This window comes from Python bivittatus, unplaced genomic scaffold, assembly GCF_059951505.1.
Source record: "Python bivittatus isolate LINGU-HERP-01145 unplaced genomic scaffold, Pbiv_v1 ctg000670_np1212, whole genome shotgun sequence".
NCBI classification, from domain to species: Eukaryota; Metazoa; Chordata; class Lepidosauria; order Squamata; family Pythonidae; genus Python; species Python bivittatus.
In genome coordinates, this window is record NW_028277094.1 from 7,376,346 (window position 1) to 7,620,138 (window position 243,793).

Genomic DNA, 243,793 nt, shown 5'->3' on the forward strand with positions numbered 1-243,793 from the left:
TTTTCCAGTTGGGTTGTACATCTACTTTTTCGTCTTCAGTGACTACAAGAGAGCTGCAAAAACTGTGGCCTTCCAGATGTTTGTGATTTACTACTCCAACCATTCTTCACCATTGGCTATCCTGAATGAGGCTCCTGAGAAATGTCCAGCAGAATCTGAAGGGTTGCAAGTTCCCCACACCTACCTTACACTATCCTGAAATTGCCAGAGGAAGATTTCATATACGGACTTTCTGACTTTTGGGCATATGTGCTCCATTTTACAGAGAGAGGAAGGAAGTGGGTTCTTCTAGGGAATAATGACATCCAAATGGAGAGAAGAGAATTTCCTTGATCTAGTAACAGTGCTGACTCAAGAGATTTTGCTCCAAAACCAAAATAACAGTAGCCTATAGATATCAACCAGGTTGACAGTTGAATCTTATTTCAACTCAGGTAGTGGGAGCAGTTTTCTTCACAATACTCAAGTCCTGCCCAGTTATGTATTATTAATTGGATCCCTCATTAATTTTCAGTCAGCAAGAAAAATAGACTGGATTTACTAAAATTCTTTTAAATGTTCCTTTCTTATCATGAATATATAAATCAAGAATGGGACTTTTCATCAGAACCATGACTGGAAGCTTTCCCCTGCTCTTTTGTGGGAAAAAAAATATGTTTTCTTTATGAAGACTGTCAACCTATCCAAGTGAATTGATTAAGTGGGTTGGGAAGAGCAAGACAGTTAATATATCAAACCAGATGAGTATTACATTATGTCAATATAGGAAATAGTTCAAGGATATTTAATGAAGATCCATTAAATGCTGAAACCACTGTGTGTGACAGTGAGCGCGTGTATTAGTCCCTGAAATCATATGAAACATATTAAATTGTCTTCCAAAAATCAGACCATCTGTCCACCTATAAAGATATGAAGAAAATGGCCTTCCAGTTCCTAGATCCCTGATTATCAGCCAAGCTTTCCCCAAAGTGCTACAAACCACCTACAGATCTTTTAGTTAATCCAGGTCTATCTTCTGATACACATAAGATTTCTCTTTGGATTTTAAGATTATGCACATACAGCTCATATTAACTAGACTACTCTTCCCATGGAGAATAATTGGTTTAGGATTTTTCATTCTCAGACCACTTCTGGATGGATCAATCGGGTTTTTTAATTATTATTTTAATGGTAGTAAATGTATGGAAGCCAAGTTGGATGACGTCACCTAGATAACCACGTCTGATCTCAAAACAATAAGCAGAGTGGGGCTTGAAAAGTACTTGGAGAGGAAGCCATCAGGAACTCTACCTTTCCACCCAACTATCCATCCCCATCAAAATATACTGTGTATTTCAAATCATACATGATCATCTACAGTCCTCCCCCCATCATCAAATCTAAAATCTCCAGGTGCACCACTGGGGCCTCACTATTTGAAATCAGGTTCAGTGACCTCCTTGTTCCAACACTGCTGGTTGGTTTCAGGTTCTCATGCTGACCTTCCTCTCACAATTATGAAATTGCATCAAGGTCTAAAGAGACAATCACACAGCTCAACGGCTTGCCCCCCAAAAGTCTTGATTTTTGAAATTTGCATTTTAAATTTGTGATTAATCATTTATGGGCAGTGGAGAAACAGATTGATTAGAAGTGGAATTTGTGCTCCCTATAAGCAAATGCTATTCGGCGCCATTGCATTAACCTTCACAATTATTTACTAAGTGCATGAGGAGAGAAAGGAGGGAGAGCTGGTATCAAATTATTTAGAAGAATAAGGGCTTTAGAACTGCAGCAGCTGAAAAGTTCCTTGGCTTGCATAAATAGTAGATCTCCATATAAATGCTCCATAGTACAGATTAGCCTCTAAGGAGCAAATGTGGCAATTCCATTCCAGGTATCACACCAAGGTCAATGCTTATATCATCAGAAATGCAAATCCACATGGCTTGCAGCAAGGTGCTGCTTCCGCTGATGCACACTTTTCAAGTTGTTGAGGACATGGTTGATTTCAGGTTCTTGTGTTAGAGGTGACACTCAATGCTTATCTTCCTCTCCCAGTTAGGAGTAGAAAATCTTCCAGTGTAAGCTTCAGGGAAGACATTACATCTTAGCTAATATAATATCAACCAATCAATATTATCCAGGGAATATTATCCTGCAGCAGATGATGAAGCATTGCTACCAGGTTCAGAACCAAATGCAAAAGAGATGAATCAGTTGGAGACATTAGTCCTGTGCCAAAAATGTATCTGACAGTTCTTTCTTTCTTTTCCATTCTCCTTCAGCATGATCATCAAGCAACTGCATTCATTTTTTCCCCCCTAAAATGTAAAAGTATTGGAATACATTCTTAAATGTAAAATGCCAAGTTCTCTATCTTTCAATTGGAAGGTGAATGTGTGACCTGTGTTTCATTGTACAAGTGACCTTTTTGGGAAATCTCCCCCTCTAGCAACCCTATCTTCAATGAAGTCTCCAGGAAAGTCCAACTCCTTGGTGTTCTTCAGGTAGGGGCAGCCAATGGGGCTGCTGATTGAAGCGGGAGCTTTATTTATTTATCAAATCACATTTATATGGCCACCCATCTCACAAAAAGCAACTTTGGGTGGCATGCAACAGTTGTTGAGAATTGGAGTCAGTTACTTCATGGATTGAGGCTCTCCAACGTTTGACACTGGGATCTTTCTTATCCCTCCTTCAGTGGGATTCAATCTGGGACATTCAGCATGCAAAACTGATGTATTATATTGCTATGTTGCTTTTTTCCAGTAGAAACATTAAGGGTTTCATGGGACTTAGCTAAGACCTTATTGCAAAGTGATGGTTCCAACTGTTTGTTTACTTTTCAAAAAAGAAACATTTCTATTTCTCCAGAAATATTGCAAACTCACCTCTGAAACCCTTAATAACATTTGCATTTCACTTGATCAAAGAGACTTTTTTTCATTAGGAGAAGAAACAGACATTTCTTCATAGCGTTATTTAGAAACTAAACCTGTTTGGCATTCCAGGAGCATAACATAACAACAAATATTAAAAGGACAAGAAACAAGAAATGAATTTAAAAACTCATTACTTATCATGTACAAGGCAAAATGTACATGATTTCTCAGTAATGGAAATACTTTATTTCATCACTTCCACAACTTGAGGCTATGTATTTCAGAATACACACTTTTCCAAATGTATAGTAGATTTTCTAGGGGAACTTAAAGACATTTACAGGAGAAAATATAAATACAGGTAGGAGGAGAAAAGAAGAAACATCTGATTGTGATTTTACAGTAAAAGAAAGAAATAACTGTGATTATGCTTGAAGAGACAGTGTAGTTGGAGTGGGGCCACTGAGATCATAATTCAAGTCCCACTCAACCATCAAGGCATTAACTTTAGCCACATAAGGGTTGTTGAGGGGATAAGACAATGAAGTTTCTCACGAGTGTTATCATGAGCTCCTCAAAGTAGGGTGAGATATGAATGTATTTTGATGGGAAACTGCCAGAAATCCCATAGCTGTAAGACTGGGAAATCAAAGAAATATCCCACTAGAAGATAATGGCAAACCAGTTCCTTATTGTTGCCAAAAAAAAACTATATAGATGTGTCCATAAGGAGTTGAGTCATGTCAAGGATTTTTCCATTATTCCTACCTACACACATGTGACATGAGCAATATCATAATGGTATTTATTACAAAGTATTACCATTGATTGGTAATAAATGCCATTAATACCTTAATGAAATAGAAGACGAGGGAAGGACAAGCCATAAATAATGCTGCTGACAGTGGGAGGAAATTTACATTGCCAGTTACAGTCCTAGTAAAAATACTCACCTTAGCATTCAAGAAGAAGAAAAAGATCCATTTACACCAGTGAGGATTGTTTTATAATGCTGTGGAGGAGAGCATTTTTATTGTGTGATGTGTGAACCCAGCTGACAGGTCTTTAACACTGACATCTGTATCTTTTCTTTTCACCATGCCAGGAACAGAAAACAGAAAATTCTTAATATCTTCATAAATTCTGAATCCTTGGGACATATGATACACACTGTTTAAGAAGTAGCTTTCTTGACTCTAACTTACATACAAAGGAGGAGCATTATTAAAATTATCATTTAAATATTTGTATCTCACTTTTCAGTTTCAAAACTATTCAAAACAGTGACACCTGCAACACCCAGAAAAATGTGGTGTAGTTTTCTTGATAGGCAAATTATTTCATACAAAATTTCATCTGATCCATCAACTCGAAGGTCTTTGGCTAGACAACAGTTGTGGTTTTATTGGTGTATCACAAATCCTCCAGAGTTGTTGGTCTTGTGTTTTCATTTTTAAGGAAATGTTGCTGTTTTCTCAGCTGCTATGAAATAAATAATTCAGACCTTGTTCAATGCAAACATGTCACATGTTGGACCGTTAAACTTTTCTACAGCCAGAAAAAACAAATTGCAAATCATTGGAACGGAAAACTCTTATTACTCTTTTTCTGTAGTCAGAATTGTGATTGCCAGATTCTGGAAAAAGAGGAGGAGTTTTAATAAAAATATGATATAACAAAATTGGGTCTGAAGTTCTTGCAATTCCTTTCTGTCAGTTGTTAATTGGAAACCTCCATAGTGAAATCCCCCAATTTGCTTTTTCTTGTCGTTTTTTAAACCATGTTTTTATTATTATGAAGAGGCTTCCTTTGCCTCCATTCAAGGAGAGACACCAAGAATGAACATTTCCCATTGGGCTTTTTCAGTACAGATGCTCCTGTCCTCCCTAAGGGGGAGACCCTGACCTTGAAAAATAGACTTTTTCCTTCCTGTAGCAAAATGTAGAGAAATCATCACTGTATTTTTCTGTTCACAAATTTGATAGAGAACTTTAAAGGGCCACTCATATCTAGTTCTCCTTTGAAATGATGGGTATCTGTGGCAGACTGGAAAGGGGCAAGTGACATTATGTGCACCATGATGTCATCACACAAAAGACACGTATTGTGTGATTTGTATCAGTTGCATGATGAGGTCATGATACGCATGAATTCTTTCTGGCTTCTACAGATGGCTGCATTTGAAAAGGCTGATTTTAGGGACAAGTCAATGACCATCCTTGTCTTTCCATCACACACCTCCTATTTTATAACTTTTATAAAATCCTTGAATGGACTGCAAGTCCTTTAATGAGTTACAAATCAGTTAGCCACAATAGAATAATTAAAAATAGTGGTAGAAGATGAACCCTTACTGGTGGCTGGAAACAAACTCATTCAAACCTGGCATTATAGTTTAATAAGTCAAGTTTAAAGTGTTCTTCATGGTACAAATCACAAAAAAAAATATTTGCAGTAACGACAAGGAGAGTTGCCACAGGAACAGAAATGTATGACCTTTTCCCTCAAATATTGTTTTTTTGTCAGAATGAGTGCTGGAGATTTGGCCTCCAGATGTTCAGTTCCCTAGGTTTTAATTTAAGCATCACTACTTTTCAGGTTTTTGGCAAGAGACAGGAAGAAGTGCTATGGAAAATAGAGCCATACTAAACTGACAGTGCAGCAGTATTATAGATACAGGCTAGCTTTCGCCTCATATTAAGCCATGAACATAATCTGTTGGGCAAATCAAGCATTGTGATTTGCATGACTTAATGTAGAAATGGGCAGCATTTGAGAAGTTGGTCGTTGCACTTCAGCTTCTGAACCTTCTAAAGCAAGATAGGTGGCTATCCAGTGAGGCTGTGTCATCAGAGGAAATGGGACCAACTTTTTTGGCCCATTTGAGGCAGGTTAAGGGTGGGGATGAGCACATAAGAGGCAAATTACTCCTATTCTCACCTTTCAATCCATCCTATAACTTGAAAAGTGGATTGCAATTATGCTGCCAAAAATTCAGCAATATAGCTGCTGGATTCAAGTGTGTGATCACACAGCCAATAGATCCTGACTCATACAGGAGAAGACTTTAAGGCTCTGGGCTTCTTTGGATTAAACTGTCTGAAACTCCAGATCTGCTGGGTATATGGCATTTTCTCACAACCTGTTAATTGTGGCCCTTTGTCACCATGAAGTTGTGGAAGATTCCCTTAGAACCGCAACAGAGAGCCCACCATTTGTCACCTCATATATCCATTGGATAGTCAAGATCCAGAGAAGCACTGGGTGAGATTGCAATCCACTTTTCAAGTTATAGGATAGATTGAAAGGTGAGAATAGGAGTAATTTGCCTCTTATGTGCTCATCCATTGTGGTCAAGATCCAGAGAAGCATTGTTCTTCTCTATTCCACACTGGTCAAATTACACTAATAACATTGCATCTCATCCAGAGCATTGCACTTTAGGAAAGACATTGGTAAACTAAAATGTGTCCAGATGATGGAAACCAAGATTATAAGGGATCTGGTATGGCGGGGGTAGGGGGGGAACTACAAGGAGCCATTAGAAGCAATCTCAAATATGTTTAAAAGAAAAGAGTGCATGGATTCATGATAGCTGTCTTTGAGTATCTGAAGGATTGTTATGTCAAAGATGGGGCAGAATTGTTCCAGAGGACAGGACAAGAAAAATGGCTTTAAATTACAAGGAAGTAGACTTCTGTGGAGCAGTTCCATGTTAGGAATTTTTTCCTGGTGCCCAACACCAGAACAAACTGCCTAAAGGTTTGGTGCACCCCCTTTCACTGGAAGTGTTTAATCTGAGGCTAGTTGGCCATTTGTCAGGGATGTGGTAGGAGTGGACTCCTGAAATAGGGAGGACTGGAATAGGTGATCTCTAAGATACCTTCCAACCTGTACATCCTATGCTTTTATGATCTTCCATGCCACAATGGTGAGCAACTCATGGTGTGATCCCTATCCCATCAGCTCCATCCAAACCAAAAGCAGCCCTCAGGAAGCCATTCAAACAAAATGCCTCTGTGGAAGTCTTCCAAGATATAGTGCTGCAGCCAAGGGAGGCTGAACTTTTCAATCATAATGACTGCAGATGGATTGAGTCATCATAAATGGAGGCAACCCAAGTCTTACAATCAGCTTGAAGGGCCTTAATTGCAGACTATTTCTTCCTCGGCCCCTTCCATCAGAAAAACATCTACCACTGCAGAGCTCTCAGCTTTGCCTTAATCTGTATACCCTGCAAACACTCTTGGCTTTTAATTTCTTAATCATGTCTAGCAACAAACAGCCACCTACACAGTTGTCCTGCATTCCCTCATTAATCTTCCCTCTTCTCAATGGCTCATGGCGTGCAGCTACAGCAGTGCACTGTTCCCTGTTGTTGCTGAAGCCCACAGGCCTAGCTGCAAAAAAAAACAGGCCATGCCCTCTGTAACTTAGGGGGAGCTTGCATTAATGCCCTTCAATGCCACCTCTTTTCTCCCACACTTTCAAAATTAATGGGATCTACAATAGCAGATGTACACTCTTTTACATGTCCCCACACCAGATGAAACAAGAAGGAAGTCCCATGAGATCCAAAGGCCTGTTTCCACAAAAGAGTTTATCTGCAGCATCTCTGCATGAGGCACGGTCCTACCTTTGCCTCCGTCCCCAGTAAGCCTAATCTTTTATCATTCCTCTGCTCTGGTTATGTCTAGATTGTTCCTGCTGCAAAGAAATGATAAAACAGAGGTGGCTGCTTTATGATGAATTAGTTCCCTCATCCCTTCAACTCAATATTGCCTCCAGGTATTGGCAGTCAGACTGGGCAAAGATCCAAAGGCAAGAGCAAACTGTGATTTGGGGCATACATAAGCACACAGGTAGCTCCTGTTGGGAATCCCTTAAAACAGCTACATCCTTTTGTAGATTCAGCTGGCTGCCCTCTACAGCTGATGCACCATCTGGGAAAAAGGTGTTGCCAATGGGTGTTTCATGCAGGCTTCTGGAGGCTCCAAACCATACATGGCCTTTGGCACCTGGTTCAAATTAGCAGCACCTTTGCAAGGTTCCAACAGGTGTTACAGATCATCCTCAGCAAACCTGACTCATGCAAAGCATGGAATCTCCTGGAAGCTTTAAAAAAAACCCAAAACCAAGGTCATAGAACATGAAAAACCAATTCTCTCTCTTTCTTTCTAGTTTAACCACATGGCCCCCAAGCAGTTGGTACCATTCTACAGTAACTGGCAAGGAAATAGTCAAATTGGGGATCCACTTCTGACCAAACCAGTTCCCCCAGTTGTAGCCCTGATGCTCACAAGAAATGGTGCTGTTTAGGAATGAGCAGATTTTTGACATTTCTTTTAATGTTCTACTGGATTTCCCATACTCTCTGCTTGGCCTCCCTCCCTGCAGCACTGAATGTTTTATGCCACCTATCACGGCTCATAAAAACAGCTCAAGTGACACCATACAGACTCTGCAGATGCATAAATGCGATCACCTACAGATGTTTCTAAATGGGTCTCAGAAAAAAGAGGAAAGCAGTAAAAGGGGCATAAAGTATGTAGACATAAAGGAAGGAGATAAACAGTTTGCCCTGATTCCAAAGTTGAAGGACTCTGTTTGGTCATTTTTTTTCTCCCACAATTTCTTAGAAGCAATTGTTTCATATCTATGGCTCTTCCTCCTCCTCTTCTTCTTCTTCTACCAATAGACTCTCAAATCCAGCTTACACCAACTTAGATCATCTAGATCAGTACATTTGAGTTCTCCAGGCAAGATGGAACACAAAGGAAAACATAGGATTTGCCATTTCTTCCAATAAAACATGTTAGAAAGCTTAAAAGCTGGTCCACCATATTGTGACTTTCAGTTGGCCTCAAAGTAATTGTCTTATGACTCAGAACACACCAAGATACCTCTCCTTATTCTGGGCCTTCCAGCTATGTGGATTTTAACTCCCAGAATTCTTCAGCTAGCATAGCTCATTGCTGAGAATTCTGGGAGTTGACGTTAATACATCTGGAGAGTGCCCAGGTTGGGGACAGACACATTATAATTTCAGACTTTGTTTTTGGTAAGTAGTTCCCTCTACAGAACACCAGTTCATATGATACAATGACAACTACTTTGAACATGGTGTTCTACAAAGTACAAGAAGATCGCTGTCTGATGCATCTCTGCTTGCAAATGTTTCCCTTTACCATTTTCAAAGTGCTTCTCTGGTTAAAATAAATGGTACTTAAGCTTGTTTGTTTCCTTTCTTGTACTGATCTTCTCTGTTCCTGGTGGGTTCAGATGGATTTCAAATCTATTCTTTTCATCAAAACGAACTTCATTTCACACTTCCCCTGCTGGCCAACACAAAAGGAAGGAAATGAATTCAAAGAACACAAGCAACTTTTTCTGGTTGGGGACAATGTTGTTATTGTTGCTTTTAATTGTCTGATTCTCCCAGTACCTTCTTGCTGTCCAGATTAAACCACAAGCAAACACTGCTTTGAGGTTTAGTTTGGCTGCCACAAGACTTCACATCCTTACAAACAACCAATTGCCTGGAAATCAACCACTTGCTTAATTGAAAACCATTGGTGCTTGTCAGCCCGATAGTATCTTCAACCCATCCTTCACAAGCTTTCTATTAGAAAGGCCAAGGCCAGGAAATTCATTATTCATACATTCATGTTTTCATTAATTTTTATTCAATTAGTTCAGGGATAACTAACTTTTCTGTAGTAGATATTGCACTTTAAAAAATAGTACCGCTGATGTGATGGAGCGCCTGGAAAGATCATCATAGTGGACAGAGCCAATATTTTCAGCCATTGGGTAGGGTTACAGGAGTCATTTTGCTTCTTTAATGGAGAAGTGGTAATCATTGCTTTTGCCATCAGATTTCAATGGAACAATGTGAAAGTGCTCTGAGGCTATAAAAGAGGTCCACAGACCAAAAGATGCCTACTTCAGGATTCAAACTCTATACACATGCAGAATCTGCTCAGATCTGGGGGAAGCCACATTTTGACTTACAAATGAACTGATCTTTGGTGTCAGGCCATTTTCTTTTCATCATGTTCCATCTCTAGGAAGGACTTGAAAGCCCCAACAGCCTTGCCCTCTTCAGTCTTCATGACCTTAATTCTTCTTGCATAAGAGTACCTCAGAAGTTAATCCCAGCTATCTTTTATTAAGGAACTTGAGTAGCACAGCCTCCAAGGATCTCGGACTGAGATCTTTGCGCTTCCAAGGAGAAATCTAGCTCTGTAGAGAAGCAAACTGTACCATATTTGGTCCCTTGGATATCTTCAGTGAACAGGATCAGGTAGCAGCTAAGAAGAATCTCTTTGTCTGGGCTTTGGGGATAGATTGGAGTAGATGGTTCACTGGATGCCTAAGGCCCTCATCCCCATTTCTGCAGAGCATCCCCAAATTCTTCCATTGAAATCTGGCTGCAAATCACTCATTTCTTTTTTTTAAATATAATTTTTATTAAGAATGTTAATTACAATAGTAAAAACTAATACAAAGTAAACATAGAGAAAGAGAAGAGAATGAAAAGAAAGAAATAATAAAAAGTGCAGGAAAAAAGAAAAGGAAAGAATAAAAAGAAAAGAAATCTATAAAGTTATTTCAAACTTTCATCACAAGTATAAACAAATGTAATAACTCTTCAACCCCTATAAAATCAAATCACTCATTTCCAACAATGCACATTTTTCATTTTGGGGGGCAAGGCATAAAACAGATGTGTACATTTTCAAACAAGCCAAACTCATTCAGTCCTGCTTCTTTTAATAGGAGCATTTTATCATCACCCTGCCTCCTGCTGCCCTTGGATGCCAAAAAATAATAAAAAGTGTGGCCCCTCAGTTAGATGGACAAATAACTGAGCTATCTTGGGCAGCAGAGTCTAAATTTCCCATTCAGCTCCTCCTCTTGACCTTCTTCCCTTCAGATACAACATTCTATCATTTTAACTGTTTGGTGTGTTGTTGTTTTAGTAACTCATACTATTTAAACCTCCTACTGTATATTTGGGAGTATTTAAAATACATAGAACCATACCGCAACTTTCCTTAGTGCAATAGATAGAATGCAATTCATGCACCACACACACACACACCCTCGTGAACAAGTGGAGGGGGAAGGAAGAAAGAGTGTGAAAGAAAGACGAAGAGAGACTATATTGAATAAGAATTCCTTTTTTTTCCTTCTACTGCTTCTTTTGCAAGAAAACCTGAACCCAAAGTCAGAGACATCGCAGTGAACTCCTGTCAGCTGGAATTTGAATTTGCAAGGAGGTCTATATCATTGGGCATTCAACCTCAAAGATCAGTAGTTGCACCCATTAATAATTTTAAAAAGTCAGTTGATCAGGAGGAAGGGGGATTAGCCTAGATAGCAGAAGCCAGCTCCATCTCTTTCTGTTTGGGCAATTTGGACATTGCCCATTGCAGATGTCCCTGGGTCCCTTCTTTGTGACTATGGTCCCCCACCTAAAGCTCAGTTGATGTTGCCTGTTCCTGGCTCCATATTGTGAACATTCTGCCATGCGCTTCTTAGAATAAATATCTGCTAAAGCATGCTGGTATTTAGAAAGAATGCACAGTCATCCAAGACCATGGCCTGCAGCCAAAGTTCTGGCTGGTTCTTTCAAACCATATACAGAATTGAGCAGCTCTCTGCAGTTTCAAGAAGTGAGCATTTCCCTTGGACCATTCTTTATTCTACTTTAGGCTTCCTTCTGACGTTTTATCCTGAGTAGCTAAGATTGCCAAGAAGTAATTGTGGCATATCAGTAACCTAAGTTGTCTTTTCTTTTCCTAAAAGAAAAACATAATTCTCATCCCTATCTTGGTTTTCCAGTAGGTCGCTATGGGATCACACGTGCTGCAGAAAAACTAAACTGTGGGAAAAGAAGAACATGCATATCATTGTCCATAGCTGCACCAACCAAATCCCTGCCAAAGAAAAAATTAAAATGAGAAGCCAGCATGCTGCAAAGAATTTGGAAAATGATTTGGGAAAGGTGTCCTTTTCCAAGTTTCTGAATGATCCTAAAAAAAAAAGATCCATCTGCTTTAATAAGTTGACTCTTTAAATCAGCCATGGTTTTTTTTCAGGAGTTAAAGCCATATGGTAGCCTGAAAAAAGATACAGCTGCTTTAAAGAGGTGCCATACTCATGATCCCTGCATCCCAAAGGACCTCTTCTGAATCATTACCAAAGCACGCAGAGCCCTAACAGGTATATTAGAGATTTATAATAGTGGGTTCCCAGATTGACAAAGATTCTGGAGACCATTGCGTAATCAACCAGCTGCAAGCTCCTGATCAGCAAAAAGACCCACCAGTTTACTGGTTCACAAGAAGCCACACAGAAAGAAAAAATAGAAATCTCTCCCCTAACGTACTTTGGCATATACTGGCTTGAGATAGGAAACAGTTCAGTTGCTGGAATTCTTGCAACCCCAATCCCATTTTCTTGCTAAAGAGTCTCTGTGAGAATCATGCTTCAAAAAGAGTCACTCCCCGTTTTAGGTAAATGCCAAACAGCCTGACAGGTGTATTAGGAAAATGAAAACGATAGGGTCCTGGGGCATTGTTTGGTTGCCTACCTAACCAAAAAAAAAAAAAAGCAAGGCAAGTCCAGGTGATAGAGAATAGCCTGAAGAGTATCCAGGGAAGGGCTAGAAAACTGCCTTATATCACATCAAGCTCCTCCATTGGGCCAACTCATTAGGTGATCATGCCCATCACATGCAACTTCAGTTGTCCACCTGAAGATGCTGGGAACCTGGAAGGAACTTTATGGATGCAAAGCAAATATTGACTCCTGAGCTATATGGTGGGGAAGAGTTCCACCTGGATTTCCCTGTTGTTCTTCACAAGAGCTCTGTGTGCATCACTAAATGCAAGTTGGTTTCCTGCTTCTCATCTCCTCCACCAGCCTGCAATATGTTGATGAAGATTCTCAGTCATTCAGGTGGAATTATCTGGAGGTTGAGTCATGGCAACTGGACTTCTTTTCTTTTGGTCTGATACGTTTCACTGCTTGTCCAAGTTGCCATGACTCATCCTCCAGATAGCCTGCAATGAACTAAGGATTACTGTTAAGATGGTGCATCTCATTTTAAATAGGGGCCTCTCAGCTTTTTCACTCCTAATCATAGAAGTCCAACCTGGTGCCACGTGTAACAGTCTTCAGGTAAGTGTCTATAAGTGTGGATGCATCTTATCTGACAGTTATTGACAGCAAGAGAGATTTGTGAGTGGCAGGCTGTCCTCATTAATAAGTACCTCTTGGACCCAAAGATGTCACAACACTTCATTGTCTGGAATAGTGTCTTCTCTGCTGCATGCAAAAACTTAAACTGAGTTTGCTTGCTAAACCATCAGCATTCTTTTCTGTTGCTTTTTAAATTTTTCAACACCATTTGGTTTAGGAGCAAATGGAGCAATGACCCCTAAAGATGTAGTTTGTCCACTTAAGACGGGCAGGGTAAATTTTAGCTCTGGGACACTGGCAGCTCCTGAACTGTTTTTGTCTCCTTTAACTACACCTCTATAGCTTACTTTCCTGCTGTTTGGGAATAAAGTAACTGCTGTTTGAGCCTAAAATAGGCTTAATATAGTTGCTTGAAGAAAAAAAAAAAGAAAAAAGAAAAAAGAAAAAAGAAAAAAGAAAAATCCAATTTCTGCTCCCTGGCCCCCAATCAGGAAATCCCAGCCTTGCCCATTTGCCATCATTACTGCCCATTATGGATTTTAGGTTCCTCCCAAACCATTAAGTGGAGAGCCAGTTTGGTGTAGTGGTTAAGGCATCAGGCTAGAAACCAGGAGGATGTGAGTTCTAGTCCTGCATGAGGCATGAAGCCAATGGGGTGACCTTGGGCCAGTCCCTCTCTCTCAGCCCTGGGAAGAAGAAGGCAATGGCAAACCACTTCTGAAATCTTGCCATGAACACTCCAGGGACTTATCCAGGCAGTCGCCAGGAGTCAACACTGACTGGAAGGCGCACACACACACACACACAAACACACAAAGCAAAAAACATTAAGTATAACCCATGTCCACCAAAAGGTTACACATTCCTGGCTTAAAATGTTGATGTCCAAGCTTCAAGCCAGATGTTGGGATAGAGTTCTCCTGTAGACGTGAAGAAAGCAGGCTAACTTGTGAATCACCAGCCAGGCCACCTAGCAGAGATTTCTGTTTTCTGACACTTGCCTGCCACCCCCCAACCTCTGCTCCTTCTCTCTGCCAAACTGTAGGACTGGTTCTGTGAATTTTATATGGTAAAAGAAGGCAGGGCCCTGTTCTGAAATGTCTGAAATGTCTTAAATTCAGGATAAGACAAGCAGAGAAGAAATGGAAGAAACATCTTACTGTTGAAGATACGAGCACTACTGAAGATACAAGCACCCTCCAGAAGATTGCATGCTATAACACCCACAAGAAAAGTAGATATAGGATCATGGTTAGGGTTATGGATTAGGACTGGGAAATCCAGATGCAAGTTCACACTTCCCCATGGAAGCTCGTTAAGAAACTTTTGACCAGTCACACTCTTTCATAAAGCCCCACTGACCCAACAGGGTTGTGGTTTTAGGAATGGAAGTAGAGAAGAGAGTACTAAGAATGCTAATTGGAAGTTTTGGAGGAAAAGCAAGATATGAATGTAAAAAATACATTTTGAAAATGCTTTCTCACACAAAGCATCCTCTTTCCTATAGCTTTGTTCATATGCAAATTTAATCAAAGTAATAAAACCCACATGATTGAGATTACTTTAATCAAGCAATAGCCCTACTTATAACAGCCTGAAATTGCAAGAAAACAATGTCACAGAAGCAGTGTAAAATGATTGAATGAAATATTAACTAACATCTGCCAAATTTTTTTAATCCCTATTAAAAGGCAACAATGTTCAGCTTAAGCATTTAAATGTGCAGGGGAACGTTGCCCCCAAAGCCCTTGAAACGGCACCACAAAAATGGAGTGAAAAGCAGACAAGATGATGTGAAGAAGAAATCCAGGGTGTTTTGAGCTCACTATAGTCCTTCATTGGGGGAAAATTTAAATTCCGAAGTGCTAGATTTAAATCCAGAAGCAAACTAATTTAAAGCAATTCACTTTGTTTTTGAAAGCATCTCCTTGCCAAAAGTACATGTACTCTAAATGAATTTTCCTCCCTTATTCTCAGAAGACATCATTACTATGAGAACAGAGAGCAAGCAATACTTTTATTGGAACAAATCATGTTTGCACTGGAAACTACAAATTACACAGAATTTTTTTTTGAGATGGAGCTTTAATATATATATATATATATATATATATATATATATATATATATATATATATATTCTTGTAGAGCACTTACTTTTTAACCACAGCTATTCCTCCTATTTTTTGATCATGGCCTACCTTAAAGGAATCATCAGGTCTGATATAATGTGATTTATTACGCTATTTTTCATTCCAAGCCAAAGTAAAAATGACAGTGCGTATTGCCTGAGCTGCAGTGAACAATATTAGGGCGATACCCCACAGAGGTGAGTGAATTATTTCTAATCCATGTCACTTCCACTGGCATTCATGTGCTCATTCATTCCATCCTATATCCATGTTTTTCTGGCATAAAGGAGAGAGAAAAAAAGAGATTACATTTAAAGCCATATTCCACATTTTTTCTGTACATATTTTAATTTTAAAATACTGGGGCTAATTACTGAAGGGCTGCGTTGTAGCAGAGAGTAAAGACCTTCTCATGATTGAAGAACAGTATATTGAGAATTTATTTGTTGGACTTCTATCTAAACAAGGAGCTCAAGGTAGTATAGATGCTGACACGGTTCACCTTCCTCCTATTTTTCACCACCACAACCACCCTCTAAGGCCACTTTGATTGAGAGAGAACAATTGGCCCCAAAGTCATCTAGTGAGCTTCCATGGGTTAGAGTGGTCTTGAACCTGGGTTTTCCACAGTCCTTGATTAAGAGCCCAGCAATATCCTCAGGGGCATCTGAGTATGAGGAAACTTTGGTTGCCCCAGTCAGGGCAATCCCTCAATGCTCCTTTGTGCTTTCCCTTGGCTATGAAAGGCCCACCACTCAGAAGATGTGCCTTCCATGGCCTCTCCAGACACCATAGAGATGTTAACCTCTCTGGGTCTATTTTTGGTTTGCTTATTAATTATTTCCCTGATTGCAGCTGGTCCGAATTATTTTCCATCATTGAAGAAAATACCTAACACCCAACCTATCTTCTTTGGAGGTGTTTGAAACCAGGATTTCTCAACTTTAGGACAGTATAGCGTTACTGATTTCAGATTTCCCCATTCCAAGGTTATAGGTTTATCTCCCTACTCAGATGTTAAAAGCCATCATGGGCAAGGTTTTTTTATTCAACATCAAAAAGAGGTTGAGGTACACCAGGGGTTATAAAGGCCTTAAGCTTATTTCTGATATTAAATTCTCATTCTTTAGTTGACTCTCCTGTGCCACGCATTTTGCCTTTGCGAGTCAAACCATTTGTTAAAAATAGTTGCACTGAGCATGAACACACAAAGCATTTGAAGACGTGCCAAATCCAAATTGCGAGGCCCGTGTCAGGACTGGAAGAGGAGATCAGGGAAGACCGCGTTGGAATTTCAAAATAATAGATTCCATAAACATCCCCACAGTTTCTTTGATGACATTTTTATTTTTAAAAATGGGGAACAGGGCTGATAAATACTTAAAAGTATACTTATACATAAAACTCATCCCCATGCGGAACATGGTTAAAAGGCAACCCGCCATGTAGCTGCAGTGGTTAACGAGCATGCACGTAAGATTATTTTTAAAATATTTAAACAGGCTCTGAACTTAATTGGATTACAAGGGGTTTGCTGGGGCTCAAAGGAATCAAGTTACGTAAAAGCCCAGAGAGAAGCTGGGTGAATAGTGGGAAGTGGGAGGAAAGCTTCAGAAAGGAAAATGGAAGCACGGGGCACATTTGTCTCCAGCAGCCGCCGGATTCTCAGGACTTCTGGGTGGGAGAATGCCGATAAGACAAAGCAAACGAATCCTAATTAGCGAAAGTGGGGATAAACGGCACAGTGCACTAGATCAAATCCAGATCAAATCCCATCCTTCTTGCCCTAGTTGGGCAGATTTAAATGTATGAAGCATGCAAGGGATTTATTTCAATTCAGTCAGTTGAGGCATTGATCAATCTGAGTGGGTCTTAGTGCAGGTATTAATGGGGTTTACTCAGAGCTTTTTTAAAAATTGGCGTCACATTTTGTACTATAAAACTAAGAGCTTCCTTTCCAAGCCCTGTGGGTACATTATATATTACACCATGTTATGCTGTTTATGCATTAGAGGTACAGAGCAGAACTGTTACAAAACACAGCGATTTTTAGCTCAGAAGAAAGGAGCAAGGAGAGGATCTGAACTTTTTGCTCACATATTGTTCTGAGACTTATAAAGGTCCTGCTAAGGGCAGAAGAAACCATTAAGCTATCAGTTTTTTTACATAAATCCCCTGGTCTCAGGCCTTGAACAAGGATGCACTGCCAAAATCATTTTGTACAAAATCATGTACAAATAACTGTACATGTGACATTGACTAGGTTCACTCAGTATTGGATAACAGTATTAACAGTTTAAGAAAAGTTGATTTCAGGCAGTGTTTTTCAAACTTGGCAACTTAAAGATGTGTGGGCTTCAACTCCCAGAATTCCTCAGCCAGCATGCTCAGGCATGCTGGCTGGGGAATTCTGGGAGTTCAAGTCCACACATCTTTAAGTTGCCAAGTTTGAAAAACACTGATTTAAGGCAAGAAAATTGTTTCTTTTTCTTTTTCTTTTTTTCTTATGAAAACCAAACTTCAGGAATTAAACAGAGTTAGCAAGCTTATCTTTCCCATTAAAAATACACTTTATTCTTTTTCTTATTTCCAACAGAATGATTTTATTTTATAAGCATGTAAGGGTTTTATCACTGTTATATTTAACAAATAGATTGATATTTAATTAATAAAAGGAAGGGGAATATTTATTTTTTGCCCAGTCCTAAGGCAATCAAATCATTAATTTGACTGATGGAGCAAGAGGTCACACAAAGCCCTTTTATCATTTCAGGGAGTCGTGGTGTTGGAAAATGTAAGAACCCCTGGGTTAGCATGATAGTCTACTTCATAGAAAATGCTAAGATACTGGTGCTCAGCCACAAACTACCTAAATCTGCTATAACCCAGCCTAGCATATCATTCTGTATTCTACCATATCCTTTTGCCTTCATAACATTGATTTACTGGGAAAGTAGAGATTTAAAATTAGAAGAGGGGAAAGTGGACTTTCTTAACTCACTCTCTTGCTGGAAAATAAATCTCAGCTTCCCCACAGCCACCTCTGACCTCCAGATGTGCTTGCTGGGACTTCCAGGAGGAAGAGTTCTGAAACATCTGGAGAATGTCAAGTGGGGAAAGGTCGGTCAATGCAGTTGATCCCTTAGTTCAGATGAAGCATTGGCTACAGCTCATAAGTAGCTTTAGTTATAGGAGTCCATTCCTAACCACAGTGAGGCCAAAATGACAAAATATGCTTTGTGACATCACAATGCAAGTTCTGCCCTTTCATACTTGCATCACAACATTTCTCACCCACGCATCTCTGCTGCAGCCTCCAGAGTACTTCTAAATGCTACCACCAAACTCTCATTCTTAACACAATGATAGGGTTAGATAATAAATTGCATCTACTATTTGTCACACCACCAACCACTTTGAGGCGTGTGCCCAACACTGAAACTGAAGTAGCCACCCTGATACTTTAGCTTCTGAGCTGTCATCTTTGCCGTGTCCATATCACCTCTACATCCTTTGTGGCTTTTCTCTTTTTCTAGAGCATTTCCTCCTAATCTAACTCAGCAACAAAATGCTAGTTTGAAAGCGGTTTTTTTTCGTTTGTTTTTGTGGGAGGGGTGGAGGAATAAACCTTCAAAAGGTATAAGTGACCACCTGCAAAACTCCCAAGCTGCCTTTGATCTAAGAAACAATGGCTCATAAAGGAAGAAAAGGAGAGGGGGATAAAAGACATTTTCCTTTATTTCTATAAAGTAATGAAAGGAAATTATCTTCCATTTCCCTTCAGTAGTTCATAATGACAGAGATTAGCATTTCAGAAGGATTGGGATGTAAATAATTCTTTGACGAACCGTACAGATGGGCCAAGGCTGCTTAGCTGGGTAGATTTCAAAACCTTTTTCACACTGTATTATTTCCTATGTCCTTAACAATATCTAGGATGCTATAGAATGGTTCAATGCAAAGAAAACTTTAACATGTTATCTATTTGGTATATAAGAACATTTATAACACTTATCTATTAGGTTTATATATAAGGACATTTATTCCTGCCACAGGTCCTAAAACAGAAGATGTTTCTGTATTACTACCATTATTCCAGTTAAGGAGAGAACATGATCATCTTTTTTGGCCAGATTAAGTAGGAAAGTATTCTACCAACTCATCCTGAGCAGAATTCAAGCTTTGTAGCTGTCTTTTTAAGTGGATAAACTTTTATGTGGGGAGATGTATCCCAGCCAAAAAGTGGGTGAGCCTGGGGCAGAAAAGGGCCAGGAGAAATTAACAAAAAATAAACAGCCTAAATAGAAAAGCATTCTCTCTCCCCAAACCAAAGGAAAATATGTTATACTTAAAAACAACAACAAAAGAAAACATTATGAGCCCTAACCTTTAGTCCATCATAGCTGATCTTGAAAAAGCTAAGCATGGTCAGACCTTGTTTATAGTTGGAGGGGCAGCACCAGGGAATTCCAGACAGGGAGGCTAGACTGGGAATTCAGGTGGGGGGAGACCTAGAAAAAGATGAAAAGGAAACTGCATCTCAATCTATGTATCTATTTGCAGGGCTTATATGCTGCTCCAACTAAAACCAACTCCAAGACCTTACATGCCCTATTTACATAAATAAGATTAAATAGTACAGAATCTAAAACACAAATAAAAATATAATACAGAACATAATGCCAGAGATAAATAAGACTCTACTTTAATTGTAGTTCAGGAAGGAGCAGCTCTCAACATTTCCAGCCCAAGGCCTGCTGGAAAACTCAGATTCTGATGGCCTTCTGAAACCCAGCAGGGTAGGGGCCATCCAGATCTAATGGGATGCTATTCCAAAGAAGAGAGGAGCAATGAAGATGGCCAACTGAAGAGACCATAAGTGACCATAATCTTCTATGCAAAGATAGCACAAAGGTATTGGTGAAGTTACCAAGAGTCAAGGTCAACTTGAGGGAGACTTTATCCATGTATTGGCCTTAAAATGCAGTGCCCCCACCCCAGCCCCAGTCATGTTTTAATGATGAAATGATGAAGAGTTTTGCAGCTGTGTAAGAAACTCATGGGGAGACATATGGCCAGATGTTTGCCATCCTCTTTTAATCAACAGCTTGACCTGCAAGAACTTGGAACTGATTGTTTTTAGTTCTGTGCAATTGTAAAATTAGACCAGCTGATTTTTGCATTTCTGTTAAAGAAATAAGCCGGGGTTATCTGATTTTTCAAGAGACAGACAGGGCTTTTCAGAGCCTCAGAGCATTCTTGGGCCTCATTTTCCTAGCGGAATATAAATTAAGAAATCCGGGTTTAAAAAAACTGTTTCCCCATGTCACCTCTTCCTTTCTCTGGTATGGACAGCAAAAAAAAGAAAATGCTACATTTGCAAAGCTCTTGCTGGAAATGATGGCTCCCAATGACCTTTCAGACTCAGTATACTGTTTGCTGGCTGATGGAGAGGAAAGCACCGTATTTCTTTTCATCTACCACTTGTCTTGGCTACTGTCCATGTGATACCATGAATTTAAAGGACTGGGAAGGAAGAACCTACATGGAAAGACTGAAGGAACTCTGAGTTAAGGAAGGTGGTAGAGGGATCTCAGGGATTCATCCCTGCCTTGGATCAAAATCCAAAGGTCGAGTGTGAAATTCTGGTAGATGATTGACAGATGATCTATTGATGCTGGAGTTCTCTTGGAAGGGGAGAATAAGCTGTGTTCTGAGACTACCTATAAATCATCTCTCAGTCTTGCTAAGCAGACAATTCATAATGTTGCATTGCCTGCTAAGAAGCTGCACTGCAGCAGCAAAAAAACAGTAGCTTGGTAAATCTATGTCAGAAATACGGATCTTTTCCATTTCAGACACAGCCAGCCAAGTAGTTACAACCAAAAGACTGTTTTGTATCCTCAGTCCCACATATTGATTTAAATCTTGGTGTGTGTTTCAGTAAATACAGCTTCCTGCCTCTTTTATCCTTATTCCTGCATCTTACACATGTCACTTATGGATACCACTGTTCTTGTACACACAGCTCTTGGTGTCTGCAGGTTTCCTGACTCATCTGATTTTTTTTAGTTTCCTTTAAATAAAAGAGGAAGCTAGCATGCTACGAAGCAAAGCATCAGCCTAAGTGTAATAGGTATTTCCAATCATACCTCTGGACCTAACATAAACCCCAGATTTGGGTGCACTGGGTGATCACTAGACCACAGTTTCGTATCTCTTTATTGGAATATGGTGTCACCTGGAATAACGCCTTCCAGATCTGGTAGCTCTTCCCAAAGGCATTCTTAGAAAAGAATATGGTTGGGGCACCCCAGGGCTATAGTTGGAAGTGACCAGAAAAATTACAAAGATAAATTAATAGGATGTAATGGGAAGGAACTTCTCTTAACAATCTTCTGGTGAAGGAGAGTTTTCTTTAAAAAGCTTTTTTTTTTTTTTAAGAAAACCCTTTTTTCTCTTTTAAAGAGAGAATCCTTTTCTTTAAACATTATAGAGCTACTGTTGAACAAAAGTTACTTAATGAGTACTAATGGAGTTTAGGTTTAAGCAAGGGTTGTTTGACTGATCCATAAAATGAGTAGCCATTTGAAAGGGAGAAATACTTTTGAGTTAAACAAGGAATATTTTAAACAGTCTTAAGGATAGAGTCTAGATGGATCTTCTAGCCTAATGCAGTACTTCAATGAAGAGAAAGTGCCTCATTAAAAGCCCAAATGATATATAGCATCTATTAATCAATGGCATGGAAAATGCTTTATGTGCCGGTTTCAAACTGTTGAAATGTATCTCTTAAAGATCAATACTGTTTCCAAGGAATTAAAGCAAAATCAATAACAAACATAGACTTTCATTTTGGTTACAAATCATTAGGTTCCAACATTTTAAAACTTTTTTTAAAGTGAAAAACAAAACATAGTTGAAAACTGGAAGTACAAGGACTGGATCCCTTTAAATCTTGAGAGGTATTCCCAGAAATTGTTTCCCTGCATGAAGTTCAATCCAGGAAAGCCAGTGAGGGGAAGAAATTCCGTCATCTATGTACCTTCTCAAGAGGATGTGCTACAGGCTGATGATGGTTACAAGATGCTTGCAGACATTCAGGAAGAAGGAAGGAGAATGTAGTAAAACTGGTGGTTTGAGATATAGTAGGACTGAAATCCTCAGAATTCCCCACCAGAGCATGGTCACAGAGAACTCTGGGATTGTAGTATGAACATATTCTGAGGATTTCAAGGATTAATCCAAATTGGGCATGTATTATCATCAGTTTAGGCATAGTGATACTAGACACAATTCTGAAGACAATCCCAAAAGAAGAAGGAAACATTGAACAAAGGAAATGTTGAGCCAAAACAAGAAAGCAAAATGTTCTGTCATAGAAAGTTCTAACTCTGAAATGAGCCATCCCATATTTGGGCTGGTCCAAGTGTTCTGGATTCTATTTGTATATAAAATATTTTAAGTGCATAACCATATTCATTTTCCAAAGGCCCCAGGCTAACTGCTGATGTAAACAAAATATTCAGAGATGGAGAAGCCATGGCCTTTAAAATGTTGGCTTCAACTCCTATTGCCCAATTAATTATGACGCATGTGAAAAAGGATGCTTTGCAATGCCACAGCCTTTATGGCAGTCATTTTGTAAGAGTGCCCATGGCATTTCTCAAAATTCCAAATATGCCAATAATAATTTTTTTAAAAGTTGGAGACCTTTAATCTAGAGAGCAATAAACATTACAGTCTCTGGTCTAAGTGGTTTTAGTCTGAACCAACAGTCTGTGCAGCCCAAAAATTGTTCATGAAAAGATGATATAGATAGATAGATAGATAGATAGATAGATAGATAGATAGATAGATAGATAGATAGATAGATAGATAGATAGATAGATGATTATGCCACAAACAGGTATGCTGTGTCTCATTCAAAGGCAGCATGGCAACCTCAATCAAGTGTTTTACTTTTTAATCCCAGAAAATCCCAAATCTATACATTTTAGGATAAAATTGCTGAGGCTCAGAAATTCAATAGACTTGCTTTCATTCATTTCATTGTTAAATGCTAGACTGGAGGCTAATTTCCCCACCTACCTGCCGTTAATCTATCTAGCTATGATATTTCCTATATCCCTCACTTGGGGGGGGAAAAAACAGTTTGGTAGCCTCAGGAAGGTGGGGATGTTAGATCTTAGATTATTTCACAGAAGATTTCACAGCTAAGCTTCAGGCCAATATTTCTGTCTGCAGTGCTCTTTGGTTCACACAGTCTAATCAATCATATTGATGGACAAAGGCAATAGCTATTCATTTAATTGACATGAAGAATGAATGGCTCTCTTCAGCTCTGATGCTTCATTGTAAGAACTCCAAATAAGTCTTAGCTTCGCTCTCACAACAATCCTGTAAAGTGATCTACTGATATTTGCTTATCTACTCATTGATTTTCATTCATATCCCTTTTTTCCACCAGTGTACTTAATGCATCTAACAATTTCAAATAAAATATAAACTACAGAAACTAAAGAAAAACCCTACAGTTAATATTTATACAACTGAAAAGGCCTGGCTGAAGAAGAGAGGCTTACTTACTTAAATGGCTTCCCAGTGAAAACAAGGCAGAAGAAAACCTTCTCTATGGATCTGACTGACGGGCTTTGAATATGAGGACATCTTTAAGAGGGCTTCTTCTGCTCCCTTTAATGGCTGGGCAGATCCATAATATAAGCAGTCCCTCAGATAGCCAACCCTTAAGCTGCTTACATCTTTAAAGGTTGTCCCCAACACGAATTGTTCTTGGCCAACAATTAGCAATCAATGAAGGTTTTTTTAACAAGGTTCCAACTCTTTGCCCCAAATGAAGTTTCTGGATATGTTTCAAAGGTAACATGTGCTTCGAGTCAAGCTTGACTCCTGGTGACTTCATGAACATGTCCACATAGTTTTCTTGACAGCCAGTGTGGATGAGACTTGCTATTGTCTTCTTTCAGGATGTTTTTGCAATTTACCAGTCTAGTCTACTGCCTTGGTATTCTCTGAAGGTCTCTCACCCAACTATTAACTAAATCCAATCTTGCTTAGCTTTTGAAGATCAGCTGAAGCTCCTAAATGTCTTTCCAGGTGCCCATATTCCAAAAAGCTGATGAATCTAAGAAAAGACTAATTTTGAGCTTGTGTCACATTTTATTTTAATTAGATTAATGAAATATAGTTAATGCAACAATTCCCCACATATGAAACAATTTCCCCCTTCAATCACAGAATTAGAATTGGGAGGATTTCAAGCCCCATACGAGGCTTCTGAAGTCTTTCTTAGATAGTGCAGCTCTGATTTAGATTATTTTTGCTCATAACAACTGAAAAGGATCAGATAATATTTGTGATAAAGAGAAATTGGTCAAAATTGCTTGTTTGGGGTAGTAACCACTTGTTCTGCTTTTTCATAAGCAGCCTGAAGAGTATTTTCTACGAAATTTATGAAATTGTCCCATCAGAAGTCCAAAGTAAAAAAATATGGCTCTAAAATTAGAAGCCATGCAACTGTTAAAAACAAATCTCTTGGTAATAGCCCATATCTGATCAGGGAAAACACTGAAGATATTTAACAAGTAATCGCTTGATAAGTATCTGGATAGATGGAAAATCACAAGGCTGGGGAAAAATCTGAGTCAAGGACAAAGAGGGCCTGATACATAATCAAATACAACTGTTAGGAGCATAAGAGGTAGTAGGAAGAAAACTAGCATGGGATATGAGTAACAAGTTAGTTACAATAAACCCTAAACGACGATTTAGGAGACATATATTGAATGTTTTGTATCTAACATTAGTAACCTTTTTCTATTCTTCCAACAATGAACGTTCATTCAGTCTTTCTCCCTGGAGAATAATTACTTTTCTACCACCAGTGAACAACCCTGAGTGCCAATTGCATGAAGCTCAGGAATAATGGAGCATGCCATGGGAATGAGTAGAGAATGAGGAAATAATGGACCTAAACGTTCTTTCGTTTGGCCAGAGGCTGAATTGTTCCCTCTGTTGAGAATGGGGCAATACAGTTTCCTACTATTACAAAAGGGAGAATCCAAATTTTAAAATAATTATGTAATAACTTAAAGCTTGTCTGGTTAGATTGCTTTCTTAATTGTCCTTCATTGGATGGGAGGAAAGGAATATCACAGCAGTTATTTCCACAAAAATCTAGACAAAGTGCTGGAGTAGATTATATTCAGTTATTACATCTACAGTTAACTGGCTACATTAAGAAAACTACAAACCTGGTCATTTCCAAACGTATGGGGATTGCCGTTTCCAGAATTTCACAGCCAACATGTCAGTGAGATAGACAGACAGATATTTTTATCCCTTTCAGACCTGCTTATTTTCAGCCCAAATTTTAACTTTTGGAAATGCCCAAAATAACCTTCTAAGTACAATTTTAAAAATCCTTATTCCATATTTTTGGGTAAGTTTCAAAACTAAATTGAAATCTTGAAGAAAGTTTAGGCAAACAGGTCCTTTTCAAAATGAGAATCTGAGTGCATTTTAATCAAACTATCCTCAGCCATTTCCCAACCAGCTCTAGTTTAAAAATGAGATGATTCAACATTCCATTATTCTTAATGGCACGTCTAAATTAATATCTCCACTTTGCCAAATGTTCTTAACTTAGGACAGGCTATAAAAAATAGTGTAGGAGGTGTATCCACAGCAGGTTGAATTTAAGGGAAAATTGAACTCCACTAAACTGATTCTTGACAACTCACTTTATAAAGTGATCATTCCTTAACTCTGGACAAGCATTTTTTTTAAGTCATGATTTAGTTCATTAATACAGCCCCAAATTATAAAGCTGGGGTTGATGGCCTCTGGCTGTGTCCCCTTTTCAATAATTCAAAGGTAGGTGGGGACAGGTAGTTCTGGAATGATACATTGTACATCCCCGAAGCAAGTCAATACTTATTCTCCAGATCATCCCTCTGGAATTGATTTCTGTTTATTTTATCTGGGTACATCCATGCCCACATGAGAGATAGAGGAGAGATGGAATGACCGAGAGAAAGAACTTAGTCCTCTCATATGTCTGGATACCTTTGCACACACTCAAGACAGCATTAAAGAAAGCTTTTTATCACAGTTCTCATTTGGTACATAATTCAATTTGGATTGTCAAATGTCTTGACATTTGAGAAAATAAGCTACATTCCTTGACTTCTACTATGGTTGGGAAACGGTGGGACCTCCTAGATTAATGTGGAAGGTTAGAATTTTTGGAAGAAGCATTTGTTAATTTGCAAAGCAAATATGCTACTGTGGAGGGTACCTTCTTTAAGAAGAATCTAAACTATTATCAATGCAAAAGAAGGAAACTGTGCCTTCTTCTCATTTTTTAAAAATATACAAGATCCACTATAAAAATGCTAGAATAGTGGTCTACCAGCACAGTCTCCTCTCCAATTCATAGTGTGCTGTTTTCTGTTGAATCAGATCATTGGTCTTTCCTGCCCAGTATTGCAGTCTGTGACAGGCAGGTGCTTGGGCTTCAGAGAAGTTTCTCAAACCTGTGACTCAAGGCTCTTTGAATTGAGATGGTCAACCAATGATCTGGAAGCACTTCAGCAACAGTGAACCTTGGTTCTTAGTATGAACCTCCTTGGGGTTCCCCCAAGCTGACAGTGACACATCCACAAAGGCAGCTGAAGAGAACATGCCATCAGAAACAGAAGGACCCACCATTTTTGGTAGACACAGGTTTTGCCACTCACTTTTCTCTCAGCAGTCCCTGGGAGTCCTCTTCCCTCAGCTGCATTCACGTCCACTCACCAAGTGGCCAACTGCCAGGATATCAAATTTGGCATCCTTTAGAATTGTTGGACTTCAATTCCCACTGGCCCAGCCAGCGTGGTCAGTGGCAAGAGATTATGGGACTCATAATACCAAATTGGTAGAAGGTACAAAGTTGCCTATCCCTCCCAGACTCACTGTATGTATTGTTCCAAGGGGAAGTTTTTCAAAGCAGTCAATACAGCTGCCTGTGCAAGGAGATACCACAACCACAATGGGTCCCTCTGAGGTCCTTATCCCTATGTCTGTAGAGCTGTTGGCTGGAACAGCTAGCCCCTCCAGAAAGGCACAATGAAATTAGCTGTTCCAGGTAGCATGACTGGAGGGCACTGGAGAAAGGTAACTTGCATTTCATTCTGCATAATGGTAGGGCCAACTTTGCACATCTACACATGAACATTGTCATCATAGTAAGCATGTAGGATCAACAGAACTGCCCAGCCTTGTCTCTCTATTCTTCTACCTTGTAATTTCAGCTTTCAGCTCCATTCTTGCCAGCTTCAAATCCTAAGAAGCCACCTCTTCTGATGACAATGACCTATCTTCAGGCTTCACCAGCTTCCCATCACACTCCATTTCCTTTTGTGCTTTGGGGTGGTTCAGCCAAGAAATCAACCACTGCAGCTATGCTTCTCCATTATTCTCCTGCCGCTGGAGGAAATTAAATAGGAACACAATTGCCAAGCTTGAAGTAATCAAAACGTTGTTTGCCAAATAAACCATTGCACATTTAATCAAATCCAAGGCGTTCAGTCAAGAAATGCCAGAGTTAAATGTTTACCAACAGAAGTCGGAATGCAGATGTGATATGAATTGTCTGAAATGCCAGAAGAGCTTTTTTATTGTCTCACACTTACACTGGCAAACAAACAAACAAAGAAAAACAAAGGAAGAAAAAGCCAACGGGAAAGTTACACACTCAAAGGGGATAGAGAAATCCTCAATTAAACATGTACAAGATTAAAATGCAATCAACAGACATATTGTTTTTCCATACTACATTGATGGGAAGCATTGCATGGTGCTTCATAATCTGTCTGTACATTATAGAAATCCTCTCCTTTATCCCTATCATGGGAACCAATATAACTGTTCCCATGTTGCAAATGGGAGATCCTTGACTGAAAAGGTGTGGCTTGTTTAAGACAAACAAGTTGTAACGAGCTGCCACCTGTTGATCCCTATTCCAGTAACTTTCCTTGCAACCAATATTGATTCAAAAGAAAGTTCATTTATTGAAAATAAGTGTACAGTTCCAAAGCATTGCTAAGACTGAGCATAAGTGCGCCAAAAGTTGTTTTTCTTACCTTACCCCCACCTTCACCGCCCTTAGTTCTTGGTCTTCTGATTCCCTCGCTGGTACGACCTTGCACATTCCAGTGCCTGTGATAAGAAGCCATCTGCTTTTAACAGTTTCTCATTTCTTGTCCCCCCCCCCACCTTTTACAATGGCAGAACCGCAGCATGTAAAAAGGAATTTCTGAACTAGCCATATAACAATCTACTATGAAATCTTCTAACACACGTGAGTTTTTGCTAGGGATGCACAATGTGTGCTCCCTCTAAGTCCTGGATGCATACAAATTTAATAAATAAATAAATATCCCGACCCCTTGCCACCAAATTGTAGAATTTAGGGTGGCAGAAAGGAAGCAGTAATCAGATTGCAGTAACAAGATTTTTTTTTTGGCCCCACTCATTCCTTTGGCTTGTCCCCCTCCACTTTTTGGTGTGCTTGCTAATCAACAGCTAGGTAATAACATGCTGGATACATTTCTGGTGTAGATCAAGGCTTGTTTGCAAGTTCTTCGTAGATAACTCAAAGGGAGAAACGGCTTGTTGAAGTAAAGGAGTCTTTCCACTCACGCTATGCACAGTCAGATCACTGATGCGTTTTTCACACCCCCACAAAGAAACTGTGAAGCTCTTCACAGTTGGGCAAGATTCAAAAGAAGTCAGAACCATGTGGAATTCAGTAAAATATCTTTAAATCTAAAAGCAGTAAATACAAAATCTTGGAAACTGTAGGAGGAACTTTCTATTCTCATTATGAGTTCATCAAGGTGGAGTCTCCTTGATTGCTTCAAAATGCTTTTTCCCAGATTTCTCTTCACCTGGGCCAAGGTATCATTTATGAGATAAGCATTGAATAGACTCATCTTTGATCTGTTCATTGTTTTTGTCTGTGTCTGTTTTTAGGCTTCTCCCTGAAAAAAAAATGTGTCTCCTTTAAGAATTGCATTCACTTTAATGAGTTAGCTCCTTAGATCAATTGCATCTTTTCAGAAGCCTGAAAAAAATACCAGCTACTTTAGTAAATAGCAGAGATGAGATGCTATGCATACATGAGGTCTGTAACCTTCCAAATCATTTTCAAAGTGTTGTCAACTTTTTCAAACGATAGTAGATGAAAGCTGATAGGAGCATATTCACAGTGCTCCTGAGCAAAGCTGTGGTGAGCATTTATCAATCATTTTAACTAATGTTTTGAACCCAGTTTTAAAAACTTTAAGTATTTTAAATACTGATTGCCACCATTTCAAATATTTTTTAAATTCCTCCAAGTGGTGAAAAAAGATCTGCCAAGAATACATCTGAAATCTCTGCAATAAAATCATTCACAATGCCACCTGTTTTGAAAAGAATTGCTTATTTAGGTAATGTTACTGTTGAAAGAAATATGAAACTTACATTAGAAAATGATTTAAAAATTAGAGGGCTCTTTCTAATATCAATTTACCACTGTCCCATAACACAGAGGTGCACAATTGAAAGCCAGATGTCCCTGTTCCAGATCCAACAACTTGACAGCCTCCTCCTCAAAGCATTTTATTTTTCATATACCTCAGAAAGTATCTACCTCTTGTCACATCAGCATGAAAAATGTACCTTTTGCTATTGGAATATTTGAAACCATCTAGTAACAGGTATTGTGAACCTTTTTAAAACACACACACACACATCTTTTTCAGATTTTTCAGATCAATCATTTCCTTCTGGACAATATCCAGTCATTTTACCTTGTAAGGAGTAGATCAATCATCTGATTTGCTAAGGTAGAAAGAAACAATGGAGCGTAGCAAAAATGGCACAAGAGAGCACAGCATAAATTTTCAAGAAGACAGCCTTCAAAGCATGCTTTAGAGGAGAAAAGAAAGATGCCAAATGTTTGATGGAAGAGGTGCTGGCTTTCCCAAATGTCTATCAAGGTCCATATCTCCACAAGGGACTCCATTATTGGTGTGTAAAGTCTCAAACTCTTTAAAGTTCCCCAGTTTATTTTGATTGTTGAAAAACTGTGCTGATCAGGGCTTTCTAAACCTTTGGGACCAGGAGTAATTGGAAAAATTGAACAAGTCTATGAGTGCCATCACAAAATGGCTGATAAAGTCCCATTAAGAAATGGCTGTTATGCATCCATTTTATGGAAAGCTGAAAAACAAATAAGTTGGCAGGGCCTAAATGCACTGCAGAGGTAACACTTTGGGGAAGGGAAGGAAGTGCCAAATGCTTGATAGTAAAAGTGGACTAGCATCCTATACCAGCCCTTGGAGTCAGACCTTCAGCACCATGTGCTTGCCTTCACCATCCAGAGACCCACTCTTTCTAAGTGGACAATGGTTGAAGTGAAAAGAAAAGCAACAGTTTCTGCTCACCTCAATCTCTGAGCTGCAAGCAGACTTATCCCGAGAAAACTGTGAGAAAAATGAGTAGTGACAGAAGGCAGGGAACATCTCATGAAGATGGCCTGCTACCCAAAGACCTCCAAAATGTGAAGCTGGTCCTGGATTCAGTGACTAAAAAGGAAAAGGTGGGCCAATGAGAGAAGAAAAGTTTATTCCCTGCTGTTGCCCCAAAATCTTGAACTGGCTTTGCATAAGGCAAGGGTAAACAACGTGCTCTGTGGGGTACCGTTGTGCCCACTGATACTTCCTTAGCTCCAATCAGGTTCCCCATCCCACCCAATTGTTTTAACATTCTTTCCATGGGGAAAAAATGAGAAGCCAATAGCCTCGAGATTCATTCTGATTTATAAGACAGCTTCTGTTCCTCCACATATATATAGGTTTCTTTAAAAATAAAAAGTCTGGGTGGCAGTGGCCAAATGCTTTTTTGGGAAATGTGCCTGCCTGTTCAGAAAAAAAAAGACAAGGTAAGTTGCAGGTGATTTGGAACAACCAGGAGATTTTGGAAAGATGGTAGGAAACAACCCTACCGGTTCATCTTTTATTAAATGAGTGTTTTTTGACAAGTCAGATCCGCTGTGACTGTTAATTTGATGAAGAAGCAAACTCTATCCTATGGCAATTAGTTTGTTGAAAGCAGCCATAACATGTTCTGAAAATTCCAAATGTGTCATTAGCCCCAAATGACCCTCGGCTTCAGGAATCTGGCCCATGATTATCAAATAGCAAAAGAATCCATGTACTGCATCTAATGTGGGCAGTATTTCTAAAAGAAACAAGAAAAGAAGAGCCACCGGTCTCTGCTCACAGCTAGAGTTTCAACAGAGGAGAACTTCATGCATAAAAACAGATGTAAATTATAATCATTTTACGTTCAAGATTCCATTGCTTTGTATCATTGGCTGTACTCAAAGCTGTGGCTAATGAGCAACATGGATGCATGCCATAGATGGTAAAATGCGTGAATTATTGCAACTGTTTTGAATAGTCCCCTTCTCGTTCTGCACATCAGAGCAAATAAATCTTTATGATGACTATGATACAAAATGAGTTCCCACATTTCCAGTGTACATTGCCCTTTGCCCACTCTTCAGATGCAGTTGCATATCCTTTTCATTATCTGAACACACATCCAGATTTCTCATAAAGACATCCTTGCACCTGAGTATAGATGAATAACAGTAGATGTCCAATTAAGGGCCATTTAATGTAACCCCTTGAAACTGCATAGTGAGTAAGATAATTCTATCCTTGCCTGCTCTGGGTCTAAAATAGAATCCTGAATTTGATTGTCCAAGAGAGTAGAACTAACATAGTGATGAAGCTAAGGTAATGAACAAGCGAGGGCCATTCAAGAGAGTCAGCTAGAAGAGTCAATAGAGAGAGAACAGATTCATGGTTAACACAGTTCCTTACTGTTCAGACTTTCAGTTGATGAAAGTTGGTGGCATTTTCAGCCTTTTTTTGTACTTTTGTGGGTGTTTTAATAGAATGGGTACATAACACCCACCTAAAGTTTAAAGCATCTGTTATTTGCTTATTTATGAAAAAGAGAGTAGAAAATTGCTCCACTGCCATTTGATTATTTGCCACCCCATGTTTTCAGCACTTAAAAGGCTCTTGGAATTGTTAAGGGATCACATGGTGGGTCCATCCTGCTCTAGATGGAAGATAGGATATGAATGCAATGATAGATTAAATTAATTAGGTTGAATATAAGAGGGAGATCCTTTTGCTACTTGTAAATCAGAACATGATGCCAGCAGAACATTTTGGGGTATTAACCAAAGTCTGGACAAGGTCAATGGCTAGGTTTCCTCTCTAAGGGACAACCCACTAAAAAAAAACCCATGCCTGTTCAGTATCCAAAAAAAGATCTACCACCAGTGTCAGCACTTGGATAATCTTGGAAATGCTAAGCCAGTTCAGACCTGACGAATACCTTCATAAGAGATCATTAGGACATCCCAGGACTCTAGACTACACTGGGAAGTCAAAAAAATCCAAGAAAAAGACAATGGCAAGCCAACTGTTGCCAAGAAAACAACATGGACATGTTCATGCGGTTGCCATGTAGTTGACTCAAGGAAGACTTCATCATTTAACTACAGAAGTCATTGTCAATGAGTCCTTCCAGATGATGCTCAACAAATCAACCTTCAAGAAGAAAATGGGCCAAGCCAATATTCACATATAGCTTTAACTGGAGACAGTAAATCATTTCTGCAACAGTCACGACATCCCAGCTAGGCTAACGTTATCGTGTTGCCCTGCCTGGAAGAATGGAAGAAAGGCCAAGTAAAAATAATTATTTCTGCATATAAAAACCTATCTCTTCTTGAGGGATAAAACTTCTATTAGACTTTATTCTTCATGTCAGTAACTAGTCCTGGCTTTAAACTAAATGCAACATTGATAACAAAATGAAGATAAGTGTTCTTTTATAACCTCTTTTTCAGTTTAAAGGCGCTTTCTAGTCTAAAATCAGTAGAAGGGCATATTTAATCCTGATAGATGTATTAAATATTAAAGCACCCATACTACTTGTAGAAATATTTACACATGCTTTCTTTTCTGAAGAAATAAAAGGGCTATTTTCCATCATGAAAAATCCACATGCCTCGTTTAAGACTGCTGGATTTATTGCAGGTTATTCTCGATGCTTAATTATGTAAAATGCAACAAATTTGCTCCAATTCAGCTCTTTTCCCTTTGGTGGTAAATTTCTTATTCATATTTAATAAAAATCACAGAACAAATATAGAAATACAAGCTCCCTGTATTGCTTGGATTTATGAAGGCAGTACATTAAAAGACTTGTCACTGAAGCCCTTGAAAAGAAGAACAGCAATTGCAAAGATTGTTCCAAAATGTTCAGTGTCTGGAAAAAAAAACATTAACCCAGCAATGCTACAGTAGAGATGTCCCTTCACCGAGGCTGTATCCTTTTGTTTGCAAACTATGCGCTTTCTCTTTGAGCTACAGACCCTTTTGTCTGTTGGCCAACCTTATGGATCCCCTATGTCAGATGAATTAGATTTGACAGCATCAGTTACAAGCACAGAAGTGCTGATAAGTGGTAGACAATTTAAAGTTGTATGCTAAGAGTAATGTGAGGTGGTCATTTGTACTGTAAAGAGATGAAGTAACATTGACAAAATAGAAAATCTAGAAAATCGCAAAACATAAAGACCTGCAAATAGAAGTAGGACAACTATGGCAAAAGAAAGCGAAGATAGTACCACTGGTAATAGGCGCCTTGGGTGCAATCCCAAAACATCTGGAGCACTACCTGAAGACCATCGGCATTCACAAAATCACCATCAGTCCATTGCAAAAGGCAGCTTTACTTGGAACAGTTTATATCCTGCGTCAATACCTTTAACACCATCAAACAATAACATCTGCCTATCCCAGGTCCTTGGGAAGGACTCGATAGGAGGATAAAAATGCCAAATCCAGTGTAAACATCTGGCTGACTGTGCAACCAACCATAGTAACACAGTAATAACAACATTTTTTATTATAGTCACTGACCAGAGTTGCAAACAAAAACACATTAAAAATAAAAATAAAGTAAAAACAAAACAAGATAAATTATGCTAATTATGGGCCTATAAGCCATTTAAGTATAATACATAAGCTTTGTGCCAGACGCTTATGCAACAAATTTGTTGACTGGATCAACCAAGAGCATATATTGGCTGGCGAGCAAGCAGGCTTCAGGACTGGACATTCTATCTCTGGACGTGCTCTTATACTTTAACACCTGGCCAAAAAATGCGCATCTAAAACAGACTCAATATTATATACTGCATTTATTGATTTTAGGTCCACATTCGATCTAGTTCCCAGAGCAAGGCTTTGGACTAAGCTTGTGAAACATTGACATGTTTGTTATTCCAGATGGTTCTGCTCCATTTTCCCTTCCAACCTTTAATTCCTCAACATTGAGTGAAAATTTGCTAAAAGGAGCTCCCTTTATTTAACTTCTACTTTGCATTTACAGTTTATTCTTCACTGCAGCATTCCTTTTTTTCTTCTTCTTCTTTTTCTTAAAGGTCCATAACAGCAAATGATTAAGAAAAAGGACTGTTTGAAGGTTAATGTCTTTAATCTACATATCACTTCCCTGAAAATGTAATCAATGTAGGATCATGGAATGGAACCAACACTCTTACTAGTAAATCTACTTTATTAGAAAGTTACGTGTCAGACAAGTAATTAGAGGTCTTCTCCAAGCTTTATTGGGGTAGGGAAGAAGAATCTGTACAAGTGTTCAACATGCAGGTTCCTCCTTTGTTTTCATTGTTGGGTGGAATTAATGTACTTATATGTGTCATTCACACACATACATATGCACACACACACACAAAGGCATACACCACCCTTCAAAATAACATTTCCCTGGGATGGTTGACAATATTCTAAAACCATAATTTACAAATTATACTAAAAATTAAAGTAAAAGATTAAAGCCTTTGAATAGGTTTGCACAAATAATCTTGATGACTGAATTAACCTACTACTACAAAAAGACAAAAAGTTGCTTGAATCAAACTCAACTCCTGGTGTCTACCTGGACACATCCACAGAGTTTTCTAGGCAGAGTTTTCTATGGACATGATTTGCCATTGCCTTCTTCCAATATGTTTTTTAACTTCCCAGTCTAACACCAAGAGAATAGAATTACCAACGAGCAAGAATAAATCAGTGCTCCATGCATTCTAGAGATCTGAGTTATTTGCATTCCAAAAGCCTAAGTTGTCCGTTAGCCAAATATGAAGATAAAATAACTGCCAAAAGTGAGAAGGCTCAGCAAATTGGAAGGTTTTAATAGATGGAGTGGAAGGAACATCTGAACCCATTTAAGATCTAAACTAGACCTCTGCCTAGTCAAAGAACTAAGTTAACCTGGACACCATTAAAGATGTTAAGAATTGTGATATCAACATGCATTTCTGCTCATGACCATTAGATCCTCTGGAACAGATCAGTTCCCATTCCAGCCAATTCTTGTTCAATAACCAGGTCTTTCTGAGCTATGATGTTCCTATATTTTTGGATATTCTTCTGTGCAATATCTTACTTTATTCTCCATGCCAAGATTACTGAGGATTGAATCTGGTGCCTGCAGCATATAAAATATATATTTATTCCTGAACTATGAATTCACAGACGTCCAAATGAAAGTCAGCTTCTCCCTTGCAGATCTTCCTTCCTGGAGCAGCATATAGGAATTGCAAGCTGTCTGCGCAAGAAGCATCAGTGTGAAAGGGACTCTACTACCAATCCAGTCACCTAGTGATGTGATACCATGCCTAGCCAATGGTTTTCTTGAACCAAAACAGAAATGTATTTATATAAGAAATGGATGAATTCTGAATTTAGATTGACTTTGCATACCTCCTATATTGCCTTTGCACAAATCTCATATTTTCCACAGCTGTAGCAATTTGTACTCATCCAAGTGCTGAATGTCTATTGGACTCCTGCTTACTAAATATAGACAGATAGAGATAAATGTTGGCCCTCTAATAAATTTCAGTTTCTCCCAGGATACCAATGCTTGCAGCAACAGATTAGCAATTTCAAGGTGTATATATAGAAATATTGTTTTCATGTTTATCTATCTACATATTTAAACAGCCCCATTCCACTACACGGCCTGAAATGAAAAGATCAATTTGCTCTGATGTTTTGCTGGAAGTCAACATTTATGATTCACTACTTTCAGATGAAAATGGATTTCCACATTCAGCAAGTTTCATACTGCTGCAGTGCAAAACTGTTTCTGCTTTGGGACCATACAGTTCTGATACTTGGTGGTGTCATCTCAAATTTCAGGGTGAACCACCATAATTAAACTAAATCTTAAGAGAACAATCCTCAAAGGAAGTCTGCAACATATTGGCCAGGTTCATCCAACACACTAAAACCTGGTTAACAAAATTCAATAGCCATGTTCCCAAAGTATGCTACACCCAAACTAATAAATGATATTATGGCTTAACATGATGGCCTGATTCATATGACAAATGAAGTCTGTGGTTAGCTTCCCATGACACACTGAACACATACGACCCAATAGTTGAGACTAATCTAGCATATTGCACAAACCCAGCCACTGTGTCTTAACATGAAGCAAGTTTCAAATAGGACTGGGAAAAATAAAGATATATCTTGAATCATACTTACCAGAGGAGGTGGCACAGAATTTTGCTCCAAAGCCATTTTCTCTCAGCCTCAATATGGCATATATACAACTCTCCAACCACATATAGTTGGGAAGATTACAACTATTACAACAACTTTGAATAGTTGAAAGTATGATAGAGACATATTATTTTTTCACCCAATACTATCAAGGTTTATGGTACTTTACTGAGTTCTATAAATGGAGGAAATGAGATCCAAGAAGTTTCCAATCCACACAAGAAAAGGGAGAAGCAAAGACCAATAAAACAAGTCTCAGTCAAGGGACAAAGTCAGTGTTCCCCATGTTTCCTATCAAAGGCAAATGGCATAATACAAAAGTCTTAGAAAATTGTTTTCAATGCAAATGCCCGATGTTTCTCCAGGGCCTTTCCAATTTTGTTCTCTGGTACATGAAATTCCTCCATTTTTAAAAAATAATATCTGTCCACTAGCAAAAGCAATATTATTTTTTGGTTAAAGATTCTCCCTACAGAATGTATGACTGGTTTATCATGCCTTCCACACAACAGGTGAGTATCTTATTTCTTCCTTTTGGTGTTTGCATTAGAATATCTTAGCATTTCAGTGGAGGGAAAAAACGGGCCATTGACATTAAACAGGAAAAGAAAGAGAGGACTACCTGTTTCTATAATAATTTTAATACCCAGAAATGTAAAATGAACAATAATAATCCAATGCTGATCTTCTAACTATAATAAATGGAAATAAAATACAACAAATAAACAAAAAAACCCAGCAATATTTCCCTGAAGCTTCAAAGAGAACAGAGGAACGCAAAATTAAAATTCCAGTTTAAGACTGAATGTTTATGGCCGCAACCCTGCAAAGACCTGTTTGGTGGTCGGCCCAACTCAACTCAGGGTGGTTGCTTCTGAATAAACTTGCACGGGATCAGCAATTTCAAGCTACAAGCATGATGGCAAAACTCTATCTTTGACTTTGGAAGTTATATTATTGCTTAAGGAATCCAATCACTGTGTTAAACTGATAACACATGTCTATATATCTTAAGGGAAAGTAATAAACCCTGCTGTGAAATGCTATTTCCGTCGTCTCTTTGAGGGAAGATAACTTTTTACACAAACTCATTTTTCATTTCCACAGCATTGTCTTGGTGCAACAGGATATGACTTTGCAAGCAATCTTAGAAATGAGCCCCAGCTTACAACAGCAGACTCTTTGCATTATTTGTTTGTTTGTTTTTATTTATTTTCCACCTCAAGATATGACTTTAAGGAGGAACACGTTCAATCCTTTAAAGGAAATCAACGCAGCTAAGTCTGCCCCAGGGTTCTATAGAGGTATAAATATAATTAGTGGTACACCCCATTCTCAAACTGAGGAATTTAGCAAAGAAACTATATTCTGCTTAATAATACACAGATTGTTACTTGTCTCTGTGGCTAAAAAATTACCAAGGTAGAGATAGAGATTGAGATAGAGACAGAGAGCCTATGACCCTTCCCAGTTGTGCTGAACTACAATTTCCAGCTCAGACCAACATGGGAAATGATGGGGAACACTGGGAGTTGTAGTTCACCAGCACTTGGAAGGCCTAAAGTTGACTTTCCTCCTCCCACCCTGCCCCTGTTGACCTAGAGATTTTTTCCAAGAGACCCTAGAGATATTGGACCATGAGACTCTCCTTCATAGGCAGGTTGTTCACATAAGACTGTGAACTTTAATAATCCATACTGCCACAGCTTCTACTCTTCAACAGACTCTCCTATTCCACATCATCTTTGTCATTATCATCATCATCATCATCATCATCATCATCATCATCAATTTGACACTGCTTACCATTTAGTGCATTTGTTATTTTCCAAAACTAAATAAAGCACACCGCTTGTCTGATCTTTTGTGCAAGCAGAATCAAATGCTTTTGGAGAACCAAGTCTGTTCCTACTTAACCTCAGTGAAAACAAAGCACACCAAAGGTGGGGTGTGCAGTGAAGAGAGCCAAGGTGCGTGCAAGTTATCAAAGCCTGACGTTGTCTTTTTCTCCTCCCTTTTACAACTTACTGCTTCTGAAAGAAGCTGCTCCTAATGTATTAAAGATGATTTCCCAGCGAGTTGCACTGCTGTGAAATTCTATTTACTCTGCATTTATTTTTCTATTACCGACAAGTTTGAGAGCAGATTTCTGAAAAGCTCCTTGAAATAAGGGAATCAATTTTTATAGGAGAAGTCCTTTGATTTCGAATACGACATAGTGACAGTGGCATGAATCTCTAGCTGCAACGTAATAACTTGCTTACAATATTTGCATCCTAATTGTTTTACTGTTTTCTTGAGTGCTGCACAATCCCTCCCCCCACACCCCCTGAATAACAGCCATGATATCTATCATTCTTGAAACACAGATTAAAAGAAATGGAGCTTGATTGGAAATGAAGGGCAAATGGTAGTTACTGAGGGAGGGCGTACCATTTCTAACTGATAAATGTCAAATTTGTTTAGCAATCCTATTTTCTTTCTTTCTTTCTTTCTTTCTTTCTTTCTTTCTTTTTCTTTAATACAGTATTTAGAAAATGGATAATATGCAGCATAAAAATACGCAAACCAATTCAAGCTCTGCATTAGCTAAAAACCATAGTTCAGCTTTTGCCACCAACCTGAGGCAGTATAAAGCTAGAACCTCTAGTCTGGGACCCCAAAAGGACATTGTTGGTGGAGCAAAGATTTTCTGATAGATTAAATCCCTACAGAAACATTCCACAGGGAATTTATTTTATTTATCTTCTTAATGTTACTGGATGCAATTTGCAAGGAAAAGAAGGTAGGATTTCTCCCTTCCCCATACATATGGCCTAATCCAACACAGAAAGATAGCTAAGGGCATTCTTTGGCTCTTGGAAGGAATGGGTGAAGAAGGAGGAAGGGGAGGGGTAATTATAAAGCATTTCCTAATTTTCAATATTGTTTATCCTTTTCTATACTGATGAACTCCTAATTCGTTTGCTTATTGGACTAATATCTCATCTTTCAAGGTGGCATACATCATTTAATTCCACGGAACAAGAACCCTGTTAAATAGGTTGGGCTGAAAAAAATTGACTGGCCTGAAGTCACCCGGTGTCTCCATGACTTCAAGGTAGATGAACCTAGGCCTGTCTAGATCTAGTCCACCTCCTTACTCATACTTCTGTCTGGTCCCCAGTGTGGCCCATACTTGTAACAGCATCCACACCAGGACATTGCTATTGCATACTACATATATTTTCCAAAAAAGAGACATGAATAAGGAAGACCAGGATAATCATTGCTAACTTTGCTAATAAAGTTCAGAAGGAATAAAATGGTTCATCATCGCTATTGACAAATTGAATATTAGAACCGATTAACCCAACTTTGCTCCTGTTATCTCAAACTGAGCATGCACACTTCTACAGAGTTCTTGAAACCTGCACCAGTAGCAGCAATTAATCACAATGACAATAGCCGCCAATATTATGACACCCATCAATACAAATCGTTAGCCAGATTGTGCAAATGCCAGAGCTGAAATAAAATTATTTTTGTGCAATTAATACATCCGGTTCTAATGTGTTTGCTTCCCTGTCATTAAAGCTACATTAAGTTGTTTTGGATACATTCCATCATAAATCAAAGTCTCACACAGAACTAGTTTCCTGACAGGGTGTCTTCTACAAAAGATGAGAGTGGTTGAAATGATCATCCATTTTAAAAAAGCAAGCTGACAGGGAAAGACAAGGTGATGTATTCACCTCGTTACCATACACCGGCAAGAGAAGAAGACTCATTTTGAGCTCATTTTGAGTGTTAGCCCTGCTGGTAGTGATAAAAAACAGAAGAAAGACCTGTTTCCAAATGTATAGAAAATATCCCCCAAAGGCATGTAGTAATATGTAGTATATTCATAGGTTGCATTCATATATTGCTTTTAAAGATTCAAAGTACTCACATATATATCTTACAAACAACTTTATAAGGAAGGGTTGGAATTATCTTCATATTCCAGATATGGGAAGTGATATTTTTGGCCTTTATTCAATCTCTCAAGTAAATCAGTTCAACTATAAGAAGATGTAATGATATGTGGCAATGGCCTTGGGAGACAGGAGGGAAAGCCACAGACTGGACAACTTGCGTGTAAAAGATATCTCAGCCCACAGAAGGAGGGAGGGCATGGCTCTCCCTCCTGGCTCCCAAGGTCATTCCCACATACCATTACAGAAGTGCAATTTGGACCATGCAAGATGCAAGCCATTTCTTCTCCTTTTTCTTCCATCAGAAAAGAAATTCCTTTAGGAATTCTTTCCTCAAGGAAGAAGAAAAATTAGACTACACTTTCATGGATGGAGTATGGTATTCTTGTGTTTATTCATGATGAGACCAAGAAGTGTGCATGAATCTCCTGCCTTTCATTGTACAAGCAATCTTCTAATCTCTGCAGCTTTCCTTACTTCCCATGACACTCCCATGGAATGCAAAGAGGAAGACCTCAGGAATGAACTTTCAGACTGGGAAACGCAGACAGCCAGGGGTGGTTCAGAAGGCAACATCAGCAATAGAACTCTCTCTTGTTTCCAACCATAGAATGTCCTCTGTTTCAATATACAACCATCTCAGAAGTGTTCTCCAGCTTCTCTCACTTTCCCACACTTCCACCAAAGCCCAAAAGGAAAAAATCAGGAAGGATCTCCTCCTGCCACTAAGCTTTTCCAGATTAAGAAGCTTGGGCACCTAGCCTCCATTCACACACAACAATAAAGTAAGTTTAATAATACCACTAAAAAAGCACAAAGCACCCGCAAATGAAGTCTTTTTCACAAGGCAATAAGTTTGCAGGGAAATGGTACAGTGACTTTGGCACAGTATGAATGGCAAAATGATGGAAAGTCATCAAGCTGATCATCCGTTTGCCACCTGATGAGAATCTAGGCTCAATTGTTTTTTTCAGTCCCATCCTAGAAAATCCTACCATTCTCAGAACTAAACCCCAAGAACAACCATGCATTAACTTACTGAAATTTGGAGGCCAGGGACCTTGACAAGAGAAGGCCAGTTTCTGAAGTTAATTGAAGAAACATGAGCTAAGTAGAGAGAAAACAAGTTAGTCAGAGCACTCCAGCAGACAATTAAGATAAAAGGCAGAGGAGAGGAGAATGGGGGCAATTTAAGCCATTAACCAATTATCACTATTTCATTCATCAAATGAATTCCATTCCACACCTCTTGAAGATCAAGAGGTTTGCAATTATTGCCGTGATATCCGATTGGAGGAATACAGTAGGTTAACATTTTACCATCCTTCACCTTATGTCTTGAAAATAATAACTGCATAGGGAAAAGAAGGGGAAAATCATTCAAGGGCCTTTCCTTTATTAGAAGCCTGGTCTACTGCAGAGATTATAACGCTGAACATTTGCTGAGAAGGAGATCTTTAAGTGAATCTAAGATCCTCAAATTCTAACCTGTAGAAAATGAAATAGGAATCCATGCTCAGAGATGGCACTCAGTGACACAATTAACATAACATCCATGCCAAGCAGGATTGGGACAAACAGAGATCAGAACTAGAGGTCCGTAAAGTTACTGTAAACCATTCTGATTATAATTATGTTCCCTTACATTTTTATACAAAGAGAAAGGCAGGGTAGACCTTTAATGGTAAATAAATAAGGTAAGCACATCATCGAGTTCAACATTTCCAACAGCATTGCCATTTGCACTTTCCACAGATCACTCAAGCTTAGACAGAATAAATTTCAGGACTGGACTATTATGACCTTCTTGGACAGGTTGTCAGTGTATCTCAAGTCAGATCCCAAGCCAAGGCCTAGCTCACAACTCAGTGGAAACAACTTCTGTTTTGATCCAGCAATCTTATATTCAGCTCCAGATGCTGTAGTACAGCTTCCAATTCCATTAGAGGATCATCACCACACCATGTTGAAAACCAAGACGGAAAGGCAGAGGAGTGTCAGATTGCTTAGAAGAGTACCTTGGAAGTGATCACATACTCAAAAGTTTAGTATTCTTTCCAAGTAGCTGAACATGCAAAATCTGATTTGACAAGTGGATCAGCTATGTTCAGGTGGACACTAAGAGATTTCATTGGAAAAGATTCGATCTAAAGACAATTGGGTACGGAAATAATTTCTGTGAAAGCCTGAGTTAGACTCCTTTGTGCTTGAACCTAACTCTTGGTGGGGCTACCCAGATAAGTTGATCTCTACCAGAACTATGACAATACTTGGCTTCCTGATACTCTGCATCTTATTACGAATACTAGCATTGTTCACACTGAATCTTGGACAGGACCTTGAATCCCTTCTCATCTCCCTTCCTATCATGTTAATGTAAACAAAAATATCTGCTTTGATGTCAAAGTGAATTAGTCAAATTATAGCCTGCAAAGAAAATTTAATGTTTGCCAAAATGAATAATTCCAAATTGAAGAACTGGAGTCTCACAGACATCAGAATTGACTATTCATCCACAGAAATAAAAACACAAATCTGATCTACAACACTGAGATCTCCAATCTAACACAGCTCACATTTCAACATAAAACAGAAGAAGGGGAATGCTTTTGGATGGCAAAGTGGTAACTGGTTCATATTATTTAGTAAACATTTGATGGATTTCTCTACCTATAGGAAGGAATATTGGCAGAGGCCTTAAGTGCCTGGTAGGTAAACCTGATGGCTTTCTGGCCAGTAGCTTAGATGAATTCCACCTACTTAAAGTTTCATATGATAACTATAGGTAATCACTCAAAAATTGTATAATCCAATCCAAAAAAGCAGAGATGAAAAGATACAAGGAAGATTTTACTTTCCATAAGTTTCAAGTCACCCACTGAACTTTCATATCAGGAGTTGATAACACTCAAGGCCATTTTCCAGCATGTTTGGCCACCTTCAAAGGCCTGTACCCTGTTTTAATATCCACTTTTAAAAAATAAAACCTCTTTACGGTTTCCACTATTTCTTCATCCAACTTCTGGCTCAGACAAGTTGAGCGTGTGAAGAACATTGAGAACAGGAATTAGAAGCAGTTGTTCCTTCTACTCATATATGTACCAGAGATCCGTCTCTCTACCAAGAGAACAATCAGTAGCAGTATTAGGAAGAGGAAGACAACTTGCTCAAGGGATGTCCCCGTAACATGTTGCTGGCAGTGTTTGCACTTATCCATACTGGGTATGCTGTTTTTGGAGGAGGAGAAGGTCCTCTTACACAGATAGAACTCCTTCCAAGGTTCAGTATTTGAGATGATTGAATGGATTGATACCTTTCATTCAAGGCAATTAAACTCAAATGTTAAAGCATTATCCTGAGAGCGATTTCAATATCTGAGACTGCCAAATATTCATGGGGTATGACTTCAGTGGAAAAAGAACAGTGGAAGAAAAGAACTACTTTGTCAAAGGATCCTTTGTCAAAGGAAGAACGTGGGGTAGAGTGACTCTTGGTCTTGGAACCTCTGATTTTTTTGCATGACTCTTTCTAGCAACAACTGCCTGATTTTTCACCACCAAGATTTTCCACTGCCATCAGCTCCATCAGGACTCCCTTAACCTCACAACCTGATGAGCTTTGGAAAATTCAGTGCACCTCGTCATATTGGTATTGAGTATTTTTCTTTCCTCCTCCTAGTGGCCGTACAACAGACCTTTCAAAATGGCCAAATCCACAACAAGCAGCAGAGGTCAAAAGGATGCCATTCGACCCAAGTTGTAACTCCAGAGAGGGAGAATTATCTTTTCTTAATTTTCTTTTGATAGATAGATAGATAGATAGATAGATAGATAGATAGATAGATAGATAGATAGATAGATAGATAGAGATAGTCTGACATTTCGCAGAGAACAGTGTATACCGAAATGACAATCCTTTACTCCAGCTTAATTCAGTATTCTTGAAATGGTCAAGGGTTAAAAATAGGATCCAATCAGAGAGAAAGAGAAGCCAATCCTTTCTCATCTTTAACTATGTTCTGCCCCCTAGGGGCAACTCTTATAAATACAGTGCACCGCATTACATTACACATTACATTACAATACATTAGCACTGCAATAGCATTTTTAACATACAGGTTTCTTCTCAAAGAGCCAAGAGAAAACAGGATCTGGGGCAGTATTTTAAATTCAACTCCCATAGGTCCCTACCAAAATGACCAACTGGCAAAGGAAATAAGCTATTTCTGAACTTGAAAGAAGTTCAAGGGCCTTCTCAAGGTCCACCTGCAATCTTTGAGGTTCTTTTCCAAATTCAACGGTTCAGCAATAACCACCAGAGAATGGGCCTTCTTAGTTGGTCCCCCACTTATAGAATGCCTTCTGCAGGGGAGTCTAGCCACTACCACACCTTAGATTTTCATTGAAGCTGACGTATCCTCTTTCTATTTGCAAGGAGTTTTTTTTCCATGTGTCTTGGGTCAATTTTCATGCCTGTTGATTTGTAGTTGTTATTGCTGTTCATCTTTGTATTGATACCTTTTTTTAAAATCTTTGGGATAGTCCCGGAAGATTCCTAGAGGCTGTAAATCTAAAAGGTGGGTTGGAAAATACTTTAATTTTAAAAGTATTTGAGCCTGAAACAGGACGGTGATTTCTCCTCGAATATTGTATTTCTTTAAGTCGCAGATGGAAAACTGCATTATCTGAATGATCACCCATATACCTAAAGTTCATGGATACTCTTAAGCAACAGCTGAGGGACAAATAGGGCAAGATTTTTCTTTCTGACATACTCCCTTTCACCATGCAAGAAGGTTTTTTTTTTAAATTAAATGCATTGGGGACTATAAATACATGTTAATCACCCTTGTATTCTGAAGTATAACTTATATTTCTGAATAGCACTATCTGCAAATTGCAAAGGGAAGGTTGCATTTATTATGTCAATTCTCCATTTAAGCACCCATTTCTACATTCTGTGCTGCGATTTTATCCAGTCATTTTGATGAAACTCAAAGTTAGTGTAGCAAGAATGTGAAGTCAGTTCAAACATGAGAGAAACTTTTAGAGGCCTCCAGAGAATAGATGTCACAGTGTAACTCATGTTGTGTTTTGCCTCCAGGAAGAACAGAGACAGGAACAAATCATATGGAAATGCAGAAAGGCTTTTATATTTTTATCATTCCTTAGCTATACCAAAGTTTGGGGGAGAGAGAGAGTTGTGAATCTTCCGTTGCCATAATTCATAGTCGGAACAGATAAAATTTATCTGCTCCTTATTTAGCAAAATAATCCAACATGTTCACACAGAGAGAAATAATATGATGGCTGCAACTAAACTGCTTGGTAAATGTTGTTGTTGTTGTTGTTGTTGTTGTTGTTGTTATTATTATTATTATTATTATTATTATTATTATTTACATGTATATGTCACCCAACTCCCAGGGACTATAGGCAGTTGCAGGTAGAGAAGCATTTGAGTGATCAGCAATAGACTTTGGGCCAGAGCTCAAGAGGAGTTCTTAGTCAAACATAGAGAAGTCCTACATTCATCGGGCTCAATAATCTCATTTTGAAGTAAAGGAAGTAATACACCTTTGGGCTGTTCTGTTCTTCAGATTCAATTCCAAAAAGGTGATTCAGCACATGCAAAAATGGAAAAGTAGTCCTATCTGCAACTCTTTAAAGCAGCCGTGTCTTTTCCCAAGATTGTGCCACCACTTTCAGCAATTACCGTGTGATCCTGGGAAGATGTAGCTGCTTCAAAGAGTTGCAGGCAGAAACTCTGCTCATTCTGCCGTATACTCCTTCCTTTTTGGAACTGGCCCTTATTCATATTACCCTGTCAATGGAGGCAGAACGTTTCTTGGATTACTTTTACATCTGTAATCATCCTCATCTTATGCAACCTAACCTAACCCCTAGTCTAATGATCATTTAGGATAAACCATAGTGTTAAAACAATTTGCACGCTGACATAAGCTCACCACCGCAAAAACCACAAGCCAGCCATATATCCACAGAGGCAAAACGACGGCTAGCAGATCTCTTTTTCAAAAACAGTCTGTCCTAACCCTTCAGAACATTTCAGTAGGAAAGGAGACAATCAGCTCTTTTCCCTTCCCCAAACAAAACGCTATTCCGCAGGAAATCTATGTGCCACAGTAATTTCACGAAGCAGTGCCTAAACCACATAGTTAAGTGATTTAAAATTATATGTTTAGAATTAATGATCAGTCTGATGAGTCGTGGTCAGACTTCACAATTTACTGTCCCCAGCAGACACAAAGGAAATTTAAAGCAAGAACCAGTAGTAGTCTATAAGGAAAAACTAGGAGGGTGGAGGGTGTCCTCCATTAAATAGAAGTGCAGCTGAATGAATTGAGGGCTAGTAAATTTGAAAGGGGAATTAAGAGAATAATGAACCTTAGACAACATATGCACAACAGGACAGTTTACTGAGGAGCAAACCAAATGGCACTTGAAGCTTATTTCAGCATCAATGATGGGTTCACATCCTACAGTGCCCTTAAGGTACCAAGCCAGGTTGGAGCTCAGGTCATAGGGAGAGCTGCAGAAATGGATTAAATAATATTTTAAATTGCAAAATTCAGTCCCCCAACAAAGAAGAACATTGAGGAGTTCAACGGCAACAGTTAAGAGGTTGCGTCCGTTCCCACCAACTTTCCAACAGTAGGACTGGTTGCGCCACCTACCTACATCAAGAGGCTGGGTTCACAAGTTTCACTAATGCTCTGTTTCACTGTGCTTTGTTGAACGTATCACACTGGGGAGAGGGCTCCACAAAGCCTGGTTCCCAAATTGCAGTGGTGGGGTTCATCCCATCTGCCAAGACAAACTCAAACAAGTCACTTTATGACTTAGCACAAAGGGGGAGCCTAACCATAAAAGAACTGTGAGTGGGGATCATGCAACATTCTAAGCCACAATTTATTTTAACCATGGCTTGTTGACTAAGTCACAGGGGCTGGATTTGCATTTCCCATTCAGCTACAGAACATGGATTACAAATCACAATGATGGTTCATAACATCCCATCAGCCAAAACCAAAGAAGTCATTTTGGGACTTAGACAGATGTGTGACTGTGCTAAAGATTGAAAACAGGGTTGAAGTTCAAAACCTGCAGCCCTCACAGTCCCAGATAAACATTCTGGGAAGTGGTAGTAGCAGAGACCATCTGAGATTTACCAGGCCCTCCTCTTTTTTCTCTATTTTTTTCAAACGTGTTATCCTCAAGCAGCAGCTTCCTACACACAGATTTGGGAGCTGATATTGTTTCTGCTCCTGCATTAAAAACATTGTCTTCTTTTTCACAATGAAACAATGCTCACTCAGAAGCCATCTGCACAGCCATCCAAATGAAAATGTCCCCTTCTGTAAGTCCAGGTTAAAAAAAAAAATTGCCTAGCTGATCTTTGGATGATCTACAAGTCATGGCCCCAGCCTCTCTCCTTTGTTGGCTTGATATATAAAGCAAGCCCATTTCTAGCTCCTGAGTCTGGATCTTTCTGGCCACTGAGCTTCCTGCCCACGCGGCTTTTTAGTTTTCCTTCCCCACTCACTGGGCAGGTCATCGTTTTCCCAACAACCAGGTCATTTAACATCAAGGCTATTAAATTAAGATTTCCTCTAAAATGAGGAGTCATTATTGGGACTAATTACAGGATGACAAAAGTCTCCTACACAGGTCCCTTTTGCCTGTGAAGGTTTATGCACGGCTAGGACATTTCTCAGGAAAGCATTTGATTACAGTTATTAAAAGCTCTTTTAATCGTTCCATGGACAAATCACTTGGCTACGTTGGAGCTATGGAAAACAGCATATCTATGCAGCAGATCCATTAACCATGCAGCCACACTGGATGAGACATCGTTCACACCATTAGCACTGGAGTGGACGGCTTATCAAAATAAAAGTTCAGACTCGCCAGTCCTAATCTGAATCCACCATCCATCCTCATTGAAAAGAAAATGCCTAGTTATTCTAATGGAAACTTTTCATGAAATGCAAGGAACAGCTGCAACAGAAAGTACAATCCCTGATCACATATGAGAGGCGGCCAAGAGTTCCAACATCCCCATTTCACAAGGAACTTTAATCAGATCAGGTCCTTTCTGCCTGCTCTTTCCCTTTTTAAAGGCTATTCCACTATGCACAGTGCCTTCTCCGGTCTAGCCTTTTATTTTCTAGCAAGTACTGCTATCGTTAAGCCACCATACCCTATCTTGCTTTTGATGTTCTCTATCACATTGAAGGTGATGGGATCCAGTGACAGAGGTAGAAGATTGAACTCAAGTTCCCCTGGATCCCCTTTCCACAGCCAATGGATCCATCTCCATAGAATCACAGTTGGAAGGGACTACAGGGACCATCTAATTCAACCCTCTGCAATGTGCAGGAAAACCAGTTATGCCATCCATGAGAGATGGTTCTCCACCTTGTCTTTAAGATCTCCAAAGATGGAGAAACCCATAGGCTCCTTAGGTAGACTCCAGATCTCAGTGTCAAAATTCAGTGATAACAGTGATGTGATTTTCAGTGGTTTGGAGAAGTGAGAGAGAAAAAGTTAAAATGGATGCTGGGCCTTCTGTGGACTTCAAACATCTAACTCTAAGAATCCACCTTTGCAGAGTTATTGTTACATCACTGCTGCCCCTCACCATGGAAAAGATTGCCACACTGGTTTATGGCCTTTGAAAACAAAACCAAATTAAACAAGAGAAAAACAGAGCACAGATATCCTCAAGATCTTCCTTCCCTAGCCACACCCCTCAACAGATGTTGCCTAAGTATCTTAATGTAGGGGAGGGTCTTGTGACCTTACCGATGTATCTCACCCTTTAATTACAGCTGCCTGGCACAGCAGTGTGTGTTGCAAAAGACTTTTATGGCAGATCTCATTTTCACATTACACCCTTACAATCCAGAGCACCAGCAGCACAATCATGCCACAGTGAGCTCTGCGTGGCCTGCTGTTATTTCCAAAATGAGATTGTTGAGGTCTAACAATATTCGCAGCAAACAGTCTTCTTAGCTTTTATTTTACGTATTTAGAGTGGGGGAAATTACCAGAAATGGGCTGGTATCATAACACCAGGCCCTCATTCAACTTGGAATTGTGTAAGATGGCTTTTGATTAGATCAGATTTGCAAACAGACAAGTTAAGATGCAACGGTCTGTCACAGAGATCAGAACAAGAGCCTTTAGACTCATGATCTTGTCATGAAAACCCATTTGGGCTTCAAACAAATTGCTTTTAATATCTGCAACATTCGCCGATGCAACAGCTAAGGGTCATTCGCAAATACAGTCTTAATGGCTTGGTTCTTGTAAAGCTGAAAGGGGGGCATTTCTCAAGCAAATTCTTTGTACTGAATTGTATTTGCAAAAGTGGAGGTATATTCTCCCCACACCTGACAGCATTGTTGAAACAGAAGGATTTTAGATAAGAAAACAAGGACAGACACTTTAAAGACCCATCCGTTTCAGAGGGAAAGATAAGCAGCTGTATAATAGGTATCTTTTCAGATGGGTTGCACGGCGATGCAGAAAGCGAGCTCTGAAATAAGAAACCCCTCCTTCAGATCTTGCCTCTGCCATAAATTTAGTAAGCATCCATATATAAGCCTTAAGTCCACCAGTGTTTCCATCTGCAACACAGAGGAATAATGCTACACCCCTACCTTGCAGCCTTGTTATAAAGACTGAAGCTGAAGCACTTTGAACTTTATTCAAGTGTTGCCTAAATGCTAAATATTTAACAATTATTATTTCATAGAGATGCTTTTAATTCTTTGATACCATGGGGAGGCAACCCTTACTCTGAAGTCCACTTATAGCTCCCAAATCCTGTTTAATAACCCTAGAACAGCGTTTCTCAACCTTGGCAACTTTAAGATGTGTGGACTTCAACTCCCAGAATTCAGCTCAATGAACTTTATGTATTTTCTTTGTTAGCAGACAGAAAAGCCCATCGCTCATTTAAGATTGCTGTCAGAATGGTATATATAATCCACCTTCATATTCTGAGAGCTTCAGTATATGTGCCAGGATCTAGACAGCTCCTAGAGCTAAGGCGCTGTATATAACCATCTTAAGTATGAAAGTCCACAAGTTCAACTCCTGGTAGAAGGTTTGAACCTCACAGAATAACATCTGGCCACCCATATCTGATAAATCCCAAGAAAGGATGAAATCCGTCACATGATCCCTACCTCCTGGTGGTCAATGTAACTCATATAAGTTGCTAAGCTTTGTGCAACCATTTGTGTAGTATGGAGATGGCCTTGAAGAAGAAATTCAACAGATGTTCCATAAATACCAGCTTACCTCTGGAAGGGAGGAGACAGTGAGAAAGAAACACAGGCTGGCCTGCCTTAATTTTCTTTGATATAAGAGAGGGGAGAGACAATCTCTGTCAGGCTTTCAAGATTCTGTTATTATACCTCTGAACAAAAAAGGAGCATGTCCGTAATTCTTGTAGTATCTGTTTCCTGACCTGGCCCATCTTAAAGGGCTGAAAATTTATTATCTTCCATGGCTAATGAATGCTTGGTGATGAATGCAGTCTCTCATTCCCTTATTTTCAATCTAATGTTAATGTTCATTCTATTTTAATTTCTGTCCTATTAAGGTATGAATGTCTACACTTTGGGTAGCACTAGTCTTGTGACCATCAGAAAAATGAAATCCGTAGTATCTGATCTGGTATCTTGGAGCCACATCTAGACCTTGTAAGGGAGCACAGCTTATGTATCTATGAAATAGAGGTTTACTGCCTTCACCTGATCCATATGGGCTTCTTCTCCTATTCATTTTTATTTATTCTTTATGTAAATAATTTATGCCCAACCTTCAGCCTGAACAATCCTCACAGCAGCTTATGGAATAATAAAAAAGAAAGGCCCTGACTTCCAGAGTACAAGTTAAAAGCTGTGATGCCAAAGGAAATGGAGATGGGAAGGGCAAAGGAGAAGAAGTCAGTCATGACAAACTCACTGGTTTTACTGGTCTACAAAAGGGGACTGCCCACACTTTGTTTACAAGGCTTTGCCTCACTGAGCTGCAAATCTTTATTGGTGAAAAAATAAAACCTCAGCAGCTTTTGCTATTAAATTGGAAAAGATGCCTCATAACGAAGCAATTGGTACACATAAAATAAATCTTGCTTTCCTGTCAATGCTGCCTCCAAGTATAGTTAACAGCAAACCAGAATATGGCTCAAACTAAAATATATATACAAGCTCTTGTTCTGAACATATCAACCCTCAAAACCCCTTTGTTAAATCATTGCTCAACAAACGACGTTATAAAGCAGGAAACTTAATTTTTGTCTGCTCTCAGAAAAGCCATCCAAATAGCTGCATTTTCTCTGAGGATATCTGGAATCTGATTTTTCTTTCTTTTTAATGAGATCGAGTTAGGATACAGTCAGGATTGGTGGTTTGGGAAATCTACACCCTGCCCACGTTCAGCAAAGAAGAATATAAAAGGCTGAGAATTGAAACCCACTGGTTCTATTTTAAGTTGGCATGGAAAGACATCAGATTTGAGAGTGGAGGTTGAAGGTTTATTCGTTTTATGTAATGTAGCCATGGATATGAAAATGATTAATGCATTCCCAGAAGAGAAACCCCAAAATAAAACCATCATTCTTCTACTTCATATTGCAGCCTTTTCATTTTTTTTTTTTAAAGGAAACAATAAACATAGGACAGAGTGCTCTCCTATCCTTCACGCATAGGACAGAGTACATTGTGGGAAATCTGAAATCGAGAAGGACTTCCACCAGATCCTTAGAGATGTGGGAGAGCGTCTATTTAGCTTAATATCAATGTTCCATTTTACAGCTGAGACATATAGGAGAGGTTAGCAACAGGAAGCAAAGTTAAGCCAGAAACCTGTAGGAAATAGGACTTGGATAGCTCCAAATAGGTCCATCCAGCTGAAAGGTTCTTCTACCGCAAGGACAAAAGAAGGATGTTCTCTCAGCAACATTCTAAAGCCAACTGAAGCCTCGTATAGATGGTAGTGACCACTGCCCTGGCCTGTTCCACACATCTGGAGGAGATTCTCATCTTCCAATTAATTTTCTAGTATCCTTGATTTCTTACATGATCCAGCCACCAATTTACTTCCATAAGCTTTTCCGATTCTTTTTTAGCCTCCTCGCACTTCCAACTTTTCTCTCCTGACATCAGTCTCTAATTGAAGAATGCCTCTGTGATCCTATTTCTCAGCATAATAGCACATTGGTGTCCTGGTAGGTAATTAAGATGTCAAGTCACTCAAAATATTTGAGTTGTATTGATGCACCTTGAGTTGGAACTGTCTACTTTGTCAATAAGCTCCACACAGACTCCATTTAAAGAGATAAGGAGTTCTTATTATACATGTTTATTTGAAATAAGACTCAACAGCACAATTCTTCATTTTATCTTTGGGATTCCACTTTAATGACAGCCCTTAAAGCATGTGTGTATATAAACACTGCTTTGCTCTGCAACTCTATGCCTTGCAGAGTGTATATCTGAGACTGGAAAATTAGATGGTCCCTCTGGAAGTTCCCAGTTTCCACCCATCTTGTTGAAACCACTGTAGGACAATCTCAGTGGGTGGGGAGGGGAGTCACTTGATGTAATTACTTCTACCTCCTGACCAAAAAAGTCTTCATTTTTTATTTCCTCTATCAAATGAGAATATTTTGCCATTTTTCCAAGCAGAAAAATAATGATTGTCTTCTCCATTCTGTCCCAATCCTGATCTGGGTACCCTTTGTCTCAGAGATGTTACACAGTATGCCAGCTGTGTATAAATCAACAACAAACACTTCTAAAGAAGTTATTCTGAGCCCTTCATAGTTTATTCACCACATCTGTCAAGCAGTGAAATCCTGTCTTCGCCAGCCCAGCAGTAAGATGCCATTTCACCCTATCTGAACCGCCTCACTGCCCTAATCTACAACAGGTGAACCAGCCTCATCTTTGCTGTGTCCACCTACTGCAAATGCCAGAAAATCCAAGAGGAGCTGCCAATAATTACACAAAATGGGGCATGGCTTTTTGGCAGCATCACACAGTCACTTGTGCCTTGGTCTTGGCTCAACCATTGTAATGTGTTCTACATGTGGCTACCCTTGAAGACCACTGAGAAGCTTCAGTGGGTCCAGAATGCAGCGACAGGGGCAGTGATGGGCATGCCTCAGTATGCCTATGTGACCCCTCCGTTCCATGAGCTGCACTGGCTACCAGTATGCTTCTGGGTGTGATTCAAGGCACTGGTTATGACCTATGAAGTTGTACTTGGCATAGGGCCCGGTTATCTGAGGGACTGTCTATCTCCCATGGTGTCTGCCAGGCCAATACGAGGTGACAGGCTTCGTGCACTCCAGATCCAGTGTAATTTATTGGGTCCATTGTCTGTCGTGCAATCTGCCCTCTAAAATGAAGTTCCCCCTGATATCTGTGTGGCTCCCAACTTGATGGCATTCCAGAAAGCCTTAAAGACCTTGCTGTTCTCCCAGGCCTTGGGTTAGGGTGATCGGAGCCCATCAGATTTCTTTGGGGGTGTGGCTGCTGTTAGCTGGACTCACCATCGGTTCTTGTTCTCTTTTATAATGTTACTGTATTGTATTTTCTAGTTTGTTTGGTTTTATTCTACGCTGCCGGGAGTCAGTTTGGAGTTGAGCAGTGCCTAAATTTAATAAATTAAATTTCACACATGCACAGACACAGATACACATACATCCACACACACAATCCTTCCATCAAACATTAAAAGCCACCCCATATATGAGGTTATGTTTTCTTTCTGCAGATCTCTACACACTATTTCCATTGTTACCGTATTTCCAGCATCAGCAAAATCCAAATTGTGCATCTTATCAAAGGTAGGATTTTTGTTGTGTTTTGTTTTCTTGCAATCGAATGGTCCAAAACTGGATTGGTCATTATTATTATTCTAGACCTCTGAGGGTATCTTCCCATACTAAGAAAAGAGCTTTTGTTCAGTGTTCCAGCTAGCTATTCTTTCTGTTTGGTTATTATAAGCCAAAAGGCAAGCCCATTCCATATTCCAGGTATGCCCTATCAAAAATAGTGTGTGCTATATGAAGACATGTTTCCAGGAGAAGGACAGACTCTCCATGCATGTGCAGGTAGGTCAGATGTGGTCAGGTATGGCATGGAACAGATTGTTTTCATTTTTAAATTTCTCTAAATTGTCTTTTCTCTCATCCAGGTATCCAGAGCAGTGTTTCTCAGCCTTAGCAACTTTAATATGTGCATGCTGGCTGGGGAATTCTGGGAGTTGAAGTCCACACTTGATCCAGAGCATAGAACAGGCCTAGCCAATCAGGGATCACACATGATTATAAACTATAAAATAAACTCTTTCATGCTCATTTTGCAATTATTCTCCGAGGAAGCTCTTTCACACCACACAGAGATCCTCAAGTGCCCTCTAGCTTCATTTCAGCTTCACCTTGATTATTTGCTTCATTGTAGATTAAAGGGGACATCTGATATAAACCTCAGATTGCCGTAGCTTTGGGATCGTCAGGAGTAGCCTTCAGACTCCACAGAGTATAACCTAAAGAGGATACAACTAGTCTCAGCCGAAAGTGCTATATAAACTTCAGTTGGAATGGCAGTTTGTCCAAAATTCTAGCCATTCCTTTCCTTTCCATTCTATTCTCCCTCCATTGATACTCTATCTCTGGACATGCTCAGTAATCATCTGAGAAGTAGGGTGAAACTTGGTGGTGGTGGTGGCTGTTGTATCTCTACAAACTTTGATTTGCCATGACATCCTTTTTAGGTTCGAATGATGCCCTTTGGCTACATAAGCAACCGTTCTCACTCCCTGCATATTGAGAGAATAAAGAAATGATAATTTCCTGTTTGAATGTCCTCCTTTTACAAAGCCACCATTTGTGACTTAGTCATCACAGAAACGTGAGTGGGACCTTAAAGCATAGGGGCTGTTTGACCTTTTTTTCCTCCCCTGGGACCAACTTTTGCATAACGCTCAGGAAGCTTGGCTTGAAAAATGAGCTGTTGGGATCCAACTGCTGCTGGCCTTTTTAATTCTGTACGGCCTACAGATCGGTTTCTGCCTCACCTGCTTATCCATCTGGATATATAAAGAGTCTTTAGGCATCAGCAGGTTCTCTGAGCACAACCGGAGCCAATGCTGCAACAGCAAAGCCTTTTTTCCTCACCTGAGCTGCTTATCACAACACTGTCATTTCACAGAGTAGGAGAAATAAAACACCGGGAGGAACCGAAGGGGCACATTGACTGAGGTTCTGCTTTTGCTAGACACAGTTTTTAGCAGTTCCGTGACAGGAAGAAATACAGCAGATGCAGCTTCTGCATGGCTGCGTAGGAAAAGTCGCAGGCACAGTAGCACAGGCCAGGCTATCAATGTTAAGCTCGCATTTCCCCCCTTATTTGGATGCTGTCCAAGAGCAGCCTTGAGATACATAAAATACGCCATGCTTTGCCACCCATGATCTTGTAGGGAAGTTAGGGAACTGTCAGAGATGGACAACAGAGACAAGAGAGGATCGGCAAGAGGAACAGCAGAAAATGTCGTGCCTGCTCCGTATCTCTCACCTGAAGGGTGGGTGAGGAGCATTTTAGCTCATTTTAAACGCTTTTAAAAACATTTTAAATGTTTTAAGTGCTATCAGACCTGGGGATCCCGTGGAAGCGTGGAGCCCATTAAACGGTTGTAGGGTGTGCAAGTTCAGAATGCACTCTCCCGTGATGATGATGATGATGATGATGATGATGATGATTAGGGTTGGTCAGAGTCAGCCAGATGTTTAGACTGGCTTTGGCATTTTTATCCACCTATCGAGTCCCTCCCAAGGACCTGGGAAAGGCAGATGTTGTTTGATGGTATTACGGTTGGCCACACAGCCAGCCAGATGCTTAGACTGGAGGGAGATGGGCTGCTATATAAATGCAATCAATAAAATTAAAATAAATCAATAAAATAACTCGGGAGTAGGGAAAGGCAGTTTCCTAATCTTGTTCTGGATTTCCTTCTCAAGTCAAGTCATTGTCTAGGGGCAGACCTCCTGGAAAAAAGTGCCAACTGCATTTGCTGCATTCAGCGGCAGAAAAATGCGCTTCCTGCAGGAGCCCCCAAACTTCCTTGGGCAAGTCTGAGCAATCTAATCCCATCTTACGAGCTGGACTGAAATTGAGCTGTAACAAGCTCTTCCCAGTGGTATGTCAGTTCCCAGGCAGTGATTAATGTTACTGATACAGATCCGCCGTCTTTCTCTTAACAAGTCAAGTTCCAGCAGACTTGCTAACCTGCCTGTATCAGACAGAGGGAATTGGAACACACCGGATCAAAGGTCAGCAGTATTTTGAGATCACAAAGCATGTCGGCAACTTCAATTCCTACTTCAGCAGCAGGAATTATTTCTTGGGTAAGATGCTTCCCCAAAGAGGCCTACAGAAGAAGGGGGAGTAAGAGGGAAATCAGGCTTGGAAGTGAGTTGGATTGAAGTCCCCACTCAGTTATGGCACGTGTTGGGATGGCTTGCCCGTATCCTTTATCAGGGAGAAAAAAAAACCTTCTCCAAATTCCACCCAGTTTCTGTGAGAAGAAGAATCAACACCAGAGGTGCACAATTTGAGGTCTCCAAGCTGGCAAAAGGTCCCCAGGAGCTTTGGATGCAACTTTTATAAATTTAATTCTTACTATTTAATTAGAGATTTGGGACTTCTTAAAGACTAATTATTTTATTACACCATGAGCTTTTGTGGATTCTGTTGATTTCATCGGAAGGATGGGGCAAAGTCCCGTAAAAGTGTAATTATAATATCAAAGGGGCAGAAAGAGAAAATTATGAAGTGCATGGAAAATAATCCTATTAACTATAAATGCTTAGTTTTTGCTGAGATCTGGTCTCCTTTTTGGAGTGTGTTCCCCAGCTTTCTATTCAAACATCAGTCCTGGTCCTGGGCTCAAAAATTCGTTATGCTCTGTTGATTGAGACCATAATGCTTGGCTAAAAATAGTAAGATTCTGATTAAAGAGTGGAATGTCATGTCAAAGGTAGCCTGACCACTTGCATGGCAGCTGTTTTGTGATGGTACAAGCTCCTTCTTACAAAATTCCAGGTGTGCTAACTACTCCAAAAAGTGTGGAACCTCTATTCCCTGTGCATTATGTTTATTAAATCCCTTCCATCCACAATCCTAATTGTGATGTTCTTTTATCAAAGTATACGTGGGTGGTAACCAAAAGCAACATCTTTCAGACTCTTCCTCTGGCAAAAAAAGGCCTTCTAAAGGGTTAAATGTAAACTAAATAATGTTCAAGTCTCCTGTCTTTTAAATGACATTTGAATTTCAGAAAGCAGAAGTTCAAGTTGAAGTGCCTGCCTGGGTTAGTCATAAAATAACTACCAGTTTCCAGAAATCTAATTCTTATCTCCATGGAGACCCAGCTAAGGTCTAATATCTCACAAATTCTGGCCAAGAATTAAAGATGCAAAGGAGAAAAAGTTGAGAAGTAGCAAGAGACCAAGAGACAACTAATTAAGGGCAAACATGCATTTGTGGGGATGCAACATGTATTTATGATTATTGTAATAGAATTCAGGAAGAGAACACAGCAAGAAAGCTGGGTCACAGTTCAGTGTTCCACCCCTCAGATTTATTGCTGAAGTTCCAAACAGGACTTATAAGGAATCGGTGTGCCTTACAAATTGTGGGTTCTTCTAGCCCAAGGTTGTTAGCACTAGAGATGTCAAGGAGGAGATCTGAAGGTTTTTACTTGCATTCCATCCCCAAGAGACAGACCTTTTCTTTACCCATCCATTTTAGCATTAGTGATTATCAACTGTAAGAATGCTCCTAAATGTCTCTGGATCACATACCTCAGCTGACCTTCTTCTCACATGCTGTACATCTCTCAGCATTCAGCAGCAAGAAATGAAAATAAAGGAGGGTACATGTGTTTATCTGGGTTTATGCATGTTGCATCTATACGGGATCTTTTTAAACCTTGGCCTTGCCGTTTGCTGTAGCTTCTATAATTTATCAACTACTGGGCATTTTCCATTTGGCAAATAGCATTTGTCACTTGGGCATGGACTCTCTGTTCCATAATTGTTGCATGGCTGGAGTTTAAAAGCAAGTAATTGCTCTTTGAAGGGGAGCAATTAGTTTCAGGGAGCAAAGCACCGCAAGGAGAAGAGCAAAAGGTTGAGGCTTCTGGATATGTTTTTTCTTGAAGTCAGAACATGTGCTTTCCTTTGATGATAGCCCAGGACACACCTCTGTGCTACCAGTACAATAATATTTTATCCAATATTCCACATTCACTCTCATGAATAGATATGGAAATGTGGACTAGGGCAAGGGGGTCTAACCCAAGGGTCATAGCAGTTGCTGAGTTGGAACAACCATCTACATACATGGGCACCTGCACCCATTTACACACCCCGGAAGAACTAGAAAGATGGAAAGAGGAGTAAGAGTGTTTTCTTTCCTTCTCAACAAATGGTTTGCAGATTGCTAATCCCCAGTTCCTGTTAGCAGCCGAGCCAGATGGTCTTCTACACTTGCCATTAACTGGAACGGAGTCCTATTCAAATGAAACTTGGCTAATGTAAAGGATGACCCTATAGCCTTCTTTACAGAGGACAATCATCTATTTCAGGCCCATAGCAAGCTGTGGAACATACTCCAAAAGTGAGTGGGGCAAAACAATACTTAAATTTGATTCATGTTAACTTACATTTCAATGTATTAAAAATTGCATTAAATTGGTTAAAGGCTCTGATACAATTGCTCCCCATGTAGTAATCATTTCTCAATCTATCATATAAAAATAGCCACTCATTGATAACTTTTGGAGAGTTATCCAAGGGAAGGGAGTGGTCTTGTGGGTCTCCAGATATGCACTTGACAATACTTGAAGGGCTGCCAGAGGAAAATTTTAATTCGAAGATACCCTCCTCTGTTTAAAGGATTTCCCAATCCATATCCAATTAAAGCGTAAGGAACACTTAGGAAACACAGCAGGATCTTGAAGCTCTCCCACTACAAGTAGACCTAGACATCTGAATTAGATATCTAAGTCTAGCAAGCCAGTCATTGGACACCAGTTTTCCCCACTATAGTGAAATGCATTTTATTTTTATTTAAACTATTATTGTTTCTACATTTGTTCCACTTAAAAATTAGCATATGGCAATCTTCTGTACATTTTTATCCTCTTGCCTTGTGTGAATGGGGGTAGGGGCGACACTCACCTTCCTTTTGGGGGGCAATGCATACATGGCCAGATTGTTGATGAAAAAAACCTTCATGTTTCAGTATGACATTGTTTTCCCTCTCCTCCTTTCAAAAAAGAGTCTTGCTGTAAATAAAAATACCTGCAAGATGCTGGGAAAACATCCTTGCTGCGAAATCTCTTCTGATCGACCAGGTATTTGCCCCATATGTCTTGAGCTTTCTGATCCCATCTGTCACCACAGACAGTCCTTGAATGGTGAATGAAAGAAAGACACCAAACTTCAATTCATGTCAGGATGCCAAGAAAGCAAATTGTATTTCAGGGAATGCTTCAAAAACAAAAGACATACATATGAGACCGAAGCATTGGCAAGCTCTCCATAGATGTCAATCACCAGTTCTGCCTTTTATAACTTCCAGGATTGGGTATCTATCTTCAAAGCAGCTTCGACCCAACGCAATCCAATATTCACCTCTCAGACCTTGGCAGCTTAAAACTTAAATCTATGTTCTCCCTGGACCAAAAGCCCAAAATTGTTTAACTATGCATATATTAGAAGGATTCCAGGAGGTGATGAACACAGGTATTTACTTGGCTCCAAAACCTGTAGGGCCTCATTTGCTTCAGAACCGTTGCCAATGTCAACTAACTGAAAGCACACTGAACGGACGTAGCATACTTGACTGGCTGAGGGAGGAAGTGCAGCAGAGCCAGAAATCAGAGTGTGAAAATGGAATACGCCATGATGGGGAATCTCCAACCTTTCCAGATGTTTCCTAACTGCAACTCTCATCATCTGTCATCTTTGCCCCTGCCAGCTGGAGATGATGGGAGCTGTAGTTCTGGAGGGCTGTAGGTTTCTCAAACCTACTTTACCCTCCTGAACAATTCCCAGGAGTTCTGAGGGTCACCCAAAATACTTTCCCTTTGCTTGCAAGCCTCTACTGCAATGTGTCTGTCTTCATCTCTGGGACTGATGCCTGATTTCCCATTTGTAAAAAAAATCTCCCAGTGCAACAGGAAGGCTTTCCATGTTTTGAAGTCAGGTCAATATGTATTTCCAGCTAAAAGGAGGGGGTACCCTAATAAGACCATGAATCCCAGACTGTAAAACATCTGAACTGCACCCCCAGAGTCAGCTCACATTCTTTGGAACATGAACATCTTTAAAGAAGGAAAATATCTTCATATCCAGTAGATTGCATGGTAGTACATATTCTTTTGAAGATGATCTATTCCCAAGATCTTCAGCAGAGCTGAAGCACCACAGAGGGAATAAGTGATAGGGAAAACTGTAAAAAGCCTGGGAGGACTACAGAGCAGTGGGGAAGAGTTGGGGTCTGATGCTTTCTTGCAGGTCAATGCTCCTGTCAGTCAGCTGTGGGATTCCATTTTTAGGAAAGTGTTTGTCTCCACTGCAGGGGGAAAGTGAGCCTGGAGAAAGACAAGCAGAAGAAAAGGACCACAAAGCAGTGGATGGAAGGCTCTGCTAGCTAAACAGTGACATCTACAGCTGCGTTGCAGGGAAGAGATTTTTCTGCAGTGCAGATGCTAGCAGACTGTGCTTTCAGAGGAAGGACATTGGTGCATCCTGAACGTACCCACGTTGCTTCCTCACGGCAAGTACATGGAGTCCAGGCTAACCTCAGCCTTGAGATGCACAGTGAATGCTCAAGCTCTCTTGAAGTCAGTGCTGATTAATATTCCATATTAAAGAACTACTATTTCTGATGTTTTTATGATGCTTTTCGTGCATCACCCACAAAAAGGGGACATGCAAAATTCCATGCCCACCAAAAGAAATAAAAAAGGCAAACCCACGGCTACAATTAAAAGACTCCATTCTTTGCACACGAGATGGTCTTAGAACATGTCTCAACATTGTTGCTCCCCTTCTTATTATGGCTGTTGAACCTGAAGCCAGTTTCTGTCTGAGCAAGAGAATAAATTTCTCCCTAGAAACTCAAAGCCACCCTCGGGAAGAGCAATCCAAAAGCCAAGCGCAAGACTTGAATAGATATTGATTTTATTATAGACATGAAGGAAGCCCTAATTAATGAATGAGATCAGCTGGTGCAGAATCGAGCAGTTGAGCCAAATGTATATGTCTGCTCCAGCATTTAAATCTAGGAGCTCTTTCTCCTGCCTTTAGGTAATTATGGACATCTCCCCACCCATTTCTCAGCTTTGGATGTTGAGGGCACTTGCACAGTGTTTTGATAATGGTCCTATCTCATCTCAGGTTCCTTGCTGTGGGCCTTGCCAGCTTCGGCCTTCACAGGAGGCCCTCAAGAAAAGGACCATCCCCTTCAAGCAAGGATGCTTTACTACTTTCCTATTGCTCCAGGAGCTTAAGATGGAAACATGGTGCTCAATTTAACACCACCACCCCACCTCCACGACAACAGTCACCGAGTAAGCTGCGCCAAGAAAGAGCAGCTGGCCCAAGGTCACTTAGAGAGTTTCAGTGACTCAAGATGGTATTGAACAATCTGGTTCTTTCTGGTCTAGTCTAACACCTTTACTTCATCACTCTGCCTCTCTACAGCATCTGCTGCATGACCTGTGGATTTCTTGTTTTTAAGATGCTAAGGGAGCAAAATAAATAGCTATCAGTTCTACATCATCTTTATTTCTGATGGGGCACTTAGATGAGCATAGCAGGTCCAGGAGGTTTTGCAATACCTTTCCCCAACCTCCAAAGGTTTGGGGATTGTAACTCCCAGGATTCTGAGTTGACATGCTTGGATTTGTGGGAACTGTACTCTCAATATATCCAAAAGGCACCTTGTTTGCTGGAGCACATTTACCCAAGACTTCAGGGGCCTCTCAGGCTGCTTTCCATTCAGTCGGAAGTACCTGGTAAATATTGTTCTGAGCAGACTCTCCCAAAGGGGTCCTTGCTTGCTGTGGGTGCATTGCATAATTATTGCTCTGTCTCCAACTTCTACTCCTTCGGCATTGTTTCAGCCATTTGAGGTAAGCCATGTCAGGAAAGATACAGCCACAAGAAATACTAGGGCTCTATTTTATTGATACAAGCTATAATAATAGAATCTTGAAAGCCTGACAGCACGTCCCTTTCCCTCCTTCTTATGCCAAAGAAAGTCAAGGTAGGCCCATCTTGAGTTTCTTTCTCACACTTTCCTATTTTCCCAAGCTAAGCTCATGTTCTACTGACAGACTCTACATCTTTTCTCCAAGGCCATCTCTGAACTCTTCTACACCTGCCTCCTTCAACTAGAATCAACCTGATATGAACATCTTGGGGAAATTGTTTGCAATTCCCTCCTCCTGTCAAATCAGGGGGGCTGAATCCAGGAGATGTTTTTCTATATTGCCCCCCCACACACACTCTAGAACAGTCTTCCCCTAAAAGTTAGGCTTGCTTTGACACTGTGAGCCTTCCAAAAAAACAGGTGAAAATAGCTGTGCTGAAGGGTCTTTCTAACTGGTTAGAAATTGTCATAGGAATATTTTCTGTTGTTCAACTTAGGTTTATCATTAGCATTCTAATTTTTGTATTACATTTTCATTATTATGGTGATATAATGGATATTATGTTTATGTGTATACCCATGTTTTTGTACACAGCCAAGGGTCATATGATGGCAGCAGTATACGAAACAACCAACACATAAATAAATAAAATTTTCCTCCAAGCCTGGATGTTTCTACCTTTCTTAATTGCTAGTCATCCCTTTGACTCCCATTCTTCAAATACCATTTGAACATCCCCTTCAACCATCTATATCTGCTTCCTCTGTTGAGCTAATTAAAAGAAAAAAGAAAAAGGAGGCATCAGATAGAAAGTCCTCGCTAATTATACAGGTTCCAGCAGACGCTGGAACTTTTCATCATATTGTTAATTAGACCAGTAATTGCATTTAGGGAGGAAAAGTTTAAATTTAATAACTCACAAGGTAAGGAAGCATACACTGCCAACAAGAATAAATGACAGCTACAAGTGTTGTGACTCAGTGGTAGATGAGGACCTGCTTTGAATGCAGAATGTCCCAGGTGTTAGAGGTGGGAATGCTTTGTGGGTACATGGGAGCATTCCTGAAAGCAGGAATCCAACCTAAACAATGATTAGTGAAGCTGGTTTGATAACTCTAAGAGAAAGAAGATTTATTTACAGTATGTGTGCCTGGGAAGAAAGGAGGAAGGAAGTGACCTCAGACTACCAATCTCCTAGACCAGCGTTTCTCAACCTTGGCCACTTTAAGACGGGTGGCTGGGGAATTCTGGGAGTTGAAGTCCACCCGTCTTAAAGTGGCCAAGGTTGAGAAACACTGTCCTAGACAACAAGCAGGCACAGGGATAGACAAAGGGGGAACGCAGAGCAAATCTTCTCTATCTACCCCCATTGCCCCCTTAAGGTCAGTAGGTCTTGAAGGGCTGAAGAATCATTGCCTTGGAGTTCACATCTCCATCCCCAGCTTTAATCCCTGAAAGGCACATGAGTACAATCCTGGGGAGTCAATGCCAATTAGTGAAGGTTATCCCTTCCCCAACCTGCCACCAACCAGAAATTTTGGGAATGCAGTTTTCAGGACACCGAACAGGCAGACGGATGGGCTCACTCAAAAACGCTGCCAGGGTCCAGAAGGTGGGTTAATCTCCTAGGGTGCTTTTTCCCACCCCAGGGGGACCTTTGTGAGATCTCAACGCATTCCTATCAATAAATACGATGCGTAAAGAGCGTGCCTGGCTTTGTGGCATGCTGGTTTCCTATTTGTTTCCCTTTTTTTAATTACAAAACCTTTTTAAGCCAGGGGAGGCAGGCGGCCCGGTGGTCACCAAGGGAGATTTCTGCATTGCTGATCCAGTACAGACTCTGCTGAGCCAGGCAGAACAACAGACTGATCTGACAGCTTCCAGCATCGCCAACTGCAGTATGATCATCATTCTAAAGTCCTACTTACAACTGTTCTGTATATCTCATCCTAAGATAAATACCTTGCAGGATTTTTGGCCGGGGTTTTCATCAATAGCCTCCGATGACTCTTTCTCATTTTTTTGTTCCTTTTCTTTTAATTTCCAGAACTGCCGTCTCATTCTTCCATCTCCTGGATTTCACATCGCATTTTCCGTGATACGCTGCAGGGATTAACCTTTAAGCAAGCCGTTTCAGTTGTTTTATAGAATGGGTTCTCATCTCAACCATTCTGTATTCATTCTGAATTCGAAACATTTTTATGGTATATCTACAATATAATTTATACTCTTTTTTCACCAAACAGCCACTTTCTCCTAACTATCTGAGGATTATAGTTTGATAGTATTAAAAATCTCAAACTTAACAGTGCAATTCCATCTGTCTGTACTTAGAAGTAGCCGGACCATGTTCAGAATAAAATCAACATTGCTTCTCATCCTTTGAGTCGTTTTTTAAGTCTACAATTCACATCACGCTGGCATTCAGATGTTTTGTTTCTTTAAAAGACATTTCAATAGCAGTTTTGATATAGCAGTTTTGAAGACCTTTATTTCTTTGCCTGGATAAATTTTAAAAAGTCTAATTGTTTTTAACAGTAACACTGGCAGACCTAACAGTCATCAGTGTGTAAAACCGCTACTCTAACTTGCCAGGGGAGAGATAATACATTTATTAAAATTTGACAGCACTGTCAATCTCCCACTGTTATTTTAATTGTATTTATTAATGATGGGACTTGCTAATGGGAATAGAAAATCAAATTTGGCACACATCTCATCAGATGCCTTTTCAAGAGACACAGAAAAGGGGGTGAGGTGGATTTAAAAAATGTGTTTTTTCTGAATGTGCATTTCAGAGACGAAAGACAGGAAGGGAAAAGACAGGCGGTTTTGATAACAGAAACACCTCACTTAACGGACAAAGGTCAACAGTAATCCTGGCCAACACCATCAACTTGAGGCGGCAAAATGCTCAATTCTTCTTTCCCTGGCCTGTCAGCCCACAGAGATTCATCCCATTTTACAACTTCATTAGAGTGGGAGATGGCACCTGGCTGCTGGCATATCTAAATCATTGCAAACGTGTCAATAAACGCTAACTTCTAGGTAGCACTTTTATCAAAGTTGGGAGGCATTCTGGGAGGCAACTGCCAGAATTCCCCAGCATGCTGGCTGGGGAATTCTGGGAGTCAAACTCCACGCATCTTCAAGTTGCCAACTTTGAAAACCACTGGTATATACCATTCTGAGAGATTTTCCAATCTATGGTGTCTCTGCCTTTTAGAGTTGGCCCAAGGCGTTTTGCTTGCAGGGTCAACACAGAAGATGACCCCTCTTTTCCATCCAAGCACAAGGGATCTGCAACAGATTTGACATATGCATTTCTGTCCTCCAGCAATGGAAGAATGAACAGCAGGAAAGAAACAGCAGGAACTTAGTTACTTGTCCCAGGAATCTTCAGCTCGAGGCATATTATCTGTCTAATAAAAAGGAGGAGGGGAGAAATCTGCTGCTGATAGCATCTTGCTATCACATTCACACACACAAAGTATCCCGAGCCCAGGTATAAGCTCAGACAGGCTGCAGACCACCCACAAGCCCCCTGAAATCCCTTTAACTGTGACTTTTTTCCCCACAAAAAGGGAATACAAATGAGAAGACATGATAAATAACCTTGCCTCCACCTAGTTCCCCTGATGCATCAGTTTCTTCTTTGACACGTCAACCTTCTGACACAAAGTAAATTAAATTCCTTCCGTGGTGAGAAGGGAAAAAAATACCCAGCAGCGCGTATGCTGTTTGCAAGGAAAGCGCTTTCCAAAAAGCATTGGGTTTTGTTTTGTTTTTTTTTTAAAGCAAAACGCTCTTTGGAGCGATGCAAGCTGTATTTCACCAGGCCGTCAAGTCACCTATGACAGCCTTTTTAGACTTAGCAAGAGCCTCCTCTAACTAGCTTCCCACAATAGCCTTTTGCAGAATCCTTTATTTAAAAAAAAAAAAATCCTCTTGAAAAAACTACAAACTTGCCCAAATGCCTTTGGTAGGATAATGTAAAAAAATCCCTCACTAAACGAATATGCAGATCACTACCTTCCTTTGGTATCCTAGAATTGCTCGATATTTCCTAAATTTGGGGGGGGGGGGGGTTAAATATTTGGAGATGGATAGGCTCATTTTTAATCTCATCCCCCCCTTTTTTTTCCCACTCCACTGCTCCTGGCAGTGATGAATTGCTGCCCATTGATGACCATGTGGCTGGCAAGGGTGAGCCTTGAACTCTTTCAAGTGTCTGTAATATCCTCCAAGCAAGAAGCGATAGCTGCAGCTTCATTTTAACCCCCGAACATTAGAAAGAGATGGACAAGAGGAACTAGTGTTTTTCCTTATTTACTTAGAGAGAATAAGAGAGCAGGAAGCAGAAGCAAGGAGGAAGAAGAAAAAAGAAGATGAGCGAAAAGAGTTTTGGTAGAGAGTCCTCATGGCCTCCCAGATATGCAAGCACCTTGGTTGGTGTCCCACAAAGCTAATCCTGATGTTCCTCCAGGATCATCCCAAGGTGCCCAAACTGAAAACCGAAGTGGAACCCCTCTTCTTCTGGGTCCACATTTTGACTAGAGTGCCAGGTCAGTTTTTCTTCAGTCTTGGCAAAAGAACCATGCCTTCATGGCAGTCTATCTCAAGACGTGCAGCATAGTGCTGTCGTGCCTTCTGCAACCTGAAGCATCTCTGTCTTATGGTAGGGCCAGCTAAAAGCCTGCTACGTTTCAGCCCTTTGGTCTCACACAATATAATCTAGACATTGACTTCCCTCCTTTACAACTCTGGCAAACAATAAGCAAGTCCAACCCACTTCACATGTTTTTTAACTGAACATTCAGATCACTGTAGCAGAGATAATGCAATGTAGGGGGGAAAAAAGAATCAGATGCAATTTCTAGTAACTTTGGACAGATCCACATTTCTTGACAACCACCAAGAAATGGTTTGTGACTGTCTTCTTCTGGAGTATGTTTTCAACTTTCTACTGTAGCCTACAGCTCTGGGATCTCTCATTCAAGTACAACTTTACTTTTTCAAAGTCGGTCAAACACTCTGGCTCCTGAGTAGATATTTGTTGATAAAAGTAATACATTTCTATTATGTACATTCAGGCGTGCCCAATCTTTTTTAACACCAAAAGCCATACCCAGTTAGGGGCCACGCTCCAGAAAGGTGGTAGAGCCAAGCCTAAAAAGGAGAAGGATCCAATTAAATCTAATCTAAATTTCAATAGCATTAAAGTTAAATTGATTCAGTCAGGGCATCCACAGGAGTGATCAAAAAGTCAAAATGGTAGCCATGACAGAGCAACAGAAGCTCTGCTTCTTTATGATGTGCATCACACAAAAAAACAGGCAGAGCTCTGACTGCAAGTCATGGCCACCATCACGACTTTTTGTCCATATGCTGTGGACACCTCTAAATTTAGTGCAGTTAATCTAATTGCTCCCCATATATTTAAGCAGTTTCACCTTCTGTCATGTGACAAATGGTGGCAAATTTTGGAGAGGTTCTAGAGCCAGGGTACCTGACAGACATTTCTTTTTCCTCATCTCCAAAAAATGTCAAGCCTTGCCAGAATGCTTTAATTAATGCTTTAAATTAAAAATGAGCATGGAAATGTAATGCCTTGGTCAGCCTGAGACCCACCTAGTATTTTAATCTGACAGTTGCAGCTATCGAGGCCCAAACTGGTCCTGAAGTTCTGGTTTTGTGCCTTCTCCAGGGTGACTTTGACAACTGTGCACTCTAGTTTTAAATCAATGATGATGGATTAATCGAGGCTGATGCGAGCCTCCTGCACTTTGCCAGCGTCTTTAAGCCTGATCTTCACGCTGCAGCAGTTCTCCATTTTAACCAATTCTGTCAGGGATGAAGCTCAAAATACAACTCTCACTGCTCTTTCTCCCTCTGCAATTGTCACAAACCCCAACAAAACATTGGGTTCTAATGGCAAATGGAGTGGGGTAGAGAGAAACATGGGACTTTTTTTTTCAGCCACCCAGCAGGTGGTCATGGGCGTGGCAAACACATGTGAGTTCATTAATTGACAGATGAAAATTAACCAAAGGTGTAGGTTTTGATTATATATATATATATATATATATATATATATATATATATATATTGAAAGTTTTAACAGCAATAATAAGAATACAAGCTAAAAGAGAAGAAAAGAGAAGAAAGAGAAAGGGAGGGAAAAGAAAAAGAAAAAGCTAAAAGTGCAGAAAGAAAAATAGAAAAAAGAAAGATATAAAGAAGACCATTTTGTACATCCTTTACAAAATACAATGATACTGCCCGTATCGATTGTTGTTGTGCCCTTCTCCTTTTAAAAATGAGAAAAGATTGCTTTAATTTTAAACAAAACAGAAGTAGGCAGCTGCAAAGGATCTGCTCCTGTCTGGTTTGGTGTGTGTCCGTGTGTGTGTTGATTTGTTTCAATTCTGCAAAAGGCATCCCTTCTGTCAAATTTTTTCCCTCCTCATCACAGTTTATTGGAATGCCAGTGGCCTCGTTATCTGATTCCTTAATGGACTTTTCACAGCAAGGAAAACAAAGATGGGAAAAGAGTAAAAATAGGTTCCAAGTTGAAGATGACTAAATCTGGAAGCCCTACTAAATCTTCGTAAGTAAGGCAATCACTTTGAAGCACCCTGTGTCTTCTACAGATGGCTCAGGTGATGCGTTTCACTACCAAGCCTTCATTAAAACGAAAAGACTAAAAAAAAATCCAGCCACTGTAGATCCAAAGAACTGGAAATCTGTCCAATCTTGATCTCTAACGCCCCCTGCAGCAAGGTAGCTTAAGGGACTGCAGTGAAGTTTCTTTCCTCTCCTCCAGCCTTGTTGTCACTCCCAATGTCCTAATATCCATCTTGTAAACTTCCAGTCAACCTGGATTAAAGGAGGACATGAAAATGTAAACATTTGCAGATGAAATTGCTCCAGCTGAACCTGTGGAATGTCAGCCTCAGGAGACACCAAGCCAGGAATCACCTAGGGGTGATCAAACACAGGCACCACCTAAGCAGCTGGAGCAGTCAGATGAGGAAGACATAAGGCCTCCCAGCCCCCACACCTGGTAAGTAGAGAAGAGAGCAGAGAAGTTCTGTTAGGCTTCTTGGCAAGCATGGAGTAAATATGATTAGTGACAGCTGGCTGCAGCCTGATGTAAGAGGCAGACCTGATTCATGTTTCTCTGTTGGAAACAACCATCTGATCTCCTGCTCTGGTGTGTCATTCCTGTGCATCCTGCTCTGACCTTGGACTGGCTGACAAACCTGACTTGGCTCTCTGAACTTTGGACTGGATTTTGATTTGTGTTCTGTGCACTCCTGTTGAAAACCAAATCAGCCAGACAAGCTTTCTTTCCAAGAAACTTTGTTGATTTACATTCCTTCCCTTGTCTGCCATCTGTTCAGCTTTGAGTAAATTGCTGTTCTCACCTAGCAACTGTGTGTACATGTGAGTTTGAAGCCTGAAACAGAACAAGCTTGCCCAAAGCTATACCTTTAGTAAAACTGCATACAAAACTTCAGAGAGGCCCCCGAAAACACAGAACAAGTTTTGGGCAAAAGTTAAGGCAAACCACATTTGGAGAAGGCAGATTTAAGAATGGAAAAAAGACAAAGGAAGTGCTGCTGTCACAGCTGGGGAAAATGTTGGGCTTCACCTTGGAGGCTCCCTTGGCATTCTCAGAGGGGTGGGAGCAAAGCAGGAGTGATGTGTGAAAAAACAGCTCCCCAAGGGAATAAAATTCTTCTTAGAGAAGGAAGTGGCAGATGGGCTTGCCTATTGCTCCCAATCTTTGCAAATTGGAAGGAGAGCTTCCTGCCAGTCCTCTGCCACCTTCTTCTCTTCCAGCAACCTCCACTTCCTCCAGAAAATGTTCCCAACCCTCCTTGGGTAAGATCATCCTGGAGGATAAACAGGTTGGCTTAACCATCCAGCGAGGACAGTTTGAATCTCTGATGAATTTTGCTCTTCTTAAATCATAGAATTGGGGAGTTGGAACAGACGCAAGGATCATCTAGCCCAGTGTTTCTCAACCTTGGCAGCTTTAAGATGGGTGGACTTCAACTCCCAGAATTCCCTAGCCAGCTTGCTGGCTGGGGAATTCTGGGAGTTGAAGTCCACCCATCTTAAAGCTGCCAAGGTTGAGAAACACTGATCTAGCCCAACCCTCTGCAACATGCAGGAAACCAGTTGAATCATCCTCAAGAGTTGGTTGTCCATAAATTAATTTGGTCCTTAGAGAAGAACAGGCCACAAAGATCTCTCTCTCTGCCTCTGGCAAGAAAATGCAGTAGACGGGATCTCAATTTGTGACTTATCTGAACCCAACTGAATAATAGTAAATGAAAATAGTAAATAGCAAATTCACTCTCTTTGCCTAACATCAGAAAGGAGATGGGTCCTTTATCCCACCCACTAGTAAAGCAGTCCACCTTCTTCTTACAGAGCATTTAAGTCAACTGTCCTCTTGCAAATACTAAGGAAATATCCATCAGGCTGTAAGAGTGAAATGTAACACCAACTTTAAACCAGGGAGAAGGAAGACAGCATTTACTGCAAAGTTTGAGAAGTGAGCAGCCACCCAGGAAAGCTTCTGCCTGTTCATAAAATGTATTCGTCTGCAAAGGGGCTACCAGACACCTGATTTTTTGGGAAATGCTTCCCTATTCTTGGTCAGCTTAATGACAGCACTTCTTGTCCCTCATCCCCTCTGGAGCTGAGAATCAGGAAACCCTGCCATAATAGTCCGGTTATTGCCCCATCATTCTCCCCACCTGATTCCCACCTCAAAGGCTTTGCAAGAAAATGATTTATTGTTTTCTGCTGCTATGACCTCGTCTCCAGTTTACACCTTGGTGGCCTCTCTTTTCTTTCAGTCTGGGAATCAACCTCCTTCTCTTAGGAGAAACCAGCTCACCAAAAAGGAGAAGACAGCTAAGAAAGAAGAAGATCAATCAATATTTCATTCAGAACTGCTGAGAAATGCAAAGTGATTTCTCAAGCCCCAAAGCGAAGATTTCATTAAAAAGGCCACCCGCTTAATATATCCATCTTATGAAAAGTAGTGGCTCCAGTTAGCCCTCCATCTCAAAAAAAGCTTGCTACATAGATTGTTGAAAAGTGAGACTTAGATAGATAGGACAGATCGATTATTTGTTTTAATCTCTCCACCCCAGCAACCTATATACTATGTACATCACCTTCCTGACCTAGTGCCCTCCAGATTGTAACTCTCATCATCCCTCCCCAGCCATAGCTGGGGACAGTCACAGCACTGTGGAGTGGAAAGGTATCCCTGAGGATCATCTAATCCAACCCTAAGTGTAGAGGAGTACAGAGATGGCCTTGAAGAAAATATGCAGCAACCATTGATACAACATGAGCTTAAGCCAGGAAAACAGGAAAGTGTGAGAAAGAAATTCAAAATTGCCTCGCCTTGATTTTCTTTGGTATAACAAGGAGGGAAGGGGAAACGCTAACAGGTTTCCAAGAGTCTGTTAAGATAGCCTATATCCATAAAGTAGAATTCTAGTATTTCCTTTGGTGTCTGTTTCCTGAACTGGCCTGTCTTGAAAGTCTGACACTGCAGTGGGCAGGAAAACCAACTAAATCACCATTAAGAAGTGGCTATCCAATCTCTTCTTACAAAACTCCAGAGATGGACTAACCCTAACCCTACCTTGAAGGGCTGACAGTCCCACATCTTTCTTATCAATCAAAACTGCTGTAATGGCACAACTTAATCAATTCATTGGACATACATGACTTTCCCTTTTTATTCAGGGGGCTCCACTTCTTAAATCCATTTTGCTCACTAGTTTTATTACTTTCTATTCGCTTAACCAGAATTTTCTCAGCCAAACTCTGAGAGGCCACAAGATGAGCTGTTCATTCAAGTGCCCTTTGTCAATGTCTTCCTTTCTGCTTTCTTTGTTTGATCCACCAAAGTCAATGAGAGTACAGAGAACTGAGCCGGGAAAATCCGAATAGTGAAATAACTCCTACAATTATTTTAACTGATTTCTTTTTTCTGCCTTGATTGAAAATATTGATCTATTCATTCATTTCAAACACTGACCCTGTTTGGAATAGGAACCTGTCCAATGTACCCCTCCCTTATAAAAGAAAAAGGAAAAGAGGGGGAGAAAGCCTTGCTGCATCAATGCATCTATTGATCTGAATTTCCCCCCAAAAAAGAAAAAAGGACCAATTGCTTTCTGTGTACTTTCTTCCTCTAGCTAGAAAAAGCAACTAGCCTCTTTTATTTATTTATTTATTTATTTATTTTCCTGAATGGGATTCTCATCAGCCCTCCAGCAGCTGCAACGGCATGTTTTATATTTCAGTGATTTATTACTGCACAGGCCCATAAGCGTCTTTTGCCAACGGCTGCTTGTTAAGTAACAAAATGGTTTCCCAAGAAAAGGGAGAGACGGGGCTGTTTTTCGAAGCTGTTGGCAAGTTCTTCTCTCTAATCCTGATTTCAGTCCGTGGGGAGATTTTAGAATAACCCAGTTCTACCGCCAAAGCTTGGCTCCCTTTTTCACCACGAAAAGTAATTTCGGGAAAGAAGCTCAACTGGGGTGAACACTGGAAAAAAAACACATGTTGTCTCAAAGCCAGATTGTTGAGAATAGAAGCAGAGGAGAGATCCCTATCCCCCAAAATAATTGATCTCCCTCCTGTTAGGTTAGACCAGAACATCTGCTAATGAGTTGCTATTCAGGTTAAGTTTGCATGTTGCACTGTTAACAGTACAACGTTTGCACACTACCTTGTGAACAGGAGCCAAGAAACACCATGGGAAAGTCAAGATGAGGCTATAATAAAAGCCATCATGCAGAAAGATTGCCGAGCAAGACCAACCACATAAACAACCAGCAAGAGTGAAGTGTGAAAATATCCTCAGTATTTAATATATTATCTGTGAGCAAATCGATATTAACCTGGAACAAAGCCAAATCTTTTATCTGTTACATTTATGTCCCACCTCTCTTCCAAGAGCTCACAGCAAAATCCATCATGTTGGAGGCATCATCTCTGTCTACCAAATTGTTTCTTTAATTGGGCAGGAGAAAGAAGAGGTTGCCTGCAAAGTTTTCCACGCTAAGAGCCTCACGTGGGTCTCTGCACATCGAGGTCTGCCTAAGCCAGTGATGGCGAACCTTTTGGGCTTGGCGTGTGAAAAATTCGGAAAATGACTCTGTTGGCATGTCCGCCCCCCCCCAACAAAAGAGAAACAATTCTTTACATATTCATTTATTTAAAAAAAAATACAGTCCAATCATGTGTGGTGCTATGTATTATATAAAGAAACGTCAAATAATTACAAAGATGAAATATGAGTAAAACAAACTCAGTTTCTTTGGTAACTCAAACAGGGAGAATAGTTGCTGTCGGGTGTTGGTGAACGCTGGCGTGTCACCCCTGATGCGCGTGTCATAGGTTCGCCATTAGTGGCCTAAGCAATTAGTGTGTCCTCCCTTCCCCACCATTTATCCTCCTTTCCCATTGTCCATGTCCTCCTTTGCCTGTTCAAATACCTGGTAACCCTAATCTCGCCTGAACCGTGTGCTCTGCACCTGGAGAGACATTGGTGCAACCTGGTAGAGTAAAAGGATGAGGGCTCACTAGAGCCTTCTGCTGCTCACTGGCCTCACTGATCATCTTCCTGCTGTCTCAGGAAAGCTATTTTCCAGAAGGGGATGTTTTGTTTTGTTTCGTTTTTTCCTGGCATGAATAAAACATTTTAAGTAGCCAAATCTCTATCCTAAACAAGCTACTGGAAGAGGCTACGACACTCGAGAGACGTGAATGACAGCACTGTAACTTTGCCCACTTATTTAGTCACTTGTAGGTGGGCGCAGCAGTGCCATGCTCAGCTGCAAATTAACAGGCTACCCAAGAAAGATGTGAAGCTTGTGGACAGATAATTCTCACCTTCCCTAGGAACTGCAGATAAGGTTCTAGCAGGGGAGCACGGCTATCATATACGCTTGGCCAAAGATCATAATAATACTTTATTAAATTTATATGTCGCCCGACTACCAGACACTCTGGGTGGTTTACAATTGTTAAAATATTTAAAAACAAAGAGCAATGGGGGGGGGTAAAAACCACAAAAACAGCACCAAGACAAAAGAACAACGATGGCAAAGAAAATAAACCCAGAGTGGAACAGAAAGGAAGAAAGGGGCATTGGTCATCCTCTCCAAAGGCCTGGGTGAAGAACCAGGTCTTTAAGGCTCTTTGAAACACCAGCAGGGTGGGAGCCGTTCAAATCTTGGGAGGAACCTCATTCCAGAGGGCAGGCACTGCGACAAGGAAGGCGCGCTTCCAGAGCCCCGATAGGCGGCATTGTTTAATCAATGGAACCTGGAGCGCGCCAACCCTGCCAGATGGAACTGGTTGAGCAGATATTACGGGAGATCAGCGCATTCCTTATAATCTGGGACGTCGTCCTCTTCCACCGAGCACACATCTTTGGAAGGGATGCCCATGGAGCAGTGAGGGAGAAGGAAGACACCCACCTAGCCTTGATCAGCGGAATCAACCCTGGCAATCAATAGGGTGACAGATGCCGGCTGGAAAAAAACCCTACATTTTTTTATGGTGTTTCTCCCTCCCAGAGTCTATGCTACCCACTGGTTGGGGAGGTGGAGGGGCGATAGTCAGGGAACTAGAAATAAAAAGTTTTGGGATCCCAACCCAATCCTCAGGTTACTCTGAGTTAGAGAAACTGAAATGGTGGTTTCAGGCAAAGTGTTTGGGGGCAGCAGCACTCAGCCCCTTCATCAGCAAGGGGTTACAGAAGCAGAATGGAACGGGATGCCGTTCTGAGTCAGCCAGGCTAGGATTGCAATGTTCTCCCGTGGTGTTTTTTGTCCTGATCAAGGGCCGGGGAGAAAAAATCTATTGGACTGACGTGTGGAATCTGTTGCTGAATTTATCATTCTGTCAAGGACATGAAGGCTAGTTTGAGCACCGGCAGGAAAACAATTTGCTGAAGCAGTAAGTTGCAACTCATTGGAAACTGTTCCCAGCATCCTGTTCCACACTCAACAGCTGCTGAAGTGGAACTTGAAATATGGGCTTGGTGATGCAGAGCAGGAAATGTATAACGCACCCTTTCGGAGCTGACCCCGGGCCAGCAGGATCTGATCGCCGCCATTGGCAGCTCTTGGCAGCCCTTGGCGTTCTCTGGCGGGGAAACAGTGTGCAGCCTGACGCCCCCGCTCGAGTGCATTCAAAAATAGCCCCCTCGCATTCAAAGAACCAGGAGCGTGAATGGAAGTGTACGCAGGGGGGCTGTTTTTTCTTTTCACAACTGAGGAGCGAGCCAAGCAAAGACATTTAGCTGCCGGAAGCAAGACTGAATGCAGACACCCAACACAACACCGCAAACCCACCGTCCCTAAAGCTATTTGCATTGTGAAAATCCTGCGGGGTCTTCCCCTCCCTCTCCTCTCACTGTCAAAATGCAGCAACTAAGGCCTCCTTTCAGGTTAGCCTGAAAAACCAGGGTTTCACCTGGTTTCATTGGATTCTGCTGCTTTGCTTTTGCCGTTTATTTACCTTGTGGGATTTTTGATTCCTGTTTACCATCAGCCCTTTTAGACTGAAAACTTACAAGGAGTGTTTATTACTTTTATTACAATTACCATATAATGTCCTTTTGTTTAATGACGAGGAGGAGGAGGAGGAGGAGGAGGAGGAGGAGGAGGAGGAGGAGGAGGAGGAGGAGGAGGAGGAGGAATCATTCCTTGGAAAAACAGATTCAACAGCAAAAAAAAAAAAAGCAACAATCTTTCTTTCTTTCTTTTTGGCCACAAGATGGCAATCTGTCATTTCGTCTTTCCCTTCATTCATTCCCCTTTATCCTTCATAAAAACCCAGTACAGCCTTCTCCAATCTCCAGCTATACTAGACTACAACTACCATCACCCCCATACAGCACAGTGATTGCAGCCTGCAGGTATAGACCAACACATCTGGAAGGCACCAAACCAGACAAGATTTTTCATGGAAGCTATGGAGCGAAATGATTTGTAGAAAGGCAAGGATGGTATACGACAAGGATGTATTCTGTCACCCTGCTTATTTAACTTATATGCAGAGTACATCGTGAGAAATGCCAGGCTGGAAGAATCACAAGCCGGAATTAAGATTGCAGGGAGAAACATCAACAACCTCAGATATGCAGATGATACCACCCTAATGGCAGAAAGTGAAGAAGAACTAAAGAGCCTCTTGATGAGGGTGAAATTTCCAGTAGTAATATATGGCTGTGAGAGCTGGACCATAAAGGCTGAGCGCCGAAGAATTGATGCCTTTGAACTGTGGTGCTGGAGAAGACTCTTAAGAGTCCCCTGGACTGCTAGGAGGTCAAACCAGTCAATCTTAAAGGAAATCAACCCTGATTGCCCATTGGAAGGATTGATAATGAAGCTCAAGCTCAGATACTTTGGTCACCTAATGCGAAGAGAGGACTCTTTGGAAAGGACCCTGATGCTGGAAAAGATGGAAGGCAAAAGGAGAAGAGGACGGCAGAGGATGAGATGGTTAGATAGCATCACTGAAGCCATGAGCATGAGACTGAGCAAACTCAGGGAGGCAGTGAAGGACAGGAAGGCCTGGCGCGATGTGGTTCATGGGGTCACGAAGAGTTGGACACGACTTAACAACTGAACAACAACGACAACAACAAAGGATGGATGGTCTCAGTCCCTACTGTGTGTAAGAAACATATCATAGCCTAGATGCATATATAAAATCTTTTTTAACCAGTCATTTTATCAGCTGGAAAGGAAAGAGAGACACAAAAAGGTCATGCTATGAGTAACTTTGACCAAAGGAGGCAACGCGCATAAAAAATAAAGGGCTTCAATCGCACCATTATGGCTGCCATCTTGACTATTTGGACCACATCCTGCAGACTCCCCGGGTTGCTTTGGAAAGGCTACAGGTCCAGAGGCATCGAGGGAGCCACCTCTTTGCAATCAAGTAACCTCCATCAAGCTAAGCCCAATTCCCGAGGGCTTCTGGACATGATCACATTGCCTTCTTGGCCCAATGGAGAAGGGGTCTGACCCTGCATTCTTCCAGGATGTGTTTGTTTTCTTAGATTTAGAGGAGGGGTCCCCAAACTTCAGCTGTTCGACCCCTTCATGAAGTTTCAGATTGTTCATCAACTCCCAAACATTCATTATATGAAAATAATTTAATAAATACTACTACAAATAATAATAATAATGCGATAGCTTTAACACCATCAAACAACATCTGCCTATCCCAGGTCCTTGGGAAGGATCCAATCGGTGGATAAAAATGCCAAATCCAGTCTAAACATCTGGCTGTGCGACCAACAAAAATAAAATAATAATAATCTGGAGCACCACTTGAAGACCATCAGCATTGACAAAATCATCATCAGTCAACTGCAAAAGGAGCTTTACTTGGAACAGCTTCCATCCTGCAACGATACCTTTAGCACCATCAAACAACAACATCTGCCTTTCCCAGGTCCTTGGGAAGGACTCGATGGGTGGACAAAAATGCCAAATCCAGTCTAAACATCTGGCTGTGCGACCAACAAAAATAAAATAATAATAATCTGGAGCACCACTTGAAGACCATCAGCATTGACAAAATCACCATCAGTCAACTGCAAAAGGAGCTTTACTTGGAACAGCTTCCATCCTGCAACGATACCTTTAGCACCATCAAACAACAACATCTGCCTTTCCCAGGTCCTTGGGAAGGACTCGATGGGTGGACAAAAATGCCAAATCCAGTCTAAACATCTGGCTGACTGTGCGACCAACAATAATAAGTAATGACGATACATTACAACCTCCTTGGCTCTTGGGAAGAACTCAATGTGAATGAAGGTCAACACCAGCTAAAGAACTGGCAGCTGTGATTTCACGTTGTCATGTGTAATAATAATAAAGACAACTCAAGGCTGCTCTCGCGGGTGGCTGACCATCCAACCCTGGGTGACGCTGTCTCGCCACTAGCCACTTGACCTTCAGGACTAGGGACTGGCTTGGAGCTCTGGAGACCCCAAAAGATTAACTGACCCCCATCGACTTTCCATCATTTATCGACGGCCTATTGGCCCCCAGCCATTTATTGGCCACCTTGGATAGTCCCATTGACCCTTGGGGGTCAATACTGACCACCTTGGGGAACTCTGAATTAGAGGCTGCCTGACTCCAGCCGACTCTTATCGATTATGGCTTACATAATACGATAAAAGGCAGTCAGAACAAACAAACAGAGACCATGATCCAGTTTTGCAACTTTTTTATCTAGCCTACTCTCCCCTGGGCTTTCTTGAGAGTCCTCCATCCAAGGACAAATCAGGCCCAACTCCGTTTCCATAACAGCCACAAGACAGCTGGTTGCTGATGGACAGCTATGCCTGGTTTTAAAACTAGCTAATAGTTTTGAAGGCTTTGCCCATAGAAATAAGTGTGTGTGTGTGTTTGTGTTCTCTTTAAAAGTGATCATCCTGCTTGGTGAGAACTCTAGACATGCTCACAGATGCCTAGTGCTATGTAAATTTCAACTTGGTAGGAAAGAATTCTGTCCATGCTCAGAGAACCCCAGAACAGGGTGAATTTCTATGTAGAGCAGGGTTTCTCAACCTTGGCAACTTTCAGACGGGTGGATTTCAACTCCCAGAATTCCCCAGCCAGCAAGGCTGGCTGGGGAATTCTGGGAGTTGAAGTCCACCCGTCTGAAAGCTGCCAAGGTTGAGAAACCCTGACGTAGAGGAAGGAACTCATCCCCAAGATTATGCAGCCTTGTATGTGAAGGGTTAAAATATATATATATATATATATACATACATACATATATATATATATATATATACACACACACACACACACACACACACACACACACACCCCTGTTGGGGATTTTTAAGGACAACAGGCTGAGGTTAGTGATGCTGAATATTTCCATGGTAACCCCGCAGAGGGCGAGAAAAAGACTCACCAATAAGCAAAACCCCCATAATGACGCATGCGCCAATGTGCCCGAAGAGGAGAGCCTCGCGGCAAGAGGTTCCTCCTAAGGGCGATGGATCTAAAGAAGCTTATATACACTTCCGATTACCAATGGACTGCAAGTGGGGGAAGATGACCACTTCTCCACGCTCTGCATTTAAGAACAGCTGGGACGCCAGAAGGCGAGAGCCAGCATCTTTCTCCCAACCTTAAGCCATCTCATAAGCAGCTCTGGGGACGCTGCTCTGTTTGGGTGGATTCCCCTAAAGGAATGGCCGCGCGTTTTGAAAGACGCCGCCGCTACACCTGGGTCGCCTTCCCTCTCCCCTACGCCGGCGGTCGAGTGAGCGCCGGAAGTGCTGACTGCAGTTCCCTTGATTTTTCTCCCTGGTCTCTAGGAAAGCCTCTCGGAAAGGAGGGCCACGTGGGTCTAGCCCAACTCACCTCACAGGGTTGTTGTTGTGAGGAAAACAGGAGGAAGACGGAGCGTTAGGCATGTTCGCCGCCTTGAGTTATTTATAAAAAAAATAAAGCGATTTTAAAAAGTCTTTAAAAAAAGGACAGACTCATACATATATCTCATATATACAGGAGGAGGCGCGGCCAGAGGAGACGCGGCGCTTCTTCCTCTGCCCCGCCCGCCAGGAGGAGGCGTGGCCAGAAGCGACGCGGCGCTTCTTCCTCTTTGCCCCGCCCGCCAGGAGGAGGCGTGGCCAGAGGAGACGTCGCGCTTCTTCCTCCTTGCCCCGCCCGCCAGGAGGAGGCGTGGCCAGAGGAGACGGAGGTTCCGCCATAGAGAGAGCGGAAGTAGATCCGGATTCTCTTGCAGGCGAGGAGGTGAGCGGCGGCGTTGTTGTTGACGAGGCGGGCTGGGGGTGGGAGGGGGCTGCTGGATCTCTGTGGGAGCTTCCCCCGACCCCCTCCATCTCCCCTTAGCCCAGCACCGGCTTTCCCCTGCGCGTCTGGGGTTCAGAGAGAGACTGCCTCGGCACATGGAGGCTCTACGGCGCTTCCCATCGGGAGGGCGGGTCAGAAGCCCGCGGCGTTCTTGATTCCGTCCTGCGGTCTCCGTTCCCAGGAGGAAGAGTCTTGGACGCTCGTCCCCACCGCCAGCCAGAAAGCGAGAAGTCGTTTATCCTCTTTCATGCCCCTAACCTGAAAGCTGCCATTCCCAAATTGGGGAGGCGATGGGAGTGTAGACTGAAAACAATGTGGAGTCCTTGGGGTTCTCTGAGCTTGGCTGTTTTCTTGCAAATGTTTCCTTACCTATTACCTTACTTTATTATTATTGTTTACTTACTTATTATTACCTAGATGTTACCTAGCCGGGTAACGAAACGTTTGCAAGAAAACAGCCAAGCTCAGAGAACCCCAAGGCCTCCACAGTTCAACCCACATTCGCTCCTATTGAAAAAAATGCCAGGTGTCCCAAGGCCTTTAATCAGAGTCCGACCTCAGGTGGAGCAGCTCCTCTGGCCTTTTCCTGCCGTGAATGCAGGAAAGGAATATAAAATACGGTATGGTTGCAGCCTAAATTCCCTTTTGCCTGATCAGCCGCAGGTTTACTTTCTGAGACTAGCTCCAATTGGGTTTGCGGGGCTTTGTTTTTACATTGTGTGAACTGCCATTTGCAGTGCTGCCTGAACTTGGTTAGCCTTGACAAGAGTCACTATCAAATAATCCACTGTAAAACCATGCTTGTTTAAAGCTTAGCTAATCACGGTTTGCTGTGTTCAGACTATATAATAAGCTCTGCTTACTGGAAACAGAAATTATTTCAGATTTCTTGTGGATGTATTCGAGGTGGGAAAAAAGCTTGTTTAAAGAGTTGTGGTCCCCTAATCTCCAACTTAAATTGTTTTTCTCCACCAGAGTTCTGTATTGGAAGATTCTACTCCTGACGTCATAGTTTCTCCTGGACCCCCATTCTATATTCTGAGGTCTAGTTCACATGATGTGCTAGAACATATATGCTTGCTTTTGGCTGAGCTTCTGTGAGTACAGCCATTATGACTTATAGCTTAGTGTGTTACACACACCCAGTACGTTGCAGTTTATTCAACTAAATATGTAGCTTGTTCAGTTTTGCCTTAGGATGATGCAAATCCATCCATAATTGTCTCTGCCATATACTGTAATCTGTTACTAGTAAATCCCACAGCGGCTGTGTTTGCACAGGACTCTTACCCATTGTGGTGTTAACAAACCATGATTTACTAAATCCAATAGCCTGGATTTGCAAAATTTTAGCTTAGCATGCTGTGTGAACTCACACCACTGTCTCTTGTGTTCAGAAGCTATAGTTGGTAAAACGCCCAGACAAGGAACCTGTTGAATGTTCATTTAATAATCTACATTCTCCCCGCTCCCTATAATATCTAGGAATCATGATTTCCGAAGGTGGCTCCTTCGTAAAGGGCATGGTGCTTGGAGGAATCTGCTGCATCTTGGTTACCCTTCTGGGACATATTAAGATGGGTCACAATACAAAATCTCACGAGCATCGACACCTCCAAGCCCCCAAAAAGGAGGACATTCTCAACCTCTCTGAAGACAAGCGCCTGGAGCTGACGCAGAGCATCCGTGTCTACTGCATCATCCTTGTCAAACCGAAGGATCTGGGACACTGGGCAGCTGTGAAAGAAACCTGGAGCAAGCATTGCGACAAGGCCGAATTCTACAGTTCTGAGAACATCAAAGTCTTCGACTCGGTTGTGCTCAACACGGATAACATGTGGACAATGATGCGCAAAGCGTACAAACATGCATATGAGAATTATAGAGACAACTACAACTGGTACTTCCTCGCCCACCCCAGCACCTTTGCCATTATTGAAAACCTAAAGTACTTCTTGCTGAAGCAAGACCCCTCTCAGCCATTTTACACAGGCCAGACCGAGACTTCAGGAGATCTGCAGTATGTGAACGGTGGGGGAGGAATCGTCTTGAGTGTTGAGTCATTGCGGCGACTGTACAGAGTTTTTGAGGATCCAGATAAGTGTCCTGAACGCGGGGGCATGATTTGGAAACTTTCAGAAGATAAACAGTTAGCAATATGCTTAAAATACACTGGGGTGCATGCTGAAAATGCAGAAGATTCTGAAAAAAAAGATGTTTTCAACACCAAGTCAGTGGGCACTCTGATTAAAGAAGCAATGGGTAATCACGCACAGGAGGTGGTGGAAGGTTGCTGTTCAGATATGGCCATCACATTCAGTGGCCTGCAGCCTAATCACATGCATGTAATGATGTACGGTGTCTACAGACTCAGAGCATACGGCCATACTTTCAACGATGCCTTAGCTTTCCTACCTCCTCCAGGCTCGGATAATGACTGAAGAGGGTGGCACAAAACTTGCCCTCAACACACGTCGTCTTAACATGTAGTGTCCCTTGGCAAACAGCATGTATTCAGGGTGGTTCAAAATTTGCATTTATTAGTATTGGTGTTAGCTCCTTTTTTTGCACAATCTGGTTTTGTAATCTTTACCGGGGGGAAAAGGGGAGGGGGCCCTCTTTTTAAAACTGACAAACCCTTTTATACAAATGTGAATGTCATCTCAAAAAAAAAAAAAAAGTTTGAAGATTTCTTTGTTGACAATTGCGTAGCGGGTATGTAAATATTTAAAATCAAAATTAATCTACTGTAAATTAAATCTATTTTTGCAGTTGGGGGGGATTCTGTGTCTTCTGTTTTTTAATTCAGCCTTCCTGAACCTGTTGTGTTTCAGGTATGCTTGGCTAACCACCCCTCATTCTTTTTCAGCATTTGTGGCAAGGGAATAATAGCTACTGTAGTTCAACGTATTTGGACAATACCATCTTGGAGAAGGCTGCTTTAGAGCATTAAACTGAGATAGAAAAGGCAATATATTCTATTAAAATGATGCTGTTCCCTTGATTAGGAAGGTTGGTCTCATTTTGAAAAACCTTGCTGTAAATAGTCATGGTTGTCATCTGGCTGTCAGCTTTTATCTAGAATTGCTTCCTATTTTACAGTTGGCTTCTCTAATCACACTAATCATAACGTGGTTTAGTTTTAGCATAGCATGTTATGTAAACCTAGTCACTGCACTAGGTCAACCATGATTTTTGGCTTAGTGCAAGCACAGGTAGTCCCCAGTTAAAGAACACCCACTTTAAGGATGATGCACAGTTAAGAAGAGAGCCTATTATAGCAAAATTCAAGTTAAATATGCAATGGTTCAAGTTAATTACACAATACTACTCATACAGTATTATACAATAATACTGTTCCGGCTTATGTACAAATTTGACTTGACAGACCTTAGGGATGGACCTCTTTCTTAAACTGGGGGCTACTTGTAAACTCATTCATTGTGACTTATTTAGCAAGCCAAAACAGGCTTTAGGATGATGTGAAAACCTAGCTTAAGTGAATCTTAAAATCTGGAACATGTCTACTAAAGCCTTTTTCTTTTGGATAGTAACTATAAGCTATATTACTTCTGAACTTCCTAATCTTTTCTGTCCGGGCAACAAATATAGGATTGAATAAATTTCAAGCATCACTTCTATGCTGCAGTAAACATTTTTTTTAGAAAGGACCATATTAATATTGAAAAATCTTTTAATCTGATGCAGTTGGGGTAATATGCGATATGGAGTCTTAGGGACGTCATTGTTTTGCTCTCAAATTATTGTGGCAGCTTTCCAATTTCTTTTGACAATTTTCAGACCTGACTTTGCAAGGAAGGTCTGCAATTCATTCTATCTCTAAAAATGGGTTTCAACCTTTCACTCAGGAATGATTTGGCCTCCTGAAATTCTGGCTCCCAATTGTTAAGATGACAGATAGAATCTTTACCTTGATCTAATGTTCTGTTTGCTGCTACTAGCAAGACAACAGTGTCTGAATATGGAAAAATATTCTGATTCCCTTGGCCAACAACTTTATAAATACCCTACTGGAGTTCTCGGCAAAGAACTGGGGATTTTATTATTTTTATGCACAAAGTGCTTTCAACCAATAGAAAGTACAGTTTGGAAGTAACTTAAATGAGATACACATTTCTACAACACTTCAAGAGCAAATTAACCTCACTGTAAAAGTCCCCTATTGTAGGGGAGATGGGCGGGGGAGAAATCCAATAAATAAATAAAATATTTTCCAATGCAGACATTTTACTCAAAAGACAGTGCATTCTTTTTTAAAGAAATTGACATCATCCTAGCAACAACTTTTTAACTTTTTTTTTTTTCCTGTTTGCAGTTCAAATTGAGAAGTTGCTTTAGTGCTAAGTTGCTGTCTGCTTTTATTCAACTTGCTCAGACAGTACTCAAGAGTTTTGGGGGGGGGGTGCTTTCATTCCTCTAGAAAGACAGGTGAATTCTGGACAACTATCTGGTACTATTCTACTGTATTTGGGAATGCAGCCTCTGAAAGTTAGCTCATGGGGAGAACTTCCAGCTCTACCCTATCAAGGCACATTAGTGTTATCTAGAAGAGTTACTCTCACAAGAGAAAGATACTACGCAGCCTGTTACTATAACTGCATCTCTGAGACAAAGCGGGCGACACTGCAAGTGATGAATTTCTTTTAAGCGGATGGCATACAGCCACCATTTCTGTACACCACTTGCTCATCAACAGAGAAGAAGATAGAACTGTTTATCCTAAATCTCCCCTTCTCAGCTTATAATCACTGAAGCCATCTCACCTTTTGTTTTCTAAAATCAGCTGAAATATATTTATTTTAAAAAGCTAACAGGACTTCAGCATTCACTTGATTTATTTAGCATAGCCACGGAACAAAATAAATTTGTACATTCAGGTACACATTTAAAAACAGAATTACAGAGTAGTCCACGCTGGCAGGAAGCAAGTCACATACTTCCTGCTGTTTTCACTTGTATGTCTTCATGTGCCAAAGGCCATCATTTAAATAGTGAATATTTTCAATGCCAATCCCTTTGTTGACTTTCTCTCTGAGGAAGGGAGAGGTGGAAAAAACAAGGAGAGATCAGTTTTCTGCTCTGGCTAACAGGTTCTTAGAATGTAAATGGGCAGAAGCTATTCCCCAAATTAGGATGTGTTTATAACCAACAGATGAAAGCTAAATTGAGAAGACTTTGTGCCTTCCTCTGGTACATTAATCAGCCTACTGATCTTGGCATTAGAAAAATCCTGGACTTCTTTTCAACCTTTTTAAAAAATATATGCAAGTACTGAAGAGAAGAAGAAAAAAGTTTAATAATGTCCCCCAATCACCCCATGTCACTTGCCCTTTTCAAAGCTCACAAAGGCAGGAACCACAGTCCATCTAGGCCAGGGTTTTACAACCTTAGCGACTTCCAGATTGGTGGACTTCAACTCCCAGAATTCCCCAGCAGGCAGTTAAATCAACATTCCTCACGTAGCATTCTCTAGACATTATTTCAGCTCCCCTTCTCCCTAGCCAGGATGATGGTGATGAAAGTCCATCCTATCTGGGCAAAGCTACCATCTCAGAACCTTTAAATAATGCAAAGTACTAACTATATTTTATTTCCTTGGTGGTAGAGCTGAGAGATCCTTTTGGGGCCAGTGAGTGTATTTGAGAGCATACCCTGAGCACCCCCACAGAACTTTTTTTTTTTAATTAGTACACTGACTTAGTCCTAGGTGAGACCTTCTGGCATTCTTGTAAATAAAGGCAACACTAAAACGGGATGTCCAATTTTTGTTCCCTGGAAGGCTAGTCAAAGGCTAAGTGAGTGAGGCCACAGACCACTCTGAGTGGAGGGTTCAGTTTTACAGGCTAAAATAAAATCTGTCAGTGTGTGCATGGCTTAAAGCACCCACTTTAAAGCTTCCCAAACCACCCAGAGTTGGCCCCATCCATTCCAAAGGGTCACAAAAAGAATAGCGACAGCAGCAGGTTAGGTTTCTTCTTTAAATCAGTATCAATTTTTATACAGCTGTAATACAATAGTTAGTTTATATGTAATACTACAAACTAAGAGCCAGTGTTTTTGAAGAAAGTCTAATTGCAACATTTTTAAGTGTAATAAATATATTTTTAAAAAATTTAAGAGGATGGTCACAGCCACCTGTAGCCTCCAGGGCACCCTTGCTACATCCTTACACTAAAGGCTGGTGTTATGCAGTGCCAAATCTACAAACTTGACCAGAAACTGAGGGGGACGATGGTGAGGCAGTCTTTCCCTATCAGCTGTGCCCTCAAATCTAATACCGCGAATGCTGCTTTTTCTTTTAGGTTACTTGTTTGCCTTTGGTTTGCTAGTGAAAGAGGAGCCACAGATTTCTCACCACAGCCTCCTGTGGCTAATTCCTTATCTAGAAAGCCACACAGTGCAGCAGTGAAAGGATCAACAGGCTTCAAGTCTATCCATCTCTCAGGTTCATTGGACGGCTCTGGGCCACCAAGTTCAGAAAAGTATTGGGAGGATAAAATGAAGATGAGGGAGAGAAAACAGCTGCTTTCTTATGCTCTTAAGAAGGGAGTCGGAATAAAAATACATTAAGTAGGACAAATCGTTATAGCAATAACGTTTCTCTGGACTCCAGGCCAACCTTGACAGATAGACCCTTACTTGTTACCTATTCAAACTGTCTGGAGAACATGCCATCTGCAAAAACTGGCAGATTCAGTTTAGAAGAAGTCTGAAGAGTTTAGTTCTTTGCAGTGTTAACTCCTCATTGGATATGGGAGAACAATGTTAAAGAGGAATGAGATTTTCCTTTTAAAAGTAAGACTCACATATCATCTGCTGATATCTTCATGACTCCAACGCATAGTGCATGTTGCTTTCCTTCTGCCATTATTGCCTGTAACAGTCTGCTAAGGAAAATATCTTGTATGTAGTAATTTAAAATCATTACATCAGCAGGTAAACTACTAACAGGAAGAAACAGTCATCAAAATTAAATCTCTAGCAGGCTAAAGCAAATCACACTTGATTCACTGACTCCCATTCACATATTACATTAAGCAAAAAAAGTCCAAATAAGCTATATTAGTGCTTATCACAATATGAGACTGCAGTGTCTCTCACGCATGGCATTTTTTTCACTGGTCTTTGGGATAGGTTACCAGTGAGAGCTATATCCAGTCCCCCTCCTAACTGCTTACTTTTGGCACTACGGTCTTAGTCCACTGGGCCCTTTTCAATTGTCAGCTAATCAGCAATTGCCTATCCTGAAAAAGCTATCACCAAACTGAACTACAAACACTAAATATTCAGGGAAACTAAGTCACTGTTAGAAGACAAGGCAGACCGCTACAAAAAAAGTCATAGACACTCATGGGCATTATGCCTACGTTATGATAAACTAGTTCACATTCATCCCTAATTCTTACAATGACATTAGAGAGGTATCTAGCAGCCGCAAAATAAGAATTTCCAAATGCTGCCTTGAAATCAAAGCACTTAAGAAAACATTATTTTAAATATAACCGTAAGTTTCAGCAAATAGTTAAGAAGGCTCTCTGTGATAGTTTCGATTCCTTATTTCCAAGGCTGGTAATCCATCAAATTAATGATCCAAGCTGCTTTAAGTTCTATCACGTTCTGAAAACAGCCATTGTGACCAATAGACGGTGCCTATCCAAGGATACCACAATCGTATCAGCAGCAGCAGGATAAAGTTTAGCTCCTGGAGACGTCAGGCCAGGACACATTATATTTGCTCCACTAAGTACAAATTTAATGGCTCCTTTATCAACTTGTTGATGTGGTAGAATGAATGGATCTACAGAGTGGAAAAAAGTTAATAGAGTAGATACAGCAGCAACTGGGTTTAATAGAGTATCAGAACATCTAAAACATTGTTCATTTAGCTTACACCAGCAGGCAACTCCTTTCCAGATACATGAAGTGGGAAAGAAAAACTAGATCCCTAACAACTTCTCTAATCTTTCTCGTAGGCCTTCAAAACACAACATTCCAAAACTTCCTTCTGAATGGTGTTCTGATTAGGGAGATATTTAATGCACTTAAAAAATATCAGTCCATCTTGAAGAAATCTACATCCAGCTATGCCGCTTTTCAATTTGATTTTTTTTTCCTTCAAAAGGAGCTTCCTGGATTAACAAAATAAAATTGTAAACCCAGTTGCCAAAAAGCAGGCCCTGCCCCCCACAATCCATCAGCCAAAATGGAACAGCCCATTTTGAAGCATAGGTGAATAATTCCAGGAAAAAAATTCCTAGTAGAATGCTAACACAGAGAAATTCATGCTGAAAAGTCACCCTCTTAAGCCTTTCAGACAGAAGAATATAAAGAATGGTCTCTCCTGGTGACTTGGAACAGTCAGTATGGAATTAAGACATGTTCAGAATACCCTGGCCTTAAACTGTATGGGGCTTTGAAGATTAAGTATTATATTCTTTTTGCCCAGTTTAAAATTCCTTCCATTTTGCTCCAATGGTCTTGCTGATTTTGAATTTCTCTGTGCTTATTTAATGTATAAACATACTAAAGTCATACTGAAAGATAGGCAATTTGTCAGTCCTGTGTATATGGAAAACAAGGAATGAGCTGCTTACAACGGAATAAAAGAGTTAAAGAACAGCAAATGGGAACAGACCAGCGGCACAAAAACAAAAACCTCTGGATGAATCTTGCTTTTCTAGACCAGAACATTTTTACATATATATTTACATACCCCTGCATGTGAGAGAGAGAAAAAAGCTAGAAAGATTGAAGTTAATAAAATACAGATGGGAGGGAAACAAAAGACAAAATGTGTAAATTCAGAATGGGATGAACAGAAAATAAAGAAGAAAAGATCATAACCAGAACAGCATAATGCCTTTTGTCTCTTAAGACCAAAAAAATCAGACAATTCAGGTTGATATAGGAAAAATGTCAGATTGCGCAGTGGAAAGAGGCGCACTGCATGGAGAGAGCAAAAAAATACTGCAGAGAATGTACATACATATTACACTCTTTCTATAGTATATTGGCTGCCCAGTTCTGTTCTTCTACTAAACACTTGTGAATTTCTTTTCAATATAACAAATTAAACATGTAAGTTTTATTAGTCTCAGATTTGTCCATCTTTTGATTTCTGTCCAATCCACAACCATTTTTCCCCCAAAATACTTACATTTATGTAGTAACCTCAGTGTGGGATAAAAGGGCCCTTCCCTTTGTCTGAAGAACAGCAGTTCACCATTTACCGTGAGAATTTCTATATGTTCATGACTGAAATATACCAAATAAAAACTTGTGATGTTTTTTAATAAGAAGTGTTTCTAATACCATTTAGAATATTCATGAAAGAGAAAAATTTATATCTTTCAAATTGTGCATCTAATCATCTGGATAAGAGACAAAACAGCTCTCCAGGATTAGTGTTCCCATTAAATATGAATATCCTGGTAGCCTCCAGAAGTTTAAATATCTTGGAAATATTTAGGCGTTTGACTGAAAACAGTTTGACTAGCACAATGGCAGTTTATTTAGTTTAGGAACTCACACCCAAATATTAACAATACAAAAAAACAATGTGAAGAACCAGGAGGAAAGAATGAACTTACCATCGTACTATCTTAACAGGGTCTTTCTTTGGCATAATTTGATTTAGCCATGGTTCAATACCCGGAAACTGATCTATCAGTTGATTCTTAATGCCTTTAATAACAGATGTTTTCAACTGGATGCAGTTTGATACATTCTCTTTTTCATCAAATCTGACAAACGAATAATATAATGTTAGAAACAGCCTTTGGTCCACAATTCCTTACTTCCTCATCCATTTATAATGTGTTTATGCATATATTTCTTGGCCAACAAAACTGCAGTGACTAGTCCAGGCCAGGAGGCAACACTGACTCGAAAGCACACAAAAAAAACCCATCTATTTTTCTCACACTATTCTTTGGATATATCCGTTCAGGACTCCAGGGGTACATCGCAAAGACAAATATATTAAAATGAGGTATTCTGGATTTCCCCAAGATTTGTACACCTGCAGTCCCCAACGTCCCCAAACTTACGGCCGTGTGAACCCAACATATCTGGGGAAGCAAACTGGAGGGGGGTGGCCTATGCTATTTTGAACTCCTTAGAAGGGTCGAAAACGGGCAGCAGTGCTATCAAGGGAAGTGATAAAGAGTTTGTTTCCTGTATGGATGTGGCTCCCCCCCCCACCCCGCTTTCAACCAACTTCCAGGAACCTGCATCGCCCAGGGAGTTGGGTGGCATATAAACTTAATATATCATTATCATTCGAAGCCAGTGAGTTGTATTATTATTACTGCTATTATTATTGCTATTATTATTGCTATTTAACGAAGCCAGTGAGGCGCCCTCCACGCGTCTGGGCCTACCCCTCCCCTCGCAGCCGGGCGGGCCGCGATGATGGGAGCTGTAGTCCCCGCCGTCTGGGCGGCCCTCCCAGGTCCCCCGCGCCGCGCTCTCGCCCGCCTTCCCCCGGAGCTCCTTCCCGCGCGCCTCCCCACTCACTTCTTGAACATCCTGGGGCGACGGGGCGCTGGTCCCCGCGAGACCGGGCGGAGCGAGGGCTGGGGCGGGTGGGGACTGGCACCCCGGGCTCCCGCGTCGTCCCTCCTCGCGCGCTCACGCAAGGCCTCCCGGCCCTTCCTTCTCTTCTGCCCCCACCGGATAGGGAACGCGGGGGTGCTTTACGGCTGTCGCAAACCGCCTGCGCCGAGCGAACGCAGCGCCCGACCTCGGAAAGGGCGAGTCCCGTGCGCCTCGAAACTACCATTCCCGGCAGGCCGCGCGCCATGGAAGGCTGAGCAGGCGCCTCAGGCCGGAGCGGCCGTTACTATGGAGACGCATCGAGCTAGGCCTCCTCTGCTTGTCCCTGTCTAAAGGGCTTCTGCGAAAAAAATGGAGAAATAAATGGACTGGGCTTTAAACATATATTCCCAGCATGCCTTTGCGACCCATAGGTGTATACTGCCTCTCGACTTGATCCCCAATGTTCCTTTTAAGGTGCATCCAGTTTACCGGGCATCTGATAGGACAACTGGAATCTAAGTCCAAGCGCAGCTTTCATTAGAGAGACATTCAAATGGCCAGCTTACCCAGGACGATGGAGACTCGGTCCTTGGCTTTGGCCGCCCCCAAAGCCACCCATTCGCCATCAGTCACTGCAGGCGCTTTACAGACTGGAGGCATCCAACATACTAAATATAATTCACAAGGTTTTGACAGCACTGCGTCCACCCGGCCACTGTGGTTTGCAAGCTACAGTGGGCGGCAGAGTATTGCAGAACTCCAGACCAATTACGGCTTATTCAGGGATCTTTGGCTAAGCCATGGCTTAATGCACTGCGATATTAGTTGGTATCAATGGTACTAGCTGCTATTTGCTTCCATTTCCAAAGTTTTAATCTTTAAAGCCCTGATTAGGTTGGGACCTGGTTACCTAAGGCCAGAAGGCATTGACTTTAGCCCTGAAATCAGCCGTAAAGAACTTGTTTCTAGTCCCACTAATAAGTACATTTAGGTTTGTTGAGGATGCAAAGTTGATTAGTTATGTTCCCCCAGCTTATAAAACTATGAGATATTTGACTCTCCACTTTCTGGATCCCAAAAATATTTCTATTTCAATTTGGTGATTATGTTTTTCATAGAAAGATTGCTGGCTATGCTGATTTAATGCTATTTCTTTAGCTAGGAAACTATATATGCTTCCTTAAGTACCTGAAAGTTCACTGTATTCATGCTTTTTTCAGTCACATGCAGCTTTAGAAAAATTTCTTAGTTTTGGAAAAGTTACATGATACTCCACAAATAAATGTCAGGTCTGATGTAAGATCACTCATGACCACATAATACCTATTTATTACAAGTTGTAGTGTTTGTAGGTCTATGGCCCTTAATACTACAAAATATTAACACTAACACTGCAAAACTGTCTAAGATAAAGACATGTCTTTAATCCAGTGGATTGGACAAGGGTAACACAAAATATGATTCTACAATCCTTTGCAGAATTTACTTAACTCAATTAGAAATTAGAAATAAATTGATAAATGGTAATGGGGAAAAAATCAATATTCCAACCACTGTTAGATTTCTGAACATTACAATTTAATGGATTTTTCTTAGCTGTTGATAATCAAATTATGCCACTATCTCATGCCCCCCGCCTACCATCATTAAAGAATCTGATTATCTTTATGCATTCTGCCAGAACCTTGAGGGTTACTTTTAATTCCAAGTTCAGTTTTACCTACTACACTTCAAACAATTTCTATACACAGATCTGAGATATATTTGAATGCACTGATGAAAAGATGATATAGGATAAAGCATAGGTAGCATCATCAGTGCTAATGAGTGTGGAGTTTGCTCCCTGTTTATAAACTGAAGAAGTTACCTAGTCAGGTAACAAAATGTCTGGAAGTAAACAACCAAGCTCAGAGAACACCAACGACGCCATAGTTCAGCCTTGAGCTATACAGATTCTCTTCTATTAGTAAAATATATCTATTTGTTATATAAGACTGCAGGGAATAGTTTCACAGGAAGATCCACTCTCTTAGATACCAGCACCTGAATGCTGGTAATCACAATTATAAAATGTAATATAATTCCTTTTTAAACTGGGGAAAGTTGTTAAGTAGTAGCAAAAATCTAGTCAAAAGTTAGATTATCACTGTTGCATAAGATTATTGTTTTTATCTCCATCGTAAGAAAAAGGTGCTCACAAGGATGGATAAGTCAATAAATAATATTAGTAAAAATATTCATAGTTGACTTTGCAACTTTTATTTTAAAAAGAATGTTTTGAATACACAAGTCCTAGAAACTTCAAAACCAACACAGATGAAATTAGACTAGCTGGTATATTTAAAAGAATAAAAATATAATTAGAAAAAAAATTAAAGAAAACTGAAATCAGAAGAATACATATCCCTTAATTAAGAAAAAATATATACATAAAGAACATCACATGACGAAGAAATTCATTCCAGTCAATTAGATGAAGGATTAGCAAAATTAGTAGACAGGACAGACTCCAAAGACAAAATGTAGTTTTTATTTATTGACAGTATATATACACTACCTTCCAGACCATACTTTCACATGCTGAAAACTGAGTAAATCAAAACTTCAGTACATAGAATAATTTGAAGAATGGGCACTTTTTAATTTATACCCTCCATTTCTGCTCTAGTAAGCACACAGAACATCAAGAAAAGGCAGGTTAAAACATTTACCTTGTTAAAAGACTGAAGAACAAAAAGTCTATCTTGAAACTGATCTGAGTTTGTGAAAACTGAAACCATCTTATTTCCACATAAAAACAGATCAAAGAGTAGTCAAAAAGGCAACGCTTCTAGAACCCTAAAGATCAGGGGCTAATATTAAACTGCACTTTAAAAGAAAAAAGAATCCACGGGCGCGCCAGTGTGGATTTTAAACACCGCGCAAGGCGTAAATTGGGAATTATCGTCCTTCCCGATTACTATCGGCATCAAAAGGCCCGTCACTTTCGCTTTCTCTGGCTGTTCTCCCAAAACGGAATTCGCTGGAGCGGCTTTCGCAGATCTTTTTACCGAAAGGGCTGCCGTTCAGTTTCGGCGAGCTGGAAATGGGGAGTTTCAGCAGCCCCTCGGTCCGGCCACCGATCTCTCTCACATTCACACACACACACACACACACGGCCAACGGACGCCCTTGCGAGGCTGACCGCCGCCGCTTCCTTCTCTCTTCCGAAACGCACAACGAGCCGGGACCAGGCGGCCGGTTTCCCGCTCCGCCGGCGGCGCCCCCGGGAGAAGGGAGGAGAGAGGCGCGCGCGACCCCGACAGGCAACCGACGAGAGCCCGGAGGCGGAGGGCGGGGACCAAAGCCTTCCCCTCCCCGTTTCCTCAGTCCCTTCCCGGCTAGGAAGAAAAGGGGGGCGGGCCCGCCTCTTCCACCACGCTGGAGAGGAGGAGGAAGAAGCGGGTCGCCTTCGCTCGCCCGCCCGCTCTCCCCGCTTCCGCTCTTCATCACGTGGGAGGCCCCCACCTAAGGAAGCCGACGGGGCTCAGTCCCAAGGGGTTAGGCCCCCTCCTCCCGCCATCTGGACTGCGCCGAGCGAAAGGAGGCCGAAGCGCCGCTACGAGAGCCGGCGAGGCTTCGGTGCCGCCCCGCCTCCCCTCGGCGCAAAGCGCGCTCCGAGGGGCCGTCGCCGCGACGCAAAGCCAGCTCGTCGGCCCGCGAGCGCGGCACCATGGCTGGGCGCTCGAGGGACCCGCAGCTCCACCAGCCGCCCGGCGACACAATCACTTCCGGTAGGGCAGAGGGCAGAGGGGAAGTGGGTGCCAGGGAGCGGGGTGAGGCGGGGGATGGAGCCTGGGCTGGGAGGCGGGTGGGAAAGGGAAGGAGCGGCGGGCCGGCCCCCTGTCCCCCGCGCCTCCGTGGCTTCTTGCCGACCTCCCCGCCCGAGCGTGGCGGCGAGCGGCGACGCGGCGTCTTTTCCGAGCCTCCTAGCGGCGCTTCCGGACGGACGGCCTCCCGGCATGCCGAGCGGCCGGATGTGCCGCCATCTTTAGGCCCCCTGCTTTCTCCGTTCCAGTATTGACAATAACAAGCTGCGGTCCTCGCCCGGCTGCCCTCCTTTCCCTCTCCGGGCCGTGAAAGAGGCGGGGGGCAAGCCAGCGAGAGCGGAAGAAGGGAGCTCGACCCCCTTCTCCCCGAGACCGGGCGAGAGAGAGAAGGGGGCGGCCCTAGGGCGAGAGAGACCGAGAGGACCCTTTCGCCCCTCTGCTCGCTGAGGAAGGGGCAGAGCTGCCGAGCGAGGCCTCCCAGAGTCGGGGGCGGGGTAGGGAAGAGGGACCCGCCCCGTTGGGACCGCCGGGGGTCCCTAACCGAGCGCGAGAGGGAAACTCACCCGAAAGGCGAAGGGGAGCCGGATAAGCGCTTCCCTCCCCCTCGCGAGAGGGAAGACGGGGAGGAAGGTGGAACCGGCGGGGAAGGAGGCATCGTCTGTCTCTTTGGACCCCGACCACGAGGCAGCGACCTTCCGTGACCAGCTCTGCGCCCGCCCCTCTCTGCGTGTCTGTCACACCAGGAGGATTTGATGCCCTTCAGCCTGCTCACCTCTGTGGTGTTCATGTTTCCCACAGGTTTCTCTTCCCCCAACCCCCCAGCAGCAGCAGCAGCAGCTCAGGAGGTCAGACCTGCCACGGATGGTAGCAGCAGCAGCTCCTCCTCTTCCTCCTCCACCAAGAAGAGAAAGCTAAATAGTAATAGCAACAGTAGTGAGAGAGAAGAAGTTGACTCCATCTCCTCCTGTTCGTCCCTTCTTTCTAGAAACAGCAGTTCGTCCTTGCCTGCTCTCATTATCACCGCCTCCACTGCCTCCTGTTCCTCCTCAGGGGTTGCTTCTTCCAACCATCACCTGCAGAAGAAGCTGCGTTTTGAGGACTCCTTGGATTTTATTGGACTTGATGTGAAGATGGCTGAAGAGTCTTCCTCTTCATCCTCGTCATCACCGGCTGCATCTTCTCAGCAGCAGCAGCACCAGCAGCTCAAAAACAAAAGCCTCTTAATCTCCTCAGTAGCTGTGGGACACCACGCAAATGGCCTGACCAAAGCTGCCTCCTCCACTGTCTCCAGTTTTGCAAACAGTAAACCTGGGTCAGCCAAGAAGTTAGTGATCAAGAACTTTAAAGGTAACCTGCTGCTGTCATTCGTAATCTCTTGCATCTATATCTGAAGGGAAACTGCAGGGTAAGGCACATTTTCACACTAGCCCCTGCCACAGGATTCATCCCTCTACAGCTTTATCCCCAAGGGTGGCAGGTGTTCTACCTGCATGCAGAAGGAGCTAGCTTTCTTATATGGGAGGAAGGCATATTCAGAGGTTTGAAGCTAGTTGTTGTTTGGGGCAGTGGACAGGATTCTTTCTCACCTGTATTCTAACCCTTCTGTTGGATAGTAGTCAGTGGGAACCATTGAGGTTGGAACTAGTCTCCCTTCATTTGTATAACCTTGATAGGATTTCTATTCTTTTCCTGCAGTTGGAACATATGGCAAAATCTTGAATTTTTAAAAGAGACAGAAGGATATATTTTTAAATATATACAGATATTAATGGCAACTTGAAGAAACTACTTTGCTTACTTAGGTGGACACTTCCCAAATGTTTTGAGAACAATTATGAAAGGCAAATGAATATTGTCTCATATCTGAGTTGTCCAACTCAGATATGAGAATCTGTGCAGTGGAGTTCTAGTTTGTATTAGAGCAGAGTAGTACAAAAATGAGAGACTACTTACTGTGTTTTTCTACAATCAGTTTGCTTTCCCACAGGACTATTATACTAGTTGTCGTCGTTGTTATTATTATTATTATTATTATTATGTGCCTTTGAGTCTGTTTTTGACTCATGGCAACTGCCTGGACAAGTCACTGTAGTTTTCTTGGCAAGATTTCAGAAGTAGTTTGTCATTGCCTCCTTCCTAGGGCTGAGAGAGAGTGACTGGCCCAAGATCACCCAGCTGGCTTCATGCCTAAGGCAGGACTAGAACTCATGGTCTCCCAGTTTCTAGCCAGATGCCTTAACCACTGCACCAAACTGGCTCTATACTAGTTATTGCTACAGATTTAATATGAACTAGAGGTCATCCAAACTGGTGACCTCCAGTTCATATCAGAGAAAGAAAGAGGACTCTTTAAATGGCCCTCAGCAGCAACTTGCCCCAGATGAACTGAAAAATCTGCCAGAATTGAATGGGGGTGGGGAGGATTTGGTGTTTGTCCTGAACTGGGGCTAAATTATCCTGGCAGAATGTTCAAATAATGGAATGAAATCACAGGTGGATATTCTGATCCTCTGAATGGGGTTGAGGCAAATAAACACCTTTGGGTTCTTTGGTAGTTGGATTCAGCTAGCAATGTAGTCAAAGAGCAAAGAGTTAGGGTACTTGACACTATACATAATCTAGGAGTAATCCATGCTCATATCTCTAAGACAGATTTAAACATGCTTTTCTTAATCAAAAGATACTATGTTGTACATTATGCGGAATAAACAGACATTTTAAATAAGTTTCTCATACGTTATATTACCTCCTGCCTGTATAGTTCTTGGTTCTAAGAAGAATTAAAGCTGTGTTTATTTTGTAATTCTGTTTCAGGTAATAAAAGCATCATATAATGTACTGGCTGTCTCTGTTAAACAACTTCTGTCTGTTAAAAAATTACTCTGCCATGCCTTATTTTTGTAATTTTAGTGTAAGAAATATAATGATTTTTATTTAAAAGTGGTCACCACTTTAACATTGAGCTATGTAGAGCAATTTACTCCTTTTGTAAACAATTTGTACATTTCCTTGCTTTCACTTGGTAAGGATAATTTTAGTATATAATTCAATTCATAAGATAGATCAGTTGTATGTGAAAAACAATTTACTTCTTGCTTGTTTCTTTTTGGCTTATGTAAACTAAATGAAAATTAGACATCATGTACAATCTGCTATTGAAAAACAGGATAATCAGCTATCCCTAGTTGATTTTCTCTGTTATATTTTAAAATGATGCTGAGTAACAATCAAGAAGAACTTGTGATTTTAATGCTGAACAGATTAAGTACTTAAGAAGGCATTCTGAAATTTATCCAAGATATTGTGGCAAGACATAAGAAAGAAATCTCCAAGTAGATAGCATCCATCTTCAGTGTTGCATTAAAAAAAACCTTGAAGATCAGAATGCTGTACTTATATAAAATACTATTACTGGTGCATCCTTGCTAAGAAACAGATTACAGTATTGACTTGTTCATTGGTTTGAAGCATTTGAGCTTTCCCCAAGGGCAGTTATCGATAAAGCAGATTAAAGAAAAGCATTCATTCGTATGCTTTTCAAATTTTAATGTAAAGGAATAATCAGTAACCAAAAGCAGTCAGGAATTCTAAGGTTAACCATTAAATTTACAAGCTGTCAGATTGAATGGGCAAGTAACCTTGGATCTTGAAACCTAATTGGTTCTGTGGCCTTTGTTAATCCCAATATAACTGCTATACTTTAAGAAGTGCTTTTTAAGAGTAAATGTTTATGTCTTAAGTTTTTACTAGCCAGTCTCTGCAGTAGAAATCACAGTCTGAAAGAACGAATACCTATCCTGCTTACAAAGCAGAAACTAGTATTCTAAATCACTTTTAGCGGGTTTGCTTTTTTGTCTCTAAGTATAAAAAAAAACATTCTTTCTGGTTTATGAGGTTGTCCAAAAGAAATTCCTGGAGTTGCTGTTGGAAAGCACTAGAGTAGGCTTTTCAACTGATACACCAAATCAATTTTTGTGATTTTTTAAATGATATGTTTGCTGTAAGGAATTACTTCTCTCTTCTTCCAGATAAACCCAAACTGCCTGAAAATTATACAGATGAAACCTGGCAAAAACTGAAAGAAGCTGTGGAAGCTATTCAGAACAGTACTTCAATTAAATACAACTTAGAAGAGCTTTACCAGGTAAGCATTGGTGTATGTACTTTCAGTCCATGAGTAGACCTCTGTGTACTTGAAACCCTTCCAAGAATTTTGCCCCCTTTCTAGGATGTGGCTGAGGTCCCATAATCACTAGGTGAGGTGCAATCTCAGATTAGACAGATAGTCTTTGAGCAAATTAACAAGAACATATTCAGAATTAATTATGAGCTGATCTTCATGCTTTATCACTGTAGAAATTGTACAGTATCATGTTCTTTTTGTGAAATGTCCCCTGTTTGGGTGTCTGTATGCCAGCTTTTAGGGATGAAGTGCTGGCCTGGCCCACAATTGCCTTGATGGATTGGGAAATAAAGGCTGTCCTTGCTCAGTTTTGTATGAGGATCCTAGTTTCCTGAAATTATTATGTTGAGAAACTGAACCCAGCTGTTTGCCCTTTGGTGAGAATGATTGAAGCCCCCTTCTGGGTAATACTGGTTTGCTTTGGTTATTTTCCAGTTTGTGCTATCTTTTGTTCTTTGTTTTTATCATGGTATTCTTTTATTCTATCTGTTTTTATCTGTGAACCACCCAGAGTTGCAGAAAATTGGTTGATGTGAAATTTTAATAAATAAATATTCCTTTATAGTAATTATCTCAGAGTGGCAGGTCAGGAAGATCAAGTGAGAGGAAAAACTCCCCTGCTTCTAGATTTTTCCCCTCATACAGATATTCCTGATACGTGCAGAAGTGTCAGATGATCCACAATTCTACAATACCTCATATACTTGTATTTTCTTAATATAAATAACATTAATGTTCCATTATCAACTAGTTCTGAACAAGTCAAGCACATGCATCTCTTTCATTGGAAAAAAGGCAAGAAAGAGCGTACACAGTACAGCCTTCAACAGGGATGTTTCCCTAGCAAAATTAAGCCCTTTTAACTACTTATTTGAAAATCAGAGAACAATGTTAAAGAATTTCAAGCTCTGCCCTCAATACACATCTGGTATCTTACTAGCTTTGTTAAGGAGCAAGACCAAAAAAAAAAATCAAAGACCAATTTTACTATAAAAAGTGCTGCTTTCAGATATAAACATTTTAAATACAGTTTAAAAATATTAAGGAGTTGATATTTACCTTGTTTCCTATCATAATATTTAATGTTCACAGAAATAAAGATGTTACTGCCTGAAAAATTATGGTAACCCTCTATTTTAAAAACAACCTAAACTGCCTACGTATTTACTTATAGGGACATTTCATGGATATTTAATAGGTTCATTCTCTCTTGTTCATGGTTTAAGTATCAGGTCTTTTTTCCACGTGTTGATTTTATTGAATGTAACTAGTTCAAAATTCTGAACTAGTATTATTCTTTTTATTTTCTTCATTCCATTGCCTTAATTATATAACATGGCCAATGAAGAAAATGCTGCCTCTAGTTAGATGACTTTAGTTTAGATCTGCTAGTTAAATTTAGAATTATATGTAGCATTGTAACTGAAGACTTGGTAAATCAGTGACATTTGGTGGGTTTATGGAAAGCCTTGTTGATGTTACTCCTGAAGAATCTTTTCTCAGTCAGTTTAACATACTTCAAAAACCCACTAAGACTTTGCTTAAGACTTCGTAATCTGATTATGTATGCTTCTGTATACTGCCCTCAATTTTGTTCTGTTTAGAAATACTATCTTCCCTTTTAGTTTTACCTTCCAAGGGTATCAAGTGTGGATTTTTGGCATTGAAAATTTCTTTGGCAGTACATTAACAGTGCATTCACAACCCGCCAGGGTCTTTATGTAACTGTGTGGGATTTTGGATCTTTAAAACTACTGTTTACATTAAATAGATGTATTATTTTCTTAGGCCAGACAAATCTGATTTTTTTAATAAAACATGACTATTAAAAACAGATTGCATTGCATTGGGTTTTTTTAAATTGAATAGTAAGGACTAAAAGTGAAATTTTATAAGAACATTAGTCTTGTCATTTAAAATGAAATGGTATGAATCTTGTGTTCACAGTGTTGTGATCTAGATGCAAAAAGTGTGGCCCATTAGCGTCCATTTTGTAAACCTCACAGCAATCCCCAGAGTACGTGGAACCAAAATTGGACCTGTTTGTGGGTTATGGGTTAAAATGGGGGCCTTAAACCTTGCAAATATTTACGGCACCTCTTTCATAGCTGAATCCTCTTTACAGAAGGCCCTGCACATACCCACCAAAAGCTCAGCCTTTGACAAGCCATTTAATGTCTGGGGTAGCTCTTGAGCCACTAGTCATATTAAGGGAGGTATTCAGTTTATCAGTAAAGTATATTAATTATTAAAACAATCTTTTAGCATTTTGTCTAATCAATGTAGCTTAATGTGTTTGAGGGAAATGGAGTAAACTATATTTGCTCTATCACAGTTTTCAGGTTCTGTGTGTGTGTATGAGTGCATGGTTACGCACACACACATATATGGAATTCTGTCAAGGCCTTAGCAGACCCCCTAATTTAGTATGTATTCAGAGCTATATTTTGAAAGCAAAGCAGCTGCATTTTCTGTCAACATGATTTGTCTGGATCTATTTTTAATACCTTGAGTTAAAAATAGTCATATCATTGCTGGTAACTGAACACTAAATAAAACAGTTCTCCTTAAGACCAGCAGAACTGGTAAATGGTTCTACTTCTAACTATGCTTTTTAAGCACCATTATCTAAGCCATGGAGGTTTTTTTCTCTAACATATGTCAAAGTATTTCTGCACACCTGTTCTGACAACCCATAAGTTTCTTGACTCATTGCTTCCTCTGCTGGTAAAATAAATAAATAAATCTCTTCTGAGTGTTGAACCTCTTCATTCTCCCTTAGTATAACACCTACTGGAGCTTATTCATGTCCATTTAAAGTACTGTTTATATATATATGTATGTATGTATGTATGTACGTACGTATGTATATCCCTCCCTCCCTCCCTCCCTCTCTCTCCCTCTCTCTCTCTCCCCATCAGTGGGCCTGCTGCTTTCACAGGAGAAATGAGTTCATAGTATCATCATAAAGTAGAATAATATGATCCCAATCAATTTCGCACCCTTAGCCTTTGTATCATTTGAGGGTGGTATTTGGTATCTCCAAGACAGCAATCTAGGTATCTTATATTAACAACACGGACAGTGGTTAAGGGTAATGAGAAGTTTAGTTAAAAACACCTGGACAACAGTGAGTTGAATACTCTTTCAGCTTTAAATGTTACAATTCAGTCCGTCAGCATGGCCATCATATTACAAATTATGACAATAATAAAATTCAAATTGTTAAGGGGATAATTAGTACCTTAAGTATCCACAAGATTTAAGGCATTATTTTGGCCTTTGAAACTCTCCAAACTTCAAAAAATGAAAGAAAGGCCTGAATATTTGAACTTGCTCCTGTCAGAGAACAATACACCCCTAGCTTATTATTGCTGCCTAATAATAATTACTGTCTGAGGCTTGGGCTTCAGAAATAAGGGACAATTACCTAACCTCAAAGAAGCCATTACAAGCAAAATTGAGATCTTTGTAGCAGATCCTATTATGGAGGTATCCATAAAGTAGTAGAATTTTTGGTCTGAAATAGTGTTATTGTAGGTCTAGATCCTTATTTCCTTTCTCTTTCTTTGTTCTTGATGTTAGTGCTCTGTGTCTAAGACAGTAGAAAGTCCATTTCAAGGGCTGTCTGTTCTAAACCTTGATATCTGAGTTCAGTGAACCAACATCAGCCACATTCAGTAGAGGATATAGAGCTTTGCTGACTGTATCAAGCAGTTTGCAAGTGATTTGAACCCTACATGTGGCTAAAGAGCAAACCTGGATGCTTTCTGAGTGTCTCATTTGTAAAACATTTATGGTAAAAGACTGAGCATATTGGAAAACCTATTGGAACCACATTCCTCTTGAAGTCAAATAACACAGGGTCCTTTTTAAATATGCAGTGCTTTAAGAAGCCTGTGCTCATAAGATTTACTCTATGTTGGCTTTTATACCACTCATATGCATGACATAGCAAATAGAAATTGCATTTTCCACTGCTAATACGTCAGGCAAAATAAGGAAGAGAGTGATATATCATTTAAGTGAGACATTTTGCTGTGCAGTACAGTGTCCAGAAAATGGTTTGGAGAAGGATTCTTGAATTTTCTCTTCCTTTTTTTTTAGGCTGTCGAAAATCTTTGCTCCTACAAAATTTCTGCAAATTTGTACAAGCAATTAAGGCAGATTTGTGAAGACCATATCAAAGCACAGATTCATCAGTTCAGAGAATATCCTTTTTAATAAATATTTCATATAACTAGAAAGCATTTTGGAGCCTTGTTAACCATTTTAGCAATTCTTGTGGATTAAGAAATTTGGCATTTATGGATTCTTTTGGCAACGATAAAGTCCCTTAAATATTTCAGCAGGAGAGAAGTTTATGTTACCTGCCAACTAATCCATTTAATCATTAAACTGAATATAGCACATTCTTACTGTAACTTGCCATGTGTATGTGGATACTCACATTTAAACATTTGGGAGCAGGATATTAAGCTAATAGGTAAACTTCCACTAAGTGGGTATTGATGTAGCATCAACTGTTTTTTAAAATATTCTTAACTGCTTCCTCATGGATTCGTTGGACAGTGTTCTTTTCCTCAAGAAAATAGACAAATGTTGGCAAGACCATTGCAGACAAATGGTAAGTGTTCTTTGCTTTCTAAATGTTATATAAGCTTGGATTCCAAGATGGGTATCATCTGCAGCATTTGAAAACTTTCTCTAGAGAGGAAAGATCAATCTGAGACCCCACGAGGGGGGTTAGATGGCTCCCCAAAGGAAGAGAATTGGGCATTCATGCCAGTGGAAGTACTTCCCACTCATGGACAGTTTACCTAGTCTTTTTGTATTGCTAACCATGGCAAAAAAGGATTCCAGTAATTTGTATTTAGGAACAATTTTGGGGGGTCACATTATGGGAAATAGAAGAATTGGATTCAGGTTTTCCCCCACTGTATCCTTTCTTTCTGTTGAAAGTTAGCCTATAGCAGGGAGCTTCTGGAAGTATTCTTCTGGTAGCAGGAAATGGGAGAATACCTTTCACCCACCTAGAACATTTTTATCTGTGGGGCCATTAAAAAGATCTGTGCCATTGACCATAAAGGTTATAAGAACGAGAATGGTCTCTAAATTCTTTGTGAAATGTTTGACTTTCCACAGTGGCAGTCAAGAAGCATGTATCTAAGTAAGTTCCCTTAAATCGGTGACCTTCCCTTCCAAATTAATATATCTAGATTAAGGCAGGTGAATGGTCTTACATTATATTCATACAATAAATATAGAACTTAAATCTGTCAACATGTGATGATCCAGAATTTTTTTTTCTTACAGATAATGATTAGAAGTATCTTTTTGTTCCTGGATCGAACCTATGTTCTTCAAAATTCAATGCTGCCATCAATTTGGTGAGGGTCAAAAAAGTAATATTGATTTCACACTTCCGAATGCTTTGCCGAGCTATTGATTAGTGGTTTTTCTTCCCTTCTATCCTGATCAAGCGATGGCAAGTTCACAGTGAATAGAGAACCTGTGTAACAAAACTAGAAAATGTGTTCTCTTTCCTATATGTATTTTCCCTCTGCCCAGATTTTCATTAAAATATAGGATTTTTGGTGGTACTTGAAAGCTAGTTAAAGTAAATAGCAAGCTCTTCGGAAATATTGTCACAATGAATGTGAGAGCAGCATGGTGAATAGAATGACACATGGGTCTAACCTGTCATGGCTGGGTTGGCTTACTGGCTTGTCTATGTGACAAACCTTTGTGGTTATAAGCCACAATTTGTAAATCAGCACATTGTGCAAACCCAACCAATTGTTGATTGATATACCAAACCATACCTCACTGAAGTGAGTGAACACAACAACCAACTCCATGTTTATGTTTTTTCTTCCTCCCTTTTCAGGGATATGGGGCTCGAATTGTTTAGGACTCATATAATTAGCGATCAGAAAGTCCAGAACAAAACCATTGATGGAATTCTTCTCTTGATCGAGAGAGAAAGAAATGGAGAGGCTATTGACAGGAGTCTGCTCCGCAGCCTTCTAAGCATGCTTTCAGATTTACAAGTAAGAGTCCATTGTGGTAAATTTGTCTAAAAATTAATAAGACTGAGCTGTTAGAGCATTCTGAAGGAAATAATTCACTTCTGTTCCCTTCAGATTTATCAAGATTCTTTTGAGCATAGATTCTTGGAAGAAACAAATCGTCTATATGCTGCAGAAGGACAGAGGCTTATGCAAGAAAGAGAGGTATTTTATTAATAACTCTGAAGCACCGTGAGCCATTCTAATTCCACTTTTATGAGCAGATGTCCTTCCACATCTCCAGTTATTGCAACAGTCAGAAATATTGCCTGCTTACCCACCCCAACAAAGAAACCTCCATTACTTTAATTTTATGACTTTCTCCATAACTTATCCAATCTTCCAGGTTCCAGAATATCTCCATCATGTCAATAAACGCTTGGAGGAAGAGGCAGACAGGATTATAACTTACCTGGATCAAAGCACTCAGTAAGTGTTTGGCCTCTCTTGACCTGCTTTGCTAAACCTGGCAGGAGTGAGTTTCTACTTCAGCCATTGCTTTTTGCTAGTGTGGGATTATGTGCGTTGTTCTTGCCTCTCCTTGGCTTTCCCTCTGGAATCTCTAAGTTCCTGGAGGCAGAACCCTGTTTGTTTTGCTTCTCTTCCCCACACTAGAGCACCCTTTATATCAATGGTCTTAATAACCAAGGGGTCCTTTGTATACCTTCTAACTGGAGACGTGTGTGAAATTGACTTTTTGTTGTCAATTTAGTTGTAAGGAATCAACAGATCACTTTCTGAGCCTAAAGAAAGCTAATAATGGCATATCCATTCAGCGGCTGTTTGTTTTAGGTCATTTTCTGCCTACATAAAAGGCGAGAAAGAGAACACAAAATAGCTTTTTAAAAAAAAAATAGGGTAGACCACAGTAATGTTGTTGGAGAATGTTGATGCATAAACTGTGACAATTCCTGGTGTTCAGATTAGATTAATAATTTAAATGGTTAAAGAGTGAGCAAAAGGATTGTAATTCTAAACGCTTTTTCCTGTAGGAAACCACTAATTGCCACTGTAGAAAAACAGTTGCTAGGTGAACATTTAACAGCCATTCTACAGAAAGGTAATCCATCTATCTTTATAGAAATCTTTGTTTACTGCTTCTTCAGGGCTTTCAGTTCCCTAAGCTGAATGGAAATGGCCCAATCAGGTGCTGATTTTTTTTGTCAAGCCCCTCCCCTTTGGTTCCGCATCCCATGACAGTGTACTCTGGAGGGGACCCACAGGTCACATTCTCCTTATGGGAAGAAAGGAACCACAGGAATGCTGTCGGTTGTATTTTGCCACACAGACTCATGCTAAGAATAGCCGAGGGAAACATGGATGCAGTGGTTCAAGAGGACAGTGCGGGTGGATCAGAGTTAACTGCCAGCACTGCTGTTTTAAAGCACAATGTTTGCCAAGCCTTAATGATGTATCTTACCAGGGCAGATAAAATGCGGAAAGCTTGCAGGTGACAGGCACGTTACTTTTCCCTTTTAAACTTTGTTTTGTGCTCCATAAAACAAAAGATTGCGTCACAGGGAAGGCTGCTTCTCCAAGGCGGGGATTACCCTCAGGACCTTTATTGGCAGCCCCAGATCCTCTCTGGAATGCAGCTGCTGAAAATAAGTGGGAGGTGGGAAGCATACAACAATGGTATTCTAAATCCTAAAATAGATTCAACAGATTAAAAAAAAACCTCTCATAATTGTCCCAAACTTTAAGAAAATATGGAAAATCCTGATCCGTCTCCTGCAATGACATGGCCCTACCCACGTTTTGCCATCACCCTGTCCCCTGCTTTTCCCCAGACCCAAAAGTTAAGCGTGGCCCTTTCCTAAAGAACTACTAAAGTAGGTTTATCAGACAGCCTCTAGCCAGCTCTTGGTGGAATCACACTCATTATTACAGATGGGAGCTCTGCCAGTGGAACTCCTGAGGAAATTCAGAAATGTTGACAATAAAGTGGGTGTTTTTAAAAAAAAAATCCTTCTTAACATTGTAGAATATTAAAAACCTTGAATATGCTCCATCCGACTGTGCAATGTTAATATTTTGTTTAAATATTATTCTTTAAATATGCTTCCTCCGAGAAACTCCTGGAGGCATAAATAGTTCTTTCCCCCTCACAATATTATTTTGTCCATTTTATCCTATTTTAATGGCTGACTGAACCATAACTGCAATCACTTTTTTTTTTAATGTCTCTGGAATTTTCATAGTGCATAATTCAGTGTTTTAATTGACAAATGTTTTGATTCCAAAATGGCTTTGGAACAAATGATTTCTTGTTCTCAGGATTCAAACTTAAGCTTGAAATGTTTTGTCTCAATCAGCCTGCATTAACTTAGAATCATGTTATCTTAATTTTGCAGGTTTAAACCATCTGCTGGATGAAAATCGAATTCAGGATTTGTCACTACTCTATCAGTTGTTCAGTAGGGTCAAAAATGGCGTGCAGGCTCTCTTGCAGCAGTGGATTGAATACATAAAGGTATTTGTGCCTGGCTAACTTGCTTAAATTGCAGGAATAAATTTTAAATCTGTTAAAATAAAGAAAAATACTTGCATGGTAATAAATTTAGAGGTCAAAGCAAAAGATGCCTCTTGCATATATATTTTGTATCTCACACAGACACAGACATGCATAAATCATGGAATTAAGGAGTTTGTTGGTCTTTTGAAATAATCTAGCTTGTACGCATTCCTCCAAGGAATTTGAAACTTGAGTGGGAAACTTTCATCTTCGTTGAATCAATTGGGTTTTCCTCGCAATTTCCTTGCTTATATTTCAGAAAATCTTGTTGTATTTTGAAAGTGTTTCTACCCAGTACAAAATAGTTCTCTAAACAACATGATGATGCTAGCATCCAAATAGAAATGGGTATTGTTACTTTGTTTTCTTTCTAATTTCCTTTGAATCCTTGGTGGGGGTTTTTTTCAAGCTGTTATTGATTATATTAGGAGTAATATCATTTAATGTTTTTGGTGTTCCTTTAGGCATTTGGTAGCACCATTGTCATTAATCCAGAAAAAGACAAAACCATGGTCCAAGAGCTGCTAGATTTTAAGGATAAAGTAGATCACATCATCGACATCTGTTTTTTGAAAAATGAGAAGTTTGTCAATGCCATGAAAGAAGCTTTTGAAACGTTCATCAACAAAAGACCCAATAAACCAGCTGAACTCATAGGTACGGCATTCCTTCAGGAGTTCCCAATTAGGATGATAAAATGGATTGTAGCTTAAAATCCCTAAGGGTGTGTTCAGGGTAGGGAATGCCCCAGCTTCAGTATTCTGCATCTTGATACCTTTTTCTTTAAAACATGACATAAAAAATTGTGCCCAAATAAGGGGTTTCACTCAACATTTGTGGGGGAAGGCAAAGGCTTTTGTGAGCACTGAAGTGATTTGAAATGGGCAGGGGTGTGTCGTGTGCAAAAGTGGAGACCAGTTTGCTCTGGTTTCGGGGAGAAGAAGAAATTGGAGGTGATGTTTAGTCAATCAAAACGTTTTGAGCACTGCAGTTTTCATATGTTTCCACCCAAACTGCCAGGAAACTGATGCTGTTCAGTAGTTAGAGTTGGAGAGAACTTCAGGAGCAGGAAAGAAAGTTATTTCAGGCTGCAGGTTGCATTCCCTGCCCCCCCCCCCCAAAAAACCTAAGCCTAAGAGAGTTAGTGTTAATCAGGGTAAATGATTGTCAGTTAGATGAACAAAAGACTGTTCCTTGGCCAAGATCAGGTTCCCTACCTCTGATCTAGAATAAATGTTTGGATCCAACATTCAAATTTGCACCATTGTTTTTGTTTTTTTCCTCCTTCCTCCCCAGCTAAATATGTGGACTCAAAACTTCGTGCAGGCAACAAAGAAGCTACTGATGAGGAGCTTGAAAAAATGCTGGATAAAATAATGATCATATTTAGATTCATCTATGGTAAGAGCTGGACATTTCTTTACGTTAATCAGCCCCAGTTAAGCCCACCCTTCTGCATTTCTCAGAGCAAATTGGATTGGGGGGAATGCAAATTGGCTTTCCATGGTGATGCCCAGAAAAAGAGCCAAAACCAACAAGTTGCCGATGCCCGGAGTTCTAAGAGATGGTAGCTTCAGACCATGAGTCAAAACCCACCCTCTGTTTTCTACAGGAAAAGATGTCTTTGAGGCCTTTTACAAAAAAGATCTAGCAAAGCGACTATTAGTAGGCAAAAGTGCATCTGTAGATGCTGAAAAATCCATGCTGTCAAAACTCAAACATGGTAAGGTTTTTTATGCACCTTCTACAAATGTTGTGAGCGCCTGTCTGTGGATGCCACTTGTAACTGAGGAAGTCCCAGTTTACCCATTTTGACATGCAGTCTTTTCTGATATAAAGTTAAACCCCGGGTAAGAAGCAAAACTGATGAAGCATTTCTGCTTGCAAAATGGGACTAGGGAATCATAAACTCTGTTTTCTTTTCTGTGGGATTCATGTCTGATCAATTGGGCTGGGAATCCCAGTCAGGGCATGCTAATCATTCCACATTACATCTTAGACTGAGCCTTCTGGAACTGTTGTAGAGCCTTAAATCAGGTTCCTGTGCCATTAGTTTTCCTAGCCTGTAACCTACACATGGAACGGGTGAAATGCCTACGAATGTATTGCGTTCTGTTCATAAATCTATTTACAGCCTTTGCCCACCGTACCTCGTAATGCAATAAATATCTCAGTCTTGTAAAACAAGGACAGGAAACCTTTTAGCGCCTGGTGTGAGGATCAGGCTGGGCAGGAACAATTATGCAAAAGGGGCAGAGCCTCTTCTGTGTTGTTTGTTCCCCCCTTGGGAGCTTCGTTGTTTATAGTTGCATTTTAGGGGTTACCCTACAGTTTTTGAATGTTTTCTGCCTCAGAATAGAGGAAACTCTGCCACTGACTTGCAACCATAATGTTAAAGGATGCTCAAACCATCTGAAGCCACCGGTAGACAGCTTGCCCAACTCTGTTTTAGGATGCTAACAGGGTGCATGCAACACCCAGCTACTCTTCTGAAGCTGATCTGATAGGTATAAACTCTTGCAATTGGGTCCACCATAATGTAAGTGCCATCAGAATTATGCGAACAGCACCACCATAATCTTCATTAGTTCCAAAGCAGAACACTGAAGGTATCAGGTTGCCCAAGGACACTTGAAAGCATGTCATTAAGCAGGATGTCAGGGGTCAAGGACGAAATGCTTTTTAATGGTGCTTTTAATATAACTACTCTCTTACAGAATGTGGTGCTGCTTTCACCAGCAAACTTGAAGGAATGTTTAAAGACATGGAGCTCTCTAAAGATATTATGATACAATTTAAGCAAGTAAGGGAACAAAGTCTGTCATCACTGTGTGTCTCCCTTTTGCAAGTATCTCCTCTCTACAGCTCTTTCTTTCTCTTCTCTTATGAGTCTTCATTCTTTCGTAATACCCAGCATATTTTGCTATGGAGTTACTATGGGGCAGTCATGGATAAAAGAGCTGGGTCACTGATTCATTATGTAACTCTCTGGGTGACCTTGCCAGTTTCCCAGGTACCCTTAGAACTGCTGTGAGAATGAAGTGAGGAAAATCCAAAGAATTCCTTTCTAGGTGGTTTGGAGAAAATAACACAAATGTATTTCTGGTTCTGAATAGTCATTCTTTATGTCTTTGATTCTGCTTGTAGTATATGCAAAATCAGAATGTACCTGGTAACATTGAACTCACCGTGAATATCTTGACTATGGGTTACTGGCCTACGTATGTGCCTATGGAGGTCCACCTGCCATCAGAGGTAAGACAACTGCATGATCATTTTGAAATGAAAGAATTCCATAGTTGTTCAAGGATCAGATAAGGATAGTAATGCCTTAGTTAATAATTAAAATATATTCACTTAATCATTAGAAACTTCAAGAAATATTTGGAGTTTGTGAAAAAACTAGGGAACTTCTGTCAACAGTTTATTTCCTTGGTGTCTGAATTGTGATCTCCTGGTTCACTTTTAATAAGCCAGAATCTGAAGCCGACATTTCAGGTTTAAAATGTGATTTGTCCAAAGGGCACCTGTGGACAGAATTTCCCTGGTTTGTGCAGTACTGCTCAAGCAACACTAACTGGTCCAGGACGTTGTCTTCTCCCTGATTAAAGCTACCGAATTGCATAGCTTGTTGAGACTACAAAATCAGCCCACAAAATGTGAAGAGAACTGAAGCTTCTCCTTTTGTTGTTGTTCAGTCGTTAAGTCATGTCCGACTCTTCGTGACCCCATGAACCGTATCGCGCCAGGCCTTCCTGTCCTTCACTCCCTCCCGGAGTTTGCTCAGTTTCATGCTCATATTTCATATATATATCATATATATATCATATATATATCATATATATATATATATATATATATATATATATATATATCAGTTTCATGCACAGTATAGGTCATGGCTTCACTGAGTTACGCAAGCCCCTTCACCACGACAAGGCAGTGATCCATGAAGGGGAAAGCTTCTCCTCGTTCTCTTTTTTTAATCTAAAGCATAATACCAATTATGCCCATCCGCTTGCGGGGCAGACATCGCTGGCCAGTCCAACCTTCTTAAATTACTTTTTGAAACAAGAGAGTAACAGAAGAGCAAGGGAATCTTACATTGCAGAAATCAGCTTGGTTGTAGCTCCCCTTTTTCACTCAGGTGAAACCTGCAATCCTGAACTGAAGGTGACCACGTCAATCTAATTGGTATTGTTATAAAATGCCAGTACGGGAATGATTTAGCTAATTAGGTACTCAGATAAAAAAATGCAGTTATTGGTTCGGTTTGAGTCAAAAGTGAAGAAAGTAGAGAAGGGGAAAAAATTAAGAAATTGGTAATAAGTTTATCTTTAAAGTTTGTATTTCCATTCTGTTTAGATGGTGAAGCTGCAGGAGATATTTAAGACTTTTTATCTGGGAAAACACAGTGGCAGGAAACTTCAGTGGCAATCCACATTAGGACACTGTGTATTGAAAGCTGAATTCAAAGAGGTAACATTTGCTTTGGGGCATTTTTTTCATACATGGAAATCATTTTATAGATTTGAAAGATGTGTCAGAGTTGCTTAAGCAAACCTTACTTGAGAATGTTTTCTGACCCCTGAAGTGTGTTCAGCTCCCTTGAACTTTACTTGCTCTGTTTCATTTCTGTTCATATTTATTGGTCAACTCTGCCCTGATACCTTTTGCAGCCTTTAATGGAACACCCTTTCATTAACACAGAAGGGAAAATTTTCCCCACTCAGTAAAAATCAATGAAATTCAAATGCCAGTTAGGACCACTTGTAACTTAAATGTACTTGGAAAGCAATCAACCTGCTTTTCTTTATTGGCTGTAAGCACAGATTCCTGAAAGAAACTCTCCATGGGTTGGTTGAAAAGGGCTAAGTACATATTGTTTCAAGAATGGGAATTTAAATGTTTGTCCTGATAATATATGCAATTGCACCAGAAAGCCTCCGCTGTTGCTTCAACCCAACCTCTGACCTAAGTGCCTTCCAGATGTGTGGACTACAGTTCCAAGTAATGGGGAGGCAGTTGACTTCATGCTCAGTGATGGTTGGTTGGATAGCATGACCCCTATCACGGAGAGGGCAGAATTAACCATTTATGTCCAGCATGAAATCCACATGCTGGCTGGGGAATTCTGGGAGTTGAAGTCCACACATCTTAAAGTTGACAAGGTTGAGAAACACTGACCTAGAGCATCAGATCTTTAGTGTAATAACTTGGCAATAATTATGGATGTGATTTCTGCCAGCCTTCTGGCTCCTGCTCGTGCAGACATAGATATCTTTAAAGCCAGGACTTCAAGTCACAAGGGGCACCCCCGTACTCTTTGTTCAATTTGTCTTTCTTTCCGGCAGGGCAAGAAAGAGCTGCAGGTATCTCTGTTCCAGACTTTAGTGCTACTTATGTTTAACGAAGGTGAAGAATTCAGTTTAGAAGAAATAAAACAAGCTACTGGAATAGGTCAGTATTGGTTGCTGCTTGAAACGTCTGAGTACGCACAATTCAAATGCTGAAGTGTGGATGTGTCTCCTTCCCTTTGCGTGTGTTTGTGTCTCTCTGTTGCAGAGGATGGAGAGCTAAGACGGACCCTCCAGTCATTAGCCTGCGGCAAGGCCCGAGTGCTGGCCAAAAGCCCCAAAGGCAAAGACGTGGAAGATGGAGACAAATTCACTTGCAATGATGACTTCAGGCATAAACTCTTCCGGATAAAAATCAATCAGATCCAGATGAAAGAAACGGTAATTTGTTTTCCTTTCCGGTTACCTTCATAAACATCCTGGGCACCAGTCTAGCACCCTAATCCGTGGCAATATCGCAGCAGCCCCATCAGTGTAGTTTTCTAATTGTCAGCTCCAGCTTTCTGTTTGTAGGAAGCGTAAGCAATCTCTTAAACCAGTGTTGTCCAAACTTGGCCAGTTTAATATGAGTGGACTTCAACTCCCAGAATTCCCCAGCCAGCATGGCTGGCTGGGGAATTCTGGGAGTTGAAGTCCACTCATCTTAAACTGGCCAAGTTTGGACAACACTGTCATAAACAATGGGGGATTCTGACAGCAGGTTGTGAATGCTTTCACAAAATGGCTGTGATGGTAGAAACGGCCAGTCAACAAAGCCCTCCGTCAGAGAGCAAGCAGATGAGCCTTACCCCCTCTGGCTGCCATTCCTAGCCCCCCAAGATGGTTTCTACCACTTATTATACCTTTGTCTTTTGACTTGGTTTCTGAGCAAGTGAACATGCAACATACAGCCAGCCATCATCTTTATTTTCTAAAAGTGCCGATGGAGTCTCAATAGGACCCCAGAACCACTGTGCATTGTATCATGCTCAGTAGAAGCAACATCCAGAGATGATTTATCTTGCCTTAATAAATGGTCAAAAACAAGATCTGTCTGGGAAGAGGCATTTGGGGATCCAGAGCTAAAATTGTATACGTACAGAAGGCTTTTCTCCTCACTACACAAACTGCTTTACTTTGTCAGAAATGGAGCAGCATATACACTGCATAATTCATTAATAAGATACATACAGATGGCTCATCTGAATGGGGTTTGGAGGCGGTTTCTTCATCAGAGGAAATAGGTACCCAGTAAAACCCAAACACTGACACTTTACAATTCCAAACATAAATTAAATACTAATTTCAATTAATTCAGTCTTTCCTACCCTGACACCTTCTGAGACTTTTAAACTACACCTCCTGGCGCCAGGCTGGGAAAGGCTGAATTAACCTCGTGTTCACTCTTAGAAGGCAAAGGTGGTGTGGTTGCTTCCTCCTGCAGGTAGAAGAACAAGCAAGCACTACAGAGAGGGTCTTTCAGGATCGCCAGTACCAAATTGATGCGGCAATAGTGAGAATCATGAAGATGCGCAAGACACTTACCCACAATCTGCTTGTCTCTGAAGTATACAACCAGCTGAAATTCCCAGTAAAGGTAGAGTACTTTTATTTTATATGTCCAGGCTTCATTCTTAAGTAGTGGATATGTTTAAGATAGAACTCCTCATCATTTTGGTTAATCAGCAAACAAACATAATCATGTTACACGTTGCTCCCATTATGCCCGCTGGCTTCTCTTTAGAAATGGATGAAACAAAAATGATCTGTGTTTTCATTCAAGCTAGGGACTTTGAGTTGCTGTTCTCAAGACAGGAAAGATTTTGAAGCCAAGGACAAATTGTTGTTTCCAGCTTTGGCTTCTCTTGAGAGGAACAAACCAGAGTTTATGTTGCATTCATGCAGCTACCACAAATGGAGCTGTCTGACTGTTAGCTGTGACCATTAACAAGAAGATCTAGCCAGACTGGTTAGATTGGCAAGCACCAGCATGCTAACTCACTAATAAGCCAGAATTCTGTGCAAATACAACCGTCCTTTGCTTCTTGTAATACTTTCTCAAAAACAAAACCATTTATTACTTTAACATCCAGCATAGCTAAATAATTTGCTTCATTTAGAGCAGTAGAGGCTTTTCTCAGGAAAATACCTTTCTACTTAAAGAAGTCAAAAGTAGTTCTTTACATAGGAAGATATAAATACGTGTCCACATTTTATAGTCATCAAAAATATGAATACACTTTGGTTTGCAAGTCCAGACGTACAAAAAGAATCAGATAAAATTAATATACCGATGTATAATGTATCTTTTTAAATGAAATGTATTTCGTTAATTCTTTTCGATCTGTTTTTTCCTTATGCAGCCATTGTTTCTGACTTTCTGTATTGCTTTTCAGCCTGCTGACCTTAAGAAGAGAATAGAATCGTTAATTGACAGAGACTACATGGAAAGAGACAAGGAGAACCCCAATCAGTACAACTACATTGCATAAACACACAATGAGCCTTTTTTCCTTTTCTGCACACTGATGTTCTTGGTTACTGATGGATAAACGAGCCTGTTGATCCCATTAAATTAACCTTTTTCTACTACCAATGACTGAATGAAAGCAACATAATGGGATTGTGGGCGGGGGGAGAAATATAGTCGAGTGGTCTTTTTCAGTGGCTTTTACATGCCCATTTAAAGAGTAGTATTTACATTTTTACGAAGAATGCTGTTGAACTCTTTGCATGATATCTGGTATGAACTGCAGAAAATTGTAAGGAAGTATCTGGTCTCTGTAATTCCATCCTTTCCTTCAGGCGAAAGGGACAGTCTCTCTTTAGTAGATAGCCCTCATCCCATTTTGAAAGAAAAAGGAAAAATAAAACGTGTAGCCTTTTTATTAAAAAACAAAAGCCCAAGTTACAGCGTTTTAAAAAATGCTTAAACTGCATGCAAATTTCTAACTACTATCTAAAATTATTGGGTTTGTTTATTGGGCCACAAAGCCTTGTGTGGATTGGCGGTCTTCAAAATCACAAAAGCCAGTCTCATGTTCCTAAACATAATAAATTGTTCTGTAGGTGTTAGAAAGAAAAGTACCTTCTCTAAGTTTGAGAAAACGTACCTAAAGTGCTTGGATTTGTGCTGCAAATATTACTGTGAAAAGCTTAAGGGAATTAGGCTGCTGATGCTGCTTACTTCCTACATCCTCAAATGTAAGTACTTTTAAAAATAAAACAATTCATTAATTTTGGGGGGAGGGGGGAATTTTAAGAAGCTCATTTTTCAGGGAAGGAAACTCTTAAGCGACTGAATGTAAGGCCGTAATGGGATTGCTGCTCTGGATGGTTTTTCCTTCCCTCTCCACACAAAATGAGAGGTTTTATACTTCTCCCGAATCGTAAATGCTTTGTTATTAGACCAAGAATTGAACAGGTATTTATAAAAAGGCACTCTTGTTGGATCATAGCATTACTTGATGGCAGAGAAGAACCTGCACCCCTGTGCCCCCATCAACTCCCACCCATATAGCCAGAGCCAGGAGGAGAGTCGTAGCCTAATCAGTGTTTCTCAAACTTGGCGACTTTCAGATGGGTGGACTTCAACTCCCAGAATTCCCCAGCCAGCCATGCTGGCTGGGGAATTCTGGGAGTTGAAGTCCACCCATCTGAAAGTCGCCAAGTTTGAGAAACACTGGCCTAAATGATGCTACTGCTCTCTGTTCATTAAGCCATGCTGGATTCTGGAAAAGAAAAAGGGCCATTCCTAGAGAGGGTTGGATTTGCTTAACATGGTCCCCAACATAATGGTCCCCTTTCCCCACCTGGTATCTTCCCATTACAATGGGGCTGTAAGTCCCAGAACTGCCCAGTCAGCTAGCAGGGAATTCTAAGAGCTGCAGATCCAGCTCTTCCAGAGTGTGCCCCTTGAGGAAGTCTGCAGTGGTCTTCTTCAGGTATACATGATTCTAAGCGAACAGCAGGAAGATATTAAGAGCCTCTGCTCGATGCTGCTTTTGAATCATGGCAGCCTCTCACCAATCTGCATTCATTGCTTTTAATTGATTACGCCAAATCTGTGGGCTGAATTTGCTATCCGCCAGAAGATCGTGTATTGTTATCGCGTGTGTGCATTGCATCCAAAGTCCTCTCCCCCCCCCCCGCAAATGCTTGAAAAACTTTGTTTTCAGTGTTCATCTTCTCTCCGAACAACTGAATCAGTGCTGATCGTAACTCTGGCCCATCAGAGCTGAACTGGCATGGTTTTCCATGAGTAACCCCACCCAGGAAAGTCTCTGGATTGAAAATCTCTGCAGACTTTAAGCCTTCTCCTCCCTACTTGGCACAAACCTCCAGTGGAAACATTTAGCCATCCATGGCCTCCCTAATCTGCTCATCTAGGAGAGGAGAGGAGAATTTCCAGCATAAGACACTTAAGTACACGCTTCTATCCTTTGTGCAGATTAGCAAGCAAGCAATCTTGCCGATGCATCTGAGTCTAGGAACTCAGGGAGACGGTCAGCCATCCGAGGAGGTGGTTTTTATTTTAATCTTTTTTCCATCCTTGCAGTGACTCTTACTTTTTTCCCCTCCCTGAACAAACCTTAAACAGAGCCTCTGTAAGGGAGAGAAAATATTCAGAGTAAGCCAAACCACCAACTCCTTTCCCCATTTTCCCCTGAGTGATGCTGAACAATGAGAATAACTATTTTCCAGCCATATTGGCCAGCAGCTTTTCTTTCTGCTGGCATCATGTGCCTGCTTTATTGAGCCATAAAAATATTTATAATAGATATGTATATAAAAATACCTTCCCTTCCCCCCCTCCCCCCGGTGGGCTGAAACAGAGACCCACAGCTTGTCTGGCCATATGTTTTTAAATCTTTTCCTGTTGCATGCAGTTTATAGCAGCCTCCTTTCTATGAAATCAGAATTTCTGCTGATAAATATTTTAGTTTGAGGGTTTTTTAACAAAAACTTTATACCCAACAAAATGATTTTTTCCTTTCTTTGCTGATTTAAATTGAAGTGACCACATTGTTTCAAAACTAATGGCAAAGGTGTTGTAAAAATTATTTGTTCTATAGTATACACAAAGGTGCCAAAATACATATAGTTAATTTAAAAAATAGACAATTGTTAAGATTACTTTAGCTGTGGTTTTACCTTTATTGATCTTTCAGATGCTCATTTTTATCTGTCCATGAATGCCCCTATTTCTATGTGTATAATGTGTGTTCCTGTCTCAATTTCTCCAAAACACAGCATTTGTCCTTCCCTTTCTCTTCAAAACATAATGATTTTTTTTTTTGTTTTGTGGATTGGAAAATACCACTTTTACTTTTAGTGACTTCATATATTCGAAAGAGCATCTCCTCCCCCCCCCCCACCATTTAAAACTATAAGAGTACAGCAGCATTCAAAAATGTAATATACTTTTTGTATAAACACATTCTTTGGAAAGAATACCTTTGGAATTGGGGGGAGGGAGGGAACAGACAGCAGTGGGAGGGGAAAAATAACCCTGTTTCTTTTAAGAAGCCACTTCAGTAGGCTATTTAAGATTGTGCTTGTTTATTGCATAGAAGTGTTCTATTTACACAGGTCTGCAAACAGGACATGTCAGCATTAATTCCTTCAATGCAAACAAAATACCAAACCCGAACAATTTCAAATGCTTCATAAGTAAGTGGATGGGTACAGAGAGTCTCTTTGGTAAATAATGTAAATACATGTCCTTTAAAAAGAGTGAGTCTGTTATCTAGGTATTTTGTGTCATTTAATAAATAATAAACAGTTTTGTGTTGCTAAACTCTTCCTTTGGCCATGTGTGGTATGGAAAGTGCTTGTGTTTGTCCACAATATGTCTTGGCATATCACTCTCAAGTCGGTGGAGTTGGGAGACACCCCCCCTTAAAAAAAAAAACCACCACCATTGGGCTGGTTCAACTGCTTTACCAAGTTAGAATTTTGCCATTCACCAACATGGAAGTAACCATCTTTTGGCATAAATGAAAAGCAGTAGGCAAGAAGTAGCTGAGTTGGCAGGTTGTGAATAACAAGTTTCTTAATTAGTGTTGTCTTGCAAATTCCCTTTCCTTCATCTCCTGCTATGGGAATGTCTGTGCCAGCCAGTGTTGTAATGCTGAGGGCAGTTCCAGGGCTGGGAGAAAGCAGTCTGGCTCTTTTAATGACCTTGATGCTTCTTTTTTTCCAGTTCTGCTAGGCCAGCTATTGGAGTCATTTTTTTTTTCAGTTTGCTCTGAGAACAAGGGCTTCTGCATAGTGTGAAAAAGTTGGTGGATTGATTCAGTTACAGCTGATTTCTCCCAAGGTTGGGGGCAGGAGAGATACCTTTCTAATCTTCAACTCTCAAGTGATAGAATCAAGTGATACAACCTGGCTTGCTTTTATGTGACCATTTCTCAGGTTTCTGTAGGGCACAGAATCTGATGAAGTCCATGCCTGAATTCACGGGCCAAGCCATCATCAGTTTGTTTAGCTTTAGTAAACTCTGTAAGGCCAGCTCGGGTGGTTTATACTCTGTGAGTCAGCAGTTAAAGCCCTCAAGTTTTAGGCCTTATCTCAGCACCACTTCCAGGCTGCCTCCGCTGCTGAACTTGGCCCATACAATTAAGATTCCTGCTCCTCAAATTTCAGAAGCTCACAGCTACTTGTATAAGTGGGTTTCCTCGTAGAAATACTTGGCAGCTGTTTGTTTTCTTTTTTTACATCATAACTTGTTCAACCCAGATGTCGTGAATCAAATCACTGGTCCACACAATACACTACACTAAAACCACATGATGTAATTTCAGAAATGATGGAAATCACTTTAACCATGAGAAGAGCCCCACCCCAATCAGCCTCCTCTTAATCATCAGGTGGACCACCAAACCTATAACAGCTTTCCCAACGTGGGCACCCTCCAGACTTTGTTCCTCAGCCACAGTCCTGTCTATTTGGGAATACAAGGTGTTGAAATCCACTCATCTGGAAGGTGCCCACATGTGGAAAGGACAATCTACCTGTTAACTCCTGTTTGAATCGCTTTCTGTTAAACCATTGTGCCACCGTCTGTCCCAAAAGGACAGCAACAGCTGGTCTTTGTGACTCAGGTGGCACTGAGCACTGAGATCACAGAGTGCAGCAAACAGAAATGAAATGGCAAGGGTGCTTTCTTCTCAAGAAGATCCAACTCACCCGATCACCCTCGGATTCTGATGTTGGTTTTCATTAGGAGAAAACGGGGCCGGGCCTAACAGGGGCTGCACATTCCAGAAGACAGAGACTTATTCTGGTTAACTGAGGCTTGTTTGTATAATCCATAGCGGCTCAATAGCATAATCACTGTAGATTATTATTATTAAATTAAATTTGTATGCTGCCTGGCTGTCAATAACTTGACATTACAATGCTCCAAAAGGGGAATTCCCTTTCCTTTACCAAGACTATTAGCAATTTCCAATATTCCTAGCAACATATGAAATGCAGCGGCCCGAAGTCCCCAACCCTTGGAGCGGGATCAGGGCTTGCACAAAACGCCCTGCAACGCGTCTGGTTCGCGGGATGCAGGTCGCGCTCCTCCAACTCCCCATTCCCATCCTGGGGGGCGAGGGGGGCTTATCGCAGGCTCCAAATTTGGAAAGGCAGAGGCAGATCTGCAAACCTTCCCGAGTCCAAGGCGGCCAGGCCCGTTTAGGCACATCGGTGCGTTTACGTGCGCTTAAAAAAGCGCATCGGTGCCAATCTGCCCATTATGCCAACGTGACACGCTCCAGCTCCTTTATTTGCAATTATTACAAGGCTGCACGTGACTCCCGGGGAGCCTGAGCTCAGCACTATCCCGGGCCCGGAGAGCAGGTTTTAATTGTTTGGTTGACTGCCGCCGCCCCCTCCAGAAACCAGGCCCCGCTTTCCCCCAGCGACGCAAGGCGCCGCCGCTTCGCAGGACGGGCTCAGGCCGAGCCGCCTTCGGCTTGTTGGCGCGGGCTGAGCCCCGTCGGCGAGGCCGGCGCTCAGCGGCCGGCGCTGGAGGGAGCAAGCACGGCTCGGGCGCACGCGGCCGGCGGGGAAGCGCTCTCCGCGTACAGTCGGCAGCGCTCCGAAACAAACAGGATCAAAGCCGGCCGGCCGGCCTGCCTGCCTGCCGAGGGAAGCCCCCGCTGGGGCGGCGCCGTTATTATGATGAAAACCTGACCGCGCCTACCGCGTCTGTTACGGCAGAAGCCGGGACCGTGCAGCGCAAGGTCGCGCCCAGCCGGGGCCGGCGCTGCGATTGGCGGCCGCCCCCAGCAGGCTCCGCCCCGCCCCCGCCCCTCATAGGACCGGTTTCGGCGTCCGGGCTCGCCGTGCCTGCTCGTCTCGGGCCAGAAGCAGCTCGTCTCGCCGCCGGCATGGACGCGCCTCGCCTCCGCTCGCCGCTCTTCCCCGGCTGCCTCTTCCTCCTCCTGCCCCTGCTCCTCGACGGCTTGGGTGAGCGGGGGGCGCCCCTGACGGCGGGGGGCGCGGGCGGAGCGCTCGGGGTGCCCCGAAGGTGGGGGTGGGAGCCGCCGAGGGCGACGGGCTCTTGAAAGCGGGGGTGGGGGGGCGCCCTGGGAGTGGGGGGGCGCCCTGGGAGTGGGGGGGCGCCCTGGGAGTGGGGGGGCGCCCTGGGAGTGGGGGGGCTCTGGGGTGAGTTCCTAAATGCGGAGAGTTGATGCCTGGAGGTGGCAGAAGGTTCAGGGATGCCCCCCAAATTTGGGTTGGAAGAGGTAAAGAGTAACAGAGGAGCAGCCTCTTAAAAGTGGGGGAGGTGAAGATGCAAAGGGAGGCACACCCTAAAACTGGGGGTGTTGAGGTGACACCCTGAATGTGGAGAGTTGATGCCTGGAGTGGAGCAGCCGGGCATTCAGGGACACCCCCGAATTTGAGGGTGGAAGCAGAAGGTGGGGGGGTCTCCTAAAAGCGGGGGAGGCAAAGGAGGCTGGCACACCTTAAAAGCAGGGATATTGTGTAGCACCCTGAGTGTAGTGAGTTGACACCTGGAGCAGGGTGGCAGAGGATTCAGGGATGCCCCCCCCAAATTTGGGGTGAAGAGGCAGAGGGCAACAGAGGAGGAGTCTCTTAAAAACGGTGAAAGTGCAAAGGGGGTTAGGCACCCCAAAGGTGGGGGTGCTTGGATTTCACCCTCAGGATGAGTTGGTGATACCTCCTGAAAGTTTAGGAGATGGGAGGGGAGGTCCTTTGAAAAGCAAGAAGCCGCCAAGGTGTCTTCAAAAGGCCATCCTCAAGAGGTTGGGTGAAGTTGCATCTTAGGTGGGGGGAGAGGAGAGGCATTCACCTGCCTGTGATGGGGGGAGGGTTAACAATGGATGGAGCCCCCCGAAAATGTTGGAAGAGGAGCAGGAAGTGGGGGGATAAGCACTCGAGGGTTTTGAGTGTAGAAGATAAATGTAAGGGAGGGATCGTGTGCAACCCCTTTCTCTGAGCGAAGTTGGAGGAAAAGATTCTGCCTAGGTTTTGGTGACTCCATGGACCCAACCCGCAATTTCCTTGGCCACAAGAAAGACGTAGTTTTCTTTTGCTGGCTTCTGGGTTGTTCGTTCCACTTCCAAGCTATGTTGCAGCTCTGGAATTTCTTGTCTCCTTTCTAAGTACCAACCAGGCCCAGCTTTGGTTAGCTTTTTGGGATCAGCCAAGAGAAGACAGGTGGTATTACTCAGCTGAATTATTACAAGGTAGGTGAAGTTACATGTATGTAGGCTAGGGCAGCCTTGCTCAATCTGACGTCCTCCACCTAGGTTGAAAAGCAAGAATAGGAGCCGGAGTGTAAAGGTAAAGCTTGATTTTTGCTGACTTGCCATTCATTGTCTTCTCCTGGCCAATGTTTTTCAGCTCCCCAATCTGAGAGCTGAGATTTCTGGTGGTCTCCCATCCAAATCCTAACTAGGTCTGACTTGGTTTAGCTTGTCAAGAGCAAGGAAGTGCTGCTACAGACATGGGGCAAAGATGATGCTTCTCAAAACACGAGTGGGGAGAGGGCTGGGCCTTGCTGAAAAAGGAAAAGATGTTTCTGGATGGGAGTAACTTCTCAGCTGTTGGAGAAGAAGACGACTGACCATATCTTGGATGTGAATAAAGCGTCATCTGCTCTATTGGCGTGTGAACACCTAGCTGGGTTCAGCTGCTGGGACTTGCTTGTGAACAGGGCTGTAGTTTGTGACTACCTGTTATACCATCAACAACTAAAATCCCTGAGTGGTTTACAATCTTTCCGTGTTGTAAAAGCTCAACCTCTGACTTTACTTCTAGCTTGATTCTAGAAATTCAGAGAGAATTGCCAGTCCTCAGAGCGGATCCGATGCATCCCTGGATGAGTTCACAGAAGGCTGTTAGGTTCCTAAAACCTATTCAGCTACAAGAATCTCTTGTAGTTTAAGTCAAGAGTACTGGGACTACAACTCCCTCAATCCCCAGCCAGTATTGGCAGGACTTGTTTCTGGGAGTTATAATCCCAGGGTTTGAGGAGACCAGATTAACGAAGGCTGAAATAAGGTGTCATAATAAGTGCATTGTGTAGATGGCTGATCTTTACGTGTAGGGAAAAATCTATCCTGGCTTTGCATTTTAAGGAAAGGGGTAGCGCTGGTTACTCTTCTGCTGAGGTGTGTCGTAAAATTGGGAAGTGATGGCAGGCGATTAATCTCTGCATGAGTTACTGTTCTGGCCTAGTTGTTTCCTATCCAAACTCTGGCATCTGTAGCTGGTTCTTCTGGGAATTGCAGTGCTTCCTAGTTTTTCACAGAGAGCGATGCCATTTTTGTCTTAAATAAGCATTGAAAAAGAAGTTATGCGTTCCATCGGAAAGCGTAGCTTGCAAGCGTTACACCATGTTGTCCAGATTCAGAGAGGAAAAAAAAACTGCATCGTTGAAAGAGAAGCTCTGGAGCAGGGAAGCCGAGCTCTGTGACATTCAGCAGCAGAGGTTTAACTGCTGTTAGACCAGCATTTAAACCTGTTTGATAAGCATTATGTCAGGAGTTTTCTCTGGGAAAGGCAGGCTGGGACGCGACTTGTGTGTTGCAATTACACAAGTTAAAAATCTGCCCCTGTAGGGACATCCAATGTATTAAGAATTAGGTGGTTGAAATAAAATGGGTTTGGAAGACTTCTAAAATGTGCCCGCGCCCTTGAGTTTTCAGCCCCCCTCCCAGGAAGTGTGAGAAGACAAATATTTGTTTCTGTGATAGCATCCTCCCTGCGATGTGCTTTTTCATAGTTAATGAAGCGTGGGTGTTTTATTCATCACCATGGATAAAAATCAGTTTTAGACCTGGAAGATAATTATGTATATGAAATTTTGTTCCTGAGGTTTTTTTCATTAACAAGTGGCTATCTTCTTTCCAATGTTCAAACATAATTCTAATTTGAATGCAAAGAGAAATGAATTTAGGGAGAGTTGATCATGACTGAATGAAACCTAGCTTTTATTCTTTCTCGCAATTCATACGTAACTCACACAAAACTTAATGTTTAATTGTAAGTTAAAACAAATTCAGTTTCTTTCCCACTGGGAGTACCCTCAAAGACCAATTGTGACCTCAGACTAAAAGCAGTTGTCTGAGGACTCGATGGTGCCTTTATCTTGTAAATTTTTTTATGCTCTTTGCATGCTTATCTGAAGTCTGAGAAGCAGAAAGCCCAAAGGCTGTTTCCCCCTGTAAATTCTGAACTATTCAGCACTTGCTGCGTGGGAATCAATGAAAATCAAATAATCGTAGCATGTAAAAGCAGTCAGAATGCAGGAGGATGGGCATTTGGGCAGTAATTGCATCACTGGCTTACTGGGCGAACAATATTCTAGTTGTTTTCCAGACCTATGCAGTGGATGTAGAGGTGAAAGATGAGTCCAACATCTCCTGTCTGTATGCAAAATGGATGGTGAAACTTTCAGTAACATACGAAGGAATTGATGACTACGTAAGTATATATGTTTTTTCCCCCAGTATTTAAGCTAGCAGTGAGCAACAGGGGGGCAGTTCTGCATCCTGGGAAATACGAGCATCTTAATTGTTTGAAATTGTTTAACTACTGTGCAGTCCTTTGGATTTAATTCCAAAAGGTGCCTAGGGGAGAGGAGGTGCGCGTCTAGCACCTGCCTGCTGTTGTTTAAAGCGGCTGTGTCTTCTTCTGGGTCTGTACAGCCTGCGAGGACAGTCGCACAGCCCCAGGAAAAGCAACAGCTGCTTTAAAGAACTGCTACCTACAGGCTTGGAAACCACCTTTTCTCCAAAGAGCCTGCAGAGAAAAAAAAAAAAAATGGTTTAATTTTAATATTCATGCCTTACGCTTCTTTTCACCCAACTAAATTTTGACCGTAGATGCTTCCTGGCAAGAACTAAGAAGTGGTTCCTTGCATATTTGGTTTAAAATGTGCTGCTTCTGAATGGTGTTTGAAATCTTTTCAGAAAACATCCACTTTTATGCTCCCCGATGATGTGAGCTACGTTGGAAGCTCTTGTGGCAATCAGACCACTGGACCTGTCCTTTCAATTGAGTTTGGGAAAGGAAATTCTTGGACCATCCACTTCACAAAAATAAAAGACACCTATCAAGGTGTCATCACCTTTACCTATAACACCAAAGATGCAGTGTTGTTTCCGGACGCTAAAAAGAAAGGTAGGTATCGGGAGTTCAGATTGCCTGGGTTCTGTGGTTCTTCTGATCCTTCACCAATTAGGGAGAGGGGCTGCACCTTCTAACAGCACCACTGAACTTCTGTGTGTGATCATGACAGCTTGGAAGCACCATTACCCACTATTTTAAGAGGGAAACTCGTCAAAAGTGGAATATTAACTGTAAATTTGGCATAATTTTTTTTAAAGAACCTCGATCTCCTTCCTGGCTCCTCCTCCCAATACAGGAAAAATTAGGACATTTTAGCCAGGCTTTGCCCAGTCATTCTGTTATTAATTGTAGCTTACTCCACGCACAAAAATGCTGCCTTTGGAAAACTGCAGCATGTTTTGAAGTTGCTTGGCATGGCTCTGTAGGACACAAGTCGTGCTTTAGATGGTGTAATTGTTAAGGTGTTGGACTAGAAGTGAGGAGACCCAGGTTCTAGTCCACCTTCAGCCAGAGAAGCTCACACAGTGATGTAAACAGGCTCTCCACTCAGCCCAGCCTCCTGTGCGTGGAGCTTTGGTACTCCACCTAGAATTCCTGCAGGAAAAACAGAATAAATCAAATAAAACTTTACAGGTAGTTCTCGCTTAACAACCATTCATTCAATCACCATTTGAAGTTGCAAAGTGCTAAAAAAAAAAAGTGACTTACGACCGGTGCCCAAAGTTATGACCATCCAGTACCCTGCAGTCATTTGATTGCGATCTGGGCACCTGGCAACCAGCTTGCACTTACAACAGTTGCAGCATCCCGGGCTCACGTGATCGCCATTTGCAACCTTCCCAGCCAGCTTCCGGCAAGCAAAATCAGTGGGAAACCACATGATTTGCTTAACAACCACAAGAAGGTCGTAAAATTGGGTCTGATTCACTTAATAACCACCTCACTTAACCAATTTTCCGGTCCCTGTTGTGGTTGTTAAATGAGGACTACCTTTATTCTTATTCCCACCATTGACTTTAAAACATCTGCACAACTTAAAAGTCCTTGTTTTGCCCCTTTAAAATGCACCAAAAAACAAACAAACAAACAAATTTTAAGTTTGAGCTATACCCATTCTGGATGGGGGCTGGAGATACAAAAGGCACATCAGCCCCAGGTCATAATATATGCCCCACGTGTGTTCTTTTTAGTTCAAATCTCAGGACCCCAAGAAGGTGATCAAAAGGAGGAGAAATGGTTTTGTAAAATAACTGCATGAATTGTAAGTTGAGTGTTGTGAGGATAATGGAATGCCCCATAGCTATACCCAAATGGCAGAATTTGGCATTTTAATTCAGCATAAAATGCTCTGTACCAAAGGTTTCATCAAGAGGAAAAATATGGGGTGTGTTTAATTTATTACAAAAATTGAAAGTGGCAGTACTCTCTTGCAAAACCCTACGGTTCTTACTGTTTAACTCCCATGTTGCTTTATTTATTGCATTGCTGCCCTGCCTCTCCCTGAGAATTTAAGCTGGCCTGCCTGAGAGAATTTCCTCATTTTACACAATGAGTGCCCTGTGAGGAGGGCTGAGCAGAGTTGAGCAAGACTGAGTGGGGACTTGAACCAAAGTCTTCCTGATCCACATCTTATGCTTAAGATACCACTATGGCTCTTTATCTTACGTAAGTAAGAGAGAGGTGCTTCCTTCCCCTCAGTTCTTTAAAACCGATCTTGATAGAAAGTGGTTTTCCCTGGCTTGGATTCACAGGTCACATTCATTTCATTCTGGTTAGTGGTTTGCGAGCCCTGATTGCTAGCTTAGCTCAAGTGGGAGCCACTATCTTTCATTCCTTTGCCTCCAGGATTCTCCAACGAACTTCTTTAGGTTTGATATTGGCAAGCCTGAGCTAGTAGCCTTTGACAGAACTTGTTGATTTCTTTACAGAACCTGTTACTGTTTCTGCAAATTATCCTGCAAATCCTATTAAGCTAAATACAGTATTTAGTTGTAGCAGTGAAGACACTGTGAAAAGTGGTAACGTTACCCTGACTTTCCAGAATGTCACTCTGCAAGCTTTCCTTCAAGGCGGGAGCCTGAGTAGCCAAAGTAAGTAGCTGAAGAGTACCCAACTGTTTTGCATGCTAATTGAATGTCCACACCCATATTTGAAAAAGTAAACTTTTCCTGCCTTGAGAATCAAGAGTTGCGGTTGGATGCTACCAAGTAGGTGGCTCCTTCAAGCAAGAGATGTGTTCCCTTAACTGCTGCATTTATGGGACTGACTGAATGAGATGGGCTGACCCCACCATGAGCTTTATGAGACACTTACCTCAGGCAGGAGAAGTTAGGAGGTAGCAGCAAGGTGCTAGAGGAGGGAACCACCTGCCCTAAGACCTGGTCTGTTTCTTCCAAGCTAGGTTGCTGCCTTGAAGTCTGTGGAAGTTCCATTCACAGCACTAAAGAAAAACTCAACTCCCACCCTAGGAAGCCATTAGGCATGGCATGAAAGGGGCAACATCTTCTCACTCTCATCTTGGGTTGGCCATGCATATGGTGTGATCTTGGGCTCCTGGGAGGAAGTTTTTCATCAACCTTTTTTAGCTGACTCACCTGGTCTATGGATGCTAATGAAAGCATTGTAATATAATTGAACATTTTCCCCAATTTGGAGCTTTCTTAAACATTTGACTTCAATTCCCATAACCCCCAGGGCTTATGGGAAGCACAGGTAGAGACCACAAGGTCTGGGAAAACTACAGTATGTTTAGTGCTTCCAAAGGAAAAATCCTGGGTTTGGTAGAATACTTTGATGGGTGTAAACATCGGTGTGCTCCAAAACAGGATCCTGTTTCAAGTGCACGAATTTCCCTACTTTCTGTTTTTCCCCCAGAGACACTATGTGATAATGACGCTACGATGCCCACCATCTCTACTGTTGATCTGGTCACCAAATCTCTCTTGGTCTCCCCTGCTGGCACCTCAGTGACTACAGAGTTAAATGCCACAGAAAATTCCTCATCACCTTTACCTTCCATCCCACCAGAGGAGAAACCTGGCACAGGGAGTTATAATGTCAAATCTGGAGCAGTTACCTGCCTTTTAGCAAGCTTGGGCTTGCAGCTGAACATCACTCAACAGGTTTATTATATATATATATATATATATATATATATATTCTCTGGCTTGGTTATCCTGTGGGCATGGTGGATTCTTGTTTCAGCATTGATGCTAATAGCACCTACCACAAAGATACAGAAGCTAGTAATCCATGGGCTGAATTTAGCCCCAATTTTGAGATCTCCAAAAGTTCCCCAAGATGATGATGCTGAAATTGGGTGGTAAAAAAATGCTGTATGTTGTTTTAGGGGTGGGCCTTTTCTCCTTTTATGTGAAAGTAAGGGGGGAAAGGAATATGGAGAGCCCTCGACCCTGTCCCCAGGAAAAAGCTGAAAACAGATGTCAGCACTAAAAGAAAACTTAAATAATGCAAACTCAGTGTTTCCAGCTGCAATGAGAATTGTAGCAGGAAGTTAACATGTAACTGATTGTGTATTAATTTCCTTTGCTTTTAACCGAGCTTGTTCACCTGCTGATTTTGCTTATTGCACACAAGCCAGAGTTCCAGTTGTTCAATTTAAGCAGCCATATGCATTTCTTAAGGGCATAAAAAGAAATGGGCTTTGATAGCTCGCCAGTAGAGGGAGTGCGAATTTCCCAAGTCTTGTATTGGTGCCTGTGAATCCTGATTCCTTGGGACTGTAGGTGCCTTGCTGACTAATTGTGGGAGATGCTAGAATAAATTTCTCTTAAATCAGTAAAAATCTCTTAAATCAGTATCAGCTTTGAGGGTTACCCTTCTTTTAGAAACATCAGACTTCTATATTTTTCTCAATGGAATACTGGCGAAAGATTTTTTTCTTTCTCGGCTAACGTTTAGTTTCTTAAAAGATGATGGTATTGGTATTTTAATGGAATCTTTATGGTGATGTGCCTTGTTTCTTGATGATAGTATTGTTTTTAGCCATCATGCGCCTTTTAAATAAGGTGGGATGTGAATTTTGAAAGAATTAGAGTTCCCCAGGGGCCAAATGTCTCCTTTATGCCTTCCCACTTGTGACAGATGTGTATGGTGAGGCACAGTCATCCCACTGCGATAGTGTCTGGTCAGCAAGAATTAGGAGATAATTTTGTTAGGTGGTGAGAAAGCTGAAGCCTAAGAGAAACCTTTAAAGATCTCCACGGGTGGTGATAAAACGCACAGAAGAAATTGTGGAAGCATCAGCTGTAAAGGGGCTGAAATCCTTCTGTTTTTCCCTGTGCCTTCAGGTTCCTCTGATTATTAACTTTAATCCAAACACCACACTGGCCAGTGGTCACTGTGGTCAGACAACTGCTGTTCTTCAGTTGATTGATGGCAACCATAAGGTTGATTTTCTCTTTGCTGTGGTGAGTACAGCTGTAGTGTATACAAGTTGATTTTGTTTATTTAGGTTTTATTTCCCCATGCAAATTGATTCACCCTTTCCTGATAGAACAAGACATCTCTGCAAGAAAAAGCAAGGTAACATTTGTAGTTGTGCTGGAAGCAAAAAGATATCCAACAGCTTCCCCAGAAGTACTCCAACCTTAAATCCAGCCACTGCAGGTTCATTTCACAGTCAGAATGGCCTGTTTCGAAGTTGGATCACTTTCATTGAGTCATTAATGAAGAGTTAATGAATAATTAAGTCATGACTGAACGACCCATTGCCGTATCAGAATGCTTCCAGTAAGACTGAAATATCTCATTCTGACTTCAGTCTTTTACACATTTGTTATATGTACCTCCATACTAAAGCCTTGAGTAAGTGCCCTCCAGAAGCTGATACAAAAGTATAATTTTTCATGATATTTTTCCTGCTCCACTTGATTATTGATACCTCTCAGAGAGTAAAGGTGGCCCATAATCTGCCCGCCCCCAAAAATAGTATGTCTCTGCTGTAGGCTTCCCCTGAAAAGTATTCTCTGTAAAGTTATTTCTGTTGTATATGTAACCGGGTTACATTTTGTTAAACAGAAGAATTCAACATCAGAAAAGTTCTATCTGAAAGGGTTGGACATTGCTGTAGTTCAATCAACCAATGGTAAGAGAGGTTTAGTCACTTGCAATCTAGTAGAATTTGGGGGGGGGGGAACCAGAGACTTGTTGCAACACATGTATATATGTATGATAGGCTGACCTTTTAAGTTTGCACTTAATCTTGAAATAAATCCTTCAAAATAGAATGGTGCGAACTCAATCAGGCTCTTAAGGATATTGCAATTTTCTTTCTTCACCCAACACCTGGTGACAATGAGTAATCAGCCCAGCAGGAAACCAAGAACAGGTTGGGTGGAGAAAGTACGCATCATCTGAAATGGTTTGCATAAAACCAGCAAAATGCCTTTTTTTGTACAACTTGCACGTTTTAGCACTGAACTGCCAGAGCTCTGAAATAAACTCCAAATGGTCTGTTACCGTTTATGCACTTTAAAGTCTTCTGTGCTATTTCTTGACAATAAATCTTGTAGTTCCAGAACTACTATTAAAATTGACTCTGGTAGTGTTAGAGACCTGTTTGGCTTCTTTTTTTCTTTTCTTTTTTTTACTACACAGACAATAATTATAACTCAATAATGGTGCAAACAGAATACAAATCAGTTTGTACTTGAATGTTGTCAAGCCATCTCTAATAGCCATTAACAGTATATTAAGCAACTCATAAGCATTTTAACAAAAGGAAAAAAAGTCTGGAAATTTATATTGGACAAAACAACTCCCTATAAATATGACCAGGTTATTTGGAAGTCTTTTTTCCTTCTCTTTTTTTTTTTTCTGCTTTTTGCTAGCCAACCACAGATACATAATCCCCTCTTGCAAAACAGGTATACAGGTATAAAATCTACTCTTCTGCTATTGTATAAAGGAAATGGGTGCTTAAATTGTTGCCATCAGATCTCACCTACTACCTTGTTCCTCTTCAGCCACGCTTTTGGCCACAAATCACACACTCGATAACTGGGAAACCACCATGGGGAATTCATACTTGTGCCGAAAAGAAGAATCGATTGTTGTGATCCCTGGCTATAGAGTAAACATCTTTGACTTAAAGATCCAGCCATTTGGAGTTGATGACGGGCAGTTTTCAGCAGGTAAGAAGGCGGCAAAGGGAATCTTAGCATCTTTTCATTTAAAGATTCAAGCTAAGAGCCAGGGACATTCAATTAATTGTTGACAGTCCCTAAACTGCATGTTGAGCCAGAACAGTCAAGTTAGAGAATAGCTGAGCTCTAGTTTAATGCTGACAGTGACTACAAAAGCAACTTTGGCCAAGACTTGTTCTTCAAGTCTTCTAAGGATACGCTTACAAGTTTCTGCTGGAGCAAGTTGGATATTCACCTGGTAGCTATGTGTGACTTAGCAAGTCATTTCTAGGGTTACATAGTTTGGTGCATGTTCTTGTCTATATTAGCATGACAAGATGGAGCATCTGTGTATTTTTAACCAACCGCTTTGGGGTATATTGAAAAAGGAGTGAATTCCATAAAGGGGAGAAAAACTGATAAAAGTCATATTAGCCGTAGCAGGTCCTTTTAAAAACAGATTTCTGCTGTGGAAATACTTGAAACCGCTACTGGTCAATTTGAAAAAGTTTTCAAACTGATGAGTACACTTCTTTCCCACTTCTAAAAAACAATGTTGGGTATCTTTAAAAAATATTTAAGAACTTTAGAAACTTGGGCATCTTAATCTTAAATTTATCTTAGGATAAATTCACCTGTAAATGCTATAGATGTAGCTCAGATTTGTTTTGAACTAAGTTTTGTTTTGAACTAAGTTTATTTTGTGTGTCTCATAATTTCTTTGGAGCCAGAACTCTTCAGATGATGAATGAGACTGATATCTCTGTACTGAGAGAAGATTGACCTGTATCCCTCAGCCTCGATTGGCCTCTTAATCTAAATTTTTGGCTGTTTTTTCCCATCACTCCTCTAACCTAACACGTTTGGTTTTGTGATATTTTATGAAAGTTTCATCAAAGTTTCATCATATACACTTAGATGGAAATTTTTAATCTAGAAGCTGGTAAATTGGCATGCAAGGAAGCCAGAATATTCCCAACATACCTGCAGAAGGAACCCCTAAATTAACATTTTAGAAAATGACACCAGATTTCATGAGGTTTTGATGTTCTGTTGCTTAGAGAACTTCTGGTCAGAATGCCAAAATACCTCTGAGATCTTAGGTGAGAAACCAAGATGTTAGGAGGGAGGATAATGAAGAATTCTCATGGAATTTAACCATTTTGAGATTCTGGCTATTTTCATTTCAGTCTTTGGCAAGAGAGCATGTTGGCACCAAAGAAGGTTACAAGTCAGCCCTTAAATGACTTAGTTGCCTTGTAACTGGCCAGCTGTTCTTTTTCTCGGCTTCCATGGAAAAATTATTAAGGCACTTCTTAAGCTGGATTCTTTAGTTTAGGTTTGTAATGTTTGCGTAAAGACCAGATCTCTAGGATTTCTTTTCAGCAAACGTCTTTTGATTTGATTTTACTTTTTTCTTTCTTTTTGTCACCACCTCTCTCATCTACAGCGCAAGAATGTTTGCTGGATGATGACACTGTTCTAATCCCCATTTTAGTTGGAGCTGCCCTTGCGGGCTTAATTGTCGTAATAGTGACTACTTACTTAATTGGCCGAAGAAAAACTTACGCTGGCTACCAAACCCTGTAGGTCTGGTGTGACTGTTCTTCAACATTGGTTGGGATAAAAGCAGGTGCACATTCCTCACATGGAACCCAACTGTTTAAAACGTGTGATTCGCTACTCAAAAACGGGGAGATCCCTCTCTGCTCCAGTCAAACACGGTCAACAATATATCTCGTCTAATTGTAATAAGGACTTTACAAACTGCATTGGAACTCTAGGAATGGTGAAAATGGGTCTGAAATTAAACTTTAGTTTGAAATATTGTCATGTAGAGATGTACCAGTGAATAGGTAACTCTTCAGAAGAGGGTTTGGTTTTACTCTGGCTCAACTTAGGGTGCTGAAGCAATAGGGGTGGCAAATAGGGGATTTGCTTCCACTGTCTTGTGTACAAAGTTAATGGTAACCTGGCTGCCATGACAACTGTAACCTGGGAATCCAGGCTTACCTGCAAGTTGTTTCAGTAGCATTCTTTCAGCTCATGGCACTGAACAAATCTGTTGGGTTAACTACTTCAGCCTGAGTAACTTTTTCCCCCCCACCAATTTGGTAGCAGTTACTGATTCTGAAACTCATTGATTGCCTTTACTCTTTGTTACTTTGTGGCTTAAAATAACACAAAACAGCATTTTCAGATATTGGGGAGTGGGTTTTCCTGTCTTCTCTCTACAAGGAGAGAAGATTTAATTGCTTGCCCTCTTTTGAAAAAAATAAAATTAAAGGTAATAAGCACATGGTTATTTTAAGTGTCCTTAGTTTGTGTAGCAGATGTCCAAGGATTTAAATTCCTCTCTAGCTGAAGGTCTTACTATACTAACTGGGTGCAAATAGATGAAAGGCATTGTTAAAAGTCCAGTTTGCACATTTGTGATTGCAGCCACGTGTAAATGGGGCTGGGGATCCTTAGACTCAGAAAGTTGTTCCTTGAAGTGCCTGTAAAATTTTAGGGCATAAATCCCCATTGTAAGCCTTATTAGCAAAACAACAACTGTGCAAAGAGCTACTGTTTAGGGTCTCCTTTGTTCTGATAAGAATGCAAACAGCTCTGAAAAGCTATACTGATCAAAACTATAGGAGTGAGCTCTTCTGCCAGTCAAACTACTTTCAGAACTAAATCTTCTGTACTTCAGTTTACTAAACCCCCTAGTTTACAAACAATGGGTTTATCCTTAAGTTAATGGCAGTCCTATAATAATGCCTATCCTAAAAATTCTAAAGAGAATAAGGTGATAGTCCTTCACTTAATATCTTCCATTCCTCCTCAATATGCAACTGTAATTAAGGTAACTTAATCACTCTTGCACTACTGTCTTAGTTGATTCAACAACTCTGTGTGCGTGTGTGTGTTAACAAGTGCCAGTTAGTGTGTTTGTCAAGTCTTTATTTATATGCCACAGTGGGTATTACAAAGACCAAACCAAGCGTGCACTTTCACTTGAAAGTATATAAATGCCTCTCTTTGATTTGCACCACCAGCTCTTCTGTTTAAAACCTGAACAATAGAGTAACTGGCCTGTGTCAATACTGGTAAATGTCTACTTTTAACTGTTGAAGCCAATGCTGTCTTTACTATATTTGTACTTCTATGTAGGAATTTGTTTGCACATAATGCTTTAATAAAAACTATTGTGTTCATAAGGAAACTTGGTGATGCGTAATTGAAAACCTTTTTCCAGAAAAGTAGTCTTTAAGACAACTTGCCTATGTTCCAAATGGAATCTAAAGTCACTGTCTTCTAGCACTCTGCATAAGACTATTATTATTATTATTATTATTATATTATTATTATTATTATTTTGTTATTGATTTACCTGTTGAAGAATTCTTGAGCACCTGTCATGAGCCTTAGTTCAGCTAAGGCATCTTTTAATGTAGACCATTGTTTTTCAAAGTTGACAACTTTAAGTTGTGTGGACTTCAACGCCCAGAATTCCCCGGCCAGCCAGCTCCCAGAATTTTGGGAGTTGAAGTTCAGACATCTTAAAGTTGCTGAGTTTGAAAAACAGTGATGTAAACCCAATTCATTGGGGATGCTATCCAGGCCTTTCACATCAAATGAGTGCTTGCTTATAAATCTATGGTTGGGGGTCATACTACGCTCCACCAGGTAGGAATTACATGGTTATGCATAGCTATGGTTAGTTTAACAGTGGTTCACTGTAGTTGGTGGGGTAATGTAGCTGGGGTAAGATCAGAATCAAATACTGCTTGCTTTAAGCTTAAACTGATTAGTAAAGCAAACCTCTTTCTTGCTTAGGATAAGGAAGAGTTTGTAATAAGTTTCTGAGGAACGTTTTGTCCCTTTCATCTCCATTTTTGAACATTTAGGAAGAGTTTGGGGTCATGCCCCATGGAAAGTTACTGAGAAATAGCTATGCAGAGCTTCATGCAGCTCTTTCAAGTAATAATGCCATTTGGTTTCAGCTTAGTGTGTGGTATGACTCCAACCATTGGGTCAGACGAGACCTTACTGTGACCTCATTGCTTATAATCACAATTAACTGTAAGAGTGAGGGATGGATTGTCAGGCCAAGTCTAGGGCAGTGTTTCTCAACCTTAGCAACTTTAAGACATGTGGACTTCAACTCCCAGAACTTCCATGCTGGCTGGGGAATTCTAGGAATTGAAGTCCACATATCTTAAAGTTGCCAAGGTTGAGAAGCACTGATCTAGGGAGTTGATTGAACTTTCTTCCTTTTTGCTACAGCCTTGGCAAATTACACCAAGCATTACTCCTATCAGGGAAGCGGCCAGTACTGAGATTTAAACAGTGACAAGTCGATGATTTCATGAGAATTTCTGCTACATGATTGTAAGGTTGGAATGCACTAAACATTGGCTCATAACCCATATGGCCAAGAAGCCTTGTTGCACATGGTGGACTGAGCAGGCTGCCAAGTCATTCCTATCATTTTGGACAGTAGAGGGCAGGTGTGGAATAGCTGATCTCTCTCACCACTGATAGAATGAGATTGGATCTTAGGAGGTGAAGCTTCTGTTTTCTGTGATAAATTTGAGCAGACCCATAAGCTAGCTAGTGCCATTTTTCAAGGTAATTACCTTGCAAGACATAAGCATTAGAGCAGCTATTAAGTTTCTTCCAAGGCTAACTTGATTCACGGCTGGGTAGGCATAACAGTGATTGGATCATGGGGAAAGCTGCAGGCCCGGAAAATAGACACATTGATAAAAGGAACTGCTTCTCCCCCTTAGTGACGTGTTCTGATCTAGAAAATAACATATATTCTGATGGGAGGACAAATGGTGTCTTGATCTGTGATTTGCTTCAGCTGTAAAAATGTCTGGCATAGATGGAGCTTTGTGGAACAGTGGGATGATGTTCGAATATACAATTCTTTTGGAGGTAAAAATATCTGCTTTGCCCAATTAAACATTAACCAAGTTGACGTTTGTGGGAGGAGAGTGGGAGATGGTGCTCTTCAGCCCCTTGCCCTGAGCCATAATGTGTTCAGTTTGGTTGTAGCTTAGTCTATTGGGTGAAGCCAATAATTGGAGCTTATTCAGGTAATCATGATCAAAGCCACAGCCTAGTGCAAAACAATTTGTTACCACAGTGAATGGCTATTGGCCTAAATCACTTTCCATGGGGATTAAACAAATTAGCCAAGGAGGAAGAAGATTGTTTCTAGATATCCCATACTGATGAATCATTCTCTGGAAATTTTGCTTTATCAGTTACACTGCACAATGATTTCTTGAATAAACCACAGTGGCCCAGTTTATTAAGCCATGAACTGTCCACAGCAGCTGGACAATTCCTGTACTGCTGTTGGAGGCCCATGGGAAGGGAATATTCCTTCCTTATTTTGATTTCCAGCTGCCAGAAATATCTGGAGCGGTGTGCTGGACAAAAGAATTGGCCTTTCCTTACTGGGTCTTGATAACAGCAGTTCCCAACTTGGATATCTTCCAAATCATGGTTCTTGAGTTCCCAGAATTGCCATCAGCAGTCATTGGCTGGGAACTGAATTCCATATCTCTGAAGGACACCTAGTTGCCTTATGTTTTCCATAACCTTGGAGACTCATTGAGCTCACTGGGCCTACAAGGAGCAATTGTCCAACGCACCTGGAGGGTTCCCAAATCAGGAAGTCTGTTTTGCTTTGTTATGTTGGAGAAGCAACACTAGTGAGCTTGTCTTGGCATCAGAGCTGGGGCAAAGGACAGAATGATGTTCTCCTCTAGGAGGTCATCTCACTTGCTTAACTATGTTAATCACCCTTTCTCTATCCAGCTGAAGATTGCGTCCCAGAAGTCGACAACTTCTTTGTGCCATTCCTGATGACAATAGCCTTGATAGGCTTAGTTTGGCTGGTGGTTATGGCGTATTGTGCTAGAACTCAGCGTAGTGCTGGCTATAGACAGTTCTAGAAGCAAGAGACAATGCAGAGTGAAGTCTTCCACTTTCAAACTGCCAAGGAGGAGTGATTGGTATCCTAAAAGGTGTTATTTCTCACTCATGCTTGTTCTTTAAAAAACTGCATAAAGCTACACTACCGATAAAAGGACATAGGGTTAATGCTTGTTGAATTGGTTGCTCATTAAGATAAGCCAGAAGAGACTGTTTCTGAATTCAGACTTAAACCAAAAGAGGTATATTGTCTTTTTAGAATTGATCATTGCAACGTTAAAACATGATAAAGATTATTTAAGGGTTGGGTTGCTTTTGTAACAATAGATGCAAAGTTAATATAAATGTCACATAAACTAGAAATACATCTTCCTTGTGTTAACCCTAATTCTGATTCACAGGTATTCCTGTTTAGAATTGTTACTTGATTTATCCCTCTCCTCATATTTGAATTCTCTGGCTTGTGTTAACCATGGTTTGTGCTGAGGCAAATGTAATGTGGAAGAAGTAAGGGAGATTTCTCTAGAACCAGGCAGCAGAATTGTGGTCACCAAATTAGTTTTATAATTGCAAGCCATGTTTTGCAAGAAACTACAGTTCTATCTATCATGCCTTAGTCACAGTGTCAGGAAGTAGAGATAAATTATCATTTATTGATAAATGAATGATACCTTTAATTCTCTAGCATTTTCTGCTACAGAAAATGACCCATGTGCAGTCAGAATGAACAACCTTAGATAACAGATTTTGGGAAATAAGGAACCTAAAAGAGAGGGTTTCTCTGCCACTAAGGCCAATGGGAACTGGGAGCCTTTTTTTCCCACTCTGCCCCTTAAAATCATCTCATTTTCCAAACCTGTGATTTGGAAGTCCAAGAGTCCTATTCTCCATCCAGTCCAAGTATTTGAAGCAGTTCTAATTCTTGTAAAAGATTGTACCAATGAGTATGTTATGCAGAGAGCGCTGTAATTTTATTCTAATGTTCATCATGAATATTGTTAGTATATTCCAGGGTTTCTGGACCTCAGCAACTTTAAGATGTGTGGACTTCGACTCCCAGAATTCCCCAGCCAGCATGCTGGCTGGGGAATTCTGGGAGTCGAAGTCCACACATCTTAAAATTGATACGGTTGAGAAATCCTGGAATATTCTGCATGGTTGTGCAATATTGGGTTCAGTTCACACAAAGTGCTTTGGAATCTGCAGAAGCGTAAATGTGGCACCTGTTGACAGATCATTAAAGCAGGTGCTTCTCTGCTGGAGCCACGAGCTGGAAAACAGACGCAGCTGCTTTCATGCTCTCACACATTCTAAAGCACGTCTTCCAAATTAAATTGGAAGCATCGCAAAGCCAATGCTACCTTGTTGTGGGCTGTCTTAAGTAATCATGATGTATGTATTCAATGACTGCCTGTGCAACATCCTAATTTGTTTTGATCAGCCTGATTGGTATCTCATTTTAAATTATGGCTTGATATGATACGCACAAAAAGATTGAGCCTTTTTGGCTTATGTTTTCCTCCTTGCATTCTCTCTTTCTGTGTAGCCAGAAAGAAGAATTCAGAAACTTTTTTCTTTCCGTTGTATCATCTGGAGCATGGTGTGCTTTCGGAGCTGGCTTGTTTAAAACAGCCACAGTCAACCAGTTCCTGGTTCCTGATGATACAGAGGGAAGAGAATTGGAGCTTCCTATGCATGGCGTATTAAACTAAAGTTTATCATATGCAGCCAAGGCCAGTGACATTACACTTGTCTACCAAACAACTGTTGTGCAACCAAAAGAGAAGCTGCATTTTAAATGAAATTCTCCTTTTCTGGTGGGGGGAGAAAACATGCTTCTTCTGAAAGAGATCATCCCTTTTGTAAAGTCACTGATGCTTTGGACCCTTCTGAAAAAGTGTTTTGTTGAAATGAGTAGTTCTGTAAAATAAACATTTAAGATATCTGACGTTGCTTTTCTATAACTAAAGCGTTTCTGAGGGTGTTGCAATGTTCTACACTTGTTTTCTCTGCTCAGAACTTTTCACCTGTGGGTCTGGTTCTGAAATGGGGCTTCTTGCTTGCTATTGAGAATATTTGGATTAAGTTTAACTGGGCGCAGACACCATCTTTTTCTCCTTTTTTTGGTCACTGAGACCCTGAACAGATAAGAGCCAATACACTAGTCACTTTACATCCTAATGAGATGTACGATGCTGTGTTTCTCCTGTCTTGTTCATGGAGAAATAACACTTTCAGGTCGTTTGGGGAACAATTCCCAGTTTCAAAGGCCTGCCCATTTTTTATTTAAATGTGGCCAGGGCTGGAATCTTAACACATTCATGGCATCATTTGGCCAGGCTCCAAAAGGAATAGAGTGATCTGGAAATTAAAGCCCGTTTAAGGGCAAGTTAACCATCTTGCAAACAAGCCAACCAGAATTCCAAACCCATGTAAAGTTTGACCATCTTGCTCTGTATGTTGGGGATGTATGTTGATGGCCGAACCAGAAAACGTTGTGCTCATAATCAACGTCTTGGCCGGATTCATTGTTTGCTCTGTTTAGACTTTGCATGAAATATGAACCGGAATTTTGAATCAGCAACTGGAGTCACACATGCTAAGCCACGGTTTGTAGAAAAGGCCGCACTTGGCTGGCTTCACATGATAGCCATAAGCCAACCCTCAACAACTTGCTTAGCCAGCCATGTAGATCAGGCTAGGATGGGTGATTAGCAGTTCTGGACACAGGTAGGTCATTGTCTACCCATCTTCCTGCAAGGTCAGGTACAGAGAACTGCAAATTAGGAATGATGAAGATTAACAGTGACTCTTCTAATTAGACCTAATTAGAGTTGCTGGAAGTCGGGTGGCATATACATTTAATAAATTATTGTTGGTTTTTAACACCATCAAACAACATCTACCTATCCCAGGTCCTTCGGAAGGACTTGATAGGTGGTTATATTATTTCTTCCAAAACACTGGAGGCTTGATCCCAATTTTGTCCATTAATCTTTAGGTTGACAATGTACATTCCATGCTACTTTAGCTTATGTCCCTAGTGTGAACAGCAATGATGCAAGCAACGTAGACAGTTCTCTGTCCCCAAGACATGTTCAGTCTAAAAATAGAGAGCAAGGAAGAGGAGCAAGGCGGGGAGAGAGTATGGGCATAAGTTTCTACATATGCCTAAGGCTTGGCTGTGGCTTGGAATGAGAATCAGAGAAGCCAGAGGCTGTTCTCTCCCCACTGGTTAAAAGGATCCTTTTGTGTGGGATCCTGATGGCTGATCTTGCATCTCCATTTCACTTCGCTTCTGGGGAGATGTAAAGTAAAACCCGAGAACTCTGCCTTTCCGCTGCTGCCCGTTCCCCTTGAGGTGGGCCGAAGGGGCCACAGTCCATAAGAACAACTGATCTTATGCGCAGCAGAACCAGGACCAAAAGCTGCCCCTTATTTGAGCAACGGGTAAGTTTTCCTTTGGGAAAACTCTCTAAACCAGGAAGATTACTTAGAGCAAAGCGCTAAGACCAACCCACCAACTGCTACCCCAACGTCAACTCGATTTAAGAACAGCTTTGCAGACACATTTGCGCTTTTGCGAATTTATTTTCCATTGCTCACTTGGCTCACTAACCTTCTGTCTGTTGCTTTTTTCCTTTTTCATCTTTCTCTCCGCAGCCGAAGAATGTAGCAGTTCTGATATCCTCTTTGTCATTCCCGTTGTGGTGGGTGTGGTGATTGGACTCCTCATTATTGTTGCTTTTGTGGTTTTTATGATTTCCAGACGAAAGCATCATAGTGGCTACCAATCTGTGTAACTCCCCCCCCATTTTTCCCTTTGCTGCTGCTTCAGCTTCTCCCTCACCCCATTTTTCTTCCCCCCGCCCCACTTGCCCTTTAAGGGATACTTGAAGGTTGTGATTTTTTAAGAGTAAAAAAAAAAAAAAACTATCATGGCAGCAGGGTAAATGTATCTGTGCATCTGATTGGGGGATATTGCTTTGATTCCAAATTTTGGACTTCAAGCTCTACTTGGCCACCAGACCCACGGATTGTTTTCAAAGACAGAAGAGCATAGAAAGCAACCAGCTCACGTTTGTCCCACTCTTCCTCATGCCAGATTTTTTGGAGCGCAGGAAGCAAATAAAAACTTCAAGGGGAGCACACTTCAAGGTTTAAACAAATGGGGGACTGACTTGAGATGTGAGTGGGATGTTAAAAGTTTTGACTGTGGCATCTTTGGATCTGGGTTGTACAAAGAAATGGTCAAAATATAATTTAGACCTTCCATGAGCTAGGCTTAGGGGAGATAATCGGAGGATCCAGGCAAATGCTGCTTCTCTTGAGGTTCTTCAGTCCCCATCATTGGCCCAAAATTGGCTGATGGCTTTCTGTTTTCAGGTGGGAAATGCATGAAAACAGTGGGGTGGGCTTGGCATGCTCTTAAAAACCAGGAACCCAAACACTCTAGTCACCAATAGTGGGCAAAAAAAAATCCTAGCCTGCTTGCAATGGAGCTCTACCCATTTGACCTCATGGCAGCTGCTGTATTCCTCCAAAATACTATATCTAGTCCCGGCCACCAAAATGTTGCCTAAATGTGGAAGTATAAGCTTAGGGCTGTATACAGTCCCTGCCTCCTGTTCTCCTTTTTTGGCCTCCGGGCATTCCCAAAATGAGTACGGCCAAAACCAGGGGTGTCCGCGGGGTATAGTTCTTTAAAAAAAAAAAAGTCAAGATGGCAGCCACCAATTCACAGGCAGAACTTCAGCCGAGGCCACCAACTCTCTTTGAACCACATCCTCCAGACAACCCTGGACAAAATCTTTGAAATTGGGAGGGTGGGGGTTAAGGGATGCTGGAAGCCTTGCAAACGCTCCCATTTTGCCAAAAATATGAGCTGAAAAGTTGGCCCTGCTTCTTCTGGTGATGTTTGACATTACTGGCCAGAAATCTGGCTGTGGGAAAATGTGGTCGAGAGAATTTTAGACTTGCTGTTTTAGAACTTGCCTTTATGCTGCGTGGGGAGCTACACCGGATTTATCAACATAGAAGGGCACATTTCCTTTGCAGTTGTGCCAGAAAATGAGAGTGCTAACCACCTCAATGTACCTTTCACAGGTTCTTCCCATGGGTTGGGAATTCTAATCCTAGCCCATCCAGAAGCTCCAGATTGGGAAAGCCTATTTTGATGGATTGGATGATAAATAGGAGATAAACTTGATAGCCCCCCAACAATCCCCAGGGGTAGCCTGTATTAGATCTTGAGAAAGCATCACCATTTATTCTACTAAGACTAGAAGCTCTTGTATTGCTCCACTTTGAAGGATTGTTATCTTGGAAAAAGGAAAAGTTCAAATCTCTACTGAAATTTGGGTAAAGGAAGCCACATTAAAGCATCTGCTAACATCTGGAAGATGGAGTGCTGACTCCTGCACCAGGAGATCTGGGGCAAACTCCAAAAACCTAGTCGGGGATTAAGTAAAATAAAATGGAGCAGGAGTCCGGCTGCCTAGGTCCCTTGGGTTTCCAGTGTGGGATCCTAATTTAGTTGATTGCGTGCCACAAGTCCCAAAACAGCACATGGTACAATCCATCCACAGCATTTAAGTCCTACCCCTCGGCTGCGATCCTGCAAGTCTTTGTGAACCCACAGGCAGTACAGAAAGAGCCATTGCTATGCTGTAAGTCAGTCCTTTTATTTCAGTGTACAAGCATCTGAGACCCCACCTCTTCACCACCTCCCCGGCCGTTTCCCTCCCAGTCTGAAATGCTGCATCACGAACATTGGAGGCAAAGAAGCAGTACCTGCATTCCATGGTGGCTCTGCTTGTTCACGCCTAACCCAGGGTGGATTAGGGGTGGATCCCACGTCCCAAGAACATGAGATCAGGCAAAAGGATGCTAATAGTGAAAGTCCCAATTCTGATGGCCCAGCTGTGGGGTGGGCCTTCCGTGCAGGTCCATACCCCATGGGAATAAAAAGGTGGGGAGAGCAAACCCTTCCAGAAAGCATCTTGAGATGATCAAGATGGAGGATCAAGAGGGCCCTCCCCAGACAGCCTTCTGTCTCTCTTTGCAAACCTGATTAGGCACTCAGGGCTGGTAAACATCAAAAGCGCATTTTCCTCTTTATTTAAGGGAATACCTATCTTGATTGGGAAGGCCTATGCTGCTTAGGGAATATCACTGCCACTATAAACTGAGCCAGTAAAGCAATAGGATAAAAATGGGTAATGCTTTTTGGGGTCAGAGATGATAGATTTCAGCAGAAATACTGGTGGTCTATCAATATTATCTTTAAGGCTAGCTAACCATCCATTGGATTTTCTAACTTCTAAGGTGGTAAATCCCTCAGTCGTGTGATTTTGGAAGACCCTTTGAGCAATGGCTTTATGAATATCTATTGCAAAAACTGCATAGAAGAACAATCCACAGAACAATCCATTTCTGGCTCTTCTCTAATGCCTATTCCAAATACTGGCCCATTAAATATGAAAATTGCTAGCTAACGTCTGTGTTGACAGTGAATGTACCTCCCAAAAGGAGAGAAAAAGAATAAAACCAATTATTTTTGAACGTGGATGCCATGGCAAAACTGTTAACTTCTTGCCAAACGCCATCCCTTCTGATGCACCAGGGAAAAATCTAACCGAAATATCTCATGTTTATTTAAAATGCTTTTTAAAAATATTTGGCTGATGCGTTCAGTCGCAGGATGAACGATTCAAATGCTTTATGTTTAGTTCCATAGTCTACATTGGGAGTTATCCTTCCTTTTGTTTTTCCAAAGAAAAACAAAAACCTTCCCTCAAAATAGGTCTGGATTTTCCTGGTGCTATGTAAATGGCCAATTTGATTTTCCCACAGTGAGAAAACATTTGATTGCCATAAAAGGATGATCACAAGTGCTGGTCTGGCCTTAGCTCCTGATGCTTAGTGTGAAGATGATGCGCCCCAGGAACCGGTCGGAGTTAATGGTATTGATAATTCCTTTTCCATTCAGTTGGCATTGAATGTCCATGGTGTAGTTTCTCACAACTCTCGTAAAATGAACTGCTACCAAGGGTTGTGTGTAGTTAACCTGAAAACGATCAGTCAATCAAGATCTTTATTTCAGGCTTGGACCAGCATGAGGTAGAAAGCAATAAAAACTATAACGTAAGCAATAACATTTACTGGTGGGGTTTAGGAATAGGTCATCCCTACAAGCAATAATAATTATGAAATGAGAAGGCACTGACATAAAACACATATGCTATAAAATTACTGTATGAGTTAGGAAATTGCAACAGGACACTGATGGCTCAAAAACAATTCAGTGGAGAATTCAAGTGCTATCTTACATGCATTTCTTGATATCAAGATTCATTGAAGATGGGGGGGTCTTCCTAGACAAATGGAAAGTAATTATCCCTTCTCCTTAAATGAACGTGGAAAACAGCTTATCGAACAGAAAAGAATGCTCTGATCTATTACAGATCAGAAGCAAAATGCTTTTTCCCTAACCCTTAAACTGACAGAGTGAAAAACATTGGTCATTAATCCAGCGTAGGTTAGAAATCCTTTCTTCCTGTTTCAGTTGTTTTAAGATGGATTTAAATGGGGAAGAGTTCAGTAAGGAAGGAGTGTACAAATGTTGGAAATAAAATAGCATCACACACTTAATGGTCAGAACATGAGCACGGATCTGAAGAAGTCTGCTGTATATTCTTGATTTATGGATGTATATACTGCCTTCAGCAGAAAGAATGAGCTAAATGAGACCACCAAACTAAAATATGAAAATCTTCACCTGATACTAAAGGAGAACAATGTTGATGTGGGGTGGGGTTGTTGGGAGGGAGAATTCAATAAATGGAACCACTGGACTGTTGAGAGGAAACTCAAGATAAATGACTTCGTTGGTTGGGATACCGAGAGGAGCTGCCAATGACAGCACAGGTAGGTTGGACACTTGATAAGAAACTACCCATTACACCCAAATTCTCAAAGTCTCCCAAATCAGCGATCATCAAGATACGCATAAGATTGCATGGTTGCTCACTTTGCATTTAATGACTCTCTTATCTGCTCTCCAACAAGCTATGAACCCAGGGCAGTTGGATTTATGTATTTCTAAACTCTATGAATTGTTCTAATATTAGAAGTTCATTAAAAGCCCAAACATGATACAAAATCATACAAAAATCATTTCAAACAACAGTAGAGTTGGATAGGTGCTGGCAGAACTTGTTAGGCTACATCTCCCACAGTCCCTTGCCCCTGGTCGTGCCAAATGGGGCTGACAGAAGCTGCAGTTCAGAACATCTGGAGACTGCCAATACAGGCTTACTCTCCAGAAAGGCCCAAAATGCTACAGGAATTATACATGCAACATTCATCCAACAGTTAAACTTCTACTTACGTGTGTGTGTTTGCCATAATAAGGGAAATACATGGGATCAAACGTTGCACTTGGGTAGAAATCTAGGGACTGGAGATGATTTTCATCACCTTTCTACAATTTAAAAAAATAGTATTGATGTCGAGTTGAGTTGAAGTCCACCCATCTTAAAGCATGCTGGCTGGGGAATTCTGGGAGTGGAAGTCCACCCATCTTAAAGTTGCCAAGTTTGAAAAACACTGCTGTAAGTTTTAAAAGGAGCCTATTGCAATTAAACAGCCACATCTCAACTCCCTGAAAAAAAAGCAAGCCTTACTTAAATTGCACAGTTCCCCAGATGTGCAGCCCCTAGCCCCCCGAAGGCTGCTCAAATATTATGCACGCTATGTTACTTTTCCTGCATCACCCATCTTTGATGGGCCACCTCAGTGCAGCATCTGTGGCCAGACACAGCTATGAGAAAGTGAGGGTGCGCATTTCCCAAATGCCATGGAAATGGAGGGCGTTAGAGAGCTGATCCACATCAGTTCCTTCCCATTGGTTGCAATGGGGAAGAGGAAAAATGAAATAGGAAGGAAAACCAGCATCCAGGAAGAGGTCAAGAGAGCCCTCTGATTTAAATGGTAACTATACCTTGCTGCTCTGATATTATGCCAAAATTGTGTCTCTCTTTTTTAAAGAAAAAGTGGGGAAGTTGAATAGGCTCTGCTCAGGGTACAGCTGCCAAGAATGCCTGGTGCAAATCTGCAGTACATAGAATTAATAAAAGCAAGAGAATTTACCTGGACTTTGCAACTCACAGTCACTGGAGTGCCATAGCCAGGCTGATACCCGATAATCTGCAAAAACAAAAGCTTTTTAATTGCCTTTAAAAACACTTTGACCTTCTAAACCCCGTTTTGCTGCAGGTGAAAGAAAGAGCAGGAGAGCACGAGGCACAAATGCTTTGAACTTCATTCTGCTTTGTTTCTGAGGGCCACAGAACTGTTCACATAGCCTTCCTCAACCTTATCTCTGACTAGGGATGATGGGAACTGTAATCCAACAGGCCTGAGGACCACAATGTGAGCCAGCTGTAGATGGCCCCCTGGGAAGTGCAGGATGAAGGAATCAGCTCAGTGCCAACACAAGATCTTTCTTCCCCAGCCCTTTAAGCCTAAAACGGGAATGTCATATTAGATTTGCTAAGAAGTTGCGTGGAGGCAGAAGTTTTCTTTGTCTAATCTTGGGGACGGGTGGGTCTTAAATTCCAGATAATTGTAAATACAATACTCTTCAAATACAGGTAGTCCTCACTTAACAACCATTTGTTTAGTGACCATTTGAAGTTACAACGATGCTGAACAAAGAGACTTACAACTGTCACAGCACTCCTGCAGTCACATGATTGCAATCCAGGCACTTGGCAACCAGCTCGCACTTACAATTGTTGCAGCGTCCTGGGGTCAGATGATCACCATCTGTGACCTTCCCAGCCAGCTTCCGGCAAGCAAAATCAAAGGGGAACTGTGTGATTCGCTTAATGGCTGCTGCAAAAACGGTCGTAAAATTGGGCATGACTCGCTTAACAACTACCCCATCTTCTGGTCCTATTGTGGTCGTTAAGTGAGGACTACCTGTACTTCTTTTTAACAATATTTCTGTCTCTTGCTTTCTCCATCTCAGATCAATTGCAACGCAAAGCCACACTTCCATATGATGTCTTGGAAACTTTTCCTCAAGTGTAGAAAGAGTCTAAGGTCCTCTTCCAAAATTTATATTCAGGAAATGTAAAGAATTTCACCAGAGACTACTGTGAAGTGCCCGGCAGCTTCTCCCTCATCTAGTTCTGCCACCATTTCTCCTTACCCAGTTCCAACAAGATGCCCCTGATTTCCAGAGGAAGCAAGTCCAAGATTGCCATTTGTGATTGGATGACGTGATATTTGTTCATTTAAACCAGTGTTTCTCAAACTTGGCAACTTTAAGTTGTGTGGACTTCAACTCCCAGACTTCCCCAGGCAGCATGGCTGGGGAATTCTGGGAGTTGAAGTCCACACAACTTAAAGTTGCCAAGTTTGAGAAACACTGGTTTAAACTGACTAAGGACTATAAACGTAAAATGAGAGGCTTGGCAAACAATCCTATTTCCTCCCCTTCCTTTTCAGACAAAAATTAGCAGCACCTTTAATAAAACACATTACAGTTTTAATTAATTTAGTTTAAGTTATAGTTTGGCCTAGTGGTGAAGGCCCCCGGCTAGAAAGCAAGAGACCATGAGTTCTAGTCCCGCCTTAGGCACGAAAGCCGGCTGGGTGACTTTGGGCCAGTCCCTTTCTCGCAGCCCAACCCACCTCAGAGGGTTGTTCTTGTGGGGAAAACAGGAGGAGGAAGGAGTATTAGGGTATGTCTGCCGCCTTGAGTTATTTATAAAAAGAATAAAGGCAGGATAAAAAATCCTATCTCTCTCTTATAATTTAATTAATTCTTAAATTAAAATAAGTTGATATAAAGGTCTTGTGGCTTCAAAAGGAACTTAGCAGACGTTGTTGGCATGTCACTGCTAAGAGAACATGGCACTCATTCCCCAGGCAGTAAAGCCAAGCCTGTGTGAACGTACGCTTTAGACTCCGTCTTCCCCCTTGCAACCACTGCAAGCTGAACATCAGATGCTCATAAGCGAGGCCATTGCCCGTTCTCCATTGCTTAATTCCCACCTACATCACTTGCCCCACTGCAAGATCCATACTGAGGGGACATAAACAAGTATAAAGTGACATACACGATTCATCTTTAGCAATATGCAAGGTTGCCCCTGGGAATATCCAAATGTCTTATCCTGTAATCCGGAGCACTTCATCAACTGGGACCTCTTGAATTGGCAGGCTTTCTTGTCTGCACTTTCATCACTCCTTTGTATAAAATATGTGCCCGGTGTGCATGGGATATTTTTGGTTTCTTGAACCACGTCATCGTATTCTAAAGGCAACAGAGAAAGTCAATGTTTCATATGGTAGATCTTACAGCAAGGCTTTTCAACACTGGCATTTTCTGTACAGAACATACTCCTTCTCTTTTCAGAGCCAGACCCAGCGATACAGAAGATATCCATTATTCTCTTATGCTTTTACTTTTAGGACTTTTGTATTTCTATGGTAGTAGTGAACCAGTATATACAGATAGTCCCCGGGTTAAGAATGCCCGGTTTACGGATGACCCATAGTTAAGAACGGAGCCTATTGTAGCAAAATTCAAGTTAAATACACAAGGATTCGAGTTAAATGCACAATGGTTTGAGTTAATTACACAATACTACTTGTGTAATTAACTCAACAGTAATGATTCTGTTCCAGCTTACGTACAAATTCAACTTAAGCACAGACCTTGGGAGTGGAACTCATTCTTAAACTAGGGACTACCTGTAGTATTATAGAGAGAGCCAATTTGGTGTAGAGGTTAAGGTGCCAGGCTAGAAATCGGGAGACAGTGAGTTGTAGTCCTGCCTTAGGCACAAAGCCAGCTGGGTGACCTTGGGCCAGTCCTTCTCTCTCAGCCCTAGGAAGGAGGCAATGGCAAACCACTTCCAAAATCTTGCCAAGAAAACTGCAGGGACCAGGAGTCAAAAACTGACTCAAAGGCACGGTATGTATGTAGTGAACTATATGGAGCAGGGAGTTGGACTAGGACCTCCAAGATTCCTTCTATTCTATGATTCTATTCCATTTCTTTTTCTAAAAGAACCCTAAAAAGATGAGATTGGCCTTCCTATTCAGAATGGGGTGATATTTGCCTCTAATCCTAGGCCAGGATACATGTGACCATCCTTTGCTGGACATGCCAGTAGAGCTAAGTGACTTATTTGAAGTAGCCAAGTGGCCTATTCATCCAATTCCTTGGTTGTTTTTGCCACTCCTTTTGCCAGCACCCAGATGTGGGAAGAGCACAAAAATAAATCAGAACAAGCCAAATTTCTAGATTCAGACATGATGACAACATAAAGTAACTAAGAATACATGAGCCTATAGCAAGCCAGAATGTCAACTTCTGGCTTGTTGCCAAAAATAAACCATGAGAGTTATTTTTTTCCCCATGGAAGAGGTGTATATTTTTGATCCAAAGCCTAAAGACTTAATACTTATGTGCAAACTAGTCACAGTTTCTGTTCAAGTCCTGATGTCTTCCCAAAAGGATGACTCTTAGTGACTCTGAAGGTTGTAATTCAGCCTTCCTCCGTCTGGTGCCTTCCAGATGTGCAGGGATTTCATATTTCCAGAAGTGGAAGAAATACCATGAAGTATTCATTTGTTGCAGTAATCCTAAAACCTTTTAAAACTCAGCCGACCCTAATCCATTTAAGCCTGCACATCTTTCTACTCTGTCAAAGTCTCCAACTGATTTGCATTGTGGCTTGCACACAATATGCCTCCAAGCCATAAATTACATTTTACTAGCCACGGTGGTTGGATTCACACATGCAATGCCAAAGTCAAATAAAGCAGGTCAAGGTTAAACTCAGCCTCTGATTTCTTTTTGACATCAGTGCCAACAATCCCTTTTTCTCCTTTCCTGTCCTTGCTGTCCCCTGCCTCATTTCAATTTTCTTACCTGATTATTTTAACAATACATGGCTTACACCTATATCTTTTAAAAATGTATATTTCTTTGTAGATCGGTGCACTTTTCTGTTTTCTTAAAGACAAGCCCTTTTTTCTTGTTTCAGAACCCCAACCCAAGTAGCGAGTTGTGGACATGTTTTCAAAGTCTTTACAGCTCTTGATTGCCAAAGATGTTAACCAAGTTGTTTTTTCTTCACCTTATTGGATGGTTGGGCTTTGAAATCAAAACAGAAATGGGAAAGTAAGTGCTGCTGTGACTTCTTGGAGGGAAAGAAAAATATAAACAGAGTCGCTGAGTAGATAAAGAGTTACACAAAGGAAGAAAGTAAAATCTAGACAAAGAAACGGCACCTTTCAAGAACTGTTCCATATTGTCCACATAAGGCTGCCACGAATGAGGTTGGGAGATGCTGAAGTCAATGTTGTATCCATGTTCTATGTATGGTCTAATCGTAACTCCTACAAAAAAAATTTAAAAAGGGGGAAAAAACACAGAATAGGACAGCACAGAAGGGAACAGGGGCACAATTAGGGCTGACTCCTTTGATCGTCTTCCCCATAGCATGCTTTCCTATGATGGTGGTCGGCCCTCCCTCAAAGCATGCAAGAACAAGGATCCAAACCCAACTTGTGAACGATCAATGGTCCCAACCACGGTCGCTACCATTTCACACCCACATCTTCAGTTGCCCCTAATCTTAGTCAGTATATCCCCTGCACCCTGAGATGAGACAAGTCCCTGCACCCACTTGGCATCTTCCCCTCAAAAGGACGCCCCACAGATCTCGCTCAAGCACTTACCTGGTGGGGCCACCCTGTCTCTGTACCTCGGCGTGTAGGGGCTCAGCGTGATCAAGACTACATACATACAAAATATGAACATGCCGGCCAGGAACGTGTACAGGAGGAGATAAAAAAGGAGTATCAGGCCTGCAAGAAAGAGAAGAGGTGTTGCTGATGGCTGGTTGGCCAGAGAACTGAATCCTTTCTCCATAAATATGTCAGTTCTGCAATATGAGACTGAAGGCAACAAGATGTCCAGGCACAGAAACAGGCCCATATTTGACTGACAGGTTTCCTCCTGCTTTAAGATGAAACCAGTGAGACCAGGGGAGCAAGTGCGTTACCTGCACATTTCACTAAGTGTCACACTAAGCCAGGGTTTGATTTAGTTGTGGTTTGTTAAGGAAGCAAGTTGAGCATCATCAATTATTTTCTTTAATTTATACATTTTAAAATCTTGATGGAGATTGGATAGTTTATAATCCCTTTTGTGTGGTTTCCTCTCTTTTTGTTTGATCTGTTTTGTTTTGTTTATTAGGTTTTTCTTTTGGGTAGTATTTGTAAAATTTGTTTTGTTTTTTTTTAATTGAGTATGCAAAACATGCTGGATTTGGTTTCTGGATCGGGTCATTTTCTGGGTTTTGCATAATACACTGAACGATACACTAAGGAAAAAGACTGGATTCATCCCGCCAGCAAAGATGTAAATAAAATAAGCAAGCAACTTTCACGGACCTTGTGCCAATCAGCCACAGAGTTAGTCTTGCAGGTGAATATAGTCGTGCAATTCCAACTAATTTGGCCAATTCCCGGTTGTGTTCTCCCTTTGTTTAGCCATTCCTGCCTTACACCTCTGTGGGTTGCTTAGAGGCTCAGACAGGGCACAAAACAGACCTAGAACAAGCCAGGAAGCCATAAGTAAGCCATGGGTTCCTGCTTGCAAATCATGCTAAACCACACTTGCTGTCAATAAGCCAGGATCAAGCTATGGGTTATTCTGCTAATTACAGTTTACTCATTGTTTGCATGCCAACAATAAAGTTAACAAATCGTATTATGGCTAAGTATGGTGCGTAAGTCTAGATTTGATGGTTTGTGGCATAGCATTGTGTGTAAACTAGGCCATTCAGCTAACCACAGTTTATTCATAGCATAGTGCAATGTAGGAGGCTAAACACCGGCTCCGAGGTCGTCTTCTGCTAGTCATAATGCAATTTCTTTAGTTTCAGTTAGTGTGATGTTTGAAGTCAACCACCAGGCTTTGAAAAACTAACTTTTGTGTGAGCCTAGCCACAAAAACCCACAGCTTATTTTATCCATGAAATCAGCCTCTAAGCTCCTACAGCTGTTTAGCATTTCCAATGCACATTCTAGGAGATATCAAAAAAGGAACCCAGACAGTGATGATTTTGTCTGGTGTTAACATCTTTTTAAGCCTTCTTTGAGCATCTCTTGAATCAGAGGTTTATTATGTTCATATAAGAAGACAAAGAGGTCCTCCCTGTTCAGAAATGAGATTGCTTTCCCTAAAGTGGTGTTTTTCAACTTTGGCAACTTGAAGATGTGTGGACTTCAACTCCCAGAATTCCCCAGCCAGCCTTCAATTCTGGGAGGTGAAGTCCACACATCTCCAAACTGCCAACGTTGAGAAACACTGCCCTAAAGATGCCTGCCAGGCACCCACCTTGCCATCTTGCCTGGCAAAGCTATGTTTTCTTTTCTGAGAAAATTATATCTGTCATTATCCTGACCTTGTTTGGGGACATTTTTAACATTTGCTTTCTATTTATTGCAGTTTTATTGAGCCAAAAGCAATCATTTGGAGAGGCACTTCAGCCCTCTCTCCTGACTTAGTGCCTGCAAAGATAAGGGACTTGCCTCAAGAGAATAAAGCCCAGGCTTTTTTAAAAAAAATGCATGAAAATAAATCCTTTACCCACCCCATGGATGCTTCATGATGTGTTTTCATTTCCCAGCGGGAACCCAAATGCATTTCCAGGACACGCTTTGAGTGCAGCTGTGACTTCTGGCCTCTGCGTTCTTGAGGTGTTTATGTTACAGGGAATTTTGAGTTCTGGGAACAAACTGGCTGGCAGTGGGGACAGGACACGGGGAGGGGGGTTGCTGAGGAGAGAAACAAACTTAATTTGGACCTGCGAGCTACTTTGGCATGGGGTCAGGGAGGGTAGGAGGGAGCCTCTCTTTGAACACAGCGAAGCAGAACAGCATGGCAGAAGGACCTTTGGGGTTCTGTTGGCAAGGCATTTAACTGCTCACACGGGTCATTTAATTGGGGATAATTCTGTCCCCCATCTTTGCTCCACAAAAGCCAGGGGTGGCTTAAAGTAGGCAGAGCAAAATCCAAGTGTTTGGGCTACAAAGGTTCGTTCTTCTGTTAATTTCACAGGAAGGACGCTTGGCTTATTCAATCTCATAAGGTTCATGCGCACCGCAGGAGGGGCATGGAGATAAAACAGGGCAAGGGGCCGTGGGGGGGGGGAAGGCCCATGTTAGTTATCCTGATTGCAGAACAGGCAAGAACTGCATACTGTGTTGCTGGAATTGCAGTTCTCGTTGCCAGTGGTTTGGCAGGAGCAACAGAAAGGCACCTGTCGGTAAAATGCATTCTACTTTCTTGGCATGATCAACTTTTTATATTTTTTAAAATTATTGTAAGCCCATCTTGATTTGGGCTTGAAAGTTCCAGAAGGTAAACCTTTTAAAAATAAGATAAAAGAGGAAACTTAAGATGTTTAAGATTAGTTGTGATTAAGCAACGGTGCATATGTTCATCTCACCTAAACAAATTTTGGGGGGACGCCTTGAAATTAATCCCAGCAACTACCTGGATAAGTCCATGCTGTTTTCTAGGCAGCATATTCAGAAGAATGTTACCCTTGCCTGCTTCCCAGGGCTGAGAGAGAGGGACTGGCCCAAGGTCACCCAGCTAGCTTCATGCCTAAAGGAGAATTAGAACTCACTGTTTCCTGGTTTCTAGCCTGGTGTGCTTAACCATGCTTTATTATTATATATACTTTAAACTATAGTTGGCTGGGTTTGCACAGCACACTAAGCCATAAACCAATGTTGGCAGTTGGCACTCAGTCTTAAACCAAGGTTACAACTCACAAATAGTACATTTAAAAACTGTGTTTCAGCTCAGTATGTGAACTCCCTCATGTATTATGGCAAGTCTTTGATGAAGCAGACCAAAAGGTTTGCCATAATAAATGTGCTAGTCTTTGCTGGTTTTGCAAGAACAAATTAATATTTTCTGTATCATGGAAATAAATGCAAAGGCTGCTCCATGTTTATTCTTGCCTTTATTTCTCCCGTGATTGATTCCCTGCGTTACACCGTAAATGTTAGGTTCCTCATCCATTCTATTAAAAAAGAAAACTCACCATGCACGCTGATGGAGTATTAATGCAGCACTAATTCTTATGCTATTAGGAAATCAGTTACTAATGATAAATTTCACTTACTCCAGCTCCGAGCAGACCTGCCCAAGCATTCCCGGGTCTCTGGATTCCAAATGAAGATTTTTAGTTTCTGGATCCTTTCACCCCACGTTTTCTTGCCCATCCTTCTGCCTTCCTTTTCTTCCTCTTCTGCATCCAGCTGATGTGTCTCTTCATCCTTATTTCCCTGGAATGATGACAAAGCAAACCCCACACACACCATGAGCATAATGTTCTGGCCTCTTTGCTTTTTGTTTTTGTTTCTTCCTCCCCCTCTGGCCCATCATTCCTTTCCAGTAAAATATTCCATTTGTCGAAAATAAGCACCAGTGGCTTTACTCTCTGGAGTCAGTCGAAAGTTTCCATTTTGTCATCACTGCTCCTTATCAAACCTTTTGGAAGTGGGAAGAACTTTAAAGGGAGGAAAAGACTCATAAGGCTTGGGCAAACTCAGGGGCAGCAGAACACCCAAAGAATGAGGGAGACTGACCTACAGAAATGGATGGGGTGAGAAATTATTATTTCCCAGTTATTTCTACCACTAACTCCTCAACCAGAAAATCCCCTCAGTTTCCTTTTTTTTTTCTTTTTGCAAAGGTCCTTCCTTCATTTCTCATATCCTGTTCTTTCAAAAAATTGCTTTAAAGCATTGGTCAAATGCATATATGCCCTGCCATGAAGGCCTGTTTTACCTATAGCGTTAACTATGATACCTTTGGTTTGCCTTCTCGATACACTCGTTGCATAAACCTGGTTGTTATGCTGTGCAAACTATGATTTAGGGCTCAGTGTGTGGGGTGAACCCAGCCAATGGGGGTTTATTCAATAACCCATGGTTAAACAAATGATGGTTTAGTGTACTATGTGCAAGAATATAATGGTTCCTGCCAGGAAAGCTGTAATTTACAGGAAACATTTAAATCATACAAGACAGCATCAGTTTTATGTCAGTCTTATGCATCTAGTCTTCATGTTTTCTTCTCATGAGGAAATCAGTAAGGAAGCCTTGTAACAAAACATTAGAGTCCATGAAGAATCTGTGAACATGAAAACCAAGCTTTTCACACAGCATGCTTAGCTATTATCTGCTGAGCCAAACTGTGTTGAATACATCTTTCTCTTCCATCAGAAGCTCCTTGCCCAATTCATCCCTCATGAGCAGCCAGACATTGCTTCAACCACAATTAACTGGATTCACACAACATTCTAACCTCTAAAGCACAGTTTATAAACCACCGTGGGCTGGATTTGTGCAGCACAATAAGCCCAAATCAAACCACATTATGACTGGTGGCCACAATCTTTATCTTGTTGATCTTCTTCCTTTTTCCCCCTCCTTCAGGAGAACAGTCTGAGGAGAACCCTACAAACAAGTCCCAGTTTGAACCTGATCTTCTCCTACAAAGCCCCCTTGTGCAGGCATGAGACGTTGGCATGTCTGACCTAGCTTGTACCAGGCGAGTTGCTTCCCTCAAATTTCCCCTTGAGATTTGATGATGCCATAAAGGCAGGGCAAGCTGTTCCCTGCAAAGAAAGGTGGCCAGAAAGAAGATTTCCTTCACTCAGCACAAGCTGTCCATCAATGAATCGTTAACAAGTTGCAGGAGAGAGTTAAGTAAATGAGTATTTATAGAAGAGCATCTCATGAAGCCAAAGATGACCCCATTTGCTGTTGATTAACTGCAATGACACCCCCTCCTCAAGTGGCAACTGCAATACACTTCCTTCTTCCCCATCCCAGAGACTGATGCTGTTGGCCACAGGTGTGACCTCTGCCCAGTTACCAGCCCCAGGAGTATTGCCACTGTCCTTTTTACCCAAAGGGTGTCATTTTGAGTACAGCTCACAAGAGGGCTAGAATAATCTGTGAACATATGCATATTAATCTAGCTGTGGTGATGATGACGACGACGACGACGACGATGACAATGATGAGTGGAATAGGCCATGTTTTTTACTGTTCGCAAAATTGTAACAGACTCAACAAGCTACAATTAATCGAATCACAAAATGTGAGTAGCTTAATAGCAGATTGCCATATCTGCTCAGATCTAAGCTCTGTTATATTCAGGAAGGTAGACTGCTAGGTACATTGAGAATAAGATGGCTGCCAAAATCAATTCAACTTTACAAATGCTGTCATCTCACAAATGCTGAGATTGCAACTTTGGACATGCATTCCTGAAATTAAACTTCCTTGAAATCTCTAAATGTGGTTGGGAAGGGGAGGGTTAGCCACTCTGGTTTGCAAACCATGGTTCATGGCACAACATTTTACGCATACCCTGGCAATTATGTATTATCCAATAATACAGTTAAACAAACTGCAGTTTAATGTGACGCATGAATTAGTGGCTGAGAGAGTCATTTGGGGCTCATAGAAACATAGAATCCTGTTGATTGCGTCAAGAAATACTTGGATGGTACACCCACTTCGTGGGAAGATGCTTGAGTCAAACCATGTTCTTATCCTCCTCTTAATCCATGAAGGCCCATGTAATGATATGCCTCAATGAACCAGGTCATGCTTTTGACCCTGACTTCATTTCTCCCCCTTAAAACCCACAACTACTAACCATAGCTTTTCTATTCTTCAACAGGCAACAACTCCATCTGCATAATTATACCCAACCCTTCATAATTTCCTTTCTTCTTCTAAGTAGTCCAAGGCAGGGACCTCTGCTAAGCGCAGATAAAGCTGGTAAGTACACTCTTTGCACATGTCCCAAACTATTAAGTTTACTGATGTGGGGCACCCAAAGGGAATCCACCTTCTATAACCCAGTAAGGTTAACTTACCAGGATTCGGAGTTGGTTCATGCAGGGATCATTGGAAGCTCCTTTTGCATCCATTGCTTTGTAAAAAAAAAAAATGTAGAAGGGGAAATAGAATTAATGTAATAAGCCAGCTCCAGAGTTAAAGAACTAAACCACTCCCCACCATGTCTGCCAGCCCTAGAAAGTTCAACCAAGCTTCCTCTTGAAAATCATCCAGCCTCACATGCAGAAAGCAGATTCAGGACTTTGCAGATGGGGAAAAAACCAAACTGAGGATTGAAACTTTGGGGCTTCTTTGCTGCCAACGCCAGGTGACAACTGTCGCTCTTTCAACGTTGTCCAAGAGGAGGAGCGTGTTGGCTAGCCCCCAAGAAACAGATTTGCTTTCCTCTGGCCACTGACGTCATGCAATCCAGCGCTGAACAAGAGTTAGGGTACCTTTCCATCAAAAACCATTTAAGTATACTAAGCAGTCTGCTGGAGAAGGAGGAGAATCTCTCTGAGAAAGTGGTTCAGTCCTGATTCTGTCTAGAGAAACCTAAGATCCGTTTTTAGAACATTATAATGGTGCTGGACTTGAATGGAGAGCAAAGACTATATGAGCAAATGTGTTCCTGTCAGTCATGGGCAGGGGGACGGGGGGAGAGGAGACTTCATTTGATTGCTCTTGAATGTTCAGGGAGTCAGATTTTGCTATATTTATCCCTCTGTACTCATTCAGTCTGAGCGGATGGGATTCTCCAGGATCAATTTCCCAACCATCTGAAGAACCCCAAAGGAGAGCCAGAGGGCTCACAGCATTATGCCAAGGTTGAGTGCTCTGGTTGGGTTCCTGGTGGCACTAAATGTGCCCTCATCCCCCAGTTTTGCAATCTGTCTAGCTGAAGCATTCATCTTGGCATCTAACCTTGCTTTGGACTCTTTTACAACAGCTTAACTAGAAGCAGTTCTCCAACCCAAGCTTTAGATAGATGCTGTGGTTGTTCACGTCTGTTGACCCACCATGGTATGATAAAACTGGGAGGATCTGGATAACCTCCTCTTTAGAGGCATCACTTTTGTTCCTCTTTCCATGTCTTTCCATCTCTGGTTGTTTCATGTCTATTTTTAGATTGTAAGTCTCTAGGGTCTGAAGCTTCTATCCACCCAGCCATCCATTCTTTCTAAAACATCCTGAACATAGATGGGGCTATACAAATTAAGAATGTGTCAGCTGTTCCAAAGGTCCTCTAATGTTATCTTAAGTTTAATATAATTTAAATTAATATCAGCTCATTTGTTCTCAACCCACCCACATAGTGGGTGTCATAGTGTACATTTTGTCCCTTGCACCCTGAAGACATTGATACCCCCCCCTTTGCTGTTGTACTTAATGTGCATCATCTGATCTTTTTAACCTGCCTCCCCCCTATATGGCACCCCCCCCCCCCCGGGATCAGGATGAACTGCCCTCAGCTTGAAAAAGTTTGTACCCTCGTCATCAACAGCCATTGACTATGAGCCAAAACTATTGGAGTTTTGCCAGAATGCTCTGTGTAAGCATTTCTCCAGAGCATTCTGGGAAGTTTAAACTGGTCATAAGGCTCAAAGAGTTCAGTCATCCTCTTTAACCAGTAAAGATGTGGACATTGGCAACTAATTAGAGTACACTACGAGGGGGAACCTAAGTCCAAGTCTTCACTGAAGTCCAGATCTGAGATCTGCCAAAATGCTCCAAATTATTTTGCTGACTTCCGGCCTCAGCCTCCAGCACCCACCTTCTCCCTTGCCTCCTACAAATATCATTTACCCATTTCTCCCATCACCCCCCCTCCCTTTGGAAGCAGGACATTCGACAGATCATCTCAAATGAATTATGTACCACCACTGCCCAACAGAAAGAGGCCACATTGCTAAGAGAAGTAACACTCTCTACATAGCCAGATAGATGTATTTTCCAAAGTGTTTTCTATTTTTGGCCCAGGATGATCATGTTACACTGTCTAGATAGGTGGTCCTTTTCCATCTCTTTTCGAATTCTCTTCTGCCCCCTCCTGGCTACCTCTGCCCCTCTAGGAAAGGATTTATTCCCTGGTGAGACCAGACTGAACAGGAGGGACTTTTGATTTTTCTTTTCTTTTTAAATGTTCCTTGAGCCCTAAGATCCACCAGGGGTAGTCTGCTAAAAGAGAGATAACACCTGGAATTTTAAAATTCTGAAGCCACCTATTTTTTAGATCTCAATTCTGTATTCACGCAGAAGAATTTGAATCAAAGGGGCTTAAGTCATGGCTACAATGTCAGACCTGCTTATTTCAGAGTTTGTCCCAGCAAGTTTAACAAGACACTTCTAAGCAAATATAGCCGTTTTATGAAACTATTGCTCTTTGTTTCTTTCTTATTGGGTACTATCCCAACTATTATTATAATAAATTTCCTTTTGCTACATTATGTAACTTTTCCTTGTTTATGAATCATTTTTGTATATTCCTTTTTAAAAAAAGTTTGCTTTGCAAAGAACTTCAGCCTCCCTGCTATTCTATTCATTGCTCCTCTGCAAATTAATTGCCAAGCTGCTTAGGCTAAACCTTGAATATGTCATATTGAATATGTCATATTGTCGAAATAACAACTAAGTGCTTTTTATTCCCCTTTACATTAAACCTCATCATTTATCTGAAAATACGCTGAAGAACAATTTATTGCAAACGTGAGACCTTTTAAAGTTCACGGGCGATAAGATAAATACTGCTGTAAAATATTCCTCGTATAATATTCCGGGGGAATTTGCAATCATTCCTTTAATGTTTCCTCCATCAGAATAACCCTACCAATTTATCTCCCATTTCTTTTCATCGCCCAAAATAGTGCCCCAAATTTGCGATAATAAACATGTTATTAATGAAGGGTTAATTGCTGTTACTGTGATACAGGCATGCAAATAATGTCGGCTGTTGCTGTATAAAACCCGAACGTGCAGTCTTCGATTGGCTGAACGGAGAGATTCATCAATGAAACGTTGCACTGATGCATCAGGGAGACCATTTTAATCTCGGGAGCCCAGAGCGAAGATCACTCCGGTCGCTGCCTTTTTTGGACTTTGGCTCGGGCGCCCGCATTTTTGTTCAAAGCGCAATTCTGGCTCTGAAGGTTTTTCCCCTCACTTGCCATCTCCCACCCCTCCAGGGGCAGAATCAAAGACAGTCCGTCCCTTTCTCGAGCCCCCCGTGGATCGAGGCGCACGGCTCTTCCTCGCTCGGAATCCGGCGCATCTCAACCCCGCGGGGGAGGGACCAGCCGGCTGGGATCGGCGCAACAGCTGGAGCCCCTAGCTCTCCGCGCGTGGCGCTCTTCTCCGTCTTGCGCAAGCGCCGGCAGCCGGGTCCGGGTCGAGCCCCGAGCGCTGCGGGAGGATGCTTCGCGCCCGGTAGCTGGGCGCCTTGCGGCACCGCGGGCCAGGGCGCAGGAGGCGCGCCGCCACCGCCATGCGCCAGGCCTTGACTCAGCCGCGCTCCAGTGCGATCCCGCTCTCCAACTCGGCCGGTGAGTGGCTCGATCCGCGCTCTGGACGGCGGGGAGAAGGCCGGCTGGGCACCGGGGCAGGGCGAGAGCCGGCGCCCCTCGCCAGCGGGCAGCGCGCGCCTGGGCGCCGTGCGTAATTGGCGAGGGCCTTTCTGCGCGCAGCCTGGGGGTCTTTCGGCCAGCGGGAGAGGCGGCTTGATCGCTGCAGGGCGAGGGGGGCACTGAGCGCCTGGCTCAGCCTCCGGCTGCGTCTCCCATTTCCCTTCCTTGCCCCCCCATTGCCAAGAAACTTGGCGGTAGCAGCTCCAGGAGCGCCCTCCCCCCTCCCCCGCACCAAACAGGGAGAAGAAGGTTGCGGTCTCTAGACCTGGAGCAGCCAGCCTGAACTTCAAGGGTTCCCTGGAGCCAGGAGTTCTCTGGGTGGCAGTGGACCAGCCCCTTTTCTGCAGCGAGGGGGGAGGAGAGAAAATGATGGGGGTGACCCCCGTATATGCCACTTGGAGCTTTCAGAGGAAAAGCAGGATATTAGTGACAAAAAAATGAGTGTTTAAAAGAAAGTGGGGGGGAGCTGGCCACCAAAATTGAAAGTGCCTGGATGAAAGATGACCCCTTTCAGAAATAGAGTTCTTCCCTTTCCCCCACTTAGGTTCCATTTACTTAAAATAATCTCTCCTTCCTTGTTTTCCTATTGAATAGCAAAAGAAGTAGAGATCTCTAGTTGGGCACCACTCTTCTGTTCAGATAATATATGGTTTTGGTCACTTGGCCCCTTTGGTTTCCACTTCCCTGTTTGGGGGATTTCTCCAAGGAAGAGCCCAACCTAGCTGGCCACCTTGTGGGCAGGTGACATATGTGGTCACCATTACCTTCCTTCCTTCTAGAGAAAGTCAGCTCAAATCCACAGCCCTTGATTTGTATGAGTGTGGATGGAGATTCGGTCCCCATCTCCCCAGGTAGGAACCTGGAAAGATGTCTCTGCAAAAACCCTGAGAACCACCATCTTCAGGTGTTGGTGCCTTCACAACTTCACTAAGGCTGCTCAATTAACCCACTCCTTTGACTTCAAAGATATACTGATTTGAATCATAAAGGCTGGTTTTCCTCAGCCATTCAGAAATTCAAGGCAAGGGATGTGGACTTTCGGAAAAAAATCATCTATCCACTAGCTACTAAGACCCAGGGTCTAGTCTGGCCCCTTTTAGAGGCTTCCTTGGTTGAGTATCTACCTAAAATAGCTGATGCCAAGCATTCCCCTTTAGTTCTGCGAGTTGTGACTCAGTTTCACACACTTTCACTTTTCAAAGAAAATTCTCCTCCAAGTGCTTACAGTTCAACATTGGTGTTGAATTGCTAAAGAAAGCAATCTCACGTCCGCTTGTTTAAATCAGAAGTGGGCCATACATAAAGATTGGAGGGGGAGGCAGGATGCAAGACCCACAAATCAAAGAATTTGGGCACAGAATTTATCCCTTTTCTGTATGCATGTGCATGTGTGCACACATGTGGACGTGCAGAGAATTGTCTTTTTTTTTTCTACCAACGGGGTGGATATTATTTGAGTGTTGTTGTACCCCATCTCAGAACAGCAGAACAAAGCAACTCCATGTCTGCCCTTCAGCAGTAGCACTGCCAACATTTAGTAGCAGGATTAACAGGATCTCCAGGGGGCACAGAAAAGGGTAGGGAAGGGAAGCCCATCCCTGGATTATAGTGTGCCTACAACTAAACACCCTTACATTGGAGTAAGTTTAGCTGAATGCACTCTGCTGACTTCTGAATAAATACAACTAGCGTTGTATCTAAAGCACATTTCTGTATTCGATTTGGAAAATGGCATCAATTTTTTTTTTTTTTTTTTGGTGGATCTGCACAGGCTGTTAGTCTCTTAGCTGACTAGACAGATCCTTGTTAGCCTTTCACAAGGTGCTAAAGACTTGGCTGCTCCCTCGGGCGTTTGGGGCTAGGAGGTTGTGAGCTCTGCCAGCTGACATAGTATTATGAATTGTAAGTTGGAATTGGCTGTTTGCAATCTTGGACATGCGTTACAATATTTAGATTGTTTTCATTGTTGGTTTTAACTTTCTTTGCTGCCCAGAGTCACTGCTGTGAAATGGGTGGCCATATCAATTGTTGAAATACATGCATACATAAAATAACTGAATTCAAAAACTTTACCGTTCAGCAGAAGTGGAAGTCCCTTTTAATGGGGCAGGTGGAGTCAACTCAAAATTTTAGGAGTCTGATTGGGACTCTTCTGGGGTGTTCCTACTACTATAGTTTACTTTTCTTCTCAATTTGTGCTCAGTCGGAACACGAAGGGACATTTTATCATGTTTGATGGATAAGTAAATAAGCTAGAAAATTCTGGATTCAAATACACACACTGATTCAGAGGATTTTAAAGATTAATATACAATTGAGACCAGAGGTTTGTCTTTCGGGATTGGTGGACAAACAGTTGGAAAAAGTCATGGAACTTTGTTTTTGCACATGATAACTGCAGCGAAATTATTGTTTGCACAACAACGGAAAGATCCAGCATTACCCGCAACGGAGAAATGGTTGGTGAAGATGATGGAACTTGCTGAGATGGCTAAATTGACTTCTTTGATCAGAGAAAAGACAATATCTACGTTTACTGCTGACTGGAAACCCCTTATAGACTTTTTGTGTGAAACAGAAAAAAGACTTATGATTTATGGTTTTGATGATTAGACAGGATAGATTATAGAAAGAAGATGGTTATCTTGTAACCATAGAGTAAGAAGTAAATTTATAATTGCACTATCTGGATCTAACTACTAAGCCATAGATGGTACAAAACCAGGATTCCTTCTGGTCATCTTTAGGTTGTCATTTTCAAAGAGGGGGAAAGAAACTACTGCTTGTTGGTAGAACACTGTTTTTTGGATGCTGAAGATCTCAGTTGTAATCCAGATAAAATGTAGTAGGTGAAAGTAAACTTCTCTCTCTGCCCAAGATCTGGAGGAGCTGATGCTAACTGGAGTGGAGAATATGAGCAAATCATTAACCTGGTGTCAGACAATGTGTGGTATGTTCAGAAGTGCTCTTTTATGACTCCCCAGTGGACCCCCGCAGAACATGTTGGAGTTTGGAGCGGGGCTTCTGGTGGATTTGTTGACAGAACAGGTACATCCTCTTATTTAATTCCCTATGTATCTTTTTAGGGTCTTTCAGTAGAAGGAAGCGAAATTCCCTCTATGTCACTGTGAGCCTCCTCATTGTCTCGCTCCTAATTCTCACAGTGGGCCTTGCTGCCACAACAAGAACTCAAAACGTGACTGTTGGAGGTTACTACCCGGGGGCTATTGTAAGTATAGAATTTCTGGACAGAGGGAGAAACCTGGACCGTTGCCTTGGAAATCTTACAAATGTTAATGATGATTTAAGATGGGCATAGCTTGGGTGTGAAAGACTGTTCCTTGGCTTGCTCTCACTGTTCTTCAGCAGGGGCTGCAGTTTGATGACTTATAGCAGGGTTCCTCAACCTTGGCAACTTGAAGACGGGTGGACTTCAACTTCCAGAATTCCCCAGCCAGCAAGGATTCTGGGAGTTGAAGTCCACCCGTCTTCAAGTTGCCAAGGTTGAGGAACCCTGATTTATAGAACCTCAGGACTGTGGAGTTGGAAGAGATCCCAAGGATCTGGAATCCAACCTTCTGCAAGGTGCAGGAAGATCAACTTGCTTGGGTGAGCATGTCTTGGGCCAATGATTTCTCAGTGCCCCTTACAAGGTTTCAGATTGCTCTCCCCTGCATCCCACCATCCCATTGTTAAAGCCTCCTGAAATCTCCTAAGATGAATGAAGAGGAGATACCAGGGACAAACAGAGGCCATGTGTGGTTTGGCTCTGATTCCATTTCTTGTCACTGTCGTGACCAAAGCAAAACATTTTTCATTGCTAATGTACTACACTTCCTGAGATAAGCGCCTGGCTTTGCGATGCTCGCATTCAGAGGTAGGAGTAGCCTGTTTTTCTGCACCATTCTGTCCCTGGAAATAGCAACCTGGGTCCTCTCTGGTTGCTTCTTACAGACTGCTCCCACCTGTTTTGCTCAAGAGGTAAACTAGAACAGGTTTATGCGTACTTTGAAATTACTTGGAAGACCTGCATCAAACCTCAGTCTCTAGGCATTAAATTGAACACGTTGCCCAGAATAGCAAAGTTTCTTTCAGGCAGAGAAAATTGCTCTGCTCCTGTAAAGTCTGAAGTGCTTCTTCCATCCTTTTCAAAGCATAAACAATCTTAACGTAAAAGCATGAAGGCAGCCACCAAGGCTTTGGAGCTGCCAAAGAACAAAGAAAAGGGGAGAGATTTACTGCCAATTTGACATACATACAGCTCTTAACTTCCCCATAGCTGATTGTTGACCCCCATTTTTTCCACTGACGCAACTGGGTCAGTCTTAGTTGGCCAGGAGCAAACTAGTGAGGTGAAATATTTGTAAGATAGTTGCAGGTTCTGTAAATGGGCAAAAATACCCTTCTTATTATTGCACAATATATTGCCTAATTTGCCCACGTTCCTATTTAGGCTGGGAGAAAAGTATTGAAAGATCTATTAATGTGTGTTTGTGCTCCATCTTTCCACTCTGTTTCCAAATATGACTGTGTGCCAAACAGAAAAAGTAATCAACTTCCAGGCCAGAATGTAAATGTTTTAAATCTTTTCCCTTTCAGCTGGGTTTTGGATCATTTCTTGGAATTATTGGATCCAATTTAATAGAAAATAAAAGGCAAATGGTAAGTGGATCTGCTGATGAAGTTACTTCTATGTTAATGTAATAAAAAGAATTCGTAATTTTCTTTCGATTCCCTTGTGCCAGAAGCAGGCATTTCTGCCTTGTTTTTCTTTTTTTAGCTCTAGCTTGACGAGCAGAAAAGTATCATGGAAAGAAGCTTTTTTTTCTTAATCAAAGCTCCAGTGCAGCTAATGGTATTATTTCCTTGATGTAGTCAGCCTTGGAACCACCATGCAAAATGATAATACTTTTGCCATTCCAGGGAATTTGATGAGTGCAGAAACATAATAAAACCAGAGTTAGACATGGATTGAATGCAAATCATACTCCAGAGGTTCAGCTAGCCAGCCAAGCATAGCACCAGAGTGTCTGCAGGATACGGTCAAGAAAGTCAAGATGGTACCCACAACAATGCATTTGAAGCTCTGTCCATTTTTATGTGTTACAACGCACATGAGCGGGTGGAGCTTCAATCACGCCATCATGGCCACAGTCTTGAGTTTTTTGATCAAATCCTGCGGACACCCCTGCAAAACACACTTGGTCAGGGTTTTTCAAAGCGTGTTCGATGAAGCTCTACAGTTCTACAAGAGACCAAGGCTAAAAAAATTTAAAAGTTACTCAAACACAGCTAAAATGTTGCCCCTTGATCAAGGGTTCTGGGAATTCTTCAGCAGGTTGCGTGGGCTGAAAAAGTTTGACAATCCCTGCTTTAGATTTGGGGTTCCCATACGGTACCCCTGAGAATCAGTATGTTGTTGAATACCTTTGTGAATGCCCACCAGTGTCTGATGTCTTAAACTGCAAAAAACATAAAAGAGCAGCTGAAAAGCATTCTTGGTTTTCAAGGGTGCCTTGTAAAGAAAAGTGGCAGATGAGTGAAACTCAGTGATTTGTTTGCAAATATGTCCACCTCTCCGAAAAGAAAAGGGCACAGGACAAGATGCTAGGAAGGGTCCCGAGAGCTAGAAAAACAGCCAGGAAGAAACTTCCCAGTTTTGGTAAATGGGTGGGTTTTTTTTTTTTACTGGCCCTGTCCACCATGACCACCACTTTGTGAGCGTGCTCACATTCTCTCAGTGCTGCTTACCCTCAGCATATGTTCACTTTGCTAAGCTACGGTTTAGTCAATTGAGTTGTATCCGATTACATGGTCACTTTCCACTGATTTATAACTCAGTGGTAGAACACCTGTCACAAGCCAGGATTTCAGCTTAATTCTCTTGAAAATGAGAATAGTGATCCACCTGACCGTTTGAATACCGAACTATGTGTTGAGAGAAGTCTGCTTGATGCTCTTATCTATGGAAAGGCCCTGACATAACCCAGCCTTCGCAAGAAGTTCTTCAACACACCTTGTGTGGGCCAAGATTCAGCCTTGACTTACTGCTTGCTAATGTTCCCGCAGGGCCCAGACGTTGGCTTGAGGCAGTAGAAGCAGACTTCATAGTTAAGCAGGAACTAAGATTGGGTTACAGCCTCTCCTTGTTCTATCAGAGTCCTCTTCTCAATTGACGAATGATCTCAGATTGACCCTCGCTCTTTTCTTTTTTTAAAGCTCTTGTTAAACAGAGACCTAGACATTAGCCTGATGCAGCCACTATGCAATACGATAGACCTGTGGGTTCAAACTGTATTCCTTAGAACAACCCAGAAGGTTATGAGGAGTGTTTAAATCAATTAATTAATTAGCATTAATGACTTCTTCCCTCTTTCCAACCATTTTTGATTTCTCCTCCATAAGCAGAACGTGGATCTTCTTGGCTGAGATTGACCATTCCCAGATATTTCAAACCTGACATGTCTAGGGAAACCTACTTTTGAAGGGGTGCACTTAGTGAAGAATGCCACCTCATTCCCAGTAGAGGAGGAGATGAGCCAGAAAGTTAACCCTAAGCCTTCAGAGGACTTCCCACTTAATATCTTTGCTTGGAATTGAACAGAAGTATAGAAAGTCAGATGCAGACTTCTGGAGAAAGGATTGTGTAGGGAATCAGAGGCTATATGCACATACGCAGGCTGAATTGGTTGGGTCCTTGGTCTGATCCACCCACAGGGCTTTTTTAATGCTCTAATCTCCAGGAGTCCTTCCCAATCTTACTTGGAGATACATTGCATTCAAAGTGTGACATCTGCCATTAAATCATAGAGTCTCGTAAGGAACTTATCTACAAGTCAGACCATCAGTCCATCTAACTTGGCACCTGTCGGCCCAGATGGGCGGCATCTTTCTGGTTTCTTAGACTGAAATCTTTCCTATCGCCCACTGCTTATTGACTCAACTGGAAGATGTAGGAAGTTGAATCCGGTCCTTGTGCCATGCACAGTGTTTCCTCTGTGCTTCTTCCCAGCCTCTTTAAAATGTCTGGGTAGCAAGAATCCCTACAGATTACCATATTTTGGTTGTTAATGACCTTGCAACTGTATTTGTACAACATGCAGCACTTTGTTGGTTTTAACCTTGCTTAGGTTTTGGGAGAGTAGGTTGTGATTTAGCATGGTGTACAAGCTTAACCTGTTTGGTAAGTTCAGTGTATTATATAAACTCAGGAAATGGGTTCATTCAATAGCCAGCTAGGAATGTTATGCCCAGGAACTCTTTCAAGAGAATGGACCAGAGAAGAAATCTGGATGGACTATTTTCTGGATTGGCAAGGCACTGAAAGTTACATCTTCCATGAGGGTGGGGATAGGGTTCTTCATCTGAAGAAGAGAAATTTTCCTGGCAATTCATGGCATCCAAGATCTATGTGATAAGGTGCTTGATTGTATCTGAAGAAGACCAAATCTGCATCTTTTGGCTCAACTGGAATCATCTAGCCACTTCCCATAGCTATTCTCCCTGGTATATTTTAGGGAAGGGGGGGTGCAGCTAAGTCTTTACCTGTTGGCTCATCAACTCAAGGGCTGCTTCTATGGACTGACCTCTTTTTGATTAACCAACTCCTTGATCCACCTGCAAATCTTGTTCCCTCCCCCCAGAAGGAAGAGCCTAGAATCTAGATTATGTCATCAACTGCCGTGAGCAAAGAGAGGCTGCCTGTATTTTTACACAGAGAGAAAAAAAGAGCAGATCCATGTAACCCAAACAGTCTCCATCTTTGGGCTTCATTTGAATGGCTGAAGCTACTTTGTAGGGGGGTGCTCTCCTTGGCTGAAAAATGGAGCACCAGGAGAAGAAGCCGTCCCAAATATCACATGGCTTCTTCTTGGACTGTCTTAGACAGCACTATGGAATAATGTCATGATATCTAGTATAACCATCATGAAAGCGTGAATCCCTTCAATGGATTTACTTTTCTCCCCTCTTTCTTCCTCTCTATTCCCTTCATGATCATGATTCTGAGCTGTTGTTCAAAATTATGATCCATCTGCTTTCACAGAAAAAGGGAGTATAAATGGAAACAGAAGTACCTTGGGACAGACCATCAGGTGGTGGTAAGACGGGTGGAACAGCAATTGTCCAGCAGGTCAGTGAGGAATGGCCAGGCAGCCAGATTCCCTAAGTGACCAGTTGACCAGGAAGTGATGTTGGGATGAACGAATCTCTGTTGTTCTGTTCCGTGTCACATTCTCAGCTGTTCTTCCAGGGTTCCACTCCTGTATGTTCTGTCTCTGAGTCTCAGAACAGGCTGATCCCATCACCACTGCCATGCTAGTAGGAATCAAAGAAGGTCTAGCTGAGAGCTCTTCAAATTGTCAGTAGACACTTCCTAGTGGTAAACTAATTACCTTTTCATCCAAATGATATGAGACCATAGGCAAGCAAGACACGAGGTCTGTGTCCTTGAGAACTCAAGAAAAGATAGGTAAGATGAGAAAAAGCCAGCACAGGACAAGCCAAAAGCCTTGCCTAGAAAACAGTGCCCAACAGAGGTATTTAAGAGAATGCTAGATTTAATAGCAGAAGAATCTAGGTGTTTTATATCCATCAACAACCAGGGAATGTCTGTCTGGGGACACATTTGGTCCACTTTGAAGCCCCCATCGTTGTTATCTTTAGGTGATTGAGGGTCCTTCATATTACAATCAGTGTTCTCTAGTGACTGGACTCAGCCATCCCCAATTTGCTGCCCTCTGATGTTGTTGGACTTCAATTTCCATCATTCTTAGCCAGCACAGTACTGGGGAAGACTGCTGGATTTAGCTACGGATGGGGCTACCTCTCAAGGGAGTTGACCCTTTTAATTTTAACCCAAGAAGAGACCACTGATGTGATTGAGTATAGCCCCTGCTTTTCCTGTGAAGATGTTTCCGTTGTAGCTCAGTGGAGACACCAGCTTTGAAACCTTGAGTCAAGGTTGGTTCTTGCTGACTACATCATGCAGGGTTTTTTGGCTGTGTTATGGAAGTGGTTTGCCATTGCCCTTTTCTATGGCGTTTCTTTCCGTTTTCCAGCCTAGCCCACAGTCCTGGAGGTCTCCCACTCAAGTATGAATCAGGCCAACCTGGTCTACTTAGCATTCCTAGCCCAGGTCCACTCCCACTTTTAGACCAATGGAAAGATTCTGTCCAGGCGTCATCCAAAGAGAGACACCCTTAAAGGGATATTAGAAGGATATTGTGTTTTCCTTCTGCCGGTTGGGTGACCTTTGGGAGTTAAGTATCGGCGCTTCGGATAAGTAAAGCAAGTGCAACCCACGTGATTGTCAGCCAGCCCAACTGGCTGAATTTAGACAAGGCACTGAGTCATCATGTGGTTGGTTTGGCTACGGTTTGGTGTGTAGGGCAACCCCAGCTGGTGTGCATGGCTTAGGGCAGCCTGTGAATGCCACCACGGTGGCTTCATCCACAAGCCAGGACTTTTGCAAAACCTGCCTTTGTACACAGTAGGATTTGAGCCAGCAAGATGGATGTAAATGAAATTCGTAGTCCTTCACGGGAAGCTACGTTACCCCAGTTGGTTCTCTAGCAGCTAGATTCTAGTCTAGTGTTTCCGAGGCTGGCTGACTTTGCTGGCTCTTAGGAAGAGGGTCTCCTCCAACCCCAACCACCCAGTTAATTCTAGTGTGTGTGCGTGTGTGTGCACACGATGCAAGGGACTGAGCCAAGAATCTTTTGCACGCTTTGCATATATTCTACCACTGAAGGCTGGTGCATCCCAAAATAGATCAGCGTTACAATACATGCTTTACACTCTGTGTGTGTAAACAGAGCTTCTTTCAGAGAGCTCACTCTGTACTGCTAAAGGGAACTCTGGTAGATTCTTAAAATAGCTCTCCGTGTATGCTATGGCAGAAAGCCTTTAGATAAAATGCCAGCCACTTGCAACTGAGTAGTTTCTTCTGTTTTTCCCTCCTGCCCCCCACAGCTGGTCGCTTCAATTGTGTTCATCAGTTTTGGCGTCATTGCCGCCTTCTGCTGCGCGATTGTGGATGGCGTGTTTGCTGCCAGGCATATAGTGAGTATGGATCTAGAAGGATTTAGTGGGGAATTGACAAACCCCCAGTCTTCCCCACAGGCCTGCATAAAAACTTGGAGCAAACAGGAGAGATTACCCATTTGGATGGGAAACTCGTTTCTAGATCTTCTCAACTTCGGTTTTAAAAAGCAAGGCCCTAGTTCTCATGATTAGGGATATGGAGCTGAAAATACATGAGCGTTGCACAATGATCTCTGAGAAGCCCTGGAGAAACCAAATAAAGTAGTATTTTGGTCTTCCTGTGGAGTGTGTTTCCTGATCTGCTCTACCTCGTTGGGTGGATAGTAAAAAAGAACAAATATTATACTCCTGCTAGTAAAAATGAAAAAATGTAGCTCATCAGGGAGGAGAATAGTAGTTCAGCCAGGTATGCTGGTTTTCTGCTTGCAAGGCTGTTTGTCCTAGTTTGTGTTTAGCAGAGGATGTCAACATGTGATTCCTCACCCTCATCCTCACACAGCATTGCGTCTCATTCATCTGCATCACCCAGACTAGGCTCCCTCCATACATGGGGACTTCAACTCCCAGAATTCCCCAGCCAGCATGGCCGTTGCTGAGCATTCTGGGAATTGACTTCTCTAAAATGGGCAATGCAGTGCAATGTTTGAAAAAAATGGTTCCTCTGAATATTTGTCCCCTCTTTTGATGAAAAGGGATGGCTGTTTGAACTGTTTTAAAACTGGGGGGGAAACATTTCTTTTCTTTTTACAGGACCTCAGGCCGCTGTATGCAGGACGCTGTCACTACTATTCCAAAAGTACCATCCAGCCAGCAGTAAGTAATCCTGATTTTTTTCCGTCCAGAACCAAATCTTCCTCTTGTTCCAGCTTTAGAAATGTAGCTGTGATTGTATTGTATTGTATTGTATTTTTGCTAAAGGCTGAAGGAATCAAATGCTCTTCCCCAGGAGTCACCACTGATCAAAAATGGTTTGGATGTCCAGTGAGAAAGGTTCAACCTAGGGTTGTTCTCAACAGGCTAGTTTTCTGTGTGCAGGGCTAAAGTTAAATTTGTTTGATGCCTTCCGCATCAGGGTCCCCTGCCTGCAGCAGGACATGGCACAAAGCCGGAAACGGGATTCCCCGGTGCCCTTGTTGGAATAACAAAAAAAGGCCACTCGATGCTTCTGTCTCCCATGCAGACCATCTGCCACCCGCAGCCCCGGAGCTCCTGCATTCCAAAGATCAAAACCAACACCTGCTTCTGTTGCGACCTGTACCACTGCGGAAGGTGAGTGGCACAGGCAGCGCTGCCCTTCCACGTGGCGAGTTCAAGTTGACGGCATGCATGTCTCAGGCCGAGAAAGTTTTGCAGTCCCCGAGGATGGAAAGATCTTTTCAGATAGGGTGTCACACTGGGCCGTAAGGATTAGCTCCTCCACGGCCCGTCCTCCTTTTCTGCGCAGATCTGGTCTTGGTGGACAACATACCAGCCAAGCCACCCAAGGCCAGGTCCCCCTCCACAACCAAACCTTTTTGTTTTGTAAGCCAGTGCCCCATAAACGGGCAATTGGACACTCTTGACGTCTTATTCGTCTACTTTCCAAATCTACTTACTGAGAAAAAGGGGGCAGGATGAATGAATAAGGACGCGGACGCAAAGCTGTGTGGCGTTTTCCCTTCTGCAGATTTGAACCTTTTAGAGGTTTAGCTTTGATGCCATTGAGAACTTTTGCTTCTTTCTATCCAGCAGAATGGAGATTTCTGGCGGCTATTATGAATTCATTGATGTCAACAGCTGCCAAGATATCATTCACCTCTACCACCTGCTCTGGTCGGCGACAGTATTGAATATCTTGGGTTTGGTTTTAGGGATCATCACAGCGGCCGTCTTGGGTGGTTTTAAAGATATGGTAAGTCTTGGTAAGAACCTAGGCCATTTCAGACGCTGCTGGGCTTTGCACGTTGCATCAAAACAGTCGACAGGTCTGAGCGGGTGGTCAGCGAGGGTGCAGAAATCTCAGTGGCTGCGTTTGCAGCCCAAACGGACCATTCATGGCTTTGCATAGAACGGGAACCCAGTGAGTAGGTGGGAGGACTGAAGCTTCCGATCCCTAAAATTGTCCGAGCAAACTTAACCCAGGAATCTGCATTAGATCACATTGAACCATTAGACTACCTAGTTCAGTGCATAAACTAGGGAAGGAAATATTTTAGATGCTGGAGCCATGGTCAGCAAGATAAAGATGTAAAGCGGGTAGAGTCATACACACAGATGGAGAGGTGGGGTCTTCTGGTGTAAAGGAGTTTAGTGGCAACCTTGGGGAAGGCATGAGAGAGACATCAAGGAGGGACTTGGGAAAGCAAACGCACAGTCTTGAGATAGAAGGAAGCATGACAAAGAAACTCAGAGTAACCCTGCCTTGATTTTATTTTTACTGTATAAGATGAAGCAGAGAGAAACTTGGACAGGCTTTCCAGATTCTGTTGATACAGCAGTGTTTCTCCATTGTGGCAGCTTCCAGGTGTGTGGACTTCTTTTTTTTTTAATAATTTTATTTAAAAAATTTTTAAAAGAAGATGAAAACTAATGCAAACTAATATAAGTAAGAAAGAAGAAAGAAAAAGAAATCGAAGAGGAAACTAAACGTGCAAGAAAGGAAAATAAAATAAAAAATAGAAAAGAAAGAAGAAAGATACAAAGAAGTGGCTTCTGATCTTCTTTACAGCAGCTATAAGTACAATTATAAATGTAACTTTAGAGAAAGAGGTAAACATGGCTCTCTTCTTTCTATAATCTATCTTGTCTAATCATCAAAACCATAAATCATAAGTTCATTTTTTTTCTGTTTCAGGCAAAAAGCCCACAAGGGGCTTCCAGTCAGCATTAAAATTAGACAATATATTTTCTCTAATCAAAGAAGTCAATTTGGCCACCTCAGTAAGTTCCATCATCTTCACCAACAGGTGTGTGGACTTCAACTCCCAGGATTCTCAGCAGCAGCCATGCTGGCTATGGAATTCTGGGATTTTAAGTCTACCCCTCTGGAAATTGCCACAGTTAGGAAACAGTACCCTACAGCAATGAAATAACATTCCTGGAATCCCTGTGGTGTCTACTTCTTCACCTGGCCTACCCCAAAGGGCTGGCATCAATGTTGAAAGCCTCCCAGTTTCCCCCTGCCTATCTTTTGCTGAAAGCAGGGATATTTTGAGTTTTTCTCTCATGCTTCCTTCTATTGCAGGACTGTGTAATCTCTTCTCCGAGTCTCTCCTTAGCAGATTGTTCCTTTCTTCCGTCTTAACGGCTCTTTCATACCTTCCCTGAGGTCATCTCTATATTCCTTTGTACCCGGGTTTTCTTTTCCTTTTTTAAAAAGTTCATCTTATTTAAGGGATTAGGTTAAAGATTTTGGCAAGTGGGGTGGAAGAGGGTCTGAAACAAAATGGAAAGGGTCTGGATGAACACGTGGCCCTACGCTCTTAGCTTGCCTACCGTTGATATCACCAGCCACATTTCAGAGAGGCCTCCTTCTAAGCTGCATCAGGAATTGCTCCAGATTTAGTCTGAGATCTCCTGGATATAAAGGCTGTGTTTTATCCTTGTTTTTGTTTTTCTTTTCCAAATTGGTTTAAAAAGGAATAGTGGGCTAAATATTTGACTTGGTGGGCAAGGAAAAGACTAGTTGAGCCCAGTTGCTGGTATCTACGTGAACACGTCCTTGTGGTTTTCTTGGCAACAGTATGGAAAAGTTTGGTCCCTGCCTCCTTGCAACTTCCAAGTCTAACCTGTCACCTTGGGATTTTCTGGTGGTCTCCTATCCATGCACTAATCAGATCTGGGTTTAGCTTTCCTCTAAATGGGCTAGATGCTGCCAGCTGATCTGAGCTTAATTGAGAGCAGCAGCCTTTTAACTATAATGGTAGCATGCATTTTGGCTACGATCCCATGATGTATTTCTGGGCAAACTTCCCTTGAACAAAGAAGCATTTCTCTTGCCAAGAATGTGGAAGTGAAGTCTGGAAACCCTTTTAGTTTTAATGCCATTAAGAGCTCATCTTCCTCTCCCTCCTAAAAAAAACAAACTGAAGATAAATTTCACAGAAGGTAAAGTGAAATAAGACCAAGCCAGGCTCCCTCTACACCAGTGTTTCTCAACCTTAGCAATTCTAAGATGTGTGGACTCCAACTCCCAGAATTCCCCAGCCAGCATGGGAATTCTGGGAGTTGGAGTCCACACATCTTAGAATTGCTAAGGTTGAGAAACACTACATTCCAGATGCTTTAGACTACAACTCCTATCATTCCCAACCAGGGAGTGAGCCATGCTGGGTAGGGTGATGTGAGTTAGGGTCCAGAGCCTCCAGGGGCCATAGGTTGGAGAAACTTGGATGAGACCCTCCATTCTTCCCTGACTTCTCTTGCCATGTTATTGCCACATTTTGATTTTTTGAAGAATACTCTCCAAGGTCATGGCCTTCTCCACTCTTCCTTGTTTTCAGGTGCCCGCTCACCCAACTCTTACCTGCACAGTCGAAAACACGCGGCCCGCAGTGTCCTATTACTCACGACCCCAGGTGACCTCTTACAACACCTATCACAGCACTCCTCACCTGCCACCGTATTCAGTGTATGACTTCCAGGTACGGTGCACTTTGTCTTCGTCCCCATCAAGCTGGGAGCGCGTTCTCGTCCGCTGAAAGGCTTTTTAGTACACCTTTTTCAAATTGGTGTTATTTTTTGGCAAGCAATACCAGCCGAGATGTGACATGCAGAAGGTCACTGGTTCATCCTTTGGCGTTGCAAGTTTTAAGAAAGGGCGCAGAACAGGTTTGGGGGGAGGTAATGAAACAGCTGGTGGGAGACCCAAGCAAAACGCGGTTGAGCTTTCGAAATGGCTGGAGGGATCAATGCTTTTTATTCAGACACAGAATTCCCCATTAAGTATTTTCAATTCCAGAGCGATGCCTCTGGAGAATCAAGAGAAAGCCGTGGGACTTCAAGTATCGTAGGGGAGAGTGCCCCATAAAGGGTTAGAGGATAGTTATTGACTTGCTTTTAAAGTGTTCCAAGAGCACTTTAAGAATAATCTTTTATTCTTAAGTTTCAGTTTTCTTTTCTACCCCCATGATTTGTGGGTTGGTCAGGCGATTTTCAGAAAAAAAACAACGGAGAAAGCCGTTATGTTATGCCAATGTGAGGCCGCTCGGAGAGTTGAACAATCCTTTTCTACCAGGCTAAAACATTTGAAAAGGAGATACTGGCAGTTTGAATGGCATCAGGCGTGGATTGCGCAATGGCGCAATCAAATGCAAAACCGGGGGGGGGATTCAGTCACAGCCACCAACCTGCCTTTTTCACCCACCCCTGCAGACTCCCCCACAAGATGCAGTACAGATTTCAACGTAACCATGGTTTACTCCATCCCCCCTCCACTGGGCTTGCACACGCCAAACCAGAGGCTAAGCTTCTGGGTTGGAGCCCTGCACTACAGAAGGAGGTGAAAACGTAGTTGGTCAGCCTGTGGCTCACTGTGGTGTGGCGACACAGCTCACGAGGGTCAGGGGCCCCGAGTTGCTGAAAAGCAGCTCCTTATGATCCGGGGTGAAACGGCTCGAGGCGATAGTTCCTCATAAAGGCACTTCAATGTCTTTTTATTCTTCCACTCCCGTTGCAGCATTCCAGCATCTTTCCAACCTCCAGCCCGCCTGGTCTGTCGGAGAACCCGCTCTCGTTGCCGCCCTCGCCCAGCTCGGTCTGGTCCCCAACGGGTGACCCACCTCATTACGCCCCGCCGTATTTCCCACCTTTTGAAAAACCGCCGCCTTACTCGCCATGAAAGCCGGGCAGGGGAGAGGAGCGCTGCCTCTTGGACTAACGGCAAACCTTGTGTACTGGAGGAAGCGAAGTGGCCCTTCCGAGCCCATGTAGGACCCCAGGGAAAGGGGGCCTTGCATCACTTGGCAGGGATAAAAAGTGGGCATCCTGCCTTGGACCTTTGCTCGTTTCTCGATGACGTCGGGAGAAATCGCGGTGGCCCGTTTCGAAAGAAGTCGCTTGCTTTCTTGCTGTACTTGCTTTGGGCGAATTGCTTGCTAAAGAGAGCATTTGGCGATCCGGGATCTCTCCTAGCCTCAGCCCGGTTCTCCTCGGCTTCAGAAATTGTCCTCCTTGGTCACGCTGGGTTGAAGGGAATGGATGAGGTTGTGAGTTCACAAACTGGCACAGGGTCCAGAAAGGCATCAAAGAACCCCTGCCGTCAAAGCTCTCCTTTTTAGGTGGGTTGTGACGCACATAAAAAGGGGGCAGAACTTTGATGGCCTGGTTGTAGCTGCCATCTTGATTTTTTTTTTGACCTGGAAGACGCTGTGAATTGGGATCCCTGTGGGCCTCCAGTAGTCTCCTATAACGCCCATCATTTTTCATCACTAGGGCTGATGGGAAATTGAGCCCTATAGCACAGTGTTTCTCAACCATGGCAACTTGAAGATATGTGGACTTCAATTCCCAGAATTCCCCAGCCAGCCATACTGGCTGGGGAATTCTGGGAGTTGAAGTCCACACATCTTCAAGTTGCCAAGGTTGAGAAACACTGCTATAGTAGGAGCAAAGGTTCCCTACTGTTCCTTTAAAGGAAGTACCAAAGAGTTGGAGTGCATGAAATTAATTCTTTAAAACTGGATGTGGCGGGGGGAGAGGCAGCCCACCAAACAACAAATGCGCAGGCGGGAAAGTATGAATACAGAGTGGTTTATTAATTTCAGGGCTGTTGGTCACACAGGTTGTTCTATCCTGACCCAGTGGCAGATTCATCAGCACTGTGCAGGAAAAAAAGGCCACGTTCCTCCTTCTTTGAAATGAGAGGAAAGCTCTAGTTTGATGAAATGCATGATCGAAATGAAATTTCTCTTTTTTTTTTTCTGTAAAAGCATAAGAGAAATAATTTAGTCCTTCCTCTACCTCACAACAATTTTATGTGCTGTCTTGTCCTGTCCAAGATGCGTACATATTTAGAAGTGATTTCAATTTCTCAAGTTACCTTGGGATAAACAGCTATTAATTTTTAAAACGATGCTTGGCGATCTTGCTGTGTTTCCTCCTCATTCCTAGGTCACTTCCTTTTTTAACCTCTTGTCTTCTGCTAATATCACAGGTAGGTTTTATTCTAACTCCCAGCATGAGAAAACGGATAATTAATTTCTGTTAAGAGTTGGGCTCTAACTTCAGCTGAGCCTGCCAAGAAGCGTGAAGAGAGAGAATTCGTCCCATCAACAACTATTGCCATTACATCTAAGTTTGGGTGTTCTTAAAAAAACACACACACACAGACACACCATAACTAAGCTTTCATTTGTAAAAGGTGCCTCTTTTATATGCGTGTGAGTGTGCACATGCGCACCCAGAAAGCTAGCATGAATAAATGAATATTTCTACTGCTTTGCAGGCTCCGTTTACTTGCTGTCAGGGAACAGAGATGCTCTGCTGAAAATTCTGAAGCACAGCTTGTGATGTGGGGAAAAAAGATCCTGCACCTGAAGAACAGGGTCTTTTACATGTAACATTTATGGATGCTTAATTTTAACCAATACTAGACAACCCCGTGACCTGTTGAGTCATTGTTTCAGAGATATTTCCTTATCTAAACAGAGAAATGGAATGACCAAGGGCAAAAAAGCAGTGGGAGTATGAGCAACTTAGAACTTGCTGCCAGCTTCCCCATTGACTTTGCTTGTGGGAAGCTGGCAGGGAGCATCAGAAATCTTCCTTCCTTCCTTCCTTCCTTCCTTCCTTCCTTCCTTCCTTCCTTCCTTCCTTCCTTCCTTCCTTCCTTCCTCCCTCCCTCCCTCCCTCTCCACATATAATATAGGCTGGCACTATTTGCCCTCCCCTCATGACACCCAGGAGAGCTCTGGTGAAGCCTCCTCCTCGAGGAAGAGGGCTCACCTGTCAACCACCAGCGCCCCCCAACCAGCCCTATCTTGCCAGCAGGCATCCAAGTCACTCCCTCATCCTTCCCTCAACACCCACCACTGTTAGGAGATTTAAAATTTCTGCCTCATTTCCAAAGCATCCAATCACCGCTCACCCGTTGGGCTTTGCCACCAGCCGATTGGGCACAGGGGACAGAGAGAGGCGGGAAAGGTTGGGAATATGCCCAGGATGATCATGTGACCTGGACTGACTGCAGCAGTGTGGCAACACAGCAGTGCTGAAGCAGCCGCAAATTTCCCAAATTTCAATCCCACGGGAGTCATGGGTTCTGGATTTTGGATGCATTCTGAAAGTTAGCCTGTTTGAGGTACCTTGGTTCAAAACTTGTTGCCCTATGACGCACCGTTTTGTCCAGCTGAAGGTTACAGACACAAGAGTTTTAGCAGTACATAGATGCCCCAAATCGATGGCAGGTAAGAAGGGGGGGTTTCCAGAATCTTTTGGGGACACCAAGTTGTGTGCTGATGCTTTGACCCAATAGCAAACCTAATATTTACATAAACAACCAATATATAAATGAGCAGAAGGGGTTAGGATCCTGGCCACAGGCCTCAACCAGCACAGTTCAGACCAGTGTTTCTCAACCTTGGCAACTTCAAGATGTGTGGATTACAACTCCCAGAATTGGATCAGCATTCCCCCATGCTGGCTGGGGAATTCTGGGAGTTGTAATCCACACATCTTGAAGTTGCCAAGGTTGAGAAACACTGGTTCAGACTAAGCAACGCTGCCTTTCAGTTTAGCCCACAGACTGCTGCAGAAGGACAACAGATTGGTTCCAAATTACAGGAGGCATTTATTGTAAAAAAAATGAAATGTTTACACCTCAGCAGAATTAAAAGTGTTTATTTTTTTGCCATACAAAGCTCTAAGAACTAAAGGTCAAGTATTGGTTAATGAAAAGCCAAACACAAATTCCCAAAAGGTATGTTAAGGAAAAGGCTGTACAACTATATACATTACAGTACTGTATTGATAAAATTAAAAAAAAAATACCGCTCTGTAAAAACCATTTGTGAAATAAACCACTGCCCCTTTTTGCATCTTTTTTTTTATAATAATAAGTGATATGCTTTAATAGGAAATAAATAAGCAAAGTATTGATTTTCTTCTTACTATTATAATCATATACAGGAATGCACAAACACATTTTGCGCAAATCAACCCTTGAGGAAGATTTAAGCTCTCTCTCCCCTTCCCCCAACACATGAATTTATAACTAAAAATTATCTGCACCAGTAAAAAAAAAAAAAGTGATAAAATCCTGGATTATACAAACTTCAGGCAGGCACAGCCTCGCATGTCTGAATGCTCCCAGATGAGAAGATTATCTTCTCTGCACTATTCCAGCAAATGTGACGATGCTGAATTTTTCATCCCGTTATACTGTATGCAAGTTTTTAAATGGGGGAAACGTTAAAAAAAATAAAAATAAAAACATGATCCTTGCAGAGGTGTGCCCCTTCAGTATGGGAAATTCATAAAATCAATGTATCCAAACCCAAGTGGAACACGTTCAACTGAAATCAAGTGTAGTTACTTCCAAGAAAAACATCCTTGGAATGATCTCAACCTGCTATTACCGTGTCGGTTCGGGGCTCTACTTCATATTAACCTCTTTTGTACAAATGTGGGGGGTTTTTTGGAGGGGTGAGGGTACTCTTTCCAATTTAGTAATATAATTTAGATACGTTCTTTCCAGAGCCAATATCCTGATCTTTACAGAATGGAAAACAGTGCAACAGAAAAGGAAAGGTTATTTCCTAAGGCAGTAAGAGCCAGGTGCTTAAGACAAAAACAACATGGTGTCGTTCAAAAAGGATCCAGCATGTTTCCAACACCATAAATACCAGACGCCAAGAACTTTAAAGACAGAATCACACTTGATCAGAACCCTTAACTTTGGAAATTGAAACTTTTTTCCTAGGACAAGCTAAGTACCTGAGAACAGGCAAATAGAGCTTTTCTAGGAAGACACACAGCTCTGAGTCCTTGTCGTCCGGTTTGCAAAAAAAAAAAGAGAGACTTTCAACAGGCACTGATTTAACTACTGATGACCAGGACTTTCCTGGGTTAGCACGTTCGGACTAAATGATTTTTTGTAACAGGCAGCTAAATGAAGAGAGCTTCTCTTAATTCATAAAACGCGATGGACACTTGGGTCTCCTGAACATGACAAACATACACAAGGTCAATTAGTAGTGAGGAATTTTTTTTTTAAATCCCACAAATCATTCATTTAAATATGCAGTGCCAATTTTAAAATACAATTTCTGTTTTTTTTTAAAAAAAACCTACCCATAATCAACTGTAGTCTCACCCTACAGAAAAACCAGTTTTTTATATCTATGCATACAGTCACTTCACTTTCTTCCATTATTAGAAACATGATTAACTATGCCCTTTCCTCATAATTTTGTTACGTGTCCACTTTTTTTTTTTTTTTACTCCACAGCAAAACTTCACTTCCTGGCCAGAAACACAACATTAAAAAAAAAAAAAAAAGGAAATGATGGAAAATTAAGGACTAGGAATGACTACTTTGAATATAAAATAGAGACTTAAGAAATTGGGAAAAGGAGAAGAAAAAGGTGATGGGAATAGGAGATTTTCATGACAAACCACCAACTGCTAACTAGCTCTATTCATCACAATCCTTTTCAATCTTCTATAAGGCCCCCCCATATATTATAATTTACAGAAAGGCAAGGCATTCTTTGACATAAAACCACAGACGACATGATTGTTGACTTGCTCAAATTGAGCGAGTGATGCGACTTGCTCAAACGGAGACCCTGCCTATCCCCAAGCACTTGAAAGTATATTATCAATTTGCAGCGGAGGAAAGTGTTACCGCAAAAAGGAAACTGAGGCTAGCACGTCTATGCCAAAGAACCTTTTTGATGTGGCTGCTGTAAAAATGAACTAACTAGGCTCTCTTTAAAAACGGTCAACTCGGTTACAGAGCAAAAGCGTCATTTGCAAGGCTGCTTTGGTAAGAAGCTTCTGCGCTGTTCAGGGCAAAATCTACAAAATTAGATTTCTCATAGTTCCCCCCCTCCCCCAGGAGTAAGACAGGAAAACCGTAACTTCATTTCAAACTGTCAACCTACTTTTCCACAGAAAAAGATCCTGATGTAATGTCTTCTTTCCATATTACTGGACATCCTGGCTGACCACCATACCAAGTCAAAAAGATGAAACACAATGGTCCAGCCATTGAGCTATTTTAATCATCGAATAAAAATGTAACAAGTGTAAAGTTTCCCTCCAAGAAAGGGTCTCCCTTCTCCTTAAAGATGGCCAGCTTACATTAGGAGCGTTTTACAATGCTTATTTCAAAGCAAAAAAAAGAAACACTTTTGCCTCTTTAGCCATAAGCTTGGTTTCTTGAGAAAAAGCATGATTTGGACCCTTAAAACATTCAGTTGCAGGAATGCACTGATTTCTATTTAAAAAAAAAAAAAAAGATCCCCCCACATCAACAAGAAAATCTATCCAGGTTGCTGTTTTGTAGTCACAATGGAACCATTTTCAGCATTAAAGTGCTAACATGAAAAAAAAACCATAGTAAGTGGTTCAAGAAGGAAATATATTCCTGTTATTCTACATCTAATGGGGAAAGTCTTCAAACAATAACTTTTCAGATTTTGATCCATACTAATAAACACTGAACACCTAACTTCCTAAACGTCTTTTCCTGTATTCAAGTATTGTTTTTTTCCTGACCAATCTTCATTCACAAGTTCAAAGATTACAAATATTCTAATATTAAAACACTACCGTATGCTAAAGGTAAAAGCACATGGACGTGTTCCATAATATGAGATGTTCTACAGATGCTTCCAAGCAGCCCATTTAAAAAGAAATATGCTTTTTCTCCTCTCCCTTTTTTAATGAAACAAAACATTTCTATCGACAATAGGTTCAGTAAGATTCTGGTATCACGAACTCAAATTCAGTACTCCCATCTGATGGGTTTTGTTTAAAGAGGGATTCATTTCCCTGCGGAACAAAGATGTCATCCCAGGTCATTGGCTTCGCTGTTGGGTTTGGTACGGGTTCCTGAGGGGTATCTTTTGTGGGACTGCCAGAATACACAAGGGCATTGTCATTCGCTATTGGGATATTGTTGGAGCTACCCGAAATATATGCATAATTTCTTATCTGCAAAGACCTACACGGATGCAAACGGTACAGCTTGGACTCGCCCGAAGGATCCTGGCTGTGAACCGATCTAATGTGGGTTGCCATCACCTGATAATTGATGAAACACTGACCACACGCCAAGCATTGGTACCGTCGCTCTCCGGTGTGATGGATTTCGTGTTTAGTGCGGTATTCAGCAAGGGGAAAAACCTTCTCACAGTAGCGGCAGGGATACTTTTTCTCCCAGGAATGAACGTTGAAGTGTCTCCGCAAACTTGTCAGGCAAACGTAGGATCTCCGACACACAATGCAGATATAGTAAACTTTTCCATCCATGATGAGCTCATAGTGATCGTCATGTTTTACTTTCAAACGCTTTCGGTTGGCAGAATCGTTGCCTGAAGTTCGGGGGACATCATCCAGCCGGACTTCTCCATCAGCCTCATTCTTCACCGGAATTACAATGTCATAGGTATCTTCGCCAATATTTGCATAAACTTTGCAACCGGTTGACAAGCCTTCTATTTCGGTAGCTTTGTCTAAAGTGATGGTCTTCTGCCCTTCTGTGATATGCTTTGGCGCAACACTTGCGGGAGTGTCCTTGAGGCTTCCGGAAAGAACATCTGAGATTTGGATCTTGAACTCGTTGGGCTGGGAGGCTGGTTCTGGTGGGAAGTTCACTACTTGCTTCTTCTGGGCTGCTGTGCTGTCGGCTGCAGCAGTAGGTTTTGGAGTAGTGGGCTGTTGGACCAAAGAACTGCTGCTTGCTGAGCCTGGACTGGATGAACCAAGGATGTCATCATCATCTTCCACATCTTCCTCTTCCTCCTCTTCCTCATCAATGGCATTGGTTTCCATGTCAGTTAAGGAATCATTGGTAGATGGCTGCTGACTCTCCTCGGGTATCGGCAATACCTCTATTTCATGTGATGAACCAACATCTGGTACAGCCTCAACCTGTGATGAATTGAGCACAAGAACATTTGGAGTTGCAGCTTTTGGAGCAGGGGGAGGGAGGGGGTCAACAGGCTTTTGGTTTTCAGCCAGATTTGGCAGAACCGTAGATGAGTCAAGCCTTGGAGTTGCAATTGCCACTGGCTGAGGCGGAGAATTAGAGCTGGTTTGCTCAGAGGATCCAGTGGGATTTGGGCAAGGCGGAATCTGGGTTATGACTTTGGTCTCCACAGAATGGTCCTTCGGAGGCACAAGCTCTGAGCAGAAGATGACGTCGTCATCTTCATCAGAATCACTAATGGTGATCTTGGTGGCATCACACTGCTCCCTATATAAAGAAAAGGATTCGGTAATAATAGGCTTCCCAAGTTTTACGTGTTGAGTCTCAGGTAGTGCTTGAGGTTTCTGACCTTTGGGGCCATTTGCCTCCAGGTTGGGCAGCTCTGAAGTGCTGGGGTTGCCATCAGAAGACATGTTCTTCACCTGTTGCAGAGGAGCACCCAGATCAGCAAGGAATTTGACCCCGAGCAATTGCCCAGATTTAATTAATTCGTCAAGCAAGTCCGATCTCACTCGGACAATTTTTGAGCTATAGATGTAGTTGAGTATTTCCGCAAAAACTTCCCCCCTAATGAAGTTCAGCTCAACTACTTGTCCTGCAACTGAGAAGAGTTGGTGAAAGTAAGTGCTTGAAGCCGAGAGGACATTTCTGTGGGCTCGAAATTTGCGGTCCTCCACAATAACAGTAACATCACAAAAAAGTCCAAGACCTCGCTGCTCATCCAAAGCCTTCAACAGCATACCAGAATACTGGTTGTCTGTGGCGGTTATGAGCTTCCTGGTCTCCATCCCTGGAACAAGAAAGAAGTGGAATCAAATTTCTTCCTACTACGGAAAAGTTCATTTTGAACTACAATAAAAGCTTTGAACCTGGAATGTCAATAAATGTAACTTAATTTTATGCGGAATAATCTTGCTTGGAATTAGCAGACAACTCTCACCATGGGTTTATGTACTACAACTAAGCCATGATGTACTAAATCTTGGTTTACTGAATAAATTACAACTGGCTGGATTCAAATTACATACTAAGATGACACCAACAAGTCACATGATGGTCTAGCTCAATGACCAAAAAGATCTAAGCTAATTAAAACTGTTAAGTTTCTTAACCACAGCTAGAATCCCAAAGATAAATTCTGTGAATACTGAATGACTCTCTTATTTTCGTATTAGCCTGACAGGCAATAGTGATACTAAAATATTAATAAAATAAACCTAGTAAGATTGTAAGAATAGCTATCTACTTTTTCCAACAGTGCATCAGAGTGGTGCAACATTTTTATGCAGCTGGTTCTAGATATTAACTGATCCAAAATTCATATTTGAAAAATATATGAATAATGAATATTGGTATCACTGATTAATTTATAAATGTTCGAGACTACATAAAGTCTTACAAGCAAAATCAATGTTATAACAGTTTAGCATCTCAGTGAAGGGAAAAATACTTTTTTAAAAAAAGCAAATCATCTACATACAGTATTTTAACCTTGTTTTCTTGAACTATTATCCAGGGGGATATAGATGTTTACAAGCTTAAGTATCAAGACAGGAAAAATCCAGCAGGTAAAATTGATACTATGACATTTAGCATCTTAATGCTAAATGCATATTCTTCTGAATTAGAAACATACATTAGATTTAAAAAAATACAATTGTTATTTGCAGCAAAGGGAATACCAAGGAGAAATAAGGTTAACAGGTCACTAAATTGCTACCTCTTTAAGACATAGCGTAAAAGAAGAAGTCACCATTTTCTGTAATTGTAGCTCTACAATGACCAAAGTACAGCTTTTCAGGTCAAGCTAAAAAGCCCCTAAATCATTTCATCTTCCAGGGAAATAAAGCACCAGGCTCAGCAATAATCAGGTATTAGGAACACACAGGTGTGAGGAATGCTGCAAGTGGTAACAAGATAGTAAAAGTGTTAACTGCAAAGATTGTTAACTAAGGCAGCTGGGAAATAAAAGTGCTGAGAAATCAAGATTTCTACAGAAGCAGCTAAAGGATTAAAATGGCTTCAGATATGGTTTCTTTAACCCTGTTTCAACTCAAGGGTACTACTGCATTTGGATCTATTTCCTCACCTATCTCACCTCACACATCAACATGCATATGTTGCAACCCAATCCATGAATCAGAAGTATATTTGTATTATATTTGCATGTCTATAAAGAGGAACTGTAGCCCCTCCCCTCTTTAGGCTTGCCTTCTCCTCCGGTACCGATCAAGAAAACCATTTGTGCTTCAGTAAAGGTGTGTTGATCTCTGCTTTAAACAAACTCAAACATTCCCCTACGTGATGCATGCTGCTCCCATTGTAATTTTACTCACTGTGCAATTAATAAAGAAACTTGGTTGCTTATTGCCATTCTAGCAGAAAAAGGCAAGGTATTTATTTAGCATATTAAAAGTAGGGATTGCTGATGGAGCCCAGAGAGCAAGAGAGAGCTGGTAAAATAAGAAATACAACTTGCAGAACCTGAAGATTAGTAAGATACCTTGACAGCCAATATAGGCATGATGAAACACACCCATGGATGAATACATTCAAAACAGAAGCTGGAAGCAGATCTGTATTTATTTCTCCACTGTATTCCCCAATAACTGCTAATGTGGAGTTGATGCCTACTGTTTCTGCTTCAGATTGATTGGAGACCACATGGTTGGGAAATGTTCCTGATAATCTCAAGAGATTGCTCCTGTGAGGATTCTCACAGGCAGAGAAAATATGATTTTAAGGAAGGGAACCATCATGGCAGAGAAAGAAAAGAGCTTATCATGCTAAGCTTTGGTTTGTTGAATGCATTGCAAATGGCTGGATTCATACATCATGCTAAATGACCCATCATGGTTTACAAACCATAATGCTTGTTTCTCCACAATGCACTAAGCCAAAATCACACAAACCGCACTATGAACAATAAAATGAGAAATATAGGACTTATAGGTCCTGTTGACCAGGAAGAGAACCTGGTTCCAGTGGCTTTAAAACAAGCAGTGGTGTCAGGCTCAGCCCAAGAACAACGATGAAACAGTTCAGTCCAGTATAGTTCCTTTATTTGCTTACACCCTCTAGACAGAATCTCGCCAGACTAACTCTACACCACAGCAACCAGTGGATATACCCCGTGATACTCTAGGGAGGGGCTAGTCTAAACCTCTTCTTCTCACGGTCTTGCTGTGGACTGAGAACCCACTTGCCTTGTCCCCCTTTCTGGAATGCACTCCCTCCCTCCTGATAGCCTTGATCTCCCATACCAGTCTCCTCCTTGCAGATACCTTTCATTACAAGTGGTGAGATCACTTCCAAGAGAAAAGATCTTGGCTCTTAATTGTTATAAACTATATGCTAATATCTGTTTCTTAGACAAGAAGCTCAAGTGGGTAGCTTGGAATCAGCCAAGCTGTGGGACTTTTGCCACAAGAGAGAAAGGGTATGTGTATGCCTACATGCCACTGTGTTACTTTTTCTTGAGTTCTGCACATTAAGTACTTCTGCTTGTCATTCCCTGCCCCTGTGAAAAGCTTTACGAGTCCTAATGCATTGCAAAGGAGACTATGAAGTATGCACTAACTGCCATCCCTGCTTTCATGGCTTCCCCTGGTGCTCTCTGAAGCAGCCCAAAACACAGGCCAGGTCTGATATAACCGTCCTGGCCTGAAAAAGCAGGTTTTATCACCCCAGAAGCAAGCTGCACACCCACATACTGTATTCGTTCCTCACCCCTCACATGGCCAGCTTCAAGAAAGATCGTTTGGTCATGCCTAAACAAGCCTACAAAAAGCAACCAACACTTGTGTAAATCGTGTTGGGAAACACAGCCACATATTTCTTTAAAAAAAAAAAAAAGATATTTCCCCAGTGCTTATTTTCATTACAGGAAAGGTTTCATCCGCCACTCTTAGATCAAAGCACTTGATCAGAGCATGTAAGCAAAGAAGAGCAACTTTAGCTGTCAAGCACAGAGAATGATCACAGAGACATTTTCTCAAACGGGAACAAGTTTCTGCTGGAAGAAGAGAAATGCAGAAAGTCTTCCGAAATCTTGGCTTGCTTCTGACACACCTCTGTATCTTATGGCCACTGATCATGTGATATCAAATTGGTATCTTATGGCCATATTCACACATTTTCCCACTGTGCTCCAAAACTGAAGGCTGGGAGGAGAAAGATCAATGATGCATAGGAACCTACAGGTAGTTTTGGTTTTTATATATTGAAACTGTAGTATCACAAGAGTTCTGTAAGGACACCTTAAGCTAGGTGACACCATGCTCTTCAGTAGTACAGAAAGGGTAGAGAAAGGTGTGGATTTTTTTGCTTTTTAGTGCAGTTCCTGATATACAAATTGGAAACAGGAAAATGAAGATGCAGTTGTGGCATTTTTGAGAAAAATGAATGGGGAAGGAAGGAGGGAAGCAAGACCAGAAGGCTGGGGATTCAACAGAAAGAAGGAAGGAAAAACCACCCCAGTTGGTAAGATAGAGATAGGGTGGAACAGCAGGAAGGAGACAGCATGAAAAGAAGAAACAAAGATCTGGGGAGGGAGTGACCACACGTAGATGAGAAATAAAACAGATTACAATTGGAGGCTCTTAATTCACTGCAGTGACAGTGGAGATGTCCTGTCATAATGAAGTCTTGACTTGATCAGAAGGATGATCAAGGATTGACTTCATCAGGATGACTACAACGGGGAGAGACTGGGTGTAGGTTTTTTACCTGCTAAATGGGAGGGGGGAGTGTCCTTGAAGCACTTCTGACCTTTCCTAATCAGAACAGCATTAAACTGTATTCCAGAGTAATCAGGAACACATTCCTTTAAGGTCAGGCTTAAGGAAGGACAAATCCTAGGAATGCTAACTCTTGAGCCTACATAGGCTGTGTTCACAGATTCCTCTCTGACTCCATCAATCTGCTGCCCCACCTGGCAGCCCACCACCTCTCCAATCCAACTCCCACCACTGGCTGCAGAGGATAGGAATTGTAACCTAAAAGAACTGGAAGAGTTGCAAGTTAAAAGGCTGGTCTACAAGGTCTCACCAGGACCACCATCACCACAAACAGAGCCAGGATCTAATCTGGCCAAGTAAGCACCTCCAGATGTCTTAGGATTACAACTCCCTCAGCCCCGCTGGCTGGGGATGAGGGGAGTTGGGGCTCCCACCTATCTAGAGAGCACCCAACTGGAGGGAAATCAAGAGAGCAAGGGCAATGAGTCACTGTTGGGTAGACAAGGAATCCATTCCCCAGACTTAAGATGTCGACTCTTCTCCTCTCTCCATCCTGAGCTAGTCCTGAAAGAATCTCTGGCCCTACTGGCTGGGGATGATGGCCACTATAGTCCCAATCCACCAAGATGTCAAGCTGATCAGTTGGGGAGGGGGGAACAGGAGAGGCTTTCCAGAACTCCTCCATGAGTGCGCTCACCACTCCCGCAACCCCTCCCTAGCCATGCTGGGAACCATGGGAGTCAGAATCCAGCCAAGTAAGTTTTGGGGACAGAGAGATTTTCAGGAAAGTGCCTCTCCTGTGGCTAGAAAAATGGATATGGAAAAAATGGAAGAAGCTGAGTCCAGGGCGGGTTGATGGGAGAGGATGAGAATAAAGAGATTTTCTGGAGCTTCCCTCCCTGCTTCTATTAATTCTAGGGGCTGTGCAAGATGGGAATGGGAGTCCAGGCGGAGAAGAAGAGAGGAGCTTCTCCCAAGAGGCTAAGCAGCCCTAGCTCGGAAGATGGGTCCTGTGGTCACAATGCACCTGCTGGAGGACCTGCCCTGCCTGGGGCGCGGGGCGCGGGTCGCGGGTCGCACAAAGCCTGCCCGCCCCCGCCCCCGGCGCGGAGCCGACGCTGCTGGGGAAAGACCGGCCTGCCGTACCTCCGCTCCGCCGCGCGTCTTCGGCTTCGGCTTCGGCTCCGGCTCCGGCTCCGGCCGGCTCCCGCACGCCCCAGCCCCGCGTCCCTCCGCCCGCTCGGCCGCCAGGGAGCGCTCTCGCCGCCCCACCGCAACGCCTCCCCGCCCCTCGACTCTTCCCGGAGCCGCTCGGCGGCCCTCGTGCTCCCCCCGAGCGCCGCTCGGCCGCGCCCGGCAGCAGCCGAGGAGGAGGAGACGGGAGCCGAACGCGCTCGGGCGCCGGCGGGCGGCTCCGGAAAAGAGGCTTCGGGAACCTTCGGCCTCTGAGCGCTCCGGGGCTGGAATCCGAGCCGCTCCAAGGCTTCTCCTTTCCTCCAAGGGCGCCGCGGCTGGAAGGCGTCCCGTGCAAGAGGCGCCCACGTGCAAACGCCCAGGCACGTGGGCCCGGGCGCCGGGGCGAAGGCTCCAGGCTAGGGTCCCGGGTCTTTCAAATCTGCAAAACTCTCCCGCACGAGTTCCCCCCCCCCCCCCACTGCATCCGGGGAGATGGAGCGGGTGTCACTCTGCAGACTTGGGGGTCCTTGCTGCACGACAGCGCTGCTCCAGAATAATCGGGGCAACTTCCTTTAAGATCAGGCTTAAAGGGGTTCAGCTCCTAGGAATGTGCAGAGTAACAAAACGCGTGAACTTGCATAGGCCGCGTTCATTCATTCATTCATTCATTCATTCCTCACATTTATATAGCCGCCCATCTCACGAATGTGATTCTGGGCGGCGTACAGCAAAAACGGACCATAAAAGAAACGAACGTTAAAAACTATTCCATAATAAAAACATTGCAATTATTTTAAAAGACTTGTTCGTGTGCACTAATTAAATCTTTACTGTCTGTTGTCTTTATGTCTCAGCATATATTACTCTACAGCATGAACAGTGTTCATGAATCTCGCTTTACAGACTTTGTCAGAGGTCTTTCAAATCCAGAGGTGCACTATTACATTTTACTTTATACTTCCCCTTTTTTTTAAAAAAAAAAACTAAGTTACTAATTGTTTCCTCATGAGTTGGAGAAAGTTAATTTTTTAATTCTTTTCCCCCCTTTTTTTTAGAATCCACGTTCACAGATTATAAGAATGTATGTTATTTAAGTTAACCCAATATTCTAGGTTTGCATGACACTCTGAACCCTACACTTAAAATGCTCATACACATTTCTTCAGGCAGATCAACATCCAGTTGTTGGGTCTAACTCCTGCCAGCAAAAGGGAAAGTGCATTAAAGCAATTTGTTATCCTTTGTTTTTGATATGCTAAGGCTCAGGTCTAGCATATCAAAAGCAAGCCAACAAATCTTTAAAAGGGGCTTCCAGAAGCAACTCTTGTTGAAGTACTAACAGTTCTTATCATTAGTCCTTCATCTCCTACTGTGACCTAGTTTATCAGCCTGTGTACAGTATTCAAAGACCCACTTCAAAGGCTGTCACGCTTGTATGGCTGATTAACTTTCTCAGCTTCCAGTCTCAGTTCAGCACTGAAATTCTGACACATTATGCTCTCTGCAAAATGCATACGCCACGTGTTTCCCCCCAAAAACTGTGTTCTAACATGATTCTCAACCACAAACCAGCCAAGCCCTATATTGTACAAGCCCAGCCTGTGTGGATCCTGTCAGCCCAGAGAATAATTCTGGTAATAGGCAGTCTGTGCACAGGCTGTATTATATGAAATATCTTCCTTCTGGTGATCTTGCTTTATTTATGTTCATTGAGTTTAGCTGGTTGTACAGAACGTTTAAATGGCCAGTTTTATCGTGTGCTGCCCAGAGTCCCTTCGTGTGAGATGGGCGGCCACAGAAATAAGTAAATAGAAACAGAAATCGGGAAATAAAGAAATGAAGTGGTGGGCTCCGAACGACAGCAACTTTCGATCCACTAGGAACTGTTTTATGTTAGCCGCCAGCACTCTTCCTATACGAAAAAACGGGCCCTTAAGAAGGCGCTCCCTACAAGCATCGCCCACTCGGTCGCTCCAGCTGGGTCCCACAACGAAAGGTGCAAAGGGGAAAGGCCGCGGGTCATCCACGCCGCGGGTCTCCAAGCGAGGTGAAGGGGCTCAGGCCTAAATCTCCGGGGGGGGGGGGTTTAAAATACGGTGGCCTCGCACCTGCCCCACAGGTGGGGTAGCGTGCAGGGCCGACCCACCGCTCCCCACGGTCTCCCGGCGGAGGGCAGAGCAGCCCCGCGCGCATCTGGGCAGGACCCGGGCGACCTCGGCTCGCCGGGCGCGGAGGGACAGCGGACCCGCTCTGGAAGGGCGGCGGGGCGGTGACAGCAGCCCGGCGGCGCCTCTGTCGCCTGGGCGCCCGCTCGCCCCTTGGGCGGCAGCGAAGGGCCCGGGCCGGCCCAAGCGGCGCCGAAGCAGGAACCCGGGGGAAGCCCGGCCCGGCCACGCGTCCTCCGCCGCCCGCCCGCGACAGCCCCGAGGGAAGGCCGGGCCGGCATCTCTGCCCCGCGAGGCTTCCCCTTCCCGGCTCCCGAGCGCCCACCGGGGCCCCGAGGAAGGCAGCGGACGGCGGCTCTTACCCGGAGTCTTGCCGCCCGCCTCGGTCATGGCGCCAGGCTCCATCGTCTCTCACGGGCGGCAGCCCATCCGAGCACAAAGGAACCGCCTTGCGGAACTCCGGGGAGCCGCGCCAGGAGCGCGCCGGACGCTAAAGAGCGGCGCACCGTCTGGAAGAGGCGGGGCGGCCTCCTCCCGCGGCCGGAGGCTTGGGGAGGCCGCCAAGGAGGCTGGAAGTCTTTGTTTTTAACAGCGGGAAGGGTGGACGCGGGGTTCGGCTTAGAGCTCGGCTTGCAGCGCGTGGATCACGGGACCGGAAGCGGGGGATGGGGAAAGGGAAACGGGCGGACGTTTCTTTTTCAGCACTTCCGCGCGCGGCAGACCAGTGGGCGGGCTGTACCCGGAAGGAAAGGGTCTTGCGGAAGAAATGCCTTTGTAAAGAGATACGCGCTCCAGGCTGACCAACCCAGGTATCCCGCAAAGGCGTTGTGTGACAGCGCTTGGAATTAGCAGGGCCCCGCGATCTAAGACATGGGAGCCCGCTGCAAAGATTTGAGAGAAGAGCCGCTTTTGGTGACGCGGGTTGAAGGCAGCGGCGCTCAAGCAACACCGGAAGTGAGTGTCGCGCGCCTCTCTACCCTTGTTTGCCTCTATGGAAAGAAGTGACTTCTTAAAAGAAGACGGGACGCGAGCGGCGGAAGTATGGCGTCCTCCGGATGTGACGTCAGGAGACAGGAAGCCACGATGTTGCGGTTGAGCGTCGCGCCGCCCTCAGCAGCCGACCAGACCTGCTCGCCAGTGGCGCCGCCGCCACCGCCGGAGCAGCCCCGGCCCTGGCACAGCCATGGCCCCGGTGTCCCGCTCGAGGAGCCCGTTGGACTCCCCGACCCCCCGGCGGGGGCGAGAAAACGGCTTGGCCAGCCCTTCTCCGTCCAGGCACAGCCGCAGCAGGAGGTCTCGCTCCCGGGAGCGCAACGGCTTCCGGCAGCGGGTTGGGCGCCCGCATCACTTCGGCTCCCGGCACGACCCGGAGCACTACGGCAAGGAGCAGGAGGAGTCGCTGCGGCAGAGGCGAGTGGCGGTACCCGTGGGCCGGCGGCCTCGCCCTTGGCCGGCTCCGCCTGTTTAAAACCATGGTGGTGGTGGTTATTGTTGTCATGGCTGGTCGCGCAGCCAGCCAGATGTGTAGACCGGATTTGGCATTTTATCCACTTACGAGCATCATCATCATCATCATCATCATCATCATTATTATTATTATTATTAGGCATGTGGTCTCTCACAGCTGCTGGAGGGGATGGGTGATCCCTCCGTTTTGGAAAAGGCAATATTTTCTAGGGATCAGAGGATGCAGCAACATACGTTACTACGGCAGGGGATTTTGTGATATTTTATAATCCTATTTTGCACGGATTGTATTGTAAGAGTCTTGATTAATAAAGCGGGGACTTTTGATAAGTATAAAATACAAGGTGTTTTTTCTCTCTCTCTTGTTACTTCGTGTTTTTAGTGTGTGTGGGTGTGTCCTTTTTTTTTTTTAAATTTCTTTAAAAGTGGTTCTGTTGTCAAGAGTGTTGAGTAAAATATAAAAAACGTTTTTTAAACAGTTGCTGGAGGGGAGAACTGCCATTACTGCATCTCAGATCCTGATATATATGATATGACAACATAAAGATCACAATCTATGCTAATAGGTGGATTGCCCTGGTTTCTCCCACATTTAGTCAAGGATGATTGTACCCTCTTCCTCCTCACCCTCACCTTTTATGCTTAAGCCTTTGATTATGCCTACAGTATTTCTATGAAGTTCAATATGTGCAGTTGCCAACCTTTTCTTTGACCTGTTCCCTGTTTCTGATGCTGCCTCCCTTGGCTCTGTATTTTTCACCCTTCAGCTTTGGAAGGGTTTTAACTTTAACGTGTAATGTCTCTGCTCCAATAAGTTACAGAAAAAGGAAGGGAAGCAGAGGCAAGAGATCTGACCACTTAACTCCTTCACTAGTGCAGAGAGGGACCTTCTCTGGAATAGACAGCGGCAGCATCAGGCTGTTTTCCAGGAGAGTAATTGGGGGATGATTTGCAGCCCCTTTCTTGAAAATCTTAGGGCTTAGTCTCTCTGTGTGTGCAAGCTTACCCCATTACAATCTGGTATGTGCATCATTAGCATTTAGGTATGAGATGAAGTTGATTTTATTTTCCTGTGCTTCTGACTTGTTTCTTAATATCTTTTACAGACGACTAAATGAGAGAGAACGAATAGGTGAACTAGGAGCACCTGAAGTTTGGGGACTCTCACCAAAACTTCCTGAGCCAGAGTAAATAAACCTGTATTTAATTTTGTTTTCCTTTCCTTGTTAGACTTTGCTGCCTTTATAGTGATGTAAAATGTACCTGGTGTTCTATTTAGTTTTATTTCTAAGTCCTGATTTCTGTCCCAGCTTGGAACTGCTGAACTCATCCTCCCAACCCTCAGAGAGAACATATATGTACAGACCCTGACAGACAGATTCTGTAGTGTTGAAATCTCTAAATTTGAAGAATGTCCTTAATTTTGGCCAAATGAAATAAGCTTTTTAAAGTTACATTTGTATTCCATCTTGTGCACTTTAGTTCATGGATTTTAAGGTTATATTTTGCCTTTAAATCTAGCTCTGATGAACATACTCCCGCAGAAGACGAAGATGGATCATCTAAAAAAAGTAGCTCATCCGAGTCCAGTTCAGAAGGTACTCCAGTGTGGATAAGATGAAGCCTGACACCATCAGTAGTATCTGTGGGGGACTCATTTTACTTTCTTAGAATTGTGAATGACATTTCTGAAATAAATTGTCCAAAATAATTTCAGATTGCTAATTCTTAACTTGGGGACAGTTTATGTTCTCTTAAAACTATAGATGTAGTTTGAATATGATGTTTCCCACTCTTTGCTGCAGCAACCTATATTGCTCTCTCCTTTGTAGAATGCAAATGGGAGAAAGTTTTTCAGCAGAGGGGCAATTAATTGTGTTTTGTACCTCTGGAACTGACCATTGGTAGGTCATGTTTCTAAGTCAGGAGCAAATACATTGGAATTAATTGTTTATCTGATTATAAAACACATGTTTCGAATATCTTTTAGAGGAGGAGAAGAAAAGGAAGAAAAAGAAAAAGAAGAAAAAGGCTGCTGCACGTAAGTATCAGTCTGATATCCAGGAATAATGTTCTTCCTTGATTTGAATTATATGCAGAAAGAAGTTCACATTTTGTTCTTTGCCTGCAATTCAGATGATTCAATTCAGTGCAATTCAATTCAATTCAATTGCCCTTTAATATTTAGGTATCTTTTTACCATTCTGTTTGGTTCGAAGAATATGTCACTGGTACTTTCAAGAGTTTTACTTAATAGAGAATCATACATTAGTATAGCATCCCAGCAATGTTTAACTGTACCATTAAACTAATGGGGAATTGAATATTAGTAAAAGTTCTCACAAATAGTATATGTATCTAGAATACCCTATGAAGGAACTGCTTTATACACTTGAGAATAATTAAGCGCAATAGAACAGAGTTCTAAAGATTAGATTTTTATTAATCAATGAGAGATCTACACTACAAATATTAAATCAATTTGAACTGTCTTCGCTGTTCTGGATACCCCTGAGGGAACCCGGGTGTGGATGGTTAGTATTAAAAGTGTATTTGCCATGATCCAACCATTGCTTTTCTTTTCAGGGAATCTTTGACACATAAGCTCAGTTAATATGTTTAGTATAAGCATGCTGTAACCGTATAGGAATGCCTTTATGGTGTATGATGTACAGGTTTAATTTTGAGAGCATTTCTGCACATACATAATACACGTGCGCATATATCCTTATAAAGTATACCCATGTGATTCACTGACTGCTGGAACCATGTTCCTTCTTCTGTGGGGTTCTCTCTACTATTTTAGGCAGAGAGAAAGAGATTGCTTAAGGTCATCCAGTAAGATTCACAACAGAATTAGACATCTGCACCCCAGTCTTCTTGGTCCGGTCCCAGTAGTCGAGTTGCTCCTGCATGCCAGCTTTTATCTCTCTTGGACATATATCAGGTTTTACGATTTACTTCTCCTCCCCCTTTTCATATTTAATATTTCAGGTGAGGAGGAAAAGAAGAAAGCCAAGAAGAAGAAAAAGAAGCATAGAAAGTAAGAGCTCTTTAAAACATTTGCATACTTTACTTCCTATATTTAATAGTATATAATTCTTCCCTTAACTGCCTAAGGACAAGCCACAATCTGTCCTGTTCCAGAGATAATTCCTAAAACACTGGTTTGGCTTTCAGCTTTTGTTATTGTTGTTCCCATTTTTAAATTGGTTTCCCCTTCTTTTTTCCTTTCAGTTCTTGAATTCTGTTATTATTAGTTAATATTTTGAGCTGTAAAGTGAGGGGATATGGTCTTGCTTCAGTCTAATCCCAGAGGTTAAGCTCCCTTTAAGTATCAAGGTGGTTTACTTCCAAATATCTCCAGGGCGGCACGATTAGGGGATTGCAAAAGAGAGAAATAGCAGGGTTTCCTTGAGTTCTCTTTGTGCTGTGTGCCACGTTATTTGTTCTACATCAGTGTTTTTCAAACTTGGCAACTTTAAGATGTGTGGACTTCAACCCTCAGAATTCCCCAGCTAGCCTGTTGAGAGTTGAAGTCCACACATCTTAAAGTTGCTATGTTTGAAAAACACTCTTCTGCATGAACAGATAAAACGTAAAACCATATTTGTATCAGCTAGGCAGAGCTTCCCATAGAAAAAAAGATGGAAAGCTTATGATCCCAACATCTCTTACTGTTGCCCATTCGCAGACGTTCCTTTAACTTAACCACTTTATCCAAAGCACTTTATTCTTGCTTGTAATAATTGGTTTTCTTCTCCCTGCCTCCAAATTCAACCCATCTCTCTTTTATGACCAGAAAAAAGTACAAGAAAAAGAAGAGTAAGAAGAGCAGAAAGGATTCTAGTGACTCGAGCAGTGAAGATTCTGATGAGAGAGCCGAACATGGGGATGACCTCTGGATTGAGAGATCAAGTAGGTGCTCACCGCTCAAGGCTAGCTAGCATAAATCAGGTCATGTTCGTTCCTTTGGTTAAGAGATAAGCATTCATCTCAAGAGTATTTGAAAAGAGTTTCAAGCTGATTTCATTGGAAGATTACTGGCTACTTTAAGGATATTCTTGCTTTATTGATACCCTTCTTTTTCCAGTCATCTGGATTGTTTTTTTTTAATGCTTTGTTTTATAATATAGGTTTTATAATTAATTGTTTATTAATGATTTGCACCACCCTGGGTCATGTGCTAAATGGGCAGCTGTATAAATCAATCAAATGCTGGCTGGGGAATTCTGGGAGTTGAAGTCCACATGCCTTCAAGTTGCCACGGTTGAGAAACCCTGCTGTAGGCAGCTTACCCTCCCCACTTGTGTAGAATGGGGAGTCCAAGGGGGGGAACAAGGGGCAGTCAAACTAAGTTGAGATGGATATGCAGATACTTTTTTCCTGTGTAGAAGCCTCAGCCTCCATGTTCACAGGTTTGAATTTTTGTTTCCCCCACCCATTGCAGAAAACCCAGATGCAGTGGATTTTATCGGACCTGAAGCTCCCATTACTCATGCTTCTCAAGACGACCGCCCCTTGAAGTAAGTGGTGCTCTCTGTGGCCGATATAGACTAGGAGTGAGCAGAATGGTTATAATATGGATCACGCACGGCATGCAAGAGAACAAGCTGCAACACTGGGCTTGGGGGCACTGGGGGGGGCGGTCCTTACACATTTTTTTGCCCTTGCTGTGGTTTAATTTGGCATTCTCTTTCTCTCTCGAAGCTACGGTCACGCTTTGCTGCCTGGTGAAGGTGCTGCCATGGCAGAGTACGTGAAAGCTGGCAAGCGGATCCCCAGGAGAGGTGAAATAGGCCTTACCAGCGAAGAAATAGCCTCCTTTGAGAAGTCAGGCTATGTAATGAGCGGCAGCAGGTAGGTGGCCTGGTGGAAAAGGCTGCAAGGGCCAGGGGCTCTCCTTGGTTGTGGGTGGCCCTGCCAAAAGTACTGGGGAGGTGGCTCAGGATAAAGAGTGGATTGGATTTCATTCATATTTTATACTTAATCGTAAGAAAGAATACTTAATTATATATTTAATTATACTTAGCGATGGTTTGCACTGTCATCTATTTAATTCCTTTGTTTCTGTCAAATCAAAAATGATGGTTTGGCAATAGCTTTTGGGAGTAACGGGCCATCCTGGAATCTCAGGCTATGCATCTCAACTGTGAGCTCTTGTTACTCTACGTGGATGTCGTTTCCATGCTATTCGTACAGTTTCCATTATGCGGGTTTGGAGGTGGAGGTGAACAGAGATGACTGAAAGTAACGAAAATACTCTGTGGCCAGTTGATGGCTTGAGTGTTGGTAGTTCGCTGATGGGCACCCTGTCTCTCATTAGGCATCGGCGAATGGAAGCTGTGCGTCTGCGGAAAGAGAACCAGATCTACAGCGCGGATGAGAAGAGAGCCCTGGCATCTTTCAACCAGGAGGAAAGGCGAAAGAGAGAAAACAAGATCCTAGCCAGCTTCCGGGAAATGGTCTACAGAAAAACCAAAGGCAAAGATGAGAAATGAATGGCGTGTCCTTTGTCCTGACCTTGATGAACCACCTCCATGGTGCTGCCCAGCAAATGGGTGGGCAGCACTGTGGCTTGTGCTGCAGGAACATTGGGAAACAGTCCATAGATAACCAGCTAAGAACCCTAATTGGTTTGGTGTGGCCTTGGAACTAACTTGCAAGGTCTTCTCAATAGCAGATGTATGCAGCCCATGTCAGATTAACCAAGGCAGGCCAGTCGATACTACCATATGCTAAGAAGCTGCTGAGATGCTATCCCTCCTTTGTGATTGATAAAACAGCACTTTAAAAACAATCTCGCAGTTTAAGCAAGAATTTGCGTTTATGAGGGTTCAGTGAAGACTATTTTCTATGGACTTTGACAAGAAGAAAATATTAAGCCCTGAATGGACCAACAAGATCTCTTATACAGCTAGCACATACCCTGGGCCTAACTCTGTGCACCCAAAAGACAGAAATAGCTTTAATGTTGACTGTTGCCTTTATAAGCTTCCTGTCTAGAACAGATACACATTTGGGTGGATTGTTAAACAGAGAAAAGTTGTTTAAATCATGATCTTGTTTTGTGGCTCAGACTCCTTATATTTTGTCATTTTGGGATTCTTTACAGTTTTAGTGCTATTAAACGTCTGGCTTTCATAATTTTGCAAGAGAGAATGCTTTGAGGATCATAAATTTATTTCCTGCTCAGCTAAGCGTAAATAGTTTTTCAACAGCAGAAATGAGGTGAATATCAATCTGGGGAAATTTTTTAGCCTTTAGTTTCTTCAATATAATCTATAGCCTAGATAAAATTTGTGGACTGGAATTCAAAGTCCATGTGGCAACTGCCATATACTGGGGGTTTTGAGCTTCTGTTCCCTTTTGTAAATTTTGAGTGCTGCCCAGTACACCATTCATAAACTTTAGAAGTATATCTGGAGCCACATTCTGAAACAAGGAAGAAAAGAAATCCGAATAAAAATACACCCCAGTACATAAGTACCCCAGTATAAACGACAGCTTTATTGAATGCATTTTGAGCATTCCTTTTTTGCACAGTTCCAGAATGGTGTACCGCTTCTGAACTATATTTTTAAAATAAAATGTTCTCCTAGGTCCAGTTGACTGTGTGTTGTTGTTTGCGGTTTGCCAGCTTCTTATGTGTTCAGTAGATGTATATCCATCTTTTCTTCTGGGAGTTCAAAGTGACACAAATAGCCCGCCCTTCTCCACTGCTATCCTCACAATAGCTCTGTGAGACAGATCAGGCTGAGAGAATAACTGATGCAAGGTCACCCTGTGACCTGTGAGGTTCCATAAACTAAGAAGTGTAGTCAAACATGAGTTTTCTCAGACTTCAACTCCAAAACTGCTAAACTACAGTGACTCTCAAGTTGAAGGCATTCATTCTGTGAAATATCTTGGGGCAGTGGGGAGAAATGCTCTCCCAATTTGCTGTCCCCAAATGCAGCCCAATTCATTCCAGCAAATGAGGCACTAATTGTTAGAGATTCAATACATTTGGTTTAGGGACCCACAGGCTGCTCTTGAATCAAAGTCCAATATTCTTGAGTTCTGCATAAAGATGATCATGGTCCTAGCTTCTGTAGACCAGCCTCCCTTTCTCACCTTGCCTTCCGGAATCTGGTGTCTCCTGAACACCACATTAGTTGAAACATTGAGACTTGCATTGCCACACCTTGGGAGGACCTCTGGTGACTTAACATTGCATTAAATAAGGACATTTGACAGGTGTAATCTCTCCCATCTTCTGGAGCAAAAGTGCAGATGTAAGGGCCTTGATACGGGATATGTATGCAGTTTGATTAAAACTTTTCTTCCCGCGCTTCATTTATATGAATGTACAGAGAGATCAAAACGAGGGTCTGATTACAGCAACCCAGGAGATTTTATTACCAAAAAAAAAAAAAAAGCAGGACGCCTACAGCGATTTTAATTTCTAACCATTCTAGAAGAACTAAAAGTCCACAGTCTCCATCATGACTATTTTACTTTCAATTACATCTTTGAGCCACTTTTCCTTAAAGCGAGATTTTCCTGGCCTGTAAATAGAAAGAGTGAGCATTTTATACTCAGGTTTTACATTTCATCCAAAAAGTTAGCTAATACAATGTTTTACAGTATTTTTCAAACATGACTTGTTTTATATGGCTGAAAAACACTTTGTAATGTTTCAGATACCAATATCTGTCAAAGGTAAACTATACAAACCTTCCCTGCTTTTGTTTCCTTATTTCTGTGTGGTTGAGGGTTTGTTGACATCTGCCTTCAAATCACATACAACAATTTATTAACTTGGACCTTTGAGTTCCTATAAGCAACTGGTGTGTTTCAGCACACAACAATAGTATTATACAGGATTCCAACTTAATAAAAATGTGAAGCAGTTTGAGAATCTTGTTCAGTGTTGGTCAATGGATAAGCTTTAGGAAGAGCTGAAACTCAGGAATCATTCTACAAACAGTGGAGACCTAGGCAGAAGAAAGCCCTATTCTTTTAATGTATATTATTAAACTTAATACTCCATCTTTCTGCTTATAGAAACTCTCAAGACAGCCTATAAGAACAGAACAAAATGTAAAAGACGTTAAAATCAATACTACCAAATTAAAGTCTGTATCACTGAATTCAATATTAAAACCAATTAATGGTTGAAAACTAAGCCAAAGAGACTCATTTTTGCTATTTTCCTAAGTACTTTCCTAAGTGGGAGGCCAAATAACATCCTGGAGAGAGCATTCCATATTCTAGAAGAGTGCTTCTCAACCTTGGCAACTTTAAGACGTGTGGACTTCAACTCCCAGCACTCCATGCTGGCTGGGGAGTGCTGGGAATTGAAGTCCACACATCTTAAAGTTGCCAAGGTTGAGAAACACTGCTAGAAGCTCTGTCCCAGAAAATTATGGACAGGATTGAAGCTTTGGGAATGAACCTTGAAGGATTTTTCTTGCTACCAATGGCTAAGCCAACTTTTCTCCTGGAACTGGGCCTGTTTAAAATGCAGTTTCATCTGCAGATTACTGTAGCAGAGAAGATTTAATCTCCATACAATTCAAGAAAAATCCCACTTCCCATTTTATACATTGAAAAGGTTCTGGTCAGTTCCCTTCCTTTCTGGCCAGCTGACCACACTAGTCAAAAATGAATGAGATACAAGCCAAGTTCATTCAACATGGCTAAGCCACAATACTGTTTGATTTTAGTTTACCTATATGAACCTAGTTTTTTTTGTTTTCAACCTATAGATTATGGTTCAAGATGTGTAAACTCAGCCTCTGTGACTTAATAAACCATGCTAGCAACATCTTAATGCAACGTGGGAACCCAGCTATGTAAACCAGTTGATTGAGGGAAGTGTTGCCATGAAAGTACCTGTGGATGAGCTTGTTGGTTTCCACCACAAAGAATACTTCAATCGGTAGGGTCTGTATCAAACAGAAAAACAATGGTTACAGTTTTGCAAATGATGGCCTACTTAATGGTCCTCATGAACGTAGAGATATTTCAGGAAAAAATAGAGGCAATTCTCCCAAGAATTAAAGCCTAACAATAACACTCAACCATCTAACAGGGATCTAAGATGGAATTCCATAGGATTAGCACTCTTGTATCCACTTTCCATGCCCCCTGACGTCTCCTTTACAGTTTGTTGGTTCCTTCTGAGTTGTCTTATTTAGCTAACAAAATGAGTTTTGGGGGGAATGGATAGCTAAGTGAGTTATGATTCACAAAACTATAAATGGCCAAGATACCACCAGACTACCTTTATTTTATGTTTATTAGTTACGCCTAAAATTAATAGCAAGCATTTCCTTCTTATTCTTAAGCAAAGACATGGCCATCAAGAAGCATCCAGCTGTTTCCTCTTGGATAATTGTTGGACTTCAGTTCCCACAACCTGGCCATGCTGACTGGGTTAATGGTGATTGGAATTCTGCCACATACAGAGGGCTGGTAGTTGCCTTTCTCTATGTGCGAGCAGATTCTTAAAAGCAATTGAGGCAACAGATCATGGATTTTAGATAAGTTCTAAATGAGAGCATCCCTAACGTGGCTTCATTGCAGTTGAGCTTAACTGTCTCCCAAGGGGACCTCAAAATACTCACTGATGGTTTGATTTTGGAAATCTCAATGACAAAATAGACACACGCTGTTGCTCGTGGGATGGGCTTCCTACATGTTGGGATGCTCCAGCGGACTCGGTAACGGTACTGGGTGCTGTACTGGAGTTCTTCATTATTGAGATAGTTGGTCCAGTGTAGCCAACTTTCATGAAGTTCCCACGTCTACAGGGATTAATATACTGTAAATCAGACAGCAGTCCCATTACAAGCACCTACTTGAAAAAAAGCGTGCTATATTTTATTTTGTTTTACTATGCTGGAGCTTACAGGTAGTCCTTGTTTAGCAACTGCCTCGTTTAGCAACTGTTTGCAGTTATGACAGTGATGGAAAAGTAACTTTACAACCAATCCTCACACTGATGACCTTCATGGGTCGGTAAAGGAAAGGAAAGCTGAAGGAAGATTGTAAGCCCAGTCGTCATTTCACTTAGCGCTTCACATAACAACCAAGTTGCCAGTCCCAACTGGGGTCACTAAATGAGGATTACAAGTACTATGTTGTGGCATGATGAAGGGACATACTCCAAAGCTTAGATGGGGCAGGAGGAACAAGATAGTGGTTTTAAACTAAATTTGGTTATATTTCATTCAAAAACAGTTCATACTCTCCATGTATTTTTCTCCTTTTGTCATATTGAGAATTACAATTTGGTAGCAACTTTTAGAAATGTTCTGGGACTTGCTAGGGGCAATAAAAGACAATTTGGAGGTTCTGTACAACAAGTTTAATTAGAGCTCTTAAAACCAGGCATCTGTACTAACACAACTTGCTAAACTCAGTTGGTTTAAACACTGGTTACTTTTCTGGTTTATTATGTGGTTCAACCCAACTGTTAGTTTCAATTTATTGTGCAAATCCAGAAAATGAGTTAATCCAGTAATCAGATTACACACATTCCATGAATGTAGGCACTGTTACCTGATTATAGGATATCTGGATAGTTTGAACAGTTTAATCTTCCTTTCAAAAAATTATACATATATGTAGCAAATATATTCCACTCTTAAAATAAGATTTGTTACGTTACTTAAATGGTCAAGAAATTAGCAAACAAAAAGTGGGGGGGGGGGGGACGTAACTGCACGTAACTGTATGCAAATGTAAAATTGCTTCTATAAAAAAATAAACATTAATATTTATTTTTAACAAATACATTTCTTAGCGCAAAATAGCTTAAATCCAATTATAAGGAAATAAATCCACCAGACAGAGCAGGGCAATAGTGCTGAGGAAAACATGCACAGGACTTATTAAACAGGACAATTTACAAGAGGTCCAAGCTTCTGGTCTGTTGGCAACTGACTTTCCACATCTAAGCCCAGTTTACACACCCAGACATGCCACATCGCCTTGCACCCAAGATGCCAATGAAGATCAGACGTGAAACTTACTCTCATATATTCCTCAATCTGCAACAGGCCTTTTCCTATGGTGAAATCTTTGCACCTCATCCAGGTAATATTTGGTATTTTGTATTTGACACCTGCAGCTGATGAGAGGAGGACAAATTAGTGCCCAGTTGAAGTTAGATACCAGTGCCTCTACAGCTTCAAAACCACACTGGAGTACCTGCCTCTTCCTTTTTCAGGAGTCTAACACTCTCCATGGCATCTTGCAGCATCTTATCAACGATAAAGGCTGCTTTCTCCTTGATGTTTTCCACATCCTCCTCATCTTCCTCCTCATCCATAACTTCTATATATTTTTCTTCCAAGGCCATGGTCCTTTATGTCTTCAGCTTGTAGAAGATGGAAAAAAAGATTGGATAGAACCTGGAGAACCAACCTGGGAAAAGGCGGTGTCTGGGTTGCAGGCAAATTCTTGACCTGTGTGCTTGATTCAACTCTAATGTGCATCACAGGAGGTGATCTGAGCTTAATGAAAGCTTAGGTGAGGATACATGGGCTAGTTTGTAAGGTAACAAAGATCCTCTGACCTTTTTGCTGTGGAAAGCTAATTCAGCCGCTGCTAGACCTTGGAATCTCCAGATCTGCACCATTTGACTAATTCTTCCTGATTAGGGGAAGGATCAATGGCTTCTGCAGGTCACAAGGGCAGCCCCCCATAACTGCCCATTGTTTCAAGCAGGGCTTTTTCCTATTCCTACTAGAAGATGCTGAGGACTGAACATGGAACCTTTGGCATGCAAACCAGGCCCTTTATTATTCTGCCATACTTCCTGCATGATAGCAATGCTGCAAACCCATCCTTGCTTGTTCCCACCTTGCATCTTGCAATGCATGCTTGGCAACCTTTGTGTTGTCCTTGAGAAATAGTAATGCATGCAAGGAAAATGCGGTGCATGAATGTTGTGTTCTTTTAGCTCCCTGTTTCCTGTTCAGTCCACCACAATGAAAAGCAAGCGGCTGTTTGTAAGAAATAACTCAGGAACGTCCGATTAATCTGTCACCCACCCAAGAAGCTTCGGAATCTGGCTACCTGCTGGGAACCACCTTCCCGTTGCTTTGCTCTTGTGACAAAACGGCCTTTCTTTTCTCTAGGATGCAAGTTCCCGAGATTGATCAAGCCGCTGGCTGCAGCCTTGCAAAGTGTTTGGTCACAACCATCACTTAGGCAACCAATGTTCAGCCAATAATTCTGTGGCATTGAAGTTCAGGCATTCCATCAGGCTTAAAGAAAAAGTTCTAAACAAGCAGAAGTTCTTTGGGGCATATCAGGCGTGCAGAGAGTGTAAACGTTCAACCACGTGAGACGAAGAGATTAATGCCGCCAAGCAGGTTGCTTTGTCGCAGGACAGAACAGCAGCCTCCTTGGGGTTTCTCAACCCTCTCTTACAATCAGGGGACATTTGGCAAAATGTTTTGGATACTTTCAGCTGCTTTTAGTTCAGCTGCAAAATCCACATGGTTGCTTCCATATAGTCACCCAAGGTAAACAATATGGTAACACGTTTATTCATTCTAAGCATTCAAACACTGAGGAGGATGCCCCCGTACCTCTGCATGATCACTGCTCAGATTTTGCCTCCTTCCAATCCTCTTCTGGGGGATGTATTCTAGTCAAGCACAGCAAATTAATTATCTCCTCAAACCACAAACCTCTTTTCTCTTGGCCTGAAATAAATCCTGCTGCAGACCTATCTTAAGAGCTCTGCGAGGGAGTTGCATCTAATTTGGTTACTTTGCTAATCCTTTTGTGAATCCTGAACTCCACCAAACCATAGAGGAAAATGCTCCAATAGCAGGTAACATTACTCAATACTTAGTGTTACATGGAATGCAACCTTGTTGATCAGGGGCTTGATGAAGTAGAATGGGGCTTTCAACCTTGCATCCATGGGTCACCTACCCCCCAAAAATACAACTCCAAATTTATCTTTCGGTATTGTGCTACTGCTAACAAATATAAAATGCAGCCTGAATTGATGACTGATTATGTGCCATCCAGTCAATGTCAACTCTTAGTGACCATCTAGATATCCTCCAGGATGATCTGCCCCCAACCTGCCCTGCACCCATCACTACTGTAGCTCAGTCTGTCCATCTTGCTGCTGGTCATCCTCTTCTTCTCTTTCCTTCCACTTTTCACAGCATTAGAGCCTTTTCCAGAGAGTTGGGTCTTCTCATAATGTGTCCAAAATATGCTAAAGTGAGCCTGGTCATTTGTTTTGAATGAGAACTGTGGATTGATTTGTTCAAAGATCCATTTGTTTCTTTTCTTGGCTCTCCGTGGTATTCTCAGAAGTCTTCTCTGACACCAAACGTGCTTTTTTATGGAATGTTATTACTTCTCAATCTGTTCTGACAGTCTCCAACCCAAGTATTAATCAATCCTGACCCTGATTAGCTTTTTCAAGACAAAGCATGGTTGTCCAAGTGCTGTGAGTTTAGTTAAAAAAAAGTATGCTTCAAATGTTGACAATCATCTCACCAATCCACTGCTGAAAATCAGGATTGCGCTTACCTATTTAATATTGTTATAATAATTACTTTATCTCCCCATCCATATCAAGATTCACCATTCTTGATGCCTTGATAACGTCTAAATTGGTCCCCCAAAGAACATACGTGTCTTTAATAAGTAGTGATCATTCTTGCCAAAATTCTCTTTCCAAGACATGCCAACAATTCTATGATTTTCGGATCATGTTTCTCAAACTCATGACATTGTCCTGGTTTGAAGGCCATTTGGGATGCCGCTGAGAGCAAAAAAGCATTTTAAAAGACCTGAAACTATACTTCAAAGAAATTGGTTGGATGTAACAGAGAGCTGGTGAAGTTTCAGAGCTACAGTTGCAAGCTGAAGTCATAGAAGCGTAGACTGAGTTCACATACTACATCAGCCATGTTATGCTGAAGTATTTTTAGAATAAACAATTGGCTGTAATCAGACAATAGACAAAGCCAAGAGTGGACAACTTCCAACAGTTCAAGGGATCCATTAGGTATAACTGCATAATAGATCCATCCTCTCTGGTCTTCCAGAAACTCTATCAGTGTCACCTAGCTGTCTAAAGTTAATCCATTTCTAGCATTGCTCGAGCCCTTTGCTTAGGTCCACATATTCCAGCAAAAAGGGACATGGTAGAAGATGAATCTGTACTGGAGTAACGACTGACCCAAAGCTCAGCTTGTCTTTTTAAAGCTTTGTTTTCTGAGCTGGGAGAATTCATACTTGCTTTTGAAGATGGAGTATAAATAAGCTGCTCCTCTTTTTTCATGGCTTGTTGGAATCTCTCCCTCTTTGGTGGTGTTACCACTTTCTGGACCATGCTCTGTTCAAATCACACCTTTCCAACCAGAGCCTGTGAGAATATGTTGCCTCTCCATACTGGGGTACGGCCTTAGTCTGTTCCTAGTCCGTATGAAGTTTTGGTTCATCCACCTTCTTTCCAAAACGGGCAGCTGGTTAATGGTTATTTTATTTCAGTTGAAAGGAAGATACTGTAAAGCTGTGGGGCCCCAAATCTTCCTTTTCCCTCTCCCCTTTTTAAAATATAGCTAATAGGTCCTTATGTTCTCTCAGCGCCAATCATTACTTCACTGGCTTTTTTGTCTTAGCAAGGGGCAGCACCAGCAGAAATTTTGGCTAATCTCAAAAACCCTAAGCAGAGCCAGACTTAAGTTATTACTTAGATGGGAGGTCATCAAGAAATCTCAGGGTTGTAGGCGATGAACAATCTACTTCCACATTGTTACCAAAAAAACTAAAGTATGTATCCCTGAAGTCAGCAGGAGTTGTGCTCATTTCACACACCCCGCTAATCCAAAACATTTTTTGTATAGCTATGGATAAGTGGGTTGTGTGAACTCAACCATTTTGAGTTCAATAGCTAAATGCTTAGCAAAATGGGTGAACCCAGCCAACCTTGGTTTATTCATTAGCCTGTGGTTAAGCAATTAATTTTTAGCACAATGCATAAACATTTTTTTTTAATGCTTGGGAAACATAACAAGGTTGGCTTGTTTACAGTAACAGAAAGGAAACCCTGTAAGGCAGTGTTGTCCAAACTTGGCCACTTTAAGATGAGTGGACTTCAACTCTCAGAATTCCCCACCCAGCCATGCTGGCTGGGGAATTCTGAGAGTTGAAGTCCACTCATCTTAAGGTGGCCAAGTTTGGACAACACTGCTGTAAGGGATTTAGCAAAAGCAGTTTTGTTTTCTCCAGTCCAGATCCTTGGTGCTGCCTATCAAGAGTTGTTGGTGGAGGCACGTTCATTTAGGTCCGCCGCCACCCTGGGCTTTTGGCAAACTCCCCCAAACAATACGAAATTCTTACAGATAAGCACTAGCAAGACAGCATCCTCAGGTCTGTCTGAATTCACCTTCTCATTACCAACACCAACCCACACCCCAAAACCTGTAACACGAATTATACAAATCACACTCCAGGTTCTCATATTATGCTAAGCCCCCATGTTGCTTGTTTAGCTTGGGGTCAGCATGTTATGTGAGATCCCAGTCCTATGGCGAGTAAACCAGGGCTTCCACTTCATTGGGTCTATTCAGTAAGCCATGTTAAAGCAAAATGTGCTAGATAATCGCTTCTATAGGGTGTTCTGAAAACTATGCATACAATGCATTTATTACGCTTCAGTGTACCGTGCGAAGGTGAAAAAATGGCAAATGGCAAGGATGTCATAGAAATACAGCTAAATACAGTTTTAAACAGAATAACTTGAAGCAGCTTTGGGTTTTTTCTGTTTTTTTGCAATGCTCTGGAAACCCACAAAGTGCCATTACTCATTCCAACATCAACTTAACAATGAGTCAGATCTACTCATGGCTTCCACCTCCCGCATGCTGTCCCCCTGTAGTTATCTTTGTGTAAGTATTATATGTACTTCAAACTACTGCTGCTTTTCTTTAAATGGATTCATGATATTTCATGGGAACAAAGAAGCTACAATTCATGTAAAATCCTTTCCCAAGGTGCATTCTTTCCAATTAATTCTGCAAGGAAGGAGGGGGGTATTTTAAAAATATTATGACAAATTACTGGTGATTTCAATCCCCTTGAAAGTTAATCCCAGCGTCCTTTAACCTGATACCCTCCAATTGTGAGACTGGAATGGCTATAACCTCTAGCTGGATATTACAACACCAAGGGATTAACACAATGGGAGAACTCAGTCTTACTTGCATGTCCTCAGAAATTCTAACTGTAATAATTTCTCTTCCGGTGAAATCAGGGCAACAGTTGGCCAGTTGCATGACATCTACTGGACCCATGTCAAATCTAAAGTGATCTGGAGAAGTGAGTTATGCCCAAATTCTCTGCCTGAAACCAAGGGCCAGTTTTGCACACCAGCCTCATGTGTTCCTGCAAGATGAACTTTCTTTCCAATGTTGCAGATCCGCAAGCTACAAGTCGAGTGGAAGGGAGTGCCAGAGAATTCTCTGCTGCTATAGTCTTCACTGGCTTGCTACTGATTTTGCTGATGTAATTGTTTTTAAAAAGTCATGACAAAAGCAGTTGTATTATGTTGTCTGTATTTTTATTGCCATAGTAGCGGCCTTGCTTTAGAATCCTACTTTCCTGCTCACATGTTTGTAACACTTTCACTGTACACTTCTTTTAGATTTTGTTTTATTTACGCTAAGCTGCTTTTATGAAATAAGAATATTCACACCGTAGCTTTAGTCAATGTTCTCCAAACCCTGAAAAATAAAGAACAGGGGGAAAAAAAAGTTAGAAGCGTCCATGTCACAATCAAATTAGATGATGCTCTCAGGTTTAATGGACTGAGTTATCCTACTCCATAATGCTATCAGGAAAATTATTTCCTAAATTATGGCAAATTGCCAAACTTTTATATTCCAGGGCACTTTTAGGATTACAAACCTCTTTACAACTATTAAAAAAAAAAAAAGAGCCTGCCATTGACCTAGCTGTTACCACAGAGGGTACTTGCAGGTCTAGGACCATACAACTCCTTTGAGGGGAGTCATAACTTTAAATTCTGGGTCTATTGAACTTTTTCTTTTTTTTGTTTTTGAAAGAAAAGCACCACATTGTTTGCCACACATTTTTGAAGGTGACTGGGAATGTGATGCATTGATGCTGCATTAAATACAGTGTGTAAAGGACTAGGTTCTTAGTGACATAACTTAGCATCTTAGGAAGGCCAGCTCTATAAGACATCTTAGGAAATCGAACTGTTCCAGCTATTACTTTGGACAAACCTGATCTGGTTCATGAGAACACTGTCAAACTTGTTTATAAAAGTGACCATTTGACTTTGGATGTATAGGTAGACACACAATACATTACAAATGTTAGATATTCAGTATTTGGGCTCCAGAAGCCTGAGGGAGTTAAAATCAGGAAACACCAAAAGGAACCAATGAAAGTAGTAATATCTACTGTATTTATGAAATAGACATGACCTGAATAACCTCATAAGGAACAGAAGTCTAATCCACGTGATGAATAACTTATGTGGTGAGATTGTACCCAAGAAAGAGAAACATAAATATAAGAAAAAGAGAAAGACATTTTTCACATCTCTTAATGAGTCACTCCTTCGAACAGCAGAAGAAAAAGATTCAGGAATACATTTTAATTGCTCCCTTCCCCCACAAGGCATGGTTTCTTTTTATTTCCAAAAAGACAGTCTGCAGTGGAGTATTCTCTGTTAATTAACATGAGCAGAAATGAAGGGTTAATCAACTTCTGGCTTTCCCCCCAGGATTAACCAAGAGACACCTAAGGTCTTCATAACATTATATATTGACATCTGACTATTATTTTTCCCACCTCAACCTTTTTTCCTTTTCTGTTGCCTTTTTTTATTGTGATTGTGTGCCTGAGAACAGGAATGCTGTCTCTTATGAATTATGTATAAGTGCACCAAGAACATTTTCCACTGAAGTGTGGAATACAAATGCTTGAAATCTAGCAGATCAAAAGTAGAATCTGGCCAGAATTTATTTAGCAAGTAACGGCAGAACCAGTTTGGTGTAGTGGCGAAAGCACCAGGCTAGAAACTGGGAGACCGTGAGTTCTAGTCCCGCCTTAGGGACAAAGCCAGCTGGGTGACCTTGAGCCAGTCAGTCTCTCTCAGCCCTCAGAAGGAGGCAAGGGCAAACCACTTCTGAAAATCCTTGCCAAGAAAACTGCAGGGATGTGTCCAGGCAGTTGCCAGGAGTCAACAGGGACTGGAAGGCACGAAAAAAAAAAGGGGGGGGCAGATATGAACTTCTTCAGCGATTTTCCGTTTTTACAAAGATCGTACCATGACTTTGCAACTGGATTGCTTCATCCAGAGAAGTTTCCTTCAAACTAACCTTAAATCCCGTGCTGGAGATACGTTTCTCTCTTTCCAATGCTTGCCAGTCTTTTACATCCCGTATCATTCTTTTATTCTAAGCGTACAGAGATAAGGCAGAAGCCATGTGAATAACAGTGGGGGTGGGAGAGGAGAGAGAAGAAAAGATTTTAAAAAGACAAGGAAAAGTCCAGATATAAAGCAACGTTGCTGTGAAAAGGGGACACTGAATAAATGCCACATATGCTGGTTCGCCTCTACCATTCCCAAGATCAGAAACGCACCGCCCTGCCTAAGATATCAGCCCAGCCTAACGCTGCAATTTGAATATCCTAAGTCAGTGGTTCTCAAAGTGTGATCTGGGGGTCCCTGGGGGGGTCTCCAAGGAACTTTCGGGGGGTCCACGAAGTCAAATATCTGCATTTTTGACGATTCAGGATTTTAAAATGTCTCCGTTTAATTTCTAACACATGAATGCACCCGCCCTTTGGAGCATCCTTCCCCGAGATTAGACTAGCCCTGTCCCTGTTGGATTTTCGGGCCCTGGGCGTGGGTTAGGGCCGGTCTCCTGGTTGTGTGGATGATCGGTTGGTTTATGCCTGGCTGCCCAGATTATTTTTATTTATTTTATACGGTGTATTTTGTGGTTTTTATTTGTTTTATTGTCACATGCCTAGAATCACATAAAAGCGAGATGGGCGGCTCTATCAATTGAGTGAACAAACAAACAAACAAACAGAATATCGATGGATATAACCCACAAAAGCTCTTTGGGGTCCTCAATCCTTTTCGGGAAGGCAAAGGGGTCCTGAGACCACAATGCCGGAGAACCGCTGGGCCAAGTAAAGCAATTTCCAGCCACGGACCAGGATTTTAAGGGGAGCCACAATCCCTCCATTCCTTCTCCAGACCATAATATTTGCCTCCCGTTTGTAAAATCTCTCTCGGGGCTTCGCCCTGCAAGGACTTTTCCTTCCTCCTCCTCCCCCGCGTTTCTGTCCTTTTTCTTTTCTTGCCTCGAAACATTATTTTCCTTGCAATAACTGCATTTTTGACGAAAGCATTAGCAAAGGGTCCTTCCCCCGACAAGATTCAGGATCCGTGCCATTATGCATCAGCCCCCCCAGCCAGCACAGAAGGATGGGGGTTGTAGTCCAGAAGGATGGGGGTTGTAGTCCCACCCATCGGCACCGCGTCCACAGCCTGCCGCCCTCACCTTGCCGTTGTTTGTAAATCGCTGGATGTAGACGGTAGCAATTCCGGGGATGATCAACCCCAAGTATGTAATAGCCGCCGAGGGTAGGATTTCGTACCACATCCCGACGCGCCGCTGGGGTACTTCTGCCGCAGACGCCAACAGCACACCGCGCATGCGCCACAGCGCTCCAGCCGGGCTCTCTGACCTTCTCGTCCTCGGCCCCAGAATGCACCGCGCGCCCGACAACATCCGGCCGCCGTTGCTTTGGCAACACAGGCTTAAGCGGCGGAGGGGGTGCTTTTTTAAAAGGAAGGGCGAAGCGTTTTTACGTTTTTTGCTTTATTCTTTTGGCTGGGTTTCCATGCGGGCTGGACCATTACAAAGGCCGGGGTAGGCCGGGGATTTTTTTTTTAAAGGGAAGGGCTTCCCCTAGAGCATGCTGGGAGGTGGAGTCCCTGACGGCCTCGCTGGTCGCCGTGGCAACGCGCGGCCTGACGGAGTCGCGCCGCCTCTCAGGTAGCAAGGAGGGCGCTGTGGCGTCGCGGCCCCGCTCGGCTTCCCCTCCGCTCTTCCCGCGAGAGGAGCGGGCCGACGCCGCGGCGGAGGAGGCCGGAAGACCGGCGTGCTGCCCCCCGCGGCGCCTACCATGAAGGAGGACAAGGAGAACGCCAGGCCGAAGGAGAAGCGGGGTGGGCCTCTCACTCCCACCGGGCTCGGAGCAGCGATGGCCGGGGCGGACGCCAAGGCGGGCGGTGAGCCCGACCGCCTCGAGAGGCCCAAAGACAAGAAAGAGACGCTCAGTAAGGTGCGCCCGCGGGGGGGCTCGGGCGGGGTGCCCGGCGGCTCCCACCCGGCGCCCGCCGGAGGGGCAGAACTACAACTCCCATCACCCCCAGCTGGCCGATGCCGCCAGACAGAGTGGGAGATTTTCGAAAACGGTTATCGCCTTGGCAGCCTAGCACGTCGAGGCTGCTGTACTATCGTTGTGGCTGTTGTTATTATTCTACCTTCGGTAGGTCAGAGAGCCCAGACCTCCCCCCACCGGTAGCCGTAAATGGTATAACCCTTTAATGGTATAACCCTTTATGGGGCTGGCTCAACGCGCACCCATTCTTAGTGAGCTGAGGATGTCGCAACTGCACGTTTTGCAAACAAACCATGGCCTGTGGTTGGCAGGAGAGGCTGCTTCCTGCAAGCGGGGTCCGTGGAGCCGCGGCTGTCATGCCTCTGCCAAACTACGGTCCCTTTCCTCTCCTGGGCACCCACCGTGTTGGGGGTTTCCCAACCAGCCTGCAGCTTCTCAAGGACGGTCTGCAGCAGGGGTCCCCAAATTGCCTCTGAAGATGCCGGTCACAGATGCTGGCGAAACGTTAGGAACCAAAACTTCCAGAACACGGCCACACAGCCCAGAAGACCCACACCAGCCATCGGTCCCCAAACTCTTCAGCTCATCGACCCCTCCGAGAAGTTTCAGCCTGTTCATCGACCCTCAAGCTTGTATTATATGAAAATAATTTAATAAATACTATTTCAACTAATAGTGCTACAAATAACAACAACAACAACAATGATGGATCATCCCATCGACCCCTGGGGGTCTATATTAACCACTTTGGGAACCCTGGTCGACAGTTTCTTGAAAACATATATTTGCAGCACCCAGCCAGATACTCAGTTTAGTTCCTGGTTGACCCAAACTAAACATTTCCAGATTCGGAGCAGTGGGTTAAGGACAACATTTAATAAAATGTCACGTAGATGAAACTTGGATACCGAAGCAGCAGTCGTTTCTGGAGCCTTTTACATGCTGAGTGTGTGTTTCAGCAAGGGTGGGGGGGAAGGAATGCCAATTTTAAAAACGTTGATGTAGAAAAAATATAGATTAAGCTTTTAGGTCCAGGAAGGATTCTGTAGTACCATTCTCAAAAAAAAATCTTGTGGATGAATGCTTTTGTCACTGGCCTGTTGGCATCTGCAGTTAATTTTTATTATACATAAAAGAGGAGAGGAAATGTGTGGCTATAATTAAAGTACTTTATTTGATAGTTTGCTTTAATATTTCTTTTGAAAAAATTATAAAAGTTACGTTTTTTTAATAAAATGCTTTGGTTTCACCTGTTGTAAAGGATGGAACATTTTTCTTTAAGGTAGTGATTCGACGCCTTCCTCCCAGCTTGACCAAGGAACAACTTGAAGAACATCTCCAGCCACTGCCAGAGCATGACTATTTTGAATTCTTTTCAAATGACTCTAGGTAAAAGGGAGGTTGATTGTGTTGCATGTAACAATGGCATGTCATGTCTGTCTTTCAGTTTTTACACCCTTCCGCGTTGTGTATATTTATAATCACCACTCAGCAACGTTTTCTTAAACATTGCCATTTTTTGTCCTTCTGCAGTTTGTATCCTCACATGTTTTCCAGAGCATACATCAACTTTAAAAACCAAGAAGACATAGTTCTGTTCAGGGATCGCTTTGATGGTTATGTTTTTATTGATCACAAAGGCAAGTAAGCCTACAATTATCATATCTCTGTTGTTCATATATATTGGCAAACCTTTGTACAATAAGTTTACTGTATTTTTGGAACCACCCATTTACTTATATACTATTATCGAGTTAAGGTTTTTAAAAGTAACATGTAGTTCAGAATGTGCATAATTACATATCAACAGTCTTACTAATCTGGGGGGCGTTATTAGCAAGGAGGAATGCTTAGGATCATTAATAACTCAGTGCTGAGCACAATTTTTTTGAAAGTACAGTATATTGTACTGGATTTGGTTTCAAATAAGTAGTTTTAGGATTGCAGCGTAATCTAAAATCGGATGCTTTGTTGTGCAGTGCCTGTGTAAAAATTCCAGCATTCTAATTTGTGTTAACTTTCTTCTTTGGCACATGCAATCTGCACAAAGGATTTTGGATGTCAGGAAGAGGCTGACTTACTGGGGATCTGGACTAGCCCAAGATCCAGTTTGTTTAGGCATGATTTGGGGGTTAATACAGAAGTTTACTGTAATAGCAAGTAACAGAGTCAAATAATTCTCCAGTTGCCTTGCTCAGGACTGTATTTTAGCTTCCTTTGTTTTAAGGGTAGATCAAGCTGGCTGGCTTCACCAATCCAGTTGGGATGCAAAAAAACCCAAGGCACTAGTTCAGGAATTTGTTTTGAGAACCACGCTGAATGGTACTCATAGCCTTTCTGTACCTAAAATAATGGAATTGGTATAGTGGAAATATTTTTGCTGCTATAATTAAGCAATTGAATATCAGAAACCTTTTAGAATTTACTGTAGATCTTGTAGGATTCTGTTGGTAGAGCCAAATCTGCAGCCCCTGAGTGGCACTATAGGATCATGCTACTTATTTTTTGTTTATTTATTTATTTTGCTTATTTATCATTCTCCATGTAGCCAAAATTACTTTATGAATCATTTATGTTAGGTTAGTCATTGTTGTTCAAAAGCATTTATTCAGTAAGCCCAAACACCCATCTATAAATGTATGCATTTGTATTATCTCACCAGTGGCCTCTATATTATAAAATCATCATAAAATAACTAAAAATATACTGTGGTTTTATAGCTAGTTTGCATAATGTAGTTCCTACCCATGTGAATTAAGCACTCATGTGCTCAGTGCAATGCATTTCAAATAGTCTTTTTTCCCGCTGCTGATGAGAACACTGGACGAGACAGCTCATATGATATGGAACGTCTTTTGTGAAATTTATCTTTTACTCAATTTGGTTTGAGTTTACAGGTAGTCCTCGGTTAATGACCATTCATTCAGCAACTGTTCAGAGTTACAGTGGTACTGAACAAATGGTACTTCAGCCCCAGTGCTGCGGAGAAGTGCTGCCTCAAGCCTCACACCATAGCCAGCCACCCCAGCACAAAGCCCCAGATGCCCCGTCATACTACACTCCGCAGGCCCTGTCATTCCCAGCTGACCTTCATCATCATCTTCCTCCTGCTGCTGCTGAAGTGCGCCTTGCTTGGCCATATGCAAGGCAGCTTCTGGCTGTGCCAGGCCTTCTTTCTGAGGCTGCACACACCTGTCTCCAAATCACACATTGCCTTCTTGTGATACTTTGAAGGCCGCACGTGCCCTCTTGCAAGCTTTCAAAGGCGAAGGTCAGCTGGGGTTGGCAGGGCCTGCAGAGCAGCAGGGGCTTGCTACTGGGGTGGCTGGCTGTAGCGTGGGGCATGAAGCACCACTCCTTGGCAGCAGGGGCAGCACTGGTGGCAGTAGGGCTGAAGTAGAGGCCCAGGGGTGGTAGCAGCCAGCTGAGAGTGCTGAAGGCCCTGGGCCTCTACCTCAGCCCCACCGCCGCTGCCAAGGAGTTCTGCTGTGCAGGCCGGCCAAAAGGGCAGAGATGGAGGGGAAATAGGCAGGTGGGGGGAATTCAAGAAGAGGGAGTCCCTTACTTTACCAAGGCTTGGGGCTAGGAGGGACCAAGCTGGGAATGGCTTGGAAGGGGGTGGGTCCTTGCCTAACAACCAGTGGGGCTGCTGGGATTGCGATCACTAAGCACTGCGGTCACATGACATGCTTTATGACCACATTGTTTAGTGATGGAAATTTCAGTCCCAATTACTGTCATTAACCAAGGGCTACCTGTACTTTGGAAATGTATTCAGTGCAACTAAAAGCCATTGATTCCTTTCCTAACCCAGTTCTTTTTAAAAAGTATTTGTACATATAAACAGGTCTTGAATATCCTGCCATAGTGGAATTTGCCCCGTTTCAAAAAGCTGCCAAAAAGAAGAGTAAGAAAAAGGATGCCAAAGCTGGAACCATTGATGATGGTTAGTAGTAGTAGTAGTAGCAGTGTGCTGTGTTACCTTTTATAACTAATTTTAACCAAGGGAGCTTGAGAATCTCTGGCTGCAGTGCCTGGTATACCCAGTTTCTAAAATTTCTGGATGAGGGAGTTCTCGTGATCAGTTCCAGTGTGGCTTCGTGCTTCCTAATGGGAGCAAGGTTAGTTTGACTATGTCAGTGAATAAACCATATAGCAGGACTCTGTCCCTTTTATTCTTTTCAAGTTTCAGTGCCTTTTGTTACCACCAAATAAATATTCTTCTGAATTGTCTGCTGGGTGTCCCTTTGAGACCATCTGTCCCGTGGTTGATCTGGTCTCAGGAAAAGAATATTATATCATTTAACATGAATGCAGTAATGCAAGCTTTGCCACATAAGTTGTTGCTGTGGATCACAGAACATTAAATCTTAGAGATCATATATCTAACACAACTACAGACTGACTATTATTATAGACTTTATAATTTTCTACTTATCTTTTTTTAAGCCTGTTTATTTATAATCTGTATATTACGATTCTTCATTAGATCCAGAATATAAGAAGTTTTTAGAAAGCTACAGTGCTGATGATGAAAAATTAACATCTACACCTGAGACTTTACTAGAAGAAATAGAGGCAAGAAATAAAGAATTAATAGGTATGAAAACCACTATAATACAGCATACTCAACAAATTCATAACTGCTGTTCGTCCAGAATCTGACATAATTAATTGCAACTAATGCAGAAATTAAAGCTTCTAAAATCCTCTTTGCAACCATGTTATATAGAGAAATACATTATATCTATTTATTTTGGTAATTTTTTATGCATTAATTTCAATATATGCCTTTTACAAATACAGACACTTTATTTTTTCACTCCTTAGCAAAAAAGACAACTCCTCTGTTGAACTTCTTGAAGAATAAGCAGGTAATGATGCTTCTGTAGTTATAGATGCTTTGTAATCCATCTGCCAGTCTGTATATTTATTGAATGAAATGGTGTCCAGTAAAACTTTACTCATACTAATAGTAATGAGTAAATACCAGTAATATTGGGCTTTCTAGTCTTATTCTGGGCCCTTGAGTATATACAGTTTTCTTTGGATAGGAAACCCTAAAAATGCCTATGTTTTAAAATTACCTTTCCTATCCATATCCTGGTTTAATAATTCTGAATTCCTCCGTGTGTATGTGTGTGTGTGTGTGTGTGTGTGTTTAGATAAAGATAATTGTTCTAGTGCTTAGATGCTCTAAAGTTTGAAATTTAATTTTTTTTTCTTCCTAGCATTTTTCCTGCAAGTGCAAGGTCTGCTTTTTTTCCAGATCAACCAAATGTTGATCCATTGATTGCAACAGGAATTGACCAACCGACTTGTCACCCACGCCTGATATTTGGGGCTGAGAATGACTGGCCCATCAGGGTCACCCAGCCAGTTTTCATGCCTAAGGCAGGACTAGAACTCACAGTCTCCTGGTTTCTAGCCTGGAGCTTTAACCACTAGACCAAACTGGCTCTCTTATCTTTGTAATTTAATAATGCTTCTTAATTTAGGAACAAGATCATTCCAGTTAACTTCAGGTCAGGTGATTTTTCTGATTGGAAAACTTAACTTTAATTTTATGTTTCTGATGCAGAGGCTTAGAGAAGAGAAACGAGAGGAAAGGAGGAGACGGGAACTAGAGAGAAAAAGACAAAGGGAGGAAGAAAGAAGGAAGTGGAAAGAAGAAGAAAGAAGAAAACGAAAAGAAGCTGAAAAAACAAAGAAAGTGGAGAGATGTCCAGAGAAAGAAAGGGACAAATCAAAGGATGAACCAAAGATTAAGGTATAACTTCATTCCTGTAGGATAAATAATCTATAAATACTGTGTCTCATGTATATTTGTAAAATATGACAGCTAATTCTGTGTAATTTAAGAGCAGGGTCTATGGAACTCAGTTCACATCATATGTGAAATAAAAAGGTATAAGGAATATTATGTAAGAGCCTTGTTTAAGTCCCTTGTAATTCATAGATATGTAAATGTAATTAAGATTGCTTTACCACATAGTGCAGAGCACTACCCAATATATATTTATTTAGAATAGGTTCCACTCTTGATTATAGCAACTAGGTTCACATTCGCTGCTAAATTTTAATGTGGTCTGTTTGGTTTCGGCTTAACATGATGTGTTAACCAGCTATTTTAGCTTATTTTACAAAAATGGATTAAAGAAGCCGTGGCTTAGCACAGTGTGTGCATCCGGCCATTGCCTTGTGGACATAAGTAATTTAGAGGCTGAGTATGAAATGACTTAGTCAAAGCTTCAAGCCTGTGTGAATGTCTTTGCTCACACACTTCTGACTCTGATCTTGAGTTTTCATACTTCCCTTTTTTGCCTCTGATTTTCTCATGTTTCAATCTAGACTATAAATTTTTCCAGGTACTAATACGTGTTACAATTATATATTACTCTGTAAAAAGTTATGTAGTTCAATGTCATTATATAAACAAATAGTGATAAATCTGTTGGTGGCAGTATAAGTAGGCATGATCTTTATTGCGCAAGCTGTTAGTGATGACAATCTGAGGCGGAGATGGAATAAGGATATAACCCTGTAGTCCTCTGCCAGGGAGGAAGTACACTGACTTGACTGGAGGAAGCCAACGCAAGATTGCACCTTTGATTGTTTAAGGCCTCATATAGGTCCATGAAGAGGAGCAATCTATTATGGCAATCCTTATGTTATGTTTAATCTTGTTAACAATAGGCCAAGTTGCTAGCCTAGCTTAGCGTAGAAAATCAATTTAGTGAGGAAGACTAAATTTGTTTTCTTCCTAGCTACTTAAGAAGCCAGAAAAGGATGAAAGAGACTTTGAAAAAAAGGAAAAGGTCAAGAGACTGGAGAAAGAGAGTCTGAGGGAGGAAAAGGCTGCCAGCCCAATTGGTAGCTTGCCAGCCAAGCGCTCTGATGGAGAAGCTAAAGAGGAAAAGGCCAAAAAGCTAGTGTACCCATTGCAGTACGTATCCTTGTTTCTCAGACCATGCCGGTTAATTTGGTGCCTTACCCCAAAATTCACCTTCTAGAGTTTGCACTAAAATTTATGTGAAGAAGGTCACTATTTGATCTGCCTCACCATTTCAAAGTAACTTTGAAGTAACAGTTGACTGTCAAGTTAATTTATAGTGTGATATGAACTGTAAACTTCAAAATGGAAACTCTGAATGGGAAATCATATGTATCCCATATATCATTTAAAAGTACTTTCATTTGGAAACTTAGGCTGCAGACTATATAATGTGTGAAACTTTTGATTTCTAATGTCTTGCGGTTATTCATATAAATTGTCAAGGAATTTGTTGTAACCCCCTTTAAAAAAAAAAATTCCATTAGAAATTCTGTGTAAAATCCAGGATGCTCAATTGACAAATGAGGGCAAGACTGTACCGTTGATATTCCCCAACCTCAAATTGACTCTCCCAATGTCTTTGTCACAGATTTGAAGATGAGTGTGGGAAAGATTACAGAGAAAGAGAATATGACCGGGATAGAGAATATGAGAGAATTCAGCGAGAGCGAGATAAACTCCGGCGCCAAGAAGAAGAGCGTAGGAGGCAGAAAGAACGCTTTGAGAAAGAGAAGGTTTTCAGGAGAAAAGAGGAAGATGTGAAAAGGGAACGAGACTCATTGCGAGAAAAAGGGAAAAGAGCCGATTTCATGGAGTACATGGGCAATACAGAGAAAGCTGAGAAGGGGTCCAAGGAGGAGAAAAGAGACGATTTGGCAAAGAAAGACCGGATTCGAAATAAGGTGCTGATTCTATATTACCTCATTACACCTCAGTACAATAGACAGGTAGAAACTGCAAATAGGTCATTCTTTTTAGTCAACTACATAGATATTGAGGGATGTTAATTCATTATGGTTGATTGTCCATAAGGAAAGTTGACTTTACAATTCTAAAACATTCTGAAATTTCATATTGCTTCTAGGTGAGAATGCCAAGAATTCCAACTAGCTGTAGGAATTATTGGTTTGATTCCTTACTACTGCAGTGTACATTCTCTACTTTTTCTAAAGCATTCTGGGTGTCATTCCTAGGACTATATTACACATTCCTCCTGAAAGAAACCTTCTTGAAAATAGGTTAATTAAATCCAGGTTCACCCAGCCAACTTCATGACTAGGTTGAGCTTGTTGAACTCCTGTCTGTCTGGTATAACAATTAATTCCTTTCAGCTGGAAGCAGACCATCCTGTACAATATATTCTTGTTGTTTCAGGATCGACCAGCCATGCAGCTCTACCAGCCAGGGGCTCGGAGCCGAAGTCGTTTATCTGCGTATGACGAAAGCTCTACAAAGTCATCTGATCAAGGAGCAGATAAAAAGCAGGAGTGTGAGGCTAGTAACTTGAAAGAGGAGGTGTGACGGGCCTCACGTTTCTCACCAAACTAGCAGCCAAAGAGCATGAACTGTACAGTCCAGAAGTGCCTTGCAGGAGAGGAGGAGGAGGAGGAGGGAGCAGAGAAAACAATGCTTTGGGATGTATCTGGCTTCAAAGCCATGATGCAGTCAAAACTCCACCTTGCATTCTGTCAGCACATTCTCAGTTAAGAGAGCAGAGCAGTAGTAGCCTACGAAAAAGGAATGTGGGCTCCCAATAGCTCAATACAAGTGCTGTCTTTGAAATAATAAAAGCCACGAAACAGTATTTGCACTTCAAATCCAGTTATCTTAAATCCTTGGGATTGTGCAAGGGTTAAGGTTCTATCATTGTGTTATGTGATCCTGGAATTTCCATTATTGACTGGAGGGGAGAAAAATACCATCACAATGTTAGTCACAAGACAGTTGGTCTTTTCTGCTTCTAACAGCTAGCGGCAAAATTAATTTTCAGAGTGTAGCTTTACATTTGCTCTGCTTCATTGAAGGTTTGCATAGCCTGAATGAAATCGCTGACCTTAAATGGGGAGGATTTTTTTTCAATACACAGCTTTTATTTTCAAGGCAGCAATATAGATCTTAACTTATCCCCTGCTTTTCTGAATGCCATGCAGGGAAATGTTTTTTTGCTTCAGTTCAGCACTTTCTTCCCCAGCGCACTAAAGCAGCCATCCCCGCCTTTCCCATTCATACGTATTGGAGTGTTTCTCTTGGCTTCCCAGGGCACCTGGGGGGAACTGGGTTGAGAGGGCAGCTGAGGAAGAATTCCTAGCAACGGACATGGGTTCTCCTTTATGCTAACCCAACACAGCTATTTTATATTTAATAAAGCCCTGACCATTTAAAAATGTTTTAAGGTATTATTTTGTATGTAACGATTTGGTGGGAAAAGTGCAAGGGTCAAGGGTCAAGACCCCAGGGTCAAAGGCCAAGCACCCAGGGACAAAGGTCAGGACCCCAGGGTCAAGGCCCAAGGCCCCAGGGGCAAAACCAAAGGCCTCAGGAGCAAAGATCAGGACCCCGGGTCAAAGGTCGTGCACCACGGGTCAAAGGTGAAGACCCCCAGGACAAGGGTCAGGAATCCAGGGTCAAAGTCCAAGCCCCCAGGGGCAAAACCAAAGGCCTCAGGGGCAAAGGTCAGGATCCCGGGTCAAAGGTCAGGGCCCCCGGGTCAAAGCTCAAGACACCGGGTCAAAGGTCAAGACCCCAGGGTCAAGCGTCAGGACCCCACTGTGAAAGCTGAAGGCACCAATATCAGAGCCGAAGACCCCAGTGGAAAAACCAAAGGGCCCAGGGTCAAAGTCCAGGACCCCAGGGTCAAGGGTCAAGACCCCAGGGTCAAAGGTCAAGCCCCCAGGGTCAAAGGCCAGGGCCCAAGGGTCAAAGTCCAAGTCCCCAGTGGCAAAACCAAAGGCCCCAGGGTCAAAGGCCAGGACCCCGGGATCAAGGGTCAAGCCCCCAGGGTCAAGGGCCAGGACCCCAGAGTCAAGGGTCAAGACCCCAGGGCCAAAGGTCAAGCCACCAGGGTCAAAGGTAAGGGCCCCAGGGTCAAAGGTCAAGAACCCAGGGTCACAGCTCAAGAACCCAGGGACAAGGGTCAGGACCCCACTGTGAAAGTTGAAGGCACCAATATCAAAGCCAAAGACCCCAGTGGAAAAACCAAAGGGCCCAGGGTCAAAGTCCAGGACCCCAGGGTCAAGGGTCAAGACCCCAGGGTCAAAGGTGAAGCCCCCAGGGTCAAAGACCAGGACCCAAGGGTCAAAGTCCAAGTCCCCATGGGCAAAACCAAAGGCCTCAGTAGCAAAGGTCAGGACCCCGGGTCAAAGTCAGGGCCAACGGGTCAAGGGTCAAGTCCCCAGGGTCACAGGTCAAGACCCCAGGGACAAGGGTCAGGACCCCACTGTGCAACTTCCAGGCAAGAGTATCAAAGCCGAAGACCACAGTGACAGAACCAAAGGCCCCAGGGTCAAAGGCCAGGACCCCGGGGTCAAGGGTCAAGCCCCCAGGGTCAAAGGCCAGGACCCCAGGGTCAAGGGTGAAGACCACAGGGTCAAAGGTCAGGACCCCAGGTCAAAGGTCAGGACCCCCAGGTTAAAGGCCAGGACTCCTGGGTCAAAGGTCAAGACCCATGGGTCAACTCTCAGGGTAACAGGTCAGGGTGACCTGTCAGGGTGACCAGCCTTGATTGGGGTCTTCAAGGGTGAGAGGCAGGCTTTGGAGCTTTTGCTGTGGAATCATCGATAGAGGGTTGAGAGGGGCAGAGGCTATGACTTGGGGTTTGGTTTAGGGCGACAGAAAACGGATCTTTTTCTTGCGCTGAACCGTGAGATGACACAGGGCAAAATTGGTGACTGTCTTGGTAATGTGCCCGTTTGGTTTTTTTCTCCACTTCTTGTCAAGACTTCTGTTTTAATTTGCCTGATTTCGGATTCTCGGTCCTGATCCATGGGTAGGGCAATGAGTGTGGTGTCCTGCTGTCTGAGCTCTGGGCCACCTTCTTCTCTATGGGGAGAGATTGTTCGTCCCCGGGGGCTTGATGTTCTCCAGGGACAGTATTCTGGAGCGAGGATCAGGCTGCTGCCCTCTAAAGAGACCAGAGAAACCAGTCAGGAGACGTTAAGGAACTCTGAGGTCAGGATCAGAGTCTGGACTCAGGATTCCGAGCTTGGGTCTCAAAAGCTCAGACCCCGGCTCCATAATTCTGGGACAAGGGTCGGCGGCGAGGACACAAGTCCAAGCCTGGGACCCCAGTGTCCACAGCCAAGACCCCTGTATGGAAAGTCAGCACCACAGCGTCAAGACTCAAGACCCCGGGGTCAAGTGCAGGGACCTCCGGGGCCAGCAGTAGGAACCGAGGGCTGAGGGTCAAGACCGCAGGGTCAAATTCCAAGACCGCAGGGGCAAATTCCGAGACCGCAGGGTCAAAAGTCAAGCCCCCAGGGTCAAAGTCCAAGCCCCCAGGGGCAAAACCAAAGGCCCCAGGAGCAAAGGTCAGTACCCTGGGTCAAAGGCGAGGCCCCCCAGGTCAATATCAAGACCCCCAGGTCAAGGTTTAGTATCCCAGGGTCAATGCCCAAGGCCCCGGGGTCAAGTGCAGGGACCTCCGGGGCCAGCAGTAGGAACCGAGGGCTGAGGGTCAAGACCGCAGGGTCAAATTCCAAGACCGCAGGGTCAAATTCCGAGCCTGCAGGGGCAAATTCCGAGACCGCAGGGGCAAATTCCGAGACAGCAGGGTCAAAGGTCAAGCCCCCACGGTCGAAGGTCAAGACCGCAGGGTCAAATTCCAAGACCGCAGGGTCAAATTCCGAGACCGCAGTTTCAAAGGTCAAGTCCCCAGGGTCAAAGTCCAAACCCCCAGGGGCAAAACCAAAGGCCTCAGGATGCTGGGTCAATGGTCAGGGCCCCCGGGTCAAAGGTCAAGACACCCGGGTCAAGGGTCAGGACCCCAGGGGCAAGCTCCAAGATCCCAGGGGCAAAACCAAAGGCCTCAGGAGCAAAGGTCAAGACCCCGGGTCAAAGATCACGGCCACCCGGTCAAAGGTCAAGACCCCCGGGTCAAGGGTCAGGACCCCAGGGTCAAGCTCCAAGGCCCCAGGGGCAAAACCAAAGACCTCAGGAGCAAAGGTCAAGACCCCGGATGACAGGTAAAGACACCAGGGTCAAGGGTCAGGACCCCACTGTGAAAGTTGAAGGCACCAATATCAAAGCCGAAGACCCCAGTGGAAAAACCAAAGGGCCCAGGGTCAAAGTCCAGGACCCCAGGGTCAAGGGTGAAGACCCCAGGGTCAAAGGTCAAGCCCCCAGGGTCAAAGGCCAGGGCCCAAGGGTCAAAGTCCAAGCCCCAAGGGGCAAAACCAAAGGCCTCAGGAGCAAAGGTCAGGACCCCGGGTCAAAGGTCAGGGCCCCCGGGTCAAAGGTCAGGGCCCCAGGGGTCAAGGGTCAAGCCCCCAGGATCAAAGGCCAGGACCCGAGGGTCAATGGTCAAGCCCCCAGGGTCAAAGGCCAGGGCCCAAGGGTCAAACTCCAAGCCCCCAAGGGCAAAACCAAAGGCCTCAGGGGCAAAACCAAAGGCCTCAGGAGCAAAGGTCAAGACCCGGGGTCACAGGTCAAGACCCCAGGGTCACGGGTCAGGACCCCACTGTGAAAGTTGAAGGCACCAATATCAAAGCCGAAGACCCCAGTGGAAAAACCAACGGGCCCAGGGTCAAAGTCCAGGACCCCAGGGTCAAGGGCAAGACCCCAGGGTCAAAGGTCAAGCCCCCAGGGTCAAAGGCCAGGTCCCAAGGGTCAAAGTCCAAGCCCCAAGGGGCAAACCAAAGGCTTCAGGAGCAAAGGTCAGGACTGCGGGTCAAAGGTCAGGGCCCCGGGTCAAAGGTCAGGACCCCAGAAGTCAAGGGTCAAGCCCCCAGGGTCAAAGGCCAGGACCCCAGGGTCAATGGTCAAGCCCCCAGGGTCAAAGGGCAGGGCCCAAGGGTCAAACTCCAAGCCCCCAGGGGCAAAACCAAAGGCCTCAGGAGCAAAGGTCAGGGCCCCCGGGTCAAAGGTCAGGGCCCCCGGGTCAAAGGTCAAGACCCCCAGGTCAAGGTTCAGGACCCCACGGTCAATGTCCAAGGCCCCAGGGGCAAAACCAAAGGCCCTTGTGTCAAAGGCCAGGGCCCCGGGGTCAAAGGTCAGGGCCCCAGGGTCAAGGCCCAAGGCCCCAGGGGCAAAACCAAAGGCCTCAGGAGGAAAGGTCAGGACCCCGGGTCAAAGGTCGGGCCCCACGGGGAGAGATTGTTCGTCCCCGGGGGCTTGATGTTCTCCAGGGACAGTATTCTGGAGCGAGGATCAGGCTGCTGCCCTCTAAAGAGACCAGAGAAACCAGTCAGGAGACGTTAAGGAACTCTGAGGTCAGGATCAGAGTCTGGACTCAGGATTCCGAGCTTGGGTCTCAAAAGCTCAGACCCCGGCTCCATAATTCTGGGACAAGGGTCGGCGGCGAGGACACAAGTCCAAGCCTGGGACCCCAGTGTCCACAGCCAAGACCCCTGTATGGAAAGTCAGCACCACACCGTCAAGACTCAAGACCCCGGGGTCAAGTGCAGGGACCTCCGGGGCCAGCAGTAGGAACCGAGGGCTGAAGGTCAAGACCGCAGGGTCAAATTCCAAGACCGAAGGGGCAAATTCCGAGACCGCAGGGTCAAGCTCCAAGATCCCAGGGTCAAAACCAAAGGCCTCAGGGGCAAAACCAAAGGCCTCAGGAGCAAAGGTCAAGACCCCGGGTCACAGGTCAAGACCCCAGGGTCAAGGGTCAGGACCCCACTGTGAAAGTTGAAGGCACCAATATCAAAGCCGAAGACCCCAGTGGAAAAACCAAAGGGCCCAGGGTCAAAGTCCAGGACCCCAGGGTCAATGGTCAAGCCCCCAGGGTCAAAGGCCAGGACCCCAGGGTCAATGGTCAAGCCCCCAGGGTCAATGGTCAAGCCCCCAGGGTCAAAGGCCATGGCCCAAGGGTCAAGGCCCAAGGCCCCAGGGGCAAAACCAAAGGCCTCAGGAGGAAAGGTCAGGACCTGCGGGTCTGAGCTCTGGGACACCTTCTTCTCTATGGGGAGAGATTGTTCGTCCCCGGGGGCTTGATGTTCTCCAGGGACAGTATTCTGGAGCGAGGATCAGGCTGCTGCCCTCTAAAGAGACCAGAGAAACCAGTCAGGAGACGTTAAGGAACTCTGAGGTCAGGATCAGGGTCTGGACTCAGGATTCCGAGCTTGGATCTCAAAAGCTCAGACCCCGGCTCCATAATTCTGGGACAAGGGTCGGCGGCGAGGACACAAGTCCAAGCCTGGGACCCAGTGTCCAAAATCAGCACCACAGCGTCAAGACTCAAGACCCCGGGGTCAAGTGCAGGGACCTCCGGGGCCAGCAGTAGGAACCGAGGGCTGAAGGTCAAGACCGCAGGGTCAAATTCCAAGACCGCAGGGGCAGCTTCCGAGACCGCACGGGCAAATTCTGAGACCGCAGCGGCAAATTCCAAAACCGCAGGAGCAAAGGTCAACCCCCAGGGTCAAAGGTCAGGGCCCCAGGGCAAGGTCCAAGCCCCCAGGGGCGAAACCAAAGGCCTCAGGAGCAAAGGTCAAGACCCTAGGTCAAAGGTCAGGACCCCCAGGTCAAAGGCCAGGACTCCTGGGTCAAAGGTCAAGACTCATGGGTCAACTCTCAGGGTAAGGGTTCAGGGTGACCTGTCAGGGTGACCAGCCTTGATTGGGGTCTTCAAGGGTTAGAGGCCGGCTTTGGAGCTTTTGCTGTGGAATCATCGATAGAGGGTTGAGAGGGGCAGAGGCTATGACTTGGGGTTTGGTTTAGGGCGACAGAAAACGGATCTTTTTCTTGCGCTGAACCGTGAGATGACACAGGGCAAAATTGGTGACTGTCTTGGTAATGTGCCCATGTGGTTTTTTTCTCCACTTCTTGTCAAGACTTCTGCTTTAATTTGCCTGATTTCGGATTCTCGGTCCTGATCCATGGGTAGGGCAATGAGTGTGGTGTCCTGCTGTCTGAGCTCTGGGCCACCTTCTTCTCTATGGGGAGAGATTGTTCGTCCCCGGGGGCTTGATGTTCTCCAGGGACAGTATTCTGGAGCGAGGATCAGGCTGCTGCCCTCTAAAGAGACCAGAGAAACCAGTCAGGAGACGTTAAGGAACTCTGAGGTCAGGATCAGAGTCTGGACTCAGGATTCCGAGCTTGGGTCTCAAAAGCTCAGACCCCGGCTCCATAATTCTGGGACAAGGGTCGGCGGCGAGGACACAAGTCCAAGCCTGGGACCCCAGTGTCCACAGCCAAGACCCCTGTATGGAAAGTCAGCACCACACCGTCAAGACTCAAGACCCCGGGGTCAAGTGCAGGGACCTCCGGGGCCAGCAGTAGGAACCGAGGGCTGAAGGTCAAGACCGCAGGGTCAAATTCCAAGACCGCAGGGTCAAATTCCGAGCCTGCAGGGGCAAATTCCGAGACCGCAGGGGCAAATTCTGAGACCGCAGCGGCAAATTCCGAGACCGCAGGGGCAAAGGTCAAGCCCCCAGGGTCAAAGGCCAGGGCCCAAGGGTCAAAGTCCAAGCCCCAAGGGGCAAAACCAAAGGCCTCAGGAGCAAAGGTCAGGACCCCGGGTCAAAGGTCAGGGCCCCTGGGTCAAAGGTCAAGACCCCCGGGTCAAGGGTCAGGACCCCAGGGTCAAGCTCCAAGGCCCCAGGGGCAAAACCAAAGGCCCTTGTGTCAAAGTCCAGGACCCCAGGGTCAAGGGTCAAGACCCCATGGTCAAAGGTGAAGCCCCCAGGGTCAAAGGTCAAGACCCCAGGGCCCAAGGGTCAAAGTCCAAGCCCCCAGGGGCAAAACCAAAGGCCTCAGGAGCAAAGGTCAGGAACCCGGGTCAAAGGTCAGGCCCCATGGGTCAAAGGTCAGGACCCTAGGGTCAAGGTCTAAGCCCTCAGGTAAATGTGCAAGGCCCCACGGGCAGAACCAAAGGCCTCAGGAGCAAAGGTCAGGACCCCGGGTCAAAGTTCGTGCCCCACGGGTCAAAGGTCAAAACCCCCAGGATAAGGGTCACGACTCCAGGGTCAAAGTCCAATGTCCCAGGGGCAAAACCAAAGGCCTCAGGAGCAAAGTCCAGGACCCCAGGGTCAAGGGTCAAGACCCCAGGGTCACAGGTCAAGACCCCAGGGTCACAGGTCAAGACCCCAGTGTCAAGGATCAGGACCCCACTGTGAAAGCTGAAGGCTTCAAGGGTGAGAGGCAGGCTTTGGAGCTTTTGCTGTGGAATCATCGATAGAGGGTTGAGAGGGGCAGAGGCTATGACTTGGGGTTTGGTTTAGGGCGACAGAAAACGGATCTTTTTCTTGCGCTGAACCGTGAGATGACACAGGGCAAAATTGGTGACTGTCTTGGTAATGTGCCCATGTGGTTTTTTTCTCCACTTCTTGTCAAGACTTCTGCTTTAATTTGCATGATTTCGGATTCTCGGTCCTGATCCATGGGCAGGGCAATGAGTGTGGTGTCCTGCTGTCTGAGCTCTGGGCCACCTTCTTCTCTATGGGGAAAGATTGTTCGTCCCCGGGGGCTTGATGTTCTCCAGGGACAGTATTCTGGAGCGAGGATCAGGCTGCTGCCCTCTAAAGAGACCAGAGAAACCAGTCAGGAGACGTTAAGGAACTCTGAGGTCAGGATCAGAGCCTGGACTCAGGATTCCGAGCTTGGCTCTCAAAAGCTCAGACCCCGGCTCCATAATTCTGGGACAAGGGTCGGCGGCGAGGACACAAGTCCAAGCCTGGGACCCCAGTGTCCACAGCCAAGACCCCTGTATGGAAAGTCAGCACCACACCGTCAAGACTCAAGACCCCGGGGTCAAGTGCAGGGACCTCCGGGGCCAGCAGTAGGAACCGAGGGCTGAAGGTCAAGACCGCAGGGTCAAATTCCAAGACCGCAGGGTCAAATTCCGAGACCGCAGGGTCAAAGGTCAAGCCCCCAGGGTCAAAGTCCAAGCCCCCAGGGGCAAAACCAAAGGCCTCAGGAGCAAAGGTAAAGACCCCGGGTCACAGGTCAAGACCCCAGGGTCAAGGGTCAGGACCCCACTGTGAAAGTTGAAGGCACCAGTATCAAAGCCGAAGACCCCAGTGGAAAAACCAAAGGGCCCAGGGTCAAAGTCCAGGACCCCAGGGTCAAAGGCCAGGGCCCAAGGGTCAAGCTCCAAGGTCCCAGGGGCAAAACCAAAGGCCTCAGGAGCAAAGGTCAAGACCCCAGGTCAAAGGTCAGGGCCCCCGGGTCAAAGGTCAAGACCCCCGGGTCAAGGGTCAGGACCCCAGGGTCAAGCTCCAAGGCCCCAGGGGCAAAACCAAAGGCCTCAGGAGCAAAGGTCAAGACCCCGGGTCACAGGTCAAGACCCCAGGGTCAAGGGTCAGGACCCCACTGTGAAAGTTGAAGGCACCAATATCAAAGCCGAAGACCCCAGTGGAAAAACCAAAGGGCCCAGGGTCAAAGTCCAGGACCCCAGGGTCAAGGGTCAAGACCCCAGGGTCAAAGGCCAGGGCCCAAGGGTCAAGCTCCAAGGTCCCAGGGGCAAAACCAAAGGCCTCAGGAGCAAAGGTCAAGACCCCGGGTCACAGGTCAAGACCCCAGGGTCAAGGGTCAGGACCCCACTGTGAAAGTTGAAGGCACCAATATCAAAGCCGAAGACCCCAGTGGAAAAACCAAAGGGCCCAGGGTCAAAGTCCAGGACCCCAGGGTCACGGGTCAAGACCCCAGGGTCAAAGGTCAAGCCCCCAGGGTCAAAGGCCAGGGCCCAAGGGTCAAAGTCCAAGCCCCAAGGGGCGAAACCAAAGGCCTCAGGAGCAAAGGTCAGGAACCCAGGTCAAAGGTCAGGGCCCCTGGTCAAAGGTCAAGCCCCCAGGGTCAAAGGCCAGGGCCCAGGGGTCAAAGTCCAAGCCCCCAGGGGCAAAACCAAAGGCCCTTGTGTCAAAGGCCAGGACCCCAGGGTCAAAGGTCAAGACCCCATGGTCAAAGGTGAAGCCCCCAGGGTCAAAGGTCAAGACCCCAGGTTCAAAGGCCAGGGCCCAAGGGTCAAGCTCCAAGGTCCCAGGGGCAAAACCAAAGGCCTCAGGAGCAAAGGTCAAGACCCCAGGTCAAAGGTCAGGGCCCCCGGGTCAAAGGTCAAGACCCCCGGGTCAAACGTCAGGGCCCCCGAGTCAAAGGTCAACACCCCCAGGTCAAGGTTCAGGACCCCACGGTCAATGTCCAAGGCCCCAGGGGCAAAACCAAAGGCCCTTGTGTCAAAGGCCAGGACCCCGGGGTCAAAGGTCAGGGCCCCAGGGTCAAGGCCCAAGGCCCCAGGGGCAAAACCAAAGGCCTCAGGAGGAAAGGTCAGGACCCCGGGTCAAAGGTCGGGCCCCACGGGGAGAGATTGTTCGTCCCCGGGGGCTTGATGTTCTCCAGGGACAGTATTCTGGAGCGAGGATCACGCTGCTGCCCTCTAAAGAGACCAGAGAAACCAGTCAGGAGACGTTAAGGAACTCTGAGGTCAGGATCAGGGTCTGGACTCAGGATTCCGAGCTTGGATCTCAAAAGCTCAGACCCCGGCTCCATAATTCTGGGACAAGGGTCGGCGGCGAGGACACAAGTCCAAGCCTGGGACCCAGTGTCCAAAATCAGCACCACAGCGTCAAGACTCAAGACCCCGGGGTCAAGTGCAGGGACCTCCGGGGCCAGCAGTAGGAACCGAGGGCTGAAGGTCAAGACCGCAGGGTCAAATTCCAAGACCGCAGGGGCAACTTCCGAGACCGCACGGGCAAATTCTGAGACCGCAGCGGCAAATTCCGAGACCGCAGGGGCAAAGGTCAAGCCCCCAGGGTCAAAGGCCAGGGCCCAAGGGTCAAAGTCCAAGCCCCAAGGGGCAAAACCAAAGGCCTCAGGAGCAAAGGTCAGGACCCCGGGTCAAAGGTCAGGGCCCCTGGGTCAAAGGTCAAGACCCCCGGGTCAAGGGTCAGGACCCCAGGGTCAAGCTCCAAGGCCCCAGGGGCAAAACCAAAGGCCCTTGTGTCAAAGTCCAGGACCCCAGGGTCAAGGGTCAAGACCCCATGGTCAAAGGTGAAGCCCCCAGGGTCAAAGGTCAAGACCCCAGGGCCCAAGGGTCAAAGTCCAAGCCCCCAGGGGCAAAACCAAAGGCCTCAGGAGCAAAGGTCAGGAACCCGGGTCAAAGGTCAGGCCCCATGGGTCAAAGGTCAGGACCCTAGGGTCAAGGTCTAAGCCCTCAGGTAAATGTGCAAGGCCCCACGGGCAGAACCAAAGGCCTCAGGAGCAAAGGTCAGGACCCCGGGTCAAAGTTCGTGCCCCACGGGTCAAAGGTCAAGACCCCCAGGATAAGGGTCAGGACTCCAGGGTGAAAGTCCAATGTCCCAGGGGCAAAACCAAAGGCCTCAGGAGCAAAGTCCAGGACCCCAGGGTCAAGGGTCAAGACCCCAGGGTCACAGGTCAAGACCCCAGGGTCACAGGTCAAGACCCCAGGGTCAAGGATCAGGACCCCACTGTGAAAACTGAAGGCTTCAAGGGTGAGAGGCAGGCTTTGGAGCTTTTGCTGTGGAATCATCGATAGAGGGTTGAGAGGGGCAGAGGCTATGACTTGGGGTTTGGTTTAGGGCGACAGAAAACGGATCTTTTTCTTGCGCTGAACCGTGAGATGACACAGGGCAAAATTGGTGACTGTCTTGGTAATGTGCCCATGTGGTTTTTTTCTCCACTTCTTCTCAAGACTTCTGCTTTAATTTGCCTGATTTCGGATTCTCGGTCCTGATCCATGGGTAGGGCAATGAGTGTGGTGTCCTGCTGTCTGAGCTCTGGGCCACCTTCTTCTCTATGGGGAGAGATTGTTCGTCCCCGGGGGCTTGATGTTCTCCAGGGACAGTATTCTGGAGCGAGGATCAGGCTGCTGCCCTCTAAAGAGACCAGAGAAACCAGTCAGGAGACGTTAAGGAACTCTGAGGTCAGGATCAGAGCCTGGACTCAGGATTCCGAGCTTGGCTCTCAAAAGCTCAGACCCCGGCTCCATAATTCTGGGACAAGGGTCGGCGGCGAGGACACAAGTCCAAGCCTGGGACCCCAGTGTCCACAGCCAAGACCCCTGTATGGAAAGTCAGCACCACACCGTCAAGACTCAAGACCCCGGGGTCAAGTGCAGGGACCTCCGGGGCCAGCAGTAGGAACCGAGGGCTGAAGGTCAAGACCGCAGGGTCAAATTCCAAGACCGCAGGGTCAAATTCCGAGACCGCAGGGTCAAAGGTCAAGCCCCCAGGGTCAAAGTCCAAGCCCCCAGGGGCAAAACCAAAGGCCTCAGGGGCAAAGGTCAGGATGCTGGGTCAAAGGTCAGGGCCCCCGGGTCAAAGGTCAAGACACCCGGGTCAAGGGTCAGGACCCCAGGGGCAAGCTCCAAGATCCCAGGGTCAAAACCAAAGGCCTCAGGAGCAAAGGTCAAGACTCCGGGTCACAGGTCAATACCCCAGGGTCAAGGGTCAGGACCCCACTGTGAAAGTTGAAGGCACCAATATCAAAGCCGAAGACCCCAGTGGAAAAACCAAAGGGCCCAGGGTCAAAGTCCAGGACCCCAGGGTCAAGGGTCAAGACCCCAGGGTCAAAGGTCAAGCCCCCAGGGTCAAAGGCCAGGGCCCAAGGGTCAAAGTCCAAGCCCCAAGGGGCAAAACCAAAGGCCTCAGGAGCAAAGGTCAGGATGCCGGGTCAAAGGTCAGGGCCCCGGGTCAAAGGTCAAGACCCCCGGGTCAAGGGTCAGGACCCCAGGGTCAAGCTCCAAGGCCCCAGGGGCAAAACCAAAGGCCTCAGGAGCAAAGGTCAAGACCCCGAGTGACAGGTAAAGACCCCAGGGTCAAGGGTCAGGACCCCACTGTGAAAGTTGAAGGCACCAATATCAAAGCCGAAGACCCCAGTGGAAAAACCAAAGGGCACAGGGTCAAAGTCCAGGACCCCAGGGTCACGGGTCAAGACCCCAGGGTCAAAGGTCAAGCCCCCAGGGTCAAAGGCCAGGGCCCAAGGGTCAAAGTCCACGCCCCAAGGGGCAAAACCAAAGGCCTCAGGAGCAAAGGTCAGGACCCTAGGGTCAAGGTCTAAGCCCTCCGGGTAAATGTGCAAGGCCCCACGGGCAGAACCAAAGGCCTCAGGAGCAAAGGTCAGGACCCCGGGTCAAAGTTCGTGCCCCATGGGTCAAAGGTCAAGACCCCCAGGACAAGGGTCAGGACCCCAGGGTCAAGCTCCAAGGCCTCAGGGGCAAAACCAAAGGCCTCAGGAGCAAAGGTCAAGACCCGGGGTCACAGGTCAAGACCCCAGGGTCACGGGTCAGGACCCCACTGTGAAAGTTGAAGGCACCAATATCAAAGCCGAAGACCCCAGTGGAAAAACCAAAGGGCCCAGGGTCAAAGTCCAGGACCCCAGGGTCAAGGGTCAAGACCCCAGGGTCAAAGGCCAGGGCCCAAGGGTCAAGCTCCAAGGTCCCAGGGGCAAAACCAAAGGCCTCAGGAGCAAAGGTCAAGACCCCGGGTCACAGGTCAAGACCCCAGGGTCAAGGGTCAGGACCCCACTGTGAAAGTTGAAGGCACCAATATCAAAGCCGAAGACCCCAGTGGAAAAACCAAAGGGCCCAGGGTCAAAGTCCAGGACCCCAGGGTCACGGGTCAAGACCCCAGGGTCAAAGGTCAAGCCCCCAGGGTCAAAGGCCAGGGCCCAAGGGTCAAAGTCCAAGCCCCAAGGGGCGAAACCAAAGGCCTCAGGAGCAAAGGTCAGGAACCCAGGTCAAAGGTCAGGGCCCCTGGTCAAAGGTCAAGCCCCCAGGGTCAAAGGCCAGGGCCCAGGGGTCAAAGTCCAAGCCCCCAGGGGCAAAACCAAAGGCCTCAGGAGCAAAGGTCAGGACCTCGGGTCAAAGGTCAGGGCCCCCGAGTCAAAGGTCAACACCCCCAGGTCAAGGTTCAGGACCCCACGGTCAATGTCCAAGGCCCCAGGGGCAAAACCAAAGGCCCTTGTGTCAAAGGCCAGGACCCCGGGGTCAAAGGTCAGGGCCCCAGGGTCAAGGCCCAAGGCCCCAGGGGCAAAACCAAAGGCCTCAGGAGGAAAGGTCAGGACCCCGGGTCAAAGGTCGGGCCCCACGGGGAGAGATTGTTCGTCCCCGGGGGCTTGATGTTCTCCAGGGACAGTATTCTGGAGCGAGGATCACGCTGCTGCCCTCTAAAGAGACCAGAGAAACCAGTCAGGAGACGTTAAGGAACTCTGAGGTCAGGATCAGGGTCTGGACTCAGGATTCCGAGCTTGGATCTCAAAAGCTCAGACCCCGGCTCCATAATTCTGGGACAAGGGTCGGCGGCGAGGACACAAGTCCAAGCCTGGGACCCAGTGTCCAAAGTCAGCACCACAGCGTCAAGACTCAAGACCCCGGGGTCAAGTGCAGGGACCTCCGGGGCCAGCAGTAGGAACCGAGGGCTGAAGGTCAAGACCGCAGGGTCAAATTCCAAGACCGCAGGGGCAACTTCCGAGACCGCAGGGGCAAATTCTGAGACCGCAGCGGCAAATTCCGAGACCGCAGGGGCAAAGGTCAAGCCCCCAGGGTCAAAGGCCAGGGCCCAAGGGTCAAAGTCCAAGCCCCAAGGGGCAAAACCAAAGGCCTCAGGAGCAAAGGTCAGGACCCCGGGTCAAAGGTCAGGGCCCCTGGGTCAAAGGTCAAGACCCCCGGGTCAAGGGTCAGGACCCCAGGGTCAAGCTCCAAGGCCCCAGGGGCAAAACCAAAGGCCCTTGTGTCAAAGTCCAGGACCCCAGGGTCAAGGGTCAAGACCCCATGGTCAAAGGTGAAGCCCCCCGGGTCAAAGGTCAGGGCCCCTGGGTCAAAGGCCAGGGCCCAAGGGTCAAAGTCCAAGCCACAAGGGGCAAAACCAAAGGCCTCAGGAGCAAAGGTCAGGACCCCAGGTCAAAGGTCAGGCCCCATGTGTCAAAGGTCAGGACCCTAGGGTCAAGGTCTAAGCCCTCAGGTAAATGTGCAAGGCCCCACGGGCAGAACCAAAGGCCTCAGGAGCAAAGGTCAGGACCCCGGGTCAAAGTTCGTGCCCCACGGGTCAAAGGTCAAGACCCCCAGGATAAGGGTCAGGACTCCAGGGTGAAAGTCCAATGTCCCAGGGGCAAAACCAAAGGCCTCAGGAGCAAAGTCCAGGACCCCAGGGTCAAGGGTCAAGACCCCAGGGTCACAGGTCAAGACCCCAGGGTCACAGGTCAAGACCCCAGGGTGACCAGCCATGATTGGAGTCTTCAAGGGTGAGAGGCAGGCTTTGGAGCTTTTGCTGTGGAATCATCGATAGAGGGTTGAGAGGGGCAGAGGCTATGACTTGGGGTTTGGTTTAGGGCGACAGAAAACGGATCTTTTTCTTGCGCTGAACCGTGAGATGACACAGGGCAAAATTGGTGACTGTCTTGGTAATGTGCCCATGTGGTTTTTTTCTCCACTTCTTCTCAAGACTTCTGCTTTAATTTGCCTGATTTCGGATTCTCGGTCCTGATCCATGGGTAGGGCAATGAGTGTGGTGTCCTGCTGTCTGAGCTCTGGGCCACCTTCTTCTCTATGGGGAGAGATTGTTCGTCCCCGGGGGCTTGATGTTCTCCAGGGACAGTATTCTGGAGCGAGGATCAGGCTGCTGCCCTCTAAAGAGACCAGAGAAACCAGTCAGGAGACGTTAAGGAACTCTGAGGTCAGGATCAGAGTCTGGACTCAGGATTCCGAGCTTGGGTCTCAAAAGCTCAGACCCCGGCTCCATAATTCTGGGACAAGGGTCGGCGGCGAGGACACAAGTCCAAGCCTGGGACCCCAGTGTCCACAGCCAAGACCCCTGTATGGAAAGTCAGCACCACACCGTCAAGACTCAAGACCCCGGGGTCAAGTGCAGGGACCTCCGGGGCCAGCAGTAGGAACCGAGGGCTGAAGGTCAAGACCGCAGGGTCAAATTCCAAGACCGCAGGGGCAACTTCCGAGACCGCACGGGCAAATTCTGAGACCGCAGCGGCAAATTCCAAAACCGCAGGAGCAAAGGTCAACCCCCAGGGTCAAAGGTCAGGGCCCCAGGGCAAGGTCCAAGCCCCCAGGGGCGAAACCAAAGGCCTCAGGAGCAAAGGTCAAGACCCTAGGTCAAAGGTCAGGACCCCCAGGTCAAAGGCCAGGACTCCTGGGTCAAAGGTCAAGACTCATGGGTCAACTCTCAGGGTAAGGGTTCAGGGTGACCTGTCAGGGTGACCAGCCTTGATTGGGGTCTTCAAGGGTTAGAGGCCGGCTTTGGAGCTTTTGCTGTGGAATCATCGATAGAGGGTTGAGAGGGGCAGAGGCTATGACTTGGGGTTTGGTTTAGGGCGACAGAAAACAGATCTTTTTCTTGCGCTGAACCGTGAGATGACACAGCGCAAAATTGGTGACTGTCTTGGTAATGTGCCCATGTGGTTTTTTTCTCCACTTCTTGTCAAGACTTCTGCTTTAATTTGCCTGATTTCGGATTCTCGGTCCTGATCCATGGGTAGGGCAATGAGTGTGGTGTCCTGCTCTCTGAGCTCTGGGACACCTTCTTCTCTATGGGGAGAGATTGTTCGTCCCCGGGGGCTTGATGTTCTCCAGGGACAGTATTCTGGAGCGAGGATCAGGCTGCTGCCCTCTAAAGAGACCAGAGAAACCAGTCAGGAGACGTTAAGGAACTCTGAGGTCAGGATCAGGGTCTGGACTCAGGATTCCGAGCTTGGATCTCAAAAGCTCAGACCCCGGCTCCATAATTCTGGGACAAGGGTCGGCGGCGAGGACACAAGTCCAAGCCTGGGACCCAGTGTCCACAGCCAAGACCCCAGGGAAAGTCAGCACCACAGCGTCAAGACTCAAGACCCCGGGGTCAAGTGCAGGGACCTCCGGGGCCAGCAGTAGGAACCGAGGGCTGAAGGTCAAGACCGCAGGGTCAAATTCCAAGACCGCAGGGTCAAATTCCGAGCCTGCAGGGGCAAATTCCGAGACCGCAGGGGCAAATTCTGACCCCGCAGCGGCAAATTCCGAGACCGCAGGGGCAAAGGTCAAGCCCCCAGGGTCAAAGGCCAGGGCCCAAGGGTCAAACTCCAAGCCCCAAGGGGCAAAACCAAAGGCCTCAGGAGCAAAGGTCAGGACCCCGGGTCAAAGGTCAGGGCCCCTGGGTCAAAGGTCAAGACCCCCGGGTCAAGGGTCAGGACCCCAGGGTCAAGCTCCAAGGCCCCAGGGGCAAAACCAAAGGCCCTTGTGTCAAAGTCCAGGACCCCAGGGTCAAGGGTCAAGACCCCATGGTCAAAGGTGAAGCCCCCAGGGTCAAAGGTCAAGACCCCAGGGTCAAAGTCCAGGGCCCAAGGGTCAAAGTCCAAGCCCCCAGGGGCAAAACCAAAGGCCTCAGGAGCAAAGGTCAGGAACCCGGGTCAAAGGTCAGGCCCCATGGGTCAAAGGTCAGGACCCTAGGGTCAAGGTCTAAGCCCCCAGGGTAAATGTGCAAGGCCCCACGGGCAGAACCAAAGGCCTCAGGAGCAAAGGTCAGGACCCCGGGTCAAAGTTCGTGCCCCACGGGTCAAAGGTCAAGACCCCCAGGACAAGGGTCAGGACTCCAGGGTCAAAGTCCAATGTCCCAGGGGCAAAACCAAAGGCCTCAGGAGCAAAGTCCAGGACCCCAGGGTCAAGGGTCAAGACCCCAGGGTCAAAGGTCAAGACCCCAGGGTCACAGGTCAAGACCCCAGGGTCAAGGATGAGGACCCCACTGTGAAAGCTGAAGGCACCAATATCACAGCCAATTCCGAGGCAAATTCCGAGACTGCAGGGTCAAAGGTCAAGCCCCCATTGTCAAAGTCCAAGGCCTCAGGAGCAAAGGTCAAGACCCTAGGTCAAAGGTCAGGACCCCCAGGTCAAAGGCCAGGACTCCTGGGTCAAAGGTCAAGACCCATGGGTCAACTCTCAGGGTAAGGGTTCAGGGTGACCTGTCAGGGTGACCAGCCTTGATTGGGGTCTTCAAGGGTTAGAGGCCGGCTTTGGAGCTTTTGCTGTGGAATCATCGATAGAGGGTTGAGAGGGGCAGAGGCTATGACTTGGGGTTTGGTTTAGGGCGACAGAAAACGGATCTTTTTCTTGCGCTGAACCGTGAGATGACACAGGGCAAAATTGGTGACTGTCTTGGTAATGTGCCCATGTGGTTTTTTTCTCCACTTCTTGTCAAGACTTCTGCTTTAATTTGCCTGATTTCGGATTCTCGGTCCTGATCCATGGGTAGGGCAATGAGTGTGGTGTCCTGCTGTCTGAGCTCTGGGCCACCTTCTTCTCTATGGGGAAAGATTGTTTGTCCCCGGGGGCTTGATGTTCTCCAGGGACAGTATTCTGGAGCGAGGATCAGGCTGCTGCCCTCTAAAGAGACCAGAGAAACCAGTCAGGAGACGTTAAGGAACTCTGAGGTCAGGATCAGAGTCTGGACTCAGGATTCCGAGCTTGGGTCTCAAAAGCTCAGACCCCGGCTCCATAATTCTGGGACAAGGGTCGGCGGCGAGGACACAAGTCCAAGCCTGGGACCCCAGTGTCCACAGCCAAGACCCCTGTATGGAAAGTCAGCACCACAGCGTCAAGACTCAAGACCCCGGGGTCAAGTGCAGGGACCTCCGGGGCCAGCAGTAGGAACCGAGGGCTGAAGGTCAAGACCGCAGGGTCAAATTCCAAGACCGCAGGGGCAAATTCCGAGACCGCAGGGTCAAAAGTCAAGCCCCCAGGGTCAAAGTCCAAGCCCCCAGGGGCAAAACCAAAGGCCTCAGGGGCAAAGGTCAGGACCCTGGGTCAAAGGTCAGGGCCCCCGGGTCAAAGGTCAAGACCCCGGGTCAAAGGTCAAGACCCCAGGGTCAAGCGTCAGGACCACACTGTGAACGCTGAAGGCACCAGTGGCAAAGCCAAAGTCCCCAGTGGCAAAACCAAAGGCCCCAGGGTCAAAGGCCAGGACCCCAGGGTCAAGGGTCAAGCCCCCAGGGTCAAAGGCCAGGACCCCAGGCTCAGGGTCGAAGGCCCCAGGGGCAAAACCAAAGGCCCCAGGAGCAAAGGTCAGTACCCTGGGTCAAAGGCGAGGCCCCCCAGGTCAATTTCAAGACCCCCAGGTCAAGGTTCAGTATCCCAGGGTCAATGCCCAAGGCCCCGGGGTCAAGTGCAGGGACCTCCGGGGCCAGCAGTAGGAACCGAGGGCTGAGGGTCAAGACCGCAGGGTCAAATTCCAAGACCGCAGGGTCAAATTCCGAGCCTGCAGGGGCAAATTCCGAGACCGCAGGGGCAAATTCCGAGACCGCAGGGTCAAAGGTCAAGCCCCCACGGTCGAAGTTCAGGACCCCAGGGTCAAGCTCCAACGCCCCAGGGGCGAAACCAAAGGCCTCAGGAGCAAAGGTCAAGATCCCAGGTCAAAGTTCAGGACCCCCAGGTCAAAGGCCAGGACTCCAGGGGCAAAACCGAGGAAACCGAGGGCTGAAGGTCAAGACCGCAGGGTCAAATTCCAAGACCGCAGGGGCAAATTCCGAGACCGCAGGGTCAAAGGTCAAGCCCCCAGGGTCAAAGTCCAAGCCCCCAGGGGCAAAACCAAAGGCCTCAGGGGCAAAGGTCAGGATGCTGGGTCAAAGGTCAGGGCCCCCGTGTCAAAGGTCAAAACACCCGGGTCAAGGGTCAGGACCCCAGGGGCAAGCTCCAAGATCCCAGGGTCAAAATCAAAGGCCTCAGGAGCAAAGGTCAAGACCCCGGGTCACAGGTCAAGACCCCAGGGTCAAGGGTCAGGACCCCACTGTGAAAGTTGAAGGCACCAATATCAAAGCCGAAGACCCCAGTGGAAAAACCAAAGGGCCCAGGGTCAAAGTCCAGGACCCCAGGGTCAAGGATCAAGACCCCAGGGTCAAAGGCCAGGGCCCAAGGGTCAAGCTCCAAGGTCCCAGGGGCAAAACCAAAGGCCTCAGGAGCAAAGGTCAAGACCCCGGGTCAAACGTCAGGCCCCATGGTCAAAGGGTAAGACCCCCGGGTCAAGGGTCAGGACCCCAGGGTCAAGCTCCAAGGCCCCAGGGGCAAAACCAAAGGCCTCAGGAGCAAAGGTCAAGACCCCGGGTGACAGGTAAAGACCCCAGGGTCAAGGGTCAGGACCCCACAGTGAAAGTTGAAGGCACCAATATCAAAGCCGAAGACCCCAGTGGAAAAACCAAAGGCCCCAGTGGCAAAACCAAAGGCCCCAGGGTCAAAGGCCAGGACCCCAGGGTCAAGGGTCAAGCCCCCAGGGTCAAAGGCCAGGACCCCAGGCTCAGGGTCGAAGGCCCCAGGGGCAAAACCAAAGGCCCCAGGAGCAAAGGTCAGTACCCTGGGTCAAAGGCGAGGCCCCCCAGGTCAATTTCAAGACCCCCAGGTCAAGGTTCAGTATCCCAGGGTCAATGCCCAAGGCCCCGGGGTCAAGTGCAGGGACCTCCGGGGCCAGCAGTAGGAACCGAGGGCTGAGGGTCAAGACCGCAGGGTCAAATTCCAAGACCGCAGGGTCAAATTCCGAGCCTGCAGGGGCAAATTCCGAGACCGCAGGGGCAAATTCCGAGACCGCAGGGTCAAAGGTCAAGCCCCCACGGTCGAAGTTCAGGACCCCAGGGTCAAGCTCCAACGCCCCAGGGGCGAAACCAAAGGCCTCAGGAGCAAAGGTCAAGATCCCAGGTCAAAGTTCAGGACCCCCAGGTCAAAGGCCAGGACTCCAGGGGCAAAACCGAGGAAACCGAGGGCTGAAGGTCAAGACCGCAGGGTCAAATTCCAAGACCGCAGGGGCAAATTCCGAGACCGCAGGGTCAAAGGTCAAGCCCCCAGGGTCAAAGTCCAAGCCCCCAGGGGCAAAACCAAAGGCCT

At 43.2% G+C, this 243,793-nt stretch overlaps 11 protein-coding genes and 1 long non-coding RNA gene across 20 annotated transcripts; 7 read left to right on the forward strand and 5 right to left on the reverse strand.

The window, feature by feature from the left end:
- Positions 1–80,967: 80,967 nt before the first annotated feature.
- C1GALT1C1 (C1GALT1 specific chaperone 1) lies at positions 80,968–83,878 on the forward strand. Of its 4 annotated transcripts, none has more exons than XM_025171824.2 (3): positions 80,968–81,042; positions 82,078–82,199; positions 82,588–83,878. In XM_025171824.2, the coding sequence occupies exon 3, from the start codon at positions 82,593–82,595 to the stop codon at positions 83,541–83,543; it is 951 nt and encodes a 316-aa protein (XP_025027592.1). In that variant the 5' UTR covers positions 80,968–81,042; positions 82,078–82,199; positions 82,588–82,592; the 3' UTR covers positions 83,544–83,878. The 4 variants fall into 4 exon arrangements, with proteins under 4 accessions (XP_025027592.1, XP_007436246.1, XP_088007876.1 ...); XM_088151750.1 differs by having other exon boundaries at positions 80,986–81,042; positions 82,078–82,145; XM_088151748.1 differs by lacking the exon at positions 80,968–81,042 and adding an exon at positions 81,539–81,722.
- Positions 83,879–85,940: 2,062 nt separating this feature from the next.
- MCTS1 (MCTS1 re-initiation and release factor) lies at positions 85,941–91,873 on the reverse strand. Its single transcript, XM_088151751.1, has 6 exons — positions 91,642–91,873; positions 90,714–90,866; positions 90,281–90,378; positions 88,788–88,921; positions 87,930–87,997; positions 85,941–86,154 (listed from the first exon to the last, which is right to left on the reverse strand). The coding sequence occupies exons 1-6, from the start codon at positions 91,650–91,652 to the stop codon at positions 86,073–86,075; spliced, it is 546 nt and encodes a 181-aa protein (XP_088007877.1). The 5' UTR covers positions 91,653–91,873; the 3' UTR covers positions 85,941–86,072.
- Positions 91,874–95,069: 3,196 nt separating this feature from the next.
- CUL4B (cullin 4B) lies at positions 95,070–118,974 on the forward strand. 2 transcript variants are annotated; one of them, XM_088151747.1, is made up of 21 exons: positions 95,070–95,435; positions 96,457–96,818; positions 99,500–99,615; positions 103,762–103,865; positions 104,212–104,281; positions 104,971–105,044; positions 105,545–105,707; positions 105,801–105,890; positions 106,072–106,154; positions 106,718–106,785; positions 108,080–108,198; positions 108,705–108,897; positions 109,537–109,641; positions 109,853–109,963; positions 110,958–111,043; positions 111,388–111,495; positions 112,606–112,719; positions 113,595–113,700; positions 113,806–113,978; positions 115,021–115,173; positions 115,973–118,974. In XM_088151747.1, exons 2-21 carry the CDS (start codon positions 96,602–96,604, stop codon positions 116,066–116,068), a joined length of 2,349 nt encoding a protein of 782 aa, XP_088007873.1. In that variant the 5' UTR covers positions 95,070–95,435; positions 96,457–96,601; the 3' UTR covers positions 116,069–118,974. The 2 variants fall into 2 exon arrangements, with proteins under 2 accessions (XP_088007873.1, XP_088007872.1); XM_088151746.1 differs by having other exon boundaries at positions 95,226–95,435; positions 96,270–96,818.
- A 2,507-nt stretch (positions 118,975–121,481) lies between these two features.
- Positions 121,482–139,311, forward strand: LAMP2 (lysosome associated membrane protein 2). Of its 2 annotated transcripts, none has more exons than XM_088151619.1 (9): positions 121,482–122,039; positions 125,410–125,525; positions 126,014–126,224; positions 128,102–128,263; positions 129,048–129,295; positions 130,484–130,603; positions 131,214–131,280; positions 132,161–132,328; positions 138,140–139,311. In XM_088151619.1, exons 1-9 carry the CDS (start codon positions 121,961–121,963, stop codon positions 138,274–138,276), a joined length of 1,308 nt encoding a protein of 435 aa, XP_088007745.1. In that variant the 5' UTR covers positions 121,482–121,960; the 3' UTR covers positions 138,277–139,311. The 2 variants fall into 2 exon arrangements, with proteins under 2 accessions (XP_088007745.1, XP_088007744.1); XM_088151618.1 differs by lacking the exon at positions 138,140–139,311 and adding an exon at positions 133,770–138,133 and having other exon boundaries at positions 121,484–122,039.
- Positions 139,312–143,908: 4,597 nt separating this feature from the next.
- ATP1B4 (ATPase Na+/K+ transporting family member beta 4) lies at positions 143,909–158,486 on the reverse strand. The gene is made up of 9 exons (XM_025171823.2): positions 158,468–158,486; positions 158,266–158,321; positions 155,491–155,653; positions 152,024–152,152; positions 151,574–151,681; positions 149,389–149,585; positions 147,410–147,466; positions 146,649–146,741; positions 143,909–145,325 (listed from the first exon to the last, which is right to left on the reverse strand). The coding sequence occupies exons 2-9, from the start codon at positions 158,317–158,319 to the stop codon at positions 145,164–145,166; spliced, it is 963 nt and encodes a 320-aa protein (XP_025027591.1). The 5' UTR covers positions 158,320–158,321; positions 158,468–158,486; the 3' UTR covers positions 143,909–145,163.
- Positions 158,487–160,991: 2,505 nt separating this feature from the next.
- On the forward strand, positions 160,992–179,307 carry TMEM255A (transmembrane protein 255A). 2 transcript variants are annotated; one of them, XM_007436177.3, is made up of 9 exons: positions 160,992–161,766; positions 164,934–165,076; positions 166,447–166,509; positions 171,820–171,909; positions 172,642–172,704; positions 173,072–173,160; positions 173,620–173,782; positions 176,373–176,513; positions 177,548–179,307. In XM_007436177.3, the coding sequence occupies exons 1-9, from the start codon at positions 161,709–161,711 to the stop codon at positions 177,707–177,709; spliced, it is 972 nt and encodes a 323-aa protein (XP_007436239.1). In that variant the 5' UTR covers positions 160,992–161,708; the 3' UTR covers positions 177,710–179,307. The 2 variants fall into 2 exon arrangements, with proteins under 2 accessions (XP_007436239.1, XP_007436240.1); XM_007436178.3 differs by having other exon boundaries at positions 160,998–161,766; positions 173,623–173,782.
- Positions 179,308–181,103: 1,796 nt separating this feature from the next.
- ZBTB33 (zinc finger and BTB domain containing 33) lies at positions 181,104–193,850 on the reverse strand. Of its 2 annotated transcripts, none has more exons than XM_088151733.1 (2): positions 193,469–193,850; positions 181,104–185,816 (listed from the first exon to the last, which is right to left on the reverse strand). In XM_088151733.1, the coding sequence occupies exons 1-2, from the start codon at positions 193,509–193,511 to the stop codon at positions 183,790–183,792; spliced, it is 2,070 nt and encodes a 689-aa protein (XP_088007859.1). In that variant the 5' UTR covers positions 193,512–193,850; the 3' UTR covers positions 181,104–183,789. The 2 variants fall into 2 exon arrangements, with proteins under 2 accessions (XP_088007859.1, XP_088007860.1); XM_088151734.1 differs by lacking the exon at positions 193,469–193,850 and adding an exon at positions 190,912–190,990.
- Positions 193,851–194,178: 328 nt separating this feature from the next.
- On the forward strand, positions 194,179–201,176 carry NKAP (NFKB activating protein). The gene is made up of 9 exons (XM_088151735.1): positions 194,179–194,516; positions 195,680–195,760; positions 196,095–196,171; positions 196,564–196,614; positions 197,568–197,616; positions 198,376–198,491; positions 199,024–199,099; positions 199,284–199,433; positions 199,900–201,176. The coding sequence occupies exons 1-9, from the start codon at positions 194,290–194,292 to the stop codon at positions 200,072–200,074; spliced, it is 1,002 nt and encodes a 333-aa protein (XP_088007861.1). The 5' UTR covers positions 194,179–194,289; the 3' UTR covers positions 200,075–201,176.
- Positions 201,177–202,000: 824 nt separating this feature from the next.
- AKAP14 (A-kinase anchoring protein 14) lies at positions 202,001–208,498 on the reverse strand. Its single transcript, XM_007436187.3, has 5 exons — positions 205,776–208,498; positions 205,598–205,689; positions 204,188–204,367; positions 203,454–203,506; positions 202,001–202,123 (listed from the first exon to the last, which is right to left on the reverse strand). Exons 1-5 carry the CDS (start codon positions 205,924–205,926, stop codon positions 202,039–202,041), a joined length of 561 nt encoding a protein of 186 aa, XP_007436249.2. The 5' UTR covers positions 205,927–208,498; the 3' UTR covers positions 202,001–202,038.
- Positions 208,499–208,780: 282 nt separating this feature from the next.
- On the forward strand, positions 208,781–211,116 carry LOC148214428 (putative defense protein 3). The gene is given in 5 exon segments (XM_088151508.1): positions 208,781–209,081; positions 209,838–209,941; positions 210,375–210,496; positions 210,862–210,926; positions 211,025–211,116. Coding segments are annotated over 5 exon segments (579 nt in total). The 5' UTR covers positions 208,781–208,885.
- Positions 211,117–214,156: 3,040 nt separating this feature from the next.
- On the reverse strand, positions 214,157–215,334 carry LOC148214429 (uncharacterized). Its single transcript, XR_015798072.1, has 2 exons — positions 215,296–215,334; positions 214,157–214,435 (listed from the first exon to the last, which is right to left on the reverse strand). It is a non-coding gene; the product is annotated as an uncharacterized LOC148214429 (long non-coding RNA).
- Positions 214,574–223,642, forward strand: UPF3B (UPF3B regulator of nonsense mediated mRNA decay). 2 transcript variants are annotated; one of them, XM_088151580.1, is made up of 10 exons: positions 214,574–214,943; positions 216,286–216,392; positions 216,537–216,643; positions 218,851–218,949; positions 219,493–219,603; positions 219,834–219,877; positions 220,585–220,773; positions 221,780–221,949; positions 222,428–222,740; positions 223,213–223,642. In XM_088151580.1, the coding sequence occupies exons 1-10, from the start codon at positions 214,785–214,787 to the stop codon at positions 223,357–223,359; spliced, it is 1,446 nt and encodes a 481-aa protein (XP_088007706.1). In that variant the 5' UTR covers positions 214,574–214,784; the 3' UTR covers positions 223,360–223,642. The 2 variants fall into 2 exon arrangements, with proteins under 2 accessions (XP_088007706.1, XP_088007705.1); XM_088151579.1 differs by having other exon boundaries at positions 214,577–214,943; positions 221,771–221,949.
- The last annotated feature ends 20,151 nt before the right edge of the window (positions 223,643–243,793 follow it).

Coding starts and splice junctions, on each gene's coding strand:
- LAMP2 (XM_088151618.1), top strand. CDS start 121,961: ATGGACGCGCCTCGCCTCCGCTCGCCGCTCTTCCCCGGCTGCCTCTTC. Junction 128,264..129,047: donor CGGGAGCCTGAGTAGCCAAA/GTAAGTAGCTGA, acceptor TTTTTCCCCCAG/AGACACTATGTGATAATGAC. Junction 129,296..130,483: donor AGCTGAACATCACTCAACAG/GTTTATTATATA, acceptor CTGTGCCTTCAG/GTTCCTCTGATTATTAACTT.
- ATP1B4 (XM_025171823.2), bottom strand. CDS start 158,319: ATGGATGCAAAAGGAGCTTCCAATGATCCCTGCATGAACCAACTCCGA. Junction 152,153..155,490: donor CAGGTCTGCTCGGAGCTGGA/GTAAGTGAAATT, acceptor TCTTTCTTGCAG/GCCTGATACTCCTTTTTTAT. Junction 145,326..146,648: donor ATTATGGCAAACACACACAC/GTAAGTAGAAGT, acceptor GATCGTTTTCAG/GTTAACTACACACAACCCTT.
- TMEM255A (XM_007436177.3), top strand. CDS start 161,709: ATGCGCCAGGCCTTGACTCAGCCGCGCTCCAGTGCGATCCCGCTCTCC. Junction 161,767..164,933: donor CCCGCTCTCCAACTCGGCCG/GTGAGTGGCTCG, acceptor GTATCTTTTTAG/GGTCTTTCAGTAGAAGGAAG. Junction 173,161..173,619: donor GACCTGTACCACTGCGGAAG/GTGAGTGGCACA, acceptor CTTTCTATCCAG/CAGAATGGAGATTTCTGGCG.
- C1GALT1C1 (XM_025171824.2), top strand. CDS start 82,593: ATGATTTCCGAAGGTGGCTCCTTCGTAAAGGGCATGGTGCTTGGAGGA.
- UPF3B (XM_088151579.1), top strand. CDS start 214,785: ATGAAGGAGGACAAGGAGAACGCCAGGCCGAAGGAGAAGCGGGGTGGG. Junction 218,950..219,492: donor AGCTGGAACCATTGATGATG/GTTAGTAGTAGT, acceptor ATTCTTCATTAG/ATCCAGAATATAAGAAGTTT. Junction 221,950..222,427: donor AAGCTAGTGTACCCATTGCA/GTACGTATCCTT, acceptor TCTTTGTCACAG/ATTTGAAGATGAGTGTGGGA.
- AKAP14 (XM_007436187.3), bottom strand. CDS start 205,926: ATGGCCTTGGAAGAAAAATATATAGAAGTTATGGATGAGGAGGAAGAT. Junction 204,368..205,597: donor AGATTGAGGAATATATGAGA/GTAAGTTTCACG, acceptor TAATCCCTGTAG/ACGTGGGAACTTCATGAAAG. Junction 203,507..204,187: donor TTTCCAAAATCAAACCATCA/GTGAGTATTTTG, acceptor TGTTTGATACAG/ACCCTACCGATTGAAGTATT.
- ZBTB33 (XM_088151733.1), bottom strand. CDS start 193,511: ATGGAGCCTGGCGCCATGACCGAGGCGGGCGGCAAGACTCCGG. Junction 185,817..193,468: donor GGCGGGCGGCAAGACTCCGG/GTAAGAGCCGCC, acceptor TTCTTGTTCCAG/GGATGGAGACCAGGAAGCTC.
- CUL4B (XM_088151746.1), top strand. CDS start 95,375: ATGGCTGGGCGCTCGAGGGACCCGCAGCTCCACCAGCCGCCCGGCGAC. Junction 104,282..104,970: donor AAGACCATTGCAGACAAATG/GTAAGTGTTCTT, acceptor TTTTTCTTACAG/ATAATGATTAGAAGTATCTT. Junction 108,898..109,536: donor TAAACCAGCTGAACTCATAG/GTACGGCATTCC, acceptor CTTCCTCCCCAG/CTAAATATGTGGACTCAAAA.
- NKAP (XM_088151735.1), top strand. CDS start 194,290: ATGGCCCCGGTGTCCCGCTCGAGGAGCCCGTTGGACTCCCCGACCCCC. Junction 196,172..196,563: donor ATCCGAGTCCAGTTCAGAAG/GTACTCCAGTGT, acceptor AATATCTTTTAG/AGGAGGAGAAGAAAAGGAAG. Junction 198,492..199,023: donor CCTCTGGATTGAGAGATCAA/GTAGGTGCTCAC, acceptor CACCCATTGCAG/AAAACCCAGATGCAGTGGAT.
- MCTS1 (XM_088151751.1), bottom strand. Junction 87,998..88,787: donor CTGCTGCTGATACGATTGTG/GTATCCTTGGAT, acceptor AGACTGTTACAG/GCAATAATGGCAGAAGGAAA. Junction 86,155..87,929: donor AAGATATCAGCAGATGATAT/GTGAGTCTTACT, acceptor TCCCTTCCTCAG/AGAGAAAGTCAACAAAGGGA.